Source organism: Anarhichas minor, unplaced genomic scaffold (genome assembly GCF_050575085.1).
Source record: "Anarhichas minor isolate MPS153535 unplaced genomic scaffold, ASM5057508v1 ptg000027l, whole genome shotgun sequence".
In the NCBI taxonomy this organism is placed as follows: domain Eukaryota; kingdom Metazoa; phylum Chordata; class Actinopteri; order Perciformes; family Anarhichadidae; genus Anarhichas; species Anarhichas minor.
Window position 1 is genome coordinate 20,742,603 of NW_027466473.1, and position 267,398 is coordinate 21,010,000.

The following is a 267,398-nucleotide window of genomic DNA, read 5'->3' on the forward strand; positions in this document are numbered from 1 at the left end:
TGAACATGTGGTGGAGAGGTGTCGCCAAGTTCTTACACTTCTTGTGATATGATGTGAACATGGCACAAGTTCTGCCACACAAACCAGTAAACCACTGGTCCAGTTTTTTGGTTTTTATTTGATGTAATCATTTGATTTGAATCTGAATAGAAAGCTGTTTTGATTTCACATAATGACTGTCAGAGTTCTGTTATGCGCAAAACACACGTCATAAATGTTCAATGTAAGCTGCTTTAACCTCGTCGGTGGTCGCCCTACTTGTTTCTTGCACTGGGACGTTTTTACAAAAGGACAAACAAACTAATGTGAGCCACTCTGTTGAAAGAGGGGAACTGTGCCTGTGCCTTATGTCGATGCACTTGTGGCAAGAAGAAGCACATCACACAGACTTTCTTTGGCATCAACGAGTAACATAATCTCTGATTTCAGTTCCGTTTCATCCCAATCACCAATCTTTCCCTTTGTGTGAATGCAAAGACCTTCAGCCACATCTGACTGCAGCGACCCCTGCTAATGGCACCTGACTCTGCAAAAGGATGAGTTGTTTTCCTATTTACCCCTTTAGCTTCCCCAGTTTGGAATGACGCTCTTCTTACTTTGCTTTTTATCATCATATATTCTGTGTGAAGACACGTATGTATTTCTGTTAATGATTTGAGTGGCACACTTATGATCCTGTGGAGTTTAACAGACAGGTAACAGCACTGATGGGTCTGATGTCCACTGCTTAATGCACACTACATCTGTTTTCTCCAACATGTTAAGATCTTTATGTCTTTGCACACTTGCTTTTCATCTGAACAGGTTCAGATGATGAAAGCATGTTAATGTATGAACTCTTTTCCTGTGTTTTAGGTGGAGACCACTTTGGCAAGACCACTTCGATCTTGTTTCGTTAAAAATGAACAAGACAAATAGAATAGGAGTAGAACACTTAATTGTTTGCTTTGGTCATTTGACGAGTACATAAGAAAATCTTGCGGCAGGTCGGGAGGAAGTCAGATGCGGCTCTGGGCGGATGGCCGGCTAGTTAGCTAGTTGGTCTGACTCTCTATGCTTCGTAACATTACTCCTCCACTGCTCATTCTAGGTATAATTGAAAATGTGATTGCCGTAAATCAGTTAGTTTATATGGAGATTAGCAAGCTACAATGTGCGTAAAAGCAACTGTACACATAAAATGGCTGCTGCTCTGACCATCGTGCTACGTTGATTTGAATGGGAAGGTCTGTTTAACTCACACAAACACAGGACTTTCACCCAGGAGAACCCTGTTCATGTCCCATTTGAAACCAAAAGTCAACATTTCTGCAAGCATGATACAAGACTGATATGGTTGTAACTATTTTTTGTTCAGAAACGATGACATTCAACATATCAGTGGTTTGCAGAAACGTACAATGCCAAATTGTTTTCTGGCGACTGGGTTGTTTTATAATACAATTATTTGGTGTGTAAAGACGTAAAGATCTTTGGTGACAACACCCACGAGAAACTAGACCTTTTGACCCAGTGCCTTGTGATAACTCCTGAACACAATCATAGTAGCGCACTGCATTTATTCATATCTTATGTTGTTTAAAGTATCGCATCCTTTTGAAGAGTCAGGTGAACCCACCTTCTCACTGTCTCTCAGCTTCTCTGTCGCTGCGTATTAAAGTACTTTCAGAAATATTTCACAACAAAATGGAACCTATCTGTTGTATTTGTTTTTTGAATACATGTACACAAGAGAAATACAAATTTTTGTACGGTTGTATTTGTAAATAATGTATACACAACCACGTTGGTGCGCATCAAACAATGAGCAACGAAGGGCAAATTCTGCTCTTTTTCAAAAAGGAAAGCCTTTTTTATAATGTACATCACTATGTGTTTTATAGTAAAATGGCGGAAAAATAATGTTAACGGATTCATTGAGTTAGCATGTACAGCAATGTATACAATGTTCGCCTGTGGAGAGCAAGCTGGTTTTGTTTGTATGCCTTCTCCTTCCTGTCCTTGTCTCTCCTGCTGAGCTCAGATGTTTCACACAAACACAAACGTGCTCTCTTTTTGTTTTGTTGTTGTTCTGTTGGGCCCAAGGTCTTTGCATTCTCTCCAGGTGTGATGTGCGTGTGTGTGTGTGAGTGTGCGTGTGTGTGTGTGTGTGTGTGTGTCAATTTGTGCTACTACGAGTGAGCTTTCGTTTTCTTCTTATGCTCCACAGAACGTGTTAAATGATTCTCAGAGACGCAAACACAGAAACCAAAAGTAAAGAGAAGCAGAAAAGGAAATGATGCACAGAGTTAACCATGAGTTACAACGATGGGATTAATACAGAAACAGGCAACACAAATCTATTTACTAAAAAACACAATCATCAGATTAATCATCGGATCATAAACAATATCAATCAGACTGAAAATATTTCTAAAGAGTGCACAATGCACACATTCTGGAGTGTAAGTAACCTAAAGGTGATACGATGATGACTCTGATCAGACATGACCCAGTGGATTATATTGCTGATCAATGAATAATGTCACCCAGACTACATTCTGTGCTTCAGCCCTGTGTGTTCACGCTGAGTGCTCTGTACTTGCTTCCTAACATCCATCTTGCAAATTTCAATTTTTCTTCATTCTTCAGTCTGAAACTGCCGTTTATGGAGTAGTTTTAAAAGATGCCAAAATAAAAGGCGTTGTTCAAATTGACTGCAGTCGTCATTGGATCCTCCCCGACAAGAAAAAAAAAAAAACAAGACGAAATTCTACCTGCTGAACAAGAAACCTTTATCGCTGCAGACTTCTTTGTGACCTCTCTCTTTTTCTTCAACTATATCTAAATTAAATTAAACATGACAATACAATGATCATGTTGTAACCATCCAACAACTGCAACTTTCTTGAAGCTTTGACATTTGTTGACACGTTAAAACATATACTGTCACAAATGTCAGACTAGAGAGCTTCTTTTAAATTAACTTCCGGGTTAGCTTGACTGGATGCGCTGGTATTAAGGATGTGTTATGTTTACATTGATCTACAGATGGTGGTTCACCAAGTTGACATTTCTGTAGCAGTCAATATTCCTCTCACTCTCTCTATAAAAGACAGTGAAACCTCAAAAACAGGACAAGCTGATGGTTCAACATGCTAATTCTCATCACTATTACGCTTCCCTTATGTAATCTTTGTCTTTTCTTTACCTGCTGCTCTGATAATGTAATGCCGACACACAGAACAAGATGTCACACAGCATTGAAGGCAATAGTAAGAAAGTCAAAACACAAGTTTTCAGACTTTTTTTAGATGCTGGTTTCAGGCCACCTGAGAAAAATGTGACTTGACGGCGTCTAATCCTTAACAAAACAGGAAGTCATCTGCTTCCTCAGGCTGAGCAAGACTGGACCGAATTCCTTTTCATCTGCAGTGCAAACATTTCTGCTCCAACTTAACAGTGTACTGGGTGGATAGGGGACAGCGGAGATAACACAGAGTTATGAGGTAACCCGTGTTCAACTTCATCGTATCTAATCGCACATGTGTTTTATTTGTAATCGATATATACGACACAAGGCCGTAGCTACATTGTACTAATGATGGTCATGTGATGTCAAGACAACAAAGCTTCACAACGCCACACAAGTTGGATTTTGAAATCGAGCTTTTCAATTCCAAAAATTATTTTCAGCACTTCGTAAGTGCAACAATTTTCAAATGTTTCATTATGGAGATAAAAGTTAGTGAAGCCCAGAAAAATATGTTAAAAATGATGCACCGTGATAGTTTATACTACTACTTTACATATACATACATCTCATGATGTCCCCTGGTCATATCATTGATGATCCAAACAGGGAAAATAGTCTGAACTGTCTCTTTGTGTTTTTTAAGGAGAAAAGCAGACGGTTGTTTAAGTCCACGCCTTAATTCAAAGACACTATTGTCCTCTAGATGCCAACAATTGTTGCAGAAACCGTGCCGTTACTTAAAGTCAAATATTCAATCCCTTAGAACAGACGAAGGGGTCCGTTTAAAGCTGCTGTCGAGCAACTGTCCACATTCGCTCAGCATGAACTTAAGCTTCGTTCGGCATATTTTAATTTGATAGTTTTCACCCGACCCTCGCGCTTAGCCCTCGCAGAGTTCAGTCTGGGTCGTGCCTCCTGTCTTGTGGACCGTGTTATCGGCCGAGTGAACCTGTGCCACCGCAGATTAAGCCGCGCTCCCCGCTTTCTTCACCCTATGATGGCGAGGGCGGACTCCAGAGAGAGCGAGAGAGTGTTTGATCTGTGTTTCAGAGCAGCTGGAGGCCCGGAGTGTGGGCTTTCAGCGGGTTGGCTCGTTAGCTAACCTCAAGCTTCAGATTCACTGCAAAAAGTATTCATCTTCATGTGGCATCAAAGTTCTTGTCTAATTTGTAGATATTTTAGAACCACTGATCTGCATCAGAGCAAGACTGGCAACAAGTCACTTTGAAATGCTCTCTGGCTGCTATTTCTTTATCTAACAATAACTATCAAAGGATGAAAGTTAGCAGGATTAGCGGCTTCCCTATCAATCACACATTCGATATGCCAACTTAACTCTGTTATCAGGGTTTTGACCTGTTTATTTTTTTTTCACTCAACAGCTCTTTCTTTGTCGTTTCAGCGACACTGATGGCGAACCGAGGACGTTTCAAAGTCGAGCGTCTTTTCTTTCAAAGAATGGCAAAGATTTCACATGATTTTGTAAAAAAAAGAAGCTTCTTCTGATTCTTCATACAAAGAGCCACTCTCTTAGAGATGACTCTACTCTTGGATTATTGGAATAAGAAGCCTATAAAGATGAGAGTGATGATTGACCGGGCGTCTCTGTGTCTCATGCCTCAGCATTTATTTTTGTTTTTTAAAGAATGTTACCTAAAAGCCTGCATGAAGAGGAATGACGTCTGTGGAATGCATTGCAGCTTTACTTGAACTATGAATATGGAAAATGAACACACATTTAGAAGAATGTGGCCCGTTGTTGGATCAGTGAGGCTGGTTTATTTGTTGAGTAAGTTCCCACAGAGAAGTGATTTCATCTGGTTAAATATTCAAATCACCTGTGTGTCTTTGTGTCTGGTTTTAATATTGTACTAGAGTCAAACAGCATTACAAGCCAGCTGTTTAACATTGCCATGCCGAAAAGGAACATCTTTTCCTTGATTTCTTTTATGGTTTTTGTATGTTACAAACAATTTGGCTTGCACATTTTGGGTTCAGGTGTTACAGGAAAGCTGCTGCTGTCCTGGGATCTGATTCCACTCTAAACGTCTCTAAAGTGTTGTGGTTTTCAGCTTTTCATCTGGTGGATGGAAACGTTCTTCTCTTGTTGTCATTTGCTTGTTTTGTTCATCAATTTGCTTTTGCCTGTGCTCGTTACCGAGATTTAGCACAAGATGTTGAGTGCCATGTGTTTGAATTCTGTTTCATCTGCAGTGAGTGTAAAACCTTTAAAGTATATTTTGTATTTGAGCTGTTTCATGAACTGTCCGTGTGCCTAGTAGGTACTGGATCAATGGTGTTTATGAATACTTTTGAATGAAGTGTTTTCACCTGCCAGAGGTACCAGGTGGCCGGGCTTTTTTGAATTAAAAGGTAACACGTGGACAGTCTGTACTCCACGGCGGCTAGAAGAAATGCTAACCAATATATTTGCAGTGTTGTTTGATGAGGTGTGGTAATTTCTCCTTTTTTGTGTTTGTTATTTGGAACATGCCATGTGACCTTTTGAAAATGAATGGTTTAATTTCAGCGGAGATCGAGGACTCTGAAACAAAACACTCCGAGGCTTCTGATGTCATTCTGTCCGATTTTCAAATAGTTTAAATACAGCGAGCTGTTTCAAAGCAGTGGATGTTTTTGTACTCAAGAAGTGTTCCGAAAAAGTTCCAATTCTGTGAATCTGAGATTTGTGAGATTGAGAATTTGATTTGTCATTTCGTAACTTTCAGGATTGTTTCTTCTTTCTTTTGTGTGTGTGTACCGTGATGAACGCAAAGGGCATCCTCACACATTCTATGCAAACAAAGGGATATAGAACACATTGTGATAATGCAATGAATTATGTCAGTAAATGCTCTTAGATTTATTATACTTTCTGTATACAGTTTGTATTTATGAGTTGCAATCTAAACTGTATCAATAAACTTATTTTAAAACGAGTACTTCCACCTGACACAGTGACAAAGTGTTTCACTGAAACCCCTCAAACACACACGCAGCAAACCTTGATCATCTTACATTTACTGGATCCAGAGATAACTATAGTAACGCATAGTCACATAACCCATCGTAAAAGTATAGGGATTAAAACAGGTAATGCCGAATTTTCACCACTGTGAAAAAGCTTGCGGAGCTCGCAAAGAGCGATGGTTCACTGAGAGATTAAGAAAAGTTTTGCGTCGGCAAGGAAGGATGTAAATAGTTCAATAGGAAATAAACAGTGGGGTAAACTAATTTACATTGTTTTTATAATTGTGTATTTAGTTTCAGCTATTTTAATTGATTGGTTATTGTAGGTATCAGTCGGTGCCACCTGTGGTCATTGATCAGAGGTAGGGAAGAGGGCGCGAGAAAGGAATAAAACATGGGAGAGAGAAAGACACAGCAGGAGGACACTCCGAGTGAAGGATGAAAAGAGCTAGGTAAATGGAGGAATAGTATTAGCAGTAGGTCAAGACACCAACCCACATTTATTTCTAATTATTCTCGGCTAATTAGCCCGAGCTAGTGGGAGTATAAATGCTAACTGCTCCGCTATAGTCTAACTGTTACTAATTAACGTTTACTGTATTGCAAGCCTCTGCTTACGTTATTTTGTGTGACTAACTGTGAGTGGATAAAGTGAAAGAGCTGGATTCAAGCATAAAGTATATCAAAATAAAAGAATAAAAGATGCACACATATTTCCGCATATATATTTACAGTAGGTAGACAACCATCATCCGGAAGCCACACCTAAAATCCTTCATATGGTTTTGTAAATGATTGTAATTTTATTTTTACATTTGTATGTCAACATACTAACAAATGGTTACTAAGACATAGGATTCATCCTATTATTAATTATCAATGTTTTTATTACATTTCCCAGCAATCTGTCAGGTTTCTTTTTATAATGAACTCTGGACTGATGTCCTGTGCCTTGACATTTAACACACTTTAATAGCTGTGGCCTAGGGCTAAGCGACATGTAGGAAATTACAATATTTTTTGACCAAATACTTCTACAGATATTGCAATGATATATGGTTGACACAAAACCTTCACTCAAAGAGACATTTGATGAATAATCATCAGTATTGTGGATATAATGAATAATTGGGTAAAGGAAAATAATATAACGGCTTGAACAGTCTGGTGAGTTTAGAAAACGACCTCACTTTACTGTAATGCCGCCTTTAAAACCAGGAAAAGACAACACTTGTGCCAAACTACGTTATTAAAAATCAAAGACAATATCTAGACTCATATCACGACATCGGTATGCTGTCGATATATTGCCCAGCCCTGCTGTGGCCCACCCACCTATCTGCTTTGGCTGTTGTTTCTCACTGTGGGAGCCTGAGGGATGTGAGTGGTTGTGCGCATGAAAGACCTGCTTCCCCAAGTTTCTCTCTCTGCTACCGGCAGCCTTTGAAATATGGCGTTCTCCTCTAACTACAAAACAGTTTTTAACAGTGTATTTGAGAGTGTAAGATGGCACATAAGGATTGCACATGAGCTAAAGGCTCCACACACCGATGATAAACCCACACAGGTGATGTGTTTGCCTAAGTAGACGTCTTCTCAAGGCTGTGTGGGAGTAAACAGACGGTGCTCCTTCTCCAGTATCGCCGCTCTCTTTGTGTTTTACTGTGATTTACTCGCATGCTGTGTCTAAAAGTAAGCAAGACAACAAATAGCGTGGTTGCAGTGACCAGCAGGAGTTAGCAGGCTAACATAAGGCCCGTACCCATTCTACTGGTTCTAAAAGTTGTGAATTAAATACTTCCTAAAACCTTTTTATTGTCATTAAACTCTGTTCCCACCTCAGCCAAGCATGCGTTCCCACTCTGCTGCTCCGTGCAGCGACATAAACAAGAACACTGCACATCTCACACTTCTTCCATGCTGAAACTGGCAGCAGGCCTCACAGAATAGACCATAACTAGCCAATCTTCTCCCCTTTTTGGTCTTTTTTTTTGTTTTTAAACCATTGCGGTCAGTGATTTTAGTTTCTGCTGACACACGGCTTTGTGTGATGTCAGTATTTTCTCCCTCTGCGTGCCCTGAGGTGCCGACATTTTCTTTCTTCTGCTTCAGGCTAGGTGTACCCGCTGGATCTGATCAAAACCTGTACTCGTTTTTTTTTTTTCTCACCCAGAATACAATGGGAGGAATCACATGAATCATCTACAGTGGATACACAGTAGTGGTATTCTCACAAAGGAACAGTAGTCCCATTCATGCATGACTAAATAGCGAGACAATGTGAAGAGGGTGAATGTCTATTAAAAGGGCATTGTTGAATCTAATGTTTCATTCATAGCCCCTTTATGAACTGTGACGGGCGTCTTTGTCCTGAATCTCCATGCATTTCTGATTATAGTGCTTGCATACATTCTTTCAGAAAGGTCAACGTCTACTGATCCTGGAACAGTTTAGTAAACCCACATACTTAATTACTTAGAATTCTCACCATTTTCGACTCTTTTAACTACTAGTGTTTGTATTTAAAATGTACCATATTCAATCACCTGTATCGAATATAATTTAAAATGTTCCACCTTCCGTTAAAGGCACAGACCGAGCACGTTCAGGCCCTGACTCTCTGAACTTTGTTTGTTGACGTGATGAAGAGCTTTTGATAAAAAGGCGCTCTAAACAGCAGGAGGTGTGCAGTTCAAGCTGTGGGCCAATTAGCTGTTCAGTGATTGAAAGCGTGTACAGGAGCAAGTCTTCCTGTACGCCAGAGAGAAAGCTGCACTTTTGGAATTGCACTGCAGTTGTTAAGCAACAAGACAGTGGATTAGGCTGCACAAGCTGTTAAAACTATTTTAATGGTCATCTTATGCCCTTTAAACAGCTGATATGTTGGGAGAAAGGATCCATAGAACTGTGCAGGGCTAATTAGTGACAGAAATGTGTTTGTTTTTAATTGTTTTCTCAATCATTTTATCCAAAAAACTAACTTTTCCTCAGTCTCCTAACATTATAATTTGATTCACTAAAAAGGTTTTCTTTAATTCATGCATTACAAAATGATAAAACAAGGACTAAAGGACGGTTTCATTCTATATTTTTTCTCAGTGTAAACAAATCCCATGAAAATAACAAAAGCAACAATGTGTTTGTCCATCTCGCAGTACTTTGACTTCCCTTCTGTGGCACTCGGTCCCAAGACTTAATCTTTAAAGCGGCTCACAAACATTACATAACATAATTTAACATTTCTGAAAATGGCTTTATAGTTTTCTACAACAGTTTCTACAACAGTTTGTCGTTTTTTGCAAACTTTACTCAAGAAGGCGAAAATAGCGCATTTGTTGGGGACTATTTTCAGCGGCGGATTAATCCACATTTGGTGCCCTATAGTGAGTATTTGAGGCAGCAGGATGGTGTGTGTGGGATTGACTCAATATATAAAGGGAGCTCTATGGCACTGAAGAAGGAGGTATCAGGCTTTGATAGACACACTATATGCTATTTGTTAACTATAGTATTGTTGATTTTGGTATTTTCCAATGTGTTGATAATGTGAGAATCATTTAACATCACCTTATCCTTTAGTACTCCTTGAATTTGAAAGCAAAGTATTTTGGAAGCAAATGACTTGAGAAGACACCATGACAGATGTAGAGTTAGTTGCTGGCTGTCATTTTCTTCTATTTCAGTATTTTCAGATATTTATCGTTGCATTGTTTTATACAAAAGCAGAGTGTAAAATGTAATGTAAAAAAAGTTTTATGATTTATTTAATGTTCCTTTTCCCCTGAAATACACGTTAACCTGCTTTCACTTTCCCTTGAAGGCTCTGTCACCATAAAACTAGGCTTTAGAAATGTAACCATGACCATTCTTCAGGGGGAAGAAGCCAAACTGAATGAGGACTGTAAACTTTTTAATTATGGGCTGATATTCAGGAAGCTGTGCTGCTCTGTTGGGCTGTAAAGAGAAACAAAAGATATAAAGGGAGAGAAAACGAGTGGGTGAGAGCGTGAGGGTGAGAATGTGAGACCTCCGGGAGTCGTAAGACTGATGATATCCACTGAGGCTTCCTGCCTTGTTGGGATGTAAACACAGAGAGAGAGAGAGAGACAACGGAGCCTTTTAATATCAACTGACATTAACATGCGACTCATATCAACACTGTGTGCTGGCATTAAAATATGTCTCCAGGAAACAATATGAAATCAGATTATTCATTCCCTCATAAAATGTCTCTTTGCTTCATAACAAATGTATCAATGAAAAGTGACAGCATTGAACTTCTGCTACAGGAACAGATATCATAAGAATTCATTGCGTGTGCTTGCTGGTTGAAACCAGACTTCATGTCGGATTGTGGGTGGTTATACAGTATGTCTTGATTAAATAAATAAACCAAATAAATGAGTCACTGGTCAACTAGGGATCAGAACAGAATTAAAAGCCATCGCTCAATACAATGCATGCTAACACCTCAGTGTCTCCAGTCCATTATATCTACGTGTGTCTTTCTCCTCAGCTTTTTATTGGACTATAATTTTGAGTATTATTTTTCTAAAAGTAATATCTTCAGTAGAGGGGTTTCAATATCGCCCAACCCTAGATCACCATGCATATTTTTTTTTGTCAGTTTATAGTGTAATATATCAGTTTCCCACCAGGATTTGTGTGTTGTGTGTATTGGAGCGCCCTCTGCAGGCCCATTCAGACATGATGGCGTGCCCCGAACTCCGTTATAGTAATTCAACATATATTCTTGTACAACTTCATTTTTTAATTTTTCGTGCGTTTTCCTACGAAAGCCAGCAACACTTGTCCATTTCCGCTAGTTCCATTCACGCGGTCTTTTCAAAATAAACTTGCGTCTTCACAGGAAACAGTTCAGTTAGATTTCATACACAAAATGACTTGTTTAGGTTTGGGAAAACATCGTTGTTTGGGTTAGAATAACTACAGAAGGGCTGTTACTGAAGTACGTAATTACGTGGCAGATAAATCAACATTGACTTCTTGTTTCTTACGCGGAACGAACAGCGGTCTCCTGGCTGAAAGATCGCTGTTTGTTGGACCCATCCTCCTGCCCCTGTGTGGCTTTTTGCAGTCTTTACACTTCCTCGTTCAAGATTATGTGTATATTGTGGGATATTTACAAATTATAGCGCATTAATTAGGTATAGCTACGAATGCTGGATAAGACCAGCCTCAGTAATTTGTTCAGAGAGTAATTTTCGAGCACAGCTTGATACATTTCGTCAGCTTGATTGTTTCCATGACTCAAGTAGCTTCATAACAAATCAATGTGGTGCAGTTTGCTAACCATCAGAAGAAAGCAAAATGATAACCTCTATAGTATTGTATGGAGCTTGTAGCAACCAATGCTGGCTGTAGGAGAACAAATTGAATTCTGTGTTTAGAATAAACTGCTGGTTGGGGCCAAAAGTTCCAGTTTAGGCCTCATTTACCACGACACAATAGAGACAGGACAGTCTTGTTCACTGTGTGCAGGAGCATAACAGTTTCCGATCAATGAGGTTTCCTGTACCTGTGATGGACAAAGACAAAGTAAAGCTTGTAGATCATATTCAACACCAGTGTGCTTAAGCTTTGCCAACACTAGCTGTATCAGTTCTGAGAGTTGTGGGTGGAAAAAACATTTAACGTGCTTTTAAAAACACCCATTCACTGCGCTGTTAGACTGTCAGCCAGTAAAGCGTCAGGAAAGTGGAACATTCATCATCAGTTTTCTACAAGGTCGACGCAAAGCTTTCAAACTACGTGAACAGTCGGCTCAGAAACAATTCAAATGGATGGCTTTACTTGTATTCACTTGATGCAGACTTCATTATGCTGACGGCTGTGATTGAAGAGAAAATTTAGGAAAACACTGTGATTTCTTTCAGATGTTTTGTTGCTCCGCTAAATATGGGAATAAACTAAACGATGAAGACAAACAACTGAGTGTTGCTCAAAATGTCAGGATCCCTTTTTTTTCACAAAACCATTCACAGAAGATTCATTCTTACTTACGGTGATTGCTTGCTGTAACTGTCATCTGATTGTTTCAAAACAAGGCAAAGTTAGAAACACAAAAACTCAGCAAACAGGAGACATGAAGCTAGTTTAATGTTGTTTGTCAGACATCCCTGTAATGAACCCCTGTCTCATCTGAATGGCACTTCATTTCTTTCCTCCAGAAGGGCTGACTAAGCTATTGATATGATGTCTCCATCTTGTTTTATTGATATGAAATGTACTGTTTGTTGGTTCAAAGTGCCAGTTCTTCTATATAGAGCTGGATGGGGGTCAGTGTCCTGCTCAAGGACACTTCAGCAGTGCAGACTGAGTTCCCTGCTGCCTTTTGCCAAAGCAGGAGAAAACTAAATCCAAATTATCATATTACTGGTTGTATGAGCACAAAATGTCACCATCTAAAATGTGATATTATTAAACCAGCATTGTTCACAGAAAGAAGTTTAATCATGGAATAAAATGGTGTGTAATTAACATGATGATCAGGATCTGAAACTGAACTGCTTGCAGTCATTTTGGACAATATTTGAACAGGTGGATATTTTGTGTGACATAATGTCAAAAGGGTTTTTGATTGTGTTTTTAAGCACCTAATCTCTGTAAACATCTGCATATGCAAAATCTGTAAGCAACGGGACATTGTATCTCAAGCGTTCTGGTTTCTGTTTGTAGTCTGAGTTGTATTGACCAATCACGTTTGAGCAGGCTTTGGTTGCATGCGGGTAAACAGTCTGTGTGGAGAGCAGAAGAGGCCAATTAATTGACTGTCTTGAGACTTTGCCTCGTGTTAACCAGTCTGCTTTCAGGCTGGCTACCTATAGGCCTGGTGCTGAATGCACAATGAAATCATGAAGGGAAAGAAAATGAAAAGTAATTTTCTCTCAATTAATGCGCACAGATAAAAGCACCCGTGATCAATTTGACCCAGACAGACGTGATCACTATAAGCCGTTTCCACTGTAGCTAAATAAACTGAGAGTGGCTACATGTAAACGAATCCGGTCGTAGAGGTTGTCTCTCAACTCCAGCTCCATTTCTCACGTCTCATGCTGATAATCGGACTCTTAACAATGACCGATGCACGGAAGAGGACGTCTTGACCCGGATGTCTGCTGGCCACACCAGAACCCCCAGAAATATTGGCTGTTGCCCCCAGAGGCTAAATCGTTGTCAGACTGATAAGCAATGGGTTGTGAGACTGTGAAGCACCTGTACGGTACGTGTATATCACATGTATTAAACCTGTTCGTTACAGGACGCACTGTTTGGTACTTTGATAGTTTTACCAAGCAAGTTTTGGCAACATGCTCAGCATATAGTTTGACACAAATTGCAGAGTCTCAGACCAGTTTTCCTGTATAATGTGTGTATCTGAAAGTGTGTTTGTGTGTGAACACCAGAGTGTGTTGTCAGCGCCTCAAACTGACAGCTGAACTATCCACCCAGCATTAATTGAGTTCACACACACAAACACATTAGTTTGCTCCAGGGGTGGAAAAAAAAGAACAGAAAAAAAAAGAAAAGAAAACACACTTCACGCCATAATTTGTTTCACTGTGTCGCCTCCTGACACCACGGAGATTGAGGCAGAATATTAGAGGGAGATTACGTCGAATTTAGAAAAGTTGTTTTGCCCGTGTCGAGCGCTCGGACTGACAGACGAGGACGAGCTGCTTGAGTGTTTATCAGCCGCCGTCGTGAAGCTCCGGAGGGGCTCTGATACAGACGGCCACGTTTGTCTCCGAGGGAAGAATCCTTGGACGGAGACTGAGGGGGGAGGAAAGGAGACAATCTGCTCCTGAAATCAGATGGATGAAGGATGGATGGATGAATAATTGAATTAATTGATGGATGATGGACCAGAGAGGAGAAGTGAGATAGGGGAAAGAGGAAGGGAGGGAATGAGTGGAGGAGTATGGGGTGAGGGAGGGAGGGAGGTGGTGCAGGGTATGAAGGCAGTACATGAGTCAGAAAGTGAACAATGAGCGAGGCGGGGCAGGAGAGTGGGTGAGGGTAAATTGTTAGAGAGAGTAGTGGGTGAGTGAGGGATGAGGGATTGAGTGAGTGTAGTGAGGGAGTGAGTGAATGGATGAATTAAGAAGGGAGAGTGAGTGCATGCGTGAGCAACTGAGGGAAGGAGTGAATTGTTAATAGAACGGAACCTGTAGAGCTTTGTGTGGTCTGTTATGTCCGAAATGGCGTGAAATTGAAACTACATTAATCAGAATCTGTTGGTGTGTCATGGTGTTTTATCAACGGGAAACTCTGATGACCTCTGATGTTCCTGTTGATTCCCTCTGGAGAAATATCGTTTCAGATTCTTGTGTTTATCCCTTTCAGCCCTCGTGCAGATACAACAGATCATCTGGATCACAGACTCACAGACGGGAGTCAGAGAGCGCTGTCTCCGTGCAGTGTTGGAGGACGATGGATTTGCTTTGGGAGGTGGATTGTTTGTTTGTCCCAATAGAATACATAGTGAAAAAGAATCACAATGACACTGTGAGTTGCATGCTATTTCTTTTAAAAGACACCAAACATAATTGTATTCCACCTCTCTGGGTGATCCCACTCCAGCCTCCGTGGACTTTCGACCGGCTGCATTTATTTTCGTCTCACACCCTCCGTGCTGTTGACAATAATTACAAACAGACACACAATATAATTTCCTCCCAGCAGGCAATGCACGTTACGGCGGCAGATTAAACCCTAAAACAGGACACGTATGATTATAGTATTATTTTTCATTTAATATTTGCATTTTGGTCTGCAGCAGCTCCTTTTATCAGCGGCATTTGGTGAAAGCAGTGAATTGGTGTCCTTCAATTTTCTCTATGCTTTCTACCGTGAAGTTAAAAAGAAAACTGAAGAGGAACTTCAAATTTTCTCAAGTTTTTATTTACTGTTGAAGTGGCATCTTAAATCCACGGTAATAACAAGCACCCCCTTTGTTGTGCACAAGTTTGAAAATGACAGCCAAATAAAATGGTTATAGTTCCGGTATTTATATTTGTTGATAGAGATATATATACCTGTAGTTGTGCCGAGTCAGCTCAGAAACACAATGCAGCCATGGACACAAGGCCGTAAGCATCCTGTTATCCATCATCACTAACATTGACCATTCTTCAATGTTTGCTTTTTTCCAAGGTTTTATTTTGGCGAACACCCAAAAAGTTTATATGGAGACTCCAAAAGGACCTTCTGTAACATAATATCAGTATAAATATTCATAATCATATATAAAATGAATGAGACGCATTTCTTGGGCTAAGGTGCTTACTTAGTTCTACCTTGCCACACCTACACAGAACAGTTTTGGCACAAGCTGTTATACCGTGATAGTCGATTTGTGTCTAAATGTATCCAGACGCATCCAGCATGTCTGTAGATGCACTTCAAGCATTTCATTTACAACGGTGTCATCGGAATGTGTCAAATAGCTCACAGAGACAGAGACAGACTGGACGGCGGGTCCTTCACCCCACAGCGTTCAGGCAGCGTCCCACTGCAGATTCAGAACTTATGTTAAGAGTGTTTATTATCGCTGAGTATACGCGAACACACTCCATCACAAACAAGACAGAATCAAAGCATTGGGTCAAAGTGATTGAGTCCCGCTACAACGTGCCCTCACGTGTGCATTTTAGGAATTATCAATGGTCAGAGCCTTAAGATGGAGCAGCTTCCCAGGTTGTGCACTGACTTGTGCAACCAGGACGATGCATTATGGCCTCAGAACGAGTCAGAGTTGATAAATATGTCCTCTGAATCAGGAACACATTCTGCAATTACTTTTCTGTAATTATAGATTTTAACCATCACTCCTCTGTGAACTGCCTGGCGGAGGTCTTCTAGTTAAGTATCGAGTTATCATTTCACACTGATATTGGCAAAAAAAAAATGTATCGAGAATAATTAGTTTGATTAACCACTGACTCCACCATGGGTTGGCTGCAGTATAATAAAATATAACAACTTTTTTTATATAAAAGCCGACCGGACCGATCACAATCTAAAGAGTTTTTTAAACACATGCTGATACACACACACACATGCAGCGTGAGAGCTGCTGCAGCCGAAAGCAGAGCTGCAGGGCCCAGAGTGCAGTTAAACAATGTGTAATCAAGACAGAGGTTGGCTTAACAGCTCAATTAGCAGCCGTAATTAAAACACTCGCTCAAAGACCGATAGCATGGATCTCCGTCTTTTCTCCCTCTCGCACACACTGGAAAAAAATTGAACCGCAGCACACAGGGGTTCGTGAAGAACAGCAGAAATAATGTTTCTGCACACACACACACACTGAGAACAGGATGCTCTTTCATGTATTCAGTAATGATAGAATCCAGGGAAAAGCAACTCATGCATGTAATTATTAATCAGCACCACCAGCTTATATACCGCTGCTGCCGTCAGAACTCTTCCTGGGACCCGAAACACATGTTTTATATCCTGTCTCGGTATCGGTGTGAAGGAGAGTGTGTTTGATTCTCAGTGGCCTTGCTGCTTGTTTAGTGAGCGGAGAGTAACGATGACTTTAACAACTGAGGGGGTCACTCAAGTGTAATAAAAGTTTTCCCTCCGCTCGTTGGTGTGAGCGGTGTGTTCAAGTGCTGGTGTGAGGCTCCGGACATCTGAAACTGAAGATTTAGGAATCAATAAATACATTTCTCTTCTCGGGTCGCCCACTTTTCAACTATTTTTTCACAGTGAATTTATGATACTAGTCAGGCTTGGAAAGAGAGTTTGTCATCTGGTGGTCTTTTGCTGTTAAGATCGAATGCAGTATATCTGGGGTTGATCCTCTAAATACATGAAACGTTTCAGTTTTTCTTTGTTTTTGAGTATTAGGTCAACAAGAGTACAGGGCTGACGATGTGCAATGTGGAAGTAAAGCTGGTGATTGAAAATGTGTGTCGATTTTTATTGCGTATGGAAAATGTACTATTTCATATGTATGTTGTATCATAACAGCAGCATATCTAATACATGGGGTGTTGTACTTAGAGTTTGAGGTATGGCTTTTTTCCTGGAAGCAGTAAATACAGTATTGTGCATCCTCTGGCTGTCGGCTGAAATCGTTGGTCTTGTTTAATGAAAGCTTCAAATATTCATGACTGTTTTAACTAGAGATTCCAGGCTAGTTTTAAAGGAACGGTCTCGGCTAAAATAAAACAGGCAGGTAAAGGATGTTAAATGCTGCTCCAAAGCATGAACCACCTCTCAAAAGGATCCTCCACATTGAACCTCTGTGCTTTTCTGCAATCAGAGGTGGGTGGATAAGTCACCGAAACCTGCGATGTGATTTCATTACAGCGAAATAATCCTTTTACAGCTCGTCCCGTCCCACACGTAACAACAATAAATCTAATAAACAAGAGTGTTCAGCGCTGAGGGAAAACGAGCACAAACAACCACTGAGAAAAAAACATTTTTATCTCTCGTGTCACTTTTTACTGTATCTTCTTGCTGCTTTATGGCTTTTCCCAAAATATTTATGTTCCATTGTCCAACGCAGTGCAGTTTTTATCATCGTGATTTGTTGCTGTCGCCGTTTCTTTTTTCTTTTTATTTATTTAGTTTCTGAAGGATCTTGTTTGTAGTTTGGTTGTTGTTGTTTTTTCCTCCAACAAGATGCAAAAAAGTAATAATGAGCATGTCTTACTTATTTTTGTTTTATCTATTCACTCATGAATATTTTAAAGCAATCAACTAAACAGACTGTCGTAAAGGCGATTCTGGAGTTAATATTTGACCTCAACGCTCTCGTTTTTTAACATAAAGGTTAAAAAAAACATTCGCTGATTTAAATAATGTGTCAACATCATCCATTACGCCGGCTAATCGCGGCAGCCCTCCCATGCGGACGGCTTTGGTTCTATTAAACAGGGGCTGCATAAATTCAAGCAGGAGTGGACAGGATTAACAAGCAAGAGATAACAAGTAGAAGGACGATGGGAGGAAGGAACAAAGTTGAAGTGAAGTAGGAGAGAAGAGGTGAAACTGGTTCTAATAAGCTGCTGCTGACTCACATCATGCAGCAAGATTAATAATCAGCTCTGGATGGCCTAATTGAGAAATCTCATTGTCTTAAATAAGCGAGGAACGGCCGGCGGCCAAGGACACAAGAGGAAGAGCAATTTCCTATTTCCTGCAGCAGTGTTTCCATCAGTTATTAAGCTGCATTGATCTTTTCCTCCAGTGTACCAGATGGGATTTTGAAACAGTTCGAACAAATAAAGTGTGAGGAAGAGGCACTTTGAAGCTCAGAGCAGTGACTTTGTGAGTTTAAAGGTTGATGCTTTAACGCACATAACTAACTGTCGATGATGTGACCTCATATCCAGATATTGTTTTTTTAGCCTGATTGCACGAATGTATCAGTGAACTTCAATCACCGACAGTAAATTTCAGATTTTGCTTTCAGTCCCTAAAAATCACAAAGCATGATGTCTCCGAGGCCTCCGTCCGGCGATGTGCGATAATGTGTTTGAGTTTCACCATGCGAAGGAAAGAAGTTTGATACATTGCATGTTTCTCAACAAATGCTTCTGGTGATTTCCGGCTCACAGCTACAATACAAATATGAGCAGAGTTTATTTAGTTCAGAACTGAGATGGAAAAGTCTATTTTGCAGGATTTGCTTTGTTTGGATTCACACAGCACAAACAAACAGAGAGCCGGGGCACGTAAACAAAAAGTTCTTTCACAAGCAGTTTGTTTATTAGACGTTTGTGGTAACCTGGTCTTTAGTGGACTTGTCTCTTTCCAAGTGCTGGTGATCAAATGTAAACATGCATCTCATGAACCCTTGTGTTTTGTGTCCATTTCCTGTTGTTGGTTTGAAGCGTATCCTGGCCTGTGAGAAACAGCTCTTTGTTTAGTTTGGAAGAGGACTGACACCCAGACGTTCAAAAGCCTCAGTGATCTGGGCCAGCTGAGCTGGAACAACATGGTGCCCACTTTCCACAACAAACTCAAGTATGGAACACTCAAGAACTTGAAAACCCTCCAAACATGTGAAAACACCCTCAGAAAGACCCTGCTGATCTGTGCTCATTCATTCGTTGCAAACCTGAAAACGTTCAAATGTTGCAGTCCCCTGACCTCTTGCCTCTGCTACCAGCATTAGCTGGTCTGTTTTAATAAAGTATTGTAGCGATAGGGATGGCCCACATTTCCCATCATGCCTGCCTAATGCCTAGTGCTGGACCTAGAAGACGGTTTAATTTGCTGTTTTATGTTCTCAAATGCAAATGTTACTTTTGTAAGTCTGAGTGTTTGTCATGTGTCTGTTGAGAACACGGTGGCTTGTGTTGGTTAGTGTCTTTTTTTGTGCTGGTTTATAGTTTGAATCATTTAAACATTCACTTGATGTTGTTCAACAGGGACTTTTAGTTTTGTATTGCTTCTCAAAAGGGTTATACCATAACAGGGACCTCATTTAGAAACGCAAATAACAAGGTGAGTTTCATATTTAATCTAATAGCATGAGAAGGCTTCAGGGTTCCGGTTTGTCAAGTGCACCTCTGCACATCTGCTTCTCTAAGCTGTCACAAACAGGCCTGTTTCTGATCTGTTCTCTTCCTCGTACCATATGAATTATCTGTTGCTGCTTTTTGCTCCTTCATCTGTTTTGCATTAAAATGTTTTTATTGTGAAAACTCTTCAGGGAGTTTTGGCTTCAGCCAAGAACACGTGTAGATGTTCAGAATTTATTTTTCAGTGAGTAAAAATAGTAATTTATAGAAAAACAAGCATTTCATATGGTATGATTATGTTGTAGTTGTGATGGCATTAATATAGTTTTGATGATCTTTTTTCCTCCCTGTCTTCCCATTTTTATTTGAATTCCAGCTTTTATTTCAGACTTGACGATACTTCTGTGGACTGCAATGAGCTGCTCAGCTTTCACCCAGAGGAGCACTCCTTGAAACTCAGGTGAACTCAGGTCTGGTTATGGTTTTAAGTTGTTGCTCTTATATTTTTATATATTTTTCACGCCAGTGTTGCTGGAGGGAAATGAGCGCCGGCTGTTTACAGTTCAGCGTTAATGCACTGCAGTTCTGTGTCTGACTGAACTAAAGGCTTTAGTTCAATCCAGCAGCTATTTGTTCAACCTGCTAATGTTTAACCTGCAGCCTTTAGGGCACACAGTGAACCGCGTGGTGTACTTAGTGGTGTACATTGATTCAGTTCTGTTTTGGTCATCCACCACTGCTGTAAAAACACAACCTATCTGTTCGGGATGCTCCTTTCACGACCACCCAGCGTTTGTTTCGAGCAGCTGATGAAATATGCGGCGCTCCGTAGGCTGTTTGAACCTTTCGTGCGTGTCTGTCTCTGGTTTGTTTTTGTATTTGTCAGGTTGCAATTAGCGCGCGATGTTTGTCAAACAAGTGACAGCCCCGCCGGATCAGCCCTGCGGGTGTCCAAGTAGAATGCTAAACAAAGCATGTCAGCAATTAAATGTCTCTGCCCAGATTGTGTCCACTTAAAAAATCCAAACCCTGTCATTATCGACTCCAACCTGCACATAAACACGGTGATGCAACTACGTACACACACACATCATGCAACCGTGCCGGCACTAATATCAACATGTTGTACAAAAAAAACATAATGACTGTATTCATACAGCTCCATTCTGAACATATTTACAAAGTAGGTTAGTGTTCAAATTATAGATAGCAGAAAACCTTCAGTGTTACAGGAAGCGAAAGCTGAGCTGATATCTGTCCTGCTGCCTTCAGATGTAATAAGGAGGAGGTTTTTGATACAGTACTCAACAGCTGTGGATAGCAGATACTATAAGAATCACTCACTGACTTTTAGATCAATACAAATTGATTTACAGCTCCTGCAATCACGTTAAACTCTCATTTCTGACATTGATTTAAAGGCATATCCTGGTAGGAGCTTCATTAAAACAATTTTATAAACCTTTATTCCCTCTCTGCACTTTTAGTTGAAGCATTAAGTTTGCTCATTTTGCCAAAATCACCGAATAGACTACAGAGTGACTTTGTACCAGAAGCAGATATGCTACCAAGAAGCCTTTTCTTAGCTCAAAATCTCATCTCATTTCTGCCCAAAAGACTCACTGCTTCATATCAATGACTGTATATTTAGATTGTATGGACCCAGTAGTAGAGGTGAAATTACCCCCACATTGTTTGGAGCATGTGGTCAGGTTTTACACATAGAAGTACATTTTAAGCCCTTCTGTGAAATTGATGTGGACAAATGTCCTGCGTCAACTTGTGCCTCTAATTGTGTTCGTTACCTGTATTACATCTCAAGGTGAATTCAACTAATAGGCTGTGGGAAACAACTCTTGAAGCTCTTTCTGGGCAGCTGCAGTGAAGTAGAAAACAACTCAGTTACACAGCATCGCAGTTTGGAAAAGGCTTTTTAAACCAAATGTCGGATTTAAAATTTGCTTCACTATTAGTATACAAATGATTGATTTTTGTAGCTTTAAGTTTGCCAACAGAGTTTCCCTGTTAACCTTGGACACTTTTGGGGTTTTATATAACCTTGACATGAACTGCAGGAAAGGCCCTGTTAAAAAACAAACTGAGTGATTAAAGTCAGAATTGTGCTATGTGGCTGCGCGACAGCAGCAGAACAAAATTGTACCCAACACGCACATCGATAGGGGTGCAGTCATTTTTCAGCTGTGGGTTGAAAAGAAAGAATCTCCTGGTTGTTTGCTGTCACTTCTGAAAGTAAAAATTCTAACAAAGTAGGGATGACATGAAGTGATCTCTTACAGTGAGATATAATACGGTAAAAACGGCAACACATCTTTTCGTGCTTGTTATCGGGAGCTTTTTACTGCTGGCAGCAACCGTGCTTTTTGTCACATTAACGGGATTGCCAGTGACTTTCCTTTTAATCAGTTTGATGGCCTGTCCCAGAGAAGTGTTGGCATGACTTTGCTTCGGTACCTTTCTTCAGTTTTACAGCTAAAAATAATTGGTCTGATCTAGTTGATCAGTTTTCAGATGATCAGCCGTCGTGTTTGACTCATGTATGGTCTGTGGCATGTTTCCTGTTGTGTTTGAAAGTCACTAGATGCATCTCAAGCACCCTAAACAGCCAATTAAAGCTGGGGTCTACTACTACATTCTATATTTGACCTGCTGCAATGACGTAACCAGAATTTTACTTGGTGGAAAATACAGACTAACAAAACTGTTAAATTGCTGTTTTAAGACCCTGATTAAATTGCAAATCGTGCAGTTTTATTGAGTCTACATTAGGTGTCTGCACAGACAGATGTGTCCACACCTGCAGATGCCAATCCATGCATTTTGGACTGTTTTATCATCAGCAAACACTTCTTTGTAGACTAAAAAATGTGCGTCAAAGTGTCATTTGAGCTTTACCAGCACCTTAAATATGTTGTGCAGAATACGCAAACAATGATGGCTAATTTTTTACAGACAAAAATGTGCCCTTTAAACTTTACATTTTCTTCAACAGGTGCAGGGTACACAAACAGAGCAGGGTGTTGGGGGCCAAACAACTGTATGAGATGTAGCCTCTAGGCTATATAGTGTGTGACATGGGGGATACTTTCTGGCCGGCACACAGTGTAGCAAGTACGTACAAGGACTGTCTGCACTGACGTCACAAATTGACCTGCATGGACGACCTGGAATGGATTTGCCGTTTGTAAGTCTTCCTGAACTTCCCAATGGCCGGTACGCTCCTGCAGTCGGGTGTGTAGGTCTCCCGCTGTGTGGAGCCGTTTCTGTGCAGTGTGCAGTGTGAAGCTATGCTATGTATCTTGGTATGTAACTTTTTTCAAATTCCTACATTTTTTTGTATAAGTTCTGCAAGGTAGAAGTTCCTGCTCCAGGTGTAGTTGGTTGTCATCGTCCTTTCGAACATCGCTTTGAATATCACACGGAACAGAAAACTGCAAACTAACCGTAAATTTCAATCAACAAAACAAGGACTTCTCACAATCTTTTCTCAAACCAAGTTGCCTAATATCCACCGTTCAGATGTGGTGGAAGCTCAACAGGGATGCAGAGAGGACCGCTTTTAGTTCCCGAACCTCGTAGGTTGAGATGAAGCAAAAGTGTAAATCATAAGCTCCAGCTCCCAGGGGGATAGTAGAGTTGTTTTAATGTCTGCTCTCTCAGCGTGCAGATATGTAGGCCATATGCTGTTATTGACAAGCATATGAACAAGGTCACATTGAGATTCCCTCTGTGTACACTCTGCAAACTGCCCTTATCTCCTTATGTATAATGTATATCCGCCATCGCATTCATGTTGTAACGGGGGTGACGGAAGTCAGCAGTGGATGTCAAACACAAGACGGCCTATTAAGCATGCATTAAAACTGCTGATGGCCTGTGTGTACCAACGCAACTCATTTCTGCAAGACAGAATAATATCTCTGCCAGGAGAGACCGAGAAGGTCATCAGCAAACAGAGCAACAACAACAATGCTCATTACTATTCATTGAAAGTGGCATGTAAATAGAAAAGAAGTGGTGCATGTGAGGCTCAGACTGCCAACAGCTAATGAAGAACCTATAAGTGGAGGTGCTGAGAACACAGACAATGCTGGAGCGATGTTTATTGGTTGCTGTGCTCCTACTGCGCCGGCGGTGCCGGCGTCGACCTCTGGCATCAATCTGTTTCAATCAGATGCTCTGGTGAAAGCTGTGTGTAGCACGAAGGGCAACGATTACGCCTCCACGTTCTGCCGCTATGCTCAAAACATACTACCGAGGTTTATGACTTCTAAATTTCGCATGACTTTGTTTCTGAGGACAACTTTACTTGTAATGCTCTGTAGGTTTGTCAAGTGCCAAGTACACCGTTAGGGCTCACTCACATCAATATTTAAGACGGCATTCAAGGGATTCACTGCAATCAGAGGATTCACTCACGGAGTGATTGTAATGACATTCAAGAGAAGAGACGCAGTGTCCAAAATAGAGGATGTTTAAAAAGTAACTGCACAGTTAAACAGGTTTTTTTAAGCTAAATAAACCAATTGATATGACTGTGCGGTGATGAAACGCATCAATGCTGGTGTGGATGTTGACATTTCTTCTCATAGTTCAGATCTACAGGGGTGTGGTGTTTATAGGAGATTTTAAGATAGCAATTTACTGAAACAGACATACAAATGTGTCCGTTACCAATTTTGGTGGAAAGGTGGTCTCTAAAAAGGAGGGAGATCAATGGAACTGTAGTTCAAACTTGATCACCGAAATCAATTGTTCGAGGTCTAGGCCATTGTCACACTGGGAATCTTTTGGAGCCTTCCTTTACGTGAGAAACTCTTGCTTTCTCAATGTTCTCAATGCTTCTCTCCACCCACAACCACAAGTGAGAAAATATAGGAATGCAAGTAGAGGGCAGAAGCTGAGGAAAAGTGGCAAAACTATACAGCAGTACAAACAGAAGCACGCTTGAAGTGGTCATCAAGTAGAGAGTATTCAAAGCTGGATTATATACATTTACCGGCAGAACCTTTGCTACTCTTCTCTTCTGTGCAATAAGCTCCGGAAGAAAATCTTTCCCAACAACGAGCAGCACCAAGCTTATTGTTAAAGCTTTGCAAAGCAATAAGCACAGTGCAGTTTCAATTTAAAGAGCCGATGTACAGCATCAGCATTTTAATGCACATGCCAGAGTACACTGAAGTACTTGACGGAAACCGAGGCTCGGGGAGCCGCTCATAATGGAGCATGATTGTGTGCAGCAGAGTGTCCTGCCAGAACTAGTTCACAATTCAGTGTCTGACCCAGAAATGCATTCTTTTACGCAGACACACCACTGGAACAGCATATACGTATAGCATCGAGGGACACACACTCTATTTTGGGCTTTTTAAGGCAAAATGACTCAATGTAACCTGCTCTTCAGTGGCAGAGGATGTCTAAGGTAATGTATGTCAGACTTCTAAGATTTCATTTACTTAAAACTACAGACTGACTATGCACGAGTACATTTGTGAGTGGCAGTATATTTTCCTCTCAAATAAAGAAAAATAAACATTTTCTTTTGCACCAAAAATAAACTGGCATTCAAGCTTTCATAGATGTGGTTAATGAATACAAGTGAAATTCAGATGCATCAGTCTTCATGTCTGTCGCCATATAATATTACCGATTTTTTCAAGAGCGGGACCAAAATCTTTTTTTCAGATATCCGATTCTGTCTAAATTTGAACCGTGGAAATGTTGAATCAATTCGTTTAGATGCTAAACTCTTACCTGTCGTAGTAAAACCCGTCTTCCCCACGGCGCGTCTGTCTTTGCCTTTTCAGCGGGCGTTTTTGTGTGTGTGTGTGTGTGTGTGTGTGTGTGTGTGTTGTCTGTCTTCTCCCACAGGTAACTCAGCCTGAATGGCTGGAATGTGAAGAGGTTCGCGTCATTGGACCCGGGGGACTCTGCTGACAGAGCAACGTTCTCTCTTGCACTTTGACTGGGTTTTGTCTACTCTTGAATTATTTAACACTCTCTCATCCCTGTTGTGTGTGTGTGAGCTGTCTTAGAGCCGCTACTGCCTGTCTGACCTTGTGGCTCAGAAAACATTCAGATGCTCAGCATGCCTTAAGGCAAGAGGAGCACAGTTGCACTCAGCAATGATGAGCTCTCTGAAAATAGCGCTGTGGACTGTGAGTCAATGAAGAATTGTCTATTCTGTTTTTCCTTTGAAGTTCGGTGGTTTGTATCCCTGTCACTGTTTGGGTTGATGACAATCAGAGGGAGCAATCATTTGCCATTTGTGATTTTTTTAGTTTTGATTCAAATTCATTTAATGTCTCTGTGTAATGCTTTTGCTTTTTAGCATATGAAAAGTCCACACAAGGTGACCTTTTGATACTCAAATGAGAGATTTTTGTTGGAGTGTCACCTTAAGTCTCATGTTTTCTGTCTTCGCTTATTGTTCTTCACTCTTTCTACCCCTCCAGACCGCTTCTCTCTTCCAGGTCCCTCCATGTGTAATGGCTTCCACACGGAGAAGCCATTTTTATTTTTTTTTTACGAGCAGAACGTGGGATTAATGTTTACCAGCGGAGGCAAATGGCTGTCCAGAGAGGTACCTGTCAGGACCCAGCAGTGCACTGGGCATCTCCACGAGGCGATGGATGTTACACAACAGCAGGAGACGTCACCTCGGAGGAATGTGGGAAGTGAGAGGGATTGGAGCGGAGTGCTTCAGTGACTGTTTTGGTACCAAGACATGAGTCACGCAGAGATAAAACGGGTCAGTGGATACCAACCTGAAGAAATCATGATCCAGTTACATAATGTGCAGACTGAAAACAGCCGTGAGCATACAATTTAATACTGTCTGAGGTGCCTATATTTGTACAATTTTATACACTACATTATACACTGTAAATGTGCAATTTTAGCTCACTAGCTAGTCGGTTAAATGCGTAGAAGACACTTAAACTGGTGGAGAGCATCTGTCTTGGTTAATTTCAGAAATACATCTTATGTCAGCACTAGGGACCATAACACTTTCTTCCACTCTTTGTTTTATTAACAGATGAAATTAAACCACTATACCATTAGCTAAGCACCTGTGGAAACCCCACACAGACCACTGGACATCCCTGAACTTCTTTCTGTGAGCCGGTAATTAGCTCCTGAAACTTTTGCATTTGGAATGTGGTCGCACAGGGAGAGCAGCGATTTTCAGCCCATGGTGGGTCCATGGAATCAGAGCTCATTACATTTTCATAAGAAGACCCACTGGTGTCCGTGCTGAGAGCCATTCGGGGTCCTGACCCTCGGCTTAGAAAATCACCGGCAAAGACTCTGAGGCCGGAGTCGGTCTCTGGCTCTCCTCATGCTAATGCACACACTCTGTCTCCTGTCCTGAGGTCGTCCTGTAAACACTCAAGTGATGCTGTAAGCAGATTATTAGAAGCTCTGCTTTCTAAGCAGGCATTTTACTTACAAGTTCAAGACATTAACTCTATTATTCCAACCTACACTTGCATGGTTGCGGGAGCAGAGAAAGTGCCCAGAGGGGAAATTTCTGTTGCAAGTTCATTTCAATAATGGGTGAAACTTTTCATGTTTATTTTCCTTCTTCTCTTGTTGTGTGCTGCCGGGTCAGAACCTTGAAGTAAAGTGTTCATTAACTGATAATATTCATTTTACTGGGCTGTCTTTCAACCAACAGATTAGCAATGATGAGGGAGCACAGACTTTCCTGCTATGCAACAATGGTTTGAGGACTACTTTGAGCTGTTAAACATGGAGTGAACAGCCAGGTTTTTTGTTATATAGACATGCAAATATCACACCATAATATTTGCTTAAATGTGAGATATTAGAAAAGCTTGTGTCTGTTTTTGCAAATGTTGGTTCCATTTAGTGTAAAACGATTCTTATTTTCTGGACTGTGCATCATCACTATCGTACCTTAAATCAACAACTGCACCAACGTAAGCTTTTCATCAAGAAATGACATGCAGAAAAAATGAAAATAGTAGAGTACCAAGTTTGTCACCGCAACAATTTCAATTTCTGATTAGTGCTGTGCTATGCTTCATGGGAGAATCATCGCCTCAGTTGGGGAGTTATTTTGCCTGAAACAATATCAACATCAAGCTAGTGCACAGTGACACCCAGCTTGTCAGCCTAAACTACAAACAAGGGCAGCAAATCGCTGTAGATTTGCCACATTTGTCACAATCGATGGATTGAAATTCCACTTTCTTGAGAGAGAGCTGGATTCACCTTTAGAGCTTTTTCCCATCTGTCTCCTTTTTGCTTTCTATAAACATCAGATGTGACAAGAAAGATTTCTGAGTACTCAAGCTGAAAGCTTTGAAACACTTTGTACCCATTGGCTACATTCAGCTTCTCATTTTTTTGCCCACTTAAACGTCAAATCATACAAAGGGTCCATTTATGGCATTCAGCAGCAACCCCTGCTGTGGATTTCAGCTGCTTCCCTCCGTGTAGCTCACCGTACCTTCAGGCCCAGCAAAGGGGCAGCCTGCTGGTGCGCCACAGGGGACTTGTGTCCACAAAGTGTTTTTTCAGCCCACACACTTGGCCTTCATAACCTCACTGCGTGAAAAACCATCGCCGCATTCTTCTCACTAGGCCTGTGACAGGTAGGAACTGTTGAAGAAGAAGAGAGAGCCAGAGGGAATGAGACACAAACACATGGGAGGTAAGGTTCACTCTGACGGGGTTCACTGGACATGCTGTTAGAATCTCAAGAAGGAGGGAACAACATTCTGAATCAATCATTATGAAAGTAGTCGGGAATACAGACTGATTTCAACAGACCGCTTGTCACAAGGGCCGGCCCTCTTGATCCACAGCCGTCTTGATGTCTTTTCTGCTGCATCTGTGATGTTACTGATGACCCATTAAGCTTCTGCAGTCCACATCAATGGTCACTCATTGTTTCCTTGCCTACAAGGTCTATGTCTTGAGCTGCCTTCCTCTCAAATGCCACCTGTTTGAGCAACAGGGTCTCACTCCCAACCCGCCAAATACAAACACTTTGTCAGTGCTTCTCAGCGACTAATGCCGACGCACCGCGCTTTCAATTAGCTCCAATGTAAACCCTCCTGTGTCAGTGTTAGACGCTCAGACCACCTGACGAAGAGGTGGATGGGTAAAATAAACAGGGTTTTGGTCCAGGAGACGGCTGTTAGTGTCCTATGCGAAAAAAGAAAAGTAAACATTCACATTTTGTCAGTCGTTATTCAAGTGACTCACATGAGTTGCAAGTCACGTGACTCGTTTGTCAAGTGAGTTGCTAGTTAGGTAAGTACATACTGCAGCTGCCCTTACAATGTACGTACTGTTGTATGCAGTATGCATTTAATTGGGACCTACCACTTCGTCATGACATGGCATCTTGAACTTTGATCCTCTTGCTCATATATCAGCAGCTCAGAGGATCCGTCGTGATCCCATCCTGGATCCCAAAGCTGCACGGCTCAGCTTTTCCTGAACTGAGGAAAGAGGTGGAGGTGTGTGTGTGTGTGTGTGTGTGTGTGTGTGTGTGTGTGTGTGTGTGTGTGTGTGTGTGTGTGTGTGTGTGTGTGTGTGTGTGTGTGTGTGTGTGTGTGTGTGTGTGTGTGTGTGTGTTGAGTTGTATAGGAGCATGCCATTCTACCCCCCTCCATTGTCAGACATAATCTCAGCAGTTAGAGGGAAGAGTTGGAGGGCTTAGTTGAGTTGAAGTCTGTCTGACGTGGATCCCAGTTTCCAGAGGTATTAAGGTAGACATGATGACGTTATTCCCGGACCAAGGCACCAAGAAGCCCCCCCCCCTCCACCAGCCCACCCCCACAGCCTTCAACCCACAATGCCCATCCCACTGCTGAGCCCACAGGAAGAGACATGATGGATTTCGAAGTAAAGTTGTGTTGAGTCTCCTGATGAAACCAGGCACTGTCGGAATCGCTGCCGCTGCAAACACGTCTTTTCTTGTGGATTATCCTTGAAAGGTGTGTGGGGGGTGTAGAGAAGATACATACGAAATAATGGAAGAGAGGACAAGCAGTCCAAGCTGAGAGAATTGGAGGAAAAACAAAAGAGAAGTTGAGCGATACTAAAAGAGACAAAAGGAAAATAAGATGGAAGAAGACAATCCGATGAAAATATTTTTGGCTCAAGCTAATGTTTGGAATGCCAGAAAAAAGGAAATTGACGCATATAGATGTGACAAACCACCCACAAACACATTTTAAAGAATCTCTGAGATTTTAAAATGAGAGATATTCTTTAAAACACAAGTGAAATTCCAGGATTTGGTTTGATTTTTGAAGATGAAAATCATGTTGAAATGATTTGAAATATTTTGTTTAATATTTATTTATTTTCCCTCAACTGTACCAAGGAAAGAGGACTGTTTTGTTATGTACCCATTGTGGGGCAAATTTATTTAGTTCTATACAAATAAAATTGACTCGATCATAGGGATACGTTAAAAGCTTTACGTCCTAAGTGGTCTGGAGATTCCAGCTTCATCAAAAGTGTTATCAAACGGTGATTTTTGGTTTTACAAGAGAGAAGGCTGCAGGATGAGGCAGCGCACGGAATGTCTCCCACAGTTGATGAGACCGTCCCAAACGGGGCGAGGCACCATAATGAGGCCAAGAAATGTATTTCTTTGGAGTTTGAGTTTGAAGTTCAGTTGCCTCAGTTGGAGAGTTTGGACCCAAGATGATAGCAAGATAATCTTGATAACGCTGAGCCGACAGGAGGAAACAAAATCAATACAGTCACGCTCGCAAGGTTTCCTGATTCATGGATGGCTACTGATGCAGCAGCAGACATACCACCTTTTGCCCTCTCCAGTTGCTTTTTTAAGTAATATAATGTGGACACGGCTGGACTTTCTTTACAGTCCTAATGATTTTATGTTTTGCCTTGAACTGGCAATTAACAAAGTATGCATTTTCTTTAGTTATTTAAACATACACTTTACAAGGCAATTTACATAAACTAAAAATAAAGTTAATTTTAAGTAATTACAGTAAAACGTCAATCATTGAATGGACGCTGACACGTTTGCTCTTCTGTGTTTTCTTCAGTTTACATGTCAATGAATGACAGTTGAGTAGCATGAAGCTGAAACCATGGAGATGAATCAATTACTTTTCATCATTTCACTTTTATCACATTTAATACCTCGTTTTACATAAAAACATTTCCCACTTTTCGAAGTTCATCCCTTTTTTGTTTTCATACACAGCTAATAACGTTGATTAATAGTTCTCTAATCTCTAGCCTTATCAGAACTAGAACATCACCTGATCTCTTTAGAGGCAGGCCAGTGTTTCTGCCTTAATATAGTCAGTTAAAACCTTTTCATTCCTGATTCAAAATTGGCCGCGTAAAAGAACTGGACTGTTGACAAAGGCAAAAAACAAAAGTTGCACGTCCTTGCTGTTCAGCACTTGACGTCTTCCTGATGTGATTTCAGAAGACAAAATGTGTTTAGTATTGATCCTGAGAGCATTAGTCCCCCCCCCCCCCCTACACACTGCCTGACGTGGAGAACCTGAGAGCAGTGAGACCCAAAGACAGTCAGTGTCCCTCACTCAATAATTTATACTGTGTGTATGTCATATGGGAGTTACAGCAAATACAAGTTTAAGACTTCTAATTGCTGTTCATGTCAACATCCAAGAATAAACGCTCAATAATACAGATTTCCCTGAGCTATATTGTTAATACAGTTGTTGTTTTTATCCTCACACAACCAACTCTACAGCCGTGTTGAGTTGTAGACAAACATGGGAATCACTCCTGCCATCCATTTCACATGAAGTGAATGCAGCTTTAGTGCCGATTAAGAACATCAGAGGGATCTCAAACACCTCAGTTACTCTGATATTCATACATTTTTTACAAGGAAAGAGGAGGCAATAGTTCAATAAAGGACACATCACCAGACAACAAGGAGGAGTACAAAAGACTGATTGAGAGCTTCGTCAACAATTCAGTTTTTGAATAATTCTTTTAAATATTTTAATTTGTAGCATCTGGTAAGACTGTAAGTTGAGATTTATATTCATTTGTAATAAAACATTATCATCCGCTACTAGTTCTGTTTATTTTCCCGGTTAAGTGCTGCTTCTGTCCTGTTCCTTATCTGCAGTGTGATGAGAGGATGTATTTTCGTATTGATCTAGAAAGCACTTCCCGTCCGTCCCCAGTGTGCCGATGTGTCAAGACTGTCAGTCAGCCCGTCAGCCAATCTCTACAGAGGAGAAGTGAGGTGAGGAAGTGGCTTGTTGGGAGCTTTGTCTGACAGCTTACCTTGGCTCTGTACGAGACGTTGGTCTGTGCTGCTGAGAGAATCTACTTACAGCTTTGTTCTCATCAGTGCGCTGCTCTCAAAGATTGTTTTCTTTGAACTATGTTTGTGCTTTTTGTTTTGAAGTACGATTAATTTCACATGGCAGTCGTCCAGGGAAGTGTCTCTCACCTTGAGTGTGACGTTATAGTGATCACTGGAGGAATATAACCAATATAGCAAATTTGGCGGGAAAAACACCATTTGTTTAACAGCTGAATTGGACTGGGTTTCTCTGTATCTACGTGTTATCTACATTGGTTGGGTCTTAAAATAAAGGAAAAAGGAGTTTTTGCATTCAAATGTATAGAATGCAGGTAATACTTCTGCACACATCCAATGGAGATACACTTTTTTTTACCTTTATTTGACATAAACAGAACAAGAAAAAAAGAACATAAAATGTTATTTATACATTGAAACACACAATTTCTAACGATTGGGTCAGAATTTCACTTCCCTCTAAAAGAACATTTGGCCGTTGCGTTGATAAATTTGGCGCTTTGGCTGCTGTCCGTGGTGCTGATCCGGGGCGACTCTTTGTAGTGGCTGTGTGTGTCCGTGCATGTGTGGGTGTGTGCACGAGTGTGCGCAAGTGTTTGGGGCGAGGGCCCGAGAAAAGAAAAAAAATTGCACCGGGGGCCAATCCCAATTAGGTTACACTGCAGGTCTGTGCAGCTTAGAAAGGTAAAAGGGTCACATGCTTTCCCATTGGACAGATGCACACACCATATGCTAATGTAACTAGTTAATTCCAGCATCTGTTAATTCTGAACTCATTTGGGAAACGTGTTTTACTGAGAAGCCCATGGATTAGTTAATTAATGGTGCACCGGGCAAACACACACTGGCACATACACTTACATTTTTGCACAAAACTGCCACATTTAGATGTCTGCATCAGATGGTTAACGGCCGTGGCATACTTAGAGAATAGCTGTCTGTAGTCTTTTTGATTTTTTTTGCACAGTTGGCTGTCGTCGGCTCTTTATCAGTGGTCGTTTGGCTGATTCGGTTTGCTAAATTGGAGGTGGGGGTGGTGGACATTCGGTCGGATGAATTTCACTAATTTACTGCATTTATCTTTATTGTTATTCCTCTTTATTGCATCCGCTTTTTCTTACAGTTTATTTTTCTTGTTTCTCTGTCTCCACAGGCCGCAGGCTGATGACATCCAGTAGATGTTGAGACATTTCTGTTTCTGGCTCTAGATTAGCGTTTTCATGTTTTCACATCAGCCACTGTAGTTCTCCGCCAGACACTCTTGGCACACAGGAGAAGTTTCAGTTGGTTGCAAACTGCAACCGCACCGCTAGATGCCGCCAAATCACCCGAGGCTGTTTGAGGTTGTCATAGCTTTGTCAACATTTTCCATGTGTAAATGCATACGAAAGATTCTACAGGTACTGAATAGTTTAGCCGGACTGTACCCGCTCAGATATCTGATCAACGGACGTGATGATTGGCTGTCACGCTCAGCAGCAGGTACCTTTGATCTTTGGCTTTTCAGGTCATGTGATGAAAAGGGATTTATATTTGAAGACAGCTCTGCTAGGATCAAACGCTGAGTCGAGACGAACCGAGGTACGGCCTCCCGTGTGTCATCTTCATCTCCAGCCGTTATCTGAAAGGCTAGAGGGCACAATTTAGAGATGGTGTTCAGACATTTTTTTCCTAACGGGATGGCAAGTCAGGCCATGTGACCATCACTTCCATCCTCCCTAAAGAGCTGCTTGCTACAGTTTGAGCCAGTATGTTCTGATCCCTCTGGTGAACCTCACACATAAAAGATCATCCAGGCAATTTATTTCAGGATCTGAAAAAGGAAAAAATCCGGTTTCTTGTAACATTTTTACGTCACTTAAAATGTCTTATTCAGTGCACGTCTGTTCTTATCTCTCTTGTGTCACTCCGGGCTGAAAAAAAGGTCAATGTTGAGTGAAAAAAACAAGACAAAACTTAGCTTAAGTCTGAACATTTTTTGGTTCTTCGAACAAAGGTGTCACATTGTATGAGGCATTGCATTTAACACCTGTAGCACACACTGGACACGTCCTGCAGACAAGTAGTAGAGTAGTAGAGTGTGCATGCTGATTCATAGACACAGAACAAAACATAGAAACATTCATAGAAATTTCTCAAACCACTCCTGCTACAAAAAAAGAAAAATATATGTATATGCTTAGTGCGACTGAAACCAACATGATTTAGCCAAAATGTGTCTGAGAACACATGAACAAATACCATAAATGTGAACGTGCATTCAAATAGGTTGTTATTTTGCTTTGAATAAAGGAGCTAAATGCTAATTAAATTCAGAGCTGGTGTACATACAAAGTGTGAAAAATGTTTTATTAAAAAAAATCTCCTGCACCACAATCCACTCCTCTGCCATCTATCTGAAATATGGATAGTTACTCAGCTTCTGTCCCAAGCTTCATAAACAATGCATTGGTTTGCATCCATATAGCTGAAGAGCAACACAGTTCTTTTTCTAGAATGTAAATCCCATCACACTACAACCTTAACTCGTTGATACTTAAAACAGATGAGTTCACAGTCAAGTGGTCGTAGAGAGATGGAAGGAGTTTTCTAAATAAAGTCAAATCCTTCTGTGTTCCAGACGTGAGGGGATTCAGGCCCTTATTTGCAGGGCCAAACTAGGCCCAGCCGGGAACAACTTCCTCTCCTCATGACTGGGCTCCTTAACACCACTCAGTGCTGGAGTGTTTATTCGTAGCTGCAGTCACGCTTAATCAGTGCAGCTTGTATGTAGCCACACAAGTACGTGTGGAGCTCGCCGAGTGTCAACGGAGCATCCTGTGAGGAGATGTTAAAGAAACTGATCAGACAGGAAAGAGTTTAAGAGACCTCGTTTGCAATTTGATCAGAGACACATGGACTTTTAGAGCAAAGTCTTGCATAGTTGGTCTAAATACAAAAGTAAACTTGCAGAGTGTGCTGTGCTAAAATCTGGTAGAACATCAGTTGGCTCCAGTTGTTGTAAAGCCTTCATGTGTCTCCTGGCCAACAGAGGGCAGCACTGAGCGAGGGTTCAAGCTGCCAAGGTGAGGTCACAGGTCAACAACAATGGCAGCCAGGACAAAGAGGAGGAAAATCAGCCCAGCTGAGCATGTTACTGACAAGAAAAGTTCAAAAGCTGAAGCTGAAGATCTGTGCGGAAGAGTTTTGCCCACTCTTTCAGCGCCCGAGGAGAGTTTACTGATGCTGTTTGCTGCAACAAGGGGGCCTGAATGCTGCTGTAAGGTAGACAGCTCATCAAGTTGAGTGACAAGCTTCTGGGCAGGAACAACAGCAGCAGCAGAGGAGAAGAGGACCAGACTAACAATACAGTCTGTGCCCGCAGGCAGAAAAACTGGAGGAGAGGTGAGGAGAGGAGACGGGTTAAAGAAAGCTTTCAGTCCTCTTGACAATCAAAGATATTTGTGGGTTTGTGAGCAGAGGGCAGCAGCTCAACAGGAGGAGGGGGTTCATCATACTTTGAACACTTGAGTGTGTATTTCTGGCAGTGTTTTTTTTTTTACCTCATGTACAGGTGCTATTGCTGAGACGTGCAGTAGAAAGAAAAACCACACAGCACAGTCATATATCTCACCAAACTGCATAGTTCTTATCCTTGCTAGTGGAGTCTTTGAGTTTCTGGTCCATCATTTTTCTCAGAGTCTCTAGACATTGGAGGTCACTGAGCTGTGCTAATCTCAAGATACTTCATGCACTGTAAAACTGTGGTGATCAGCGTCATCCCGCAGGGAACACAACAAGTACTTGGTTTGTGGGAATGAAAAACAACGAGTAGGGGTTTTCATCCAAGAAATTGGTTAGCAGAGGTGTTGCACTCTACATGGCCTTTGTTGTGTTACAGTCTGTTTGTGTCTGTGCTCTGCTTCTCTCAGTGCTAATATTACATTTCATAAATGTGTTATCGTCACCTCTGATTTTATCGGAGGCAAGGTGAAGATCTGTGCTGGTGGAAATTGGTTTTAAGGATAGGGTCATGCTCAGAATAGTGGATTTTTCTAGAAGCAGTTTTTAGAGGACCGCATTTTGCTTATTTTGTTTTGAAAAATGGGGGATCACTTGCTTCGTGCCAATTTGTAGCCAGTGTGTTACTTTAAATGAAAATGTCTGCTCCTTCAGAAGACACAAACATCAGCTTTAACGCCTCAAACCCGTGTTATTTACGTGATTTTGTTGTATCCCTTTGGTTTGACAGGTCATCTTGGAAACCAAAGGGCGCACGGTTGAATCCTGCAGCCGTCAGCCCCTGAAGGTGTCGCCGAGCAAGGAGCTGAACTCCCACCTGCTAACTCAGAGCGGTGAGTCAGCCCGGATATGTGCATTAGTTAGACGCATGCAAATCCAAAGTAAGACCTGTGCCTCTTTTTACTTGGCTGCTTGGCATTTCCCTCCGACGCTCGGTGAGGAGAGTTCATGCCGTCGTGGCGCAGCGTGCAGCCGAGTGCTATTTAATTACCTGCTTTTGGAAAAACCGCTGGGAATGCAACTAATTTAGGTCTTGTTTGACGGGTAAACAAATGTGCCAGAAGATGTCTCCCATCACCCTCCCAGCAGAGGAGGGGGCGGGGGAGGACGAGCTTTCTACCACACATATTATAATAATAGCCGCCTGAGAGGCTCTTGGAGGGGATTGAAGGCATGCGGTAATAGTGACATTGAATGGTTTTAACTTTGCATGACACCACAGTGAATTGATCAAGCTTTGGCTTGTGCTGATATTCAAATAGCGAGCTTTTGTTCTGAAGAGCTTGAGTGTGAATGCTTTGGAAAACAAAAGCAGGAGAATAAAAGGGAAAATAAGTTTGCTTTGACTCAAGTGTTTCAGACCTGCAGGTGTCGGAGCGAGCTGAAATTTCTGACGTTCATGCAGTCAGATGTGTCGAGTAGGTTGGGGACTTTGATGTCTGACTTCGGAGCTCGAGGAAATCCTCATTGTTCGAATGTGAAAATTCTCCAATATTGAACAATGTTTTTCCTTTGCTCCCCTTTGCAACGGGGGCATTGATAAAGATATAGCTATAGTATACTATAGTAGTTTGTCTGGGTGTTGTGGAGAGGCCCTTCATCAATGTGTAAGGCGGCAAGCGCAAGGTTCTTTTAAAAATAAATGTAAATTTGAGGTTGTCATGCTATATATTCCCTTGAAAAAGCAAACTGTCATGGTTGTGTGTGTGTGTGTGTGCTTCATAACTAGCGTGCACCCGTCATAGTGTGAGCTGCGACCCATTGTAACTACCTTACACCACTGCATTTAACTACATATTTGTTGGATGTTGCGAGGAGAGTGTGCTTATTGTTATTACTGATTATGATATTGATGATTATTTGTCTAGCTTCATCTTTAAATCAATTTTGGGACAGTTCCTTTGTAAAACCTTTTATATGGCAGTATTGGTCACTAGACCACCTCTGCTATGACGTTTAGTCACACTATGAATGATTGTTACTTATCCAATGATCTGACCCTTCTTATCCTGCTTAATCAACACGATACCGAGAACCCTTCACATTTATCTGACATTAAATGTACTTGTTGAAGTGAATAAAATGTACTAATGAAAATGACTTCACTGACCATTTACTAAATGACTTCAGTGACCACACGTGTGCAGTTCCTTTTCCTTTGCCGTTGTTAGATTGTAAGCCGACAACGTGAAGTGAATCCCCATGATGTCAGAGGTAGTCAAGTCAACAGGATGTTTGTTGTTGATGAGAATGAAATTGGCCAAAATGAGCTCTCAGGTGACCAGGGGAGGGCCAAATTTAAAACTTCTACTGCGTAGTTGCCGTGTGTGCATGAACTCCACTGATAAGAGCTGCTTCATTATCATTAAGCTGAGTGAAGGAGCTAAATGATGTGGAGAGGCCAGTGGGTGGAGGAGGGGCAGGGGACTAGAGAAAAAACACACATTTTAGTTTCAGAAAAAAGTGCTTTCAATCCTGAAATCGTAAACCGTCTCAAATATACTCGATATCTGGAGTTTTTTCTTGATTTTATAATGCCAGTTAGCAAAGTAACATTGTTTATATTGCTGCCAAGAATCCTGTTTTCTGTCGACATAATGACACTAATTGCTCAAAGAACCAAATGAACCACTAAACAAAGATATTCTCGCTGCATCATTCCATACATTTCATTTTAATCAAAACAAAACAGGAAAATTGATTAGAAAAAATAAATTACTAATTAAAATGATCCGTTTGTGCTGACTCTGCTGTTGATCTGACAGCTGTTGGTTTTGACTTGTGGCGCGTGTGTGGAGAGAGCTGTGCTGTGTATGTTAATGTATTTAATTGGACTGACTCGCTGCTGGGTTCGTCTTTACGAACACATTTTTGCATGAAAAAGTGTTGTCTTCAGCCGTGATAGCGGATGTGATCATTTCGGCAACTTAACACAGAACATTTCCAACTCACACTTCCCACTTGCATAAAGTATATCTGTTTTTTTGGCTGTGTATTTTGGTCACCCTGGGAGGGGGCTCTATACGCTTCAAACTATGATTCTCCAGTTTACCCCTCTCGCGCCAGTTTTGGGCGAGTCAGTTTCTGCTTGTTACGTGCATGATGCCTTTTCAAAGAAACTCCCAGCCTAGGCTTATTTACTTTTTAATACTTGGTTAGGTTTAGGCCACACAAGTACTTGGTAAGAGCTAGGAAAGTCGTTTGGGTTTAAAAAAAGAAAAATGTTTGTTACAGAACTGGTTTTGGTTAAGTACAGAAGTTGCATTACGAAACTACTGTAGTTCAAGTCACAGTCAAATTGTTTCCTCATGTAACACGAACAGCAGGGAAAGTCATGTGTTTGTTTGACCAGTCCAACGTCAGCTGACCAAGCTGCTGTCTTTGACGAGTTGGGAGTGAGAAAGGGTTGGGAAGGGTCCCCTCATTCCCTCATTACCCTTTAGACTGACTACACTCACTGCGTCCCTATCCCCCTCTTTCCCTCTCCGCCTTCTTCCCAGCAGTCCTGACCTGTACTGTTTATTTTTCCTCTTTCCCATGAGAGGAAATGTGTTCAGATTTTAGTGTGTGTGTGTGTGTGTGTGTGTGTGTGTGTGTGTGTGTGTGTGTGTGTGTGTGTGTGTGTGTGTGTGTGTGTGTGTGTGTGTGTGTGTGTGTGTGTGTGTGTGTGTGTGTGTGTGTGTGTGTGTGTGTGTGTGTGTGTGTGTGTGTGTGTGTGTGTGGATGCCTGTTTGGTTCCTTAAGGCTAACTGGCTTCATCTCACAGACAGAAAGGGCTAAGACTTTATAAGACATAAGGCCTTTACAAACAAATAAATGACACTAAAATGCGAAATACTTACCTGCAAATATTTATTTTATTTTGAAAAGTAAGAAGAGTAAGAGTGGATATGGTCTGCACTGTCTTTAAGGTTGAAAGGAGTAATAAAGTTTGTCGTTTTGGTGCCAACTACGGAGCCGCCATGTTGTTACACTTTAGTGAACGTTTTGAATATGTCCGTTCCGCGCGACGTGATTGGTTGATACTCATGACAAAAACAACAGTTTGAACTTATATATTGATTGCAAATTAATCACACAAAAAAACTGTTTCCGGTGCGTAAAGGCCTTTGAGTCTGTGATCACCATATTGTAACGATCAAAGCTGTTTGCAAGTCTTTTGGGACACGTCTTGAGTCAGGTCTTAAGTCTTTTGAGACTAGTCCAAGTCTTCAATCTGTGACCGCACATCTCAAGTTTCTCTTGAGTTTGAGTCCAGTCTCAAGTGTATAAAACGAGTCCAAGTCATTCTAGACAGTCAGAGCAAGTCAACATCAACATGTATGTCTGTGTAATGTCACTGAATGCTGGCTTTTAACATTACACAGTAACTGAGACCAAGTTCCTCGAATGTAAGTTGTCCACCCCCCCCCCCCCCCACACACACGCACACACACACTCTCCTGGAAAACGTTTTGCTAGAAAGTTTTTGCTTTCATGTCTCATGCCTCAAGCCTTGGTGGTTTGTGTGTGTGTGTGTGTGTGTGTGTGAGAGTGAGACAAGGAGGAAGAATTCAAGTTGCTGTTCATGATGTGAGTGTGTCTCTCTTTCCGTAGTGTGCTGCTGATATCTTTAACCAAGGTTAGATGTCATTTCCTCTCTTCTGGCCGGCCAAATCCTTTAACTTCCCACACTTCTCGCACTCCGCTGTGGTTCGCATTCATCCCCTTGAGAACACACAGATTTACACTCACACACCGTCATAGTCTATTTGTCCACATAAACAGTTCTTCACACATGTTTTCTCTCACTCGCCCTTCCTCAAACACACACAACTTTCTGCGGAGGGAGGTTCTGGGGAGGTAGAGGACGGGTGTTTCACAAATTACATGCAGACTTTTTGCATCAAGTGTCACCTCCTCCTCCTCCTTCCTCACTTTGCTGAACTGAAACACTGCCTCGGCATGAGCCATGACGAAGTAAGCTGCCCACATGGGTTAGAAACTCTCCAGAAACGCAGGGTTTTTCAGCTGGACTATGTGACTGTCGAACGTGTGGAATATGGCTCAGACCCCGGCGGTAAAAAAAACTCCACTGAGGAGATCCTTTAGCGAGCACGTGAAAGATTCCACCAACAAGGCTTGGGATGTCTTCTGGAGGAGCGTGAGGGAGAGGCGGCTGTCGGGTGAGTTGGGATATGATGTGGATGTAGATTACTCAGCTGGTCGGCAGATTGGAAAGTGGAGTTCATGCAGTTTACTGCAGCAAAGAAGGTAATTGATATCAGGGATGGGAGATGAGGGTTAAAATCTTCCATTACGGCTTATGAAATTTTAATGATATCAACATGTATGTCTAATGTGATACTTTATTGGAATGTCAGTCTGTCAGCATCTGTGAAGTTTTACTGTCTGTGATGTTACGGTGGTGTTTTGAACAAGCTTGAAAGCTGAGATGTAGTTCAGAATATTATGGAACTGCTGCCTGCATCAGTTTGTCAAATGTGGGCCTTAAAGGTCCTCATTTCCAGCCTGGTCTCATGGCGGTTTGCATTTCGTGACCATTTGGTAATCTATTAGTTTTGTGTACAAGGACACAAATTGTCCTTTTTGAGTACCAATGGAAAGTCAACTAGGATCTTTTTCTTGGAATTACCCATCCATGTGACGATGCAATGGTCAAAGCTAGTGACATTACATTAGATATTGAGAACGACAGAAAATGATGGAGGTAGATGGGTCGGTGTTTTCCCAAACCAAACTGTACCTCGTTACTTTAAGCCAACCATGATGTTTTTCCGAAGTGGTTTTGTGGCCTTCCGTTTGTTGTGTAATGTCGGGCCGACTGAAAAAGAAGTCTTGCTGAGTGACGTGAAAACAAATAGACCATTCGGGACGCTCAGCAGGAAACCACTAGATTGAATTTTGACTTCTTATTTTTCGTCTTGAGAATCTTTTACCATTTTTCATATACATTCGTCAAATTTCATATATGTACTTGATGTCAATGACGATTGTAATAAAGTTTATTTTATTTTATTTTTTTAGTTTAGTTTTGTTCCATCATCTGGGAAAACTTTCACATTCAAACCAATTCAAATGCACCTCTCAAGCGGTGATGTCACCCCTGCTGAGAAACACAAGTGTCCACTTCAACATCTAATGTATTTATTGATGTTGGGAGCCAAGTTTAATACGTCACAAAAAACTAAAATGCTGAAAAACAAGAACACTGAAAAAGAACCAATTTGTGGACCAGTTGGTCCTGAACAGTATCTGGCACTGTGACAGACGTTGTCTTGGGGAAACATGATTTAGTTTTTGTTGCCATATCTTTCCTGCAGCTTAAGTAAATGAACTAATACAGAATTTAACTTGTGCAAAAGGTCAAAACTTTCAAACATGTTTTAAGAAAGAGTTGGTGGAACCAGTGATGCCTGCTTGACATTAAGCTCTACTGCCAGAGAATGAAAGTACAGTTTGACTTTTGATGATTGTAATGCAGGAATATGTCACCCAGTGTAAGTGCATCTCTCTGTAATGTATTTTTGGAAACATTGAACTTGTATGGCATGGAGACATGAACCATATCACTCTTTGCTTGTTAGGAAGATAACATCATTGTTGGTTTTAAGTCTCTTATTGATTTTCATAAAATGATTAAATAACACCAGCCCTGTTCTTTTTTTAATGTCTCTCGTTCCACTTTCAAAAGCTGCAATAACATCCTGGCCGGCTCCTGCTTGTTTCTGTCCATCATGTTGGTCCAAGGCAAAACCACTAGCATGTGAGCTGTAGCTGTGACTGATTGTGGTTTCACGTCTCACTGACGCCGAAACAGTTTTCCAGTGTTTGTTGCAAACCGTGAGGGTGGCTCACTTGTTGATACTGCGGGTGCTAAATGAAGTCCTCGGCTCCAAGCACCCAGCAATCTCCTCACTGAGTGCTATTGAGTCTCTCTCCATCTGACAGATCACGAGCGGTCGGGAATTCTCTGTTCTGACACTCAACCTCCTCAGCAGGCGTCTGGCAGTGTTTCATCACCATTAACACAAAGCAGGTTTTCAGTAGATCGGTGATCCAGGGACTCAGAGCTGTGGTGTGTGGTGAGAAAATGGTGTGTGGTTTAACTAAAGCTGCAGGGAATGGTTAGGTTTTATTTCCCTGGAGGTAGTGTGTGTGGTGTGTGTGTGACTGGAAGGTTAATTCACTGAACTGGCCGTGAAAATGTCAAGGGGAACCAAAGGGCGACCTGCAGCCGTGTGCTGAGGAAGCCTTAGGTGTAAACGTGAGGGAGAGGCTACAAATAGCAAATTGTAATGCTCTTCACTGTGTTCTGCTTTACTTTACATTGGCATGCTAGCTTGCTAGCTAGTTATGTAGCCAATTTTGCTAGCTTGTTAGCCTGGTACTGTGATACCATCTTGCCGCTTTTGTGTGTGTGTGTGTGTGTGTGTGTGTGTGTGTGTGTGTGTGTGTGTGTGTGTGTGTGTGTGTGTGTGTGTGTGTGTGTGTGTGTGTGTGTGTGTGTGTGTGTGTGTGTGTGTGTGTGTGTGTGTGTGTGTGTGTGTGTGTGTGTGTGTGTGTGTGTGTGTGTGCAACCTAAGGCTGTCTTTTTACAGATTGCTTATGCTCATTACTTTACTTGAAAGTAGCTGAACTCCAATGACCCTGACAATGTAAATTCATGTTTGTCACTAAAATCACACTTTCCCATAAACACACACCCACACAGAGTTGGAATACAGCACATTGGTGATCAGCAGGCTGCAGGACTGCTGAGGCAGTTTTCTGAGCTGAGAAGTTGTTGTTTTTTTTGTCACGATGCTCACTGAGCGCTTCTTAAACCTCAAGGAATACCTCAGATTCCTTGACTCCCTGTGTGTGTTCATGTGTGCTGCTCAGTAAGTGCGTTTGTGTGGGAACTGTATTTTTGTTCTGCGTGTTTAATTCAGACAGCTGGTTCTGCTTTTCCTGTGAGAGCTGATACCTGGCTCCAGCTGTGTGTACACTTACATCTGTCAGTGTGTGTGTGTGTGTGTGTGTGTGTGTGTGTGTGTTTGGATTAAATCAACACATGACGTTATAGCAGTCATGCTCACTGATTGGCTGAGATGGATTATGTAATCCTGTGCTCTATAATCCTGTAGCACACTCGCACATTTATACACACGGGAGAGGGAGAAACGGGGAGATGGAGTTTTTTTTTTAGAGAATCACAGCAATGGTTTTGCATTAAACTGTGTGTACTTTACATACATTTATTTCGAATACCTTCCAAGCAGCCACTGATTTCGAGTCATTTCCATATGCTGTGAAAATTGTGCTATTTATTAAAAAATGCATAATGGATGGAGACGCACCATCAAATCCAACCCAAATAACGTCAGTAACGCCCTATTAGCATAGAGTTGGACAACAGATTGTATTTATCAAATTACCAAAAGAATTTAGAGCTGCTACAATCCATGATATCTAACCAAAAAGTGCAACCAGCAAATCAGGGAGAGTCTGGGTGTTTTGATGTGAGGTTGTATGAGCTACTTATCCAAAGTCAGTGTAATACCAGTAGATGTCGGTCGGCTCGCCCCCAGTTTGGAGAAACCGACAGGAGCATCAGCACGGGAGCAAAGCAATGTACTGCTGTAGACGACTCAAAGGATTTAATTTTTTTTTACCCAAGAGACTTGTTTTTAAAGATTTGTATCCCTGTTTCCTAAAAATTACATTCCCATTCAACACAACTGCATTGTGAATTACGTTTCATCATGATTTACGTATCACCAAACAGTTTCAAATGAGTCCGCAGAAGTCTGCATAGGGACTGGCTAAACCTAACAAAGTTGTTTTTTAGGGATTTGTGTTTTGTTTTGTTTCAATTTACATCTTTAACCACATGTTTCAAACTGTTTCAAACTGCAACCGCAATCGCGGAGAAACTATTTGAATGGGAACGTCATCTTGTAGGTGACAGAGGTGTAGCCGGTTTACTGCAAATGAACCTAAGAAGAAAAACTTCTTCAGATGAAGAAAACCGAAAAGAGCACACCTGAAATATCAGATTATATAAAGTATTTTGAGGTGGCTGAAGAAGCTGCTTGTTTAGGATGTGATAAACTGACATCATCTGATTCTCCACCTGACTAGCAAAGTATTTCTTTCAACCATGAGACTGCAGAACAGACCACAGAACCTCAGATATTCTCCAGAACAGATGCAGTTCTGTAGATAAAGTAATACATTGGTTGTCTCTGACTTTCCAGCACATACAGCATTTAGTCTGCGCATACATTTGTTTCCAGCTGTGCAGACACTTGTCGAACAGCTAACAAAAAGTTATTCCCACATATTGTATGGCAGATCATTTAAAATGCCATTTAAAAAAAAAAATGAGTGGTGGAATCAACCCAGTCTGCATCCACATATTTTCTTCTTTTCATAACCGAACTGTGTGTGAACTGAACCAGCTTTGCCTCTCTCCCGAGGAGCGACGGCCGTATTTAGCTGCAGTGTGAACACGGCCCGGGAGAATCGCTGCTGTAATCCTCATCTCTGTCCCTCGCTTTGTCCTCCGCTTGTCTTTCATCCCTGTCTGTCTCTGAGTCTCTCCACAGGAGTATCTCTCCCATCCGTTCTCCTTCATTAGCCCGTCCTAATATTTACCGCTCTGCTAAAAAGTTGTCATAATTCACAGCCCAAATATGGTCTTATATTCAAACCTCAACGGCGACGCTGTGACAAACAGCCCTTGCCAGACAGAGTCTGTAAACTTTGACGTAACTTTTTCCTTACGCCTGGACGGACTCATCACAGGGTGACAGGGTGGGGGTCTCCAGAAACTCCAGGTGCAAAGTGGATTTTAATCCGGCAGTGAAGACATGTGAAAAATATCTACAGAGAACTTAATGGTAAAAAGTTGTTTGTTTCGTCAGTGGGAGACAATGTGAAATGTTAAAAGGACATTTTGATCAAATCCAGATTCATAGGAGGTTTTATAGACTTGAAGCCATGTTTATGAAGTCATCATGTTTCTGCTCTTCAGCAGGAAAAAGACTTCACCAGATGCTTTAATGTGACAGGAGGTATTCAGGTTTGTAAGGCCACCATGCTGCAAGTCCTCACCGTGTCTGAGCTGTGTTCCTGTTGAGTTTCAAATGAAATCTGTAAAGAACTGCAATTGACCTTTGCTACTGCGTGTGGAACCGCCATCATGGCACATCAGCAGAGAGGCGAGCCAGGAAGTTTGATCGAAAGTTCAGTGATTACAATTTCTCCGCTGATCTTGTTCACATGTCTGCAGGTCGCCAACAGTCGTTCACAGATTCTATGTTTCTGTTTAATGAGGTGGAGCAAACTAAGCCCTTTGTAGATATGTAGAAATACAACAAATCTATACTTTTACTTTGATGGTCTAACAAAATGTCATTCGTCATATTTTTGTAATTTTGTTTAAAGTTTTGGGCTTTTATTTGTAAACATGTTTGTATACATTTTGCACTTTGTGATACTGGAGAATTAAACAAATTATTTTATTTAAATATATATATATATACATATACAGCCAAGAAGGAAGCTGGGAGAGGGCACAGAAAAACGAACGCATCATTTCCTGTTGGGTCCTTTTTCGTTTTGGAAGGAGACCCAGCAGCTACCACTGTTTATTTATATAAACAGACAACTAATTATGCAATAAGTTTACAGCTAAACTGCCTTACATAATAAAGTGGTTCTTGAGGATAAAGATAATTAAAACTGAAAATGAGAATGCAGAGAGTCACTGAGGCTCTGAGCCAAATGTGATGGAAGGAATCAATGTGAAGGCTGGTGTTTGTTCTGCAGTGATCAGAGATGGGCCAAACTAAACAGCCACTGGCGGATGGGACCCTTGGAAACACACACACACACACACACACATACTTCCCCCTCATGTCTCTGCAGCTTTGACAGAAAGAGTATAACACACGCTAAGACACAGACTCTTTATCATCAGCTTTCAAACGAACACACACACACACAGTTTTGGTTGTGGTCTTTCAACTTGTGCGGTAAATGAGTTTCTTCTCGAAGTTTAAGCGCTGGGTCATATCAGCAGAGGAGTACTAACAGCCAAAAACAAAGTCAATTCATGGAGTTATGGAACCAAACTATATTATTATAAGTTAACATTGACTTGTTTCAACAATTTCAATACAAATATGTGGAAAAAAATATCTCCCTCTTTACATGCTAATGTTTACCCCCTAATGCTGAATAGGACCACAGTGTTACAATGAACTTCCATGAACTGAAAACACACTTTGAAAGAGTTATGGTTATAAAACGTTATAAGATCAAAACACAAACAACTCCCAAACCGGACAACTTCTTGGTAGCAACCTGTCAATCACAGTAGTCCCGCCCTAAAGCATACCCTGCTTTATGGTCTGTTTGACTCTAAATGGACCATAATTTACTAAATGAACATCATGCTGTGTTGAAGAAGACTTGAAACTAGAGATTGAGACCATAAACTCATGTTTACAATGTTTACTGAGGTAATAAATCAAGAGAGAAGTAGAGTCATTTTCTCATAGACTTCTATACAACCAGAGGAGTCGCCCCCTGATGGCCATTAGAAGGAATGCAAGTTTAAGGCACTACCATTGGCTTCACTTCTAAGAAAGGGAGGTTGCAGCCTGGTCTCTCATCATAGCTGTCTGGATTTCATCAGCAGTATTACCTCATCCTGAGCATTGGGACCACATGCCTTTCCTCTATTCCTTTCTTCCTTTACATACCCACCTCCTCCTTTCTTCTCCACACTTCATTCTTTAACTTTCCCTCTCTCTGCTTTGCTCTTTTTCTCCCTGCTCGCCCACTCGGCCCTTCTCTTCTTTCCTCTCTGTTTCCTGTCACTCTGACTGTATTTGTACCACAGGCTCTGTCTGTGTGTGTGTGTGTGTGTGTGTGTGTGTGTGTGTGTGTGTGTGTGTGTGTGTGTGTGTGTGTGTGTGTGTGTGTGTGTGTGTGTGTGTGTGTGTGTGTGTGTGTGTGTGTGTGTGTGTGTGTGTGTGTGTGTGTGTGTGTGTGTGTGTGTGTGCGCGTGCGTGCCTGCCTGCCTGCCTGCCTGCCTGCCTGCCTGCGTGCGTGCGTGCGTGCGTGCGTGCGTGCGTGCGTGCGTGCGCGTGCGTTACTATTCTTGATCGAGGCTATATGTTACAGTTAAAAACCCTTTCCAGATGTGAAGTAAAAAACAAAAATCCAGCTGGCATTAGAATGAAAGGATTCAGGTTTCTGGACTCCAACATCAGTTAAGAGAATATCTGAAAATGTTCCCTTTTACTGATGGGTTCCCTTCTGCATGCATTCTTTCTGAATTCATGAATATTTTACAATATGGGGCTCTCCAAATAATTTTTATAAAAAATTGTTTGATTGCCGAAGATTAAATCTGTGAGTGGGAGAAGATGAGAACAAGGAAGAAGCAGGTTTTTCTATCCAGATTGAGAATGAAAATGCTTCTCTAATGTTGCAGCAGATGAGACAGAAAGGGGCTTTGTTTGTTGAGCCATTCAAGAGCCTGTTAACACCGGCATCGACCACGTCTTTCTCCGTGAGTGAATCTTAATAGTTTTGGGGCAAATTGCAGCAGAGCAATTTTTTTTTTTACCTTTTTGAAGAATGTCTGTCTGTCAGATTTCCTTCGATTTCTGGTCTAAACAAAAATAGCAAAGGTGGTAATTTTCCACCACTTATCCATGACCACATCATGGTGGAGGCAGGCTAAGCAGGGAAGCCCAGAGTTCCTTGTCCAAAGCCAAGTCTTTCGGGAGGATCCAGAATGTGCTTCCAACACCTTCCAAACAAGGTGGTGTTGACCGTCATCCCATGGGTTCACTTGGTTAAACAGTCAGAAAATGTCCAACAGAACAAAATATTCTGCAAAAACTGCGGAGATACAATCTGGAGGTCGTCAAACCATGCACTCTTCACTCCTTCGCTGCACCCTACAAGATATGTCCATGACAATCTGTTCCTTTTTTTTTAAATCAACATTTCGAATGATCACACATGGTGACCAAACAGCATTTGATGCAATGAGACAAACGTATATCAAAGCTAAATATGGCTGACTTCTTAACAAGTGTTCATCCACTGAACACAACGCACATCCTGTATTTGCAGATCATGTGACCCCGAGGCTGAACAGCAGTTGTTAAACTCAGCGAGCCCAGTGTTCGGTTTGGTGGTTAGGTGGCTGTGACTGCTTTCATGAAAACGCAGCGCCGACCCCCAAGGCTCTTAATGGACAAGAACGAGTGTAAATCCAGCGGCCTAATGATCTGTTTGCTTTGTTTACAGCTCTGATCCGGCTGCGCAGCGTTGAAGGAAAAATGTATAGACTCTTCTGCCTGATAGAACATAACAGCAAGGCAGTCACTGTGACGAGCCAAAACGTTTTTATGTCGGGCCAACATAGATCGCTTTCTTTTACTTTCACTGTATTTTATCCACCACCAAGATATTTGAACCTGTGTGGTTTTGTAAAGTGGTACCAATATTCAGGATTCAAGCTGTCGGTATAAATGATATTGTGGAAAGGGTTTTGTGTAGACATTTGAGATGGAGTTAAATGTTCTGCTCCCACTGCCTTCAACCTTTAAGTGGTTTGTTGGCATTTTCTGTCTCTTAAAAAATGCTCAGTCCAATGCTCTGATCACAATAACACACAACTCCTCAGAGGAAGTCTGCTTAGAGGAGCAATCCACCTGTGTTGCAGACAAAAAGACAATTTAACCAATTATGTAAACATCAACATGAAAAATAGACGAAGCAAATTTACAACAACTTAAAACAAAAAGAATCATACAGTTACATTTTAACAGAAGCAAAGAGGCATATCATTAGGGTTGGGTTCCAATAGCCAGTTTAATTTTAATTTCTGCATTCGCTAAGCTCTGAAGCTATTAAATCAATTATCAAACCGTTATATCTCTACATCATTTTTTGTACTAGCGTCATTGATGGTTGATTATAACAGATGTAGATATCTGTGTCTGTATTCAGCCAAAGATCGTTCATAAGGGAATAGAACCCTCACTGTGACCAGGAGTGCACTGTGTTTTTGTAGATCAATAAGACCAACATAGTGGTGATTATCCTCGAGAAAAATCATTTAGCTGATCGTGTCAAATCTCTTATGTATGTCACATCAATGTTTAAAACTTTTGAACCAGGACATTCACTATTTGAATCAGGTAGTTAATAAAATAATACTAACCATTGACACAAAAGTTTACAAGATCAATGGGAACTGAATGACATGACAATGGTTAATTTGCAGGAATAATAATCAAACCCTTTTGAATTGTGTTTTCTCCCATAGTTTACTTGGGCTCAATCAAAAAATTTTCATCTACCTTTTGTTTTTCTCTAATGAGCCTATTTAAAATTTTTAGTAAAGCTTGTCGACACATCGTTAGTTTATAAGATCCAGCCGGTCAGTGGGGTTGACAGGGTTAGAAAACGACTGCCTGTTTCTCCACAGTGCAATACAATGAAAACCACCTGAGGTTGTATCAAAGCAGTGGAGGGACAGGGCTTTGAAAAGATGTCGGAGACAATGTGCATTTGCACATAAGTTTCCGCATGCATGCACATATCAAGTTGTAGCTTGCATAGTTATGATTAATACATTTGATTTACTCTGCGTGAAAGTGTGTGAAGCGATCAATGCGTGAGAGTGAAGGCTGAGAGAAAGGACATGATGAATTGTTTTTCCTTCGTCCAAAAGTCTGCCATGTCGACCAGCTGACAGATAGTAACTGACTTACACACACGGGAAGATTATTTTCATGCAATTCATTTGCACGTCGTTCTACTTATTTTGAACTGTTGTTTTTGTCATGAGTACTCTGCTCAGAACGTGATCACGTCCCGAAAAAGCAAATTTCTTTCAGAAACACAGCTTGCACGCTGCGAATAATGACATCAACCAATCACGTTGTGCGGAACAGACTCATTCAAAATGTCCACTATAGTATACAACACCTCAGAGGCTCCATCGTTTGAACCGAAAAGGTAAACTGTTTTATTCAATTTAACCTTGATAAAGGCAACGCAGACCAGATATATTCCTTCAGTTCGTACCTTTCACAATAAAAGCCCTAGACATATACACTGCGTAATTGTTTACTAGATGGAACTAAAATTCACTTTTTAGCATTTTGCATGAAGGAAACTCGATAGAACAGCTTAGATCCCAGTAGTTCCTCTATTCAAACCTTTTATTAAAAAGATGCTGCTTTACATTCTAAAACCAGCCACTGGCAACTTGATCAGCTGAGTCGCAGGCGACACCATCACATTCGGCTTGAGTCGACCTGAGGCTTGCTACTTAACACCGCTGCAATTTGTTCCTGCAACGTTGTAGACCGGTTTTGATTCGAAATGACGCAAATCTTCAGTCTGAACTGCTTTAAAGGGTTTGCTGAGAGAATGCGGAAGATGTAATGTAATGGTTTGTTTGTGCATTTCAAAAATTGAAATATCAGCATTTTGCTAATTTGGTGCCTTATGTCTGTTTGGAAAGTTAGAGAGTTGTTGAGAACGGTTTCGGGAGAGGGGGTTTCAGATGTTGTTTCTACCCATCCAGCAAGCACTCCGTTTGAAGAATAACGGGGCCTTCATAACCTCAGCTTTCTGTTGAGATTGTGTCAAAGAGTTTGATGATTTAACTCATTTTTGACACTGTGATTTGTGGTGTTGTACTGAATTGCATTGCAATGTCAGCTTTACTACCATAGTACTTTATCTACAACCTCAGACAACATCAGTTGAATGAGCCCCGCTCAAACTTTACACGACAAGTATCATAAATAATTATTCCAAGGCCTCAGAGTCTTTGAGTTGAGAATGAGACAATATCTGCATTGTCAGATCCAGGCGCTCTTCAATTCTTGTCTGTTTCAGCCGCTGGGAAATTAAAATTCACAAACTTTTTTTTGTTTTACCTGTCAAACCAAATCACCCTGTGCCTTTTGGTGCTCATAAGCTGATTAGCTCGTCTTGTTGTTTTAATTAATCCCTCATGCGCCTCCTGTGTCACTGTTCCCCTTCTTGCTACAGGCCTCGTTTGAAGTAAAGCCCCGCCATGATTTGTTTCGTGGTTTCCATGTCCACAGAATGTTCATAAAGGTGAGCTTTTGTTCAAATTTGGTGTAGAAGAGTCAAAAACTAGAAACCAGCCATGTACCTTGCTCTTCAGTTCATGCAGCATTTGACTGCTGCTGCTTCACAGCGAGAGCTTCCTCCAGCACGTGTGCCTACCTGGATGGAGGTTATGTTCATTTTCATATCTATGAAAGCCCCCCTGGATTCAGTCATTTGTGTATCTGTGGCTGAATAACTTTCCGTGCCGCTTCCCAGGAGAAAAAAAAAAAGAAATGGCTGTTTATTTCTTTCTCGCTACTTTTCCAATCTCGTGGGAGGGACACATGATAACGGCGCAGACCACAAATTGGTTGGGACAATGCAGGACGGCAGCATTGTGTCGGTGAGGCGGACGGCGGCAAGTCATCTCGCACGTTGCCCCCAAACAGACCTCATTTCCCCCTTCTCTCCGAGTTAGCATGTACACCGTCTGGTGCTGGGTGAGAGCATTCACTCTGTGGGGGAAAAAATGCATTTTTTCTTATTAAACCTCTTTATAGAATTAGAAGGTATAGACCGCTGGATGTATTATGTAAATATTGTGTCTAGAGTATTGAAGTGATATCCCGTCATTATACTGCTATGGCAAATTGAGCAGACCATATTGGTTTTTGAGAAATAATGCGTCTCCCATCGCTTTCTGACTTTCATCATAAAACATTCAATTCAAATTGTTCAAGTACAAACGTTCCACATATTTTGTTTCTTGATCAAATATTCTATATCTTTAACAAAAGCTTGTGTTTACTGACACTAAAGGGCGGCACACATTGGTGGCATTTGACGCACGTCGGCAACACTTGCCTATTGCTTTCAGTTTACGCTTGCAAATCAACAGCATCTTGTCCTGATGTCCTTTTGTCTCTCTAGAAAAGCAAAATCGGTATCTGCATATACATCTAAATATAGAATTAAATGAAAGATCATTCCTTTCTGGACCCATCACATGTTGGATCACATCCTGGGCTCATGGACAGTCTTCTTAGTGCTACATGTCCACATGAGATTATTGACATAATGAGCATTTTTTTGTTTGCCTTAAGGTCTTGATATTACGAACACAACGGTATGTAAATGAGTAGTAAATGTAAATAAAATGAAATGGTACATAAGCGGCACATGGTGACAGCTTCATTCAGAAACTGCGTGAGATAAGATAAACTCAGTGGTCCATTCATGTGTGTGTTGTGGAAGAATTACATTAGAATAAGTGGAAAACCTCATATGTGATTTTTGACCTTCAACTCTTTCCATCATTCTGACCAAAATCTCATCAAGTGCTTCACAGTATAGATACTCACATCGTTCTTATCCGAGTGCACAGCTCTCCAAAACGTCATCGCATCCCAACAGTGGACACAAAATGTGTGGGCTTCAACACACTATCTGCTCAGCCCTTTAATGGAACGGACTGGGCTTTCCTCAGATAGCCAAAAAAGTTTGACAGTTCGGAGAGAAGCACTTGAAACTTTACAGTGAATTAATCACCACTGCAAACGCTGTCACAACAGCTATATTATACCTTTTGTCAATTTCAGTTTGTGATTTCTATAGCGTACCGTTTTTATAGTTTTTCTTTGTGTCCCTCCCCACTGAACACTGTGCAATAGGCTAATCCATCAAGAACTGTTCATTAACTATTTTATCTATTTATTTATTTATTTATATGACTTTGCTTTTAGGTAATCTAATGTATATTTATATTAATACACCTGAAGTTCCCCCAAGGGGCTGAATAATGTGTCTTCTATCTAGTATATTTATTGCCTTCAAATAAACCCATGTGACAGATAAAACATGCTCGACAACTGACAGCAGCCGCTCCACCAAAACTCGCATGTGCGCAAGTTGTGGCTAACTTCGGGGCTAACATCCTTCACTTTAATCAGCAGGGGGTGAGCAATGCAGTGTAACTTGGCTTGGGTCTTGAGGAGTTGTAGCATTTATGCACTGACAAATCGACTGTACGTACACTGCACTGCTTCGTTCACAGCTATATGTGTGTCATGCAATAAGTTGCCAAAACAATGAGCTGAAAGTCGCTAAACTGCTTCATAATGTGAGGTTATTATTCTCGGTGGGTTTGTCAACGAGTTTTAATGCAAAAATATTGATCAATGCAGATTTTTGCAGATCAATGCAGCTATTTTTTTATATTTTTGAAATGATGTCATACTATTGCAGTGTGTTTTACTGTTACGAACCAAATCACCGATCCAAATTCCTTGTATGTGTAACGTACTTGGCAATAAACACTTTCTGATTCTTTAAGAGTTTCCTCTAATAACCGCTGCAGTGATTCTTCTTCTTGGTCTTAATTTGGCCTTCCTCTCTGGAACTCTGTCACTTGACTGGTGATGTTTGAAAACTGCCAGACATCTTCTTTTTTTTTAGCGAGTGCTGCTCACTGGTGTTTAACATGTGCAGCAGTATTCTGACGAAGTTACCTCTGAGACATTTTTCATAACTTATATAGGTCCTGTGTCTCGTCAAGACCGTCTCTTGCTTTTTTCATGTCAGCTTGACCACCGCTTTATTACATCATTCTGACTTGCAGATGGTCTGATTGGTTGGTAAGTAAACGTGAATGGTATAATCATGTAGATGAACTGCAACTGGAAGCATATTGTTACAGCCTGAGCTTCAATATGCTAACAACAAACATAGTAAACTGTGGGTGTTTTGAAGGTTGTTCACCGGTTCAGCAGTAATGTATTTTAGAGCAGAACCTAACCTTGTTAGAGTGTTCCTGAGTGTCTTTGGATGGCAGCACGAGTGTCATGCTTAAAACATGTAAATATAATCTTTTCTCAGTACGTTTCTGTTCAGGCTTAAGTGGGTTTTGGTCATTCTGGGATTACTTCCCCTCATTATGTGCATACGGAAATGCTTCTCTGCATGAGAAGACAGTCAGTCATTTGATTTTTCAAATCTCTTCTCTATTCCTAAATGATCGGGTGGGCCTGCAGTTCAACCATCTATTCCTGTAAATGCGTAGTATAGTGAGAGTGTTTCGCTCTGGGGTTGTGATACTGATACACTGAAGGCTTAAAAACAAACAAAGCCTGCAAAAGATAAATTCATTATTAACTTTTCTTTGCATGCCCTGGACACACACACACACACACACACACACACACACACACACACACACACACACACACACACACACACACACGTCATGCACCTTTTCTTGAGGTTGCTGAGGAGATGGTGCCTTTTTACTCAAACAAGCTCCTCACTCTTATCAGCCCATGAAGCCATGTTGATAATGTACCTGTGTCCGATGAGAACTCTCCTGGGCGTGTTTTTTGGTGGTTCAGTACCGTGACTACCCAAGTTTAAGTGAAAAACGGTTTTCATCATCGTTCTAAACCATGAATTCAAATCTATTGATAAAATCGCTTCATCTCCCAGCTCTTCCTTAAAGGTCAGTCCACCTTAAGTGGGCCTGAGCCTGGCCGGAAGTTGTCGCTAACTTTGCAGCTAAACCCACTTCACTTTAATCAGCAAGTGGTGAGCTATATAGATATGCGAGTTTGGCTCTGAGTCTTGAGGAATTGTTGCATTTATTCACCGGAAAATAGCCTAAACTGAACACACGCTGCACTGTTACTGTCACAGCTCTAACATTACACACGCATGCTTTCTCTCTCTCCCTCGACTACCCACACGCTAACCTTAAGCACACAACATACACACTGATTTATCCCTCAATGGAGTTTACGACTTAAAAGTCAGTTTAAAAAACGTCTAAACCATTTCCTGGAATGTTACTTACATATGTGCACATACGGTCAGAGTATCAAAAATGTATAGTCTTTAACATCAATAATGTATCATATTCAGTGAAATGAAGCTGGTTAACAAGTCAGACTTGTGCTCCAGTCACTGTTCGTTCGCCTTCTTTGTTTGTTTATTTCTAACTGGCACCACCATTATTTATTGCACTGCTAGAGTGACCATCCAGACATGTTGATTTTATTAAGAGCTGCCATATGTGCTCATATCGATCTCCACAAATTCAGTATTTATGAATAAATGTCTGTCAGCCTGCTGTATTCAGACATTGCATATACGATATCATCAGTCTGATATTATTTGTTTTCTGTTTTTTTTCCTTTGTAACAAGAGAAGCAGATGAGGCAGGAAAAGTTTGTTAATTAAAGGAAAGTTGGGATGGGATTAGTTTCGCAGGTAGCAACGTATCTTTGATGATTGTTCTAAATGTTAAGTTTGCTGATCCTCGGGATCAGTTTATTGAATTCCAAACTGAATTCAATGGCAATAGTGGTTCTCACAATCCAACAAATGGCAATATCTTACTAGTTTCTAGTCAATGATCCTCCTCGTTTGGTATTTCTTTTCACTCTTGCATGTAGACTCATTTGTGCAAACTGTTCACATGCACATTTATATGTTTTATTAATGGTACCCAGAGGAAGATCTTTGATGGGTGCTTTGGTGGTTTTGTGTCTTCTACCTGCTAGTGAGGCTGCCATTCACATCATCACGGGCGAAATTCTTTCTCTGCTTTTATGGCATCATTCTGAAACTGCTAACACATGAGCAGATGCTAAATGGTTCTCAGAAAGAGTAAGTGAAGCGTCTATATTCACAATGCGTCTGAAGGAGTGTGTGTGTGGGTGTGTGTGTTTGAATGGCTGTGACAGGATTGGCTGTCTGAAAAGCAGCTCTGTTGTTAAGGAACTTCTTTGCTCGAGTACAGACTGTCATGTCATAGTGCCAGACGCCTTATGGCCCTAAAAGGAGTCGCCGTTTCTGGCGAAGACACACGTCCGTGGTCAGGTTTGTGTCTGGACGAAAGCTCCTCCTGAGCCTGGCATCTTCAAAACAAAAGCTTTATCCGCCATCGTTCCTCAGCTGGAGAGTGACTTGCTCCGTGTGCAGTCGTTTTTTTGTGTCGGATCTTGCAGCTCATGTGACATTTGAAATGAGTCCCTTTATAAAAAGGGGCTTATTATTTTCTCCTTCTGAGAAATTTGATTTACTGCCCATTCCTGCCCATCATATCCTAAATCTTGTCCAAAGTTTGTGAACCAAAGCGCTAAATTTATCAAACTGTCAATTTTACAATTGGTCTTGATATTTTGGGTAACAGGATTGTCTAAGTGGGACTGAATTGAAATAAACTCCAGTCTGTGTGTGTGTTTTGTTAGTTGGGTCAATTCATTGTTAGTCTCGGTTGTTCCATTGGATTTCTTGACGGTGAGAAAAACACAGAATGTATAGCCAAAGCGGCTCGTGAAATTGAACAGAATGGAAATTCACCCCAATTATCAGGCTAGTAAACATGAGATTTGGTTGCAAAACATTCATAGCAAGCTTTATGCAACTATTATTTTCATTATGACCATGTTTGCTTGTTGTGCCTCTTCTTTCGTAAACTTTCTGTTTTTATTTGCGACACATCACTATCAACTCTGGTATGTCAATGTGGCCTTGAATGCACCACCTTTCTTTTTTAAATTGCTCCCTTCTTGCATCTGCAGTGTTGTAAAATTGACAACAACAGTAGCAACAAAAAAATGTGCTGTGAATGATGACTAAAGCAGTGACCGGTGCCTCCTTACAATGCCACTACAGCCCCCAGATGGGGCCAAACCCACAGTTTGAGAAACACCAACCTGGAGTATCCCAACCAGGTTTCACTTCTTTCCATTGTGTAATCAATGGAAATAAAGTTAGGAACTCTATCTAAAATATATGGCCTTAAAATAGTCTGCAAAAGTGTACAAAGTTTGTTTGGTAAAACATGCAAAACCAGCCGCAGCGTCCTTATTTACATACAAAAGTATCATGTAGATTTCATTATAAATCGGTTCTCTAGCTGCCCCATGTTGTCCTGATTAGACTTTGTTTCATTTTACATGTTCATTTTTGAATGTTACACTTCACATTCTAAATCCCAGACCTGCTGTTTTATATCTCTGCTCCGCCCAAATCATTTATCTTCAACAATGAGTTTGCATTGATGCCGACAGTCGATTTGTCAGAGTTGCTGTGTGGGGTTGTAAGGTCCTCATTTACCTGGAGGACACTGTCTGCCTGTCTGAGCCCAGCTGTGCCAGACTGATTCCTCCAGACGGCAAACAGCGGCTCACAGTTTCCCTTGAAGACCTCGGCTGTGGCCCTGAGCATTTTGCATGAATTGCTACAGCTGTGCTACATGCATGGCATTGTTACTCTTTCAGAAAACCCCAGCGACAGAGACCCCTTTGTACGCTGGGAACAATTCCTCTCTGATTGTTGTGCTAAATGACTGTAATTCAGAATTGTGTTGTCTCTCAAACAGCCAGCTACCACATCATTTCTTCTACGTTTTAACAAATGAACAGAAAGCGAGGTGTTGCTTGTCTTCGTCTCGTCTGTCCTGAGAATGGAACAGGATTGCAGCAGTTGCACAGAAAGCAGCCAGGGGAGGAAAGGAGTGGAGATTTCCTTCATGGCTGTGCTGTATCTGTAAACGGGCAGCGTGACTCCCACATTAATCCTGATCCAGTTGCTCTTTTTGGAGTCCTGTGATACTAGAAACTGAGGATTACTCGGCTCCCGCTGCCTCGTTGGGGGCCCCCCCTCCTCATCGGGGTGGCTGCGAACCCCTCCACCGATTCATCTTCATGCAGCGCGAATGTGGTCGCTGCTGATAAAGCGGAGATGCAGCGCCGCCATTGTTCCCGTCAGGTTCAGACAAAAAAAAAAGAAGAGAGGGAAGGGGGTGTCGGATCGAGGTCCAGTGATGCCGCAGAGTCCCCGGCGCCATCTTGCTTTCATCACCCACCTCGGTTTTGTCACCTGCTCATCTCAGTCCCCTTTTTCACGCTCTTCCTGTTTCCTCTCCCTTGCTGCTCCACTCGTTTGGCCTCCTCTTGTTTTCCTCCTTTTTATTGCCTCTTACATTTCCCCCTTCGTCATCTTCTTTACAACATTGGTATCGCCTCCCTTTCTTCTCCTCACCTGTCTCCTCTGTAGCTGATAGAGGACAAACCGATAACTCAGCCCCAGATAAACACACGGGAAACATATTGTTGTAGAATTATTTTCTTGCTTACTTAGCATCATAACACGCTCTAAACTGCAGATAACAGCAGCTATTGCAGTATAGCAAGACTCGACTCCTTTCTGCAATAGAAAGACTTTGAGGATGTCTTAAAAACAGTGATAATTTGAATAAAAAGATTATGATTTAAAAATTATAAGATTTATCTGCATTTATTACATTTTTTATTCAGAGGACAGATGTGCTCTGAAACTGGAACAAAAGGTGACAACACACTGACATTTCCCACTTAAATTGTTCCTCATTTTGAAGCAGGCACCCTGGGAGGCCCCTCGAGGACCCATGACGTCTAATTTGCTACCTTTCCTTAGTGGAGTGGAGTGTGTGAGAACTCACAGAGCTAACTTCATGGCAGCTTTATTAAAAACGAAACAAGATGTTCAGCTGAGTCGTTTGTGATTGTGTGTTCGGTAATAATATCTGATATGGTTTTTATGGGTTTGTTTTGGAGTGTGTGTTTGTGGTTAGCAACAACAGACCTGTAGGGATTGAGATGTGTGGCGAGAGAGAGAGAGAGAGAGAGAGAGAGAGAGAGAGAGAGAGAGAGAGAGAGAGAGAGAGAGAGAGAGAGAGAGAGAGAGAGAGAGAGAGAGAGAGAGAGAGAGAGAGAGAGAGAGAGAGAGAGAGAGAGAGAGAGAGAGAGAGAGAGAGAGAGAGAGAGAGAGAGAGAGAGAGAGAGAGAGAGAGAGAGAGAGAGAGAGAGAGAGCCCAGCCAAGAGGCTCCATATCTACCAGCCAAGGATGAAAACGCACAGCAGCCAAACAAACACACACAGAGACAGAGACAGACACAGTGTTGCTGTTGTTTGTTGAAGACTCACCTCTGCTGAACCCCCTGAGCTATGAGGAGGAAAAAAAGAAAAATCTGGATCTGTGACTCTTGTCTTATTGAAAGGACACACACACACACACACACACCTCCTTCTCTGAAGATGATCCTCAAATTTCAAACTCTCAAAGAAAGATGCTGCCCCGGCACTTTCCTTTTGAGGAAGTCAACCTGCTCTTACCGTCTCTCACACCAGACCCCTCTGTTAGGCGACATTCAATTTGCAGTTAGCCAGTTTTCCATTTGCAGTTAGTTGGCTAAATGTGAGACTCCAGGGATCTGAGGAGCAGAGTGAAGTTGAGCTATTGTCGAGGTGCTTCATTACTTAAATTTTCTCTCGTGGAGACAAAATTCGGTGGAGGTGTGGAGTTTGGTGATTTGAGGGAGTTGCAAGTGATAGTTTTGAGGTTCTTGTAATTTGTCTCTTGAGGTTCTTGTAATTTGTCTCCTGAAATTATGAACAGTGACCTTATTCTTTTCACTGCAGGTGTGGAGGTAGGCAGTGTTGTGACATGTCGTCTGCAGGTGTTATTGAGCCTGTTAATATCAATGTTTAATATCGACAAACCAAGAATATGTCTGCCTTCAGATAACATCTTCTGAGAAACAAAAGTATTAAAAGGTGCTTTTTAACTAGTGAATAGGGGAAACAATTTAACTAATAAATATCAACATGATATCATCCATTTGCTTTTGATACCTGGAGTTTGGCATTTTGATCGTCGCCATCTTGGTTTTTGGCCGTCATCATCTTGGGTTTTTTTGGAACCAAAAGAGACTCGAGAGGGTGGGGTGAAGTACAACCGAACTCTGAATAACACTTTTTAGGCTACCAAAATGTTACCAATAACTTTCATTCTCAGAATTTGGATGTCTGTTTTTATTGTTGGCTGGTGTTTTAACATCTGATTCAGAGCTGGCATCTTTAAAAAGCATCGCGCAAACTCCACCCAGCTGCTCCATCACCACCTGGCCAGGAGCCCTTCAGCAAGCGCTCCCATACATTGTGTTTGCATCTGTGCAGAGTACCTCTCTATGTCTCTGTGTCTTAAAAAGTCTTATTCTTGTGTGTGTGTTCATGTTAATAAATCAAACAATATGCAGATGTGAGCATCAAAACATAACTTTTTTTCTCTCGTGTGAGGTCAAAGCTAAAAAGTTCATCTTGGATAGTTTTCATAGACTCATCGTCCGCTTAGGGGAAATTGCTTTATAATTTTATTTCATATTGAGACTTCCACAATTATAAAAAAGTGACTGCTCTTTTGACAAATTGATTGCTGGCATGAAAACCCACTCTTCATTATTGAGCAGCTATAAAAGTGTCCAGCATTAGACAATCGTCTGAATATGTGCGTTGCTTTTTAAAGCATGCGATTATCATCATCATAATTTAAATCTGTATCATCAGTCTTATCATCATTGTCTTAAATGTGTGCAGCTTCTCCTGCAGTGGATGGAGAAATTCAATAGACTGTTATCCTCGATGTAGCCCAACATCTGTTATGGCCCAAATTCTGATTGTCACCATCATCATCATCATCAGTGAGTAATGGAAAAACTACCAAACAGAGTTGGCCTCCGCCCATTTTTAAAATATGTCCACGCACGCTAACTCGGCTAATAGCAAACTGTGATGTTCAAGCTCACTTATTTTATATAATTTTTAGAATTCATATAGTGACTTTGCTGTTGTAAACATGACTCTTGCTGCTTTATAAACATGTTCATTGTATTTAAAATATAAATGAATTATAATCCTGTTCTGAATTTATTATTTTTTTAAATGATATATTAAAAAGCAATTGTTTAGTAATGAAAATGAACCTATTGGAGTATTGATAAAGAACCAAACCAATAAGGAGTAGGATACGCATCTCTACTTTCCAGTGTTAAACTCTGTCACATCTTCCACACCCACCCCCTACCTAGTGGTTATACTTCTTAAGAGACAAAGTACCTGGTGTCAGAGCCAGTATTAGTCTGTCTGTAAATAGCCTATCCATCTCCTCTGAGAACACTGCAGTTCTAAATTCCCTTAATTCAATCACTTTTCCTAAACTTCATCATATTACCTCTTCTCTAAAGACCTCCACCTGTTCTCTCAACATTATTTCAACTTAACTCTTAAAAATAAATGATTGGCCCTAGCATTTTTATAGCTTCCTGGAAACCAGCCATGTTTCAATCTTTCAAACATGCAGTGGTTCAGCCACTAAAACAACAGAATCTAGATCCTTCAGTCCTCAATCATTTACAGACCAAACTCCCTTTTGTTTTTAAAATCCTAAATAACCAACTGTTGTCCAACCTGCAGCTCAAAACAGCATTTCTGCAGAATAACTAATGGCCTCCTTGTAGCTGCTGACTCAAGTACCTTCTTCCTCTTGCTCCGATGTCTAAATGCAGCCTTTAGCACAGTTGATCATTCTATTCTCATTCACAGGTTAGGCAAATGTCTCTCTGGCTCTGCCTTAAACTAGTTTTCTTCATATTTATCCAACCGATCTTTCAGTTTGTCTATTTATCTTCTTCCTCTGCCCCCGTTTCTGTTGGTTTCCCCCATGGTTCGATACTTTTCCCAATCCTCTTCTCCATGTATTTGGTTCTGCGAGGCCATTTTATTCAAAAACATTTCTGTTCACTGTTGTGGGCATGATACTCAGATCGACCTTCCCCTTGAGCCTAACAACTACAACAAACTAACTGACCTCAAAAACTGCTTCAGGACATAAATCCGAGATGACTGCAAACTTTTTGAATGGATGGATGGAGTGAAAGTCCATAAGGCCATATCCCCCAGCCCTGGATCCAACCGTGCATTGTGAAGCGATGTGGTTCCTTAACAAAAAAACATGTTGTTCCAATCTTTTTCTTATAAATTTTAAACTTTAAGATCTTGCAAACATGTTAAATCTTGTAAATTTGTTTCTTTTCTTATAAATGTATGTCTTTCTTCACAGAAATCATCCCCCCCTCCCCTGGCGCCGTAATTATTAGTATTTTTTTTAACCTACAATACGCCATCTTACCCTCCTCTTTGAGTTGTTTTCTATTTATATCCTTACATTTGATCATTGCAGCTAACATTTTGGTATCACCCAGTTCTGTTTATTCCGTCAATAAAGTTGTTGAGTTGAAATTTCTATCATATTTTTAAGTTTAAAAACAGAGGTACATATATCGCTGTACATATTTTACTCAAACACGCCCACTTACACCCTTGTTTTTTTCAATGGAGGGCTATTTTCTGTCTGAAGGCGGCTTTAACGGTGACTATAGGCTGCCTTTGTATTTGTGATGTCATATTAACCTGTTACTGTATCAAACTTGACTATCGGTGTCTTTGTCTTTGCATCAGTTTAAACCAACCAGCAGAGCCGCCTTTTACCGACTGTATCTTGTCTGTCATTCTTCTGTCACCGTGGCAAACTCTCCATTGACAGTAAACACACCATGTGTTTTTTGTGCTTGGAGCTAAACACCGAACATATGGCATGATGGGTAGCGTGTTTGTTATTTTTAAAGCAGAGCTACAGCCCGGGGGTAGAGTGAGTGAGGGGAAGTAAAGCGTCTCGAGAGCCTATTTGGGATAAAATGCTTTACTGTCTTTGCTTTGTTTTGTCGCCCCTCCTGCTGCAATCTCTTTCTCTTGCCATTTCACTTCATCTAATATATGTTCAGGGGCCTCATTTGTGCATAGGATCCATACTTAGTGTGTGTGCGCAAAGAAAAGGAAAATGTGAATTCAGTTTCCTTAACCGTGCGTACGCACACCTGCAGGCAATGTTCCTTTTTTGAATCACAGTCCAACTGGAAATGTGTGCACGTGGATCAGCCTCATATTGCTCTCTACGCCCACATCCAAATGTAAATGGTCGATGCAAAGCACCTCACGGATGTTGAAACAAAGAAATGACCTCACCACCTCACCATCTACGTTGCCAGATTTCCACTGTCTCCCAAATGTTCGTACGTACGCACGGGTTAGCAATCCCGTAAAGGTGCGTGCATTGTCCCTGCAAGTTTGTTTTTATAGTTCCCAACTTTCATGCGTTGTTTTGTGCATATGCAACAGTTATGAATAGGGCCCCGGGTCATTAAGAGTCCTTCAGGATGTCGATCTTTCTCTCTGGTTCTCTTCCCTTCCTCCAACAGCAACCACAAAGATGCTTTTTTTTTTTAGATAGTACATATTAATTTAATACAACTTTTGCCTTCTTGGTTGAAATCCTTGTATCAAACTTCTTCTCTCATCCATAGCCAGCCCAAACCCTGCAGACCAAAAAAAAAAAAAAAAGCAATGAGTTTATTGCCCAGTGAGATGCCTCTTTCCTCGCCCTTATTGATTAGAATGAGATGTTCCTGATTGAAGCAGCAGTGCTGTTCTTGTTCTGGAAAGCTCTCTCTGAGCTGTCGAGGCTCCAGTCGATGGCTCTGCCAGCCGAAGCAGCTTCCCCCCCAACTCCGGTGCCAGACGTATTGTTGGTAAATGATTTGGTCTGTTTGGTTCCGTTCAGTCGTTTAGCCTGATAAATAGATTCAGGCTGTTGGATTAGTCCCAATGAATCACCAGAACTTCTTTTTCATTGCTTAACGGAGCTCAAACTGCTTTATGAATCTAAAGGGATGTGATTGTGCATGTTTTACCTGTGAATGTGGTTTACTTTATATTCCTGAGCAATATCTTATAAATGTAAGATTTGAAGACTTATTTCTACCTTCCTGGACACTGATTTACATTCATTTTATTAATGATGAATTATTGCAGAAACGTGCTTTCTTGGTAATCAATCACATATGAACATTCAGTTGCTTTTATTTAATTTGCCAATCCATTCATTTTTGTCAAAACAAACTAGGTAGTGTGGTGTTGAGCAGACACTTTGAACTTCTCATTTCTTTGCTGTTGCATTAAAACAAACTCCGAAATCTGACATTATTGCCTGCTGAAATCTGCTTTTACGTCCCTGGAATATAGTAATATATAATAATCCTGTGGCTTTGAGTGCGATATGATCTTTTGTATTAAAACCATTGTTATGGAGGCACTCCAAACGTTCTGTCCTCCAGTATGAAGCCTTGAATGTGACTCATATTATTCTGGTGTTGGTAATACCCTCAGCTGGTATTGACTGCAGCAGTGGCACTGACTCAGCCAGGGTCAACTCAGTTCCAACACAACACTGAATGCACTCGCGGTACAGAAAAAGAGCTTTAAAGCCATTCAGCAAATGGCTCGTCGGACCACGTTAAAAGCAGGACGGAAAGAGTTTCTCCTCCTCTGCCGCTACTTAAACATTCAGCTCTGTGGAAGTTGCTTTCAGCTGGTTATATCATCTGTATGGCTTTGTGTGGATAAAAGCGTCGACCAAATGTGAAAAGCGATGCGCTGTGACCCCGGAACCGATTTCCACTAGCGATCTGAGCACGAAGCTCCCTGCTGTCTGGCACGCCAACTGGATTCCTGTGGACCTCATAAATAACACACGTGAATTCTTACACAGAGTGGTGTTTTCCTTTGAGTGAAGCAGATGGGTATCATTGAGGTGAGCGCAGGTTCATGAAAGCCAGTCGGGATCCTGGTTCTCATTACATCGTGATGCGGCCCCTTAAAACCTCATTTGTCGCTGCAGGGATGGACAAGATGAGCGGGGTACAGCCGAGGCGAGGCAGGAGACTGAAAAACAATCTGTTTGTGTCGGAGTTGGTGCTCGGAGGGAGATTACCGTCTGAGGATCAGATTTAGAGTCGTGCTGGTTTGTAAAGTAAAACATAAGTATGAGGATTTTATTACTTTGGTGATCATGTTTGTTGTTGGAAACTTGTTAGAAGGTGTTGGAGGTTTTTGTAACTTTGAATTATCCAGCTTTGAATACCGTGGCCCCTGTAGGCCAGTTCCAAAATGGTTCAACAGTAGTGAAACAGTTGACTGTATGATATGATGATAGCAGCTAATGTGAGTGCAAATTAATCTGAAACCTCTTTGTTCAACTTCGATTCCCAAGGCGCAATCGCGTTTACGACCAAAATGCCTCTGAACACAATTGGATAGACCTTCAAGCAGTCAGAGCAACAGAACATGTGATGTAGGAGAAATGTAAACAGACTTCAGCGTGTAGAGATGAGCTGTGATGGTTTAGCGTCAACATGTCTGCGAAAGAGTTTAGCATCAGAGTTTAAAGATTAAAGGTGCTTTTACTTAACTATGGAAACGCTAGACCAAATCACAAATGGGATAGCGGCCGCAACAGAAAGTTCAACGAAAGCTGCAGCCATCTTGGTTGTTTTAAAAAATGTCTTAACGGCGCTCCTCTTTACAGTCATTGTCTGAAACATGCCCCATATGCAAACAGTTGTGATTGGCTCGTCAGAGCTCAGATTGCTGGAAATCTGTCCAAAGCGGACGGGGATCAGACACATCTGCCAGAGCAAATAAAACATGAGCTTGCAGATTAGTTTGGTTCCCAGGAGCCTATATGTTCAAGATGAAAAGAGGTGTTGCATTGCTCCTTAACAGATGTATCAAACCTGCTAATTGCTAACTACTGTAGTTAGAACTTTGTTTTTTAGTGAATGTTTCTCAAAATGTTGAGATCGTGGATTCTTCAGTAATGCAGAATAAAAGAGGCACCCATTATAACTGCTAATACATGTTAACGTCCACCATGTTAGATGCAATATGCCATAAAACCAAAACAATGAGCTCTGTAGAGCTGCAGAGTCAGAGATTATTCTCTGTGGGTTCATCGCTGCAAGCAACCCTTCATATTACCATTTGATTCATCGTTAATATTAAAGTTATTAATGATTGGAGCTATAAAATGTAATTGATCTAACCCTCTTTTTACACAAAGTAACCAGGAGTTCTCTAAAAAGTTGTATTGAAAAAGTGGCACGCTTGAAGCAAGTTGTGAATGACAGACGGTTGCTACATCGAACCCAAAGCAGCTTGAGTGGCATCTTAAGGAAACCCAGAGGCTGAACGTTTAAAAATGCTTTAAATGTACCTAGTCCTGAAGTACCACAACAACTCTCTCACATTTCTGGTGATCCAGGCTGACGAACTCGAAGGGTCTGGCTTCCAGGATAAGCCAATCATTTACTTATTTTTCTTGGGGTCCCAAGCCGAACGAGTGAGCAGAATCAGCTGTAACCTAAGTCTAAGTACGCCGCGGGAGTTTGTGTGCCAGTTAGACAAAATGAAGAGCTCTGCAGCTCTGACAGCGCATGCCTCCCAGCCGTGAATGAATCAGGGTTCTGTTTTTTTTTTGCAGAGGAGGGTGCTGCTGTTCAGCCGCTCTCTAAACATAGAGATTTATGATGAAGGGCTAAGAAAACAGCCCTTATCTTGAGCTATTGCTGAAATAACAACATTGAAAAAAAAACAAGGGCTGCTATCCAAAAAGAAAGCCCAACTGTGATTCATATAAATGAGCTGTTACTTTTCATAATAGTCCCCATTTTTATTTTCTTCAGAAATAGGCACCGTTTTACTTTTTCTCTTCAAAACAGCAATTCAATATTTATTTTTACACATATAATAGTATCTTGCTGGCCATGGGCTCCACTCCAAACAGGGCCTTTGCTAATAAATAAGTGTTGATGCTCTCAAGATAGCTCTGTTAATTACTAACCTTGTTGTCTCCAAAGAAATATGCCTTGCACTTGTAATAGGGTGAGGTCATTTATTATTATTTCAAAGGAATGGAGAGCACAGCACTTTCAAGCTAAACATTAGCTTAGCCACCATGAGCTACCGGTCACAACAGACAAAGTAAGGCGAAAGCTGTTTTTATTGAGTTAGGATACGTTTTATAGCTTTTGAATTCAGCTTTTTATTTGTAAGAGGAAGAATGTTATTACTTCTTTCAAAACATACGCAGTCTAACAGTCAGAAGACCAAACTGCCAGGTTTAGAATAGTCTGAAGTTATAAGCTATTCAATCATTTAGTTGGAATTCAACATTTGGCGACGTTAATGCGTCAATAAATGTAGCAATGCACAAGGAAAGGAACATGCTATTGTTGTGAGGGTCCTAATTACATTATAAGATAGGTTTTTCTTCTTCATTGGTTGATGCTGCTGTCAAATTGAAGGTTATAGAAGAAGGTGAATCATTTGTTCTCTCCCAATAAAGTCCACTTTATGCCACCTGTGCATGCACCAGTGCACTTTGGCAGCGGTTCAAAGTATCTGGAATTCGTTAATAGTGAAACACATCATTTGAGATGTGAGTGGACAGATCACTGCCTGCAGTTGTTTTTGTCTGTGCGATTCTGATAACAAACAGAAACAGAGAGCAGAGACGAAAGAGGAGAGGAGAGGAGAGGAGGTATCAGTGGGTGGATTTTGTGATCTACAGCCAGCAGGGCGATGTGTGTGTATGTGTGTGTGTGGGGGGGGGGGGGGGGGGGATCTTCCATTTGACGCCAGCTGGCATTTCCTAAAACAAATATATCCCCAGGGTTAGGGTTAGGGTTAAGGGTTATGGATTTAGTTAACACCCTCACAGAAGCACTGTCCTTTTCATTTGGGTTTTCAATCTTAAAAGAAAATCTGGGAAATATATCTCTATCTTTAATGAAAAAAAAAGTGAAAATAGGATTATAAAATCTAAGTTGGCTATTGATGCTATTGTATAACACAACAATATCAATATGAACATTGTTTGACCCCCCTGTTGTAGTCATTGGTCGCGTGGTTCATATGGAACCATCTCTTCTTTATTTCAGTGACAGTAGGACCCTCAGGTGACACGGCATTAACAGCGCTCGTTATTTTGTCCTTTAGCGGGTCCCTCAATTCTGCTGCTGACGCTGTTAAAAATGATAGACTTTCCTTTATGGTCTCTGAAAGCAGGACCTCAATATAGGACACACGGGGCAAGACGTATAGCCTTATATGGTGTTATCGGGGAGTTATTTGTGCTAATTTACAATTCTCCTGAACACGCGCTCATTCACGCGGCAGTCATAAAGTTAGCTGAATCTGATGTGGCACACTCGTACAAGTGTAGTAAGTAAAGGTTTGCTGTTCATATAATGTCACCTTATCAAGGACACAATGTTTATCATCACAACCCTGTTTGGTCAATACTGGATTTTCAAGGCGGATACCTGCAGCACGTCTGTACAGTTTTTAAGAGAACCAGTTTGTCTGATTGTCGTGTGAGTGAAAAAGTGACACAAACGTATATTTAAAGAATTAAAGATCAAGAAACCCTGCTTACTTTCTTACCTCCACACACTTGGCCAATCACGACCTGATGTGGGTGTGATCGTCAAAAAGTTATTGTCAAAATTGTATAGGATGCAGTTCCCCCACACATTGGCTTGTTGTTTCTTGCTTTGTTTTGGTGTCGTCAAACCAGAGCACACGGATGTCGCACACATCTTACGGGAATAAGTGCAATTTACTGTTTCCATTATTAGCAGTTTCTCCATTGTCCATTTGAGCAAAATGCACATAAATCCACGCAAAATCATGTAAAAACAATCGCACAATCATCCAATTCTAACCTTTTTGTGAGTATCAAAATAAATCCAGTTTTGCCGTCAGCACATCCATGGTAGCACTGCAAATGGGAACAGCTAGTAGACGACACAGGATGAGTTTTCATGGTTTATTTTTATCTTATTTTGAAGATACCGTGTGGCAGCTCAGACATGTAGGGACTTAACTATGAGTTATCCCCTAAGCAATGGGAGTGATGGCCATCCCCTAAGCAATGGGAGTGATGGCCAAACAACAGCAAACCGGTGAGATGAAAGGTCTTTCCACTTCATCCTCTAATTTCTGTATCTTTCCCGCAGTTTACCTGACATTTTATCGATTTCATGCACCTCTCAGCACTCCCCAACCCTGCTGTAAACCTGTAAGCCCGTCTGTCGCTCTTTATGGATCCGATTTTTCTCCTTCATAAGCATGTGCAGGGAAACTCTGAGAGGTACCAACCTCTCTGCACCATTGCCTCCGAGGCATATTCCTGCACATTTATCATACTTGCCGAATAAAGTGACTCTGATTCAGATCTCCCCCACTTTCCTCTTTCTTCCTCGGAGCTTTTCACACAGAAATGGCTTATTGTCATCCGCCCCAAAAGTGATGCATTTATCTCTGGGTGGCCAAGCTTTTTGCCCAGTGCATTGCTTCTTGTCAGCTGTTTTCTCTTTGCACAAGCCAACTCCGTCTGACCTGCTTATCCAGCACAATACGGAGACGCTGCAGCCCGGGAGCAAACTGTTCCTGGCCCGGCTGAAATCCATCACGCCACCTGGGCTCCTTATCACGTGGAGAGGAGGATAGAAAAGATACGCGGGTGGTCCTAACACAGCTATGGCGGGGGGTTAAGATAAAGAGGGAATAGAGGAGAGAAAGATCATAGCAGTAGCAGAATGCGGAGAGGAAGAGATGAGAGGGAAGAAGCGATGTGAGAGAGACAACAGCAAAAAGTAGGGAGGGGTTTAGGAGAGATGTGGTCTGAGAAGCAGCTTAGGAACTGTGACTGGTCGGATAAGGCAGAGACGGGGAAGAAGAGACGCTGATATGATGGACGATAAGCTGCGGCCATCACAGGGTGAATACACAGCGGCAGACCAGGTTGAATGAGAGTAACGACAAAAACAGGTGTGAGGTCAGACGGAGAAAAAATAGCAGAGAAAGCATCCGGCAAACCTTTAAAACTGCTGCAGTTAGCCGGAACGTGGGAGGGGACTGTTTTGTTATTTTGGATTTCTATCAACTCTCTGTTCATATTCTCTTGAGGTTTCCTGCCATTTTCTTTCCTTATGCATTTATTTTGTCCATGCCTTTTTATAGCCTGTTCAGACACAGCACTCAGGAGAAATGCTTTTGAACCTCAAACGTTTTATTGAAAAAGAAATGATTTGCATTGCAAGCTGAAAAAAGGTAAACTATTTAAACTTTTAGGGACACACACTGCAGATCAGCCAGTAGAGTAGAGGAGAGATCTAGGATTTGTATTCCCACATTTTTCCTGAGGGCCAGTCACAAGTCAAGTTCATCCTATATATATATATATATCTCAAATGACTGATTTGCTCTAAGGGACTTCACATGTACAGCATACCACTCGCTCTATCCTCAGACCCTCAATTCGGATCAGGAAAGCACACACGCATATTGTGAAGACATGTCCACACAGGCGTCTAATCAAAGAAGGTGTGTGTGGTTATACATCTGCAGTGTAAACAAACAAACACTCAGACACACAAGTGATTCACTTTATGTCCCTTCATTAGTTTCTGTCTCGTATTGTCTCAAACACACATGCTGTAAGGTTGAAATGATGTGTGTGTGTGTGTGTGGGGGGCAGTATTATTCTGTGGTGTTCATCTCTTTGCATGACTCGTCTCATAAATCACCCACAGCAGGACATGATATTTTGCCAGCTACACACAGACACACACCTCTATACGTGTGAGGACTCTCAATGGCATAATGAATTACCTAACGTTCACCCTAAAACAAACTTTAAAGGCCCTATTACACGCACAATAACAAGTGCGATGCAGTGTAGGTGTTGGGCGTCTCCAGAAGCATCCACTATTTAGATTCATGTATGTGCACCAGGGCAAAATGCAAAATAGCTGGTTGCAAGTGAATATAGATGAGAGGGTGTTGGTGATTAATAAATACATTCCCAGCCAGTCACGTCGATGGTCTCATCGCTCTGAGACAGCTGAGCCAATCACAGTTAAGCATGACAACAACAGCACAACAAACTAAAGACCATCTTGCGATGGGATCACACTAACCGCAACAGTGTGTGGCTGATAGTGTTTTCACCTTGTAAGTCTGTGTGTGTTTGTCATCACAGTCCTGGAGACACCTACTGTAGCAGGGACCTACCACAGAAGCGGTTTTGATTGCGTAGCCAGGTGTTTATATGGCTGAAGATGGGCGATGCCTATGCATTTACTACCTGGCCGAATTTGGTGTCGCGGCCAACACATTCTAACTCCCATCTCGTCAAAAAATGCAGCTTCGTCGGTCAACGTGTCTTGACGGCGTGTCAAAATCCGCTCGTTACATGAATAGTGTCCTTTCAAAATAATCTTCAGTCTTCACAGGAAGTCAAGTTTAGGCAACCAAACCACTTAGTTAGGTTAAAGAAAAGAGCCTCCTAGTTGACGTAACTGACTAGCAACTCATGTCTATACAGAGTGACTAACGACTCTCGTGACTCACATCACTATCGACTCACATACTCTAACTGTTCACAAATGGCGTGGGAGGGTTAACGTCGGTGTTGGTAAAGGGGGCTTCCATACATTGATCTCTGATGCCGAGGGGCACTGAAGCGGCGGTACCGGGCAAGTTGGCAGTGAGAAAAGGTTGTCGCGGCTGGTGTGATCCCATCGTAAGATGGTCTCTAGTTAAAATTGTCCTCATTTTCATGATTAAAATGATAAAATAAACTTCTAGCTAACTCAAAGGCTTTAAAATTCAAAGTTGGTCTTCACAAAGATAGGACAACACACACACACACACACACAGCATGGAGAATCAGTCTGTTGATGGACATGCACTAATAACGAATGCTTGTACACACAATTAAAAGCTTGGCTGCGCTCCTTTCTCTCCTCTGTCTCACATATTTTTCTGAAAAAACACACACACACACACACACACACACACCCCTACACATGGATTCCTGCCTATTCTCTCTCACAGTCATTTAGGGTCCCAGCAGCCGTGATCAGATTTCAGAGTCAGCCGAGTGTGAGTGCTACACCACAGCAAAACACTGAGCTCACGCTGCTTTCTCTGTGTGCGTGTGCGTGTGCGTGCGTGTGTGTGTGTGTGTGGTTTAGAAAGAAGCCAACATGGCAGCAAAAACGTTCTCACCTGGGATGGGAAGCATTGGCTGTTCAACAGACCATCAGGGTCAAAGCTCTGTGCTGCTCTCGGACTTTCACCAACTGCTCAGTTTGAGTCCAAGAAGGTTTTTTTTTACAAAAACCTGTTTGATTAGACGATAGCAGAGAGCAGATGTGACAACATATCCTCAATATCACAATGAACGCTTTTAATGCTTTTCATGGAAGAGAAAGAATGTTCTTGATTAATCACGATGGGATGTTTCCTCATGGCTTTAAAATGATTATGACTGACTTCAGAGAGGAGGTTGGGATGGATGGTTGGGTCAAACAAACAGAGAGAGACACAAGAAGGTGGAGCTAAGTACAACCAAATGTAGACTAAGACATGTCTAGGAGTCCAAAAATGTTACAATTAACTTTCATGAATTGAAAACACACTGTGAAAGGGTTAAAGTTATAAGACGAAAAGACGGACAACTACCAGACAGGACAACACCGTGGCAGGGACCTGTCAATCACAAGGTAGCCCCGCCCTAAAGCATACCCTGCTTTATGGTCTATTTCACTATAAATGGACCATAATTTACTAAATGAACATCATGCTGTATTGCAGAAGACTTAAAACTAGAGATTGAGACCATAAACTCATGTTTACAATGTTTACTGAGGTAATAAATCAAGTGAAAGGTGAGGTCATTTGCTCAGAGAGTTCTATACAACCAGAGGAGTCGCTCCCTCATTGACTTCACTTTTCAGAACCGGAGGTTGTCACCTGTCTACACCTAAACAAGTAGACTTAAATATTCAAGCTGGAACTAACCCAAGCTAGAGAGTTACCTAGCCTACCTAGAGCGCCATAGTTTGAAGCTATAGGGCCGCTGACCAAATGTCATGTTTTTGACAAGTTGGGTGTGAGAATGCCAACAGCGGACCTCCTCTATCCATTACTGCCCTCTAAAAATGTCCCACGGGGAGAACAGGACACATGTCACTCATCTTTTTGTCTCTGGCTTTTAAAGACAAAGCCCAGCAGTCATTTCAAAGTGTGAGCATTTTTTTGGGTGGGGGGGGGGGGGGGGATGCCGGCTGTCAAATGTCACTATTATTCTCCTGAGCATTCAACCTTAGTGGACCCGTTTGATTCAGATGGGTGCTCACCGGGACACAACTGAAGGTCTCGCAGACAAACAGCAGCAGAATCCGTGAAACTAGTGTTCCAGCTCACAGTTTCAGCTGAATTGACAGATGACTCCATTTACTTTCACTCTCTAGGTTTAACTGAGCTTGTTCACATTTTGTTGCAGTTCATCTGAGTGGATGCTCCAAAAACATGTGGGTTTTTTTGTGGTGTAGCCACCTCTTTGACTGAAAACATGTGTGGAGGTGGATATAAGTCATAAATACAATCTTATTGCAATATGTGTAGAAAATCTGAACAACACTGAATAATAATGCTATCAATCAAATGTATCTTAAACTTTGTTTATTGTGCATTTTGTCTATTTTTTGGCAGATGAGTTATACACAAAATGCAAGTCTAAGCGGGTGAAAAGAGTCTGTAACCATAACTTTCCAAAAGCCTGATTTAAGAGGTGCTGGATTACTTACATGATGTTATCATATATGTATTATTGACATTTTCTATCAATAAATTTGAGCACATCTCAAAGATAATTATGGTAAGACATTGAAGACAAATGTGAGGAAAGCAATGCAAAATGAATCTAGAGAAAGTTTGTGGAGCATCTTGTGTTCTTTCAAATATGACCTACAATAGTAAGTCCAGCCCTCTCTCCTCTCCCTGCACAGGCTGGTAATAACTAGCAGCAGCAGACTATGATCTCAGAGGTCAACTCCCACCACAAACCTAATGTGCGCTAAAGCAATTAGTGCAGAATGCACACTACTGATTACATAACACTCAAACCCACATGCTTAGAATGAATGTCATGTTGTAGTGACGGTCGCCTGCCACCAAGTGTCATGTTAGAGTCAAACAGTGAGATAGTGAGAGTCACAGAGAGAGGAAGAGAAAGAGAACTGGACTTACTGAGGCAGGCACACAAATACAGACAGTGTAAGATGTTTTACACGTCCATTCACAATAATCTATTTAGTCCTTAAACGATCATATTATCAGTTTACATTCCTCCTGATGCACCATAGGAATGCACTACTGTTTTTGTTTTGTTGTGTTCTGTCATGGTTCTCTTGTGTAGCCAATGAGCTACGACTGCATTTCGTGTTGCAAAATGACAATAACTTATCCCTGAAAGTGAAAGAGTCAAAACCCAACATAAGGAAAATGTTCATGGGGATGTTTGAGTGGTTTAGCAGATTTCATCTCATTGTTTTGGCTACTTTATTAAAGTCACTCATGCTGCTCTTGTCGTCATCAATTCCAGCCAAAGCAAGAAGCAGTTTTAGGCTGAAAAGCTCCATATTGTCCAAAGAATATAGCTTTTAGCTCTGATTTTGGTCTCTGCCTGCTCCTGCTAAATGCTCCACTATTTTCACCAGCTGGGGAGCTGCAAAGTCTGGTGATAATTCTCCATCAAGTTCATCACTACGAGCGACCCCTTTCACACTGTCACATTGTTATTATAGATTGTCGTTTCTTACGTTGTTATTATAAAAAATATTGATTTAAAGCTGCTTCGATCACATTCAGCAGCAGTTTCACGCGTGTCAGGTGTAGCTTTGTTAAATGATGAAACGCTATTAACTCTACACCAACATGATGAGGTTTATTTTAAATTCTACCACAGCAGCAGCCCCCCCCCCCCCCCTCTCTCCATCCTCCGGCCCCTCACACACTGGAGTTTTGTTTCTCACAATATTGATTCTTTAATGTTTAGTTGATGGAGTGCTTTGTGTTGGTCAGCATTTTCACCAACTGCTGACTGTGTGCTGCCAGTTATTTCCACCTGCTTCAGGCTGCACACTTCGGTGTTTTCTGCAACATATCTCTCTCCAAAGATTTTACCAAGTCAGAAGTCAGAAAGCTTAACAAAACAGGGGCAGTGGCTGCATTCAAGTTTGTTCATGCTTTTCTGAGAGGTCAGACATGATATGAACCTCCTTAGGAGAATTTCATTAATTTCTTTCCCTTAAAGGCCTAATTGCCAAGACTACTTAACCCAATGTATATTTTGTAACACACATCAAACCACTTTTTTTTCTGAAAGACACATACAGTATGAAAACTTCGCCAGCCTTTTCCCTTTTAGACACAAAATGATCAAGAATCTATACATCTGTGTTTGCAAAAATGTATGAACTCCTAACAAGCTTCCTGAAACAGCGATCTTTACCAGTGGATGTTAACTGTAATCAGGCCCAGGAATGTTTACAGTAATTTAAACATTTAAATGCACCTTTAAAAGCACATTTTACTCCTCAGTTGCCTGCTTCATATATGGCTAAACATAGAGGTCCTTTGCACATATCTTCAATGGAATAATTCAATAAACCATAAGTGCGTACAGCATATCATCTGTAAAGTTTTAAATAGATATCCAAAATCATTTTGGGCTGTATTGATGAGACCAGACAAAGACTCCGTGAGGCTAACTGCTTTGAGCTTAATGCTAACATCACCATGCTAACATGTTGATGCTAAACAAGTATAACGTTTACCATCTTAGTTTAGCGTGATAGCATGCTAACATTTGCATGGGTTAGGGTTTATTTCTCCGTCTGTGAAAGAACAGAAGTGCATAATCTAATAGGACAATATTTAGGATAGATGCTTGGTTGCAGTTAGTTTAATGTGTTGATTATGACTTGTCTGTCGGGCCACATACAGTATATGTGTGCTTGCTGTGATCTGACGCCCTTGTCAGCAGGATTACATAAACTGATACAGAATGCTTAAATAGGATCTGACAATTCTATTGATAAATCAATAAATCATCTGATGACTGGGCAGAGAGATTCCCTGCTGTCTAGAACAGAACTGTGTCTTACCGTTACACTCTGAACAGGCCACAATGTGATATTCAGTGACCCAGTTCTGCCGTTTCTGCTGAAAAATTGGTGGATTTAATTCTTCTATTCTGTTTGTACATCTATAGGACCATATATGCAACACTGACACACAGATACTGTAAGAGAACGACACAGAGCTAGGTCTAAGACCACACCTGAGAGCCTTTATCGGGTTTGTGCTAAAATCAACCCACTTTTTTACACATACACACTCGTGTTCTCACACACACACACACACACACACACACACACACACACACACTGTGGAACAGAATCTAGGAGCATGGCTTCTTCACTTTTTGCTTTGCAGGGTTTGTCTGCTGCTCTAATCATTTGGTTTCACCGAGTTTCTTTTAACGCAGCGCTAGCCTACATACAGTATGTCTAATTCTTCAGCCTTTAGCACATTGGCCTCATTTCACTGTGGGTTGAAAATTGATTTGTATGGCAAAAAATGTAGCTCAACAGTTCATGCCTTCAAACACATTAAGTAGGACAGTAAACACTGCTGGCTGCTCCAATAAAACATGCTGTCCTTGTTGTAGAGACTCAACTTTTTACTCTATGATTACAAAGCTGAAGGAAAAGTCCACACCAACAACACTGCTGTTCCACTAGCTTCTTTTCCTTCCTCTCTCTCTAAAACGTTGTCTGCACTGGACAGTAACGGTGTATGTGAACACCTTTTTAGTTGAATTCAAACTGATATTAAATTGTTTTTGTCGGCTACTGCATCCGCTCTATAAATCCCATGACCAGTGTTATCCCTCGCAAATGGCTGGGTCATAAACTGGATAACACCCTTCAAGTGTGTACGTTCTATGAGTGTAACGAGTGACATTCACGTTGGGTGGTTAAACTATTATGCCTTATGTAGTAGTAGTCAGTGTTGTAGTTCCCGAGATCGGTCTTGGTCCAGGGACTGGTCTCAAATGCCAGACGCTGGAACAACCGGAGCAATTGGTGCTGTGATATTACTTTTTGTTAATAAAGTTTAGGAGGGAAACTTTGTAAACTCTACCCGAACAAAAGAAAAAGAAGCAAAAAGGGAGTAGAGGGAGAGTAATGAAAGCCGAAGGCTATTGCCACTTTAAGTAAAATATGTGAGTACTTCTTCCACTTTACTGATTGTAGGTTTCTGTCTGTTCTTAATGTCAACCACCTGTGCTTCTGTCTGTCTCCTTGTCCTCTTTTGTCCCTCTTATCCTCTGGTAATCTCTCTCATACTCTACTTCTTTCTTTTCTCATCCCTCCATCCGTCCATCTTTGCCACCACGGCCTGTTCTTCCTCACTGCCCCTCTCTTATGGCCTCTCGGCTCATACCTTTTAATGTCATGATCTTTAGCAGCCAATGATTTTCCATAGCGAAAGGTGGCCTGACCTTTTCGTCAAAGCCTTCTTTCCGAACCCTAATACAAGGAGGCAGGTTGTTGTGAGAATCAGGCTCCGGGCTGCGGTCTCCAGTGACGGCAGGATGTGAACTGTATACAAAATGTTTGGGAAAATGGCTAATATATAAAGTAGAATTTATGAAGGGAAAAAGCCAAGGGCCAGTTCAGACCCCTGGATAGATTTTTAATCTTGTGAGTCTGCTCAGTCAGAAGGGGTGATTGAAGTTTAAAAAAGCTCTTACAGGCCCACTGAACACCAAACAGCAGACGGTCAGTTAGAGAAGGTGGAGACAGTGGAACATCAAGCAGCCAAACATCAGCTGTTTATCCTCAGGAGTTGGTAGAGAAGGAGTTTTTTGAATATTGGACTGGACTAACATGCAGCAGGCGGACTCAACAGCACATTCTCACACCAATGCTTCAAATAACGCAGCTTGGTCTGTGGCAGTAAGCTCATAACTATGACACTGTACGTATATAAATATTCAAAATAAATGTAGGCGGCTTTAAAACCAATATTTGCCCAGAATGTTCAAAATCTTACAATAATGTCATAACAATGGAGACTGACAGGTATCAGGAGTGACGGTTTTGATAATAATTGTACATTTGTTAGTAATACATACTTTAAATGTAATGATTATTATATTGGCCTGGATATAAGATGACTCTGATAAAGAGATTACTCTCCCTTTTCCAGCATTTGAAAATATTCTCTCTCGCAATTTTTTTTTGACTGTCATTTGAACTTTTTGAATATCTGTAATAACTGTAATTCTTGTCAGTTTGACAGATGATTCAGTCAGCGGTGTGTTTCTGCAGTAAAAGCATCTGAAGATTGCAATTTGTTTTGACGCGTCAGGAATGTATTTTTCTTCCCAAGCAGAAGCATCAACATAATGGCCACAGACAGCCCATAATGCAACACTCTCATTTGGAGCTGGCGTTGCATCGGTACTCACTTTATCTAAAAGAACCTGCTGATTTAAATATGTAAATGTGCAGTCCCTGACAACAGCTTGTGTGTAGCTAGCAGCTAAAGCTGCATGGCCACAACACTGTGTGACAATTCATTTGAGGGACAACATGTAGCTCTGTGGTTCTCTATATGAAAACAACTGAGCAGAGCCACAACAACGTGGAATTTCAGTTGCAATAACATGAGTGGATGACTCCAATAATATAAAGCTATAATTTAGTAAGGTAAGTGCATTCATTATTAACTCTAGGTAATGAATAAGTCATTCGTGCTCACTAATTATCCAGACCTACCCTTGATACCTGCAGATCTCTGAATGGTTGTGATATATTTAAATAGTGTTTCTGACCTCCACAGTGTAGTTAATGAAATAATGACTCAACTGCAATTTCTATGCTGTAGACAGAATTGAGAAAGATGGAAAAAGCACACAGCAGAGAGAAAGGAGCTGGCAACAGGAATGAAGAGAGAGTTTACTGATTAGTCACCAGTGCTCATGTCTGCTGCCTTCTGGCTCAACTGATTACCACTAATGGACCTGTGGTTATAATGTCGGTCTACCACAGATTTACAGTGTCAGAATGACTTCTATCTGCATCAAATAAGGTTATTAAATAAACTCAATTAAGATAATAGTGGCAGAGCTGACCTGAACACATTTACACTGACTGTAAAAACAGACATGTTTGGTGGTTCAAAGTCGGTAGTCGCCTCCTCCGACAGATGACGGTAGTCTGTAAATGTTATATGATCTCCAATGATTAGTCTGAAATAAATTATGACAGCCTTTAGGGGAAAATAACATGAATGTGTGCTTTCAATCGGCCCTGTGCATGCACATATTGTCAATCAAAACTAAAGGATTTAATGGAGATTTATAAAAGTAAAATCTATTTTATGGAGCAGAGGCTTTTAACTTTTGCTCTCTGTTCGTTTTTACGTTTTTTTCTTGTATTTGTAGCACAGCTGATATCAGAACAGAAACTTTGTCCAGCCGTCTGTTTAAACTGGACTCGATGTCGGTGGATAATAACTAATATTTCAGTGGCATTTAATGTCGATATATTTTTCACATGTGAAAGGTTAAACTTTCTTTGCGAAAGCGCTGAAGGAAAACAAGTGTTACACAAGGGTTTAAAAGGTGCCACTGCAGAAATGGTTCATAGTTGCTTGGTCAGGTAAAAGAAACTCACTTCATGGTGCTTCTCTATTGACAACAAATGGCAGACTTTGGCTTTAAAATACCACAAAGCCAAATTACAAGAGTCAAACGGGTCAATTTACAATGTGTTAATCTCAATAAAGTTGGAATTTACATGTGAAACTCAAAGTAATTTAATTAAACTACATAGAAATAAAACGTGCCTGATGCAAAAGTGATATTCTTTTCGAAATGTTATCATCATCATGGCTTGCCAATTTACTGTTTTTTTCATTTTATAATTTTATTGCCAGATTTCAGCACCTCAGGGTCTTTTATGCAGCTCTCTATTCCGTATTTACCTCGGACTTGAAGCTCAGCGGTGTGGATTTTTTTATTTATTTTTTCCTCTTATTTTTTGAATGTTGAAAGTCCAAAGACAAGTGTCCTCTGAAGCTGTTAGCGGTCCCATTGCATGTGTAGATCTGTGGGGAAAAAACATGGAAATGTAAATCAAACTATATTCCACTAAGTGATGTTTATTTTTCAAGGTATTATCACGTCCCTTTAAAGGTTTTGAACTTTTTAAAGGTCTACTATTTGCAAACTTCATTGATCATTAGCAGTGTGCGAGGGTGCGTATTATTAAGTCTGGCATTCAAGGCAAATGTCAGAGGGATTAAGGCCCCCAAAGCTCAGGTACTGACTCGTGGCAATTAAGATAAAAATGAATGTATTTTTACTGTTCCACCGTGCTGCTGCCCGGTTCGCCTGGTCTCATCAGTCTCACTGCGCCTCATTATGTTCACTGTGATTCATAGAGATCGACGACCACACAAAATGACCCTGCACAGTACAGTATGTGCTGTCTAAGAAAGCTATACTTGGATTATACAAGAATTGACTTCATGTCGTGTAGTCCTCTGAACCAGACTGAACGTTGTGCTAAAGGTATATACCACCAAACACGTGTTTTAAAGCTCACACGTTCACTACTGGAAGGCTTGAAAAGTGGCTCGTTTGGAACATACCAAGCTTATGCAAGTTTCTGTTGATTTCTTTGAGACTAGAAGCGACAAACTTTATTTAATCTTCAGGAGATGAGTGCTTGAAAGTCACAGGTAGGATTTTAGTTTATTATTCCTGTATCAGTGCAGCGAGCAAGAGAAAGGGAGGAAGAGGGGAAAAACAGAGATGCACAGAGACAGAAAGCAAAAAAAGAGAGAGAGACGGACGCAGACAGATAGTGATTCTGGATAAAGGAGGCGGATTGAAAAAAATAAAAACCCAAAGTGCTAAGAAAACCCAAAAGCTAAGTCTCGTCCTGTGCAGACGGCCAAGTGTGACCTGCCCCTCCACTCCTTCCATTAACACCCCTCCCTCAACCAAAAAAAACCCCTGCAGATTTAATGCAACCGCAGAAAGTGTATATTAAACATTGGCAGCTTAAATACGTGTCCCCATTAACACTTCAGAAGTGGATTATGAATCACCAATAACGAAGCGGCCTAATTTTTTCTTGTTCTCGAGTTATCAGTCATTGTTTCCATCAAAGGTTTATAGGCCCCGGGAGGGGACAGCGTGGGAGAAGTCAGCCCCACCAGAGTAATTGGAAATTGGGAGTTGAATGAGAAGTGGAATTAAGTTTTCGAAACAGAGTAAGATAGTGAGAGGAAACAAAGAAAGAAAGTAAGAAACAAAGGAGCCACTGTTCCAGAAATACAAGTCTGCGTGTGTGACTTTTATGTTGTTGCTTCAACCAGAAGAGCAGGATCTGGTTTCTACAGCTTGGGGGGAAATTCATTTCATTTGTTGGATCATCCATAGTTAATGTGTGGAGCATTCATTAATCTATTGTTATAAGATATTTTTACAATCAGCTTCTGCCTGAAAGACGAGCAAAATAATCTGGTTGATTTAAATTGTATTGGATGGCAAAAAAACAAATCTCCCAAGTCTTATTCCAGCACACAAAGTTCAATGAACCAACAGTAAGACTGATAAAACAAACATGGCACTGACTCCAGAAAGTAACTAATGACCTTCATTATTCAAATCGTCCGTACAACAAAAGCTCTCGCTAAAGCTGCTACTAAAGTTTGCTTTTTGGTTCTTGAAGTGTTTATCAGATGGCCATACAGCTTCCCCCTCACACCTTTCTAAAATCGGGATTGGGCGGCCTGTGTCTTACAAATGTTGTTCAATTTGTACAACAAAACTATACACTGTTAAGGCAACAATACACAAAGCTATACGTTTTTAGGTTACATTATTTAATGTCTTGGCAACAAAAGTACGTCATTTGGTTGAACTTTTTAACGTCAGGTGTAGGCAACAAAATTTGATTATCAGTTTAACTTTATCGTTAGGTTACAATTATTAACAGTTATACGTTTTAATTTTAGATTCAAGCAACAAAACTACGTTGTTAGATTGAACTAATAAGCGTTTGCACATTTCTGTTAGACCAGGCTGCTTAAAGGACTTGCACCCGGTTTGTTTTGATTAAGCCCGAATATCAGAAAAGCATCAATTGTATCACATTTGCTTCGATTAGTACATCCCAACTGCTCTACTGTACTACTGTCAATAGTTCTGTCTGTAGGCGTGTGTTTACATGCACTCTGGTATCCTGGTTAGTTTTAGCTTTTTGAAGTATGGCTCTTATGTGTCACACGCGTTAACACCATATTCTGGTTCCCTAGCTATACAAATGATCAGATATAGAAGCTAATGTATATCCAGTACAGTAGTAAATGAAGCAGAGTTCAGACATCCAACATCTGTCTGTCCGGCTGACACGGAGCTGACTTGAGAATTAAGACTGTTAGAAATATTAAAGTTGTATTTCCAAGGTCTCCATTACATGCCGAGAATGTCCAAAATCTTAAATTATTTTTTATTGTCTATATTTTTATTTAACTTAAATCTGTGAAGTTAAATATGTCAAATTTACATCCAAACTTAAATCACTTACTCTGCTAAAAATAGTCAAAATATGTCAAAAATTGTAATACTGGAATTAACACTATAAACTACCCATACACATAACGAGAGTGTTTTGCATTGTCTTGATGTCCACACTGTGACACAAAGGTCAACAGAGCACCTCTCCTCACCCGAGTTCATCACATTTTTCTTGGTACAGTTTTGATGAAAGGGAGCTTGTTAAAAAAAAAAAAATGGTCTTTTTAATTCCTAAAAAATATACCAAACACACCCGTGATCAAATGGAAGGGGCGAGTCACAACATAGCAAAACAAATACAGGACTTGAAACTGCAATTTAAAGCTGCACATATCATTTTTATATGAACAGTGATGAATGCATAGAGAATTATGACTCAACTCTGCGGTTCTTGAGCAACTTTAGAGACCCAAACGATACCCAGCTGCCCTTCTGGTTGGCCCACATGCCCCTCTGGTCGGTGCCACTCTGATTTGGTATTTGGGTAAAAAATGAAGCTTCATAGAAGAGGTTCCCGTTCTTCACTGAAGACCCTCATAAAGTCTGTGCAATTACGTTTCGAGAGAAGCATATTTTCTCCCAGATCACGGTCCGTTTGAAACATGTGGTAGCGTTGTAAATTAAAACAACACACAACAAAAATACAAACAATTGTTTATGTTTAGGCTGTTGTGCCTAAAAACTGTGCTTCTGTGTTTACTGAATTTGTTTTTCAAGATTAATTTATGTTCATTTAACCTTTATTTTACCTGGGTTATTACTATTGAGATTAAAAATCTTTTTTTCAAGTGAGACCTGGCCAAGACTGCAGCAGAAAAAGTTCCACATGAGTCTTCTTCACATTTGATATTCCCTCATCACATCTTAAAGAAACATTCCGCTGCCATAAATGGAAATGAGACACCCAGACAGGCTTTTACCGTTAATTTGATGGTCATTTTCTTCTCGGGTAATGACTTCCCGAGAAATGAGTGTTTGTATGACACACGTTCGCAAACACCATAAATACACAATACACAATATATTGGACACACTCAGTGGAGAGCGAGGAAATCCCAGAGGTCAGCCATCTTGGCTCTGCTGATGAAATGATGGTGGGGTTTTCCGTTCTGTGGAAACACTGAACAACCAGCTCAATGCCAGTAAGTGTTAACTTCACGTATTATGGAAACTTCTAAATGTAGCATGATGCATTTTACATTAAATATGAATGCCGTTTTAGCAACAAATCAATACAGTCAGTAATGTCTAGATACTCATTATTTATTCACACTTATTTTAAGCTTTAAATTTGGGATTAAATCACCAAAGATTTTAAGTAAAAGGTGTTTAATAATTTAATAGTTAATAGTACTATTTCCAGTTCATTACGATGAAACTATACAATCATTTGTCAAAGGAATAGTTCTGATTTTTGGGAAATATCCTTAATCCTTAAATAAACAGGATACAACATGTTAATTAGTAGTCTTTAACGGTGGAAAGCCATGGTAACAGGATGGCAATATTGTTCAGTTCGTCCAGTTTGAACAGCTGTTGAATAGAATATTGTGACATTTTTTGCAGACATGTCCTCTAGATTAATTAAAATAACTTTGGTTATCCTTTAACTTTTCCTATTGCGCCATCATCAGGTCTTTTGGTTTATGATCAAATACCTTTTTTAGGGGTGATTTGGACCTTTTCAGGAGCACTTGGATCCACACTTCTTCAGTTATCCAGTCAGTGGCTAGAGTTGTAGCCTGTGTCGGGTTTTAAACTGCATCATCATAGTGGATGGAAGTGTTTGAGGTGAACCCCACTGGACGACATGGTCAGGCAGTGGCATTGAAGGTCAGATCTGTTGTTCGACATAGTTTAAGGTGGTGAAGCTGGTGTTGGTGTAGGATTTCCTGACAGGAACACACAGACCTTTGACAGTGACCTGAATAACAAACTTCATAGTGTGCCAATGCGCTTTCAAAAACACTGAAAAGTTAGCAGACTATTAATACTCGTACAGTATATGTTACCTGAGCGAATCTACATCCTTCAGTATGGATACTTTTATTGGTAAAGCTTCCTAGGAAGCAGCCATTTCTGTAATCACACAGCTGTCAACATTTCTAATGACAGCATAGATATAACATTGACAATATGTGTCACTTATAATGTAAATGAATCCAAATTGATCTCAAAACATTCGGTTTTTGAGAACAGAAATGAGCCGCCGTGGCTCCAGGTGTAGCTTTGTTGCCTTATCGGTTTCCACACTTGGCCTCAGAGGAGGATGTCACTACACCACCACAGGCCAACTGTCACACTTGGTATTTAGAGAAATTGTGGAACAATGATCGGGCTGAAAGCCTGGTAATAACATCTCTGAACACGGTGCCAGGGGCTCTGCTGACCCTTGGCAATGTCCCCGGGTTTCCATCCACTGCCCAGAACAAAACAACAGAGAACGCTTTATTTATAGTTTGTGTCAACAAGTACAGTTGGAAGGGTCGGCTGTGGGGCGTCCCTGTGATTCTGCAGGATAAGGCGACTGTCGATATGTGCGCGAGTTGCCGAAAGGCTGCTAATATTCTAATCATACTTTAATAAATTGCTTTGTATATAGCTCATTCCCTATTTCTTAAATGTAATCTTGATATCTATTTCAATGACTGCAAAAGTATGTGGCCACCAGAATATTACATCCTTATGTGCAGCTCTAGAGTTAAAAGCAGCATATAGCAATTTTAAAAAATCGCCATTGTTGATTTTATCTTTACCACATTAAATTATGTTCCTTTCCCTTAATTTCCTTTTAATCTTAAATTATCTGAGGAAATTTCCTGAGCGCCGTGCTTTCGGTCACAGCTTCGCTTACAAACAGTTGCAGACATTTGCATCTGCCCAGTCGTTGAACACTCTCCTGCAGCTGGCTATTCATCAAGAAGAAAACATAGCTGACAGTTTGGTGATATGCAGGTTTTGGCATGGAAATAAGGATGAACTTTGGAAGGAAGATAACAAGATGGCAAGTAGAAAGCAATCCATCAAGTAAATCCCCAAACAGACATTTCTGCTTGTTATATCAACAACATTGGAGATGGAGCTGAATGGGCATTTTGAAACAAACGGCCCTCATCTATCACTTGAGTGAACCAGTTAGTGCTTTAAACTTCACACCAACTTTCTCCCATTTTTTTCTCCAAATTTTGAATGCCTAATCTGATATGTACTGCAGTCAGTGTGCGAAATACAGCAGGTAGGGGGGTCCGAGACCCCTTGATCAACAGCAAAACGTTGGTGCGTCTCTGGAAAAATCTTTACAAAAAATGTGTCCCTTAAAAGCTTACTAGTGTAGTAAGCGCAAAGTGCAAACCTTTTGCCTTTATATATTGCATTGAATACCCGGTTGTTTCTGAGTGGCATTGTTGCAAATGAGCCACAATGCAAATGTTGCCTGAATTAGAAAACCCAACGTTACCTCGTACAACTTGAAAAGCAGTGGATTTATTTTTTTCCCTACTTTGACATCATGTTTAGACTCGGTTGAAAATAGCGACTCAACATGCTGTGACTGACGGGTTAGAGAGAGAGAGGCAAGTGTGCTGTGTGGATTCTGTTGCGTGGCAACATGGTTGTTTAGTTGGTGGTTGCATGAGTGGCCTTAATGTTGACGAGATAAGCCTCAGTGATGTGTGTGCAAAGCGTGTATAGCCCGGTTGATCTCCTCGGCTTGCATTTATAAAATCCTATGTATTGCTTCAGCATAATATCACTGGAGCAATGGGTTTGGTGGACCCCCGATTTCCTCCGCGTATTGCGCACACTGACTACAGTATTTTCGTATTTTCGCCTGCTAACTGTTATCCTGGAGAGTGCAGACAGATACTATCTCCTGTGACTAACCAGTAGCAGCTGGTACTCTAGCCCCTGAGCCAAAGCTGCCCGGCTGTACCCAAAAATGGATACAAGACATTTGAAAAATGCTGCACAGAAATTTACTGAACGTCTTTCAGAAGTTTGATAACATTTATTTGTTGTTCGTTTGGCCTCTGTCGAAGTTTATTTGCTCTGATATGCTCACGCCCAGTATATCCTGGTGTTTGACACACACCTGGGTTTGACACACCTACCTCCGAGTTGACTAACTTTCCTCACACGCTGGGTTATTTGACTCACTGCCTTTCGCACTGTTGAGTTGTGTGGACCAAAACATTGTTGTGATTGTGGATGAAAGCTGAATTGAGCTCCACACAACGCTGCTCAGCTGAAAACCTTTTCACAATACAGGGAGTCATGTCATTGAGAGTGGATATCAAAAGCATCACTCAGTGGAGCTTTGAGATGTGCTTGTGATTGATATCGGGGATACATGAAGTGACCTATAGGTCTTCCTCAAAATGTTTTATGTTTACAAAAAAAGGAAAATAGATGATATCATGTTGGCAGTGAAAGTGGAACCTTCACTCACAGGTGTTATCAAGAAACAAAGAGACCAGATGCTGTAACAGCAGCCTTGGCCTCTTCTTTTGAAGCAGTTTGAAAGATATCTCCTGAATTCACTTGCAATGGCCTGCCCATTATAAACACCAGCCAAAATAACATGTTGCTCTTCTTTTCTTACTCCTTCTTACAGATGTTGCTTCTACCTTGAAAACAGCTTTGTACTTTTTACATTTCTGTGTTTAAGGCTCACCCTTATGTCAAATTCAAGGCTCGTAATCAGATCACTTTCCCCAAATATAGAAGCTGCGTATCTGAACTACAGACCTCCTTGCTATTGTGTTTTACAGTTGTTGAGAGATGAAGGGAGTTTGTCCGTCACCTTTTTGGGCAATTATGCACTTGAATAAACAGCATGTTGGGTTTTGTATTGCAGGAAGGCATCCCAGTGTTTTGTAATAGTACCTTATAATCGTTGGTTTTAGGGGGTGTACTCGGGACACTTTCCAAATGAACTATGTGCAGACGACCCGTTACTTCACACTCTCAGATCATTATAAGTGCTAATAAAGAGCTCTAATCAGACCCCCAGTTAATTGATTGTGAAGACCATGAGGCCGCTTGAGTCATCTGCAGCAGTGAATGTTTACTTCCACAGAGAAAGAAAACAGGATTTAGGCATTTAATCAAGACATTTATTCCTGTGAGGAAGCTGTGGTTGTGATGTATTTTGGGAGTGATGACTGTAACATTCATGCTGTTTGTTGAATTACACAGAGAGACAGAAGGGGATTTGCTATGATGTGTAAATTAGTCACATATTCTTGTTTACGGTGACAAAATACCGTGATTTGATTCAAAACAGTAGTACAGTTGTGTGTCACGCTGGCAGCCACATAATTCATGGAGATGTACATGTTAACACCAGTCTGCTTGACTGAAAGAGCCAGCGTGAAACCAAAACACGGATATCCCTCCTGTTTTAAATTCACACCAACCGTCAACAGTATAACAATTACATATAATTGGTTTCAAGGTTTGCTTTATTTTACGTAGGTAAATAAATGAAAAAATACAAAAAGTTGCATCTGTCTTATTTAATCACCGGGCGAGCACACTATGTGAGCCAAATTAAACACGCTCAGAAGACTGGTGCCCTCTGGGTCTATTTACTTTCTGTAGCCTAATTGCACCCACTGCGGTGTCCTCAGCCTTTTATGTAGAGTTTTGTCTCTCTTCTGGTTAATTCTTGCGAGGCTAAACAGAGGAAGGCGGTTGTTTTGATGATCAATTGAATGCACTGTCAAAGTGGTATCCATAATAATATTGTTGGTTAGGACATCAGGGTGCTGTGGTGTGATGTGTGGACGTTGACATGTGAATTATTTTTCAGCAAATTAAATCACATTTGAGAAGCTGGAAGCAAATAATGTGTTTTACTTTTTACGTAATAAATGACTTAAAATGATTAATTGACTAATTGTTTTACTTGTTTTTATGATTAAATATTTCCCAGACTGTACTCTACGTACGTACAGTAAATGTACTCTCACACACACACACACACACACACACACACACACACACACACACACACACACACTGATGAAGTAATAGGTCTTGTAGAGTGTGTGCTGCAGTTTTCAAAAGGAGGGACACAGTTCAAGAGAGCAGGCCGCTTCCTGTCCTGCTACATCGGAAATACCAGCCTCGAAGCCTCAGAGGCTGGATTCAGATTGGACTGCATACACACACACACACACTTAAAAGCACAAAGTTAACTCAAACACGTACACGCCCCAGAGCACACACACAAGGCTAAGCTTGTGAGAGTAAACGCAACACATCACATCCTTGCATACTGTAACTGCCTCCCTCAAACACACGCACACATGTACACATGCACGTACCACATGTAAACACTGCACACATACACACAAAAACTCCCATCCGCTGGGAGTATTGTTGGATTCTTCCTCCTCTGACGCCCGTGAGGCTCTTGCTTGAGAGAAGGAAATGCAGTCTTGTGTAACCTTTATACACTGCAGACAGACACTCGCATGCAGTGAGAGAGAGGCTTTTTGTTAGCAGAGCCAGAGGTCAGGCCCTGAGCTCTGCTTTAATCCTGATTTCTAGTCAACATCTTGTCAGCCTCCAGAGACTGCAGGCCTCTCTTTCCCCTCTGTGACTTTGATATGAGCTCGCAAATGAATAAATACATGAATAACTCAAAATGTGGTAAAATAGGTTGGAATACAAATGCGATTGGTGGTGAGTTAATATAATGGCTTCAACAAATTGTAAGGCAGGACATGGCAGCTGTCCTCTCTGAAGCTGTGTTGTCCTCACACACATCATATAATTAACCAGTTAGGGTAATTTGATGGTGACCCTGGCCCGGCCAAAATGTTATCCTAACACTTGCAGTATAAAGTGAGAAATACCTGAAAATGTTTCGCCTGTATACTGGAATGTGCCACTTGTGATAGATAGAAACTTTTCGCAAGTAAACAATCTATTAACGTCTGTAAATAAAAGGCCCAGCCAAAATTCTTTTGGCCTATCCAATTTTCAAAACCTAGCAATGTGCCTGTCTAACCTCTGTATATTCTATATTACTCATAACCAGATGTTTTCAGATCTTTTTCAACCTACAAATCTTCTCACAAATGTTGCCAAAGAGTAGAAAACAAGTGTCCTGTTTTTTTCTCTCTTTCTGCTTTTCCTCCTCTTGCTGCATGACTCTCGACAGAGTGTGAAAAAGTCCATTAGTTGTTTGCCTACTCCCACTTTCTCCCCCTCCACTTGTGAATTAATGTAGCGAATCATGCAGACCGCTCTCCTCTCTTCTCCTCTGAGGGAGTTTTTCACATTTAGAATCTCATAATCAAACACCTACGTGTTAAATGGAAGGCCATTAACACTAATGGTATACCTTGGACTGAGCCAAGATGAAACCTTGAAGAACTACAGGCTATGAGGGCATGGCAAGGACTTCTCTCCCCATCGTGTTGAGGCATTCGTCTGTATTTAATTTCGTCTGAAGTGGCTTTTTCTCAAAGCTCCCCTTGCCAACGCTAACTGCCATGAGCAGGTCAGAGATCAGAACCGGAGGAAAATCTTCAATCTTGAAAACGAGAAAATCTTGTTAATTTCCACGCTACTGTATTTTTGTAATTTCATCATCTGAGGGTTGTGATGCAGGGCCCGAGGAATATTGATTTCTATCATGAGTTTCACTACAGACCTCATTTGAGGCAAAGTGGAACTTCTCACTCCTCTGAATTGCCTATTTTGAATTATAGTATAAATTGCCAGCCTCAAAGCCAACTCCTGTCCTGTGGAAATCTGCGGTCAGTGATGGCCTTTCTACCAAGTGGGCAGAAAGCTCACTCTGGGATCCTTCATTTCCTTCCAGGGAGGGTCAGCAACATTCCCCATGTACAGATTGTATCTCCCTAATTTGACTCTCCGATCCTTCCTCCACTTCTATACAGTCACAGAAGCTCAAAGTAATATCGGTTTGTGTGTCTGAACCTCATGTGTCTGAAGTGTTTACCTCTGGTTATTTTTAGGACTCCCCCCTCCCCTCCCTCGGTGTTCAGATGGTCCGGTCCGGGTCAGAGGAAGGGGAGTGGTAGGGGAAATCTTCAACAATGACTTCATTAACATGATGCCCAACATGACCAGTACTACTGGAATTTACTGCTTTATTACAACATTGGATATATTATTTTTCCCTCTGGACTTAATTCTTTAAACATCTTTATGCGTCTGACTCTACATCCATTCTCACATGGAAGTTTGTTAAACTTCCCTCCATCCAAGAAGAAGCATGTTGATCACAAGTGAGTATGTGTTCAGTTGCAGCTCATTTGTTGCGTTATATGACAGACGGGGAGATAATGAGAATCTTAGCCACTGACTTCTGCCTGTTTTCTTTTAGATGAGAATTGATGCTTGATGACATTCATTAAGGAGATGATTGGTTAATTAGCTTAAAGAGTGGTATTTAATGAGGATCTGATTAAGACAGACTTTGGCTCCTGGGCTACTTATAAAGTCTCTTCTGGTAGTTTGTTGAATTAATCGAAGGCTGACTTCACATTATGAGGTGCATGAGAGGCTGGAGTAATGCTTGGCCACTATAGTTTTCGACAGATTTTTGTGTAAATATGTATCGGCAGCTTTAGTCAAAGTGTAACAGGCTTGTTCTTGATTCTCGGGGCAGGAAAGGAATTTGAAGCGCTCCATTATCCTCTGAGAGCTCTTTATTGTTTGAAGGCCGTGGGCAGGAAAACATCACAAGATCAGTTTTGAACTCCAGTAGCATAAAAAGCCTTTTCTCTGTCAAAAACGGCGTAGGACTCACTCTGAATGTGTGTGGGTTACTTTTAAAATGTGCTCTGTTGTAGAGAATTGATCAACTGCCAAATAATAGTGTGCAAATATTCAAACTTTGGAAATGAATTTGAGTCTAAAAACTTCAATATATGTATGTCTGTGTAGTAATGCACTCCTGTATGATAATCACATGTAAATTATTTGGAAATGGTTGCTTTTATTCCGAATTCTGTGACCTGATCTGCAGTTTTGGTTTTATTTTTGTCTTTCTGCTTTCAACAGTGACATCAGTGGACCTCATATTTGCACTCCCATTACATAACATGTGACTTCCTCACCATGTTGTTGTGTGTCAGTGAATGTGTGAAGCAGGTTGTGACGAGGAAAGCTGCAATCATTCTCCATCGGTGCTACAATAAGAATATTATGGCTCTAATTTTCAGATTTATAAGTAACCCAGTTAACAGTGAACTGAAGTGATGGAGTTGGTCACTGCAGCACAATACATCAATATTTTTGAGCTGCTGAAAAGCTGTGCTAAGATCTGAGTATATTAAAAAATCAAACGCTAATCCTTAGCCTCACATTAGCCTAAAACTTGTAAAATCCCTTTGCAGCTAAACCACCTGCTGAATTATTGATGTGTCTAGTACATGTACGAAGAAAATCTTTAAGGGAATACTTCACCCGCAAAATACACATCTGTACATCAATGTACTCACCCCGCGTTACCCTGAACTCATGAAGGAAACTTTGGTTTCCCCGCATGCCTCCAAGTGGACAGGAGGATCAAAAAATGGAGAAAAGTCTGAATGAATTGAATGAAGTAAATGGCGGCGATTAACCATTAACAGCAAAACTATATCAAAGCAACAGTTTACAAACTCTCACACAACTCGTGCAGTATAATCCAAGTCTCATTTATCCAGTCGTATACTCACTACTTCCCAAACACATGCATCTTCGCTAAAACCTTACTATCTAAAACACTTCCGCATGAACAGTCTCCCGCTTGTGCAGGCGCGCTATACGTCCGTGTGAGTCTGGACCCTTTCCTCCCTCATTAAAAGTTTACTAAAAGATGCCAAAAACCACAGAAACAATCATGATGTGAAAACACTGATGCATATAGTTGGCAGCTGAGCTACTAACCTTATAAAGGATGCTTAGTTTTGCACTAAACTGAATGAAACAGTAAGAGACATAACCAAGCCTTGGCTATGAACGGTGATCTATGATGCCCACATGTCTCAGAGGTAGAGCGAGTCATCTTCCAATCGGAAGATCAATGTCTTCATCCCTGACTCCAGGTCGATCTGTCCTTGGGTGATACACTTAACCCCAAGTTGCTCCCGAAGGCTGTGCCTGCTGTGTGTGAATGTGAGAGGCTTGATGGGGCAGGATGTAGCCATGCAGTGTGACATCATTATATGAATGTGTTTGTGTGAATGGGTGAATGACACGTAGTGTAAATAGCTTTGAGTGGTCAGAAGACTAGAAAGGCGTTAGATAAACACAAGTCCGATTTGAACTGTGACAAAAAAAGTGAACAAACCAGAAGGTGATGTAGTGGATGTAGAGTGAAACCTGATGGCCTATTTTATTCCTCAGATTAATTCAGTAAATCAGCTCAGTTGGATGATCTAGTAGAAGGTCGACATTCTTCCAGCATAGCTGCCATAGTTGGATGCAAAGGCCAGTGAGAGTCAAGCTAGATGTCCGCTCAGTATACCTCCCAGACATCTGCTCTACAGCCTGCATGAAATCATGGTAAAAGGCTGCCCAACTTTGGAAGGAGAACACAGCAGGTGAAGTGCTCTAATAATAAAACAAATCCCTCCATGTGGTTTAGTTTGGCTTGTCGACAACTGGTTTTCTGCCCGGTGACACAGTGCCGGGCTTTGTCATATCTGTTTTTCTGAAATACCCCTGTAGTTCCTCCAATTTGCTTCACGCCAACCTGAGAGTGTTTATACGAACTTAGTAAAGCCATCTCTCCACTGGCACAGAGTCTCAGGACAGACAGTGTTGTTAGCAACGACTGGCAACAGCATGCAGGAATGATTATACTGCAGGATTATGTCTGTCTATGTATGAGCTCATGCAGATATACCTGCCAGCTCAGGATGAGCCAAGTCATGTTCTGTGTGTGTGTGTGTGTGTGTGTGTGTGTGTGTGTGTGTGTGTGTGTGTGTGTGTGTGTGTGTGTGTGTGTGTGTGTGTGTGTGTGTGTGTGTGTGTGTGTGTGTGTGTGTGTGTGTGTGTGTGTGTGTGTGTGTGTGTGTGTGTGTGTGTGTGTGTGTGTGGGTGCGTGCGTGCGTGCGTGCGTGCGTGCGTGCGTGCGTGCGTGCGTGCGTGCGTGCGTGCGTGCGTGCGTGCGTGCGTGCGTGCGTGCGTGCGTGCGTGCGTGCGTGCGTGCGTGCGTGCGTGCGTGCGTGCGTGCGTGCGTGCGTGCGTGTGTGTGTGTGTGCGCAGCCTAAAAAATAAGGGAATTTTCAAAAGCCTTTTTTTTCAAGTATGAGAAATAAGGTAATACACAAGCAAGCAGTACCTATGTATCCTGGCATGGACTGTGTGCCTTGTGATTTATAACCAGTGAAATCCATGAACCGGCTGATTCATGAACTGTTGCTAATTGATAATTGTTGATTGATGATAACATCGACTCTTGAAGTTATCAAGAAAACACACACCGTAATCAGCCTCAAAAGGAAAAGAATATGTCAAAACGGGACCTCAAATCCATGTTGATTGTATTACATTTGTCTTTTTCTCTGAAGTAATTTGTAGTGATTGACAGAAAAGCTGTAAACCCTAACACCAAACACAAACGGTCCGCTGAGCACGTCTCAGCATTCAGACACACGCTGTCCAGCTTCCTGGCGCTAGCAGGGCGGAGCCGCACTAATCGCATATCCAAATCTCTTAGCGGAGCCCAGAGGGACCAAATCACAACTTCCTCAGAGGCAGAGTCATTTGGAAAGGGAAGAGGTCATTGCCTGCTGTGGTCATACAGGAGCGCAGGAGATAGCGTCACTCACGTAGACGCTGAGCTAAGTAGAGAGGCGCCCCTGAATGTAGCAGTCAAAGTCGGTGACCAAACATACCAGCAGAGTATGAAGTATATTGTTGCTTCTGACAGGTGTGGATTAACAGTCAATGTTAAAGATGCAATTGTGGACAGTACAATATTTAGGTATACCTGTATGCGTTTAACTTAAAATGTGCAACCGCGTCCACTGTATTCCTGTATCAACCCCTCAAAAGGTCGTTGTCACTGTTATATCAAACTAATTAACCAAACAGGGAGGCTGTTTAATCAAGAGAGGACACATTCTCTAGGAAACGCAGATGTCGCTACCATGTTGCTATTTAGCCAAGCAGCATCGCCTGTGCCAGCTAATTATTTTCCAATATATCTTGTTTTTTGGCTCCACTCCTTCCTTGTTCAAACTTGGCACCAAAATGCAGATACCTCTGGAGATAGTCCCAACAAGTTGTGTTGTTTTACACCTGTTTAAATAACTTTAGTTCCCGGCTGTTTTAGGAAATGATTTGGCATGGGCTGGGCGCTGAGAGGAGGAGAAGTAGCAAGGTATCCTTTAACGTCAGAGAGAAAAGGTCTACATGGCAAAGCAAACCTTTGGACACTTGTCTCCCCACATGGAAGAGGTGAATCACATCTGAAAGTCTGAAATCTATCTCCTGCCCAGAAGTGAGCTATAGCACTCCATGCGGAGAACAGTGGACTCACACTGTTGGATCTTTTTCCTCTCCTCTCTCCTCTTTGGTACCTCTTGGGTGTTCTTTGGGCAGGCAGAGGGGTTGGTAAACACAAGCACACTGAGTGTAGTCTTGTCTACCTGTCTGGGCTTCCTGTACTTCTGTGTTTTTGATGTTGCAATTTTTCATTTTACGTCTTGCTGCCTTTTGGCGCCTCCAAAGCTGTGAAGATGCCTCGTGTTGCTTTAACATCCAAACACCTTGTAGCATGTAAGGAATGAAAGAAGACAAACATTTGCTTTGGGGCTTTCTCCTCTCATCCAGGTTCGACTGACTCCTTCTGATTCATTCTTTTGACTTCAACACATATCTCAGTTCCAACTACAATGCAGCGCCAAACCATTTCCATCCGCAAACTGCCCTCTAGTTATTTGGGTATGAACGCTTCACACAAGGACTTCTGAAATAATTCTAAAAATGATAATCACTCACTTCCCCCTCTAAGATTCCCCCTGCAGGCATGAGGAATGTAACCTCAAACATTTCCAACAGAAGCTCCTTCTCTAAGCTCTGAGCCACGATTGCCTTAAAGCAGAGTATTAGACCTATTTAAAGTAGAAAACCGGTTTAAACGTCACGAGCTTTTAACTTGTGACCCTCAAGGTTGCAGAATGACGGGCTGTGATTTGTCAGTGTTAGCGATGGATAGGGACAGTGCTCGGAGTGATGTCTGCACTGAGAAAGTGGTGCGGGTGTCTCGCCAAGTTCAGAGCTCTAACGCTGGTAGAGTCACATATCCCTGGATTTACAGATCCTCTCGCGGACATGCGAGGCCGCCGCTCTGCAAGCACACTTGATCCCTTTTCTATCTCAAATGTCACATCTCCATCGTAATGCCGGAAAATGGGCTCTGCTCTCAGATGTTTAACAAGCAGGACTTTTGGGTCAGGATGAACATACTTCTGGCAATCCCTCTGTATTTTACCGTGCAAGCCGTTAATTTCTTTGGCTGCTACTCACGTAAAGTCAGTTTACTTCTGTCTGTCTGTCCTCCCTCTTCTGTCATTTTGATGATTGCCATATTCGCTGAATTTCCCCCCCAAGTGTTTACGTATCTGGGCCATCTGCTTTGTGTCGCGCTGTTCTCCAGATCCTCGGGTGTCTTGGGGGAAATAGCGAGACCACTTCTTACTCCAAGTTTCCATCCTGCTGTCTAGTGAATTTTAGAAAAACAACTTTTCAAAAGTCACCAAGAAATGAAATGTGAATTAGGTGCCTTCCCTTCAAGTCTCACTGAAGTGAATAAGTAGGCAGTAAAAAACACAAGCACCAGACAAGAAGTGTTTGAAGACCCGATCAGTCATGGGCAAACTGCTGCTGTTGTTCTTTAGTGGAGCCTAATGTCGGCCATATTTCATGCTGTTTGAATATGAAAACAAGAAATGCCCTTGGCAGGTATTCTCCCCGTGACGGGCCTCTTGTGCACGGAGAGAGAGAGAGAGAGCACGTTTAACATTTCAGGGAGGGCTGTGGTGGACAAGTATTTTGAGACCCCTCAGAAAATCCAAATCCTCTTCTGGGCCGTGCAACCAGACTGAGAAAATGATTTCTGTCGCTCCTTATTGTAAACATCCTGGATCAACAAATCATTTTTATGCTTCACGCCAGAATGTTTTCTTTTCCACTCAGTCTTTTCTAATAATACTTTGCTTCAGAGTCTCTCATGTGGAAGAAATACTTGACTGCAGAAGAGGTTTATTGCCTGTTTATATTTGTGTTTCTTCTCACTATCAACATCTTTTCTTTTATACCGATAGAAATACTTTTGAAAGAATAAGGATTTCATGAACTTTTAAGAGGAAGAAGATGGTAAATGGACTTTTACTTCTTCCGGCCACTCGAAGCGCTTTAACATTAGATGCTCATATTCTATTCATAGCAGGGGCTAACATGCAAGGTCCCACCTGCTCAGGACTATAACATCCATACAAGGACACATGGACATGGACTAGGAGCAAGCTGGGGAACAACGGACCGGGACATTTATATATCACGATATTAAAGATAATGACATGTTTGGGGTTTACCACACTTTTTGTGTGAATAACTAAATTGAATGTGCAGTTATTGTGCATCATTTTCCATTTTACCAGGGATGATGAATTCGTGTGAAGTGCACAAGTCAGAACAAAAACTATATATTTCTGTTCTACTTTAAAAGATAAGAACAAGAGGAGAATAAACTAAATCAGAGTATTGCAACAGTTCTTCAAAAAAACACTCAGCAGCCTACCTGGATACTCTCTGCCATTGTGAATAGCATCCTTCAGTGAAATTTGTGTTGACGTCTTACTATCTCTTGGGTCTCTTGTCTGTTTGTTCTTTCTCTTCATCAATTTTGGCAGATTAGCAGATCCTTCAAAAATCACAGTCAGAGCAAGAAAAAAGGACCAGAATTTGCCTTTTTTTTATGGAACCCGATTTGAAAACCAGAGTGAGGGTGCCTGTGATGTTTGGGCTTTTCAGTCTCTTACATCATGATAACAGCTCAACATTGGCACCAAGATTCTCAAGTCAGAGTGTAGATGTCCATGATGTCCATAATTGGATCTATGTTTGACAAAACACACACCTTTTGAAATGAATCCTTTTTCATGGGTATCACTAGCAAATGAGTGGCATGTGAGAACGTCATGTGCACATCGATGGCAACAACCTCAGAGGGCGAAGCAAGGCCGAGGTACAGAAGATAGAGAGGAGGGAAACATGAAGAAATCTCTCTTCTCTCTCAGAAGCCCTCATCTCCACACACAGCCAATTAGCAGTAATTAAAATGGCCTCTTCCAAGAGTCACAGATAATTAATAGCCTGCATGTGCTTCCAGTTTTTACCCAAATGCAAATGTAATTTAACTTCATAAACACACGACTGATTAAGGGCAAATATTTGCCCTCTTAAAGCGGGCGGAGCCTGAAATGATTTTAATTGAATCAAATGCTGTTTTTCTTCTCTCTGTTTGCAGAGATTGAAGCCAAGGAGGCCTGCGATTGGCTGCAAGCGGCCGGCTTCCCTCAGTATGTGCAATTATTCAAAGGTAAATATAAGGGTGTTAGTGTAATCCGCACAGCCCCCAGAGTCATCACCAAGATGACACAAACAATGTCTGAGTGTTTCATTTGTCTTGTGTGCGTGTGCGTGTGCGTGTGTGTGTGTGTGTGTGTGTGTGTGTGTGTGTGTGTGTGTGTGTGTGTGTGTGTGTGTGTGTGTGTCAGACTGCAGGGTTCCCATTGACATTGAGTGGGCGAAGCGTGATCACCGCTTCCTGGATAAGGATGCCCTCGATTCACTCTGCAGGTAACACAGGTGCACTTCTAAATCTAAAACTTTTATTTTTTGTGTGTCAGAGACGTGTTCATTAAACTCAATGGTTGGTTGCTTTAATGTCTGAGGCCGTATTTGTACTGCTGTTTTATTCAGCTATATTATAAAACCTTTTTTCTGGGGACCCACTTTTTAAGAATGACATCATTGAATAGGTAAATCAGCCATTTTGAAGCTTTGTTTTATGCATGAGTTATTGAAAACGGATAAACATGTTAATTACTTGTATTTGTTTAACATCATTGTGTAGTTACAGCTGTAATAGTGACATGCTTTTCTCTTGTGTATTACTTTAACTGTACTTTACCGTGGTAGTTCCACTGGGAAATGTTTAGTTTAGTCTCTTTAGACCCTTTTGCAGGAACGTTCTGCTTCACATTCACTTACTACAACTGCATTATGATCTGTAGTCAATAAGACGCTCCAGTGGAGCAGTTAGAGGTTTAGTGCCTTGCTCAAGGGCATCACAGTGGTGGTAATGAGGGACGGGCTAATGCTGCCGTTTCCTCCGATTTATCCCGTTGGTCCGGGGATTAAAGTAGCTGCCTTCTGGTCACAAGTTTGCTCTGAAACACAAGCACTTGCTTACATTTTGGCATCCATATCAGAATGTGTACAGCAGGTCACTGTTATGTGACACTGCCTGTCTAACCACCATCCACTTTCATCTCTCCTCCCTCTTTCAGGAGATTAAGCACTCTAAACAAAAGTGTGGAAATGAGGCTGGAGCCACGGAGATCAAAACGCAGGGTGAGTGTTGAGAGCAAACACTGAGAAACTGGAACACAGCAGGACTCTCGTATGAAGGCAGGCCGAGCCCGTGGGGGGTGTCACACCATGAAATCTCCCCATTAAGCATCACTTGATTTTGACAGATACAAAGTGATCAGTCCTCCTCCTCCAGTTCCTCTTTCTAGGAGAAAGTGAAGTCCAAGAAAACCAAAGCTGAAGTTATAAAGAATGATTTTTTTATTTTTTATTTTATGGTGGTTTTTTTTGTAAATTCCAACTGGATTAACAAAAACAACTTTGACATTCTATCTACCATCCAGTACATTCTTCATCATTCTGTGTTCTAACTTTGGTAGAACACAGTAAGATGATCTTCATTTTTTAAACGTGTCCCTTTAAGTCACACGGCGTTGCTAAATCCACAAATATATTCTCAAACTACATTCTAAATGAAATATGTGTGATGTTTGCATGAATGTAAAATGATGTTCATGCTTGTATAAATTATTGAAAACATCTTTGTGTTTGTGTAAATGTCGGGCCTCTGTGTTTGTCTGAGTGTTCTGTTTGCACATCGTCGTGCCTACATGCATATATTAGTGTCGGTGCATATTGTGTTAAACTGTAATGTTGTTTGTGGGTAATATTTCTGTGGTATATCCAGATTTTTGTGCGCTCTTGTCTGTGGCTCTTGTCTGTGCAATTGAACCCTCCTTCTTCTTCCAGGGATACGACTTTGACGAAGAAGACTTCTGTGCCATCAGCTCCAACTGGACCTACGACAGGCGGATCCGACGATGGCGTCGCCTCGACTCCGCGATGGACATCCTTTGCTTGTCTGAAAACGCCACCGGACACCAGAATGCTTCTCTGTGTGACGTCGGCGACCGACATGACATCTGCTCCATCCACAGCTCCAGCAGCACTGAGAGCGAGGGCCACAACGGACACCACAAGGGTCACAGAGACGCCATCACAACCCCCTCAGACGACCAGGAGACCAGCAGGAGCTCCTCCCGCTGCTCCTCCACCAACAAGATGCATTTTGTAGACCCCTCGTTTAGTGGACCCCCCTCCCCTGATGGATGTGGTGGAGGATCATCCACCATGACTCCGGATTCCGAAGGCTGCCTCCCAGACAAACCGCCCAGGAAGAAGGGCACCAGTCTGCTGAGGAAGATGGAGAAACTGAGGCTGAGGGGAACGACTGGCCTCCTCCCTTCTGCTCACAGTGGTGGTTGTAACAGCGAGAGTCGGGCCCGGCACGTTATCAGTAGTCCTGTTCAGGTCCAGCAGGAGGAGAGGATGGAGAGGCTGCACTGCCCGTCAAGGTCAGGATTGTGGATTGCAATCTTTTAAAAACCCAGAAGATTTTTTCACAACATTATCTACTGTTTTAAAGCTATTTCCAGAATGATCAAAGAATCCTTTTAACCAGATCCGCAAGTTGTAGCTAAATCCCCAAAACTGATGATAGTAGTGAATAGTGAATATGAAAAATAAGTTAGAAAAATAAATAAAGCAATGCATTATTGGAAAATTACATTGTACTGAAAAGAAAAGACTAAGAAAGATATTTTTCTTGTGGATGGAATATTTGTTTGTGCCAGAATTGTAACTGCAGGTCTTTCCCAGAGCAGCTTTAACTGTAGAGTTCTACCTACCTGAATGTTTCCAGCTTGCAAGGTCGACCCGACAGCCGTGTGTCCTCCTCGCCCTCGTCTCCTCACACCATCAGCAGCAGCAGTAGCAGCAACAGCCACTCTGAAAGCAGCAGCAACGTCAGTACGCCCAGCCCGGTCACCCGGGTCAGGAGTAACTGCAAACGCTCCAACAGCGGTGTCGGGGTCGTTGGTGGAGCGACCTGGAACAACCAGAACCACACAGGAACAGAGGTCAGTCCAAGAAATGTAGCTTGTTAAAATGCTAACATTGGCTAATCAATGGACATTTTGAATAATATTAAATAAATGCTATATTATATTCCCTGAATACTTTATTCTGTCCTTCCCTCATCCATCTGGTCACCCTCTCAGGACTTCAGGAACCAGATCAACAACAACAACAACAGCAGCCCCGAGAGTCTGATCTTCCAGGTCCCCAACGGGCACAAACCGGGGACCTTCCCCACCTCTCTCGCACACAAACGCACCCCCCTCTCCCCCATCATCGACGACACCTCCGTCAACTGGAGGACCGGGAGTTTCCACGGCTACGGGGGGCGACACAGTTGCCGGCATGGCACATCATCACTGGTCACTGGTGACCAGGTACCAGGAGTCCCCAGTCCGCTCGCTGTGCTGGATCATCGGCTGAGTATCTACGACAACGTGCCCGACGACCAGCAGCTGTTTGAAAGTGAAGTTGGCAGTGGCGGAAGTGGCAGCGATGCAGAAAGGATGGGTGAGGAATCAGAGGTGGGTCCAAAGACTGTTACTCCAATGTTACATGTATTTATTGTCATATATATATATATATATATATATATATATATATAGATTTAGATTTAGTTCAGGGTATTACATTACTTAGTATGCTTCAAACAAAGCATTTTTCAGATGGTCTATCAGTGTTTGAAACCTCCTTTCCAACAGCAGAATTTGGGGGAATGCATTCGATAATTTTATCAGCTTCAAACAATCCGACATTCCCGTCCACTTCATGCAGATGTGTAGAAGTACGAAGGGTTTAAACTTCTCTCTTTTTCATTTTTCAACACAACCACTTCCAGCACTTTTCATGCGAGTACAACATCATAAATATCTAGAGGAGAGACTGTACGAAAGTGTGTGCGCCACTATCCCCATTTCAACGATTTATTGCGTCATCAATACAAAGTCACGCAAAAGACAGAATCATTCTCCATGTTGTAAAGCAAAACATCTAAGTGGATGGGAATAATGAGGAGAGTCATCCTAGCATGTGTGTGTGATATTCATATAAGGGAACAAACTATTGAGTGGCACAGCAGAGTGGAGCTGTCCAGGTGCTGAACAGGTGACCTCGCACCGTTGAAAGGCTTCTGTCCATGGTGCTGAACCCCCTGACTGCCACTACAGTGGACGAGTGGGTTCAAGGGCCACATATACTGTAGCTATATCTTTTGTTGCACCTGGCTATGACTTTGTGGATCCAAAATTACAGAACAGATCAGCGAGAAGATTTTTACCTGCTGAGGTAATTATTGAGTCACTGTTAGGGATCAACATGTATGATACATTGTGGTTATTTTGTGTAACATGTCTGTAAAGTTCCACTATGTGTTCCCTTAAGTAAAGGTTTTCCAGAGAGAATAAAATAACTCATTGGCTTTCCTGCCTTTGGCCTAAAGGATGGATAAAGCCCCATGCAAAGACAATCTAAAATGAAAGTCTATAAAGACGCAGGTCTTCAATCAATGACATTGATATTGCTAAGCTAAGTTTTCCCATAAGGCCAGAAATCATTTTGTGAGTGCTCGTATAAAAATTCCATTTTAGATTAAAACAATACAATAATCGGTCTGAATTAATCATCCTTCTTCACACATAACTACACCCAAAGTAGAAGAGGTGCAATTTGGAATAAAGTTGGAACCCTCTTTGACAAAAACATGGCAGCCATGGAGGGAAAAGAGAAATCATTAAGCATTTCTTACTTCTGAAGAAATTGAGTGATACATTTCCAAAACTGCTTTATGGCAATGAAATCCTTCATTTACAAAATCCTAAAATCTGCTGAATCAATCAACTGAAGAAAAAGTTTTTTATCACTTTCCTTTTGGGCGTTCTATATAACTACTATCTGTGGTGATTGAACAATGTAATATTTCTAGTTTATTATAGTGAAGTTACTCATTTAAACTAGTAGGTATAGTGGCTTGTCAATTAGTTTTGGTGAGAAATGTTTCTTTGGGGAATTTTCCTTTGATCTTTTCCGAATGGTTTTCCTCTCTCAGGTGGGTCGACTGTTGGCAGGTGAAGATGTTTTCTCTGCTCTGGACAGCATTTTGGAGAGGATCAGCAACCTCCAACAACTGGTGTCCACGTGGTCTGAAAATCTATCCGAGGACGACTGTCAAAGAGGTTCCTCCTCCTTTTCTTCCTCCTTGTCCTCGTCTTCCTCCCAGGACTCAACTGGTCACGGCTCATCGGCAGCCTCCCCGTGCCCGTCTTCCCCCAGCCACGTCCACCTGGAGGCGCAGCATCCAGAGGAGACGGAGGAGGTAAAGAGCCATGAGGAGGTGCCTGTGAATGGAGAGGAGCCAAAGACCAGATCACCACAACCCAGATGCAGGTGAGAAAGCTCCGAGTGTAATGCTGCAATTAAATCAAGGTTTCTTTATAGAGCGTATCATATTTCACAAACAAAATAACTCAAATTGTATCACAAGTCAGGGTCATTAAAAAGACAGTCAACACAAAGAACAAAGAAGTGACATTGACGTTCCCTAAGTTAAAAGCTCATTTGTTTGCCAAATATTGATCAGCATCAAAATACAGGTCAAAGAAACACAAGCAACACTTTAAGTTGCCGTGGATATTTGTAAATGGAAGCCACTGTGTCCGGCAGGGCGCTGATGATGACAGTTATGGGGATTTATTCCCTCAGGCATCAACCAAAGTATAAATGGAGTTAGTATGAAGTCCTAAAGATAAAAGCAGTAACCACACGGTGAATAGTTTTGATCGCCTCTTTATAGGGCAGCTTTTATATCTCTTTTTGTCACATATTTGTTCTCCGATATAGAGCAGTAAAAAGCTATGAGGCCTCTCCTGTACTGTGAAGTCAGCCACATCATCGGTGTTTGCTGATGGACGCTGCCACTAGTAGACTGGTCGAAAGAAAAAAGGCAGCAAAAGTGCCATCTCGGGCGCCCTCCCAGTAGAGGAAATGTGACGCTGTGCCCTCTATGGTGGCCTTATAATTGAAAGACGCAATGATGCAGTGCCGTAAAGGCTACATGCTAGAAAACCTCCTGCGTGCTGGTGCCCCACCGCATGCTGCTGGTGCCCTTTTTTGTTTTTTCTGCCCTTTCCCCTCAATCAGTCCTCTGCTGGACACTGCTTTTTCTCTCTCTTTCTTCTCTGTGTGTGTTTTACTTGATAGTTTTAATATAGGTTCAAGTTATGTGAGTCAGATTGTGCACACAGATGTGCTTTGTCTCTAAACCTGTTTTTTAAGCACACTAGCATCAGGGTTTGCAGGTACAGGAATGCCTCTTGGTGCAGCACTTTGGTTAAACTGAACTATTGGATTCATTACGATGAATGAAGTTCAGATATTCATGGTCCTCAGGGGATGGATCTTGATTACTTTGTTTATACCCTAACTGTTCATGCAGCCCCAGCACTCGGTAAACATTTCTACTTAAGTGTACACATGTGTGTTTACATGCTAACTGCTTATCACCTGCCTAAAGTTGAACCAGATCTGAGAAAAGAGCAAGACGAGCATATACAAACATAAGCCCTGTTGACTATCTGTGATCATGTTAATGATAAATGTTAGCACGCCGACATGTAATGTAACGTGCTAAATGTCAGAATACGTGTTAACATGCTATCTGTAAGCACGTTAAGATGCCAAGGTTAAGGCAGCACGCTAAATTTAGTTATAAAAACTAACATGAGCATTCTTGTATGCTAATGCTAACTTGTTATAAGCACACTACAACTGACAGTCTGATAGTGTAGAGCTGAAATGATCAGAAATGGCCACCATACAGATGATTAACCCTGATGATTGAGGTAATGTTGCGATTTTCCTTTGCCGCCACCCTCCAGACAAACTTAACAATTTAGTTTTCTGGGGTGTAAACAGTGTTGGCTGCTAGCACCTTAATCTCCTTTGTGCATGGGGATCTGTTTTGTTAGGGTATCTAAATAAATCATTGCATGTTGTTACATCCAGTGTTTTCTTTCTGATTGGTCTTTTTCACCAAATACAAAGTCCCTGCCGTTAGAACTGATGAGACAATTAAGAAAGAGACATTTTAATTAAACAAGTTGATATTTTCTGTGATAAGATCTAAGTGCAAAACATTCATTTTATATATATTCTTCAAGAATGTGTGCGCCAACTCTGGGAGATTTGTCTTGATTGTGATATGTTAAAAACTGGCATTTACGTGTGTGTGTTTGCGCTTGTTTGTGTCTATTTGTGTATTTATCTGTTCTCGCTGCTGTGTGTCCAGCAGAGTGAGCCAGCAGCTGCACTGGTCCAGCGAGCAGAACCTGCCCTCCCTGCCCACCAGTCCGGGAGTGGAGAGCCAGTCCGTGTCCCAGTTCCTCCTGCTGCAGAAACTCTCCCTGCTCAAACTCACCGCTCTGATGGACAAATACTCCCCGTCCAGTAAGCAGGGCTGGAACTGGTAAGAAGTGTCAGGACAGAGAGTTTTTTGGGTGATGTCGTAGCTTGAAAAAAAAAACCTGTGAGGTTTGAACAGAGAAACAAAGCTCTGTATTCCTGGATATTGTTTGTCATTCACACCTGCATGGAGAAACTTCTTCAAGGAAACAACAGTGGAAACGAGGGCAGATGGGCGGGCGGGCGGGCGGGTAAATATTTCACGCAGCCTATTTAGAAAATTCATATATTATTTGTGGCTCGGGTGCAACGTGCCTCGGCGTAAACTGCTTCAAGAGCAATAAACCCCAGGAAGAACCGTGGGTGCTTCACCTTGTCTCTGTGTTCCTGGGGAGCATTTTGGTTTGGTTAACTGCTCAGGCATTGTGGGTTATTTTGGGTTAGTTTCTCAGTTCTCTTGTTTTCCTGACTTAATCTCTGTTTTTATATTTCTTTCTCATAAATCATGATGTGCAGAAGGGGATCGAGGTCAACGCCAAAAGAACTGTTATGTCCCGCCACAGAATGAAGTTAGAACATTGTTTAGGTGTAGGTTGTCTCGAGCGAGTCCCTGCAACAGAGGTGGCGAGCACAAAGTTAGCACGAGACATAGAGCCACAATAGAAGAGACAGTTCAGAAAGGAGACGCCCACTGAGAGTCGGTTTACCTGTAGAAGTCTCGCAGCAGGTCCTGAGTCTACAGGTGAACGTGAACACAGATTATGGCCGCTTCTTTCAAAGTAAACGTTGGACCAATTTTTCACAAGCCACACACGTCCCCAACATTCTGAAACTAAAATGGAAATGGCAATTTTCAGACGGACAAATCAGGAGAAAATGAACTTTGTTCAATATATTTCTCTCTCTCAGCAACACACTCTCTTTAGTAAATATCTAATGTTAGCAAAGTAAAATAAATACATCATGCAAACACTTCCAAACGAGATGGAGGGATGTGGGGAGAGGCGAACACGCAATGACCACTTCAGGAGACAGGAAGTGTACCATTTCAAACCATTGGCGGAGCTTTTAATGCGTCCGTCTTTGTTATAGAGCTTTTTTGACAGCAGCTACATTTACGGGACATACGGCAGGTTCTGGTAGTGTAGGATCCTTTCGTTCTGTGTTTATTATGTTCTTAAAGAGGTAGTGAGGGTACGGCAAGCCCTGAGGGACAGTAGTAGCAGTAGGATAAAGGAGGTAGCAACAAGATTTGGGTCACAAATCAAGGCCTTTTGTCTTTTAATAAGTCATTTGCAGACTGTTGAGCTCAAATCCTTTTCTTGTTTAAAATGTAGGATGTTTTCACTGCACTTTTTATTAACATACATGGATTTAATGAAGGTTTTGCCTCCTACACTATGTTTTCGGAATAGGCCCTCATGCAAAATCGAGACAAATTCATTTCTAAAAAGAGAAAAGGGGCCTTTATGTTCGGTGAGATAATGTTGAATGACCTTTGGATAAAAAAAAACATCCTGAAATTACTCCTCACAGATGTTCGTCTTTCATTTTCGGGATCAAACACGTGTTCGGTGGGGGCCGCTCATTGGTAGCGGGTTGAAAATAATCAGCGAGGCTTCCTGTAGTTCTGGTGTGTTGTGTTTTAGCATTTCAAAGCGCTTCCTTTTTTACAGAGATTAAACTTTAATAAATCACATGAAAAGGGAGCAAAATGGAGGAGAAATCATGTCAAAACTGACCTCTACGGTCAAAAAAGGGAGAAAAAAAACATCAAGTTAACGTTTTGTTCAACAAAGCAGGAGTTTTAAATGAGCACACACTCTGAAGTGCAAATGACTTGTTCTTACACAAAGTGAACTTCATGTTCCTTCACCTGGAACTGGTTTTGGAATGTGTGACAATAATACATCTTAGACACACCGTCCTTTTCTATTCATCCCCACAAAATATGGTAAGTTCGGGCGAGTCGTATTACTTTGTTTGGAGTTCTGGTAGTTTTTAGGATGGTTTGGGGATGGCATTAGTTGTGGTGAAATACAAATAATTTCAGCCAGTCTTCTCATTGGTTACACATTGAAAGGTCACTGACGAACGAGTTGTATCAATCTCCTCAATAACTCTTTGCCTGAAGGCAAATAAACTTATTTCCCAAACTATTGCCTTAAGAGAAACCTGGTTACCACAAATGTGGGCAAGGACACCGCATAGGAATAAACTCAACGCAGCTCAACAGTAACTTGTGTTTTAAAGTCGGACACATAGTGAGTAAAAAGCTTAACGCTCTGTCACTACAGCACCGCCAACTTCTCCGAAAAAAAAAAAGAGAAATCTCTCCAGGCTTCAACAATTACGTTAAGTCTTGTCATTTCAATGATTTAATTACTGATGCCAAAGCGAGCGCTAGAATACAGCAATTAACTGCTGATTGGGACGGTTGATACTCTGAGGCGCTTTCCTCAAAATTGTCAGTTTGTTCAGAGAGCCGCTGTTAGATGTGGAAGACAAAACAGTGGGATGAAAAGAGCTGGAAAGCATTTAGAGTTTTCTCTTTGTGACTCTGGGCCGTAATGTGGTTTCATACCGAGTAGAGAAGAGATTTCATTAATGATTGTTGGAGGTCTTCAGATCTCTCCTTTTTTAAATATGGCTTTTACAGGACTGCAGTGTTTCGAGTTAGAAACTAACATTCATTGCAGCTATCTATGGGTTTTTTGTCCGACAGTTAAGTTTTTTGTTTTCCTGCATCTGGAGAACATTAGTGTCCAATAGAAAAGAATAAATCAGTCGTTGGTATTAATGGTTAAAAGGTGGCGGTATCAGTTCAAAAACCCTGACACAGTCCTTGTACAAGTCCAATCTTTTTTGATCAGCGCCCATGGTTTCTTTCTGCTCATGTTGTTCCTGCAGAGCTGATTTGAATGGCACACACATTGGAGAGATCAATGGGGATTTATGTAATCAAAGAATGTTCTTTGGCTCTTCCTTCAAAAGGAAGCGCATCCAAGCGCAGCCAAGTTGAGAATTATTTTTTTACACTTGACTGCTTGAGTTTACAAATTCCCAGGATATTTGCAAAACTATTTTTGATACATTTTCAACATAACATAACTCTTCCCCCGGCACTAGTCCGTGCTGTTTGATTGCTTCCTTGTAATGAAAGGCTTCCAGAGTCTGATGGTAATCTTTTCCACCCGCAGGACTGTTCCTAAACCGCCCAGGAAGACTAAGGTGATGGAGGTGAAAGGCCGGCGGGTTTTTGGGGTTCCTTTGCTCCTCAGCGTCCAGCAGACAGGAGAGCCACTTCCACCCAGCATCCTCAGAGCTCTGGTCTACCTGAGGACCGAGTGTTTGGACCAGGTAAGGAGCCAAAAACCACAAGTGGCCTGCGTTGGTTTTAGAAACACTAGGAGACGCTGTTGGACTTGAGAGTAAGATTTAATGAAACCATTATGAGGCGGTGGCATCGACCCAAAGACCATTTTAATATTCAAAACATACATTACGAGAGGTAAAAAATCAGGCCTAGCAAAATTCAACACTGAGGAAAAGAAACAGAAGATAATCTTTTTATGTAAATCTTTTTTTGCTTTTGATGAAAAGTTCTCGTTTGCATCGTGTTCTTTCTCAGGTGGGTCTTTTCCGCAAGTCAGGCGTGAAGTCTCGTATCCAGTACCTCCGTGAGCTGGTGGAGTCTGACCCAGACGGCGTTTCGTACGACGGCCAGTCTGCCTTCGACGTGGCCGACATGGTGAAGCAATACTTCAGAGACCTGCCTGAACCCATCTTCACCAGCAAACTCTGCGAGTCCTTCCTCCACATCTACCAATGTGAGCAGTCATTACTCTTATCATTAGCGAGTTCAAATGCTAATTGTGTGTATGATAATCATGCTGACATTTGTAGTAGCAAAACCATGTAAACTGCATGATTAAAATATGAACAGGTTAGCTTTCTACTTGCAGATTTTCCCAAGGATCAACAGCTGGTTGCAGCTCAGGCGGCCATCTTGCTGCTTCCCGACGAGAACAGGATGGCGCTGCGAACGCTGCTGTTCTTCCTGCGGGACGTGGTGGCCTGCGTGGACGAGAACCAAATGACTCCAACCAACATTGCAGTTTGCCTGGCGCCGTCGCTTTTCCACCTCAACACCCTGAAGAGAGACGCCAACGCACCCAGGTGAGCTGAGACCACGGACACCGAATTACCTGCATCAGTTACCTTTTCACTTACACTTAACGTTGGCTATTTAATTCTCTAAAAATTGAGGTCAGGTCTTTTTCAAAGGAAGAACATTTGTAACCCAACATCAGAAAAAGATGGAAATGAATGGAGGGGGTGTGGAGTCTGCAGCACATTGTCACAGTTACAGAAGTCTCTGCAGCAGTCACACCTCTGCTGTTATGTCTCTCTGAGAGTTAGCTCATTTACTGCAAATTGTTAATATGATATTTCATCTGGAGTTTATTTTCTGTCAATGTAGCTCATCAGCAAATACCTTGAACACATCACTGAGACTGTTTTAACCCAAAAAAAAAATACCCAATGCTTATTGGTTCAGATCAAATACCATAAGCAAGTTCAAAATATCTACTGACTGTATTTTATTAAGGATGGGATACCAATCTAAAAACATAAAGTAGACTTTCATGTAAAGATGACAGACTTTGTACTGTAGTTATCAAGCTAAAAACATGCAAAACCACCAAAAACCAAGGGTTTAATTCATATTTTAGTTGTTAAAGTTCTGGTATCCATCATTCCTATCCGTTATAATATTTTACTTACCAAGTAAATTGCTGAGAGTCCAAAACATGATTGCACAGGATATGATTGAATCATTTTGTTACAACTTTAGTACACTTAGTTTTTGCTTCAGGCTGTGACTTTATCTTGGTTCCCTGTTAAATCTCAGCCTCTCATTTAGCTTCAGCTTCTGGTTAATGCGTGCGTCTGTGTCTGAATGTGTGTGTTCGCTGTTACGCGCGGCAGGTTGCCATCTAGATGCCATAGAAACGTGTTTTTCTTCCTCCCTTTGTGGCTTCAGTAGACGTCATGTTTCCGAGGTTCTCGGCTCTCACAGATGACATCGCCTCTGGATCAGATCCAGCTGTCACACACTCGCTTTGTCTCTGTAAAGAAAAGCTGTCGGCACAGTTTACACAGAGCCCATTACATCACCTCCGACAATTTCCGTCGTGCCTCAACTTCACTCCCAGATATGAGAGATATTTTTCTATCTGCTTTTTAGCAGAGAATCCGGCTGGGCAGGGAGTTAGAAATGGGAGAGTGAAAGAGAGAGAGAGAGAGATAATGAGACTGTTGAGAATGATAACGGCTATGCAGTTGATGATTCATCAGTGTCCGCGGATCAGTCATCCGAGCTCAGAGTTTGTACTGCAGAAGTGTGCTCATTGTATGTATGCATGAATGAATTATTGTTATCAGAAGTAAACATTTGAACACAAGGATTAGGCTTATGTTATTCTACATGTATTTTTTTAGTCCCCTTGTTTAAACTCCATCTTTATAAACTCCCTCCGTCAGTTCAACCGGAGGCACTCGGATAACTGCAGGTTTTTAAATGATTACATGATTGCTTTGTCAACAAGTTGCAAGAACACCACCAAACCCAACAATGTGTTGGTCTGTTTCCCAATACTCCCTGACTTCCTGTCTGTGGCTGTCAGCTCCAAGCCCATTGGTTTCTACTGAAGATGTAAAACTTTAAAAACAGCTTACCGATATATAGTTTAATTTCAGGCTCAGTCGTTTCTTTAAACAGCTGATCCCTGTAGTTTCTATAAAAACAAACCGGAGGAAGTTGCATTTGTTGGGGACTTTTTTTTTTAGCTGCAGATTAATCCACATTTGGTGCTCCAGGTAATATTTGGGACGTTGTATGTCGGAGTGAGTCTAAATAAACTACTCTGTGTGTGTGTGTGTGTGTGTGTGTGTGTGTGTGTGTGTGTGTGTGTGTGTGTGTGTGTGTGTGTGTGTGTGTGTGTGTGTGTGTGTGTGTGTGTGTGTGTGTGTTCACGGCAATGAAGAAACATGTCACCCAGTGCAACAGTGTTACGCATTGATGTGTTTTTAATAGTTTTTGGACAACAGTGGAGCTCGATGGCACAGAGGAAGAAGATGAATTGATACACACACAATAGTTGTTAGTTGATACATTAATGTTTGGTTCAACCTGTCCTCCTTATTCGTACTTACTCTTCTTTGATGCCGCGCTACACATTTTGTCCATTCCATCTTGTTTCCTTACTCCCTCATCTCCTCCTTTTTCCTGTCATCCTTCTTTTCTCCATCCACCCTGATATTGTCTCTTTCGTCCACAGTTTGTCTTTCATTCTGCTCATCTTCCTTCCCCGATATTACCCTCGTATCTCCTCCTCCACATTGTTTCCTCTTCTCATTCCTGTAATCACTCTGCTTTCCGTGACTCCTCTTCCTCCTGTACTTTCCTCCCTTCCATTCATCTCCACCTCTTCCTTTTTCCACTTTGGCTTTGTCTCCCTTTCAGGATGAGGGGACACTAGATGGAAAAGGCAAAACAACACAATCGGCACTTTGTGCCTCCCGTCTCCTGGAAGCCAAAGTCCCAACCTGTCAGAAAGCATGTCACACTTTGTGGTGGGAACAGTAACTGCTGCTCCCAGCTGTTCTCCCACAGATCTATTGAATCTCATCTCTGAGTCTTTTCCTTCATCTTTCTGCTTGACAGAACTCATCACTCCAACAGAGACATGTACTTTTTAATGGTCGAACTTGTCGTCCGACCAACTCGGTTTGGTGCAAGTGTTGGTGTCTAATCTGTGCCGTTTGGTGTGAGAAATTGTCATCAGGCATCAGAAACTAAAAAACATAAATGATAAAACTTCCTATCAAATAAAAATCAAGGGAAACAACTTATTTTGTAAGCTTTCCAAAATAACCTGAATCTGTCAGTTGCAGTAATCCTGACGCAGTGCTGCTGATTCCTGTCTGCTGCCTGTAAAGAACTGCTTCAGCTGACTGGCAGACTGTTGCGATGGCAGCATGTCATATGTGTCACACCCTCTTCCCATTTCCTGTCAGTGTTTCCAAAACTGTAAAGAAATAAAAGAAGCACACTGGCACCCGTCTATCACCCTGTTGTGCCCAAATCCAAATCAGGCTCATTGTAATCTCACCAAAACCTCTTTTGTCTCTACTTTAGTAGAGATTGATTTCAGTATGCTCGCTGCCTTTATCTAAACGTGAAAGTGACCGAGACCTTGTTCCTGTTGTTGCTGAAGGTCGAGTCACAGGAAGTACAGCCTGGGACGCCCAGATCAGCGGGACCTGAGTGAGAATCTGGCTGCCACCCAGGGACTGGCCAACATGATCACCGAGGCTCACAGACTCTTCCAGGTACAAAAGCTGCTCCACTGGTTGTCCATGGCATATTATACTATGAAATATTGTATGACATATACAATTAAATACTATATTTTTATATATTTTATTGCATACTAGAGTATGTCGTAAAAAGTCATAATCTAATATGTCAAAATGATTCATTAAAAAGTCATAGTATGTCAAAAAAGTAATTGTGTACTATGTCGAACAAAGTCATACTATGCTCCTGTGTATTATCGATTTGTAATAAAATGTTCATTGGTTTAGTTACTCAATGTTGTTATTTGTTCCCACCCAGTCTATCGAAATCAAGATGCTTTGGTCCAAAGAGTTATCACAAACTACGACTGTTTAGTTTTGCTATCGTTAAATCGATGTGTAGTAAAGTATATTAAAGTGTGTTGCTGATGTTAAAGCATAGAACTTGAAGTGACAATGTGTTCTTAAAAGGTATTCAAATGAAATTCAGGATTCCTGCAAAGAAAACACTTTAGAAGCGTACGAGACAGAATTAACAAAGTAATGATAACAGATTTTTTTTAAATGCTCTTTGCAGCTTCCAGAGTTTTGGCCTGGTCAGCGTTCTGGTGCTGCAGGCTCCAGTGAGGACTCCCTCTCTGAGGGAGGAGGAGGCCCGGTGTCCCCCGGTCAGAGTGGAGGTGAGGAGGAGCTGGAGAAGAGAAGGAGCAAGCTGCAGCTGAGCACCAAGCACCTCCTGAAGGAGGCCAGGGAGAAGAGCAGAGGCTGGGAGAGCCATCAGGCTCCAGAACATGTGGATCTGGCCTTCAAGAAGGTAAATGTCTTAGTTCCATTATGTATACTAAGGACATCAGGGGATGGGGAACTTACACGGAAGGAAGATAATATAGCATTTATTCATATCATATCATACAGATATGTGAAAAAAGGTCATGACAAAATCATAGTATGGTATGTATATCATACACAGATTTTGGCATAGCATGGTATCATTTTCTGTCTGCAGATGGACGACGGCTGCCTGCTGTGGATGTGGCGCGGCTCCGTGGAGGTGGAAGTCCCCGAGAAGGAGCTGCTCCATCGGCTGCTGAGGGAGCAGGAGCTGTGGGAGGGAAGCCTGCGCCAGGCGGCCGTCATCCAGACCGTGTCCAAGGATTCCGAAGTCTACCGCTACCTCCTCGAGGGCCAAGGCCACGCCCTGAGCTCCCGGCTCCCACAGGAGCATCTGCTGCTCAGGTAATGAGGCTAGTCATTTAACGGCCAACAAATCACAGTTTTGAAGTGATATTCGTAGAAAGGAACTCATGATTGACAAAATAGAGCAGATGGCAGTTATTTCATGTGTCAGTGCTGGTTTTGACATCAATCAACTGCTTGCAGGGCTTTTTATTTTATCGCCATTTAACACAATTTGCATACAGTGGAAAGCTAAAATACTGTGTAGTTGGAATCAGAATATTGGCAGCCATCACATTTGGATTCTCCACCCTGATTATCTCTTCTCACCTACACTCTCTCAGGACCTGGCAGGCGGACCCTTCCTCCGGCCCTCTATACCTGTCCTCCGTGTCCACAGAGCACCCCGAGGTGCTGTCGGAGGGGGTTAGGGCCCACGTCCACTCCTGCCTCTACCTGCTGGAGCCCACCGGAGCCAGGAAGACCCGACTGACGCACCTCTGTCGTACAGACACCAGGTGAGGATGCAGTCGCTGCCTGTGTGAAGGATACCTGCTGGATAGAGACAGTTATGAGATAGTTTTGCTTTCATAGACAGTGGACAGATAATACCGAAATACAAAAGAGGGGCTGTGTTCTCACTAACCCTTGCTGTCTTTCTGAGTTGGTTGAAATTACCCTTTAAACCATTCACCGTGTTTTTAATTTATAATAAATAACATTTGCATGAAAACGTGAGGCCCAATCTGAAAATGCTTCACAATAATTAGTGCACTTTATGTAATAAAGTCGAGTCAGAAGTACAACCAAGGGCAACGTCAAAACTTAGTTGATCTCATCCGTCTTAATTGAGCCCGTTCTGTGTTTTTGACCTCGGCCAACATCTATCTGCAGCACAATCACCACCTCCCTGTAGGTGAGCACATGATGAGGAGGACGAACAGCCCTCCTTCTCATGATTCATGCCCTTTGATACTAAGTTGCTGCAGGTTTTCCGCTGCTTACATGATCAATTTGGCTCCATTTGTCTCAGTTGATTAAATGAAATGGAGCTCTGTGCAACTCGAAACAGGTGGTGGCGTCTCTCTCGCAGAGGGCCGGGCTCGTAGCATCTCCGTCATTAAACTGCGCTATAGTTGCTGCTGTTGTTTCTTTTTTTCTAACATGCTGCAAGAGAAGGCAATCGCAGATTTGATCAATTCAGTTATGAACACAGACAGTTTCAATATAGCTGAGAGCACAGGGAGCCAGAGGGGGGTGGAGGTTCACACCTCCTAAAAATCTGCATCATCATTTTTTTTTTTTTTACTCAGTAAGTCAGAATCGCAGCCATAACTTTGATTTACTGATCATAAATCCTCAAGGTCAGTCATAAATCTGATTGAATAACTTTCCGTCCATCGTTTTACTGAGAAACAGACTAAAGTAAAGACAGATCTGATCTATAGCTGTGTGATTATCTCTGCAGGCTTTCAGTCGAACTGAAAGGATCGCGTCAGCACGCATCCAGACTTGTGTCTCTTTCTAATTTTCCCGACGAGTATGTGCTGAATAAAGAACAGAGGTGGTGGGTTGACGGGGAAATCTCCACGAGCTGAAAGTGTTCTGCAGCGCAGCGCAGAGGTGAAATGAGCTTTGATTCCAAGATCATTTACAAAACAACCAGCGTACCGTTGGCCCGCCGACGCTCCCGTTATGCAAGAGTGATCGTGTAAGAAAGAAGTGGAAACACCCAGAGGGATGAATGCCTTCGCTCTTTCTTTTGTCTGTCACTTCCTCTCGCCTTCAACTTTCCTCTCATGACAGAGCTCGAGCTGAAAGTCTCAAACAGCCGGGCTGTTCTGGGCAACCTCGCTGTGACATTAATGTGAAGTGTTTGTTAACTTCTAAGGTGAGACAACAGTACATTTCCTGTTGCGTTATTTAGATAAATAAATACTTTATTCGTGTCTTTACAAGATACATGATTCTACAATTACCGTATGGAAAACATTGTCCTCAACAAACCTTCATTAAATATTCAATATCGACTACCTTTTTGTAAGTTTAATCTTCCATGAGCATCTACACAAATAAAATAGAGAAGAAGCTTCTCGTGTCATTGACACCAGTCGAGCTGAGCGTTTGTTTTTCACTGACCTTTTCTTTGCTGAAAGATCTCGTTGGTTTTTATCTTCCAGGGGCCGGTCCCAAGAGTGGCACAGCAAAGTCAGCGGCCATCTTCTGGCCTCCGGTCTCCTGGCGATCAGGGACTCCTTCAGAGCAGAACACAAAGAGACCAACATATGAGTCGATGCAGATGTGGAAGCTGAGGAGGATCGAGTACTCACCCCTAACTTGTAGTCTGGTTGAACCGCGTCCCTTTCCTCATGGCGGAATGCTGGAAACAAGAAGACAACGGCATCCTTTTCACAAGACTTTCTCTAAGTTTTTCAAAGTGGAACTCGTGGCCCAGAGCACAGCGAGCAGGGAAGGTGACCTGTGAGGGCTTCCCTGAAACATTTGAACGGCAGTCTCTTTGGCTTTCTTTTCAACTTGCTGTGTATGTTCCCTTCTTTGTCAGTGACCTTGCAGTTTGCCGGCAGCATTCCCTGCTGCGTCTGTTACGCTTCACACTCAAGTTCACAAAAAATAATGCAAACCCTGGCGAGCTCCGAGGACGTTTTGATGGGAATATGAAAAGCTGAGGCCTGATTTGACTTCTGAGGAAAATGGGCGAGATGGAGCAAGTGGACAGAGTTGTGACATTTTAACTTTGCCCAGTTTTTTTTCTGTTCCTAAAACATGTTATCCAGAAAAAGAGAATCGCAAATTGAGTTATCGTTCTCTCCTGAAGATGGAGAAAGTGGCAGGGGAAACGCATGGCAGCTGCCTGGATGAACACAGGAAATAAGGACAGAGAACATCAGGAAACAGAATTTTAGCCACCAGACATTTGGCTTCAGTTGAAAGGGAAGAGGAGAGAGAAGGCAGGAGGACGACGGCATCTGTACTAAAGCAACGTCACGGAGAGAAACGAGACACGGCAGCCCTGAAACACGGTGAGGTCACTCGATGAAGGGGTGTCAGAAACCACCAATCCTGGTGTTCCAACGCCACATGAACTGAACTGTGGAGGTGAAATCAAACCCCCAAAGACTATTAATTTTTCAGACGCGGCACAAAGCAGCTGGATCCAGCTGTGACAAGGTTTCAGCACCCTGCCACCCACGTCCCTTTATCCCATTTGAGTGACTGTTCTTACTTTTTTAAATTCACACTTGTGAATTTTGACCCATTCGATAAAAGGACAAACACACGTGTGTGTGTCAGTTCAAAGACGGGCGATACCTACCTCTCCACGGGACGACGCCACAGTTACGTGACTTTAAAGTTTGACGGACGCCACACAGCGGGGGGGGGGGGGGACAACTTTCCCCTCCATAACACTTGTATTTATTCTTGGTCAAGAGCGTGATGTCCAGTCTTATTTCATGTGGCACTTGAGCCTTACTTCACTGTCCAAGTTGGCTTGTTCTATATATTTCAAAGTGTCAGAGTTATGAATTAGGCCGTCTGTGTGTACATGTAACGGTAAAATGCATTCAAACACCGCATTTCAGATTATTTAACTTAATGTATATCTTAAAACAAATCTTACATCGACATACAAATCTCTTATTTAATTGCGAGAAATGTTCTCTTGTTTGTGTGCGTGTGAAATCTAGATTTATCAGTGCCAAACGCCTAATTAAAATGTTTATTTCTCTCTGAACCCGTCTCCTGTTGTGTTTCTTCCTCCTCTGTGACTCGTCTAAGTGCCAAACAGATTACCGACTGTAATTTCAGGGGAAGGTGGGGGGGGGGGGGGACAGCAGGCAGTGTGGAGACGAGGTACCACACTGCGCCACCGAAGCGCAAGAGATTAATAAGCCTGGCACTGCGGTCGCGCTGCCGACTTCCAACAAACTCAAGACTGTCGCCTCTTTCTCATGCTCACGACGCCCACTTGTATCTCATTTGCATACGGCTTATTGACGTCTCTTATTGATTCATCTCTGATAAACACTTGGTGCAGAGGCACTCGGAGCGAGAGACAGATGCCGAGCAACAAAACGTGATGTAAAAATACTTCTTGTGGCGAGGACACCATGCCCCGGTCTAAACAGGATTTTAAGGAAGAGGGATAATTTATGCAAATTACGAATAACAGAAGCACAGAAGTGCCTGCAGGCGGCTTTCATTTCTGTACGAGTCTGTTCCTCCCATATGGTGCTAAAATACCATGAGGCGTATTTGGGATGAACTCGAGGTCAAAGGTTAAAGGCAAAGAAAGTGGTTAGCTATTAAGTCAGCTCCCCAGAGATCAGATGCTTTGATTACATTCAATACATTTTTATAATATGAACCTTAAATCAAATGACTGATGTGCAAGGAGCAGCCTGTAGTGCTGAAATGACAGAATCGTCACAAACTCTGGAGCTCTTTTTAGCCTCTTTACTCCCAAACCAGAGTTAGAGAAGAGGAAATGTCGGACTTACGTTCATCCGGTGGACACAAGCACACAGCTCCAATTGGACGATAAAGTTCCTTCACATCTGCTGGATGTGGAAATCTAGCTGTAACAAAGAAAGTGTGGTAGACGTGAGACATTCTGCTTCCATGTGGCCAACTACATGCATCATTGAATTATAGAGTAGAAGAAAGAAAATCTTCCAAAATGGAAAAACTAAACTTGACCTCAGTTAAAGTTGCATTAACACGTTTTGGCCTCAGCTTGAAAGGTTTACTGACATTCAGCAGACACAGCAATGTCAGCAGAAATGTAAGTCCAACATTCACTCTTATTTTAACTCCGGTTTGGTCTCCACCACCTGGGGGATATATCGGTCTGCTGTTAGGTGTTGGACAGGTGGTGTAAAGTGGGTTTATCGTAGCGTTTTCACTGGAAACAGCTGCCTGCTGGATTAAAAGCAGTGACACACAACCATACAGTGAATGTAAAATAAAACTAGGAGATAAAAGAGGCTACTACGCTCTGTGGAGGTGGGTTTATCACTATGAGCGACGTCTTTCATATTACACAAAGTCCTTTGTTAATCTGAAAAGGTGTGGATTAGTGCAGCTTTAAGTACTAGAACACAAAGATTGTACACAGTACTCAAACATCCATGTTTACCTTCCACCTCTGGTCTGCACGTCCCAGCTGCACCAGCGGGACACCCCCAAAACCTCTCTCCTGAATGTTAAATCCTCAGCCAGGAGGATGCCGATCCTTTCGGATCACCAAGGGCAGTTTCTCCAAACCACAGGGCCTTCAAACGGGGCGACCCCCCGTCACCATCCCGCCTCTCTAATCCACCCCGAGACACGAGAGAAAGGGAATAAATATCAGATGAGGCCACCGGGTGACGAGATCCGTCCTTCCCATTGAGGCGGTGGAACGTTGTTGCTTCCGAAGGCGTTATTGAAGCAGCGTGGCAGGCTCTCTCCTCCTGGAGCGACTGTCAAAACACCTTTAACACCGTCCTTCAGCAGCGGCTCAGAAAAGAGAGGCACGACTCTTTGAAAGCTTAATGAATCTTTCATGAAGCTGCTCTGGGAATTATTGCCTGAGAAGGTACCGAGATGAGCCATCAAGTCCTGGGACCTACGGAACGATGAGAGACGACTAGAAAGGAGAGTGAAGATATTTCATACGTTTCAAAGATGGGTCACAGGCACGCATCTTCCCCCACAGCACTCTTCCAACATGTATTGTATGACTTGTGGCAATTTCCAGAGTTGCACAGCTTTTATAGCGATGGAAGTGCAGGCTTAACAATTACAGGCTGCCTCAGTGCATGTGATGTATAATTAACTTCATCAAATGGGTTTGTTTGCCTTGGACTTTAAATTCCTGCAAACAAAACCCACTTACTCACACACGTCATGGAAGGCAGAGACTGTAATTGTCGTTGTCTAGAAAGCAGCTCAAGTCTAATGTGACTTTCTATACGTCAACGGCTGCTCAGCAGAGAGGACGACGCCGCAGAAAGCAATTAAGAGTTGAAATGCGAGCAAAGCTATTCTCTCTCTCTCACTGGTGCTTTATGTGTGATTAGAGCGTCTTACACACTCACTCTGATGGCTGAAGTTGGATGTAGAAAATAAGACAATCCCGGTGAACACCGGTGCAGTGTGTGTTGCTTTCATTCATTCTAAGGCCCACAATGGTCGGACCCCATTTAATAAAGGATACCTACCAGAATCCAACAAGCATGAATCAGTGTTTAAAGTGAATAACAATGTATTCACATCCAACATTATAGAGTTGAGAGGAACTTCATACCTGCAAAGTTAGGAGAAGCTCCTACAAATAAGGGATGCGTCAGTCCTGACTTTAGGACTCAAACGTTTTTGGTCTAACAATAATTCACGAATAATGTTCATGAATTCACTTCATGTTAATGGTTAATCAGCTATGTTAATAATTGATTAATTGTATTTTTCAAACAAAATGCCAACATTTTTAGTCCCAGCTTCTAATTTCTGAGCATTTGCTGTATTTTATTCATGAGCACAGTGAAGACGTCCCCTTTAGAATACCCCGACACTACCGCACGACGTCCTCTGATCTCACCACAACACGAGCCGGTGGCACCGATGACAAGCCTCAAGAATAACTACATAGAATTAGCCAATCTCGCTAATGACCACATTATCTATGCAGATCATACTGAGGCATCAGTACTAAATTGAGACCGTTTCATAACCAGTTAAAAGCTCCTCACAGTAACTTTAAAACCTTTTAACTACTAGGCCTGTTTTTAGCCCCCTGCTCGAAAATTGCATACTCCTACTCCTTTGAGTACACTACCCAAACTACAAGGTCTATTTTAATAATTTTGATGCTAGAATACTGGTAACACTTGTGAGATGTGTTGATATACATATAGATTTTGTATATGTTACTGGTTAATATAGAAAATAAGAGATTACACAGCTGAAATTGAAAACATTCAGCTCCGCCTGGAAAAAATGCACTTTCAGTGATAAAAGGTTATTGAAATAATGCAGTATGATCCCTAAAAACTTTCCCAAGTCATAGCATAACTGATCAGTAGTTATTACAAAATGGTTAGAGTGGAATAAAGTGAATAATAAGAGGTTTTAATTACAAAGGGGTCAGGCGAGGTCATCATTTTCGAACCAGCTGTTGCAGCTTACATTGTACTTTTATACACTATATAACTATATATTTCACTTTCTTTATCACTCATATGATTCACTACATCCAAATACAGATAATAGGAATCATATTCACATTCATAACATCATCAGAGCCAGTTTTGGCTGTCATCTGTAGGATTTTCTCATTTCATGTGTGTGTCTGTGGCTGGATCTCAGCCTATCCTCGGTCGATTTCCAAAAACAACCCCTCCTTAGACGCGTCACAGGCTTAGGAAGACTCATGACAAATTTGGTGGTGATCGTCAAAAGATTTCATAGAATAAAGTTGCCAGAAGTGAGGCGTGTACCCCGGCGGAAATTTCCGGTCGCAGGCAGTCTGACCACTCGCCCAAGCCCCCTTGACCGCTCTTATTCTGGAAACAAGTCGGAAGTCAACAGTATGCAGTTGGCAGCAATGACTACAGCTTTGGAACGGAAATTCCGCGACGTTATTATCCATATTTTGAGAAAACTTGGGCGCATAACCACGATTTTTTTCGGCGAAGTTCAGCATGAAGGTACGTTTGATCATCCACAACGGTTTAGTGCTTCTACGGATCGTAAAACAGAAGGTAGTTACGTGTTCCGCCACGTGTGCTAATGCTATTAAATGCTTTGTATGACTGGGTAGCTGTTAGCATGAGGGTACAAACATTGATCCTACTGTACTCATAGCGCCGATTTCTGGCCCGGATTTGGTGCTTTTATGCCACGATATTGTTATACTTATATGAGTAGCCTATAGTTGTCTTTATAGTTTATAATAAGTGACTTATATGATGTTGTTGTCCACACGTTGCTATTTCATCCAAAAAAAAAAGTGGCCGTGTCCACACTACTGGCTAATAATCATGCTATTTTCCGCATTTGATTTTGGGGTACCCTAAACCCGAGCGCCCCCCATTTGGGGGGCGCTCGTAGCCAGAAGGTTAACAGAGAACATGAATAACAGCACTTTACACTTGATCTAAATGGGTTTGTTTTGTTTTTTCTCTTCTTTTTAGCTTCAATTCAAATTTCATGCATCACGATAGTAAATCGCTTTAAACAGAGAGATCCACAATTAGACAATAATTGACAACAGACTGGGTGATTGTTTTGGTTTCACATCGGTTCTTTAATAAAAAAAAGAAAGTTCACATGAGATGTTAATGAATGGACTTAACATACGTGATGTTTCCTCCCAGGATGGATGTAATAACTTTGTTGGAATTGATTCTTAAAACCTAGCGAGTTTTTGGCTGCGATGTGTGTGATGGAGAACGTTTACTGTTTATCGTCACGTCGTCACTTCTCCCGCTCTGGATTCTGGGACAAAGATGGCGGCACTGTGACATCACATCCTCCCGACGGGGTTGATGCCCAGGATGTCGAAGCATTTGGCCATGATGGCCGCCGTGGCCTCACAGAGCAGCATCCTCCACATGTTGACCTTCACCACCTCACCTGGAGAGAGAGAAACACACATTTCACAGGTAAATACTACAGATATATGACCGATATAGTACTATCTACTAACAGATTCAATAGGTGATTTAAAAAGAACTAAAGAAACAAGAGATGAGAAGAGCGGGAGAGAGAAAATAAACACACTGGGAAGTCAGGCAGATTGGAGAGATGGAAAACAGAGCGAGAGAGAGAGCGAGAGAGAGTCAGAGGTGAAGCACAAAACGATAACAACAAAAGGTCAGAGGAGACGTTTAATGACGGCAGCAGACTCCACAGCATCAAATGAGAAGCAACGACCCGGACGTCTGCATCCACATGCAACCTCCATGACCGTCCACCCCATCAGGCCTGATCGCTACACGGAGCAGAAAATCCCATAGAAATTAAGTCGGTAATGAGCAAGAGGGTGAATTAAACCGGTTGAACGGCAAAAACTGGTTTGTAATTTTCACAAACAAGTGTAAAGGACGAGGACAGAGTGCTGCTCATGCTGAAGTGAAGGCGACGAGGAGATAAACGAGGCCAAGCAGACATTTTCCAAGGCACCATTTCCTGTATCCTGGGACTAAACACACATCAGTCTGAACTGTTTTCTGTCTGAAATAATGAAAGAAAACAATAACCTCCAGCTGGGGTTACTGCCACAGCTGAGAAAGTGAGACTTAGCATAATTAAGCAGCTCTAAACTTGAAGTTGGAGCACTTTAGTGCACCACAGGGAGGCGTTTCTAACAGGAACAAGTGGAAGACTAACAGCGCTCAGGCAGCTTTTAGTTAAATCCCTCTCAGAGTGAAACCTCCCGTTAATGTGCCGAGTCCTATCGTGAGCAGAGCGTTGATGAGCGTGTGCTTTTGATCTCGATATCTTTCTGAACACATACCCGTCTGTCTGTCCTTCTCTATGCAGTAGCAGCTGTCGTAGAACTCCGTGAAGGTGGTGGCGAGCTCGTACAGGTAATCGCAGAGCGTGTGGAGCAGGAGGTCGTCCAGGATCTTCTGCAGGATCTCTGGGAAACGGAGGATGCACTTCCCCAGCTTCCACTCCTTCTCGTGGTCCAGCAGGACCTCCGTGGTCTCTGCTGCTTTCCTCAGCATGGCCTCATCGATGTTAGCCAGACGAGCAATGGACCTATAGGAAGCCAATAACGCCATTAATAAAAATATATATAACATATGAACGAAAACGTTGTGCGTGTTTGCAGGTAAGCGATCACAGCATTTGAAGTTAAATCATAGTATCGCCTAAAAGAGGAGGATTATATCTCGAACTACTGAGGATGTTTCCCTGTGATGTTCGTGTGAGTGTGGTGTCAACGGGTGGTGTAGCAGCAGACAGATCCAGGAACAGTGTTCCCCAAACATCTTTCCAGTAATGACCAACAGGAGTCTGTTCCTTTACAAACTGACACCGCTGCCTTTGGTGTCCGCACCTTTGGAACAGCAAAGTTTCCACATCAAGAGAAACTTTGTTGTATTCAGAACAAAAAAAAACAACAAAAAGCATTTTAGGTCTTAAAAGCAGCTCCGTACGCGACACGCTCGCACAGTGAATCTCCTCGACACGAGCAGATTGTAAAATGTCTTCGCTGCTTCTCAGATGTGAGTAAAAGCTGCTTCTATCCGTTTTATAATCGTAGTATTAATTAATTAAATATCTTTGGGGTTTGAACTGTTTGCCAATCAAAACAAGTCATTTTGGGAGCATTTAAATATGGATTGACCAATTTGTCTAAAAGGAAGGAATAGAGTTCAAATACATGTTCTTGTGATGGAGAAGGATTATTAAATATTCACTTAGATGAAAGGTATTTTAAGGAAACTGCTTTTAAACCCAACACACCTAAATAAACTTTTGGCGGGCGGCAGCCCCGAGTGAGTGCTCTATTGACTAAATGCAGGAACATCGAATCCTCTCATGCGAGACTGCTTGCCCCCCCGCGCTGAAAAAAAAGATCAATCTTTGCCGGGCACGGTGCCACCCCAAAGTCTAACACCTCCAGCGAAGCTGGAGAGGAAGGGGGATCAACGCAGCCCTCTGCGGCCACTCGATACAGGGGATAAAGGGGGGGGGGGGGTGAGGAGAAATTGGGTCTTGCTGACTGGAAAGGACCCCAAAGACTAATCCCTTAGCACGAGCTCCCATCTCCCATGAGGGGCCAGCAAGGCTGATCTGATATGGGTAATGAAAGTACACCGGGACTAGCAGGAGGTTCTCCAACAGGGCAAAGTGGAGCAGAGGACACAGACGTGTCAAGAGGAACTCAATTTAAACTTTCAAGATACTTTCAGCGTCCCAAAGTGAGCGGTCATTATGAATCTGTAGCGGCTCGATGAAGAACGTCTCGGGCAGATTTAACGATGTGTTTTGGTTTACGCTGCTTCCAGGAGTAATGCTTTTTACTTTTAAAAAGGTGAAATCAGAATGGAACAATGTATCTGGTGGCAAAGCTGAATCATTTAGAGTGATTTAACTTCTGCATTATTGAAGCCGAATTAAAATCTAATATGGTGAACATTAGAGCGATCTCTTCACCTGATGCGAGTGAAGGCGTAGAGCAGGTAGGCCGCCGTGTTGCCCCGGTCGTCCAGCATCTTGTCGAAGGCGAATATGTAGTCGTTGATGCGGTTGTGGGAGAGGTCGGCGTATTTGATGCAGCCAAAAGCGACGGACCTCTGGGCTTTGGTCAGCTCCTCTGGGGTCAGGACCTGCAGTCGGACAATTTCAGCAAAGAGAAGTTTCATTTAATAAAAACGACTTAAGAGACTCCCCCCCCCTCCTCCAATAATCCTAAAGGCTTTAAATATTCAGATGACTCTGTCACTTTTATCAGCTTGTAATTACTGCAGGCAGTACGTCACCTTATGTTTCCAACAGTAAAACCAGCGAGTTGAATTTAATCCAAATGATTAATCTAATTTAGTAGCCTGAGGATAAAAGATTAAATTGACTTATTAAGTCATCGCCTTCCCTCGAATGTGTGCGTGACGTGTCCGATACCACAGGGAGCGAACAGCGCGAGGAGCGAGTTCGTGCAGAAAGTTTCATGGTGGAGATTCGATTGGAAAACAAGAAAACTTTCAGTGGAGCAGAGCGCAAAAGAGGCGGAGGAGGTGACGAGATACGAAGCAACAGGTCGTAACGCGACAAATTATTATTATGTTAAAGAATTGGAACAAACAGGAAACAGGAAGAGACAGAACAGTTAAGGAGAGGACAAGACCCAACGGCAGAAGACATGAGAATGTGACAAGACAGAAAATATATTATGACGTGAAATAACAGAAAAGAAAGAGACACAAACTGATGGTGTCATTTTTAACAAGATGGAGGAAATAGTGATTTATTGGGGACTTTTTTTCAGCTGTTTATTTGACTTGTACAAGTTGAAAATGACCAACATAAACTAAACTAAGGTTAGTAGATGTACGTTTGTTGGTTTGGGTCTTTGGAGAAAGAACTAGTATCTCAACCGGCCATATTCTTTAAATCATTTATCAAGCAAATAAACAAAATACCACTCACTCTCTTTGTTTCAACCGTTTGTCTCAGTTTGAGGTCGTTGTAAATGAACATCTCTGTGTTTTGGAAACGGTAATGGGCCTCTTCTACCCGACATCTTTGACTAACTCAAGATGAATCCAATGGTTTTCCAACCGGGGGGTGCAGAGCAATTACAGTGGTGACCACGCCATGAGAAACAGTTGAATTAAACGGTTTCATTTGGAAACGAACAAACTGCTCTAATGCTGGCAGGATAACCAAGATTCATTAACAACAATCTGCATCTATTTTGATAATCCGCTAATTGTGCAGCAGCGACTTATTAATAAATCAACCAATCGTTGCAGCTCCAGTTAAAGCCCCGATGACGAGTCGTAGCGGGACAGACACACAAGGACAGGACCAGAGAGGTCAGGGAGCCGTACGACACAATAGGACGAGACAGGAAAGCACTGGACATAACAGGATACACAAGAAAATAGGACAAGAGTAAATAATAAAACAGAAGAACAGAACAGAGTATGGAGAAACGAAATGTGAGCAGCAGTGTTAGCGGTAGATGGAGGCCAGGGCTGGGCTTGTTTTAATGAGGCAGGGTTAGCAGATGGGAGACGTAGGCACCGACCCAGACAGACAGCGGAGCACCGGGCCAGAAGAGCCTGCAGGGAAACTGTGTTGGCACCGGTTTCCCACAGCCTACCAGCATTCAAATCAGTGCTGTTCAACTGTGTACACTGCACCGAGTACTTCAGATATTACTTAACCAGGTCAGCTGGGTCTGATGTGTTCTATCCCTCTGCAGGTTTAAGTTCAGATACAAACACATCAACATCAGTAGACGCAAACATACAGTGAGATGAACAGAAGCGAGGGTTCTCCGTGTGAAGTAAAGGGAAAACAGCAGCTAACAACAGCCCCGGGATGAAGGAGAAGGCTGGTGAAGCGATCATTTCTGGGTTAAATACAGAGACTAGCTGGAACAATCTGAGGTCAGACGGCGAACACAACAACACTTCCTATTCCTAAACTACCAACAGACACTTCCTTTAACAAGGCTGAGCTGCACCAGGGCCAGTGACAGAGACCCTGTGTTGCAGCGTGAGTCAGGGCGCTGCTGGCTTTAAAACAATACAATAATAAATAATAGCTGTAGCACTTTCAGGTATTAAAAATTAACTGGATTGGAGCCTATACATTAAAAAAAACATTCTAAAAAACGAATGACTACTAGAGTAGTACTTTCCGCCGCGACAGATGCAACCACAAGGAATACTTGGATTGTGGTTCTCGTAACATCATGACAAATCTTAAATGTGTGTTTTCCTGCTCGTAAAAAGGCGACAGTCACAGTACTTTCTAAGTTCAATGAAGTGTTATCTAAAATGTTGTAATTCAGTATTACTGGCTAATCAGATCACTCTGATGAGAATGATGCATTTCAAGTTTTTCTCTTGAACTAAAAAAAACACAAATGTGACAGAGACTGTTTTCAGAAGAAGCATCAGTGAGGCTGCAGACATTAGGAGGTTCAAGCTCACAAGAAGAAGAGAGGAGCCTGATGAGGAGAATGAAAGAGAGCGCGTGTTCAGTAGACCACATGCTGTCGAGCCGTCCTCAGAGCTCAGCAGACGACAAGAAAAGAAATCTGGTGGCATTGTGTGTGTTTTTTTTATAGATTTCAGACGTGGTCGTCTGAAAGCGATCAGAAAGATCCATAATTTCTTGTTTTGTGCAGGATGAGGGCGAGAAGAAGTAGATCGTCTACTGTAGAGTCAGACGGTCATTACAGGGGGAACCAAAAACTGGGCGATAAGCGGAAATAACGAGCTGCCAGGAAGGCCTCCCGGTTACTGAGCGGCTGCTTGTCAAAAGGTTTAACGTTTGACAGAAAACACGGATACAAACCGATTCCAACACGAGCTGAAATAGTGTGTTATAGTCTGACAGCAACCATTTATTATGAAGAGAAGACAAACAAAGCAGACTACAGGTGATTGAATATGAAACAAAAACACCTCGCAGTTAGATATTCATAATTACACTAAGGCGCTGCAGACGGATTTGTCTTTGTTTATTTGTTGTTTTGTCCTCAAACTTTCTTTCTTTCTTCTCCAAAAAATGTAAATCCTTTCAGTTTTAATGGGCAGTTCAGGGGGTCTCAGGCCAAAATAAAACATAGCTCACTCAGGACCATTACACTGACTGTGTGTGTCTTATTTTCTCTTTTTCATCCTTTTGGTGGTGCATGAAGAAAAGTCAGAGGAACACCAGTGGGTAGAATTCATCCTCCCGGGAACACGAATGTCCGTTCCAACGTTACTAGCAATTCATCCAACATTTGTGAAGATATGTTACTCTGGACCAATGTGTGTACAGAAAAGACAGGAAACAAGGGAGGGAAGTGTATGAAATGCAACAACATGGTCCCATTGCGGTACTCACTACTGCTACCCTCAGCTTATTACCAACGTTACTGAAACCACGGAGGTATACAATTCTGATGGATCGGACAATTTGGAACCGGTTCAAATGCTCAAAAGTGGTCCACGGTGGGTGGAGTTAAGATGTAGTTATAAAAGGTCAACAGTGAACTCTCACACTCCATTGCTCCCGTTCCTCATTAGAAACTAGTAGAAAGAACTTGTGTTGATTTCATGCCGTTGAAACTCTGTGGGCATCCCAAATGAAATTCACCCCGTTTCGGGGTGGAGGCAGAAATGTCAGACACTAATATCTTAAAAACCCGAACAAATAAAACCAAAGCTGTCTGGCTGGCTAGACACCAATAGAGGGGAGAAAATTAAGTGTAATGTCTTTGCCCTTTATTAATGTCACCTTTCTCTATCGGTTTATGAGACAGCAGAGAGAAACTTTAATTTTTTTTATAATGTTTCAAAGTAAAAGCTCACGTGTAAAGTTTGGGTTTCATATCCTCGCAAAATTCGGCCAAACAATCCACTGACTCCTTGTAAAATCAGCGGTGAGACACGAGACACAGACATCAAAACGCTGAAGAAAGAAGAGTGAGACGGCCTCTCTCTCCTCCTCGGCAGCCCAAGTTCTCACCTTGTCTCTCTCCTTCTCCTTCAGTTTGTCCATGCACCTCTTAAGCCCCTCCTCCAGCAGGTCCATCAGCCTCACCGTGTCTCCAGACCGGGTCTTAAACTTCTTTCTGAGCGAGAAAAGACAAGAAGAAAAACGTTCAGCGAGTTGCTGTTCGAGTCTTGAAGTGACGAAACCACACAAACCTCAAAACAAGATATCTGGGAGACAAAATAAAAGATTATGAGTTTGTGCATTGACGACTCAACATCCCCACACAGAACTCTCCAGCTATCGTGACAACGAACAATTAGAATACTCCTGCTTGCCGACACCTTGGGGCGTCACATTACGTACAATCACCCAAATCAGATGAGCTTCACAAGCAGAACATGAGCCAAAAACTTAATAACCACACTTATTTTTCTCGGTTTACTTGTAGCTATAACAGCTCCCCCCGTGGCTTAAGCCCTTATTGTCTGGATGAGCAATTATGAAAACAGCATGATAAATTTCTAATGGATTTTGGAGTGGCGCAGACATTGTAGGGCCAATTTACGCCCCCTCAGGTTACTGTGGGGCGTTTAGCAGCACTTAGTTATGGCCTCCGCGAAGCGTAACATCAACCTCCTGCCTGGGCTCGGCACTTCTTCTCCGGACGATTGATTAGGAAAAAAACAACTTTGTGACAGTGTTCAAATTAACTCACCCCATCAGCCACGCAGTAATCACTGCTTACTATGAAATGGAATAAGTAATACACGGGGGGAGGGGTACAGTAAGTACAAATACTCGGGATAACCACACTGGGATTGAGAAGTGGAGCGAATAATGAGAAGGAGAAGACGATGAGGAAGGAGAAGATAAAAAGAGGAAGAGGTGAGCGGGAAGATGAAGATGACGACGCAGACCAAACCGAGGCCACGGGGAGAGTCCGCAGCATGAAAAGTTAAATTTCCACCATGCTCAGCGGTTTTTAGAGGATACTTCCGGTTTATGATAACTCGTGTCTCATTCCGAGCTGCTGTAGCTTTCATATTTGACTTTCCTCACACCGACGTGGTCGTGGTTTCATCTAAAAGTACGTTGGGAAAAACAACACACGCAAAAGAGATATAGTTACACAACTGTCCAACTCTCTGGAGCTCGATCTCATGTTGTGGCCGTTAACTTTTAATCACTGTTCTTCACTGAACTTTTCGGCTCCCTCATGCTGAGTAATAACAGCTTTGCATCCTTGTGTTTGAACTATCAGTTAAAAACACTGACTGTACCGTTTTTATTTTCCGATGCAGTCGTGTAGTAAAAATCTCTTTTATGTACGACAATAAATGCAATAAAAACACGAAGCAGTGGTGATAAAGACACAGTGAAGGACATCAGATGATTATAGTGCGGCGGTGACGGTGGAGGAGTCTCAGTCTTCAGAGGAGATGCTCGTCTTTGTTGATGCTCTGATGACAGCGATTTGGATTCCTGTTAAACTCTTATTAGTCCGCATGCAGCTACAACACGCGGCCCTTTAACGCTCTCAGTGTCGGACGTTTTACTGCGAAAGAGCCTCCACATTTAACCCTTTAACATCCACCAACCGCTGCCTTCCATCGGTTACTTCCTTTGTGTTATTGTGAGACTTTGGTGAATTTAAACTAACCCTTTAAAAAACGCTTCAGGAAGAGTCGGCTCTGTGCGTTTTAAACTCACTTGTCTTCCCCCAGCACCACTCCAAAGCCTGCGTGCTCCACCCGGGTCACCTGGGGATTGTACCAGCCAATCATCTGAGCTGCAGCAAACACCAACTGGAAGTGTGTGGACTAAAAGAGAAAATGCACGCACACACACACAAATTCAGTGACATTTAACATAAATGTCAAGTTATACTTTCCAGATAAAGAGAAAACTTCTATCTGGATGGTAGTCTGGATGTTGTTAATGTTTAAAACTAACAAGAACAGAAAGATCCACAGAGGGGTGTCTGTCCGTGAAGTTTTTCTCGTCTGTACTTAAACAGATTTTAGGATGCATTTTATTTCAAAAACACTGTACTTGGGTGTTAAACAACAATGTGTCCTTCATGCCATGCCACCACTGTGAAGACAAAAACAGAGATCTGAGTTTATAGTGTAGTGTGTCCTCCTTCAGCCCTGAAGAAGAAGTAGTGCAGTAAAACTTATAGTTCAGGAATAACAGGAGCGACATTGCCGTGAAACAAAAGGTCCCTCTGCTCCCTATTAGACGTTTTAGATTGTAACTTTTGGTATTTTCGTTCCCCTTTGTTTACCTTCTTCCTTCCAGGTTTATTTGTACGCTGTGTCAACTTTCTTCTACCTAAACTCCCCATCCTCTCTCTCTCTCCTTCCCTCCCTCTCGTCACCCACCTGTCCGCTGTCCGTGACGTAGATGATCATGTCGGCCTTCTCGTCGAAGAGTCTCTGGCGCAGGGCTGCGAGGTCTGAAGTGTCGTAGGTGTACCCGCCGTCCGACTTGACGATGGTGAGGGGGATGGACTGACCGGGGACGAAGACGATCTTACGACCCTCGTCCAGCTCCGCCAAGCCTGAGGAGAGACATTGAAAGAAACAAAAAATAAAGTAATGATGGGTGGATAGGTGAGGAGGGGAGAGAGAGGGATAGAAATGAGTGAATGGAAGAATTAGAGATAGGAAGGTACTATTAAAATCTTTAAGAAGACGTGTGAGTCAATATTGCCCCCTGGTGGTCACACCACAAACTGCAGGCTATAACTTCAGTGAACAACTTCACATTGAAGATTGAGGATTTTAGTATTATTGGCGCAAAGCCTTTGATAACTCAGGTACAGAAAAGGCACAACTTGAACCGTGTACAGAGCCAACAGGGGCTCTAATTGAGAGCCACAAAAAGACAGATTTTAAATGTGACTGTTGAGCTGCTGCACACTGACCTCTGTCCTCGAACTCCTTCACCACCTTTGTCATCATGTCCTGGTAGTACGACTCTCCTCTCTCGATGATCTGGATGTCCAGGCAGTCGTAAACCTTCTGAAACTCTAAAACACATGCACACGTCGTCATTTAAGAACTGGTGTGAAGCTCATCAGATGCGTTGTGTGTTTTAATATAATATAATAGTTATAATAATACAATTGCAGATGCAGTCTACCTTCCCTGGAAACGTCACAGATGAGATTCCAGGCTTTGATGAAGTTGGGCTCTTTGCTCTGCAGTCTGACGACACACTGATAGGCTCGCTTCTTAAAGTCCTCCTCCTCGTCAAAACGCTTCTTCGACTCCTTGTTGAGGGAAGAGGAGGAGGAGGAGAGAGCAAAAAGAGCAGGGTGGATGATGTAAAAAGTAAATGAGGTGTGAAGAGCAGAAAGAACACATGCAAAGTACTGCACTGCAGAAACAAAATGCTCCACAGAATATTCTGGCATTAACTTTCACTTTTCATAATTGACATTGACATTAAAATTTGAAATTATTCATTAAACCATTTCCCTCGTGTGAACTTTGGCTTCATACCGTAAAATTCACAAATAGAAGACTTGAAACTAGAGATTGAGACCATAAACTCATGTTTACAATGTTTACTGAGGTAATAAATCAAGAGAGAAGTAGAGTCATTTCCTCATAGACTTCTATACAACCAGAGGAGTCGCCCCCTGGTGGACACTAGAGAGAATGCATGTTTAAGGAACTTCAGCATTGGGTTCACTTTTCAGAACCGGAGGTTGTTCTCTTCCTCTTCTTCCTTTCAGTGGGACTTTATCAAACACTAACTAGCATTAAACCTAATATTAGTGACTACACGATGTTTTGAAGTCAATGTTTAAGTCGTGTGTCCTTTCAGATACTTGAGGATACCTGAGGATTCAGACAGAGAGACAGAAACACATGGAGCTATAACTGACTTTGTAGAAGGCCTGAAGATCACTAATGGGCGGGGAGGATGTGAGGTAGTCTGGGAATTTATCCTGCAGGTGGGCGATCAGCATCCCGAACTGGGTCCCCCAGTCTCCCACGTGGTTCAACCTGAGAACGGCCATGAAGAAGGTGAGCAACTCGAGAACGATAGTGAAGAACCCGTCCATTGTTTGTTTACCTTCATCTTTCTTACTTCATTGAGACGTAATACATAAAACATGCAGAAAACAAACAATATCACACCCCTCGGGACAAACTTTAGGTTTTTTTGCAGAAAAGATGTCTCTATTTCGCATCCTTGCAAAAAATGTGTTTTCTGTTCTGGTGTGTAGTGAACAGTACAGCCTCACAGGAATATTAATGTGGATGAAGACGCTTAGTACGGGACAGCGAGCTCAGCCTCGCTTAGCAGCAGCGTGTCATCGTGTTTAAAATGCAGCAGGTTTGGTGAACTGACCTGAGAACGTCATAGCCCAGAAACTCAAACAGCCGACTCATGCTTTCCCCGATGATGGTGGAGCGCAGGTGACCCACATGCATCTCTTTGGCAATGTTGGGAGAAGAGAAATCCACCACTACCTACACACACACACACACACACACACACACACACACACACACACACACACACACACACACACACACACACACACACACACACACACACACACACACACACACACACACACACACACACACACACACACAGATTAAACAATAAATAAGACATCTCTGAGACATAAAACCTAATAGTTTGGAATTTAAATGTCTACTGTGAGCATCTCTGTTTTAAACCCTGCTTCAAATCCTCCATCGCTCACAATGTGATCAAACAGACTCAAACTAAAGAGTACATGACTATTCTACACGACGGTGTGACTTCTGCTGTGCTGCAGTCTGACAGCTTTTCTTCCTGAAGACAACCTATTAACGAGGAAAAAACGATATACTTTGCTTTTAGCCGCTTTGCGTCAAATGTAAATTAAATGAATACCAGCGAAAAAATAGAAATGCCCAAAAACTGGCCTTTAAAAACTGTTTTTTTTTGTTATTAATCCCGATCTGTTCAACTATTCTTTCGTATTTTTAACTTTGTACATGATCGTCTCAAGTTTTACTTGCCATGAAGTGCAATGGAAACATAATTAGTGAATTATGATTTCACTTCTCATGACGTACAGCTGTTTAAAAACATCAACATCTGGCTTCACGCTACATGTTGGCGTGTGACGTACCCGCTTCTTGGATTCCAGTGGGGGGGGCTGCACGCCGTTGATCAGCAGGTTGCTCAACAGTTTGGACACAAACGGCTTCTTCAGGTGGATGTTGATGAACCCTGAAGACACGAAAGACATCAGCGGGGACGACGAGGATACAGAGTAAGCACTCTAGTCTGACATTAACAACTGCTGACTATCTGAAGAGGTAGAATGAACTGTTGTATTTCCACCAATACTTGTAATCTATTCAGGACCAGCTTGTGTACTTCGTATACCCGGAAGTTTAAGCTGAAAAACTGTCACGTTGTGCATTTTGTTGTATTTTTGTATAGTAATGTTATTGTTGTTGTTTGGCATTTAATAAATGCAAATATTTCTGAAACTCAGTGAGGAAATATCTCTCCAGTGCTGCGTCCAAGAAAAGTCCTGAAAGAGAATCACAGTCGGCTGTTTGGTACCTGGTCCTGCGATTTCAGTTTTCTGGACGAGTTCGTTTTCCGGAAGATTCTGAATGATCTTCTCTGCGATTTCCCTCGGGTTGACTTTCATTCCCTTTGCCTTCAGCATCTGCGATAAAGTCAGAGGCGGTTTGGCTTAAAATGTGTAAAATGAACCGATATAAAAGCACTAAAATCACACTTTTCATCCCGTAAAGAAACTTTTCCTGACCTGCCAGACAGATAACGTCAGTAAATCCCTGCAGATCTAAGAGCTAAACAGTGTGTGTGTGTGTGTGTGTGTGTAGTAACTATTTTAATAAGTTTCATTTCTAAATTTGATGTGTTGGATGAAAACTGCTGGCTGTGCTGGTTGAGCAGTTGTACTAACTGCTGCAATGCTACACCTCAAAATACAATCCTATCACTAAGAAATATGGCCGCCGCCTAATTTATGAGCATATCTCTGATAAACACAAGATGTAAAGTGGTGCTTTAAGAAGGAAAAACTCTCTTTTACAGATAAATCAACAACTTGGACAGCCCTAATAAAATACCCTTCAATGTTGGTAAAAATAGGTCCTTTATGATTACCGGTTAAAATAACAGTGTTTTTAAAACCTGACTCATTCTTAAAGGTTGTATTTATTCAACAGTAGAAAAATGACATTTAAACAATTTGAGGATCCATTTAGCCGCAGTTAAAGAGTAATTTCCTACGATTCCCAGACAGACTTGGCGGTCTAACCTGGGACATGGCCATGGCGCTGTTGCACTGGTAGTCTCCAAACTTGGCCTGCTGGTTGGGCGCGACGGACAGCGGCGGGTCGTCCAGCTCGGGGCAGGAAGCCCGGATGGCCTCGCCGAAAACCTCCTGCAGCCGCTGGTTTATGTTGGTCATGGATTTACCGCAGCTGGTGGGCCTCTCCTCCTGCAGGCTCTGAGGACACACAGCACATCGGCGTCACGAACATTAACATAATGACGAGGGGAAGGATTTGGATGATGTGCAAACATAATCTTTTAAGTCATATTTTTGCAACACGGCGCCTGTTGGAACAAACACGCTGTGCAGATGGACAGTCGAGAAGTTGATTTATGCTGCAGGAGCAGTTAGGAAAGCTTTTATTTTTTTACAACTGCTCTGACTCGTGTTGACAACAGCTTTAGTTTCTAATCTACTGAATAGTACAAAACTGACATTTGTACAAGAAACAAGTTAAATAAACCATGACAGGCTGTGTTTTCAGGCAGGTTGTTTCAGAGTTTAACATAAATTATCATAAATATTCAACTGAACTAACGAACAGATGAAGCTTTGGATCAGTGAACGGCTCGGACCTCTTTACAGAAGCTTCATCTTTCAGCTCAAAGCCGCCAGCAGCAGCAGCTGCAGCAGCACCAGCAGCAGCAGCTGCAGCAGCACAGGAGGAGGTCGTACTCATGTGCACGGCAGAGAGCGCCCCCTGCTGTCCCGCTGCTGTAACACTCACCCTCTTCAGGATGTTGAGGCGGTACTTCAGCTTGGCATTTTCATCCCGCAGCTCATCCAGATGTTGGGATGCACTCGGGTTCTGTGGCTTTTTCAGGCTCTCGATCTCTGCAGAGAGACTCCGGATCTCCCGCTCCTGTGAAATAAGAACAAGGAAAAACATTTACGTTAGTTATGAAGAAGAACAAACCAATCTGTGAAATGTATACTTGTGATGCAGAAGCTTGATCCTGAAGAGAGAACAGGGTCTACACTACATTTAGCCCACCAAGCTGGGTTTAAATGTATTAAACCACCACTAATGCTTCCCCACCAGGAAGAACTCTGAGAATAACAGAGGCCATAAAGAGCTTTATAGCACCTCAAGTATCACAATGAAACCAAAAACTGATGACATGCAACAAACACTCAGATTACAACAAAGACTTCCTGACATTCATGTGAACTTTAAACCTTACCACACGATAAGGAAACAAATAGATTTAGCCGGACAAATTGGTGTTTTTATCATCACATTTTGCACTTTAACAGAGAACTCAGAAGCTGTGATTAAAGACTCACTCATGATTCAACTTCAACTGAATAAAGGATGAAACGATGAGAGAAATAATACATATTAGTTGCAGCCTTAAAGTAATATCTAAATGATGAAACCAGCTTCCACAGTAACCACTCAGGACCAGAGTTCAGAACTCACACAACATTTAATCTAAATATCTGCTCATTCTATACTTTCTTTAAAACTGTATAGTAACTTCTGCACCAAAATGACACATCGAGTAACTTAACGACACACCGCTTTGCGACGATAGAAACACGTTTGAAAGCAACAAACCACTTACTCTCTGATGTGGCGTCTCAAATGTAAAAAGTTTATTATTTTAATAAAAATAAGTGGCGTTTGGTGAAATTAATGTTAGCCGAATTTAAGAGTGGTGAACACCAACTCGGTAGACAGTCTTTATTTTCATCTACCATGTAGTTAATTTTACTAACAAACAGAACAACGTTAAACTTCTTTAAAGTTTGGCTTCTGTAGGTGTGAAGCTATCCGACAGTCACACACACGTTTAACTTAGCCTGCTAGCTAACTTTAGCTACATTCCCCCACAGGCCGGCCGGTTACCTGTTGTTGCAGTCGGGCTGTGTACTCGGTTACACGGTCTCCCATCTTTGTGAAACACCAGAGAGAAACTCTTCTGTCGGCTTAATGTGGAATCTCGTGGCTGATGAAACAGAGGAGGAAGAATTTGACAACTTTTAAATATACTTCCGGCACAGGAAACGTCATCACCTTCTTCTTCGTGTGTCCTGGCGGATCGCTATACGTCGTCAAAGGAGGACAGCGCCGCCACCTGTATGCTGTAAGTACAGCAACATAACGATAACTACAGTCCACTAGACCAGGGGTTCTTAACCTTTTTGACCTCGGGGCCCAACTTTTCAAGTACAAAGTGTCCCGGGGCCCATTCAAATATTAACACTATTAGTTTAACTAATTGATCTCACTCTTGGTTTGATTTGTATTCAATAACTATATTGTTACCTGTTCAACTCCACCCCTATTTTGGAGCAAAACCACCTAAAATGACATACCCAAATTAAAATGGCTGTAGCTTCTGAACCACTGTGACTATATGCATCAAAAGTATCAGAAAACCTGTAGGTCATATAGAAACAGAGCAGTGGGCCTTTGGAGTCAGTAAAAATTGAAGATTATTGTCCGCATAAAATAAAAAAGTATCTTTCAGTATAAATAACTGCCTGTGGCTGTATCTGTACAGGTAAATGACAGTATAGGGCTGTAACTACACTATCAGTGAACAACTGCCTCAAATTTGAAGAAGATTGGACAAAGTATGACCATTCTACAGTGTTTCTTCCATGAAGAGATCCAGGTGGAGCTCTAAAAGGATATTTGGAGACCCAAATGGACACATGGTAACCAAATGATATTCTGACACACTAAAGGTGTTTCTCCCTTTATATTTTGATATTATATTATTTTCCTTTTATTTTTAGCCTTTGCAAATTGCAAAAACGATATATATATGGTCGAAGACGTGGTATGTAAGTAGCGGACTTACTGTGCGTAATGGCTGCGACTGAGCGCACGATCGAGTATGTGGGTAGCTCAGTTACGCAAGGTTATACGTTGGTTGACGGCTTATAGAAGAGGAAGATAAGGTTTGTACTTTAAGTACTAGCGTTTTCTGAAGCTACTAGCTCCATGGTAACAATCCATTTGGAAAAATCCATAAGAAATGAAAGAAAATCGATGATTTCTTTGCAAAGATGAGGGTTTTGGGCATGCTGGGATACCAAACACGGCCATGTTTTGTGACGTTTTGCGCAAGCAAGCCGTAGGAACGGAACGGAAGGGGAGGGGATCGAGGACGCCGGCGTCCTCGCGGAGTTGAACAGGCAAAACCCTTGTCAAATAAATGAGATGATAGAATGTGATGATCACAAAGACATTTATTTATCATGTGTATGTAAACCTGCATACGCAACAAGAAGCCCAACAGGCTTTCCCACGAGCGTTGGATGTTTCGTCGCTAGGTGTCGCTTTATTTTTGAAGGCTTCAGTGCTTCGTTTGACAGCATTAGCCCACATTCCACACACTGAAAGTGTTAAGAAAGTCAGGATTGTACTTGCGCACACATTTAGACTTTTGGGGGGGGGGGGGGGGGGGGTATGGCACCACTGTCGTCTTCATTTCGTCTTCATTTCTACCACTACAGTGTAGTGGTTAAATCGTGTAATGTTTATGATTCATTAAATGATGTAACACTGCTGCCCTCTAGTGGTTAAATCATGTAATGTTTATGATTCATTAAATTATTTAACACTGCTGCCCTCTAGTGGTTAAATCATGTAATGTTTATGATTCATTAAATTATTTAACACTGCTGCCCTCTAGTGGTTAAATCGTGTAATGTTTATGATTCATTAAATGATTTAACACTGCTGCCCTCTAGTGGTTAAATCGTGTAATGTTTATGATTCATTAAATGATTTAACACTGCTGCCCTCTAGTGGTTAAATCGTGTAATGTTTATGATTCATTAAATGATTTAACACTGCTGCCCTCTAGTGGTTAAATCATGTAATGTTTATGATTTATTAAATGATTTAACACTGCTGCCCTCTAGTGGTTAAATCATGTAATGTTTATGATTGATTAAATGATTTAACACTGCTGCCCTCTAGTGGTTAAATCATGTAATGTTTATGATTCATTAAATGATTTAACACTGCTGCCCTCTAGTGGTTAAATCGTGTAATGTTTATTACTCATTAAATGATTTAACACTGCTGCCCTCTAGTGGTTAAATCGTGTAATGTTTATGATTCATTAAATTATGTAACACTGCTGCCCTCTAGTGGTTAAATCGTGTAATGTTTATGATTCATTAAATGATTTAACACTGCTGCCCTCTAGTGGTTAAATCATGTAATGTTTATGATTCATTAAATGATTTAACACTGCTGCCCTCTAGTGGTTAAATCGTGTAATGTTATGATTCATTAAATTATTTAACACTGCTGCCCTCTAGTGGTTAAATCGTGTAATGTTTATGATTCATTAAATGATTTAACACTGCTGCCCTCTAGTGGTTAAATCATGTAATGTTTATGATTCATTAAATGATTTAACACTGCTGCCCTCTAGTGGTTAACTCGTGTAATGTTTATGATTCATTAAATGATTTAACACTGCTGCCCTCTAGTGGTTAAATCATGTAATGTTTATTACTCATTAAATGATTTAACACTGCTGCCCTCTAGTGGTTAAATCGTGTAATGTTTATGATTCATTAAATGATTTAACACTGCTGCCCTCTAGTGGTTAAATCGTGTAATGTTTATGATTCATTAAATGATTTAACACTGCTGCCCTCTAGTGGTTAAATCATGTAATGTTTATGATTTATTAAATGATTTAACACTGCTGCCCTCTAGTGGTTAAATCATGTAATGTTTATGATTCATTAAATGATTTAACACTGCTGCCCTCTAGTGGTTAAATCGTGTAATGTTTATTACTCATTAAATGATTTAACACTGCTGCCCTCTAGTAGTTAAATCGTGTAATGTTATGATTCATTAAATGATTTAACACTGCTGCCCTCTAGTGGTTAAATCGTGTAATGTTTATGATTCATTAAATGATGTAACACTGCTGCCCTCTAGTGGTTAAATCATGTAATGTTTATGATTCATTAAATTATTTAACACTGCTGCCCTCTAGTGGTTAAATCGTGTAATGTTTATTACTCATTAAATGATTTAACACTGCTGCCCTCTAGTGGTTAAATCGTGTAATGTTATGATTCATTAAATGATTTAACACTGCTGCCCTCTAGTGGTTAAATTGTGTAATGTTTATGATTCATTAAATGATGTAACACTGCTGCCCTCTAGTGGTTAAATCATGTAATGTTATGATTCATTAAATGATTTAACACTGCTGCCCTCTAGTGGTTAAATCGTGTAATGTTTATGATTCATTAAATTATTTAACACTGCTGCCCTCTAGTGGTTAAATCATGTAATGTTTATGATTCATTAAATGATTTAACACCGCTGCCCTCTAGTGGTTAAATCATGTAATGTTGATGATTCATTAAATGATGTAACACTGCTGCCCTCTAGTGGTTAAATCATGTAATGTTTATTACTCATTAAATGATTTAACACTGCTGCCCTCTAGTGGTTAAATCGTGTAATGTTTATGATTCATTAAATGATTTAACACTGCTGCCCTCTAGTGGTTAAATCATGTAATGTTTATGATTCATTCAATGATGTAACAATGCTGCCCTCTAGTGGTTAAATCATATGTTTATGATTCATTAAATGATGTAACACTGATGTAACACTACTCCGGTCTGTCTTTGTTCATCCTGTGTGAAGAATTCATATCATACGGGAAATTAAAACCGGTATACTGCCCAGCTCTAGTCTTTATTATTTGGACAATTTTGTACCAATATTTGACGGGCCGGATTAAAAAGCCCAACGGCCGTAGTTTGCCCATGCCTGGGATAGCGGCTAGCTGAGTGTCTTCTTCTGCTTATTGTAGCTTGTTAAACAACTGACTGACGCATTACCGCCACCAGGTGGTGGGAAGCTATATTGTAACTGAGCGTCTCATGGAGAACAGTAATATCTCTGGTGTCTTCAATTGATAATTGATCGGTGGGGCGACTGTTGTTAAGTGGATAGCAAGGCCATCCTTCAATCAGAGGGTCGGCGGTTCGATCCCCGGCTCCGGCTCTGCTAGTCGCATGTCGATGTGTCCTTGAGCAAGACACTTAACCCCAAAATTGCTCCCGTAGCGTATACGGTGTAGAAATGTGATAGAATCTGAATTGTAAGTCGCTTTGGATAAAAGCGTCTGCTAAATGACTGTAATGTAATGATAACCTATGCGGTCCCGCGGCACCTTACAAAAAAAAGCAGGACCCCTTATATTTATCTTGTGATAAATAAACTGTATATAAAAAAGAATATTGTAAGAAAGTATAGTTTGTAAATAGTAATACGAAGTAGGATTTTGAATGCAAGACTTTACTTGTAATATGGTACTTTTACATTGAAATGTTGGTACTTTTACTTAAGTAAATGATCTAGTGGCTAGAGACAACATTTAATTAGCACTCACTAATAAGATCTAGATGTATGACATTAGCTTCTTGTTTGATTACGATACAGAATGTTGCATGTATGCCAACACTCACCTTGATGTACTGTTTTCAGAGAGTAAATCTTAAAAGGAAAATATTAAATAAAATGTAAAGAATAAAAAAAGTACAAAAAGTAATTTTGAACACAAAAATAGAAGAGAAGAACTTTTTTTTATTTGTTGTGAAACTACAAAACATATTGTTTGGTTGGTTTTTTTTTGTGCTGGTGAAATATTTACAAATCTGGTCGATAGTACAGTGTCTGAGAATAAAATTCACAGCTTTTCGGGACTCTCGCGATACAAAGAAAAACAGGAAAAGCACACCCAAATCACAAAGTGCAATAAATACATGCTGTATGTTTCTCATAGCCGCCTCCATACACATCACCAGTCGTAACACAAACAGATTAATGAGGGGAAAATAATAATCAAATGAGGGAGGGGAAAAAAAATGCACTTGAACTTCAAAAAAACAAGAATTATATCACAACCTACATGATGAAAAAATAATTATTTGTGACTAACAGCATTTGTTTTTCTCTGAATGATCGTGATTTCTTGTAACAAAAACCTACATTCCTTCATCCAGATGTTGATATATATATAAATGAGTCTTTTTATTGTTTTTTGATTTCGCGGTTAAACAACATTCGGTCGATCATGACAAAGATCAATGGACTTAAAAACAGACGGTTCCTACACAGAGAGTCCTATTCTTTAAAACTACTCGCTCTACAGCAGAGGAAAAACAACAAACAAACTGTTTACATTCGTAAAAATCAATGCAAACGTTTCTCTACATTTCCAGCTTCTTTTAAGATCACATAATGGCGGCCATGTTTGGACAATAAAGAAAGAAAAGAAGGAAAAGAAAGAATAGTTTCCGTGTTGCTTTCCAAAAGGCACACTCTCTCACACAGCTGCAAAGGCTTTCATTAATGTCACAGTGTTCAACCTTTCAGAGCTGCATTCACACTGCGGGAGGAAACCAGATGTGCTCTGCTCAGTCTGAACAGTCGGATCGCAATTCACACGACTTTGATGTTGCTCAAAGTTTGTCGTGACGATGGAGCGATTCAGTGGAGACACAGTGAGGAGTTCAGGTGTGTTCGGACACTGTATATTAAGGGGAAACGACACGCCTGTGCAAGTTGTTGACAAAGCTATAAATAAACTTTGCATTAAATCAGATCAACCCTTCAGGATGCAGAATTATCTACACTGACCTCAAACTCACCCGATTGTGTTTAAAAGCAGATTAAGAGAGACGGCTCAGACGAAGAAGTCTTAACACATTTAATTAAAATCTATCGGACGATTCTCATTAATTAACTGAAACAATAAAACAGGAAATGAGCCAGAGTTAGTCTACAGGGCTCGTTGTCATCTGCCGTCTGTGGCCAGATGTTAGAATATAATTATGTCCACTTCATTATAGGACACTTGTACAATCTACCAAAACTCAACACAGCAGGTCAGCCATGAATTCTAACTTTAAAACGTTTATGATGTTCAGGTTTTGATGAATGAATTGTTGGAAATGTGTAAGTTCAATTATACGGTTTGTTTACTACTGAGGTCATAGTTAAAGGTGAAGACACCTGCAGCCTACATTCCCGTTTGCGTAGTTTTACGTGAGTATTGGGTGCTAAATCTTTGGTATTGATCTATTGTACATCGATTAGTTCAGAAATGTGACTGCTCAGACCGATATGAGAATAAAACGGTTCGTTCCAGCAGTGTGAACGCAGCCTCAGAGTGAACGTCCTCACAGCATTGGATTCAGTTCACATCGAGTTTCCTCCCTTTTTCTTTGTCTAGTGTAGAACAGCTGTTGTGTTGTTGGATTCTTTCTGTATCTGTGTGATATTTATCATTCTTATAAACACTTGTGCAATATATTCCTACTTCTACTTCAATGTGTTGTGAGTATTTTTGTGGATTTAAAACATTTACAGTATTTATATTTTGGGACTTTTTGGAGACCACTGAAGGATTGAAGGGTGACGTAAGAGGAAACAAGGAACAGAGTGGAGACAGGTCTTAAACATACACACACTGAAGGCAACGCATGAACTACACAGGCCAACAAAAAGCCACAGGTTGACTCTCCACTGGATCTGATCTACAGTTCAAAACTCTTCTGCACAGAGGTTGTTCTTTTTGTCAGCTACATTCTTGTTGGGAATGGAAACATGATTCTGTGAAGGGTTTTATCCAAAGCGCCCAACGTACCGGAAACACAAGATTAGCATGGTGACCCAGCAAGAAGGGAAACTCCTGATGATGACCTCGGCATGTCTGAAACAATCTGTGATTTATTTTGTCTAATAAGACATCTGTGACTATGACTCGAAACAGGAGAAACGTCACAGGTGAGGGACCTGGAGTCCATGTTAAGACCCTAAACTTCACAATTATACATCAGCTTTGAGAAAATGTTGGGAGGACATCAGGTTTTGTCCCTTTTATACAAGTAAAAATCCATGTTTTATCCAATTATTTAGTGTCCCATGGATGCAATTTTCTTCTTCCTCCTTTTCCTCGACTTCAGTTAGTCGTTTACTACATTTCCTAGAATGCCTTTTAGCAGTCCTTTTTTGTATAGTTTAGTTTGATCCGTTTTTCATATTTTTGTGTTTTCTCTTGATCAGAGGTGATAATGATTTCAGCCAGAAAATAGTGCCGCCTTAAGTTGTTAATCTCCCATGTAGTGATGTGTGAGATATATATATATATATATATATATATTCATTTAGTCCGTTAAGAAACTGGTCATAAAAATGAGGTAGTAAGCAAAGTAATGAGAACGCTTTTCCAGTTCTTATTGAAAACTAAAACCGTCATGTTGCTGCAATGCATTCTGGTCTATTTCCTACTCCTGTGGTGGTTTAATTTGGCCTCTGCGTATCTTCTCTGATGGGAAAGTCGGTCATCATCAATATTAAAGGAGGATTGTAAAAAATTAAGTTTAGAAGCATGAGGTAAATCACCAAAGAAATGTTTTACTTTAAAATAAAAACAAAGGACAACTTGCACAACAGCTGCTCAACATCCAGGTACAAACACAAAGAGTCAGCGAGATGTTTCAGAGTCGAGGTCTGCTGCTGATTTATAACTCAGGTTGCTGTGGAAACAAAGTCAGACATCCGGAAGTCTTCACTGAGCTGAATGGAAATCACGTAGCGGGAGAACGAACAGTTACTCTGAAGATACAGATACAGTGAAATACACGTTCTCCTCCGATATCCAAACCAGTGCTCAGTTATGTAAAGGTAGTTGTGAAAATATGTGTTTGACTGCACAAGTATTAGTTTATTCATGTTGCTTACGATGACTTTTAGAGGTTAAACATTGATGCATTCCTCAAACTTCAATTGCAGTCTGAGAATTTAAGAAATCTTTTAAAAACGTTATGTCCACATTCACTAGAAGGGTCTAACGACCAGAAACAGAACATTGGTGCTTTGATTTCAGGTATTTGATCTCAGGGACATACTTTTTGTGTGATTGGTTGCAGCCTGCAGGACTGTTTTTGTTTTTAATTGTGGCATCGGGGGACAAAAAATGAAGGATTGTAAAATGCGGTAATTCATTTAGTTGGCCACTAGGGGGCAGCACAACAACACGTAGTCATTTGAACTGGTTAATATAAAGGTATCGATGAGTGCAGCCTTAAAGACTTGATCAGAAGACAGATGCATTCAGTTTTGCTGGGGCACCATGCTAATACAACAGAGATCCAGCTGCAGAGCATCCAGTTCTAAGAGACATGAGATATGTATCCAAAACATCCAGTTCAGAGCGGAAACAGAGGGAAGGGAAGTCTGACATTAAAACTACGTTTTAGTTCAGTCATCAAAAATGTGTGTGTGTGTGTGTGTGTGTGTGTGTGTGTGTGTGTGTTTCGACAATCTTCGTGTGCTTCGACAATCAACAATCATTCCAGCGCGTTCGAGGCAAAGGTTTTTGGATTTCCTTTTAATTATCCAAAAACCCACATCAAGTCTCTTTTTTCTTGTTACTTTTATCTCAAGTTACTTAAAGTGCAGACTACCCGATCATCTACCTGAGAGTTAGTGAGAGTTAGTGTCGTTTCTACACTGTGTGTCTGTGTGTGTGACTGGTGAGAGACAATCATCATGACTTTATTTTACGTTTGACCTGAAGCGAGAAGAATCTCACCTCTTGATTCATCCGATCCAGTTCATTCAACAATGTTTGTAATGCAAAGAAATAATCCAGTTCTCCTCTCTTGCTGTCATATCGTTTAGCTAACGAGGCTCAAACAGAAGGCATGATGATGATGATGATGATGAACCATCTGTGCCGTCAATATTGTGCACATCAGACAAGCTTCAGGTGTGCTTATGTTTGTCTGCGTATAAAGTTTTTTAAACGCTCTAAAAAACACACACACATTACTTGAACGGCAATATTAAACATCTCTTAACTTTGATAATTATTCTTGTTTTATCATCAGCTTAAGTTGCTCATTTTGCTTCAGTACCATTGTTTTGTGCTATATATATATATATATATATATATATATATATATATATATATATATATATATATATCCAAATGTGTCATTTTAGTACAAAACTCTTTGTATGCACACGTGTAGCTGTGTGACTTTGTGCTGGAATGATTTTACACACCTAAGAGCCTAGAAACAGCCTGTTAGTAACAGAAACACAAAGTGGAAGAGAAAGTGAAATAATAATAATAAAAAAAGAAAGCTCTAGCAGTGCTATCACTAATTTACAAACAAAGACTATCCACATTAGAAACGCTGAGCACTTTAAAAACGTGTTTCTTCACGGTTTTGAGTGTTTTTCTCGACTAAACATATTGTTCATTTCTAAAATTCTTCATAACACCGCCAATCGTTTGCTTCATTTCATATGGGAACAGCAGGTCAAGACTCGAGGAGGGAAATACTTTGAAATGCTTCTCTACACGTCGTCAGCCGGCAGGTCGGGGATGCTGCTCTTTGCCCGTGTGAAGAACGCCATCTTCTCTCTGAAATCACACAGGAAGCAGTTGAACAATGTTACTAACTTTATGGTTAAAGTAGTAGAATGAGATGTTTATTCCGACATTTAATGCGAAAGTAAAAATGCTGTATATTTCTTCTTTATGCACTATCACGAGGGACGTTTTCGGCTGTGTTAATGCTTTGAATTTTGGCAAGGATGCAGCATAAAAACACAAACTATGTTCCCATTGAAACACATTAAAACCACAATTTTTGGGCCATTACAGCATAAAATCATGCTGTTTCAGAATTTGAATCTAAAGTCCTGGCTTCAAAGTTGTAGTTTTTACTATTTCCCATCAGATTGAGACAGATTCTCATGACAAATATGTGCTATTTACCTGGTTTCCAACTGGGGGCATTGCTGCCGTGTTGTGGAGCACTGCAGTGTCTGATGCATACAAAGCTGTTGCTAATCATGTACACATCCCAGAGTGGAAAACCATCCCTCCTTGTATTTGAGAATGTATCTGCATGTTGGCGCCAGATTACAGATAAATATGTCATATGAAGTTATGACACAATACATTTCTGTGTTTGTCGTTTGTCTCACTCGACTGTACATTTCTGTGAGGAAGATATTCTCACAGCATTCATCAAATTCCTTCCTCTGCCTCTTCCCGTCTGAAATGCAACCTCTAAAAAGATGTTATTCACGAAGCAGGCGAGGGAGTGGGTGAGTGCGTGACTGTGTCTCTTTTTTCACACATACTGTGCTGAACACATTTCATGCATTCTCATCCTGGGTAGTCTGGTGGTGCTCTTATCTAGAGACATGCAACCGAGTGTCATATTTCAGAACCCTGCTCTGCCGGTTCTCCCACCTGAAGGTCTGGACCTCGGGGACCTCTTTGCGGCTCCGGCCCCGGATCTTGTGGACCTCCTTGGCTGCTGTCCTCATCATCTTCTCCACCCGCTTCTCCTGCAGCTGCTCCTCACGAGTCTGAACGGGACATGGGGCACAAGGAGGTGTCAGCGATACTGAACTCTGCTCTCCTTCATTTACTAACGCAAAGAAAAGTGCCCTCCAGAGAACTAAAGCTTGTGATAGGAACACCTGTGCACACCTGGATGCATTGGTAATCGGACCTGAACTTGTTCTAGGACGGTCACTCACCTGTTTCTCCGCCTGCTTGAGGAGGATGCGGAAGCGTTCGTCTTCTTGGACCCAGGCCGGCAGCTCTCTCTGGCCCTGCAGCCTCGCCTTCTCCAGCTGCGTCTTCAGCTCCCGCAGCACCCGCAGCTCCTGCGCCAGCCGGGTCTGCCGCGTCCGGGACACCTGGAGGTCCATCTCCAGGTCCATGGACGTCCGCAGCAGACCGTCCAGACCTTTAACCTGCATAGGAGGCTGAAGGGAGGACAGAGGGGAATACAGTTAGGTGCTGCAGACACAACCGGAACCAAAAGATATTTCATATTTAAGCTTGTTGGTCACTAATAAAGGCTTAAATATTGAAAAACAACTTTTAAAATCCATCTCTGAGGCAGCCTGTGAGAGAAAAGACAACACCCCTCTTCTCTAATTTCATTACTCTCTAAACTCACCACTGTTAACTAGCAGTGACATAAGCTAAATATAACAGAAATGTTATATTTGAATACATATACATAACAAATAGCTAAACATGAAAGCCCAAAGGCTGTTACCTTAACAGATGAAGACATCGACGTATTTAGAGTGTACAGGAACTGTGCAATTATTTGCAAACACTGTCACCGACACGGGATGCACGCTTGTGGATTTCTGTCTGCTGCTGAGCGCCAGCAGGGACACAGAGATTTTGCTGCCTGCCTCTAAACTAATAGAAGCTGGCAAATGTCAAAGCTGCATTAAACATTCAGACGGTTATTAAATATTAAGAGTCACTTCACCGGGAGTCGTCTGGCGGCTTTGAGACACGAAAAATGCAAATAGGCTCTCCGTCTCCCTCTCTCTGGAGAAAGGAGGCGGCAGTTAATGTGGACGCCGGTAAACCTGCAGGTTTGACTTCACTATTAAACTGTCAAGAGCTCGAGAAGCAGGGAGGTGACGGCAAATATACAGCAGAACACAGAGGGGCAGAAGTCCAATCACTGAGACATCTTTGACTCAACAAACAGCCACAAATGTGGTCATTTAAGCTCAGGTTTGAAGCTCCAGTTCATGTTATGTGTACAGTATATGTATATATATATATTGATGACATGAAATAATGTTACTGTAATGTCACGGTTTCTTTTCTACTTTGTCTAAGCGCTGTGCAACTATGTTAAGAAAAATAGTACACAAAGGTACGATTATGAGTGAGACGAAGAACATTTTTCTGTTGAAAGGTTAAAAAAATCTAATTTAAAAGCTGCAGACACATTTAAGAGACTTCGGAGATCATAAAAATGTTCATAGAGCGAGAAAACGCTGATTCCAGCGGCTATCATATTTGAACGTTGTGTGAGAATATTTTTTTTTTTTAACGAGTCTCTCCTAATTGATCCGGGACTTCACGTACAAAAATGAGCTCAGATTTACATAAATGTGCTGCATGATGGTTTTACGTTGCGCACACAGCAGCACAGACAGTAACGTCACAGACACACATCATGTCACCTGAGTGAGTGAAGAAGACCTAAAGCGAGCAATTTCTAACACCTAGCCCAAAACACGCAGTGGAGGAACAACCTTAAAAAACATTTATGACACCTTTGAGGCTTATTTGAGAGAGAGACGGTCTGGTAACTTGGTGCAGTTTGGTGTGATCTAAAAGTCAATGTTTAATTGTGAACATACAATTGAATGTAAAGTTTCCATAAAAGGAAAGCTACAAAAAAAAAATCTCTAGCGTAGTGTCGTCATGTCACGGTCGTCCCCTAACCTGACACAGCGACCATCTGAAAACACACGAGTATTTTTATTTCCAGAGAGAGAAAGTTTTTAGGTTTTACCTTCTTCATGCGCATGCTGCGTCTCTCCGAAGCGTTGCGGACAAACGGAGACTTCTTGGAGAGGGTGGAGCTGTCGCTGTCACTGCGGTTAATCTAGAAAGACATTTTAGTTCATGAACGCAACTGTACTCTTATTTTATTCATCAGAGTTATCAGGACAGAGTTTTAAGGTCTGATGTGTGCTGATATTTCATTGTATTGTGGTATTTCTTTGCTGCTGACACCAGCTTCACTCACCCTGCAGATGTACTGGCTCTGAGGTCCAGGGGAGAAGGTCTTGGAGCGGATGATGGTGTTCCCCCTCATGAAGGGGTTCTGCTGGTGGACGTCCGGGCGGCGTTCCTTGGGTCGAACTACCGAGGAGTGGTGGGACGGCAACAAATTGTCCATGCTCGTCTCCTTGTTCACCTAGACAAGAGCACACGGCGATAATAAGGAGAAGACGCCGACAGATCAAGAGAACGGAGCCTCAAAATGTTTTACGGATAGTTGGTGGAGCTTTTTTAATGTCTGGTAGAATGAAAAATGACTTCAACTCTTGAAGAAATATGAAAGAGAAACTTCAACAACCTATAAGAAGACAGAACAAAACATCAAAAACCAATAGAGGTTTGAATTTAGACATAAAACGTTTACATTGATTTCGTCAAAGACAACTGAATGTCTGAGTTGAGATGAGAAAAGACAAAAAAAGAAGACAAAGAAGAAGAATACGTGACAATGGAAAGAGCTACTCGTCCATTTCCTGCTCAAGTGGGTGTTGAAATTCCCCTCTGTGCTTGAAATCCCAAAAGTTACCTTTTCTGTGATGGCTGCTGCTGCTGTTGGAGGTTTGGTCACCTTTTCCTTTTCCTCTTCTTCTTCTTCTTCTTCCTCCTCCTCCTCCTCCTCCTCCTCCTCCTCCTCGGCTTCCCATCGGCTGCTGTCAGGATAAAACCCGTCCTCTTCCTCCAGAGGTCCCACTCCCTCCACGCCGTTTCCTTCCTCGTCATCAAACATGTCCAGAGGGTCGCCGTGCCTGACGATCAACAACAGAGATGCTGTTAGAAAATGTCTGATTCAAATTATAATTATGCCAATTTGAGCCTATATTTTATGGAAGTGAAGTTCGTGAGTGGCAGCATTTATCATTTAACAACTGTGTTTGTTGAATGACAAAGGGTTTTATTTATTTACTAAAAATAGTCTGAGTGTAATTTCCATTTCTACGCTTATTTACGTGAACATTAATAAATCATGGAGTATTTATGATTGCAGTAATTATATGAGGTACTGTCTTTTCTATTTCCTACCGCTCCTTCAATCTGTATAATATGTTCAAGCTGCTATATGTGGAGGGATGGATGTGTGTGTGTGTATTTTAACGGAAAGAAATTAAAAAGAAAAGAAACAAAAAAAGTGGGGGTTTCGTAGAAGTACGTTTTTATATTTCTCAGAGTAAAGAGTGAACGAGCAAAACTCAAATAGTATATAGTATGTGTATATAAATACACTATAGTAAACAGATACAGTGAGTGAGAGAAGTTGCAAGTGAAAAGTGATTGAAACAAAATACTAGGTGGTCTATTTCCTTCCTTCCTGTGGAAGGAGACAGGTGTTGTGTTGAGAGGACACCGTGGTGGTGGTCGTAGGTCATGGAGTGTCTCCGAAATTCAAGCAGCTTTATTTACTGTCTAAACCTGTGTGTGTTTCGTCACTCCACAAACACGCACCTGGTAACCGACTGCTTCTGCTCAGTGAAGCGTTACACATCGTCTTTCAGTATAAAAATATGAGTTTAACAAACCAAATCTGGGAGAAACAGACAGGAGAGCCATCCTCCATCTCCTGTAGAGAATACGCTGACTATGGATTTTTTTTTAAAACACACTACAAAACAGCGAAACTATCCCTTTAACATGCAGTTAGATGATGCCCTCACATGGACATCTAGAAATGTACGGTTAAATAAATGGAGAACTGTTAAAAAAAGTGAGATGGAATAAAAATAAAGACAGAGGAGAATGCATGGTCACAAATATGAGTGAAGAAGGGAATAAATAATAGAATAAAATAGATGTTGGAGAGGGAACACTCACCACTCATCGTCCTCCGGAGCTCCGACTCGGTCGCTGCTGGAAACACGAGTCTGAAAACAGAAGCACGTCAGGACCAAACATCCGATGTGTCGTTATCTGAAAGTGTCGTTATCCGACTGTATTATAAGCTGTTAACGTCTTTCAGTAACAGCAAAACAAGTAATCGTTTGCTTTTATTGTCACGACGTTTTCTGCATTTTCTCACACTCATCATATCCTTCACCCCAAAAATGTGTTCATACTGACCATTGCAGACATGTAGCAGTATTCTATGCTTTTCACACATTTCCTGTTTAACGCAAACTACCGGACTAAAAATAGAAAAGCTTTCATTCAATTAGCTTTTAACAACACAGGTCAGTGTCAAATCTCATTGTTAAATGTCACTCTGGTTTAATGTACCCTATCAGAGCCGCCGACTGGTCTGCTCTCTTTGTCCTTGTTGATCTCGCGCATGAAGGACCGACTCAGCAGATTGTACCACTTGGTGCATCTCTCCTCTGAGCAGCTGACGTCGGCCAGGCTGATCTGGGCCCCGGCCTGCAGGGGGGGAGGAGGAGAAAAGGTAAGGTAGATCACGTTAAAGTTAAGAAGACAGAAATATCTGGAGCATCGCAGCTCATCGTGTCTGTTCAGAAAATTCTGCCATTTTGGCTTTTTAGATAGTGTTTGATTTCTCCACTGTCCCAAAATATACAGTTTCAACTGTCCTAAAGTAAACGCTGGCCAACCTAATTATAAAATGTGAATTGTTAATCATAATTAAAAGTGATGCGTGGAATAAATAAAACCCCATGGAACGCTTTAAAAAATGTACTTTATGGTTCCTGACCATTTATTTTCCAGGACACCCTTCACTTGGAGTCCTGATATTTCATAATTTGTTTTAAGTGAAGTACTTTCCTTTGTTCCTTTGAAAGACAACTTATTTTTTAAAGTTGAATTGAATCTAAAGCACTCTGAAAACTGCCTCAGTGTTTGAATCGTGCTTCTTTCCTTTGTCTTTTGTTTCTGCATTTTAAATCAGTATCACTAACCAGACACTGTTCATGGCCCGACTTGCTGGTGTTGCAGACGTCGACCCTCAGCGTCTTCTGCCGCAATGCACTGTGGGATATCTGCATGCTGAACACCTCGTTGACCTCCACGACGTCCTGAGGCAGAGAGCCGCGTGTTCGGAAGAGGCAGCGCGTAGTTTCCACGCAGGGCAGCACCGCAGAGCGCACATACCTGCAGGACAAACAGGAGCGAGATCGTATCATCTGCATAGAAACGGATGCTATTAATTAAGTCTGTCGGAGTAAAACTCGCACCAGTCTTCGCTTATATTCACAAAGCTGTTTACATGGCGAACGAAAATAAATACTCCACGAATATTTTCGTAATAATATTTTTGATCATTCGTATCAGTTTCCTGATACGAATGATGTTCTTCCCATGTAAACATACAGAGAACCCCCCCCAGCCACACACATGCATGAGCAAACAGAGTCTACGGAGGCATTACACATGCGAGGCTGCAACCAACAAAAGTAAACGCTCTTTCCTCTACCTGTCTCTGTGTTCTCAGCACAAGCAGTATTTACTGTAACTGTGTCTCGTCTTTTGTTTGATCTGAATATGTAAACTGTGTCTACTTCCAATTTATTGTTTTTGTACATATACACCTAAACTACTCCCTAAGCAAGCATCGTCTAATAAACAAGAGGTAAAAACAAGGGCCGTACATTTTTAGGTCAGCCGGCAGACAGAGGGCGCTGCAGTTGGACAGCTGCATGACGTAGATGGTGAAGCGTTGGTCTCTGGACTCGTAGCGGAAGCCGAGCTGCACTTGAGAGCAGCTGAGCACCAACCTCTCCTCGTAGGAGCTGAGGAGGAGGTCAGCAGGGAGGCCCGGCCTGGAGGAGACAACCACCCAGACATGCATACTTCTGCGTCAAATATCATGTAAACTGAAACTGACGGGGGGGGACTTCAAATTATTATTTTTTAATGCTGTGTAAAAGCAATGTAATGACACCATAAAGGTATCGTAGATGTAAGTCTTTAAGTGTGAGGTCTTACAACTTCACAGAAAGTGGAACTACATCCAGGATTTCAAAGGTGTATTTGTCACATACACAAGTAGCATTTAAGGTGAAATGCTTCGTAGTAAACTTCTGATATTGTGCTAAAGGCTTGTGTTAAAAAAATAAGGATTAGATAACTGAGATGCAGAGGATACAAATTCAAGAAATATTTTTAAAAAAAAAGGAAAATAAATGTGTCGAGTGCAAATAAGCGATGTACAGGGCTGGTGAAGTCCCCATCCTATATGATCATCTTACAGAATGTATTGTCGATTAAAAGGGGCTTCGTACCTGCGTTCCGAAGGCTCGTACACACCGCTGTCACCCGCCACCGACTCATCAGACACCGCTGAGGTCACGCCCATCTTCTTTGGCCCCGCCCCGGTCCCTCGCAGTTGGGGAGTCGAGTCTAAAGACAACAGAAGCAGGAAAACACAGTGAGGATGTCGCTAAATTTACATTTCTGTTTAACTGTTTTAATAAGTCTCGAGACATTCTATACTGTATTTATCTTATTGTCAACAAATGAAAAAGAAAACAATGAACTGATCATAGACAAAGTATCGTGTGTGTATCCAGACCACACTGATTCCTATTCCTCTGGGCCATAGAGCTCAAATAGTGTCCGAAAAATATTGAATGCATCATGACATGACCCCTCCTTTACTTTTGCAATACCGAACAGGGCAACCGGCCACAGGCTGAGGGGCCCCCCAGGCCTTCACCTAAAAAAAAAGTGTCACTCAAAAAAAGACCTAAAATGACCACAGAGAAAGAAAAAAAGACCAAAACATCTGAGACGCAAAGAGACTCACAACAACTTTGACAAAAAACAAAACAACCACAAAGAGACACAACATGACTACAAAGAGACACAACGCAACTACAAAAGCACAACGAAGAGCGCCAAAACAACCACAAAATAACTTCAAAAACAACTACAAAGACACACAAAACAACTACAAAGACACACAAACGGACCACAAAGAGACAAAGAAACAACTCTAAAGCATGTGTGTCTTGCTCCTATGTAGGAGAGGTGACGGGGTCTTTTGCATGTCCGTGCTCAAAGGCCCATTGTCTCATAATCGGCCCATTCTTTGAGCACGTCAGTCACAAAAACCTTGGCCTGAAATGGTAATTGTACTTCCTTGGGTACTTCCCATTGCAGCGGTTAGAAGCATTTCTATGTTTCATCAAAAATTCAAACATAACTTAATCTCATATCATATGAATCTGCTCATAATGCATGCTAGTGAGCCTCTGGACTGGAAAAACATAAAACAAGGAGCACATATTTAACCACAGAGGAAGCTCAGTGGACAGCAGAGGACTGTAGACAGTTATGTTTATTTTCTTTGTTTCTAATGTAATTAGATGTATTTATTTTTTAATTGGGCCAATGTAGTGCGTTCCTAGAAATAGCTGTGTTCTCACTGAATAAAATGAAGGGTCTGCTGTTGTTGCTGTTGACCTGATCACAGCCTTATAAATAAAGCCTGGTAGCAGCAGAGATGGAGAGTGAAAAGGAAACCAGACACCACGTCCACCTTTCACCTGAGGCTGCAACCACAAGTGGAGTCACGTTGAGCTGCGTCGGGGCTCAAAGCTGCAGATCAAACTTCAGTTGAGCCTCACAGCGATTCAGCTTTCATTCATTTCAGTTGCAACAGCGGCTCGTTGAGGCAGTTGTTAAGCCGATGTTACTTCTTCTCTGAACACATCTTAGACAATAGAGTGCTGCAGGGACGACTGGCTTTCGTAGGCAACATTAGGCTATAAACAAACTACTACTCACGCTTGTGTTCAGCACAGACCTCATTTCATGCATCTAACCAAAAACCAATTCACTATTACTAACCGGTGCTGCAAATTCATAGAAAAAGACTTCTTCTAACTGCAGAACTTGCCTGAGAATCATCAAGTTTCCTTCAGTTTCAAAATGCACTTCACTGACAGCTGTCTGATTTCCCATGGGTACATTGCAAACAGGAGCTGTATATCTCACGTGTGTGTATATATATATATTTAAATATATATAAATGTAGCAGAAGTAAACACCCAACGGCTGTAATCCAACACCTCCCCTCAGCTCTCCTCTCACCAGCAATCAGGTTAACACAGTGTAACATTTCTCATCACACACACACACACACACACACACACACACACACACACACACACACACACACACACACACACACACACACACACACACACACACACACACACACACACACACACACACACACACACACACACACACACACACACACACACACACACACACACACACACACACGAGGAGGATTCCTGGTGTCCCTCTTTCCAATAAAGTTGGAGTGTTGTCTCTTCGTACTCTAGTGTTACAGAGATAAAGGTGTTACATCACCAGCATATCTATCTGTCTGTCTGTCTCTCTCTCTCATTGGTGCTCCTCTAATTGCAGACGATTCATCACGATTATCATTCTCATGCTTTATCATTTGAGTCGTTATCCTGCAGCCCCGCTGAGTCATTATGCAAAACATATTTCTTTTATTGCTGTCGAGTTGTGACGTGATTGCTTTTGAGGATCAGAGACCCAGAGTCACTCACAGGTTTTATGACCATTCACATTGAGTTGTACTGTAGTTCGTTTGGAAGACTTTCCACCGCCATGAAGACTCCATCAAACACCTTCAGGAGTCAGACCTCATCATTTAAAATCAGTTTTGGAGCAAATCCCTACAACCAGGTACCACAATCTGGTAAAACCAGAAGAGTGGAGGATGTCCAGGATGCTTTATGTAGTATCAGCAGAAACTTTGTTCCCCCTCTATGTCTCCCCTTCTTTTTCTGTTTTTCTGCACATATAATGAGTTGCGGGAACATTTTGAATGAAGAAGAATCAAAGAAAGGCTTCCTGTTTACCTTTGACCTCCTCGCCAAGTGCGGTGTTGTGGTTCTGCTTCTCCTCCAGCCTCCCGGGACCCCCGTGCTCCTTCTGCCGCTGCTGCTCCTGAGAGTCCAGGCTGAGCTCCAGTTCTGCCAGCCTGCTGTGGAGCTCCAGATCCAGGCTCAGCCCGCCGGGCCCCATCTGCCCCGTGAATGTCTCTCCGGACAGGAAAGTAGTTTCCGTGACAAGCGGCGAGCACGGCGGAGACAGCGAGGAGAGCGACGACCGGGGGGATAAAGAGCTCATGGAGCGGGGGGTTTCTGACAGTTTGAGCGCCTGGATCCTGGACGACCCCGACTCCGCTCCGACACCTCCTGCACCTCCTCCAGTGGAACACACCGCGTCTCCCCCCGCCCCGCCCACTTGTCCTTCGGGCCTCTCGGCGAGCCTCTCTGCTGAGCCCGTCACCACCTCGTGTTCGTGTATGGTGGTGATGGAGCTGGAGGGCCGGTAGCCTCCCTGACCCTCCTGCAGGAGGCTGTCCAGCTTGTTCTGGAAGTCCGGGTCGGCCAGCTCCGGCTGCTCCAGGTAGATGTCGGTGAAGCTGAGGGAGGAGGTGGAGCCCAGGCTGGAGGTGGTGGCCAGCGACCCGCGGCTGGACGTTAGAGAGCCTCGACTGCTGCCGGACGAGCAGGACAGCGTGCTGGCCGACAGGCTGCAGGAGAGAGAAACAGTTACGGTCTCAGGTTCCTTGAAGCAGTCATTTTTTGGGTTATCTTTTTCCACATCTCCCGGCCCAGCAGGCGAGATGTTCACTGCCAATTTGAAAGCTTCAAACCAAATCTAGGACCTAAAACACACCTTAAATATCGGACTTGAGGGACTACTTTCAGGAGGAAAGTGGAGTAATTTTCTTTCCCCCTACTCTCTGTCCTCTACACTCCTCTCAGTTCCTTTCCTCCCCTACTCTCTGTCCTCTACACTCCTCTCAGTTCCTTTCCTCCCCTCTCTCTGTCCTCTACACTCCTCTCAGTTTCTTTCCTCCCCTCTCTCTGTCCTCTACACTCCTCTCAGTTCCTTTCCTCCCCTCTCTCCGTCCTCTACACTCCTCTCAGTTCCTTTCCTCCCCTCTCTCCGTCCTCTACACTCCTCTCAGTTCCTTTCCTCCCCTCTCTCTGTCCTCTACACTCCTCTCAGTTTCTTTCCTCCCCTCTCTCTGTCCTCTACACTCCTCTCAGTTCCTTTCCTCCCCTCTCTCCGTCCTCTACACTCCTCTCAGTTCCTTTCCTCCCCTCTCTCCGTCCTCTACACTCCTCTCAGTTCCTTTCCTCCCCTGTCTGCATGAACAGCTCTCTAATTAAAGCAGGGAGGCTCGTTAGCGCAGACAGAAAAAGACTTCCTGTCCTCCGGGGACAATTTGATGTCAATCAGACGATGAGGACAGTCGGGATGAACGAACCGTGAGACGAGAACAGAAATCAGAGGGGGGGGTGGGGGACTAGCCTGAGGAGGAGACGGCGAAATCCGCGTCACTGTCAACCCTTCAGATAATACTCGTTTGAACCTAAAATCCAGGAAACATGTACATTTCTTACAACGGCCTTGCGTCATCTCGGGAAAAAACTGTAATACTGGGGCCGTATGTGGGTTGGGCTGCAAAATGAAGATTTGTGCCGCGATCACAACTGAAATCAAAAAGACGAACGGAGCAAAATGTCTTTCATCTTCAGGAAAACGTTTGGTCATTAAAGGCTAAATACCTCCCACTTCACTTCAAAGTCATCGGACGCTCAATGAACTTGTAAGAAATATGCTGAACTAAAGAAAAGATGGATGAAATAAATGGCCGTGTAAAATAAGTGCAAATGTAAATTAAGCCAAATGACGTAAAGAAATGCTTTGAATCAGTGAAATAACTTGGTGAGTACAGTGTTCTTATAACTGATAGTCAATTCTACAAAAACAACATCCATGTTGCAATAAACAGAAATGATCTTTTGAGACATTAACAGCAGAAATGAGATAAACCTTTTGAGTTGAGTATGTAGCGATGAGGCCAGTCGAACCGTCTCCTCCAGCTCTCTGACCAGCTTGTTCCTCTTGCAGTGAAGTCGCAGTCTGAAATGACAAAAATATATATATTTGTAAACTAATTGTTTTTTTTCAGACCTGTAAGTGGAAAGTAACGCCTTCAAATCATCTTAAAAAATGAAATGAAAACAAATCGGATCGTTTGTCAGCTGCTTCCAGGTTGGACATGAGTCACCTTCACATTTAGGAAAGAAACACTGAACATAATCCTCCGTCTCTGCTAACGCTGGAGGTGTGAGCGCTTCAAAAGAAAGTTAAGAAAGGTGAGGCGACGGCGGCGACGTGTTTCGGGTATTGTGAGCCGCTGCTTTATGTTCAGGTGACGGCGGTGTCGTTTGTTTGCAGGAGCTTTGTTTGGAGGAAACCCCGTCCATTAACAGCTGCTACTATGATCCATGTTTTGAGTGGAAACAGGCCAAAGAGGGGAAGCCTTTGATCAGGTTACAGGCTGCTGCTGCTGCGTGTGTGTGTGTGTGTGTGTGTGTGTGTGTGTGTGTGTGTGTGTGTGCTCATGCTAACGGGACTTTGTGACTGTGTTTCCTGTCTTGTTTTTAGTTCTTCTATATTGTACATATGTCTGTTTTTTTCGCATGCCAGCTTGGTGTTGACCAAAGACGACTGTCAAGCACCAAAAGCCGGCATCAAACGGAACCGACCCAGGATCCAAGTACGGAAGGCACGAAATGATACTCAGTCAAACTGGGCCAGGTAGGGTCCCAGGTCTCAGTCCGTGTGTCAATACATCTAAAACTCAAGTGGATCCACTTTCTGTGAGTGTTTTCATGCTGAGCTTTGCTGACGTCTGCCTCCCTCTTCTGCTGGTTTTGTTTTGTTTTTTTGAAGAAAAGAAATTCTCATTTTAACCCAACACACAATGCACAGCAAAGCTTTGCCAAACCTGAGTGGAGGTCTTATTGACCACGTCTCTGATAAGACATCCACGGCCTCGTGAGGACAACTTTAAAACTTCTAAAAGAAATTAAAGACCGTGCTGCACTCAAAGACACTGATTCAGTGCATTTGACATCTTCACAACCTGCAGACACTGAATACATGAGTGTCTGCATATTTCTTGTGTGTGTGTGTGTGTGTGTGTGTATGTGTGTGTGTGTGTGTGTGTGTAGGCAGACTACAAGAGGTTCTTTTTGTGACCAGGCTCTGCAGCCTCTCAGGTTACAGGAACAGGAGACGGGACACAAAGAGAGACTGAGCTCAGGTAGAGTCCGACCTGAACGCTGAATAACAGGCGTCCTGTTAGAGGGGAGGGGGAGAGAAAGAGGGGGTGAGAGAGAGAGGAGAGACGTGCAGGATCTTGGCGAGTCTGGTTCGCTGCCTACTGCTATTTCAGAAAAGAGAAAGTGGTACAAAACTGAGTGAAGAGGATAAGTGAAAGAAAAGAACATGGAAGTGTAGAAGTCTGGAAAAGAGGAGAGGAGACATGGATAGAAAACAAGGAGAGGTGACAATAGGAGAGAAAATGAAACAAGGAGAGGAGAGGACAAGAGAGGAGACAAGGAGAAGAGTGGGGGGAGATGAGGGTAGAGGAGAGGGGAAGAGACAAGGAGAAGAAAGGAAAGGAGAAGAAATGAGAGGAAGTAAGGAGAGGATACAAGGAGAAGAGAGGAGACAAGCAGAGGGGAGGAGATGAGAGGAGAGGGGGAAACAGAAGAGAAGAAATATGGAGAGGATACGAGAAGAGGAGACAAGCGGAGGTGAGGAGATGAGAGAAGAAAAGAAGAGAATGGAGGAGAGGAGAAGGGGAGAAGAAACAAGCAATGAAGAGGACAGGGCAGGACGGGAGAGGAGAGGAGAGGCTGCTCATTGTGCTCACTGTCATGCTCGTCTCTAACTCTTAATAATCATGAGGGAGGTTTGACGTCTCTAAAGGTCTAAAGGCCAAAGGAGTCAAAGAGAAGTAGAAGGTCAGTGGTTTCATCAGCAGATGAGACAATAACGACCACAGTTACACCGCTGTCATCACCTGAGCCGACCTTCTCCATGACGCCGTTATTCATCCCTTCAGACATCTTGTAAGAGTATAAAAACAGAGGAACTGGTCCAGCTGTTACTGGTTTTTACTGACAGCTAATGTCAGCTATGCTCTCATCCGAAGACAGAATGTTTCTTTTCTGCACTCCTCTTTTGAGTTATTATTATTTGTGGTGTGTATGTTTACATGGATGTATTTGTAACTGATATTTGGTGTCCCGGCCCTCCAGAGAGACCCCCTCTCCTCTCACCTCTCAGTCAGAGCCTTGCTCTGGTTGTCTCTGGCGGCCTGCAGGTCTCTCTCCAGACGCTTCTTCTCCGACTCCAGCTTCTCGGCGTCGTTGGGCTGCAGCCGCTGGCGAGGGCTGACGTACTGCAGCTCCTTCAGCAGCTCCTCCTTCTCGTTGATGAGGATGAGGCGGTCTCGCTCCGGGTCGAGCAGCCCCGGCCACGCCTCGCTGTCCAGTTTGGCGATCTGCACCTCGATGGTGGCGATCCTGAAGAGAGCGAGGGGAAGGAAAGGGAAGGAAGGAAGGGAAGGAGGAGGTGAAGGGCATAATGGACCATTTAAGAATCATAAATTATTATATGATATTAATCATTGATGCATTAATGTGTTTATCACTTTAATGATGTAGCTGGTCGAGGCGGAGCTCATTTTTATTATTTTATATACTTGTGAATTCCCCCCTTATCTTAACAAACGTCTCTCCATCCAGACAAAGAAACGTACCTTTTCTTGGCCTCCTCGTACTTCAGACTCACACGAACCTTCTCTGCCAGTTTGTTGGTGCTCGTCATGAACTGAACACAAACAGAACATGAACACAATGACACGGTGGACGATAACATGCATCAAGTCATCAACCAATGCTCAGATCCTTTACTTTAGCACCAAAACAACATAGTAAAACCACGTTCATGTGTACGGTTCATGAGTACGGTACAAATGTCACAAAGATGATGATGCAGGTGTACTCGAGTGGAGAACAATGATTTTTTTAACTAGTCTGACAATATTGAATGTTGGGCTAACTATTGCAGTCCAGACCTAAAGCCCAGACTCTCTTGCTCTCTGTGGCTTTTCCTAAAGCTGCTACTTTTCTCCGTGGTGATAAAAAAAAAAGTGAAGCTGATTTTCCGCCTGGGACTCACCTCAGCGGGGATGTCAGTCTGCGAGCCGGCGTCGGAGTAAAGCCGAGGGATGGACAGCTCGGAGTTGGCGAGCGAGGGACTGCTGCCCCACAGCTCCTGCTGGGAGCCCGAGTCCAGCTGGAAACTGTCCTTCAACACGGCCAGTTTCTGGACAAACAGGAGGAAAAACAGGGGTTACTGGGACACTGCAGCAGGAAACTACACAAGGAATAAAAATACGATGTACAGTGGTACTGTACAATATTAATATTAATATATTAATAGCACTGTAAATGGCTTATTGTTTCTGAATCAAACGTTTTGTCCTTTGCACAGCGATCTTTTGTTTGATCGTCCGGGAATTGAAGCTACAAAGAATCAACTATGAAGTTTGTCCCGACTCGCTGTACATAGGCATCGGTGAGAGCGACTTGGGGCAAAGAGCGTCTGCAACATGACAGAACTGTGCGGTGTAAAAGATACATCCGATGTGTTGGCTCCATGTTCGCCATTTGTTACAGTGACGCAGCAGCGAAGGCTGTCGCAGTCGTCCTTTCATCTTTACAGCCGTGACGAATATATCTTATGTGACTGAGCGGTTCGTTTTTAGAGCCTGCTGTGGAATGCACCTTATCTTTGCTTTTCAGATGGGGCAGAAAACAAACAAACCAGCTCTTTGATAGCGGTAGTGTTAAAGTATTTTGATGATGTCTCCACCGACTCTCTCTTGATTGAGCAACGTTTCTACACACGGCTGTGAAACAGAATGGCAGCCCCGAGTGGCAACCAGAGATAATAAATAGGTTTATAGTTTAAAGATTTTATTCCCACAAATGATATACTGTGTGCTCATCATGTCTACAATTCCGCTCAAGGCTTTGGTAAAAAGAAAAACAGCGGCAGGTTCAGCAGATGCCTTTTTCTCTCAAAGCAGCTGTTGCTAGACTTCATTTATCACTTCCTGTGTGAATCATCCACAACATTTACATTTAAGACATGGTCCTCTTGTTTGCTGCAGCACGTCGTAAAACACGTCTAACCAACACTCCAAAAAACCCAAAGATATTCAGATTAGCATCACATGGGATGAAGAAAAGATGCACATCCTCACAACTGAGAAGCTGGAGCGAGAGAAAGTGAGGTTAAAAGTGACAACGCCGGCCCTGACAGTTCAGAGTGAGGCGGACCTTTTCAATTCTGAAGAGGAGCCGAGCGGCACCGCTGCTAGCAGAATGTAAAGAAGTTACCAGGCTAGCTACATCAATCTGGGGTTTACGGTCACGGTCCCAAAGACGAGGTGGCTCCTTGGTTTCATTGTCGGTATCTGGAAAGTGCTACTTGGGGAGCTGGGTCTGGTGTATAGAGGTAAATGGTCTGATAAGTCTGGGAACCCGGGCTGATCAATTATTTGTTTCAGCTCAAAACTGTAGCTGTCAGAGAGGTCTGTTAGTAAGAACACACACCTCTCTCCATTTCTCTAGCTGTCATCGCTCTGACTTCATGCATCCAAGCATTAAGAAGTGCAAAACAACACAGCCATACAAACACACACATATAGACAGCACGCAGGGACACACACACACACACACACACACACGTGAACAGACAACCTCACAGTCTGAGCTGTCAGCTGCAGATGGTAAGGTGGAGGGAGGGGGAGAGACGGGAGAGAGAGAGAGGCGGAGTAGAGTCCACAGAGCAGATTATGTATTATTGAACACATCCTCCTCCCGCTACCTCCAAAACCAATCTGCAGCCAGAACGGCCTGATGAGACCTGATATTTTAAATCTATATGTACATATGTACGGGGGCGTATGTTGGAATATTGTCAACACTGGAGTCTAAAATGCTTAAATGGTAAAAGAAGATTTATAAACAGCTGTTCCACATTTTCTATTGCTTTGCAGACTTGTTGGTGCCTGGAGCATCAAAGAACATCTGCACCGTTAAGAAACAGAAACACATAATTTTATAAGACTGAAATCTAAAATAGAACCTAGAGGCATTATAATAATGAGGTATTTGCAAACTAGAGACAAACTAATTGTCGTTGCATGGGAGCCCAGCGTACATCAAACCGATTTTAATGCTTGTCTACACTCCCCTCGTTACCTGCAGCCTGTGAAGTCCCATCATGCAACTTTAATACATACGCACGCACGCACGCACGCACACGCACACGCACACGCACACACACACACACGAAGGTTGGGAGTCATGAAACTGGAGGGAAACTAATGTTGTATGTGGAAGACAGGAGCAGAGTGGAGGAGAGACGTTCATGCAAACGGAGCATATTTGGAAATTTAACTGGAACCTTGAGCAGTTTTGAAAAGAAGGATTTGCTGCTTTTCTCTGTTTTATATTAGTGGATATTGTCGGGGAAATATTTCAGGGTGTTGGACTGCTGGTCGGACAAAACAAGACTATTTGAATACGTCATCTTGGCCTCTAGGATGGGAGGTTTTCGCTATTTTATAGATAAAATAATTAACCAAAAACTACAATACAGAAATTTCATAATCAAAATGCTGCCTAGGTGCAGCCTTAAATCCTTCAGTCCAGCCTTAAACTACTGGTGGTTTCTGAGACACAGTGTCACCTGAAATATCAGCACTGACAGAGATGAAGACCGTCAGCCTGTGATTGCAGCTCCTAACTCACCGTCTTCCACTCAGAGGTACTCAGACGTTATACTACGACGAGAATGAAACCTCACAGTTGATAAAATGTCGCTGCCATCATCGAGATAGTTTTCATTTTCCAGAAAACTCATCTCAAACACGGCCCCTCGCCCTCTCCTGAGTGAACTCGACAGGCTGTCATCACAACGACACTAAAACACCACCTGCCTCCCTGCAGCCTCAGCGACTGTATGCTGGTCACGAAATCGTTTTAGTTCATCTGGCCCTTTCCTCGCAGCAATATAACGTAAAGGCGTAAAGACTCTCCTGGGAGTCGTCTGAAGCCCTCATCTCCTCGCCTCCAGGTTCATTTCCTAGTCTTACTCTACGTCACAGATCACTGCCTGCCACAATGAGAGTTATATTGTACCTCAGAGTCTATCTTGGGGTAAGTAAGCTAGAACCTTTTTTTATTATGGTCCTTGCCACATTTTAATCTATCTATTGAGAGGATTTATGGACTATTTCATACCTGGGATGAGAAGTAAATGCAGTGAAATAAATGTACCCCTACAACCGTCGTTCAAGAAGCCGACTACAGCGATATTTATTCATTTAATTTGTGGAGAAAAAGATGCACATGATGACGGGGCCTTGCTGTGATTTCTGACATGAATTCATTTTTTTTAGTGACTTGACTTTTTGGGTTTGTTCCCTCCATTAGAAATGTGATTTTTTACCTGCATGAGTTCCTGCTTCTCCTTCTCCCCGGAGCTGATGGCGTCTCGGATGGAGCGGACCTCGCTGAGGATGGTCTGCGCCTCCTGCAGCTTGTAGCCATACGGGCTGTTGGACACCTTCTGGTCAATCCTGGGGGTCAGGAGGAGGGGAGGGAGAGAGGGAGAGAGGAAGAGCGAGAGAGGCAGGATAGATGAAGGTCAGTTTGGATGACGAGTCAGAACGATGTAAGTAGCCGAGGGGTTTCATCCTGTCAACAATGTCCCCAGATCACTTCATCCACTGTCAGCTGCTCGGGACAGAATATCAGGTAATTAACGCTTAATTAGCTGCTTTTTACTGATGTTCACGCAAGGAACTGGGTCAGCTGAGCGAACACACATCACAGCAGCACTTTGACTCCTTTTCATACAGTTACACTAAAGCTGTCCAGGGTAAACGCATCCTTCTGCTCTGCTCTGGAAACGTAGGAAGGAATTCGCTCACGGGCACTTCGACGGCCGTTCACTTTTCCTCACACGTATTTTCCAAGCTGCTCTTTTGAGCTCTTGTTTACATATTCTTTGTGGAAATAATGTCTGGGTTTATCCAAAGAATGTTGTAAACGCTATACTGTGATTAAAACACTCGGGCCAGCGAACATGCACGTCTTTGTTTTCCCCAAATGCATCGCTGCACTAGCTGATTTCTAATACACCTCCAACAGGGGAAATAAAAACAAATCTGTAGACTCGCAATACCTTGATGGGCCAAAGCTTGGAAACCTGCAGCCTCAGCACCAAAACCAGAATTTTAATGAGCTGAGGACGGCAGCACATTCAGCTGGCTTTTAGCCTGCTTCCACACTAAGATGGCTGATTTAAATATGCATTTTTTTCTAACTGTTTTTTTTGCCTTCCATCTACAATTATTTTTTTGAGATTTTCTTTCAGACCTGCACATAAACTGTTGTTAGACGGGTTCACATCCTTAAAGCTGCGATTGGATCAATGTCTCAGTGACAACAGGTACAAAATGACACTGAAATGACTATTTCTTAATTGTATCCGACAACAGAAAATGTGTTAATAGTGGTGTTAAACTGTCAGATGGAATTTTGAGTGATATTTTAAAATGTTGCAAAATAGAAATGTGAATAAGACGCGTTTCCATCAACTGGTTTGAATGAATAAACTCGACTGCAGCGTAGTTTGGTCAGACTATCTGCCAGGAAACAGAGAAGAAGTTGCAAACCAGAAATAAAACGTGTTGCCTTGGCCCTCCGACCCTCAAACCCTTCAGTAATGCGTTACAATTGGGCAACTTTTAAATGTTCCATCATGTCCGCTGGTATCGGCCATGTTTCATGTATGGAAGCAACGGTTAGTGAGAACAACTAAACTGTGAGTTCAGCTGTTTGAACAGCACAGGTGTTCATGCAGCCTGAAGCAGGAGGTGACTCAGCAACAGCTGATACTGAACATGCTAAGAGTTCATTTCACGGTTAAAATGCGTTGACGCAACGGCCAGGCTGTGGACACGCTCTCGACCAGGTTGAGTACAGGATTAAATGCTTGCTGCACTTGTAACTTGTGGTGAACCCCCGTTAGATCCAGAACAGACAGAAGAGTCGCTGCAGGAAACAGCCATCGGAGGCAGCAGCAGCTATGTAAACCCTGTCATCAGCAAGTCATGCATGCATCTGAATAACAGGTCCTTTCACATTCTTCAGAGAGGGAAGAGGGGGAGGGAGGATTGGACAGAGAGAGAGAGAGAGAGAGAGAGAGAGAGAGAGAGAGAGAGAGAAAACAAGGTACACAGAGAATGAGGAAGTGAGGGAGGGAGAGAGAGAGAGGCACTTGTCTGTAACAGGCTGAAAGAACAAGTAATCCTCACCAAATCCTTCTCAAACAGCGACTTATGCTGAGAGAAAACAGTGTTATGAACCTTTTTTATAATTACAATCACAATGACCTCTTTCCAATAACAAGAGAGAAAGAGAAACATTTAAGAGATACTGTCTAAGCTGAAACGTTACAACAATTTAAAAGTTCCACACTGTAACCATACTGTTGTTCTTGAGTCATGGTTTCATGGACAAGCAAGCGCCTTTACCCGTTTTAGCAAACATCTGCTTTTCTTAAGGGCCCTTATCTAAAACCCAGAATCCCTCCCTGTGTGGGTGCTGGCTGAGATATGCTGACTTTTAATCTCTAGTGTGGGTCAAGATCAAAAAGAAGCATCCGTCTTCTGTTAGACCCTCCCTGCCTGGTTTCAAACTCCTGGGACTCTGGCTTTCCACCCTTAAAAACCATCATCGGGTTTATTTCCTGAGATGTCCTACAACCCAGAAATGAGTGAGCATATTAGAACTTCAAAAAAGTCAATGTGTTATTATGAGTTTGTGGTTAGACCCCTGAAATCAGGCTTAAAGTCCCAGTGAGACTGAAGTTAGAGCATCTTTAGCTTCTGTGCTGTGACGTATTTCACAGTGAGACTAAATAGTTGAGGGGTTTACAACTACAAGAGGGATGTAAATCATCAAATTCTCGACATTTGATTGGACCGCTAGAAAGTGGGCGGGCTTTGAGTGAAGCGTGATGCGGCACTAAGGAGGACTGTTGGGTCCACAAACACATACCTACCTCCCTTAAAAGTAGGAATGTAAGTAGATGCAGAGGCTTTTTGTCGGGTGAACCAGTGCGATGCTAACTTCTGGGTTGTTCTACAAAGATGCATCATTCCTGCAGCAAAATATTGTGATGTTGAAAAAGGAAAGGGATGAACACAAACCGTTGCCACAAAGTTTGAAGCACACCATTGTCATAGTGAGGGGTTCCCAACCTTTTTGGCTTGTGATCCCCAAAAAAAGTGATGTCTACTTGTGAACCCTTTGAACCAATTGTTTCTGAAGCGCTTTAGAATTAAAATAAAATGATCCGCTAAATTACAAACACAAAGGCAAAGAGTCTTCCTGGAACCACCGGTCTCAAACTTTTCTCTCCTTCATTTGAACTAAGGGACATAACCCAAACCTAGGAACACAGACCCAGACAAAAGCTCATTAAAGTCTTTGTCCATGCAGTTTGTTATATTGTCACCTTTCTGTGCTACAAAACAGAAAACAGCACGGCTCTCATGCTCCAGTATTTTGTGAAATCTTAACAGGAGCAGAAATGTCCGGCTGCATTCCAGCCTAAGCCTATTCGCATTTCTGCAAACAGCGATTGGTTGTTGAATGCCGTCCGATGACTGTAACAGGAGAGCAAAGTCATGGAGGAATGCCGTCCGACCGCTCTGCCTCAGCTACTCTTCACTGACACTCTCACTGTGCTGCACGACGAAGACAAGCAGACCGGACATTCCTTTTCAATTCACCATCAACCGACGGCTGTCTAGCATGTCAACTTCCCAATGTGGCGAATAAAAGAAAACAAAGTCAAATCAGCCTCAGTCTGACGCAAAGAACAAAGGGAAGAAGGAATCCCTTTCAAATCCACATTCCCAACTAATGGCTTCACGGGTACACCTTGCACATTTCTGACAAACCCACTTGTTACTCTGAGGAGTGGAAGCAGGTCAGATAGACGGGGAGTTTCCCTCTAGAATCCACATTCTTCAGCTGTTGTTGCACTGGTGCTTTTATAGAGGTGTTAGTGTTTAATGATCGGATGGAATGTGTGATAGTGCTGAGGCAATAACTGAGGTGATAAGCAAGTCTGCTGCACGGAAGTTTCAAACCAACTTTCATCCGCTCAACTCAACACATTTACTGTTTAACAAGATCCTTCATTTCCACGGTGCAAAAAGTCTCGGCTGATGAAACCTCTACCTCGTCCTGATCATGTGTGCTTTGTTTTAACAGTCACGTGTACCTGTTCTCACTGACGTGTTTGTGTCTGTTGCTACTAAACGGGCACAAGACATTGATTTGATAACAGCTCATATACGGTGAACATAACTTCCACCAGATGTTACTTTGTTGTCCGACAATGAGCATCAGCTGTGGCTTATAGACATTTAAATTTGGTGATCACAGACAGAGTTAGGGAAGACGGAAAAGGGTCTAGTAAGCATATTATCAGGTTCTTACTATGAACAGTGGAGTCTTTTTGACAGATATCTGTATCTATTCTCACTGGTTTTAAGTGGGACAACCATGACTTAGCAAAAATCTGAAGACAGTTGGTGTGTTTGCTGTCACTCAAAACCCATTTTTATATTCATAGCAGTTAAGAGTTTTTGAGTGTTGAACGCCCAATAATTAATAATTACGGATGTAATCACAAGCAGCGCTGTCTGGGAAGAGAGATCCAAAAACACACCTGCAATTACAGACATAGGTGATGCCAAAGAGAATGAATGGAGGTCTTTACAAAAGTAACCGTCGGAAACTTTCGGTTCTGAAAAGTGAAGCCAATGAGAACGTTTCTTAAACTTGCATTCTCTCTAATGGCCACCAGGGGGCGACTCCTCTGGTTGTATGTATAGAAGTCTATGATAAAATGACTACTTCTCACTTGAATTATTACCTCAGTAAACATTGTAAACATGAGTTTATGGTCTCAATCTCTATTTTAAAGTCTTCTTCAATACAGCATGATGTTCATTGAGTAAATTAAGGTCAAATTTAGAGTCAAATAGACCATAAAGCAGAGTGTGACTACCTAATGATTGACAGGTCGCTACCACGGTGGTGTTGTTGTTGTCTGGGAGTTGTCAGTGTTTTTGTATTGTGACACTTTCACAGTGTGTTTTCAGTTTGTGAAAGTTCACTGTCACCTTTTGGTCGCCTAAAAGTGTCTAATTCAGCGTTCGGTTGCAATTAGCTCCATCCACTCATGTCATTTCTAGTTTCAAAAAACCAAGATGGCGACGGCCAAAATGCCGAAGTCAAGGCTTCAAAACGGCGATCCACAAACCAATGGGTGGCGTCGTGGTGACTAATTCCACCTCATATACTGTATACAGTCTGTGCTTAAAGCGGGCTTTCACTTTACTGCCACACATGTCCAGACCCGACCTGCATCATGGTTTAACCTATTTTTCCGCATCCACACTGGAATACAATGCCGAAGATTTCACAAGGATCCGCTCTAGAGTAGAGACCTTTAGCAAACTATCAAAAAAACACTGGCTTAGTCTTGACTGATGGCCAAAACAGAAAGATGTGACGTATATTCTCAGGGGGAAAGGAGCTGTAAAGTACTCGCTATAGAGATACATTTTTATGTATTATATATATATATATATATATACACACATTATACTACATGAACCCAGGAGATGACTTTAGATTGCCCAGACACTCCACCACACAGTAAACGTGTCTTGTAGGCAGAAGATAAATCTGTAAAGACAAAGGGAAGGTCACACATACACTTGCTATTCAAGTCAGATTCTCACTGTCTTGCTTTGCTCGTCAAATTAAATTAGGAAGGCCGGTGGTCGCATAAAGCGTGAGGATCAAATCCCAGAGTCGGCTGTCAAAGCGATATACCTGTCAAAATGTCCTTCAGCCAGAGTTCAAGGAGGAGGAGGCTAGAGCGGAAAGCTCACTCTAGGAACTAATACCTCCTTAACAGAGAGAGGCTGAACGAGTATCCGTGTGAGGACGTCGGGATGCCACACTTACCCTTTGAGGGTCTCGAAGCCTTGTTCTTTGTACTGCAGCTCCTGCTTCATACAGGCCAGGTCGCGCTTCAGCTTGTTCACCTGAGACACACAGATGAGAAGAAATATTAGTGTTGGCCCGCTGATATTTCATTTTTAGGTATTAGTCAGACGAGGTAGAAACAGGAAGGAGAGGCTCTCACCCGACTTTTGGCTGTGGATATTTCTGCTTTTAGGATGTCTGGGTCGTACTTGCTGGAGGACGACGATCTGGAATTCACTGCAGGAGAGGAAAGATGAGAAGAGAAAAGAGAGGCGTTAGAGAATCCATTATATGCTTCTCTCATTTGTTTATTTCACAGCTGTTTCTGTATTTCACCAGCAAGAGATGACAGAAGAAACACGTGAGCGAGAGACTTCTTTTGAAGTCTTCTGCCAAGACTTTAAAAGAAAACGTAAATCATCACAAATAAGGAATTCTCTACCTCTCTGATGTCTGTCTTTACACTCTTCTGACAGACAGATAAAATAAAGCAGCACTGATATCAAAAGAATCCTACGAAGCATTTCCTCCCTCCTCATCTTCCCTTTTCTCCGTTCCCTCTTAGGTCAGCACCGTCGAGGCCGTTCCCACTCGGTAAACGGCACAACATTCTAAGTCAAGATTCACCAAAACACACCGACTCTGACATAACACTGCTGATAATCCGCCATCCTCCGCATGGTGACCTTTAGAATAACATCATGTGGTAATAAAATCAGAAATCACATTCCCCACACCTGTTTTATTACTAGTTTTGTTGGTGCTAATCACACATATCTGAAAACAGAGTCATCTGTCAGCATTGACGTGTTGGTCGACTGCTGCTTTTTAAAAGTAAAGCTGGAATCAGAGACATTGTTGAGTCTGTTTGTGATTATTGGATGCTAATGTACACAAGAGGGGGAATATATTCAACAACAAAAATTGACGGTGAACTGCTTGTTAAAGTATGCAAGTTAATAAAACCTTTTTTAATATTTGTATTTTCTTTTTTCCCCTTCTTTTCTGCTTTAATATAGAAACTAATTTGTTGTTATTTAAAGTTTTTTTATTATTCTCTTAATTTAATCTTATTTCAATTTTCCTTTTTGATTTTATGTATTTATTTTCCCTTTATTTTATTATTTTTTGCCACTTATGCTTTTATTTTTAGTATAATTTTATCGTCCTAATTATTCCCTTTGATTTTTTTTGTTCTCTCTATTCTTTCACTTATTGTATCCATTTTCTTTATTATCTTATTTTTATTAGAATTTATATGTAATATGTATAAATATTTTTATTTCCATTGGTGTGGACAGCTCAGGCGTCAGTAGCACCTCCGGATCCAAGTAGCACTTCCTTTTGGTACTCACAGCTGGTCTGTGACGTGGACTTGGTTTAGTACTCACAGCTGGTCTGTGACGTGGACTTGGTTTGGTACTCACAGCTGGTCTGTGACGTGGACTTGGTTTGGTACTCACAGCTGGTCTGTGACGTGGACTTGGTTTAGTACTCACAGCTGGTCTGTGACGTGGACTTGGTTTGGTACTCACAGCTGGTCTGTGACGTGGACTTGGTTTAGTACTCACTGCTGGTCTGTGACGTGGACTTGGTTTGGTACTCACAGCTGGTCTGTGACGTGGACTTGGTTTAGTACTCACAGCTGGTCTGTGACGTGGACTTGGTTTGGTACTCACAGCTGGTCTGTGACGTGGACTTGGTTTAGTACTCACTGCTGGTCTGTGACGTGGACTTGGTTTGGTACTCACAGCTGGTCTGTGACGTGGACTTGGTTTAGTACTCACTGCTGGTCTGTGACGTGGACTTGGTTTGGTACTCACAGCTGGTCTGTGACGTGGACTTGGTACTCACAGCTGGTCTGTGACGTGGACTTGGTACTCACAGCTGGTCTGTGACGTGGACTTGGTACTCACAGCTGGTCTGTGACGTGGACTTGGTACTCACAGCTGGTCTGTGACGTGGACTTGTCCCTCCATGCGTCGTTGAGCTGCCGGTACTCCTGCTGCGCCAGGCGGAGCCTCTGCTCCTTCACCTGGTAGATCTCCTTCTGGGCGCTGAGCGCGTCACTTGCCACGGCCAGGTAGTCTCGCAGCATGAACTCCTGCTCCCGCTGCCACTGGGCCCGCGGGTCCTCCAGCTGGGTGCTCTCTGGAGGAAGACAAAGGTGGAGAGGAGGACAGTGAGTGGAGGAGGAAGGGGATGTAGGAGTTGAAACTGTGAGCTACAGATGTCTGTGGTCAACTTCCAGTTGTTGAGTATTTTTAAAACTGGGTCAAACATGACAGTAAATCAGAGATGAGTTATCAGACTTATCACATGACTTGTATTTATTCTGGTTGACTTTTAACAGTGAAAACATCTTAAGAGTTGTCATAACAGACTGATAAGACACTTCCTGATTATTAGAACTCATGTATCCAAATGAACAATTCAAACAAACTAGATAACCAGTGGACTATTGATTTTTAAGGTTTCAGATTCATGTATATTGCATGCTTTACGCATTTACACACAAGAATAAGTAAGTTCTAAGTCCTCTTTCTAAGTTCTTATGTCAGTTCTGGCACACAACAGAAAACAGAAAAACATCAGACATACATGTAGGTGTAGATAGTTTACAAGGGACAGGTAACAGGAATGATGGGGGGAGGAAATGTAGAACAGAGATGAAGAGATGAGCAGAGAGATGAGTAAAACACAACAGTACACTCACTAGTGTTGTGGTCGACATAGTACGCTCCGACGGCGGGGTCGTGCACCTCCTCCCAGCCCACCGGCAGCTCATCCCCGATGCAGTCGGCGAACGTCAGAGGCTTCGTCTGCCTGAAGAAAACACAATCGTAAAAAAATAAAGATTCAGAAACAGAATCCTCTCCGCTGTGATCGACAAACATCTCAGACCTCATCAGTGTGAGAGACGGAAATCAATCATTCAATCAATCTCAATCATTAACACGATATTTAGCAACATGTACGTCCACGTCTCTGGCATGTATAGAATATTTATCAAGAACAAAGGTGTGCATGAAACATAACACACACACACACACACACAGCTTTCAATGCTCTGTCTTTAATAGAGCCAGACAGAACATGACGAGACAGAATTAATCACCAACAAGCGGTGGAGATTTTTCAAGGGATTGTGAGTAACCTCAGGTTCTGTCAAGATGCAGAGATGTTCACAAGTCTCAAGTCTTTGAGCTAGAGTCCAAGTCTCAAGTCTCTTATGGTTTTAATGGACGTTCAGTCATCTGCTGTCTGCAGTCTTAGACTGTATAAAAAAGCCTTTGTATAACTTAAAAGGGCGAGTTATACAAATTCACCTCGTACAGTTGTCATGAGCGGGAACACGACCAAAATAGTTTTTGTACCAGACTGTAAACATGTTTATTTCTGCTGTAAACATGTTTATTTCTGCTGTAAACATGGGGGTTTATGGACATAGACCAGCGCAAGTGGCCATTTGAGGAACTGCAGTTTTTGGCACTTCCGTGGGATTCAAAGGGTGTACTGTATCATCACTGCTTTAACCTTTTAGCTTCCACTATCAGCATTGAGAAGTTGTTTGGTACATGATCACCTTAAAGACTATTACAAAGCACTATGAATAAAGACACACCATCTTAACACACATCCTTCTAGCTTCTCAAACCCAGAGATGCTCACGAGTCATTTTTTTGCAAGTCAAATCTCAAGTCACTGTGAGACTTGAGTGCGACTTGAGTCCAAGTCCCCGTGTCTGCCAAGATGCCACAGATTTAAGAATCCATCTGTTCCCGCTGCTATCGGTCTGTTGAATAAGTGATTATGTAATCCACATGAATAGTTAGCGTGCCGATTAGTGCGAGGACTGTTTAACTGATGACTGGGCAACAAAAATGGCCCTTCGAGGATCATAAAATATCACCTTACCTACCTAACCTTACCTTAAAATGTGTCCAAACTGGTACAAGTATCTGTGTCTGCTCCTCTGCACAACACAAACTCACTTGAACCCTCTAAACACTCCCATAGGCTTTAGAACGTGTGTGTGTGTGTGTGTGTGTGTGTGTGTGTGTGTGTGTGTGTCAACAGAAACAGTATGATAACTAACTGTACAATAAACTAACTGTCCCAAACGACTAAAGATATTTTAAAAAGGCAGAACAGGTGAAGTAAACTAGAGTGTAATGTAAAGAGTCACATGATCATAATGAAGATGTTGAGTCAGCTTTAATGCGCACCAGACTGACAGTTGCTGTTCTCAAACAACTGACATTTAGTGACTTTTAGACGATGGTGTCGTGATGAAGAAAATAATATGAGCTGGATGTGTCGACTTCTAGTTTTCTGAATTTCACTTCATTGAACATGTAAACTGAGAACCTTTCTCGACAGTTTCAGCTCTGGAAGGATTGATGCGTTTCACTATTTTCACACATTTTACTAAACTTTAATTTGATTAAGCAGAAAACTGATTGATCCATTAACAGGATGATAACACAGGAATGTATCAGACCCTGTAATAATCTATAGGACTTTCAGTTCATTCATATTAACAAGCTCATAAATCACATCAAGTGATTTACGATCGTTCAGCTGTAGTTCAGCTATAGTTCATCAACAACAACAAATATCAATCGTCAACAATTTTGACAATTAAACAATCATTTGAGACAACTATTCAGGAAAAATGTCAAACATGAATTGGTTCCAGACTCTTAAATGTGAGGATTTGCTGGTTTTGGGACTGTTGGTCGGACAAACAGCAACTATTTGGAATATGTCACTCGAGCTTCAGGGAATTTGGGATGGCATTTTATTTGTAAAATAATTCTTAGCTGCAGCCCTAAAAGTCACCTAGAATTTAAAATATATTACGTAGTAACCCGAACATGATGCTCCAGATATTATAGAGTCTGAAAAAAGTGACCAAACTAAAACATCCGGGCTCAATGAAAGCAGCTCCAGGAGGCTGGAAGGGAGAGGCAGGGAGAGAGTGTGAGTGGAGGGGGTGGGTAGTTTCACTGAGTCCTCTATTCACCTCCAAGGGGGGAGAAAGGAGAAAGTGTGTGTGGGGGGGGGGGGTCTCACTAGCCGGTCACAATAGGAGGAAACCGGCCCGTGGCATTCCACAAGCAGCACTGACGCATCGCCTGGAGGTTTCTGGGGCAACCCTCGGCCTCACAGCGGCCCGACTCAGACGGGACGCTCAACTCTACCTCACAAATTTGTATTCCCACCTGTTGTTGTTGTTTAGTTTCTACTGCAACAGCAGGAAAAATGAGCCTGCAATGAAGGGAACGTGTGGTACAACTTAAGGAAGTTATTATTGTATCGTGTGTTCTAGTCCCATGTGAAGATAAGACTTCAGAAGCTCCATTCATAAAGATATTATTCAAAGAAAAAATCGAATATAGATGGAAAAGAGGTGAGAACACCTGCAACGGTTTCTGTAGACGCCGTTGCCATCCAACTTTCTGACAGATGTTACGTAGCTCCCTCACACAAGGAGAACGTTTTTAAGAATATTAAGAGCTAGCTACATGCATAACTAGAATAATAACATAATAGTAGACACAAAATAATTTAAATTGAATGCATTTTCATATCGTCATCTGCGTCTATGGTTTCCTGATTCCATGTGAATGCAGCATAACGTACTATTGTTTTAATATGACGAGCTACAGCTCAGCCAGCAATGTCCCGCCGTCCCAATGAAGGCCATTCAAATGTTGTAGTTGTTCACTTCAACAGTCAGACAGTGCAGAGTGGCATTTCATTCTCTAACAAACCATCTTTGGCCCAGTGTAGAGACACTGGTTTGAAAAGCATGTTAGCTACGTGAGAGCCGATAGTTTAGTATTGTATTTTAGCTAACTCTAGCCACAAAACCTGAATCCAAACGATCTAAAAACTTAAATATAGTATCGGCACTGGTCTTAATAAATGTGAAACTATGCTTATCCTCAGAGACAACCAGTAACAAAATGTACAAACGTGATGAGAAGCACCTCTCATTGATGGAGACGACAACCAGCAGAGTATAAAGCTCTCCTCTTTGGCTTTGCTGCCTCTTGAGTTTTTTTTCGTGACTGCAGATACAAACAAACACAGAGCGACGGCTCACTGCTGAAGAGAGAGAGAGAGAGAAACTGAACTGGGTCCTTTTTCAGCTTGATGAATAATGAAAGGGGCCCCGGAGAAGACCCCCTCAGCTCCGCTCTAAATTTAGCTCAGGAAGACGGGGGAGGCTTCGGCCAAAGCGCTGATCCCAGAGAAAGAAAAAAAACAGCCGGCTGGTTAGTCTGGCCGGGTCTCCACATCCCATTATTTCACTCCGCTCAGCCACTAAACCCCGTCCCGTCCTCACTGCTCTCCCCTCCATTTCACCGTCGGTCATTCAAAAAGCCACGTGTAGCTCTTCTCCCATGATGCACTGCAGCCCCGCATACTGGGAACAGGTAGTGGACAAGAACCGCCACGTGTGTGTGTGTGACAATGACGGTGACTCACTCGGTGCTACAAACAACCCCAGAACAGACAGGAGAATATAATAAGGGTCATTAATATCTCGGGGTTACATTACATTACATTACATTATAGTCATTTAGCAGACGCTTTTATCCAAAGCGACTTACAATTCAGAGTCTATCACATTTCTACACCGTAGGCACAGCTACGGGAGCAATTTTGGGGTTAAGGGTCTTGCACATCGACATGCGACGAGCGGAGTCGGGGTTCAAACCGCCGACCCTCTGATTGAAAGACGGTCCTGCTATCCACTTCGCCACAATTGCCCCCAATAGGGAATAGTTGGGAATAGTTAAGATTTTTAAACCTCAACAACGCGTTTTTTTGTTGTTGTCTGATGAATTGTGACAGCTACAGACCGCCAAAGACAACGAGAAGAAGTCCAATCCAGCAAATACACACAAAGAATACATAGAATGATCTAAACTCTGGTTCGGGTCCATTCGATTGCTTCCACAGCCATCACTTCCAACTTGCTCATTGGAGGTTTTAATGGCAGGTTAGTCAAGTGTTGCTGAAGAAACATATGCACTTAAAAGCCTATCGTCAACCCCGGCTACAGCAAGGACAAATAAAAACAGGTGTTATTTACTCTGCACGTCTACAAATTAGGAATTACTGATTTTGATGTTGGATGTTTGACCTACTTATACCCCGAGTGGGTAACTCTGCGTTATGTAACTGCTAAACCTACCAATTATTGCAAAGTATGGGTTGAGAGTGTCACATGATGGTCTGCGTGTTTTTTAAGAAGCTTATCTGAGAGAATAACTGTGGAAAACACTGAGTTCTTGGGATGTTTTTGGCATCAAAGTGGTCTAAAAGTTAATCTGCAGAATATTCACACAGGTGCCATTTCACCCTTTAAAACACACGCACACCTCTCTCCAGGTTTCACATACCAAGGTAAACAGCCAGGCCGGGCCCCGGCGCTCTAATGCAAACTGACAAAGCGTGCGGCAGAGTGCAAACACACAGAGAGGCGGGCTGCATGTCTGAGCGGTGAGTCAGACAAACCTTCATTCAGAGCAGCGTATAAATTCCTCAAGTGGAGTTATAAGGCTTCCAACTATGTTTCATGGGTTTCAAGGTCCAACAGTACACACACACACACACACACACACACACACACACACACACACACACACACACACACACACACACACACACACACACACACACACACACACACACACACACACACACACACACACACACACACACACACACAATATCCCTTTCACCCTCACAGTGTAATCCATTATGCTTAACAGATGAGGCATCCAAATAAAATGTATATTTATCATAAAAAAGGACAAATTACTTGGAGATCTGCTCAGTCATTCTGCACGTTATAACCTCCTCGTTAAAGTGACGGCGCTGTTATCCGGATAACATTCCTTTCACCTGACGACATGCATTCAATGCGTCACTGCGAGGGCGGAGGGATGTTATTGCACTCTGAAGAGGAGGCAACCTTGGCTTTTTCTTTATTAAACATCCTGAGATTTTCTTTTCTCTGACTTCTTTCATTTTTTAGTCCTGTTGAAGTTCAGCAGAAACTTCTTTAATCGGGACTCAGAAACAGAATGTCTTTTTAATTAGAAAAATGGGTTGTCGTTTTTGGTTTTTTATCGTGTTTGTTTCGAAAAATAAATTAAATTTCAACCCAAAAAAAGGGATATTTATAAAAAAAAAATAAAAAAAAAAATAAAAAAAATAAAAAGAAGATGGCCGTCATAGAATATTTCACATGAAATCGGCACTAGAAGTCATGTATGGCTGCAGGTACATTATATATTAAAATCCAGATCATCAGATATCTGTGAGAGACACACACACGCACTCACTCACACACAGAGCTGTCAGTGTCAGAATAAGGATTGCTGTCTGTCTTCATTCCTATACCCCGCACTATAGTGAGAAGGGTTTCACAGTCAATTCAAAGACCTTGACTTTCTTCCATGATGTCTCCTCAGCTTCTGTGTACTCCTCTGACAGCTTCTCCTTCTCTCGTCGAGGATCATTTCAAACCGGTTCTTGGCGTCCTCGCAACCCTTGTGATGCAGGAATTCAAGCTCATTTCACTGAATGCGCTCGTGCCACATTTCTGCAGTTAAGAGCAGAATGTAAATACCACAAATATGAATATACTGAACGGGCAGAAAGGTTTTTGATCGTAATGCAAAGCAAACACCAATAATCAGCTGACAAGCCGACAGTAAGGTGATACAAGAATGAAAGGGGAACGCTATGACAGATAAAGTACACGTGACTAACATCTTTAGGCCTATTTTGTTTTTTTGGTGTATTTTTCTTACTCCTGCAGATGATAACTGGTAAAACATGTCGGCAGACTTTTCCTGCAAGTACGACTTAGTTTGGCAGCAGGAAATATTTGAGTAATCTTAAACATCTCTGCTTCTTCCTCCCTGAAGAAGCAGAGATGTGTGACTGTGGTAAATATCACAGAAGTGTTCTGTGTTCGCGAGTGAGTGACAGCTCATAAAAACATGAATTACGTTTAAAATCGGAGGTTGTGAACAGAAACATGGGAAAATGGCAAAAAACAAATCACAAGATTTAATAAAAGAGTGGGCGTTTAAAATAGAGAAGGGGGGTAATGGCATTAAAAAGATGTATTGACTTATCTATAAATAAACTAATCGTGTCAGCACTTATGCAAGGGTATGAATGGGCTGAATAGATGAAGAAGTCTATTTTTTCTCCCACAAGAACAAAAGAACACGCTGTAAAAAATGTGCTTTTGTGACGAGAAGCAGCATCGATGTCTGCAGTCAGATCAGCTACGATGTGGTCGGTTATGTATTAAAGAAAACTCCACTGCAGCGCTGTGCAGGTCCCAGTTAACAGTTTGCAGCGCTGCACTTTGACTCTGTGCACCTTGGCATGCAGTGAAAAGGCTTTCAGATGAATCGGGTTTGTGCGCCGCTCGGTCCTTCGCGTTGTGTTTCAGGAATGTGTGTTTTTTCTGAAGGACTTTGTTTGGGGCTTTCTACTCTTTCCCCGCTGAGTGTCTGAGTGTAAAGCAACCAGAAGAGTTTCACTAAAAAAGGAGAAAGTCTTCATTCCACCTGCCGCAGACTGCAACAACATGACGAATGTGTCTAGAAGTCAAAATGACTCGTACAACACAATGTTAGGACTCAAAACTACCTTTATCCACTTCTTATGAGTGTTTGTATTCATTCCACTTGTTGTTGTCCTGTCACGTATTCACACTTAAGATTCCACGACAGTCCACTGTGTGCACTGCTGATGAATTGTGGGACAGTAACCTGAAAAGTACATGGATTTAAATAAAAACTACACACAGAATTGCTGCCATTTAAATAAATGGGGTTATTTTTGGAAACATGCCTTTAGAAAGAAAACAATGTGCATTTTAAAGTTAAATGCATCAACGTGGTGCACTTTGACAGCAGAGTTGAGAGTTACAAAACAAGATGATGGAGATAAAAAGGATTATTGTGCACCGTCAGGCCGAATGAAGACGACGATCGAGGACAAATAAACATCAAAGAAATATAAATTCTGGCTTCATGACACATCCTTATCTCACAAAACACTTGCAGACCATGTGACCATAACCACCTGAAGAGGAATAACTCTCTTTAACCTTTACCAACATAATTTATCCAAAACCTACTAAATCAGTGTGGTGGCGAATCGTTTAAAATGTATATTTAAGTCAAGAGAAGAACACGGCAGCTCATTTTTAAGGGGATATATACGGATATGAAATGTTTTATATTTGACATATTTGTAGTTCTCAGCCATGTGAAGACGTAACGTGACGACACCACCAAGATCAGAGGAACACTGTCCGAGAAGAAGAGCTGGGATTGGTGCATTCCCATCTTCAGGTTGTTTGCTTGTAGTGTTGATGATGGAGGAACCGAAGCGTATTGTACAGTTGATTAATTAGCATTAACTACGCACACTAAACATGCAGAGACAAAGTGAACACACAGCAATAAGTAAAGAACTTGTGTGTTCTCTCAACACCAAAACCGAGACACGGAACAGAAAAAAACCACAACCGCTAAGCTTCCAGAATTCCAGACATAAGCCATTGAAGGGATTTGGTGTCAAAGTCCGAGGGGTCTCAAGGAACTAGTGAAGATGAAAAACGACTATGGCATGAAACAGATGTATAATGGGAGTTTTCTAAATCATCCACTCAATGTAAACAATATTATAACCACCTTCTTACTAACTGATTACTGTATTTTACACAACGAAGTGTTCAACTAATTATCTCAGGCCTTTTTATAAAGTATTCAAATGATTTTAGCGGGCTAATCTCCTCCAGCCGGTTGTTTTTAGATCAAAAACACCCGGACAAAAGGCTGTAAAGTGAAGATCATGTCACATAGTTGAAAGCCCCAGAAAAAGCTACTCAATGGGCCTCGTGGTGAGATTGTTATCTCCACCTCCAAGTGGTGTGAAAGCAGAGAGAAAGGAACCCTCAGAAGGAACATTTAGAAGCATTGACTCCTATTTACATATACTTTACAGCCATTGGCTTCCATTAATTTCCTTATGGTGATAAACATGCTAGGCAGCCATCAGCTTCTATTCATTTTACGATGTTGTTCAACTTTCTAAGCAACCAATGGCTTCCATTCAATTCACTACGGCAAGAAAAACAACTTGCAATAATCCACTCTTTCTGATCATCACAGAAGTAATCATCACAGTGAACATTTAGAAATGAAAAAAGGATGGTCTGCTATGGTGATGTAAATGTGACGTGTAGTTAATTGGTAGGTGTTATTGGCTTTAATGTGCCTCTATTGAGGTGTAAAGACTAACACAGAACAAAAATAAATATTAAGCAGGCAGAGAAGCATAGATACATCAAGGGGTAAAGTATAAATCAAGTGTAGCATAACTATATTGAAAATAACTCAGCTCCATTACCATCCATTCTCTAGTGAGTGTACGATCTGTGCTATTTCTTAAGGCTACCGTCTCACGAGAGTTCTTCCCTCTGAATTCCAACATCTTCTTTCTCTAATGATTTGAACAGTTTATTCCCCGTCTCCGCTTTCAAGGCTGCGACATCACTTGTGAACGGAGAAGAAACACCTTGTTTATCTCAAAGATCTATTTAATGCATTCAGTTCACGCACACGAAGGATGTGGAGCAGCTACAAGGTTGAATTTCTAATTCCAATGGTAAAAAGGCTGTAGTCCTGAGAAACAGACGTCGTTTCTGCAGGAAAGTTTACCGCTCGAGGGATCTCGTTAAAGATTCCCTCTCACTGGCATTGTGCTGTTCATCACTCTCACTTAAAGCTGTTTCCAGTCTCACACGTCCAAATTATAGCCAAAACAACACTGTTTCTTATGCAAATGTCCCATCTGGATGTGTCATTGAAGATGGCTGCAGGGAGCCTCAGCTGTGTCTCAGTTTTGGACAGTTAGTTGGTAAGAAATAAGACATTTGAAGTCTTTTTCTGGCGATTAATCGAGAAAATGATCTGCAGATAATTGGATGATGACATACGTTAGTTGAAGCCCTGGTTGTGAGTATTAGGTCTCCAGCACAGTGTCAGATCAGAGTGGATCCTGCATGTTTTCTGGGTCAGTACTTACTGCTCGTCACCGTCTGTGAACCTCAGTATTTATGTTGTGCTACTATTTCGGTGTCTCAGTTTTTAAATAATCCAGAAATCCAAAAATAAGCTCCTGTGCATTGTCGACACTTTACTACACAACTCTATTTTGCCTAACGAAGATCACAGTGTCGCACTCTTGAGCCCTGCTAACAAATTGACCATCAGTCTTGACATTTGGGCTAAAAACAAATTATTAATTACGTATTCAAATGTCCCATTTTGTTCCAAACCACAAGGTATTCAATTTACTACAACATTAGGCAGAAAATTATCTCATTTAACAGTTTGGAACCATCACATAATCGGCATTTTCTGCTAGAAAATTGACCGAAACAATTAGAGAAAAGTTGCTTATTAATCTTCTGTAAAATGGCGAATCTTTGCAGCTCATGCAGAGGATTTTATGTTTGATTCTTTTCTCCACCATCACTTCCTCCCATGCACAGCTGTCTGCATAAAGGTGATGCAAAGATAACGTTTGATTGAGAGACTAAACCTCAATATTCCTCTTTAGAATATCACTAATAGCACGAGAGGAATCGCCTTGAGACGAAGGTGTGACGTGGATAAAGACCTTCATTTAAGATCGGACTTCCCTGACAAAGACATGCTTATGAAATAAATTAAAGTATATTAGAGAGCTGACATTACAAAACATATATAATATAGACATCACACTATCAGCTTGACACAGGGACGTGACAGCTCATTAGATGTTAGGTCGTATATCTTATGGGATAAACGAGCTAAACATGCGTGTCTGGTTTAAAAAAGGTCTGACTCAGCATCCTCATCCCCCTCATGTTGGGCAGAGACAAACTCGTATGATTGACTGGTTTGCGGCCATATTAGTCAACTGAATATTTTGGGGTTTTGGACTCCTGGTACCTGCAACTTTTTGTATTATTTTAAGATATTAAGCAGAGTAACGTCCAATAACAGCCTGTAGGGAAATATTCTCTGCTTCTTTTGAGTCTTTTGAACATTAAGCTGTGTTTAACTCCCCCTTGTTCTTGTCTCTGCTAAATTCAATATTTAATTAATTAATATTAATATATGGACCTGCTGCGAACTGCAATGAAGGACTGACCTCAGGTGAACAGTAAAACCAGTCCATCTATTTTTTTGTAGGTTAAAATAATCAACTTGCAATGTACAAAGTATCCTATCTTTCATGAACCCTTTTCAAAAGTATTTGCATTTTTCAATTTGTTGAGATTATGATTGATATTAATAATTAAAAAAACAATCAATGGATGGGCTATGATGATGAACTGTTGCAAAATGTTGCATATTTATGCATCTTTTATTCATCTTTGCTTTTGCTGATTTGTGATAAGCATTCATGTTAAGGGTCACCTGCTATGTACAGTCTGCATTTTGCAGGGGCGACACGTGCAGCCTACTACAACACATCTCTCTCTCACACACACACGCACGAGCTCCTACCTGTCTCTGGGGTCGATCCAGCTCGTGCACTGGTTAACGTGGTCCACGTAGTAGACTTTGCCATCAAAGTCTCTGGCTTCCTCCCAACCCTCAGGTAGTGGCAACTCCTTCCTTGGCATGTCAGGCGAGTCTCCATGTAATGAGCTCCTCTCTACTCAAAAGCATAACGAAGGGAAACCATCGCTGTTCTCTGTCGTCATCATCACCTCCACCATCAAACAGTATCAGCAGCTACTCCCAAAAATCCCGGTCTGACGCGGTTTGGATTAGGCCATAATGATAATAATAATCCATAATAATCCACAGATTAACAAGGGAATCAAACCTCAAAGAGGGAACTGTTAAAAATAAAAATAAACTCAGAGGATGAGATAGTTCCAGCAGGCTGCACTCGTGCACCAAGTCATCCGAAATATAAACACAATGTTGCTATTTGACTTGTGTTTTTTACAGTTGTGAGCGCGTGTTGTTGCAACTTTTTTGTTTTGCAAAACTTTTGAGGCTGCCTGATAACTGTATTATTATTATTTGTATTTGTTTTAAAGTAGACTAACAATAGTTATCCACGGTGCACAGAACACGGTCGGTGCTGCTCGAGTCTCGACGTAAACAGAACAGCAGCCTCAGGTCGATGGTCCATAAACATCCGGGGGAAAAATAAAGATTTAAAAAAATAAATTAAAAAGGGAGAGCAGTAATGTGGGTTTCACAGTGAGAGCCGTCCAAAAAAAAAGTGGCATTAAAAAAATCCTCTAAAATCCCCAAACTGGACTCGTTCCTTCTTCTCGCCGACAGGCCACCATGTTGTGCAGCAGTAACCGATGATAGCCGCACAGCCGCGGGGTAACGAGCAGTGTGAAGGACCGCCGGGGAAAGAAGAAAGTATACAACCGGATCCTACAGCCGTTTAAACTCCAGTAAAAAAAATCCGCGAAAAACTTCTATGTAAACGTTGCTGAAATGTATCCGTTTTGCAAAACCGGACGGGAGGGAAGCGGCGGCGTTCAGCGGCGGTAAAAGTCTCTCCCCAGTCCCGGTGACTTCAGCCGGTCGACCGCTATCAAGTCAACACACACATTCACCATAGCTTCCGGTTACCATTTCAAAATAAAACCTAAATTGACACATTCAGGTAGCAACACAACACTTCCGGTCACAATTGGTTTAATGCAGAATATTTAAAAGGTTTTAAACCCACAACGTAACTTAAATGGGCTCTTTGATTATATTGTGGCTGGTATTAACAAGATACTAATAGATACTTTATTAAATTATTTCGCTACAGCAGCATTTATGGTACAGGTAAATAATATAACAGTAAAAAATATTAAATATAAAAAGGGAAAAAGGAAAATCCACAGTATATACAATAAAAATAACATAATAAAAATATTAAATATAAAAATGCACAATATATACAATGAAATAGAATAATATTTAAATTAACTAACTAAACAATAGTGCAAAGATGTAACCAAACAAAACAAAACAATATTAGGGTTAAAATAGGGTGATTGATTTGGCCAGAGGTGATTTACATTTATATTATTTCTCATGTATTACTGCATCATTGACTTTGTTTACTGTCTATGTGTAAACTGACATCAGTATTTATATGTATCCTTCTCTTATTGTCTGTACTGTACCAAGTTTAAGCTTATCACAGTTTTGTCCACCTTTATTTAGTTTTAAATTATTTTATTGATTATTCTATTTGTTTATTGCATTTATTTGTGGTTTTTCTTATGGTTGTGAAGGTTGTTTTCTGTTAGATCTATATCTATATATATATATATATATGTACTTATTTATTTTCCTATAAATACTGTGTTTTCTAGTTATCTTGGTTTCTGTATTAACAAACTTTCAAGTCCGCAGCGCCCTCTAGAGGAGAACGTGTTGAACTGCCGGATGGATCCTCTTGCTGCTGAGCGATGAAGGCTGACTTCAGTTGCTGCACCTCAGGTCCCTTTGCTCTCTGACTATGATGAAACCTGGAGGAATGACTCCTGGCTACCTTCGTGTCCTGACGCATAATAAAACACACCGTTTGATTTGAAGGTCTGAAGGATTTGAAAAGTAAAAAGACACCCCTCAAATGTGTCTTTATTTTGTCCCTGACTAATCTGAGGGTTGACAGCAGAACACCATATAGATACTTCTGGAGAACTGCATTCAATTACCAGTTGATTTATTTTGTTTACCGATTTATGACTTTTTAAAAACATTTTTTTTCATTGATAAACCTGCTTGTACTGTATGCTATAGTTCTATAGAACAATGTTGAGAGCGAAAATATACTTTTACTTATCTCCACTAATTTTACACAATTATTTTACATGCAAAAATGTATGTTGCATTGATATGTTGATTAAACTACTGTGCCAGTAAAGACAATATAAAGGTTTACTCCACCTCGACCAATCACAATGCTACTCACACATAAACTGCTGTTACTTTTCATAATTAATGTACAGTTTACTGATAATACTTAAATACTTTTACTTGAATTCTAAATGCAATACTTTTGCCGGAGGTTTGGACTGTTGGTTGGACAAAACAAACATTGTGAAGGTGTCACTTTATGTGTGACATCATTTCTCACTATTTTCAGAATTTAAAAAAACCAAACAATCAATCGATTGATGGAGAAAGTAATCAGCAGATGAATCCATAATGAAAATAATCAGTTCATAGTTCAAAATGAGAGCCACATCAACCAACTATCCTGCTTTTACATTGATGCATATTATCAATATTAATCTAATCTAGCCTAAATAATGATTTACCAGTCACAGGGGACAGTTTTATTGAGTACATATTTCTGATTTTCAATGCAGGATTTTTACTCGTAATGAAATATTTTTAAGATGCAATACTTCCTCAACCGCTGTTTATTTCAGATGTGTGTTCCAGGTAGAAGAATATCATTTTGTTAAGAAGTAGGCTGTATGAGAACACAACTTTTTTTAAAGTTTCCTGTAGGATTCTTTGTGTGGAGTGCTGAGTCAGAGGCCAGATGATGTTTGTAAAGCAAGAATAAAAATATATAAATATATATATATAAAACTAAACTTGACTTGACTCTATGGAGCACTTCACCTCTCTCTCCTCTCATGGATGGAGAGACGAGGCGTTTTGTGATGGCCTTCTGACACACTAGTTAAAAGTTATTTTCCTTGATGGTGGCCTTGCTCATCTTTGAATAGCAAAAAATACATATTTTACTGGTTGGAGGAAATTAAAACCGGCCCCTTCACAAGATTTTACATTTAGTTTTATAATTAAAATGTTTGGATTTAATTACCCTATACATGTGTTTACATGAGAATATTTATTGTGTACATATTCAAAGTATATATGTGGTTCTGCTTCTTAGATGGTTGACTGTTATTATCAATTGGCTCACAGGTGAGCCTACAAAGTGGTGAACTAAAATTCTGAGTATATGCTATTGTTGTGAAATATTACTACCCATATATGAAAGCATATTTTTGTATACTTATTGAAGATCCCCTTCAGACCTGTTTTAAGACATAAACTCTGCTTTGATATCAAATCAATACAATAAAGTTCAGTGTTTGTGGATATACCAAATATTGTTCACTCCAAGTTCAGCTGCTGGACACAAGGTGTCTCCTACTTCAAAGACAAGTTCATTAAAATAGTGTATGTGTTTCAAGTGTCCACGTCACACTTGTGTAAGTTGCATACTGGACCATGATTGGCTCAAGATAGTGATGTCATACATTTTTTAACTGAGCTATAAGGTGAACATAGAAGCTGGTGAAATCAAACTCTGCATCATTATAATTGCACACTATATACATTCTGTAATAACACAGATTTCACAACGTGTGCCTTTTCCAAAGCTGACAATGATATTATTTTAAAGGAAATATAAAATGTTTAAAGAGGGCTTTGAACCAATATTTTGACAATAAATTGGCTACAGAAAATATAATTGAACAATGAAATAAAAACAATAAAAAAAATGTAGGGATTTAAAAAATACTGAGAACATTTAGCAGGGTTATGATGGCTGCTAGTCCATGAACTCATAACTTGTGAGGCTTCTGCTGGAGGGATCTGACTCAAAGACCATGTATTTCTAAAATTCTGATTACAGGTGCAACGTGGTGGAAAATAACATTGTTCTGTTAACCTTTAAAGCAAGTACCTCCAAACCCTTTGAATTGCCTTATCTTTATTTGTATCACTGTCTCTTGCAAGTTGCAACTGAACGTTACAAAACAGTGGAGTCAAGAGGACAAGCGAAGTTCACAAGCTACCCTTGAACGCGGCATTTCCCTCCTCTCCTCTCCTCTTGCGCGTCTCGAAACAAAAACAAGCAGAGAGAGCTCGGTCACATGTAGTGAGTCCAAGGAGAAGGAGGAAGCGGCAGTCGGTCTCAACACGGTCTTGGTCTTCAGGACGCAGAGACTCCCCCCCCACCCCCTCTCCTCCAGGTTCTCCGGCTCCAGCCCTCCGATCGGTGCGCTCCACATATGGTTCTCCTCCGGCACATCTCCATCGCCCTGACCGCCGCCGTGGCCGCCCTGGGCTCCGCTCTCTTCATCGCCTTGAACTTCTTCTACAAGAGGCGAATATGGTCACCGCAAGCGGAGTACTGCACGATCAAAGAGGTGACGCGGACCGTTTCCTATGATTTTATTTATTGTATGTTATTCTATTGTTTATTCAACTATTTAACTTGGACGTGAAGGTGGTGAAGAGACTGAAATTACATCTGACTGACTGGCTGACTGACTGAATGAATGAATGAATGAAATACAACGCTGCAGAATTCTGATGAATACATAATTGAGATGGTGGTGATGATGAAGATGAAGATGATGATGATGATGGAATGATGCTTGGTGAATAAGTGGCAGTGGCAAGGATGATGATGATGATGATGAAGATGGTATTTAAAAACAATCACAATGGTGAGGATGCTGAAGAAGAATGAGAGTCTGCTGCTCATGAATATCTGACGTGCCAATGGTATGCTGATGATGATGATGATGATGATGATGAAGATGATGGCTTTGATTATGTGGCAATAATGATGGTACAGGTCAGAAATATGTACAGTAAATATTGGGAATAATGACGATGAAGAAGGTCAACAGATGTTTGTTGAAAGTGGTGGTGACGATGATGATGATGATGAAGGAGCTTTTGATGCCAGTTGTGGTGGTGACGATGATGATGATGATGACGCTTCCTATATATAAAATAACAGAGATGATTCTGACGATGCAGATGATAGATTTCGTGATGGAGCTGAAACTATAAAAGAAGACGACGATGAGAAGAAGATGATGATGATGATGAAGAGGTTGATGTAATGAGTGAGTAGAAGCTGATGAAGATCAAGTCAAGGAGAACATGAAGACATGGAAAAGTGACGTGACAGCGGCGATGATGATGATGATGATGATGGTATCCATAATGTGAAGATGGTGACAAAAAGATGATGACGAGGGCAGGTGGATGATGTGGGACAAGCAGGTGATGAAGATGGGAAAACATACAATGGCTTCCGAAATCTTTAAAATGCCCAGACGTGTCTTTCAGCTCCTCATGGTGTGTCTGAGGCCGATATGAGTGCCGTCAGAGACAGACACAGTCTTAATGAAGGACTCTTCAATGGAGCAGTTCAGCCGCAGCCTGAATATCTGAACACAATCTGTTTGCTCGTCTCTAATCTTGTTTCCCATTCAATCAGCTGCGGCCTGTAATAAGCTTAAGCCTGCTTTATCTGGCTCAGTCTGTATTTAGAGGATAATGTTGTCAGTTTCTGCCAGCATCTCGCTGCAGAGGGGAGGAGGAGGAGGAGGGGAGGAGGGGGTAAATGTTTTCATCCCAGGAGCCACATTGTACCGAGATGCATTGTAATCACGTCTTCGGCTTCGGAGAGCAAGGGAGTTGACAAACAGCGCGGGGTTTCTTTTTTTTCTTTTTTTTGACCTTGGGGAGTTTCAGCAAGTGGGAGGGCGACAGAACAATCTCCGAAAGAGTAGAAACAGATCCGAGCTGCTGGATGAACTGTAGGAGCAGTTTTGTTATTGATGCAGATTCTTGCCAAAAATGCAGATGATTTGGCATCAATGACAACGGATCAAAATGGATTAAAATCAAAGCAGCAACGGCAGAGATCTCCTGACTTTTAGTGCCTGGTTTTGGTCAAGCTCCAGAAACACAGCTACACTTCCCATAATGCAACAGGACAGCGCCTTTTTTTGCCAGACCCTTGCTGGCTGGTAGACGCCCCATGTCTTTTAAACTTTCTGTTATGAATTTACAATCCAAGACGTGATAACCCTGATGACATCACTATGTCCACCTACCACCATATACAACCACCAACACCACTAAAGCGCACTAATCAACATATCGTTGTATCTCGTTTCTTTTAAAGGGCCAGTGTTTCTTTAGTGTATGATCACCTGAAAATAAGAACCGTTGCCTCAGAATAGAGCCGGCCCCCATGTTTCTACGGTAGCCCAGAACGGACAAACCAAACGCTGCTCTAGAGAGGGCCAACCTTAGTTCTCGTACACGCTTGGCCCACGGGAGAAGTTTCAGTTGGTTGCAATCTACAATTTCATCAACAGATGTCGCCAAATACACAGGACCTTTTAATACGAATACGAACAGAAATGTAAAATGGTTTTAGGCGGAGTTTTGTGTTGGAACTATTTCTTGTTGATCAGCCGGGTGCACTGACTGAAGTCTTCACAGCGAGGTTTCTTGGTTTGGTACTATCGTGTTTGTCCAGTTTGTTACTAGTAACTCTCCCTAAAACTACAGATTATCATTTTTTTTTTTTTTTTTTTTTTTTTGCACAAATTAAACGAACAAGATTCAACGGGGTAATTTGTGAGTTTTAGAGGCGTTAGTAGGTATGTTGAACTTTGGACAGACCCAGGCTAGCTGTGTTCACCTGCATTAAGTCTTTATGCTACGCTAAACTAAGCTAAGCTAAGACACAAGATTACATTACATTACAGTCATTTAGCAGATGCTTTTATCCAAAGCGACTTACAATTCAGAGTCTATCACATTTCTACACCGTAGGCACAGCTACGGGAGCAATTTTGGGGTTAAGTGTCTTGCTCAAGGACACATCGACATGCGACTAGCGGAGCTGGAACCGGGGTTCAAACCGCCGATTGAAAGACGGCCCTGCTATCCACTTAGCCACAATCGCCCCAGATTCATGTCAATCATCTCATCTCACTCGCTGGAAGTAAGAAAATAAGCGGATTTATTGTATGTTTGATCACTCAGTCAACAATATGTGGTTGTAACTGAAAAAGGCTCTTATATGCCGCCACTATCGCTCTTGCTGCTTAACAGCCAACTGCTGAACGCAACAAGTTCAAGCTTTTTTTTTTCTGGGGTTGGTTGAGAGGCGTTCAGGGTGTAATGTAGTAATTCACTAACGAAGAACAAACAAGACAAAATGGAGAAAATGGTTCCATTGATGATGATATGCCAGGATCAAAGTTTCCATCACTCCTCTCTCTTCCCTGTAAAATACAGCTCTACGTTTTCCATTCAGTGCTGCAGGCAAGCTGGCTTTAGTGCTTCCTTGTGATGAAGCCAACGTGTCACAAAGCGTCTGCTTCGCTGGAGTGTCCTTGAGCAAGACATTCAATCCCTGTCAGATCCAGCAGTGCAGACCTGCAGCTGAGCTGCTCCCCCCCGTGGAGCAGAAAAACAATAGAAATCAATACAGTATCACTGCTTTTTTATGAGAAATGTTTGAAGCAACAGAACTGAGGTTCAAATCTAAAAGAAAGAGTCGCTGAAGTATTTGAACTGACAAAGGAAGCAGGAGATAAATGGTTAGTGCGCTGGCTTGACTTGAATTGTCTGATCCTTTTATTAACCAAAGAAATGTAAAAATAAATAAAAACATGCAATGTTTTGTCCGGACAAAAGCTTTTAGATAAACGTCTCCTGTGTAATCTTGGTGATACAATCAAAAGAACAGAAGGATGCAAAGCAAATATGCACGAAAATTGACCACTTTGCACAAAGTCCGTGCTGATAGTGGTGCAAGAAAGAGGAGAAGCTTTAGCAGCTGTCAGGGTTTCAGGTTTGTCTCCCAGCGGAGTGCATGAGCGAGAAAAACACGGAGGCAAGCTACAGATCTGTCAAAGCAGCCGTGGTTATCTAATGCTGTGTTTACCCAGCAGCACCGCTCACAAACATGTCAGATGAAAGGAAATTCAGTTCCGAAAACATCTTAGAATTCTTCATCTGATATAATTACAGGGTTGATTTATGTGTCGATTAAAACGATCTCACCTCTTTTTTTAAGGCTCGATCCTCAATCAACAATGTAAAGTCAAGTGTAATATTTTGAACAAGAAAGCTAAAACTGAGGCATCCCAGCTCCAAAAGGGCCGATGTGAATTGCTAATTATCCTCCACAGATCCGTCTGAATGACGACTAACCTTGCGTGACTTTTAAAAAGGGGGATGACTGACGTGTGCGGGATCTCAGAGGGATTGTGGTCGTCTCAGGTGCAAAGCCGGCGTGGAGCTTTTATTCAGCCACTTGTCTTTCTACAGATACAGTCATCTCAAAGAACACGGCCTCTCACGTCGGTCCTAAAGATGCAGAAATAAAGAGAGGTGTTATCACGACACCGCTCTTTTACTGAAGTATGATATCACGACTTTGACCTCTAGAGGTTCCGCAGACACGGATTCATATTCCTGAACATTATGAAGTGTCGTTTGCACACCGGTGGTCAAATTCCCAACTGTTCAATGCATTCACTTTGATACATAATGATCAAACCAGTCTGCAGACGTGTCACTCATGAATGTTAGTTGGATGCTGGGGAAAGCATTTGGTTCTACACAATCGTCAACAATTATTTAATAATTTCATCATCAAACAATCTGTAAATTATTCTTTTTCAGAATCTATAAAATGTTGGAGGACAGTGGAGCTTGCCCATAAATCAGTGGGTGTATTACATTTAACAAAGCCACCTGTTGGTTTCTGTGTGTGCCGATAGCGCTGTGTTAAGATGCAGCTGTGGTTTGATGTGCACCAAAGCATTTACACTATTAATCATATTTGTAACCCTGAGGCCAGCCAGCCATTCTTCCATACCCCTCACTCCTCTTAACTGAGCAAATAACCCCGTTCCGTGTTGAATTAAATATGTGTGTTTAATCTTTCTTTGCGTCTGCTCCGCTATCACTGAACATTCCCGGAGTGTGATGGTCTCTTTGCTCTGCCCGCAGGAGGAGGAGGAGCGCGGGAAGCGCCAGGTCCTGGTCCTCGGTCTGGACGGGGCCGGGAAGAGCAGCATGTTGCAGGGTTTGACTCCCGGGGAGTCGGCGGCTAAGAGAGGCCGCTGCCGGCCCACCCGAGGCTTCAACTTCATGAGCCTCAACGCCCGCGCCTGTCAGCTGGACTTCCTGGAGAGTAAGTCTCCTTTTTTATAAAACACTGTGGGGCTCTGTGTGGAGTCTGGAAGGCATTTATGTTTTATCAAATAGCATGAAATGGAGAATTGGAAAGAGCTCTTACTCTGTTCGGTACAGTCGGCCATTTGACTCCCCAGTGAGGGACATTGAAGTGCAGCTTGTGGGGGGGGGTGAGAGTCAGTGACTGAAAATGGCTTTCAAACAGCTGTGATATGAACATGCTGATGATTAGAATTTAGAGCATTTTTTTAGCCTTTTGAATTTTCTAACAAATGTGTCCCGTGGCTGTTTGGGGCTGTTTGGGCTGTTTGGGGTGTAAATGGTGCTCAGGCTGATGGGAATGTGGCCATTACGTTTAAAAGGTAGTGTTGCAGGGATGACGTATTTTTGTTGGCCAACCCCGGAATTAAAAAAGTAAAAAGCTAACGTTGGGATGTAAACAAACTACACCACTGTCGCATGAGCGTGATGTTTTTGTGGTCTCACTTAGCCACTTGTTAGCAACCGCCTTTTTTAAGACACGTAAAAGCTTAAAAATTCACTAGAGGGTTATTTACTGACGAAAATATTAAAATCTCTTAAGCTTGAGTTAACCACAGACCTTATTTCAGGCATCTAACAATAAAACCATTCAAAAAAAACTATCAAATCTGATACATGGAACTGGAAGTGCAGAAATTGCTGACTCATTTCAGGGTTTTAGGACTTATTCCTGAAGCACTCCATTCTGTCATGAACTTAAACCTGCAATTACTGATTTTTTTTTTGGGCATCTTGGTGACAAATGTTAGTCCAGTATTCTCTCTCTTTTAGCTCCGTTTTTGGTCTCCACCAACCCCTTAGGGTAATATCTGACTCTTTAGCTGCTAGATGCTCCACCATGTTCACCAGCTATAGTCTCTGACTGTGGCTGACTGCTGTTTGCTGCTGAGCAGGTAGTGCACAGTGACTTTTTACTGCTTTTCCTCTGAAAGCGATGCTATGAAAGCGGTAAGAGGGAACCGGAACAGTAAAGTTGTGGCGCAGACAGATAAACAATGAGCTGAAAATCCCTTTAAAGCTCCGTAAATCCGATGGGAGCTGTAGATTCGGGTGATAATTCTCTCTAAATTCATCAATACGAGCTGCCCCTTTCACAGTCTTTTCACATTCTAATTAACAAGAGGAGGATTATAGCAGCTTTAAGTGTCGATGAGTAACTAAGTGGTAGTAAGTATAATCTGAAATCTGGAATGAACAATGAACAGATTCAGCTCATAGCTCGGCTGATCCAGAGTAAAGTTGTTTGCCACCAATCCTCTCCCTGAAGCTCGCTGCATCCATCACTGCCAACACAGAGGCTATCTCTGACACTCGCTGTACTGTATTGCAGTGGGTGCAAATATGCTGAATTATGAATGGATGTTATTAGTGGATATGTACAGTATATGTATGCATGTAATGAACATGGGGAGATCAAATCACACGGGTGCAAAAATGCGAGGCGGATGAGTCCAGTTGGATTGTATTTATGTACAAACTCATGAATCCTGCTAATTAGCATTCCTTTTGAAAGCCACTGCGCCGCACTAAAAATAACATAAATCACTTCGCTCTTCATTCAAGACCGTCTTCAGTGTGAGATGCTCGGCTACAGTCGGCCTCAGAGGGAGTTTCTGCGGATGTAGTCGGAGGAATGTGTCACGCTTCGCGGCTGATTTATTCATTGATCTGAACACAGGGGTCGGTGGGCGCCAAAAGAATTCCTTTCTCATCTCTGAAAGTCAGAGGAACACATGTCACCGCCCACTCACTCCGAGCACTTCAGCGGCCCGGTGCGGTAAATGTTGGGAGTCTTTGTCTAGGCGACATTGATGCAGAGGCATGTTGACAGCTTATTGCACGCTTACACGCATCAGGAGCAGTACAGTGCACAGGGACCCGCTGGAGGAATCCAGCTAACAGCCTTTATACTCTAAATGAAAAGACGCAGATCATCAGATCAGTTAGGGAAGTATAGTCTCAGGCTTTCAGCAGCTGACATTTGGGTTCGTGCTAAAGGGAACTAACAAAATTAGTTCTCAGCTTCCCTCTTTAGTAGACACTCGAGTGTTAGTACACTTTGTGCTTAGTTTGCTTTGAGGAACTCCCTCAACTCAAGCTCACAAACTGACAGCATGGGTGCCTTTAAACAGACCCTTATTATTCAATGCTACAATATACACAAATGCTGTCCAGATTATTAAATATTCAGTGTTTACAGCTTTTTTTTCTTTTTGGTATGAGGGGAAGATCAGTTGCAACGGGCCTCGCTCTTCTCTGAGAGACTTTGTCTATAGATACACTGGATTTAAGGATTTGACGAATCAAACCGCTGCCAGACAAAAAGTAAAAGAAAACACTGTTTTGTATTTTCATCAAGGTTACAAAAGAGACTCGGGGGGGACACAAATCAATGGGGAAACAGACTTTGACACGACACGTCCAACGCTGTTGGATGCATGTCTTCTTAGGATGCAGCATAGTTGGCTGCAAATCTTGGGAGGAAAAACTAACTTTTTTGGAGACTACGACTTGTGTGGCTGCTCAGAAAGTGCCGCCACAATTTCCATTGAAAGCATGCAGGAGTTCGTTTTTACCCTCAGGACTACAACTACAACTCAGTTCGATGTACACACACATCCGCATCGTTCACACCCGTCTGACTCAGTGCCTGCTGTGTGTGTTCATGTGGGTGTGTGTCTAATAAGGTGGCCTGTAGAGCAGCATCCCAGCCAAGCTCCCTCTGAATGTAACACACTGCACACGCCGCTGAGACTCAGGTCCACCCTCTGTACCGTATCAGGTAAATGGGTATTTATTGCTGCCACATCACATCAGCAAAAGGTACAGCGCTACCCAGTTTCCTAGCAACATTCTCCATTAAGTCCACCACTAATGAATTCTTGCTGAGCTCTGCTGCGTCGAACTCGGAGGCGGCGACAACCCGCCGGTGTGCGAGCAGCGATTCGTTTGGCACCGACGCTCATCATAGCCGCGGGTCAGTTCTCCTGCACAGCAGGATGGTGGGAGGTGAAAGCCTTCACTTACTATGAAACTTTCCCCGGCACTGAGGCTGTTAACGCAATGTTCTAAGAAATGTGTGAAGATGTGACTGTGTGTGGTGTAAACAGTACTGAATGGGTTAGACCTCAGTGTGCCATTTTATCAAATCACAATCAATCAGTCAGTGAAGTGAACCATTAGTCCACAGAGCAGGATAAATAGTTACATGGTGTAAAATCATACAAACTATTGTAATTACAATAGCAGAGACCTCGGGCCTCTCTCCAAGAAAGCTTTATAGCATTCCAAAGACCCCAATTTGATTGGCCACCTGCCTGAAAATAACAATTTCTATCCAATTATGAAAAAGCCTTGTGAAGAACATTATCTGTTTACGCGCTGATGTAACCGGAGCTCACATGTTTCTTGCATTCATTGACCAATCTCTTATCACTCAACCATAGATTAGCCTCTTTCCAATAATCTCAGAGCCAGGCCTCTTCCCAGTATTCTTTGTATAATCCAGCAGAACAGTACAAAATGATAAATGGGATTAGCTTTTGATTCCCACCCTTTTTTTCTTTTTTTACAATCACTTTTCAACAATAACTGAAAATACTCATTAGCCGTCATAAATATCCTCCAAAACCGAGATCATGACACCCTCCATGTGTGAACCACGATGACAAAGATGCTGCTCAGCTCTTTGTGACAAGTCAAATCAAGGAATCACACCTCAATACTGATACAAAAAATAAGTAGAGAATAATTATTATAAGAAGAATACTTTCATGCACAAGAAGGAAACTACAAAAAGTAGAGAGAGAAAAAAGGGGTTAGAGACCACAGACGCAATTCAAATGAATGCAGATTTTGGAGATGTTATGTTATACGAACTATTCTTTGAGAAGAATATTTGAATTTGAGGATGAAAGCTGGACATTTTCACCGGCGCCTGAACTCATAATGCATTTGAGAGTTGGAACACTTTAAAAAAAAAAAAGAGCCCGAAACTTAAAAGTCAAAAAGGGGAAAATCGTTGTAATTCAAAGCAGAAAGTCAATTATTTCTTAAATGTATGACATATACGTTTTCTTTGCTGCAGTCGGTGGCGGGGAGGACCTGCGGCGGTACTGGTCGGAGTACCTGAGAAAGACTCACGTTCTGGTGTACGTGGTGGACTCCTCTGACAGGAGCCGCCTCCCATTGGCTAAGGCTGAACTGCACCGCCTGCTGAGGGGGCAGCCCCAGCTGCCCGTGGTTGTCTTGGGAAACAAGCAGGTAAAATAAATGACATCACTAACTAATATGCTCATATGGCGGTTACTGCTGATAGCCGGCCGGTGACACTGTCGTGGAGGCAAACCTTCTGGTTCCCTCTTAGGCTAACACTGTTAGCTCTGCCAGCACTGTTGCCGTTGTTTGCACTGTTTGCACCATTAGCTGCTAGCCGTCGGCTCAGCCGTTGCCAAGTTGAGAGCCGAGGGGAGGCAATCCCCCTGAAAAAAACGAGCCCACAATGATACAGGATTACAAAGGAATAATGTCACATGAGGTCAAAATGTTAAATTAAAAGTGATCAAAGGAAGAGATTGTTCCCTCCTCATTTACAGTGATGATCCATCAGACTCGTGAAATAAACATTACTACATTTCCTCCTCAGCTCACATTTCTTCACCCTGCTTGTGGAATTATGCATGACCCTCCGAGGGAAGCAGGAATATTTGTCACATCTACTGTCAGAGCGCTGCAGCTTTCATCCCCTCAGTGCCGCGAGCGCTACTCGCAGTATTAGCCAAAAAGATCTATCAGAGACATGTAGGCTGTAAACACTGGAGACAGGTAGGCATCCAGGTTAAAACTGGGCATAATTTGGTCAAATAATGAATGGTTATTAGAGGTCTACATAACATATAACAGCAATTGAATTACTATTTCAACATAGGTAGCGTCTGCTTCACTGAAACAATGTTGAAAAAGGTTTTATGTAACCCAAACAAACAACAAAATTATTTTCATCAAATTGTTCCAAAATATTGCTACATACACCGCTTCTGTTTGTTATAGTTTTGCCTGTTAGCTCATTGTAGCTACAAATGGAGACTAGACTTTTATATATATATATATATACATACATATACACATATATACATACACACATATGTACGTATTTACATTTACACATATACACATACATATATATATGTACGTATCTACATATATACATATACAGTACATACATACATCTTTGTATGCTGTGCACATGACGCAGGTGAAATAAAAAAGATAATGTCCTCAGGAGGAGGACAGTGATACTGGCTCTCTCCCACCACACTGCTTTGTTCTCTGCCTCGGCACTCGCTCTGTTTAAAACAGCACAAAGGATGTTTCCAGAAGAATCTGTGTGTTGGAAAAAGACACGGCGGTACAAAGAAACGGGGGGACACATCTGGAGACTCTAGCCGGGGATGAATGGTTCGTGTAGGAGGGTGGCGTTAAATTCACCTCCTTCACATACAGACTATATATAGAAGTATGTAAGTCAATGGTGATTTTATTCTATTTCAGGAAGTCAAATCAGCTTTTTAAGGTGGATTACTTTTGTAGGTTATGTCCAGTTTGTACTGCAGCTGCAACAGATTTCTTTTGTTGGGGGATAAAATGAAAAGTTAAATCAAGTAACAATCAAGTAACATAGGAGTATCTAACACTCACCCCTTGTAGGCTTGAAAGGCTCTTAAAGTCGCAGCTTGCCTCTTCCAGGACAACTGGTATCTGCTTGACTTCAGTTGCAACTGATTCCAATTATAACCCAGTTGTTGTGCTATTTTTACCGAATTATGGCTAAATGTACAGTTTCTGTTTGTTTATGGAGCAGTTAACTGTTTGCATTTGTCACCAGAAAGTAGCTAACTAAGCTAACGTAGTTGTGCCCGGCTAACCCCCACAAGCTCAAAATGAAAGCGGTGTATTGGGAACACACTGATCTGACAAGGGCAATAGTTTCAATAGATTATTTTATGGTCATTTTTATACCTTTTTATGAACGTCTGTAGGGTCTATACATTATTACACATAAAGCCATGGTGAACAGAGACTTTCCATTTACTAAACTCATATCTGTCGTACCGGAGATGTTTCTCGGCTGATAAATAATTCTTTATAATTAATTTATAAAGGACATTAAATTTGCCGTACATTTAAATGTATACAGCGACAACTGATGAAATTATAATAATTACAATACAAGATCAAACCACAACAAATTATTTAAATTATTATTATGTGTATGTACAGTACTGTAAATTGTAAGAGACAGCCATTTTTTTGTTTTCACGCTCTTCACAGGATAAGCCCAACGCTGTGAGCGTGTCGGAGCTGCACGAAGCCTTGTCTCTGGGCTCCGTCACCGAGGACAGGAAGCTGTTCATCTTGGCCGCCCAGCTGGGCTCTGATGAGAACCTGAAGAACTCCTGCCGGGGCCTGGACACCGTCCAGGACCTCCTGCTCCAGCTCGTCTGATCTCATTCCCCCCATACCCCCCCCCCCCCTCTCCGAGAGCAGAGAAATAGGATATGGAGGGATGGCAACAAAGCGGTGGCTGAACGCAATCTTCCTCCTCATTGTTAAAGCTCTGACTTATTTGAGGCAGAGATGGAGGAGGAGGAGGAGGAGGAGGAGGAGGAGGAGGAGGAGGAGGATGCTGAAGGCTGCGGGAACCGTGGCAAAGAAATCACTGAAGAAAATGCCAAGATGGAGCGCAAAGCCTCCTCGTCTTTATCCTTGACCTTCTTCAAACCACGTCAGTTTGTTTTCGAAAAAACCTTCAGCTCATCTCATGGTACAGCTTTTCTTCCGACTCATCTTACTCACCGGAGGAGGAGGAGGAGGAGTCGCAGAGCGAGGAGGACAGAAGGACAAAGGTTTGACACAAAGTTCCCCTCCTGCCAATGATTCAGGCTTTGGACTAGTCTGAACTGTGACCGGTGTATTTAAGCATGCGTATTGTTCTGTATATAAACGGAAATATGTCAAGTTTGTAGATCCATTTACAAGATTTCGTCTGGTTTTGCTGTTTACTGAAAACCTTTTTGTGTGTGACCAGAGAAGTCGGCAGAGCAGAACAGGTAATATTCAGGGTTGCCAGGTTGGAGCCCCGGGGACTAATACTGGTGAGTTAATCAACCGGGTGTTTGGAAGGAACTCGCTGACTCCTACAAGTGGGCTTTGCTGATATCCAGGGGGATTTCATGAGGGGATTTGAAAGGGACACACTGACATTTTTGAAAAACCTGTGTTACTTTTCTTGTCAAAATTCTTGTCGGGAGGGAAAGTGTCCTCTCTTTTCTATGACTCTCTTCACGAGAGAGGATTTTGAGCTTCTCGATTTGAAAGCAATCCCTCTTTGGTTGTGTGTTCAGTCCCAACAAAAAATACACAAATTACACCCAAATAAGCATTGAATTAATTAATCAGATGACACTTCCAGCAGAACTATATGTACAGACAATCAGGAGTCGTAGAAGGTCAATGTTCAAAAGGAAGAATCGCACGAGGAAAGCTGTATTGCCTGAGGTGGCTTTTGCAGTTTCTGAAGAAAAGTTGATGCGCTAAACGGATTAGAGAAACGCCTTCGTTAAATAAATTCTGAGGTAGCGAACATTTAACTCACACTACCGATCAGCTGTTTACATTTTCTGTTTTCTGTTTTCTGTTTACGTTTTCCACGGCCAGAACGAGCTGACGTGAGAGAGCCGTTAAAACTTGCCCGATTGAAACTAATTCCTGAAGACGTCTCTCCCTTTTTCTCTTGAAGATGAGTTAGATGACCAAGCCGAACTTGTTCTTGTTTCCGGTTCGCGTTCCAAAAGAAATGAATGGAAACAAGCTTTCATTTGCGTTTTTCTTTGACCAATTTTCTCAACATTTGTTTCAAATTTGTGACACATTTGAATGGAAACTTGTCTTTAGACAAGAACTCGTATGCAGTGAAACACACGTCCTTGATTGTATTAATGCAGATGTGAAGTGCTGTATTTGACTTAAATTTACCTGTACACATAAACTGGAATTAGCTAGAGTCTGATTTTTAATGCTGCGTGTGCGTGTGTGCAGCAATGTTTGCTTATGACGCACACGTTTTTAATGAATGTGAAGTTGTATTCCTTTTGATGTACTGTAGTTCTGCAGTAATGTTGTTTTCACAGTGATCAAGAGTTCAGTGGATTGTTGTATGTACATCATTTTTATAAACAATGCAAATGGAACTGTCAGGTATGGATTTATGCATGTCTTTATGTTTTCTTATTCTCTTTTAAATGCTATTAACGTCTCGGCTGCAGTTTCTTAAACAGCAAGTGATTTTGCACATCAAAGTGTGTTTCCAGAGTGCTGGGGAACACTACTGAGTATATGGGTAAAATAAACAGTATGAAGTCTTTAGTGTCTCCAGAGGGAGCTGTGTGAAGTCAGATGAATGTCCTCAAGTGATGTCACTTGAGTCAGCGTCAGTTGGGACTGCATGTTTGAAAATGACAAATGTCTTTTGCCGATGAGTTAGACAGAAGTGACCTCCGTAGTTACCAGACCTCCGTAGCCCGATGCTCATCTCTGCCTGCAGGCCAGAGGCTCGATGCTACATTAGCCGCTACTAGCATTTACACCAGAATCTCTAACCGAGCTGTCGGCGGTCGAGTTGCATTGTGGGTAATGTAAGCGGTGGGGTTTTGATGAGGAAAAAGAATGCATGGAATAAAAAAAAAATCTCTGGTTCTCCTGCGTTTATATTTGTTTTACTGTCCAACAATGTGTTATGAGTGAGATTCCACGTTGGTCTGTAATGAAGTAGTGTAGTTTAAAAAAAGAATCTTTATTTAATAATCTTGTTATCTCCTTGAGATTAAAATCTATTTTTCATGGAAGCACAGATGGAGGTACGACTGGAAATATGTGGAGAGAAGACATGCCAGTGAACATAGTTATGTACTCAACCTATGTGCACACAATATGCTCTCAAACAACATGGATGGATCCAGAAGACAAACCGATAACAAGCACCCAATTGGGAAAACAAGTCTCTCCCTCTGCTGACTGCATGTGGATGCAAACAAACACAGATAAGATGTAAGGCCTCTATAAGCAGCCTGACCTGACTTTTGTGGGGCAGAGTTCCACAACATGTTAACAGGAAGCTGTTTTTCACTGAGGCGTCACTCATATTCAAGGTGGAAACTTTCCATGGGAATTAACGGGAATTAAAAGGGAAAAAAGGAAATCCAGGGGTTATTTGCCAAGTCTGTATTTGTCATATGCAGATATATATATATATATATATATATATATATATATATATATATATATATATATATATATATATATATATATACATATATATATATATATAATATATATATATATATTATATATATATATGTATATATTCACTCTTTATTGTAAAATGTATATATATATATATATACATTTTACAATAAAGGAAATTTTAAAAATCTCGTATTATTATGCGCAATCAAGCTACATCCCACATGGTAGCAGCTAGAAAGCAAAAACTATCAGAAAGTGTTATAAAGTTACAAAGTGAGTACTTGTAAGTGGCTACTGTCAGCTGGTTAAATGACATATAAGAAATGTTACAAATGTTTACTCCAGTAATATATTAAAAGCTTGTATGAAAGAATGTAGTCCTTTGGCTCAGACAGTGCAGAGGGTTCCTATAAATAAATAAATCTGTACATGAGAACTGCTGAATGCACCGCATGGTCACAATTTAATGAGACCTACAGTGCTATTTAATGTATACCCCCATCCAACCCTAGTCATATATTTACTGTATGTTAAGACTGCAGTACTTATTAGCATACGCTGCCTGCTGTCAACATTCTTCAAAGTTTACTGCATATTACTATACTGAGAAAGTCAATATGTAAAGTTTGTCCTCATGGTGGCACCAGAGGAAACAGCAAATGTGCAATTTTACTTGAGTCAAATTTCAATGGCAGATCTTCGTCAGTGTCGCTGTTTCTTGAATTGTTTTCTTTGTCTTTCTATTGAGAAATACAATGACCAGCCTACAGTCACACAACATCTTTCACTACATGTCAGATGTTGAGGAACATCTATTGTTTTGAATTGAGTTTTGGTTTAAAAAAATCCATATTCAAGAAACAACCACAGCTGGCGTGAATCGTTGCGCAATCATACCTCACACAGCTCCTCCACGGTCAAACATGCGTCACAGAGGAACTTGGAGTTCTTGGAACGAAGCTGTAAATGATCGACGACAGCAGACGAGGTCAAACTATTGTTCTGCCGTTAACTTTGTGCAGCCGACAGTGAAGATATCGAGCACAAGGTCCACATGACACAAGCAGGGGGAGAAATTCCTCTCTTGGTTTCACAGTGAAAGTCATTAGTCAACGAGTACACTTTGTGAATACATTCATGGTCCCCAGAGGATCAACCGTGATGACTTCTCCTCTAGTGCCACTGTGAGGTGGATTTTTTTTTTTAGGTTGTGACTAAAATGTCTCAACTATCGGATGGATTAGCTCTGAAATTTGACACATATATTCAGTAACGGGGTTACAGTCGTCTTTCTCGGGTAGATTCATTTCTTACATGTCACTTAGACGAGACACGTGGTTTTCCACTATTGAGGAAGGGGGATTAGAAAATGCAGGTTTCCACAGGTGGATTTCTCCTGAAGAAAGTCAATTTCTTGGCTCTGAATAAGTTCCAAAGACCGACTAAAACATACCGTACACACACACACACACACACACACACACACACACACACAAAGAAAGTCAGGTAGTAACTGTTTCTGTCTTACAGTTAAAATGAGATAGCCAAGCTCCCAAAATACGTTTCAGGGGTTCGGGGAGAAATGTAATTACTGACCCGCTGCATGTGTAAACTGATTTAAAGTAACAAGGTTACTACAGGGCATGTTCAATATTGTGTTCCCCAATTACCCGGGGACGTGTTTCTTCAGCTGAAACACTCCACTCAGTTTTTTACCCCACATGTACTCGCTTTCATCTGTGATGCGGTGACCTCGTACTTTTTGATTTCATAAAAGTCTCCGTTTTAGAAGTCATTTCATCTGGATTCGTCGCTATAAAATAGTGTTATTTTAGAATCGAGCATCCTTGAGGAAAACGTATTTTTTCCAATATATTTTACATCGACGCCGAGGGTGTCGAACACAAGCTGAAAGAAGTTCAGAAACAGCTTGAAGGTTTCGGTCTGTTAAATGTTTTAGAAGTCACTTCAGTTAAATCCTGCTTTGTTATTCTGTCGACACTCTGCAGCCAGGGGAATAAACTCCAACAGGGCGTTGAAAGTACAGCATACGTGAGTCACATGAAGCAGGATGTTGCATGACTAAGTGTTCACACAAACTACAGAAACGCAGTGCTCTTCTATCACTGGAGCTGCTTCCACCAGGCTTTATGGCCGACATTTAAATCGGATGCTCCTCTAGAAGTGACGCATGTTTCCATCTACCTGTCAAACTAAACCTCTGAGGATTACTTCACTGGTTTCTCCCCTCGAGCCATCAATGCAACCACAGTTCTCCAGATGACGATGCAGCCGTTTTGCTGAAAATGTCAAATTAATTTTAAGGAGTGGGAGTCTCTTAACAGACGCCACAGTTGTTAAATCAACAAAGAAAAACACCCTTTAACGACTGCATCCTCCATGAAGCGTTGACAGCGCGTCATTGCCTGAGGATTGTGGGATAAGTCAAAGTGTGATGGATCCATTCATATGTAATAAAATAAAAAGGCTTGTGGATGTTTCATTCTATCCGTGTAGTTTTTGGTGCAAAGATGTTTAGGTGTCTTTTAAAACTGGACAGAATATTGACAGGTTCGAGTGTTTTAGAAATGCAGCATGCTTTCTACAAATATATTACATATTAATATAGAAGTGGCAGGACTACAGAATCTGACATTTTTTAATGACAAAAGCAGTTAATATGTGTGCAATGGAGAGGTCACCACAGTAACAGTTTCTTTACTTCCACCAAAATGCTCACAGTACACACACGCGCAGTTGAACTTACTCACTGATTTATGGAACCAGTGCAGAGGGTTCAAAATATGCATTGCTTAATTTTAATGGGTCATTGCACTCAAGCACCAAAATGCAATAACTCAACCAAAATGAGGATTAATCCACTGCTGAAAATATATTATATATATTTTTCCTCCTGTTTGATAAAACTACAGGGGACCGGCTGTTTTGGGACGTTAATGAGCTTTTTAGAACTATATATTCTTGAGATGTTTTTAAGAGATCTTCATGTGGAACCAATGAGCTCGGAGCTGAGAGACGGAATAACACATTGTTGGGTTTGGTTGTTGACAATGAAACAAATATTAAATAAAACCAGCACGGTCCTGTAAACCGCCACGCCCTTCTTCTCTCTTTTCTTCTCTTCAGAGACTCTCACGCAAACATTTGTTTATTTCAGAAGCCATCCTGGTGATGACTCCAGGCTCTCTTTAGTGTTTGTCGTGAGTCTGAGCGGTTCAATGTTCTCTACCAGCGTCGTCGTTGAAACTGTTTCACACGATTAAAATTCCTCCACAAAGAAATATGCAATAAAGTCCAGACGAACCAGACCGTTACCAATCGGTTAACCGCGTTACTAATTCATAACGAGGTTAACTCTGAAGCTCAGAACTGCACGCATCTCCACGTCAAAACATGATGCTGCAGAGAGACTCCTTTCAGACATCAACGCGCTCGTGCTTTAACTGGAGATCAAGGAAACACGGAGAAGATGACAAACATCTGAGAGTCCTCCAGTGTGAATGCACTGATACATAAAAAAAACATCTGCAAAATGAGCTTCAAGGTATTTAAATGACTGTCACACAAACACACACCTGGAAACAATATGGGGAATAATTAAAACAGGAAATCTTTACAGCGAGGACAGTAACAGAAAGGTCCTGAAGTCTTGCGGTCCTCACACTGGACTTCTGTCCTGTTTGTGTCTCCAGAGTGAGATCCGGATACACACGACGACGTATATAAAGTCTCTTTACTGGACTGGCGGCGGTGGAGTGGCCAGCGCCTGGACGAAGGCGTCGTAGTGCTCCTTGTGGCACCGCTGGTACTCGATGACCTTCCTCTTAATCTGTTTGGGTGTGTCCTGGTAGTAGTTCTTCTCGTCCCGGGCCATCGCCTGCAGGGAGAATAAAGAGCTTCAGTTCAAACCGCAGAAAACAGTCCCGTGTTTTAGGTTACTTCCTTGTTGCAAAATGGTAAAATGTTGAGGTGGCATACACTACAGTTATTACTAAAATTATATTATTATAACAAGATTGAAAATCTATAACAACTCTGGCGCCCCAGTGAGGACTGACATTTTCATGATTTTAAGTCATGGGTGGAATATTTTCTATTAAAGGGTATTTTATCACACACACACACACACACACACACACACACACACACACACACACACACACACACACACACACACACACACACACACACACACACACACACACACAGTTATTGACTGATTGAGACTTGGCAGTGAGGACTCCGTCCAATTTAAAGCAGCTGTTGAAAATCCGTCTGAGCGAGGCACTTTTCTGATAAAAAAAAAAATCAATTTTAACTTCTGCTGCTCTGAGTCATAAAAAAACTAAAAACACTGAGCGTGTCCACCTTCAATCTGAAGTATGAGGAAAACTAAAGTCAGCAGCTGTGGAAGGACATCACGCAGCTGAAACCTTGAAACCAGACAGAGGACTTTCATCGTCTCCTCTGCAGCGACTGAGCACCTCCAGGAAAGTACAGAGAAAATGTCCTAGACCTCGGCAGCCAGTCCTCATTTCTCAGAGTGTCCTTAAACGCACCATCGTGCAGCCCAAGTTCAGCCAGTAAATATTGAATCTCAACGCCTTTGGTAAAATATGACCAACATTTTAATCATTAGTTTAATGATTCAAATCTTCTTCAATAACCCTTTAACCTGTGTTTTCAGTTCATGGAAGTTAATTGTAACATTTATTTGCCGAGACGGTGACGGCCAAAATGCCAAACTCAAAGCCCACTTTCTTTTAAATACAGTCTATGGTTCAAGCTAACTTTGTCTTGGTAATGACATGTGAGGTTCATTTATTTCTTCAGCTGAGTCAATCCCTCACTCATATATTGTGCCGTTTCTTTTCGGAATAATTCAACAATTTGGTAAACATCTTTTCTTGCGGGGAGTAAAATTAGAAGATCTTTCGTCAGCTAGCCGTGCTCTGACTAAAGATAAAACAGAACTCCAGGAAGAGCCCGGCACAGAAACCTCCAGGTTTTAACACAAATGAATTACACCGTGTTGATTGACAAGCTTTAGACGAGCTGGTAGGGAAAGTTTGTTACACACAGAGTCAGGCTAGCCGTTTCCAGCCTCTGTGCTACGCTACGCTAACTGCTGCTGGCTTTATCATGGTCATGACTCGGTCTGTCATGACCATACATTTTAGTTTACGATTAAATTGTCCCTAGTTGCTATTTGGTTGTCGTTTTCCGTTCATTTTTCACAACTGGAGCATAACTTCCCCCCAAGCTGTCAAACAGGAGAGACGCTATAAATCAAAGAGACCCGTTATCGGCGGCTCTTCTTCATCGGCTTTCTGTGTAAAATAAAGTGGAACGAGCTGCGAGAGAAGAATCTGTCCAACGGCGTCTAAGACCTGGACAGCCAGCTCTCTGACTTGTGCTCCGGTACACTTAGTTTAGTTGTCTAATTCACTTTCTATTCTATTTTAGTTTTTGGAGAGAAGCCTGAGGCGGATGACCAGGGACTAATAATAAATGTCTCTTAAAACGTGTATGCAAGCAGTAACAAAGGAGTGTGGGAGTCCCACTGTTTATAATAGTTTGACATAACAGAAACACTGCGCTAAATTGTGCAGAACCATCATGAGGGACGCGTTCAGGCCTCGGTTGGCGCTCTCACCTTGAAGTCGTCCCCGTGCTCTCGCATCATGTACTGAGCGTACTCCATCAGGTCGGAGGACAGCGTCTTGGAGTCTTTCTCTGGACGGTCGGCCTCCTCCTGCAGCTCTGAGCCGCACAAACATAAAAGACATCTCAGAAACATTCATATTTCTTCTATCTTGTTTGTTTGCATTTAAGGATTCATCTTTTTCATTTCGGTGCGACGACAAGGAGCATAAAAATATATTCTAAAACTCAATGAAAATATGCAAATCATCTCTGTCAGTCTTCATAAAAAGAAATGGAAATAAAAGCACCGGCGGCGTTACGGGAGGAATGAAAGTCATTCTGAGCTGAAATCCAGAGCAGCTGCTGCTGAAGGCCGACTCCTCAGAGCCTCAATACCACCGAGCAGAACGACAAAAACAAAGATGGTGGAAGTGAAGCTCTGCTTGCTTTCAAATTGGTCTAATTAGGGTGAAATCATAGCGAGCGTCTTTTTGGAATCTGTATAAAAAGGCCACTAACAAGAGTTCTATCAAAAGATGAATCTCTAAAGCACAACAAAATGAAGGTTCACGTTACTTCACATGGTGAGGTTATTAAAAAGGAAACGACTTACGGTTGACTACGTAGGGCTTCGTCACGATGCCGACCGGAGCTTTAGTCACTTTATCTTCACCGAGGAGCTAAACGTGTGAACAAAAGACATGCGTTTGGATTCTGGGTGAACTGAAGAAGACAAACATTCTTCTCCACAGAAAAACAACACAGTTACTGTCCTCGCTCCAGAGCCCACGGGAGGCCAACATGTAGACGTTATGGGCCGCTCGCAGTCTTCAGTAAACTAAATGAAGCGCTGCTTCGAAGGACAACATTTAATTCAATTAACCGTACGGTGAAACTGTCCCACAAAACAAATGATAAGAGCACCATATTCTCCAAGCGCCAGAAACACGTTATCCATTTCAAATAATAGATTTAATGACTTTTAACTGGAGTGATCTATTTCAATTTAATCCTCGTCACCAACACTCGGTCGCTCCCTTCTGGCACAAATGAAAACTACACAACATGAACAGATGTTTTAAAATCTTGACCAGTAAAAAAGAGTCTTCCTGCATTCACTAATTAAATGCTTAAGTCATTTTATTAATATGATTGTACATAAACACCAGTTCAAACCAGTGTAGCTGCTCCAACAGCCGTGTCTGTCCAAAATGTCCTCACTTCATCATTTTATAGACATTTGTGTGGAATTATCATAATTAGCAGCCGTGACACTCTTCACATTTATTCGACATCGCATTAAAAACGACGTCTATGAGGAGAGGATGTCTCAATTTGTCTCGACTCCTCTGTCCTCGTCTCCTCCACTCTCGTGGGCGGGACTTAGATAATGTAAAATACAATGAATTATTGAGCGAGGGCGATCGTTTTAAGCATCAGTCATCAATAGAGAAACTGCTTTCGGGTGATGTTGCACAGCCCCATTCTGAAGTCTTTGTCCCATTTAGAGGAATCACGTTACTTACGCTCTTTTTCGCTATTGGCAGCGTGCGGTTTGGATCAAAAGCCAGACCCATCTCCTGCAGGTTCCTGGTCGTGGACTTATTGTCGTCCCACGCGTTTCTGATCTGTGTACTGAGTGAGAGGAAAGTTTAGACGCACGATGAAACTAAAAACAACACAACAGTGCTTCTGCAGGAACCGGCCGAAACAAATGTATTATATATATTTATCTCATAATCGGAGCAAACTAAAGGTTCAGCCCAATGAGAAGCATCGACTATCTTTCCAGTGAAAACTGTGTTTGTTTGCATACAATTTACAATTCTTGGTATATTCAGACTATTGTTAAGTACAGAACTGTGATAATATAGGCATTTTAAATTGGGTGAAGAATATAATATTCTATATATTCGTAATCAAATACCCAGTCCCCCTAAAATCTCTTAATCTGAAACTTTAAATCAATTATTGGTAGCAATGAAAAGACAAAGACCTGCCAAAATAAGACATAAATAATATTAATAAACCCCTTCATTAATCATTAATGTGAGGGCAGACTGAGTAGTTGAGCCACATTCTGGGCTTCAATGTGATTTGCTTAAATTAATTATATAATCAATTACAGAAAATATTCATGTTTAAATAAAATATAATTATAAAGAATAAAACTATATCTCAAATGTTTCCAAATTTCAAGATTCGGTCTCGTCTGCACATCTTTGGGTTTAGGTGTGATGGGCCATATTTCACTGTTTTATAAGCTGAGGGGATTAATCGATTAACTGAGAAAATATCTATATTTAATTATTAAAAGTACATACAAGTGTCTAAAAAAACCGTATAATTTATAACAAGCACAGTGAAAGGAGCCATTCTGCATAATGAATACTTTCATTACTTATGTACTCAAGACTTTAAGGAGTATATTTTAGACCATAGTATTCTACTTTAACTTAAGTAGCTAAAGGATATGAATACTACTTACACTACTGTGTAATATAAATACTACAAATATCGGGTCAGGTAAACACTTCTCACGTGGCGTCAACATGCCCCCCTGTTAGCCAACATGAGCTAACGTGCAGTTCCACGCTTACTTTTCTATCCGCGGGTTGTATTTCTTGAAGGTCTGTTTCTTCAACTTCTTCCGGTCTTGGGTGTAGTCGAACTTCTTTCTCTTTCCTGACTTCTTGGCTTTCGGCATGTTGGAGGTTTTGTTCTGTTTTTACTGCACAGCGAGAGATTTGTTGTTGGTGGTTGAGGAAGAAGGCAAAGCGTGGCCGAAACCCCGGATGTACGTATTTGTTTAGTTCCGGTCATGTGACCGGAAGCCTTGTTTGCACTTTGAACCCTTCAGTTCCGAGTTATTTAAAAAACAAAATCCATTTGATAACGGTTTTTTTTGAGAACACAAATGAATATAAATGTACTTTTTTGTATCTCCTCAAGCACTAAGCACTTAGTATTTCAGGTTTTCTGCATTTCTTTTACACACTCTTGTTTATAATTATACAAAGACAAATAAACATAGAAGTTACTAATTGACAGCTAACACGCTGTTCCATCTCTGGTATGATGTGCATGGATTTATAATATAGTTAATATTTTACAAAAATAATTGAAAAGACAGTTTCTCATCAAGATCCTGTACTTGAAATTATTACAAATCCACCAGCTTTTCATTCGCAAATGTTGTGAAAGATTTCGTGTCACTGTCAGAGCCCACGGATGGAAAATTTTAACAACTTTGTCAGATGGCGTGATTGTTGTCTTTAAAGGGAAATTACAGCATGAAAACAATAAAATAATGATGTTGACTGACAAAACATCCTGCAGGTCTCGTTCCTCTACTAAGCTGTCCGGTCTATACGGCCACTAAGCACGGAGTGGTCGCTTCACCCGGGCCATGGCTGTAAGGAAGGCTTTTCTTACGATAAAGTTTATTAATAAACAAAGTAACAGCTTGACCTTAAGGTTTGCGTCTCATCCAGGAGAACATAAATATAATACAGTATGCTTTTTTTCCCCGTTACCCGATTTGTTACACACTGTGGGAAGAAACGTTTCAACAAGCCACATCATTATGAATGAAGGTATTTATTACAAACTAGAATTGCATGATATTACGCGCAGAATGACATGTGATTTTGACATAAAATGAGCAGGAATTGCCCAAAGAACAAATACAGATGTTTTGGGGGACCCTTTTATGATGGACAATTTTTTCAGTTAAATAGTGACGTTATGTAAAAATACAATCTGGATTTTAAATCTGGTCACAGACATTTTTTAAATATTCCACCTCAGATAAGTGTTGAACTAGTGGTGGTCTGCTAAATATTGACATGTTGAAGGACACATTATTGCAGTTGTCATCATAATTCAACATTAATTACACTAACAAAATGAAAACAAAAACCTGTAGACGATGCTAGAAGCCTAAGCTTGGACCTTTCGTGTACATTGTATTGACTACTCACTAAGATATTTCTGCTGTATGAAAAGCACTTGAGGCATTAAGATTTAATTTTGCACATTAAAGCACTGAGAAACATTGCTGCTTTGATCACATGATCCAGTAAAGTTACTTGATGAATGAAGGAAAATTCACGTATTTCTTTTCTTTAGGGGAAACAAAGCAGGCCTCTCCATTCTTTGTCTCATCGGTCACCATCTCCAGAACGGACTCCGCCACATCAGATATGCTGAAATTAAAAAAGGGTAGAGCGAATAGTGTTCACAGTATCAGACATGGTACTGTAAATGTACTTAAACATGGACACAGGGCTGGGCGATATTTCAATATGATAATGTATCGTCTTTCAACGGAACCATATCGGGATATTTCATATTTTATGATACAGAGTTGCAAAGATTAATCAGTTGTCACCTGTAAAATGAATTGCCAACTATTTTGGTGTTCAATTGAATCGGTTTGAGTAACTATTCAAGACAAAAAAAAGGTCAAAATTCTCTGCTTCCAGCTTCTTAAATGTGAATATGTTCTGGTTTCTTTACTCCTCTATGGCAGTAGACTGAATATCTGTGAGTTGTTTAGACACAAGACATTTGAAGACGTCATCTCTGGCTTTGGGAAACACAGTGATTGACTTTTTCTTAATAGTATAATAATAATAATAATAATAATTCGTAATAACTAAATAATCGACAGATTAATAGATAATGCATAATGTATAACACAAGAGAGGTCTAAATAGTATGACATTTTTTTGTTTTTGTACTGAAAGTCTATGTTGCTGCAGAACAAATAGTTAGAAAGATTTAATGGAGCGAATAATGTAGATTTCTTTGTATCACCTTTAACAAAACGACACAAGCAAAGACTTACTTTACAACCCCAAATCGCTCAACCAATTGGTGGGTTTCATCAGCCAAGTGGGAGAATTGCCCCAGGTTGGTTTTAATAGAGCTGTAGAGGTCCGTTTGGACGAAACCTGGGCAAAGGACGTTGACCCGTATACCGTAACCTGATGCGGTGGAGGCGGCCTAGTAAAAAGACACACACACTATTATGCTTGAAATGTTCAGAGACACAATGCATAAAACAAGCACTAAAAGGAGAACACTTCACTCTTTAATCATAGCAATTTGATTATATGCCTATTAAACAGCCAAACCCCAAGTCTGACTATGTCAAACCAGCTGGTGGATATTGACATAAGTTAGCTAGCTTGTGATCCCAAAGCTAGGACCTAAAAGCTATATAGCGTATAAAGTAGAATTTGTCTGTACATGCACTTGAAAAAACAATGCATTAAACTTCTTTTAAGCAGATGTTTTCTTAATCTTCCTGGACTATCTTCTGGAAAACCGTCCTTACCGCCATGGCCCGAGTGAAGCCGACCACTCCGTGCTTAGTGGCCGTATACACAGGACAGCTTGGTAGAGGGCCGAGACCTGCAGGATGCGGGTTATATCAGCCAGCATTAGGGTTAAATCCTGACTCATAAAGGATGCACACAATTCTACCTTGTCTTGTCGTGGTAACAGTGCAAACAATGGCAAAAAGTGCTGACAGCTAACAGTGAATACCTAAAGGGGGAACCGGAAGGTGGGCGCTACACTTTCGCAAACGACGCCGTCAGAAGAGGGGGCGTCGTCAGCTGTAGCCGCCGGAACTTTGATCAACTTATTTTCTGTGACCAGTGTAGCATTAAAGCATGGTGGAATTAACAAGCTAGCTGGCTAAACAGCTGGAAGGTGGCTAGTTAGCAAGCTTGCTAATTCCACCATGCTTTAATGCTACACTGGTTAAAGAAAAGGGGCCGTGCAGCGGGCTGGAGGTTAACAGTCCCTCCGAACTGACAACAATCGCCATTTTATTTTGTGCTCGTCAAATGAGGAATTCTTTGCAAACCATATGATATTATTTTGGCCCCATGAACAAGTAAAGAAGAATATTTTTCTGTTGGGTGCAGATTTATTTTTTAATCTGACTTTTCTTTGCAGGTACCTGCTAAATCCAGTTAATGATAGAGACGGACACATGGCACAGACTGGATGTAAATTGTTGTGAATGTAATGCGTGTCATAACTAGAACTGCCTGTACAACATTGTAATCAAAGCAATCATAGATGCCTTGTTAAGAAATGGCGCTACTATTTTATCTACTTCAGGAACGCAAAGAATGCTGTTTTCTTTTCTTGTAAAAAAAACAACACACATGCAGTGCATTGTGGGTCATACCTGCCAGGGATGCCGTGTTGACGATGACCCCTCCGCGTCCTCCACTCAACTTGCTCATGTGCTCCAGCGCCAGGTAAGTCCCCCTGATGACCCCCATCTACGACACAGAACACTTACTGTTGATTATGGCCTTATAAGGCCTGAATCCAGTTTTTTCTGCTCATGGGTACTTTGGTATTTCCTTTGTGTTTCAAATGCCAAATGTAAAAAGCTGCTACATTTAACTGTTAACTGCTAAAAAAGAGGAAATGTAAATCGGTTTGGCGGATGTGCAAACAGTAATTCATGAAAGACTATAATTAATTATTTTGTGGTGAGGTGTCACCGCCCTTGGGGAAGTGGTGCCACTGGGCAGAATCGCAAACCAGTTGCAGTTTGTTACTCTCTCGACTTCTCACCAGGTTTATGGAGACAGTTTTCTCCCACAACTTCTCATTCACGATGCCGGCGTTGTTGCACAGGATGTCTAGTCCTCCGAAGGTGTCGACGGTTTTCTGAAAGGCCGCTTGAGAGCAGAAAGAGAAACAGTTATTCATTCTCTTTTCAATCTCATTGTCAGGTTGAGCTTTTTACCCCTCCGTTTTTTTCATGGCCTACTTTAGTGTAGCATCCTTCACAGCAGAGCTGCAATGATTAGTCAGCTAATTGATTGACCAGCTCTGTTCAATTCAGGTTATTTGAGACTAATAGTCTCATATCTTTTGCATTTTAATCACTCACGGTCAAGTGTTTTTGTCGTGTACACTAAAAGTGTATGTAACAAAAAAAAACGTATAACATGAAATATAGAATCCAGCACATACATGTACAATAAATTAACTCATAATCTCTGTATAGTTTGAAACAGGTTGCAACCTTGTGTGAGTTCCGCAAAACGTTCATGAGTAAATAGTCATATCAAAAGAGACTTTGAGCTGTTTAAACAAACCCTGGATTTAAACACATCAAGGCCTCTGGGTGTTTGTTTTTTGGTCTCCCTATTGTTGACAATTTAAAGTCTCAGGAAATAAATTTGCCTCACACCTTTAACTATAATTAATGTAAGCGTATACGTCAAGCTCATCTGGTTCTCGACATTAAATGCCCTCTGACATCTCGAAACATCACACAACTGCAACTCAGCTTCATGCATTCCTAGGCTTGTTTATTTAGATAAGAGACGTTCCAGCTGTTTTCCTCTCTTCAGCATGTGTGTGTCTGTGTGTCTGTGTGTCTGTGTGTGTGTGTGTGTGTGTGCGTGTGTGTCTGTGTGTCTGTGTGTCTGTGTGTGTGTGTGTGTGTGTGTGTGTGTCTGTGTGTCTGTGTGTCTGTGTGTGTGTGTGTGTGTGTGTGTGTGTGTGTGCGTGTGTGTCTGTCTGTGTGTGTGTGTGTGTGTGTGTGTGTGTGTGTGTGTGTGTGTCTGTGTGTCTGTGTGTGTGTGTGTGTGTGTGTGTGTGTGTGCGTGTGTGTCTGTGTGTCTGTGTGTCTGTGTGTCTGTGTGTGTGTGTGTGTGTGTGTGTGTGTCTGTGTGTCTGTGTGTCTGTGTGTGTGTGTGTGTGTGTGTGTGTGTGTGTGTGTGCGTGTGTGTCTGTCTGTGTGTGTGTGTGTGTGTGTGTGTGTGTGTGTGTGTGCGTGTGTGTTTGCGTTACCTTTTATCTGCTCCTCTGATTCCACATCACAGTTTAGGAACAAAGTTCTCTCTTGTCCATATTGTTTGCCGAGGACTTCTACTAAACTCTTTCCTGCAGCTTCGTTCACATCCAGGAGGGCTACCTGTACAATTTCAATAAAGAATAAAGCATATTGCGGAACTAGTTGATGAAAAACTTTATATTTGAAGATGCACTTACATTGAAAGCAAGTTGAAATATTACTGACTCATAGGCAGTTTTTTGTTTGTTTGTTTTTTTACTATTGAAGATAAATTTAAATGAAAAGATGAGAAACCACTTGTGATAGGCTACCCTGCCACTTCCTCTTCTGCATGCATGTTATATGCTGGTAGTACCCACACAAACAAGCTTTACCTTGGCGCCGTTTTTCAGGAGTATCTCCGTTATTGCTCTTCCGATCCCCAACGCTGCTCCAGTCACCACCGCGCATTTACCTTCCAGTGCCATTTCCATCTGTTCGGGAGCAGAAGACTGGAGAGCTGAAAGAGATCCCTGCAAAGATATCCACACGCAAAGAGTGGGTGCGCTTAAAGTGACACCGCCCATCTACTGGAGAAGCATACTCCTCCGTGTCTGAACACGTGAACAATGCCCACATTGGCACGTGACTTGTGTGAGTTCAGCTCACAGAAACGACACGACGCCAACTTTCCGTTTAATAACGTGGCGATTTAATACGTTTTTACTGTGACATTACATGTCGGTGTACGCTATGAAGTGACTGAATGCATGTTGTGCTTCGGTGAGACACGTTGTTCAATTCGGCACATGTTGATACTTCCATTAAAAATCTAACTTTTATCGACAAAACTCAACGAAACTCCTCTGGAGCAGCGCTAAACAAGTACTAAAGTTTGAATGTGCAATCCTAAGAGCTTGTTAGTGTATTACATGCATAACGAATTGTATCCTTGTATCTCTGGAAAACCACTTACTTACAATTCCAATGTGTTGTATCTCTGTTTATATAAAAGGCAGCATAAAACTGCCACATCTATAAATGGAGCTTGGGGTGACGAGAGACTCAAACACGTTGTACACGTGGCCACTAGATGGAGGCACAGTGCTGTGTGACTTGATGGCTTCATCGAGATATCTTTAAATCAATATTAATGGGACAATTAATAAGATATTGAGAATTCTAGTTCTTCCTGATTTTGCTGTTGTTGTTTGTTTTTTTCCACCCCACAACTAATTTGTGTGTGTTTACATCCATGAAGCAGGGCTAGGGTTTGCACTCGTCCTGGCTATTTCTAAGGGATGCTTTCTTTCTTGGGAGTGAGTTTAACCAGCAGCACTATCAGCTAGTTTCAGGGTTGGCACACCCCGTCCTGATAGCCCCCAATATACTGGTGTTTCATACCGGTTTTACTCAGATAATGTTGGGAGTTGGTTTTTCGTGACTTGAAGTGAGTTGAAGGAGCAGAATAAAGATGAGTTATGGTTAGTTTGGGTCAGACACTTTATGGATGATGATCTTTTTTAAACTATAACATAAATAGCATCTTTTTTTCAAGTTAACGCTTGAAATGATGAAGGCACTTGCTAATGACAAAGTCCATTTCATTACAAAATGAACCAAAAAAATACAACAAGGAAGATATTGGGTGGATAATAATGAAAATAAATATCAAACAAAACTTAAGTCAGACCCTCTAAACTAATCCTTCCTGCGGACGTCTCTGTCAATACACAGTAAATTATATGCAGAGCACATAATGGATGAGTCACTACATTTATAAAAGGTTAACAGCTGTATTAGTCCCGCCCCTCCTTTCCTTATACAGTAGCAGCCTGTGTATTTGGCTTTTTTACCCATCATGATGTGTGTGTGTGTGTTTAGGACACTTGTTGCTTAAAGGGTTTTGTTAAGCATACTTGGCAAGACTATGCACGCTGCTGCAACAGTAGGGCTCACTGTAAGCATATGTGTGAGAGTCTGTCACAACCACGAGAAACGTGTCAAAGAGATAGATAGATAGATATGTACTTTATTCATCCCCAGGGGGAAATTTGTAAAAACTGTTGCAGCAAAAGCGAAAGAAGAGCAGACATCATTTTAGTTCAGAGCTCCGCAGGCCGTGAGGAAGTTCTGTAAATGAATATGACTTTAACAAGAACAACAACTGGCCTGTGTTGCTTATAACAGGAACGCCGGAAATAAATAGATTCATACACTGTGGAAAGTGGAAAGTAGCTTCGAGTACCTCCAAAAGTATGTATTGTATATTGATATGTATTTTATAGTTGTTTGCACTTTGTCTGTTTTATTGTGCACTGACCTCTGTGTACTGTGCCACTAGGTGGAGTGCAGAGTTGCCTCATGACATATTGCCTGAGTCCATTACATCATAGTGTCTCAGATACAGAAAGTTTAAACACATGGACACAAAGAGAGAAGTTCTTTATCTTCTATCTTTTCAACAAAAGTATTTATGTGTTCAATTTGGTACTTTTTGAAATATGATTACATTTTTGATACGATTAGTTCTGGTTGTGTTTTCCCTTTTGGAAGGACATGCTTCTTAAACGTTTTTAAAGCTGTTGCCTCCATGTTGTACCCAGTGATTATATCATCATGCAGTTTTTTTAAACCAATTTTCATTAATTATTACGTAATATGTTGAATATTCATTGTTTTAACTAAATCCTATTTAAATATTTGTTATACTTTTGTCACTGATATTTCTTCCAGTCTTTGGAAAATTCCTGAAAGTCTGATTTATTATTATTATTATTTTTAAACAGACAGAAAGACAGATTATTATATAACAATTGTAATGTTGTGTTAATATTAATATTATTGTTAACTCATTGTTGTTGTTTTTACTTTCGTGCCAATAAAGCCACATTAAATGTTAATTTAATTTAATTTAATTGATAGATGCATGTTCCATTCATTGTTTTAACAAAATCTTACATTGTTTTCAAAATATTTATTCTAGATATTCTATCAGAGGTTTTAGATACACCCTGAAACGGTGTGGGGTCGTGTCTGTGTCTCAGATCAATTACAAATTTGAAACTTTTTGTCAAGTGAAATCCAGCTCCACTACTCTGGTGATGACATTTAGGCACACTATGTAAAAGTACGACATACTGAATGTATTTCAGAGGCACGGATCTAACCGGTAGGAACGGTTATGAAAAAGCGTCTCTGTGAACTCACAGACCGGGGCCCACAAAGGCCCCCCGAGCCCGTCCTGCTTACGGGGCAAATCCACCATTTAACCGCTTTCAACTGTGATTTGCTGACCAGCTGCTGACTTGTGTTTTCATCCTGGTGGCCCTTTGCCATTTCACTGGTGACTACACTGCTAAAGAGCTCCAGAGAGCCGGACAATGCCCAAGAGCTTTACATGTCACCAGTGTCATCGGACGCGAAGAATGGGCCACCGCCATTGAACGAAATATCAGCCCGTTTACAGTGAGGGGCCTCGATGGGGGAGGATGAGCCAGGGTGTGTGTCGACATGTCAATACCTACAGGAGACTGTTGCCGAGACAGAGAAGTGTGGGGTTTTTTTGGAGGTGAGAGGGGCTCATTTCAGTTGCACAAAAACAAACTCTGGTGTGTTTTTCGTGATGAACACACCACACACGAGTGAAGTAACCGGCGCACAGCAGACGGCGTGAGGTCTGTCATCATGCCAAAGACTGTTCTGCTATTGAAGTGCTTCTGCAGATAATAACAGAGGTCAAATGTGTGCTAAAGAGCTAAAAAGTAAACACTCACAAAAGTGTTTTTAATTCAGTAATAAAACATCCACATGTAGCTTATGAATGCAATGCTTGTTGAGCAATCAAACCTCGGATGTCAGAGGCTCTCGCAAGCTCTTAAAAGCACCACAGAGCGCTTTCAAAATGGTTTTGAATGAATTTTGGTTGTTTGAATGAATTTTTTTGTCTTAGAACTTTAACCTTTTCACAGTGTTGTATCAGTTCACCAAAGTTAATGGTAACATTTTGGCACCCAAAAATGTCTCATTCAGCTTTTGGTTGTACTTTGGTTGTCACTTCTGGTCGCTAAAAAAAGATGGTGACGGCCAAAGTACTAAACTCAAGGCTTCAAAATGGCCGTTTACCAACCAATGGGTCACGTCACGGTGACCAAGTCCACTTCTTATATATATATTCTATGATAAAGACAGGAAAAGGGAAAAGGTATAGCGCCCCGAAAGCTCACTAATTATCAAGGTTTGTTGTTTTTATTATTTGTTGAAAAATAGAAGCTTAAAATCGTCACTCTTGAGTTAGATTCTGGACTCTCTTCCTGGAGTCTCTGCTGGTTGACTCCAGGAAGTAACTGCATCACATTGCACAGGACACACACACAGTCTTACATCTTAAACAATTACAATACATTTTACAGATATATGCAGAAACTTAAAGAATATATCGAATCAGTCAGATTGATGCATCAATGAGGAGAACTGATCCAGTATCGCCTCAAGTTAACACGGACATTTAAAGTGTGTGTGTGTGTGTGTGTGTGTGTGTGTGTGTGTGTGTGTGTGTGTGTGTGTGTCCTGGTCTCGTATAGCTGTATGTTGTGTCGATGTTGTTATGAACGGGGACAAACGGTAGCCTGGCGGGGACAAAATAATAGAGAGAGAGAGAGACATAAAGAGAATGATGCAGAACAGAGGGATTAGAAGGGATTGTCACCACTGGTGTGACACTGATGTGTCATGGCTTGTTTTTCCATGTGAGGATCAAAAAACACATAATTGAATGACATTTTTACCATTTCACCGTCAAAACATGACTTCTAAAACTTCAAATTCATGACATAATAATAATAATAATAAGATGACTGCCTGGACTCAAACTTAAAATATCACACACTCCCCAGTAGGCTTTCCTCTTTTGTTTATTTATTTTAAAGAGTAAAGAATCTTTGTTTTTGCTGATCATCTCTGTTGGGTGTGGTTTTCAGGTGCCACAAAGCACTTTTCTGACCACACCCAACCACACCTTGCTGTGTCTGGTCAGAGCTGAAACACAAAAAAGACACCGAAACCTTTTCTGGATTCTGAATGTAAAAATATCTGCTGTTTTAATCTGAGTTTTTGTTTGAAATGGGATGATTCATTTGTAGGTGCGCCTTTAAAAAGTGTTTTTTAATTTAGTGACGTATATGATTTTATTCTAAATGAACTGCTGCCAAACATACACTCATGGATTTGTTTTTGTTTTTGTTTTCCACTTAAATGAAGAACTACAAAACTCAATGAACATTTTAAAACACAAAGAGTGAAATCTACCAGCTTTTATCTGGCACTGATTTCCACACCCGAACATTGTGTTCAGACAGGAACCTGACATTTACACTACTTTGTTTGTTTTTCTCACCTGGAGGACTGGATGTCTGACGGTGATTTGATTAAAAATTGTGAGCCGCAGCCAGAGGCTCTACGGCCGGTCCGGTCTTGTTCTCAGCACACCGTTCAGTTTGGGGGGTTTTATGAGCCGTGAGAGCCTCATGTCATGTGGGACTTTGTGGGTGTCGGTGCTGCTGCGTTTTGCAGAATCTCATATTCAAAGGGGGTTTTGTATTGTGCTGCATTTAAGTTTACCTCTTGGCCTGGACTCAGGACAATGCTGCGATCAGATTGACTCAGAATGTACATTAGGGAACATTTAGGTGATTTTTAGGTGCAAAAACGTCAAGATTTCTGTTTCAAATTGAGCTAAAACGAAAAACTAAAGGCTGTCTTCTACATAAAAAAAAAAATCACGTTTTGAAGGTCTTGTGTTTATCGTGACTCCAAGGAATGAACATTTAGTGAGGCCTTTCTCTGATGATTAAGAGGTCAGCTAAATAATAGCGTGTCATATTTATAGACATTAATATCAGTTGTATGACGGGGGCCCGCCTTATTTCTTCCTGGTCTCATGATTCAGTAGCACAGGTATGAGGAAGAGTTGTGGAAGGCGTGTGTGAGTATGATGGATGTGAATTCATGGGGTCATGAACCGCACAAGACTATCTTACATGTTAAACGTTAAACCCCTTCTTTCTTTATCTACAGTTTCTCTTTTTTATCCTGTACCCATCAACACGCCGATGCTGCACCCTTCATAGTAATGCAGCCACTTACAGTCGGCAGTGAGAAACCACACTCATGTCATGATCCCTGTACTGACTGACAGCATATTTCAGGCTTTAGTCATAAACACTCGAGGAATCCTGCAGGCCGTGTGCAGCAGCTGAAGTCTGTACAGAGAGAGGCTCCCGCGCTGTTTGTCAGCACTTTTTCAACACGACACACTTCATACATTTTTCATATATCACACAGGATGTGGACAGGTTCAATAACGGCGGACTTTGCTGTGCATTGATCCCGAGGTTCTCAAATCTTTTATTTGTGTGCCTTGATGTTTTGCGATATGGTTATGGAAAATCTGGCAAGCTGATTTAAATATATAAAAATGTTGTTATACCTGCACATATATACATTATTGTTGGATAAACTTGGGTCAGTTTTGGACGGTTGGATGTTACTTTCACAAGTAATTTGAAGTGACTTTACGTGCTAAGTTGATTTTACCTGAAAATTTCAGTTGACTTTACTTGGAAAATGTAGTTCTTACGTAAAAAAAATGAAGTCGATTATAGTTGCTTGATCTACATAATCTGATGCAAAACGTTGCCTTCATTTTTTTTAAAGTAACGTTAGATCAAGCAGGATCTTTTTTATCAGTGGAGTGGAGTGAAAGTATAAAGTTGCATAAAATGGAAATACTCAAAGTACAAGTGGGCTGCCTCTAATTGAAGTATAGCCTGAAGTACTGTGTACTTTCTTACATTCTAGCGGTAGAGGCACAGCTAAACACACACACACACACACACACACACACACACACATCCGACTCAAATCCGACTCTGAGTCTTATTATGTAATCCACCACACAGACTAAAAAAAGGGGCCCTTTAATGTTGAGCCACACGTTTGGTGTCACTGAACACAACACATTCTCACACACACACGCAACAGAAATGGCATCAGCACAGACGAACACGTAAACAGTCTGTTGTGATAAAAGTATAAATCTTATTATAAAAGTATTAGGTAAACCAGCGAGAGTGTGAACGCACACGTGCAGCTCCGGTGTGGACACGTGTGCATACCGTGGAGGAACAAACAGTAAAGAGGGGGTTTAGGTGCCTTTTTCCACCACTTTTATTTGCATATTTTAGAGAACAGAGTGACGTGAAATGCGCGAGAGAGCGACGACCAAACGTCAAGTCACCCTGACAGCGTTTCATAAACATGAAAACACAGTAAAAGCCTTGTGTTTTGGGCAGATGTTTAATGAGCTAACGGTGATTTGTGGACGCGTTCAGAGGGCGAGAGCGACGTCATCTTGGGTGCTTCGCGCTGCGTTCAAGTCTATCGGAAAAATCTTATTTGTTGCACAAATACACTATCGATAAGTGAGTTAAGTAAGTAAATGAGGTGAAAGAAAAAATAAATGATATAGGAAATACATGTGCCTGTGTGGTATTGTTAACTATTACTTGTTTTAGTGTTTTCTGTAGTCTACATAGTTATACATGGTTCCTCCCAACATTTACATGCATTAAAAATGGTATAAACAATGAATTCATTTAACTCCAAAGGGTGCTTTTGGAGCACATTTATCTGACAACTTTAGTAATTAAATATCTTACAGATTAAAACATTTAAATAAACAAAAAAAAAACATGATGCATTGTTACTGTTAAGTAAATAAAACAAGCTCCAGCATTAAAAGGCTGCTGCTCAATAATGATAACTTTATATCATTTATAATTTAAACTATTCTTAAAGTGACCATTCTGAGTAACTTAACTTTTGACACTTAAAGTACATTTTGCTGTAAGATTTTGATTTCAGGACTTTAACTGAGTATTTTTACACTGTGAACTCTTCAACAGGAAAGTAACATGAAATGTAACAAACGTGTTACAGTGAAAACTGACACATATGATGAATGTGTGTCACAAGCTTTTAAGGTTTGATATTTATGACTGATTGTGAAGAGTCCTCTGGTCATGTGCTGCACTGATAGGCGTATGTAGACCTTTGTGTATCTACAGAAAAAGATACACGCTTTCAGGACAAAGGAAGTTTTAATGCAATCAAATCACCCATTGAAGACATGACATATATATATATATATATATATATATATATATATATATATAGTTCTAAGCTGGTGAATGTTTAGTTTTGTGGAACCAAAGTTGCTGTGATGTGACATGAAGATGCATGGACAATTTTAAATCTATTTTCTTTGTTCATATATTATATGTTTATATGAATGATATGTGGTAGTAAACATGATAGAAGCTATAAGATATTTTGCTGCAGAACATATGACAAAATTGTGCATTAAAAAGTGAGCATTTTCTCATTTACATCTTCAAATCTAAGTCTGTTGATTCTCTTTCAAACACTAAAATAAACTAGATAAAACATCTAACTTGAGACAAAAATAACTACTCTCCATCCGTCATACATTTAGTGCTAAAAGCACTTTTAAGTTAAAGTGACACTTTGTGACTTCCGAAATCGTGGATTTCGTCGAGGAAGCACTTGAAAGCAGCATCTCGACCTGAAACCAAAGCGCGCTCCCGGCTTTACGTGGCTACTCCCCCATCCGCCCAGTACACCGTACGTGCGCGTACCCCTGTATCGCGTGGTGGGGATCATCCATATTGCTGCTAGTGGTGGAGATACGGTTGTAATCCTGCGAGGCCCTGGGACACGTTTCTTTATTTTGTATACATGTTTTTATTGCCGACTACTCTGCGTCTTAGGCTGGAGATCTTTTTGGTCTAAGGAGCGACAGAGGAGCGGCAGACTCCGCCGGAACAACTTCACATTTCCTTTTGAAATTGAAGGCGAATTCGGGCCCGGAGGAGGGGGGTGGGGGGGGGGGAGAAGAGGGCTGGTAATCCTGAAGGGGGAAGAAAGACGGCGGTGTGTGGAAATGGCCACTCAGGTGGAGGCTCTCATGCCGGGCAACCCGCTGTTGGCGAAGGAGCACGGAGAAGTGATGCCGGAGGAGGACGCACGGAGCGGCGAGGGCGCACGGCGGAGAGGCGAGGACGCACGGGGCGACGACGGTGCCAAGAGCCGGCAGACGGGTGTCGCAAAGCCGGGGAGCGGCGGCAGCAGCCCCAGGCAGCAGGGAGGGACCACCACCGAGGACGCGGAGGAGCGGACCTCCAACGAGGCGACAGAGGAAGAGGATAAGCAAAACGAGGACGGTGTTAAAGGCCGAAAGGAGTTTACTGAAGCTCCCCCGCCCAAGGTGAACCCGTGGACTAGGAAAATGAATGCGGTGGTGACCGTGGTCAGCGTGAATGGACAAGCACACCACGGTTCGTACCCTCCCTTTCATGTTTTTTAAGTGGCTGTCAGTGTTGCGTTTCCAGTGTCTGTCCGTCCAGGTGTGGTCACACGAGATGACCGAGCAGCTGTCACGAGGAGGAGGAGGAAGGGGGTCAGATAGCATTTAATTAATACTAAAAAAGTGCATAAACAAGCCCAGTCTGTGGTCGCCCTCTTGTTGCTCCCTGCGAGCTGGATATATTTGGAGTGAAAGCCCCCTCCTCCTCCTCCTAGTGAAGGCTATTCCTGGAGTTGTGGGGCCATGGGTGTGCACAAGGGATTATTACACCCTTTTTAAATACAAGTGAAAATGCACCAAAATGATCTTTCTAAAAATGCCAAACATACTTGTCACATGACACGGGACAAGTGTCTGCACCCCAACAATATAAACTTTGCTTATGTGTGTCTGTGCTTCTCCAGTTCAACGTGTACTTAAGATGATTGTGCTTGTTCTCTGCACGCTGTGTTGTCGTGCAATGGCTGTAAAGTTGCTGTGATCATGTCATCACACCAGGCAAACATGTGTGCATCCACGTTTTGGTGTATTTTTTTGGGGGGGGGGGGGAGGGTGATGATTTGACCAGTGTCACCGTGCATGCTTGGCTGCAGTGACTTAACTTTTAGGACATGCATGTCCTCATGTTCAGCCTGCTTGATCACCATGTCCTTCCTCTGTGTGTGTGTGTGTGTGTGTGTCGTCTACTTCCACCCAGTCAACGCTTAGCTGACACACTCTCCTCTGTGTTTGCCGAATACTAAAAAGAACCGGTCCTCACTACTGTTTACATGTTTGTTTTTTGGGTTAGGTTTTTCGCCACACATTAGTGAGACATCCGCCCACGTCTCGCATTTCATCAATCACAAGAAGAAGGGGAAAAAAGCCACGAGCTTGGCTGGCTGTGTTAAGTAAGCTAGCTTTAGCCGGCTAACAATAGCACACAGAGTCCTCTTTGGCCTAGTGCGTCGTGTAGCCCTTCCCACTCGCATGTTAGCGTAGCTTCCATGTTGCTACTGTGCATTTACATAAAACAAAGCCAGGCTTTTAAAAGCGACTTTAAAGATCGCTTCTCCACACTGAAAACACGACCCCAAAGGTGAAACATCTGCTCGTTTAATCTCTTTTAAAAAATGAGCAGCCTTGTTGTGGGGTGTCACGTGTTCACTCCACGTGTTCCCCGAGAGAAAGGCATGGGCGCTGCAAGCTAAGCTAACTAGCTAACACTCGACCTAACTGCGCTCGATCCGTGCAAACTCCGCGTGTGGCCGCGCATCGTGTGAGGTTGTCTCGTGTGGGGCAGCCTGTTTTGTGGTTAATAACCGGGCTGTCACGTCGTGTATCTGTTGTCAGCGCGAAAAAAAAACCGGCTAATGTCTGCTTGCCCACCCAGCTAGCGATGGTTAGCATGAGAGCTAACAGGCTGAGGTAGACTAGAGTCATCATGGCTTCTGCATGATGTCACTGGTTTAGGCGAAAATATATATATATATATATATATATATATATATATATATATATATATATATATATATATACATACATACATACATACATGGGTGTTCTACAATAAAAGTCATGTTATCAAATAAGCTAATCGATTGTGTGGAGTGGTTATTGGTGATGCTCGTGGACACAGCTCCATTATCTGCTATGAAGTAGGGCAACGTGGTTTCTTGTCTCTCAGCCGTGTGTGTGTGTGTGCGCTTTGGATTCCTGGGCCAGTGTGCTTTGCAGTTGCACGGTCAGGTCATACTGAATCTGTCAGCGATTTGTATTGTCATTTCGTTTGACCAGCCGGCTTGTTTGTGCCGCCTGTTACTGATGTAGACTTTAGAATTCAGGGTACAGCCTGCACCCTGAATTCTAGCCGTGCGTGGGTTGGGGTGGATGTGCTCCAAAAGCTGTCACATCAGCAAGTAAGCCGGGCTGGGAGCCAGAGGTTGAGATAACCGGACTGTAGTGTCCCCTTTTATGTTGGATTCAAAGACTAACATCGGCTAGTTGCTGATTGTAAGTTGGATTGATGACATAGTTGGCTCCTTCTCAGGTTAAATTTGTATAATTTGTGGAGACGCAAAGTAAAACTTTACATTTCACAGGACAAAAAAAAGCAAATATGTGTGTCTGTATTGTGAAATTGAGCTCTTAGTGTCAAATGTGGCAAATGTTTATTTTACGAAGACGGTGGCAGTTTCCTGGCAAAGTTATCGTCCTAGAAGTCGTGTCTCTTGAACAGGTAGACTGCTCTCTAATCTGCAGTGTGTACTCAGTGTGTCCTTCAACAAGACCCTGAACTCGTGTCCAGGATAAGAACACCAGCTGAATGGCTGGAAACGTATTTCCACGGCCCGGGCAGCTCGCTTTAGGATCACAGTGGGAGTGATCCTAAATGGATTTTGGATTTCGAATAAGCAGTGCCTCAGATATCCTACTACAGACTGGTGTTACTGTTGGTTTGGGGGGGAAATAACGCTTTCATGTGTTGTTATAGTCTCTTCAGAGGTGACTTAATATTTTGCTATTGGATTGCTGAACTTTCACCTTTGTGAAGTTCTTTTTTCCCCGAAGATAAATTGGAATAAATTGACAGCAATATCATAAAACCTGTAGTACATCAACTCATCACCTTCTCACCAAGTAATCAAATGATTTTGGTGACATGATATTCTCTTCACCCTGACCTTTTGATACTCTTAACTTTCCAAAGAGGACATTATTCTGAGAAATGATTTGAGGCTTTTTCAAATAACTGTGACGAAGTCTGAACTTGTTACCGCTCAAAATAGCTTCGAGAAGTAGCCTCACCTAGTTTGGTTGCTGGTGATATTGGTAGTAAACATGCCCGCGACCGTCTCCTCTCCAGGGTGTGTGGCTGCATTGATACTGTCATTAAAAAAAACACAACAATGTTCCTCAGGCCGGGCCTGTCCGAAGCACTGGCCACAGACTCAATGCTGCTTGGCTACACTACTTCTTATCCCACCTGTCTGTCAAGAGAACACGCATCTTAAATCTCCGCAGGTGAAAATCCGGTTTAACTGCAGCGCTACAGGGGAAGCTCTGACTGCAGCGTCAACACTGGTCTGACATTTAAACTTCTGGCATTCAGCTGAAAGGCTCCTCAGTCTGTGATTTGTCATGTGAACCTGTTTGTGCAGCGGTGAACATCATGTACATTATGTTGCTTTGTATGTTGCTCTCAATATCGGGACTCGTTGCAGACATGTAGAGACGGACAGCGAGGCCGTCGGGTAAACGTGAATTAATGCATCATGTGACCCGATGGGTCCTTTTAGTCTGACTTTATTGTTCACGCGTTCAAGTAAATCTATAGTTCAGCACAACTTCAGTATATGTTAAATATTTATGGTCCAGAATTTGAGTCAATCTCCGAGACAAGTGGGCTCAGTTCCTCTGAACGGCCTAAAGTCACCGGTGTGTTTTGGCGCCCAGGGGGAGTTTTAATGGTGAATTAGTGCTAAATGTTAGCAGTGCTGTTGCCCGCCTTGTTTCAATCGGTCACCACAGAACAAGAGAACCAGTATGTTTTCATAAGCAGGCCCTCTTAAATGTTTCAGTCATTCAGCCAGTCGACACGGTGAAACGTCCAGGCTGCAAAGAAAACCAATGCAAACGTTAGTTTCAGATGATTCTAACAGCAGGTTTGGTATAAAACAAATGCAGTTCACAAACAAGAACATACTGAGTAACACATTGTACGATTGATCAGACGGCCCAGTACACAAAATTGACTCTTAATTCCCAGCAAAATGCAGCCACTTTGTTTAAGCAAGTTAGCGTCCCGCTAACTGACCCGTTAAAGGGACACATCATCCACAAAATGAGCATTTTGTAGAACCATTGTTGCATTTAGCAACAGCTAAATTATTAATATTATGCGACTCAGTCAGTATAATTAAAGTCTCATTTATCCAGCTAAACGCTCAGTACTTCCCAAACACATGCCTCTTCACTGAAACATACACTTAAACACTTCAGACTCATCATTTTGCAGGATTGCATGACTAATAGATCATCATAAAGTTATAGGGCAATGATTGCAAAACGTGCTGTTATTGTAGGGACTGATTTAGAAAATAAATATACACTCAATGGAACAGATATTTGTTAATTATTAGAGCACATGTGGGTGTTTTCATCCATTTTCTGAATGAAGTTCTGCATGAACCCAAACTAAACTTTGTGTTTGCTTTATTTCCTTTATTACTGAGCGTCGTCTTTCCTTCATTTACTCGCAACACATGACGGGCACGGATTCAGAGTTCAGTGCGTGTGGACGTTCATTGAGCACACAGTCTTCCAGCTTGTTATTGTACTTTTACTGTAACAATGGCTGAATGAGTGCACGAGCACTCGAGGGGTTCTACAGCCTCAGAAGGCGTGTAAAGTGGCTCCTGTAAGAAGTGCCGACGTCATGTGAACACATCGATCGTCATCGCCTTGACTGAGAATCTAACCGTCCTTCCAACATTCTTGCATTTTGATAAAAACATTAGAAATTATTGCCCAACCAGTTATGCATGTTTGTGGCTGATATTAGTACAATTTATTGTCTAAAAAACTTATGACAAACCTTTTGAAATTAGGATTCACTGCTCTGAAATAGACTGGTCTGGTCTGGCAATTGAATAAATGTAAATGTGGGTGTATTTGGTGTATTAGCATACCGTTAGCACGATACAGAAACCTTAATTAACACATGCAAATGTGAAGCCAACAGAGACTGTTGAATGAAGCCATCACACTTTGGGTGACGTGACATTTGGGGGTTAAAGTAAAGTGTGACAAGGTTTTCTTTCTTTTGACGAGCCTCCCCTCCGTGCGTTTGGCTTTTCCTGCTGGCTGTAAATAAAGTTGTGTGAATTTGAAGGACTGAAGTGTGCGAGATGTTTCGGAGCTGCTTCACATTCCTGCAGCGCTCGCTTCTGCTTCGGAGTTGCTGTTTCAAAATGAGCACGGACGCCTCGACGCGTTTGTCCTCTTTGTCGAGCCCTCTTTGTTGTTGTAAATTCAAGAACTTGTTTTTTTTTTCTTAATTAATTCAAATCAACACCTTTATTGATAATGAAAACAATTGTCAATTGCAGCTTTAGATATTACAGATGAGCTCACAAGGTCTTGGAAATAAGTCATTCAGCATTAAAAAAGGAAATAGAAATGACTAATGGACTGAATGAATCTTTAGTTTTTGACTAATGATGCTTAAATGATGATAAATATGAATGAGCAACATTAGTGAAAAAGGAGGCTGAGACTGTCAACTCAAGAGTGGAGATGCTAAGCTAGATTGTGTGTGTTGTACTCGCTCTACACCTCTCACACACACACACTCTGTCATTTGTTTCAGGGCAGCACTTCTCTTAATTCGTCCAACCCCAGCGTCTTTATCTGTGTCTGGACTCGGTGATAGCGGCCACATCCCCTCTGTGGAGGCTGGGCAGAGCAGGCGTCCTCTCAGGGTGTAGTCCGTTAGCATCGTCCAGTTAGCGGTGTGACTTAAGCCCCATGTAGCCAAAGGCTTCCCTGGAAATGTGTATTAATGAGCAGGTGGGGCCATGAAGAGAAACATGTGTCCACTAATGTCTTCTCCAAGCTGCACTATGTGGAGTGTTTCCCTGCTGTGACTCGGGGTTGGTTGGTTGAATACAGTAGCAGATCAGTCATTAGCTGTATTAGAAAAATATGCGGCAACATTTGATAAAACCTTCCCCGATTGTGGGGGAAAAAGGGTTTTATGGTGGTTTTTGCCTTTTGTCTAAAAAAGAGCTGATGCGCCAAATGGATTACGGAAGCTCCTCCTTTGCCGAATAAATGCTGATGTAGCGAACATTTAACTCCCATTATCTGTTTCTGTCGGCGTCTTCCCGGATATTCTCATGTCTCTCAAATGTTTGTTGTCTTCTCCAGAAGACCAGAACACATGAACCGTGACCAAAACTAGCCGACACCAGAGAACAATTGAAACTTGTCCAATTGGAGCAAATTGCTAGAGTACCTCTCTCCATTTTATCTCGTAGATGGTTCGACAAGCCGATCGGTTTTGTTTCCGTTTCCTCTAGGTAGAGGGTAGACAGGAGCCGGGTATAGCTGGCCGTCACTGCACTGACCTGTGATGGTCTGCCACATTTGGAGCAGTCTTGTGCTGCGACTACAGAGAAAGCTGTTTTCTTTAAATGTCCCAAAAGTTCATTTCGCAGCACTTTTTGTAGTTTGTAACTGAATCTCTCCGGTTTGGGACCAAGTTTCGCTCTCTCCGATATCAGATTTATTGAACGTTTCACAGTGAAGAAGACAAGAAGCTACAAGAAACATTGTGTATTTGTCACACACAGTTAGCAGAACTCTGGTAGCGGTGCGCTTCTTCTACGAGACGTGTTCTCTTGTTTCATGGCTTGGGTTTAACCTTTGTGTGCGCGTGTGCTCTCTGCTGTTTGAGCTGTTTTACTCTGCAAGAGCTGATGTCACCACACTGTGTGTGTGTGTGTGTGTGTGTGTGTGTGTGTGTGTGTGTGTGTGTGTGTGTGTGTGTGTGTGTGTGTGTGTGTGTGTGTGTGTGTGTGTGTGTGTGTGTGTGTGTGTGTGTGTGTGTGTGTGTGTGTGTGTGTGTGTGTGTGTGTGTGTGTGTGTGTGTGTGTGTGTGTGCGCCTGCGTACGCCCTCCACTGTCGTTTCCTCCATATTTGGTTCTTGCAGAGAGGCTTCCCTCTGCTGTCATCGCTCTGCTCTGCTGCAAGCGGCCAGCAGACGATGCTGATTTAAGTGTCACACTGATTCAACTTTTCAGTGTGACAAATAAGTGACCTTTTATACGATGATTTTCACAGTTTCCTGTAATCTTAGCTCGTCTCAAGTGCCTTTTTTGGGGGAGCTGTGTGCAGGGTTTTCCCTGTTCAGACACTGTGAATGTTTTATTGAGTATCTGTGAGGAAGCGATCAGAGTGCCCCCCCCCCCCCCCCCCTTTAACTTGCCCCAGTAACTGGGAAACCCCACCACACTCACTTCCAATAAATTAATCTTAAAAATACGATATGACCTCAGAATGATGATGCAACACATGTGGGAGTAGAACAAACTCGCTCGCCAGGGCCAATAAAAAAAACATCTGGCTGAGGACCGGCTCGGTTTCACCACCGCTGTGTTTGTCTAAGACTGCAGAGCCGACGTGGCACACGGTTTATTTATAGGCTCCGCCAGCGATACCCCGTGGGGCTCTGGAGCAGGTTATCGTCACCGGCGCGTGCTGCGGGAATCTGTCTCTGGACTCCACCTGAGGAGTGTGTGTGTGTGTGTGTGTTGTGTGGAGGACTTGGAGATAACGGTAAATGGACATGTGATGGAGAGCGTTTGAACCGCTGTGAAAACCTGCAGCTGCTTTTAAAAAATCTAAATTATAAGGAAGCTGTAAAGCATTTTGATGTGCAAAATGATCTCATATAGAGCTTTAAAAACCAGGGATTGGAGCGGTAACGTTTAGTTAATACTGGTGGGGGTCTAATGTTAATGTTGGCCTCAGGCGTGCTATGAAGAAAGAGGTAGAGAATAAACAGAGGAGAGAGAGAAGAGAGCGAGTTCTAAAGAAGAAGGGATGAACAGACAGAGGAGAGAGAGAGAGATGAGTCACTACACACTACTGTGTGTTGGATAAACTGGTGATTAGGGAAAAGCAGGTAAAGGATGAATGCTTCGTTTCCTGTGTCAGCGTTTCAAGTCGCTCAGTATTTTACCAAAATCCAACAGAACATACAGTTACATATAAATGACTTCAAAACAAATAGTGTAGATAATAAATCAAATCAACACGCATTTCATTCTCCTCAAGTTAAGTACACAAACACATTTATTATTTGGATTTAGTTTATTTGCGTGTGTGTGTGTGTGTGTGTGTGTGTACACGTACTGGCTCGCCGGGTCATGTTTCAGGTACAGCTGATCCGGCTCCGTCCTGCCGTTTGTTTAGTTAATTCAGAATTTCAACGCAGCGATACAGTTACAGGTCAAACCAGGTAGTCACATTTGTTTGTGTGTGGGGAGATTAATTTAGCGCTGTATGATTCTTCTTTGTCTCAGAATGATATTGTGATTTGTCTCTTCCAGGTTTTTAGAGAAATGTTATATAATAAAGATATATTAGCAGGGACTTCAACACCTTCACCATAATGTATTTTAGTTTTGACATTTCAGGTGATTGTATGGGAGGGTTAGGAGGAAATATGGAAAAAATAATACAAGCAAAGTGTTTTGTCTGAAGGATTCGTGTATTTCCTCGATTCTGACTCATCTCGCTGATAAATTAGATGCAGATTCAGTAAAAGTCCTCAGCACTCCTGTTGTTCCCATCTCCTCCTCCTCCATATGTCTTCACTAGTTGTTGTTTTTTGTTCCATGATATTTAGACATACGTCTCCGTAACACACCCACACACACACGCGCACACACACACACACACACACCCACACACGACCTGTCCTTGAGTTGTAGAGAATCTAACTTATCAGCAGCGCTCTTGTACAGTTGAGCACACAACGCTGTGATAACGCTCCGTCACTCCTACCGGTCCAGTCTGTTCTCAAGGTGGACTCACACCTGTTTTGGGCAAATAGTCTCTTAAAAATCATAAAGATCAGCAGTAAAAGGTGTGTGTGTGAGAGAAAGTAATTGACTTGATTCATTTTTACTAATGGAGGCATATTTCTAATTTGTTAAGTCTCCAATGCAGAATAGCGAGGATTTGTTGTTGTACACAATCTCAAAATAAGTTGAATGTTGCGTTGCAATTTACTGGCTATTGTTTACTGGCTATTGAAAATTGTACAGTGAGTGAATACAGGTTTTAATCCGTCACAATCTGAGTATAAATTGAGCCCCAGAGAGCCGGGACGTTTTTGGGAACCAGTAACCAAATCTAGAAGCAGATACTTTTGGTCAAAACGTCGGCAAAGGTCCTAAATACTTCTTGATTGCCAGCTGGTGTCGTTTTGTCCTTGCGAGTTGCCGATTCTTGTTTTTATTGGCATGAACGTAACGAGGACGATATCGTCAAAGCATCGAGTAACATCTAGATTATAAAGATGTGTATTTTTATGTCTGTGGGCGATTAGCCGTGGAAGAGGCAGTCGGTAAACTTCAGACTTGTAGTCGAGATCAAAATGAATGTCGGGTTTGAAGATGGGTGTTGAGATCCCACGTGTGATCTCCAGTTATTCTATTTTATTGATTAGCTGCTGCAGTAGAAAGTCATTTTTTCAATAAAGTGTGAAGCGTTGGAAGTACTAAATATCATAAAAAGGTTGAGGGATCACGGCAGCATCAAAAGGGGCAAACTGCAATAAATCATCGCATGAATTACATGAAAAAGTCAAAATCTTAAAAGGCGTTTAAATGCTTCCGTGTTCTCTGAACGCACTGCTGACTGTGTGACTGCCTGCAGCAGCTTCACAGTGTTGGCCTTTTGAGAGGCTCTCCTCTGACCTTCAACTATCATCTGATATGCAGCGAACACTGAGCGGCCCTGTGAGTGACGCGTCGCCGGGGTTAGGAGTGCTTGGATCAGCTGATTCAAATAAAAACAACCTGCCGTTCATCGTGGAACAAACGCCGTCTGTCCACTCGGTTGCGGACGTCGACGGACGTCAAAATTCAATTAATGGTCACTTTCGAACACGATGATGGCGTTTCTGTGTTCAGTTGTTTCAAAGGATCTGAAGCAAACTGGATTATACGAACCGACCAAAGACTAACCGCTTCACTGCGAATGACGATTATTTGGTCTGTAAAATGTCGGAATGTCACGGTCCCTTATTTTTGGGATCAATTTCACATATTTTATCTCTAAATCAGAGGAAGTACTTCATGTTTATATAACCTGCTTTCTTAATAAGTAATAACTCATAAAAACTTGCTTTGTGCAACTACTAATGTGACAACGCAATAATAATATTTGAATGGTGGTATCGTAATCTCCATATTGTTATTCCGTCTTTTCATTTATCTTTTTGTCTAATTAAACAAGTCTACAGTCATGACAGCGGCTCTGTGAGGTCGTGCTCAAGCTAAATGCTAACAGGCTAATGGTTAGCATGTTTCATGTTAACCACGTCCACCATCTTAGCTTGGTGTGTTAGCATGCTAACATAACAAGACCAGCTCAGACCGATGGGGATGTTGTTAGTTCTGCAGGTATTTGTGGCGACTGTGGTCGTCCTTTAAGCTCGAGGTTGGCGGTTTGATTCCCCGTCAGCATGTCAAAGTGTCCTTTTTAACCAGACACTGAACCCCCAAGTCAAATGTCATGTATTTAATGTATGTGACAAATTAAAATTATATTTGGTCACAAACAAAATCAGATAATCTCCAAATTTACTGTAATTCATCGCAAGGGTGCCGTGAATGGCTGAAACTAATTTCATCACAATTCACCCATTAAAAAGTGTTTTAAAGCTGATTAAATGAGTGAGATGAACATTTTCAGGTCTGCAACACTATAAATTAAAATTATTATATGGAAATGATGTAGAAACGATAATCTCCTTCCTGACAGTTGCTCTGAAAGCCTGTCAAAGTGCTCTTTAATGATGACTAAGCAGAAAGACTTGATCAATTGCCCCACTTATAGGCATTAAAAAAGGCCGCAGTGATAAGCTCTGTTGGACAAGTCTGATGGTAACACATCAGTGTGTGTGTGTGTGTTGTGAAACATGCTCCGTCATGCTTTTATAAGCAGCAGCAGTGTGACATTTGCAAACTTTCAGACTAAAGTTGTTCACTCTTTCAGTGCGTAGTAAGCAGATAAATACTTGAGGAATTCCTCGGCTTAATTTAGCAACCGAGTTGTCACGCCGGCTAAAGTTTCTACGTCAGGCGGCTTAGAGGCGACCGGGAGTTTGTGCCATTCTGTGAAGAGTTTAGGTGACCCACATATGGGTCACGTAGTTCCACCGATGGTGTACAACTCCCTCTAAAGAGGGTCATAGGTCGCTCAACAAACGTTTGTGTCGCAAGTCAGTGGAAGGTGAAGAATGCTTGAAGCATTATCAGATATTTGGGATGTTTTCTGTCATTTGTTTTATTCTGTTGCAACAGGGTGTTTATAAAATAAAGAGTGTTTTGGTGGAAGGTTGGAACATGGGCTAAACCTTCCTATACAGGTGATTATTAATAAACATTAATGCGGTTACTGTACTGATTCACTGCGTTTAAAGCTGACGTGTCTATCCCATAATTCTCCTGCATTATTCAAATTAAAATGACACATTTAGCTGATGAGTTTGAATAGTAACGGATACATTTGTTGTGGTTGTCGTCTCCCTGGCTGGTTTTAAGGTTTATCTTAATTCGACAGGTGATGTTTGTAGAAAACCGTCTGAACCCCGGCTGTGATCCTGAATCTGGGTCTGGAGTTTTGTTGAACCGGTCGTTGGTGATTTAGGATAATCAGCTGACTGCTGGGCTAACGTTTTGTGAGCCGTTGAGTTAACCGCTGGAAACGTCACCGTTTCATAAGAAGCTTTTATTATTCCACAGTAAACTGTAGGCAGGTTGAGAACTTCAGCCATTTCAGTGTTTGATTTAGTTCACTATGTAATAAAACTATTTTTATAGACCAGATTTAAAGGAGCGATTAGCAGCAGTCATGGCAAGACGACTGCTTCTGCAAAATAATGTGCGAAACTGCATCATGGACGAGCAGTTTTTATTTTGCTCCGGTCCCATTTTACTCAACGTGGCCTCGTTCCTTCACCTCTGTGGAAGCAGCACAGTCATGGCTGGTAGAGAGAACTCAAACATGTCTTCTGTGCAGAATAACGGTTATAAAGCTATGAATCATTTTAAAAAAGTGAGCTGACTTTATTTTACAAAATGGGGGAAAATGTAATCTATACAAATTTTCATCACGTGTCCACAACTGTTGCAATATTGAAAACAATGTGAGCTCCACATGCTTTACATATTGAACTAAATGCATTTTTCATTCATGGTTGCGCAGAATTTAACGTTTTCTACGGGTTTTAAACGAGACGTGAATGAAGTGATTTGGATTAAAATATGTCGGTTAATTTGAAGCTTAGATTTGGTTCTTGTCTCCTGACGTAAACATTTGTAACAACCGATTTGTTCCAGTACAACGACCATTTCTGTTTCTGGCTTTGATGAGTGGTGTAATTAATGATCACGCACTTATTTACTTATTTAAAGTCGGATGAGTTGTAAATATTTCACCATCACTGTCCGTCTTTGAACCTCAGCTGTGATTTAGTTTTACACAATATTCTCATTTCCTTTTCTAGTCTTCAGAGTAGGACCGTCTAAAGGGCGAGCGAAGCAGCACTGTGCACAGACCTGTGGAGAGAACTTTCCGTCATGTTGAAGACTAATCCTTTCATATGATCTAGATATACGGTATGTCTTAGTGTTGTAACAGTAACACCTCACCCTGTTGTGGGCTCAGTTTATATGATTGTCATCAGATTGTTATCTCCTCTCTGTGATTCTTTCCTCGAACTTTGTACTGTTTGGAAAAAATCTTCCTGCCAGCAAAAAAGCGTCTGTTAAAAAATCTCCGGAGGACACAAGACACAGTTTAACGAAAACGAAGCAAAGTCCAAAACAATCGCGTCAGGAAGCTTCAAGGGAAAACTAAACAAACAGTTGTAAGTTTAAAGTTCAGAAGTCGTGTAAGGGGAAACGACATGCGTCGCATATCTGACGAGTCAAAGGACGACGACAGGTTCAGACCGTTGGTAACGAGAAGTTACGAGTCTCTGAAGTGGAGCTGCTTTACATTTAATGGAGGTACAACTGTGGAGAAAAAAGCTTTTTGTAGCTCCAGAGTCTGTGCTGAAGAGTGGCTTCTCTTAAACGTTTCTCTGTTGAAAATGTTCCTGTTTTGCCGCACAAACTTGAAACCTGTGCTGGTTATGTTTGTAGAGACTCCCTGGTACGTGTTGGTTGGTGATAGTTGGTAATCCACCAGAGGATTCTATTCCCTCCTCTCGTTGTCTTTCTGGCGTCGTCCCTCGACATCATTCTCCTCAAGGAGCTTACTGAGTTTTTCTCTCTGGCCAAACCGGCTCAGCGAAGTCTCCCGGTGAGCTGTCCAAAGATCTCTGACTGCAGGAGGTTTGTTTTGTTTTTAATGAAGATTCATGAGCGACAATTGAATACGGAGGAACGACCAGGACTGCTCAATTATTCATTGTTTTCATGAGGAAAACTGTGTTTAGGAATCTTTTTCTAGCTTCATTTTATCCCGCTGTGGTCTAACTCAAGATGACTGATTGGTGTTTGCTCGCATACCAAGATGAACCTTTTTAAAACAATCTTCTGTGGAACTGAGCAAGTGTGTTTGGCTTGAGAAGATTAGCAGATGCTACATTGGTGGCTAACAGGAATGAGTTAAATAAACACTACGGTGTATGTTTAACGGGTGCAAACGTTAGCTGCCAGGCCAAATTATACACAAACATGCAAACGGGGAAAATGTTAGTGCTGACAGGATTCATTTAACCACAAATGGTTTAATGTTTAAAGGATAATATTTTCTGTTTTTTTGTCACTTTTGGTTTTTGGATCGTTGGTCAAACAAAACGATTCATTTGATGATCTCTGGGAGCTGTGACCAGCGTTGTACTCAATTTATCGACTAAATAATGAATCGATAAATCACTTTTTATGGAATTACATTGTGAATTGCTTCCATGAATGCATATTTGTCATCCATCCAACTGGTTTACTTGCTCAGTTTCTGCCGTTTGGCTGCACTGATGTGTCTGTGATCCCTGGACGTCTGCTTCATGAGTTTCCCAGTGTTCCCAGTGTTGAGTCACTGTGCTCCAAATCTGATTGTGTTTTTTTGGTGGTTCTGCAGGTTCTGAGCTTTGTTGTTTTCAAATGATACCTGGTTCTAATAATGACGGGGCAGAAAACAATGATGCACTGGCTTCTGCGGTTTCAGTTCAGTTTATCTGAAGCCACAGCTGAATGTTACGTAACGGAGATCTGAGGAAAGAGCCAAAGAAAGGCAGATGATTTTTTAAGAGCATACCTGCAACAGGTAGATAAGACTGAGACAAATTTAACTGCGACAAACTCTGTTGTGTTTAGTCGTCATTTTCTGTGTTGATGTTTGCAGAGCCGGTTGTAATGTCGACCGTCTTCATGTGTGTTTCCACAGAGTCTACCGGCCCGGCCAAGGTGGTGCGAGCGGGGAACCCCCCGAAACCCAGACGTGGAGGAAAGGTAACGGTGTGTGTGTGTGTGTGTGTGTGTGTGTGTGTGTGTGAGAGAAAATACTGCTTAATAGCAACAATAATGAGATTATCCATTGAAGAATGTAAAGAATTCATTGGAACTAGCAGTGCTAACAAAGCACCTTAAAGTACGGAGCTTCTGGGGTTGAATACTGAAGGCAGAATAAATTAGAAAGAGAAGAGTTCCCCAATTTCAACGTCAGCCCAATTTGATGAGTCATAATCGAAGCTTCTTCTTGTCAACATGCAAAGTATTGAAATTGCTTTTGTAATATAGAATTACAATCACTTTTTTTATTTTTTTTTACATTATATTGATGATTTTAAGGGATCATTATTTTTATTGAAGAACTATTTGGTCGTTTTTAAAGAGAGAAATTCTGATCAAACATGTAGGAATGAAGTCAACGGTCCTTTAATAACAAATAAAAGGAAATGCTATTTCAGTCTAACAAATCATATTACGGAACATCTTGGTTAGTTGAGAGCTTCTTCAGAGCTCAGTGGAGATGTGTGCAGTCGGAGCGCCTCAGGCTGTGTACAAACCTCTCTTCACACTTCCTGGAATGCAAATGTGAGTTCCTGGTGAGCCACTAGCCCTGCAGATGCACCAGACAGACTCTCCCCAAAGCGTTTCATTCACAACTTCCTACCTCGGAATGCAGGCTGCTACACTCCAGGGTTGTTTACAACACCTTGACCAGAAACTATTTATGACGCCCTGCCGTTAAGTGCTGCGTTGCAGAAACAAACGACAGAAATTGACACATCACAGGCAACAAATGGCTTATGGTGATTGTGGCCATGTCCACACCACTACGTATTCATTCAAAACCGGGGATTTTAAAACTAAAAACGATCTCCGTCCACACAGGCGTTACAGCATCGTTTGTGTAAGGAATACCGTCCACACTAGCAAGCCTGAAAAAGAATATCACGTGACTATTCACGTATACCGGGCATGCGGGTGCCGGTGTAAACAGGAAGTAGATTGGAGTGTCCTTTAATGATAAACGGTAGTGCTTGATACTTAAGCGCTTCCTCTATAAACTCAAACGGATACATTTTGTGGAAAGATTTAGAAGCTTTTACTTTACTTAATTTACTTTAAAATGAAAACTTACAAATCAAAGTTTACTAGATTATGGGTCAATAAATATAGTCGGCACACGTCTCTCACTCGTTTCTTCTCGGTGTCGTTCTCACACTCGTAGCTCTGCCGATGGCTGAAGTCTCTGTCGTACTGGAGAACATTTATGCTTTTGTTCGTTTACAGTTTCTGTGTGGACTTCACAATAGTTGTGCAGAACAAAATAAGCATTAATAAGGAAAGTGTCCGTCACCTTCCTCAAAGCCACGAGCAGTGACTTCAGACGGACCGTAGGGCTGATAACACCGTTATAAACACGCGTTTTAAAATGGAAACGTAGTAGTTTGGATGTAGCATAAGTTGTGTTTTCTAGCTGTGAAATAAAATGTTTTACCTAACACATAGTGTGTTTTGCTTTCATGCCATGCAGAACAGGTTTTCACCAAGAGGTCATACAGACATTTGAATATACATTCATTTGTTAATCTAATCTGTTTGTTTTGGGTTAACACCAATGAGAATTTGAGTGTTACTGCTGATAATCTTTTGTTTGCACTCACTCACAAGCTTTTTCTCTGTAGAAGTAGTAGTGTGCAGCTCTGACTCTAGTCTCCTCTTCATCACTAACCTGCTCTAACATCTCAGTGTACCAGTTCTCTTTGGCTCTCCTGCTAATTCTGCTTTGTTGTATTTCACTTTTTTTTTGCTCAGGTTGGAGATTTTGGCGACGCCAACAGCTGGCCAACACCCGGAGAGATCGCAACTAAAGACATGCAGGTGGGTGTTGTTTGTTTTTGAAAAGCGATGAGTCGCAGGTCGGTTAGAAAAGGGCGTCGTCTGTGAGCTTCTTTGAACACTGAAGGGTTTCACAACTGCTGATCTTTGTTAGATGGCGCAGAAGAGGGCTGCCATGTCTCGAGCTCCTTTTTTTTGATTCTCATGTTTACTTGCGCATCTTTCTTTTATACAAGTTTGTTTCAGTGGTGTTAAAGGAGCCTGAGATCTGAGAATGTTACTGCGAACTACTGCTTCTTCTCTGTTGTGCCAGCCGGACGGGGACGCGAAAATGTATTTTTTGTTTCACTGTGTCTTTAAGTGATTGGACAATAGGAACCAATACCAACCGGACGCCATAGACTTTATATAGGAAGTGTTAACAGTCACCGCGATGACACCCGTCGGTTTGTGGACTGCAGTTTTAGTTTTGAAGCCTCGAGTTTGGCAGTTTTTCAGCATCACCATCGTGTGGCCGTCGCCATCTTGGTTTTTTTGCAACCAGAAGTGACACGAGAGGGTGGAGCTAAGTACTATCAAATGCTGACTAAGACATTTGTATGCGACCGAAAAGCTTTCAATTAACTTTCATGAACTGATAACACACCGTGAAAGGGTTAAAGTTGTAAGACAAAAACATGGACAACTCACAGACTGGAAAAAAGCTGCGGTAGCGACCTGTCAATCACAGTAAGCCCCGCCCTAAAGCATACCCTGCTTTATGCTCTATTTGATTCTAATTGGACCATAATTTACTAAATTAACATCATGCTGTATTGAAGAAGACTTGAAACTAGAGATTGAGACCATAAACTCATGTTTACAATGTTTACTGAGGTAATAAATCAAGAGAGAAGTAGTCATTTTCTCACAGACTTCTATACAACCAGAGGAGTCGCCCCCTGGTGGACACTAGAGAGAATGCAAATTTAAGACATGCAGCATTTGCTTTACTTTTCATACCTGGAATTTTTGTTTCGTAACAGAATAAATTCTGATAATTTTGACCTAATACGTCGGCAGTAATAACGTGACTGTATTGGATGCATGACTTGGTGCTTTCATACAGATTTAAGTTCAAACGAGACGTGTGTTGATATGATGTCAGGAAGTGATTACTGCGAGCAGGTAGAGGTAGAAAGCTACCTGGTTTTTAGTGGTTACCGGAGGAAAGGAGCTTTAAAAGACTAAATCAACACGGGTGTCAACACAGAGTGAGGTGTTCTATACAAAGAGAATCTCACTAGTCCAAAATTATAATCTTCAGCAACCAATCGGAGGAAGCCGCTCGGCTTGTGTAGCTTTATATAATGGGTATTTCAGTGGTTGTGGCTGTAATTACACAGCAGCTAAGAAGCACTTTCAGACAAAGCAGTCTGCTTCTGTTGGCCTGACTTTGTGTCCTCAAGACTGGATGTTTATCTTGTTTTTTTTAAGGGGGTTGAGTTGTCTATGCTCACCACCATGGACATTTAGGGAGGCAAAACAAAGATGGCTGTCTTCGAAGTATGAGCGAATAGTTTTCGCTTTAAAAGCTCATCCCTACAAAGCTGCACACGTAATTACTCAACCTGTGTTTGTTTGTTTTTCATCAGGTAAGGAAATAAGTTTCACAAAAATTACAAAATGATTGTTTTGTCTGGACTATATTGACTATAATATTCAATATCAACTGATTTAAAACACAGGACTAAGACTAAATAATAGAAATAGCTGACAAAATTAAATGAGAAAACGTTTTGACGAGAATGTTTTGAGTCGTCGTCGTCGTCGACAAAAACAAGACTGAGAAGAATAAGAAAGACTTAAATGTGACTCAAGCATTTTCCTCCAAAGACGAGATCTAAAGTAGCCGGACCAACGTTCAGAGCCTCAGGTTGAGATGAGGAAACACGTGAAATCAAAAGAGGTCTTCGGCCTTCAACATGTTTTGCTACAAGCTCTACATATACAGTCTAGACCTCCAGCACACAACGTACTGACCCCCTTACCCTCTTAACTTATGCTGTTGGTCCGACATGGGATGCGTCCAATTTGTGTCGCCTTACAGTAGCAGCAGTAATCCATCGTTTTCTATTTCTGATCTCGGGGCGATAGTGTGTCAGCGGAGGAGAACGATCCCGGTAACCTCCCCAGGTCTGAGGGAGAGAGGGAGGGGGAGAGAGGGAGGCAGGGGAGGCACTACAATGTGAGTCACATCACCAAGAGCCAGGAATAACCGGTGGCTCCGGTGGCAAGGAATCATGGGTGGGAGGAGTTAGGAGACGGTGACCAAGGCCTGGGAAGGGATGTCCTTTTAGGGATCCCCCCCTTCAGTAAACCCCCCCCCTTGGATCAGTGCTGCTAGTGCTATTCTTAGGGGGCTGGAGTTCACTGTGCACCACGTAACATTTAAAGCTGTAAATCAGAGGCTGAATTCTTTGATTATGCAGGCTGGGAAACAGACATTAACATTTGATAAAGGGTTAGGCTTTTTGATTGCAGATTTCATGCAATAAAACATTGATTTCTGTAACTTTTAAATTAATTTTGCGCATGTGCCTTTTAAAGCACCACAAACAGTTTTGTGTTGGGAGCAGAAATTTAAGCGATACGCAGCTTATAGACTAGTTTATCAACAGAAAATCACTTTTGACCACCGTGTTGGTCATTGTCAGCGACTCGGATATGATGATGTGTTGATTTTCTCTGTTTTTATCTTTGTAAATTGAATATTTTTGAGTTTGGTCTGCTGAACGAACACCACGGGCTGTTGCTGTTATAATTAAAGCTGCAACAACTATTTGATTGATTTTTGTGTCTTATTATTATTTTGGTGGTTTTACAGTTTGCAACCTCTTAAATGTCGTCTTTGATGGTAAATTTAATAACTTTGGGTTTTAGACTGATCGGACAAATCAAGACATTTACGAAACCTTGGACACTATTTTCTCACATTTTATAGATGAAGTGATGAATCGAGAAAATAATTAGAAAATGAAAACAATTATGCTAACGGTGAAGTGATGCTTTTAAAGAAGATGTTTTAATTTATTAAGTCTATTTTAATACAATGTCATTTCCTAAACTCATGGAAGTAAAATTAGCTTTTTTCCAATTTTATTTTTTTAAACAACAAAACAGAACTTTCGTACACTGCTGGTGAACTGAGATGCAAATTAAGCACGATCTACACCAATAAATTAGAAGTTGTAGAAATTGTCTTTACAATAAAACCATTGCCTTCTGCACCGATGATCAGACGGGTATTTCAGTGGTTTGTACGCTTAGAATGTGCAACCTTAATAAGTAAGAGCCCCTCTTTGCCTACAATCCTCCTGGAAGAACGTCACACAAGCACCGTGTGTGTTGCTTCTGCTTGTGTGTGTTGAGTTGTCTTCACCCCATCTCGTCTGTTTTGTGTCCTGAGTGAGAAGTTTGTCAGCATAGCGGTGGTTTTCTTGCGTTGTTTGGTGGTTTACACACCACAGCCGTCGTGTCCGAGAGTCTTTCACTTTCGGTGATGAAATTTACCGTCGCAGAAGCACCGTCAGTGGCTTCCTGAATGAATCAGCATCCCTCTGATCTCAGCATTACTGTTGCCATTTCCTCTGCGCCACACGTCTTCATTGATTCAGAGAACACACCTGAGCTTTAAACACAGGCGTCTGCTCTGAACGGCTCATTTCACACCTCTCTGTCCTCACTGAAAGTAATCGTCCCGTATTCCCATTTGTGCAGAATCCAAAGCGATAAAGCGCAACAACAATGCGTGCCCGTCTTCATTTAGTGACACAGCATTAGCCATTTAGCCGCTGAGATGATGTGGGATCTACTTTGTAGAAACCCAGAGGGAGCTCAGTGGACTGTAGACGCAGCAGATGCTTCTTATTATCCACAGTGTGTGCACCATCCATTTGGCATTTTCATTGTGTTTGATGGCAGCAGGATGAAGCGTATGGCCCTGGTGTTGTTGTTGGAGCACACAACAACACAGAAGAGCTTTTAAAGAGGCAAGCATTTGAAAATAACCAGATTATAATGTCAGGGGCTTAGAAGGACTTGTAAATTAACTTTAGGGCCTGAAAAAGTCCCCAAACATTGAAGGTTTAAGACTCCACACTCATGTCCATTTTTAACCACTTCCATGCCAGTTGTTTGTACATTGTTCTTCATAGTGTGTGTGTGTGTGTGTGTGCATCACGGTCCACCTCATTGTCTTCTCTAAACTGCTCTTCCCTCCCTCTGTTCAGATCGAGGCAGTGACACGGACCGAGTCCTGCCCGCCGACTGTCAGGCAGGTCAGAGACTCGTGGAGATTCACTGTAAGTTCAACCTGCAGCCTGTGAAACCCCGAACAAGTTCAAACAACAAAGAACAGCTAAAAAGTCAACACCACACAAAGAAAGGGACGTCAAACGATGTCAGAGTCGGTTGCTAAATGGATAATAAATCAATATTTACACGTGGAGATTTTTGATAAATAATCAGTGATGTGGATTTGATGACTAAAACAAGAAATGGACTATTATACGATATTACAATATTTAGAATGTAAGACGATATCTAGTGTCCTATCGCAATATCAGCATATCAATATATTGCAAAGCAAACACAAAACTTGAGTTTCAGACACAAGAAAAACAGTTTCAAAATACAACTCCTCCTCCACCCTGTTTAATGTAAATGTTTGTGCCACAACAGCATCCTCCTGCTACTCTAAAGAAAGCACTTAGTTATGCAAATGTGATGGCAAATTATAGAAAGATTTTCATTTCTAATCAGTCTGATGAAATGATTCATTCCCCTCGTCGTGGGCTGAAAGAGGGGAAAACAAACGGCACTTAAACCATTTAGTTTAGTTTTGACGGTCCAGAAAACCACGTAACATTCAGCATGTGATCACTTATGAATTAGATTAAGTCAGACATTATAAATAGGCAGCGAGAGTCACTATTTAACAAACAATGAAGCTGGTGTATCTAAGTATCAGGCATGCACTGTGGATCTGTCTCTATCTGTCCCATAATTCCCAAATTCAACAAACATTCACAAAACCGTCACCGACGACAGAAAGCCATCACTTTAACAGAAGCCAGCAACGCCGCTCATTCCTCGTCCGAAAGGGACAATCCAAACAGTGTTGTGAATAATATACATAAACAACACAACATGTAATTGTTGGTTCCATTGATATGTAGCCTCGGGTGGATCCTCCTTTTCCCTCTCGGGTGGAAAGTATTTAAGAGCTTTAAATTAAAAGCCCCAGCACGTCGTTTCACACACTATTAGCCCCGCAGGCGACCAACAGTAAAGAGGGCAAAGATCAGAAGTACAACGCTTGCTTTTAGTTTGATTTGGAAATGTGCTCCTTCGGCTTCTAAATCCATTTCTCCACAATCACAATCCTTTTTAAAATTGGTACATTTCATAAAGGTCATTATTTTCGTGACAGTTGCTCGTGCCTCCTTTGCTGCTTTTATGTATGGTGAGACAAACTGTTGTTAAGAACTACGGTGCCTGTTTGTAGTGGATCTTTGGAGTTCAGTGTGATTAGATTGTTTAGCGATATGATACCTTGAAGTGTGTGTGTGTGTGTGTGTGTGTGTGTGTGTGTGTGTGTGTGTGTGTGTGTGTGTGTGTGTGTGTGTGTGTGTGTGTGTGTGTGTGTGTGTGTGTGTGTGTGTGTGTGTGTGTGTGTGTGTGTGTGTGTGTGTGTGTGTGTGTGTGTGTGTGTGTGTGTGTGTGTGTGTGTGTGTGTGTGTGTGTGTGTGTGTGTGTGTGTGTGTGTGTGTGTGCGCGCGCGCGATGGTTTTGGGGCTTGAAATGTGTCGAAACCTCCCGAGTCAAACGCTTTGCATGCCTCCTTTTTTGCAACCTTTGCAGATATCTGCGTGTGAGTCGCTGATAGCTGAGCTGTCGTAGCCGAGCTCTGTTTTTATTTGAATAAACTCCGGTATCGGCTCTGTGAGAAGAAGATAAGGCGGTGCGTGTATGGTGGACTGTGTTCGTTACTGCGTGGTTAGCTCAGGCTTGGTTGGAGGACAGCGGTTGAACTCGGACATTGTGATGAGAGCGGACTAAAGAAACGTCTAAACCACATGCAAAGACCTCATTGTTCCCTGAATGGATGCATCTCAAACTGTTTGATTTGAATATAAAAGCTCTCATTCTGAATGCAAAACATTTCTATGTACTAATATCAGTTTATCCCTCTAGTTAGCTTGTGTATTGTTGAATATGTGAATGAATGCTGGTATTTTTCGGTCGTGTCTAGACGGCAACCCTCGAATTGCTAAATTCTCATGAGACGGTGAAGTTTAGGGATCGTCCTCGAATCGTAAAGGTTTGGATAGATCTCCGCTGCACATTCCTCAATTCAATATATTTTAATATTTAATATCCAGTCTAAGTGTTATATTTAAATTAATATAACCAAACCTGCTTGTGTGTGTGTGACTGAAGCTGCAGACGTGCTGTAGACGTGATGAGATCTTCATGTCTCTTCTCTGAATAATCAATGAGGAGAACTTTCACAACTCTGATCTCAGCACTGAAGCAAACCAACAACACCCTCATGCTAGTCACATTAAGCCCCATTTAAACCCTAAATGAACAGCCCCTCCCCTGACTGACCCTAGGATTTAGGACGTAGGGCTGTTGTGTGACTTTGAGTAATCGCTCTATCAATCAACAGTAAGGTTGTTGCTCCAACGGTTCTTACAAATCTACGCTAACCATCTAGAAAACATCCAGTCGTCCTTTCCCTCGGTACTGTTGCTATGCAGATTTAATCGAAACTTTTTAATTGTAATTTTTTTTTAAACAACCAGTTGATTTCCCAGACGTAGATGAAACAGCCCCTCCTCTAGCTGGCTGAAACGACAACCGCGAGTTGCTTTTATCGCCTGTAGCAAGCTAGCTAATTAATCTGACGTTAACTCTGTTCAGCTGACTCGTTTTAAGTTTCTTAAATGTGCATTTTGTAGGCTACATACCGGATGTCATTGTGACTGATGCTAAAGCTACATATCTCAGGCGTCCTTCAGACTCTTTGGATACCAAAGGTCTCTCTCAGCAGAGCTCCAGAGTTTGACATAACTAGCATAGCTTTAGATGTTGCCTGCTAGGATTGAGCGGTCACTGTTCAGTGGAGAGGTTAAGCAAACAGTCTATTATTTGACTGTTATCTTGTGCGTGTTTAACCAACTTAATATTTTCAGATTCCACTTTGCTGAATCAGGAAATAACCAAGTTACCGTAACTCTTTATTTTGTTTGAATAGGTCTTCAGTCTCCTTTTGATGGGAGCGAACGGTTTCTGCTGCTCTTTCTCTAAACGTCTGAACTCGTTTCTTTTGTTGTTTTTTCTCTCTTCAGGCTCCGAAGAAGATGGCGACGACGACGACGGCGGCGGCGGCAGTCAAGAAGGAGTCGAAGGAGAAGAGGGAGAGCAACGAGGAGAGCAAGGAGAACCTGAAGGCCAAGTCGGACGACTCCGGAGAGGAGAAGAACGGAGACGACGACTCCCAGAAGAACGGACCCAAGAAAAAAGGTGAACGTGGAAAAATGGCAAAAATCGATAGCTGCTGAACATGTTAGGGCATGTGCTAATGTTAGCATCCAAACAGGCAAAGGCCTTGTTCAGTCTTAATGGACCACACTTAAACCACACTGGTTTCAATTTAACCAAACCTGCTTGCGTGTGTGTGAACCTGCAGACGTGCTGTAGACGTGATGAGATCTTCATGTCTCTTCTCTGAATAATCAATGAGGAGAACTTTCACAACTCTGATCTCAGCACTGAAGCAAACCAACAACACACTCATGCTAGTCACATTAAGCCCCATTTAAACCCTAAATGAACAGCCCCTCCCCTGACTGACTCTAGGATTTAGGACGTCGGGCTGTTATGTGACGTTAAGTAGTAAGCACTTTGAGTAACTGCTCTATCGATCAACAATGTCGCTCCAACATTTTGCTCCGTCATCGTCCTGTTCCACGAGCTGATCTCCTACGTTGCTGCTGTCAAAAGATCCTCAGAATGTGAAGTGTAGTGAGCTGCTTTTGATATTTATTCAATGAGTATTTTACACCTTCTAATCTCTCCCCCCTCCTCTTACCTACTCAGTCAGCAGATACAGGGCCACGTCTCCTAAAACTGGCATTTCCTCTCCCCCATTGCATCTGTTATCTGTCACACACTCGGCCACACACACACACACACACACACACACACACACACACACACACACACACACACACTCAGCCATACACACACTCGGCCACACACACTCACACACACACACACTCAGCCATACACACACACACAGCCAGATGTTGCTCTAAACAGCAGATCGCTGATGCTGCCTGCAGGCTGCCTGAGGTACTGCAGCAGACTGGTTCACCAATAAAATAATCAGCAGTAACGATCACAGTTCATTCCAGTGAAGGTTTACTTTGTTTGTTTATTTCTTCAGTAGTGAGTAGAAAGGTTTTAGCAGACGTCTTTCAGTCCTCAACCAAAGAAATTCTTAAGTTGACCAACACACGATTCTTTAGTTGACTATTCATTTATTTGATTTAATTAATGACCGATCTGTAAAACTTTCTCCACAAAGAATCACACAAAAAGATATGCGTTTATACATTTCTTCAAAATGAGTAATTCAGCATAAAAAAACGACAAATCGTCGTAATCGTGAAGAAATCTTAGTTACTAAAACCACAATGACAGACTTTAAAGCTGATTTCAGGCCTAAATGACAAAATGTTTTCTAACTGCGCCGCCTCTCCGTCTCGTACCGAACAGGAAACAAGCAGAAGTGGGTTCCCCTGATGATCGAGGTGAAGTCGGAGGGTCCCCGGGAGCGCTCGGCCTCCAGGAACAACAGCAGGCAGAACGAAAACCCCCGCCTGCCTCCCAACGCCAGGAACGACCTCAGAGGTCAGGCAAAGAAATCCCACCAAGCTGCTTTAACGTTGAACTTTACATACCACGAGTTATCAGCAGCAGTTACGCTGTTCAACTTGTGACGGCGGCTTTACCGGATGTGCGTCTGTGTTGCTACATCTGTAGCTGTCGAGCTATCATTACTGCATTTAGCCGGAGGAGACGGCGTGCATGACTCGGCAGCAGGATGTGGACAGACGAGCTCCTACTAATCTACTTCTGCTTTGATAGCTCCGCTGTTTGAATGTACAGTATGAAGAACGTGTTTCTTATATTCACTGAGGAAGTTAAATGTGTGGCCGTCCAAGAGGACGTTGGATCTGTTGGTTTGTGTGAGATTTCAAGTTAAAAGTAACGGTAATAATCCTGCAAATTCCCTTTATATATTAGTTTTGTCCCCACTTGTTCAGTGTGATGGTGTGTTTGTGTGCTAACGGGAAGGTGTGTTGGTTCTCCCCCCCCCCCCAGCAGACTGGCACAGTCAAAAGTACGAGCGGGAGTGGCGCGACGACCACGACGAGGTGTCCAGCGTGAAGAGCGAGGGAGCGCCGTTCCGCGGAGGGTTCAGGGGTCGCGGGCGTGGAAGAGGAAGAGGCCGGGGGCGAGGCCGAGGTGGCAGAGGTACGTGTGTGTTTCCTCCAATAGAAAGACGAGCATAGAAATTAATGTGAAGTTTTCTGAAAAGTTTTAAAAATAGAACTATTTTTTTATTATCATCGGCCTCTTTTTTTGTTTCCTTTAACAATACTGGCACTGGTGAGGATTTAGAGAGAGAGAGAGAGAGAGAGAGAGAGAGAGAGAGAGAGAGAGAGAGAGAGAGAGAGAGAGAGAGAGAGAGAGAGAGAGAGAGAGAGAGAGAGAGAGAGAGAGAGAGAGAGAGAGAGAGAGAGAGAGAGAGAGAGAGAGAGAGAGAGAGAGAGAGAGAGAGAGAGAGAGAGAGAGAAAAAAAAAGCACTGTGTCACCACCGGAAACCCTTTTTAGTATCAGTTCCTCACCAGTAGTCATTGAGACAGTATATGCAAACTGATGCACAAGATAAAAAGGCAACACGGTCTTATAAGCACAAAAAAGGCCTTTTACACAACTGGGGTGTACTGAATAAACGACACAGAAATGCAAAATGTTAATGTAGGGATATTGATACATGCAAATTTGCAATAGTTGAAACACTTTTTCAATAAAAGGTTCGGAGTTTGTGCTACACGAACGTCAAATGACACAATGTTGCCTTTACATACCGAATATAAAGACACAATAATGCGTAATACTGAATTTCTCCTCATCAAAACCATTTATACTGGCAGCATTGCGGGATTGCAAAAGTTGCTCGACTTTATCAAGAAAAGGTTTGAATAGATTCTTGCAGGCAGAGGACGACATGGATCCTATTGACTCAGAGCGGCTTCATGCAGTCGCTCTGAGGTAAACTGTTGTGTAGCCTCAAGCTACTGTAAGATATTCTAATAAGTTTCCCTTTAGTCAAAATCTCTGAGTGAATCTCTGATACACAGTTACACATTGTGTATATGTCTTGGGCTTTTATTGTGAAAGGTAAGAATGGAAGGACTGGATCTGGTCTGCGCTTCCTTCGTCAAGGTTCTGGTTCAGTCTATCGAGCCTCGGTGTTATTGAACACTGTAGTGTGTTTTTTGACTGCTTTTAGTTGCAGCACAAAAGCTTAGAAATATCGGGAAACACTGTATTTTTGGCGGTGTAATATTGTAAAGCATTCATGATTAAAACAGCAGTTCGAACAAAATATATTCATGTGCGACTTAATCACAAAATAAAAGCTCCTGTTGTGTAAAAGTAGAAACACGGATCCGACTGAAGCTGAAGCTGCAGACGTGCTGTAGACGTGATGAGATCTTCATGTCTCTTCTCTGAATAATCAATGAGGAGAACTTTCACAACTCTGATCTCAGCACTGAAGTAAACCAACAACACCAAAGTCACCTTCTTCAAGAAGAAAACTTTTAGAAACCGAATGCTTATTTTAAAGGTGTCGATAGATTCATTATGTTACGTAACACACGTGATGTAAAGTAATGACGGAAGCAAAAAGAACCAACGCTCTAGCTGTTATGATTTTTTTTATTTTAGAGCAAAATTTAAACGGGATTATGCAAACGACCGTCTTTTTTAAAGGGTTAAACAAACAAGATATAGCTCATCAACTCCAGACTGTTGCTCCATAATTAGCGAACAGACAAGAGAGTGCTATAAAGGCTCAACTTGATAGTGTCCGGACGATCTTTACAGAACGTTTTACAGGTTTTTCTTTCTGCTCTCAAACCGGGTGGAGGTTACCCTAAACTGGCCCCACTGAGGCTTCAGTGAAAACCCCCCAAAAGAGTGCAATAACAACCAGTGAGTTTAGGAATGAGGAAAAGACCCGTTGGACTAGCAGGTTTGCCCCCCAAGGCCTGTTGGTTTTGGCAGCTCTCTCGCTCTCTCTCTCTGCTATTCACTCTTTTCATACACATCCCTTCCTTACCCTCCTTCGACAGACTGAAGTAGAGAGAGCACTGCTACCTTTTTTTAAGATTTTATAAGAGGAAAGTGAGAGAAAACAAAGATTGAAACCCCGGAGGATGAAACGAGTGTGACCGTCTTGTTAGGTCCAGTTTTCCGTCCTCCTGCCTCCTCGAGGACCCGTTGTTGACTCTCAGCAGCGCTGAAGAAACGGTCAGAGTTGATGCTGAGCAGATGAACTTTGTCTTTGTGTGTTTAGTCGGCTCTCGCATGTTTGTGTGTTCCCGCAAACTAGAATATACACACACATCTTTCAGTGGCTACAGTTGCTCTTTTAATGTCATTTCTTCATGACATTTTTTATGTTTTTCTTAATATAATTTAACCTCGAGCATCATCCAGGAGGCGTATTTCATGTAATAGATCTTCTATACTTTTTAGAATACCATTCGTTGTCCATTGTAGATGATTGTTGTATATCTTAGTGTAGATTTTATATTCTGCTCCGTACTGAAAGGGGTAATTTGATTGCAGATTGCAGTTTAATTCTGTCTCTCCCGCAACTTTGAATCACATTTGAACTGATTTTGGCCATAATTGTGCTGTTGTTTTTGTGAAACAGGAGTGAAAAGTTTCAACAAATGAAAGTTTGGACTCAAAGCTTAATAAATTGATATAATTTATCTACTTGCAACTCAATTCAGAGTGTAAATGCCCCCGGCTATATTCATCATAATGTGGTATAATATAATACATGAGGTTAACTCCCAACATCAAATACTAACCAGTTCCAATTCTCTGTTTCTGTCCCGTCAAGGCCACTATGACTACCACTACGGCTACAAGTCCTACGACTCGAAGGACGGACCCTCCGCCCAGAAGTTTGGCAACACGGTGACTTACTACTACGACAACATGAGCAGCAGCGACCTTTACTCCGCCGACCACGACCTGCTGAAGGACTACATCAAGAGGCAGATGTGAGTTCAGCTTCTTCTTCTTCATGGCATCGAATATAAGGCCTGGTGTCTCCGTCTGTGGTGCAGGGTGAGATCTCTAAGCTGTAGACGTGATGAGATCTTCATGTCTCTTCTCTGAATAATCAATGAGGAGAACGTTCACAACTCTGATCTCAGCACTGAAGCAACAAAGGGAGACGATAATAAATGACTCTTAAATCCTGCCCCATACCCAACCACAACAGGTCTGCAGTCACAGTTTGGCGGAGCAACACACTTCACTGTGTTGAGACAGTAGTTTTTTTTGGCACCCAACAGAAGGAGCGTAACTGTTTCCTCGTGTGCGCTCGGTGCCCCCTTCAGTTCGCCTGTCTCAAGTTACTCGGAGACTTTGAGACCCCGTCAGATATTCTGGTTCGGGTTAGTGGTTCCTCGGAAGGTATTCGGTTCAATGTGGCACACGATTAAAAAACAATGCAACAATGTTTCCAGTGTTTTTACATTCGTTCATCTCACTTGCGTCTCAGTCCGTGAAGGAACGGCAACAAACAGCTGATACGTTTCCTTGTTTCTCTGCCCCCCCCACCCCCACCCCCCTGTAGTGAGTACTACTTCAGTCTGGACAACCTGGAGCGAGACTTCTTCCTGCGGAGGAAGATGGACCAGGGGGGCTTCCTGCCCATCGGACTCGTCGCCAGTTTCCACAGAGTTCAGGCTCTCACCACCGACGTCCACCTCATCATGGAGGTAAGCATGATGGGAGACGACAATGTGGCGACAATGGAGTCAAAACTGGTTTGATTGGAGTCAAGATTTGGGGGGGAAGTGAAGTGATGAGAAGCCAAAATGACGTCAACACGAGGCCTGAAGGCTGTTTTGTTAAACCCAATAAAAGTAGAAACACGGATCCGACTGAAGCTGCAGACGTGCTGTAGACGTGATGAGATCTTCATGTCTCTTCTCTGAATAATCAATGAGGAGAACTTTCACAACTCTGATCTCAGCACTGAAGCAAACCAACAACACCAAAGTCACCTTCTTCAAGAAGAAAACTTTTAGAAACAACTTGTGGTTTTCGGGGAACTACTTTCATCCTCCACCGTGTGGATCATTTAATATCTCGTTGACGATTTATATCACACTTTTAAATACATATTTCCAGCTTAGACACTGGCTTTAACGTGCGTGCACACAAATACTAATAATCAGACAATAGTTTGATCAGATTTAAGAAATTTGTTATTATCAACTTAGACAACATAATTATGTTTCCCAAGATCTAAATGTATGATTTAATAACGATATGATTCCATTGAAGGATGATAAATTACCATATTGAATCACCTCCCAGCCGTTAGACTAACACAACATAAACACACCACTTCATGTCCTTTGACGTCAGTGAGATCCTTTACGCAGAGACGGTCCAAGAACCGTGTTATCGCACAGACTAACCGGCCCGTCCTCTCTCCCCTCAGGCTTTGAAGAACAGCGAGGAAGTGGAAGTGATCGACATGAAGATCCGCCGGAAGGTGGACCCGGAGAAGTGGCCTCTGCCGGGCCTGGCCATGCTCAACCAAACCCACACGGATTTCTCCCAGCTCATCAACTGCCCCGAGTTTGTCCCGAGGCAGCCGACCGAGGAGCCCAGAGGTGAACCGTCTGATCTGCTGTTAATGGGTCAAAACTATGAGGAGAAAAGTGGACTTTTTCTGGATTTTCTGCCTTATTTTGTGTACTGCTTTTGAAAACAAGTCAATATAAAATGTTCTCTCTGTGTGTGTGCTGCAGGCTCTCCCAGGTCGTCCACGCCGGCCAAGCAGCGCGGCAAGACCGAACTAGACATCTCCAACCTCAAGACGATGCCCAAGGGCCTCTCCGCCAGCCTCCCTGACCTGGACTCTGAGTGCTGGATCGAGGTCAAGAAGAGGCCCAGACCCTCCCCGGCCAGACCCAAGATCAGCGCAGAGAAGGTGACTCATCCCCATGTGATCATTGGATCATTACGTTTTACATTGACCGTGATGCATTGTGGGCCACTTACTAGGAAGTCAGAGAAAAGTGCCTTTAAATAGAATATTATTGACTTCATCATTACATTTTAAAATGTGTCACTGCAGAAACAAAATAGATTCAAATAAAATCCTGTTTCTGATAAATATATTTTCATGATAGAACATGTAAAGAAGTCTTTTTGCCTATTTTATGTTTTATTTTTGCACAAGAAAACGACAGTCCCCATCTTATACTTAACTTGTCATGTTGGTATTCCTCCTCGCTCTTCCTCTTCCTTCCTCCTCTTCCTTCCTCCCCTTCCTCCTCCTCCTCCTCCTCCGTGGTTGGTGCTGGTTGGCTGATGAAGGCCCCCTCGTTGCAGCAGCAGAAGGAAAAGGACGACTCGATTCGCTCCCCGGTGCCTCAGCCCGGCTCCTCGCCCTCCCCGGCTACCACAGGGAATAAGGTGAGGAAGAGAAATGATTAATTGACCTACAACACAACTATTGTTGATAATTTCCCCTAATTGAATTGGGTAATTGTCGAGTAGTCAAACACGGCGATCTTCTAATAATTTCTTTCTTTTGTTTCTTTCAGGACGGAGCGGAGCCGGACGAACCCGAGGAGCTCGACTTCATGTTCGACGAGGAGATGCTGCAGATGGACGGGCGGCGCAACACCTTCACAGACTGGTCGGACGAGGAGACGGACGGCGAGATCGACGACCACGACGTCAACAAGATCCTGATCGTGACGCAGACGCCGCCCTACCTGAGGAAGCACCCGGGGGGAGACCGCACGGGACACCACACGTCGCGCTCCAAGCTGACCAACGAGCTGGTGAAGGTGATCAGCGACGGGCTGTTCTACTACGAGCGGGACCTGTGGGACGACACGTACGAGCCCGAGTACGCCACCATCAAGGTGAGCTCTTGTCTTCATGGTTCGAACGTTGCTCGGTTTGCTGAAATTAGCATACGTTTCCTAAATATATTCCTAAGTGAGTTTCCTGTGAAAAGACCGTATGCGTGTAACGAGTGTAAATTGACACATTTCTGGTGAAAAACGAGTATTTTTTCCTAAGATATGATATGAACCGTTATATGACAGTAAGTTGCTTTAATACAGTCTGAGAATGGATGATTATAATATTGATTAAATGTTACACATAGCTTCAGCCATAGCTCCAACAATGAGATAAAATAACCAGACTGCTGGACCACCGTTGAGAAAACACACTTCTGTTTTTAATCATTTTAACTTCTACCAAAATAAATTTGTCTTTCGTGTTTACAAAGGAAACAAAAAGGAGGATACAAAACTAATTGCATATCATTTTCTCCTTCAGTTAACTCGCATAAGTCAAACAGCCGCTCCTCTTCTTAAATGCCAACATAACGTCGTAACGGTGAGACACCTCATCCCAGCTGATGAAAACATGATCTTTAATCACGCCAATATTAACCCTTTCTATCAAAATACACCCTACTTTTAGACTATAACCTATTTATACTCGTAGATGAACGGTTTAAACGGTTTGCTTCATGTAAACTGATAACATTTCCAATAGATGAAGTCCTTTTTAGATGTTAGTGGATCAGAAAACAATTTGTCTTAACAAACATCATGAACCATCACCATGTATTACATAATGAAGACTCGCCTACAGTATCCGAGTGTTAGTGGAGAGTTTTGGGATCACATGATCCCCCTTAAAACAAAACAACCTTTAGTGAAACGTGACTGGAGTCGGGCTCTTCTGACAGCTACGTGGAAGCTGTCAGAAGAGCCCAACTCCAGTCACGTTCTTCTTTGTCAGATTGGAGGTGTTTCTGCCCAAAACCAGATGAGTAGATTCAGAGCTGGAAACCCGACACAGAAGAGAGTTTTGTTTGTTTTGGTTTTTGTTGCCATTGTAGCATTGTTGAACTCATTGTGGGGACCTTCACGTGCTCTCCGGCACACATCCAGCTGCGTGTGGAACAGGGGGACGCGTGTTTATAAATGCACCCCACGCACGAGGCCTCGGCCTGAGGGATCGTAGCCGACGGGCCGCAGGGGGGGAGGCAAAGATGGACGCTGAAAGATCTGAGGATGCTCGATGGAATGACAGTGTGAGTGCGAGGGCAGTGATACAGACTCGTCGTCGGTCTACGGGGAGGTTTTAAATTGAGCTGCTGCTGTTGGAGGACGAGCAGCGACGGTTTGGTTATCTGTCATCTCCGCTGGTGGAAGCTTCAGGGTTCTGTGTGTAGCTGTAACTCGGCTGGTTGTTTCACTCGAGTCAGAACAGTCAGAGACATGAAGGTGAAAAGGTTGTTTCTGGCAGCCATGTTCTGCTGCTGCATCTCAATGTCCAGATTACTGCAGATCAGGTCCGTAGAGAATCCACGCGTTGAACGTTTGTCCCAGATTGTTGTTTTATTTTTTATTTACTCTCAATGTATATATTTTGTCGTCATATTAACGCCTGTTTTTCTCCGTTTTACAGCAAGAGGTGGAGAACTTCAAGAAGGTCCACCTGATCAGCCGCGAAGAGTTTGACTGCCTGACCCCTGAACCCCCGGTCGACCCCAAGCAGGAAGTCCCTCCAGGGCCCCCCAAACCCCAGCAGAGTAAGGACACGGATATGAAACACACTCACACGATGTATTTACATCGACGTTCTGTCTTTACAGAGGACATGAGGTGAAGTTAAAACTGACCCTACACAGGATACAGAGATTAATCACAAAACAACAGGACACAAATAACTGCATTTTTTTCTGACCTTTCTCTGGTATTTGTGGGTTTCTTGTGAAATCTGGATATTTAATCATTAACTTGCTGTCCTTTTGAGACTTAAAAACTACCCATAATGCAACACTTAGCCTGTGTTATTCTCCACTCAAAAATAATATCTCTTGTGTGACTTTTTTTAAACATAGATTCCAGAGACAATACAGTACAATACTGTGTTTAGAGTCTGTAGAAGAAGAAGAAGGATTTCGCTCATTCAGTTTATTCAGTAATAACAAATGTTTTTTTTATCCTAACGTGCATTAAAAGGATCTTAAAAAGACATAAATCCATGTTTAAACTTTTACAGATCTGTTGATTTAAATCAACTAATCGAAGAGTCAAAGAATTCCTCTGGTGTAGGACAGCCCTCGTCTTAAAGTAGTTAGTTACCCATATCTTCCCCTCTCGTCTTCAGTCCCCACAGACGCTTTGGCGAACAAACTCTTCGGGGCCCCCGAGCCCTCCTCGATAGCTCGCTCGCTCCCGACTACCGTGCCTGACTCGCCCAACTACCGCAGTGCCCGGACGCCCCGCACGCCCCGCACGCCTCACCGGAAGGACCAGACCATGACGCCGCGCTTCTACCCGGTGGTGAAGGAGAGTCGACCCGTAGACGCAAAGGTAAGATGGCCGCCGAAGGGGTCCATGGGTTGAAGGTTTTCGGTGATAAAGAAACCACACTGACTAAACGTGTAGACTAAACATGTGACGTATCTCTGCATCCTCTCAGACGCCCAGGAAGAGGAAGACCCGACACAGCTCCAACCCGCCCATGGAGTGTCACGTCGGCTGGGTGATGGACTCCAGAGAGCATCGCTCCCGTACGGCCTCCGTCAGGTGAGACCTCTCTCGCTCTCGCTCTCGCTCTCTGAATGGACGTTACACGATTACAGAAAAGAACATGGCTGATACTGTTGTCAATACGGTAATTAGTAATACTGTTTATCTTTTGACAACTCCTCCGATATTTCATTTTAATCGGTGATGAAAGTGTATTTTTTTTATTCTAACTGGAATTAAATGGATTTTAAAAAGTGGAAAATCGATCGTCACTTTGAGATATTTCAATAAACCCTTTTGATCAGTGATGTGTAGCAGCAAAAACTACATTTAGGACTTAACTTTGGTCTTTAAGGGATTAAATGCGACCCATTAAAGAGACCTTTATCTTGCCCATTAGGGATGGGTATCAATACTATCGGCTCAGTTCTTTATCGATACTTATTTTTTTAATTATAGCTAAATGTTTCCAGAGCAGCAACAGTAATGTTTGCATTCACTGGAAACAAATACAAAATTTCAATAAAATAAATCCTGAGTAAAGTCCATAAAGATCGCAGTCATCACTCCTCTGTCTGGTCTTTAATAGTTTAGCACCGTTTGATACCGGGTTTTGGGACTAATGTCACCGAAGTACTTCTAGTATTTGATTGTGTCTCTCCACCGTTCCTCCCTCCCCAGCTCTACTGCCAGCCCATCGGAGGGCACCCCCGCCCTGGGTAACGTTGGCTGCACGCCTCAGTCCCTCCCCAAGTTCCAGCACCCGTCACACGAGCTGCTCAAGGAGAACGGCTTCACGCAACACGTCTACCACAAGTACCGCCGGCGCTGCCTCAATGGTACACACACACACACACACACGGTTACTTCTACTTTACCATTTCTTCTGTTCCTTCACATCAGTGGAAATCTATTCTGCAGTATTGTGAACCCATACTGGATGTCTTGTTGTTTTTTTGTCCGTCTTGTATTTTTGAGTAAACCTTATCGCTCTCGCTCTCGCTCTCCTCTCCACCAATCACAGAGCGAAAACGTCTGGGAATCGGCCAATCACAGGAGATGAACACACTCTTCCGCTTCTGGTCGTTTTTCCTGCGCGATCACTTCAACAGGAAGATGTACGAGGAGTTCAGACAGCTGGTGGTCGAGGACGGGAAAGAAGGATACAGGTACGAGAGCCTCGACCGCTGATCTCTCAGGATTTTATATTTAGTTGTGTTATCAAAACAACATATGTCCTGTCTTTAGACTAAAAGTCAGTATTACCAGTGAGCTCTAGATTCATAATAATAAGTTTAACTTGTTGCGTGTGTGTGTTGCAGGTACGGATTGGAGTGCCTGTTCAGGTACTACAGCTACGGTCTAGAGAGGAAGTTCAGGCCGGACATCTTTAAGGATTTCCAGGAGGAGACGATGAAAGACTACGAGGCTGGTGAGAAATCCTGCGCTATGTACGGCACACAGTGTGCACAGATCAGAGGAGAAATAAATAACAATGCAATTCTATGGTGTTTTAAATGGTGTTTTAAATGTCAGAGTTTTCTGGTAAAGCATCTTTCCGTCTCTCCTCAGGCCAGCTTTATGGACTGGAGAAGTTCTGGGCCTTCCTTAAATACGCCAAAACCAAGACCCTGCAGATAGACCCCAAGCTGCAGGAGTGCCTGAGCAAGTTTAAACGTCTGGAAGACTTCAGGATTGACGTGAGTGGAATAACCTATTGGGGTTTGTAAAAGCAACCCTGAAAAGATGCCTCAGCTTATTGAGTAATAGTAGTAATAATAATAATACATTTTATTGATAGAGCACTTATCATGGTACTCAAAGACACTGTAGCAGTACCTGTGTTTAAGCATCAAAGCTTCAAACAGCGTTTACCAGCATGACCTGACGGAGGTTTCTGCATGATCGTCGTTGCTACATGAATATTTACATGTATCCATATCCATAGTCGGTGTGTGTGTGTTACCTACAGTGACTTAGATGGCGGTTAGCATGGAAGCTAAGCCATCTACTGCTGTGTGGACGCCACATTAGTTTAGTAGATGGAGCCGACTGTGTTTTTGTTTCTGAAAGCTGTGCTTTGAAAACGTCTCTCGCTCTAACCTCCGCCCTGGTTGTTTCTGCCTCCAGCCGCCGATGGAGGAAGGAGGCCGCAGGAGACACTCGTCCAGCGGGGATGGTCGCCGCCGGCACCCCTCTCAGCCCACCAGCCGGCCCCACAGCCAGGCCAGCTCGGGCCCCGGGCCCGGCCCCGCTCCCGTCGCCCCGGGCCCCGCAGCCAAGGATGATGCCAAACCCGTCAGCCAGAAAGCCCCCACCGCCGCCGCCGCTGCCGCTGACCCCGCACCAGATGCCAAGACACTGAAGTAATGCCCAAGAAACACGCCGGCCCACATGGATCAACTCAACCACGTCTGCTAGTCGCCGGTTCTCTCTGCGCCACATGGGGGGGGGGGGGGGGGGGGGGGGGGGCGTCCAGTTCTTCACTCAAGCATGAGAATAGTTTTTTTACACCCCTACAACGACTTCTGAATGAGAAATAAGGAAGACAAATAATTAATACGGCTACGGTTTATTAATTAGTTCTGATTTTGAGAGAAAAATACCTTGTCTTGATGAGACAATGAATGGAGAAGGGTGTCAAACACTTTATTTTATTTTTCTTTATAAATCATTGCCAGTCCACTCGGTGGACGGTTCAGTGGTGATTTACTACCCTGGAAATTCTTCTTTTATTTTTTTAGTTTCTTACATTTCCACGCGGACCCGCTCTCTCCGATCGCCGCTGTCCTGCTGGCTGAAAGACGTTTGACTCCTCCCCCTGATCTCAGATTTACGATTATTATTTTGCTCGGCATGTGGAGAGAGATCGCAGACTTTGGAAATAGTTTGAACAAGATTGAGCGTCTGAAAAAAGCCGAGCCGGAGAGGCCGAGCTGCTCCTTGCATCCAACCGGACCAAAGTGGTTTGAAACCGAGCGACTGATATTTCCACCCGCAAAGCCCCCAGCGCTCTGTCGAGGGGCTAAAAATTAACTAAAATATATTAGATTTACTTTACGGCTGAACATTGAGGGGGAAATTATTAAAAGAACCAAATGATAAAAAACGAGGAAAAAGAAAAGACTTCAGTACGGACACGATCATTGAAAGTTGCCTTATTTTAATGGTTTTACTGCTTCTGTCTTGTGCCGCCACCTTGTTGGCCGTTGTACAGCATTGGAATCATCCATTTATCTGGTCACCGTTTGTTCCCGGCAGAGGCCACTAGGTGGGGCTGTCTCTGCCAAACTGTCCCCCCCCCCCCCGGCTTGCTCACTCCACTCCGTCACTTTTTCTGTCTTCCAAGTGTCATCCGGTCTGTTACAAGTCATGTAATTCTTCTTCCCTGTGTTTTTGCAAGTCGTGGCTTTTGTGTGCTCCCCCCCCCCCCCTCTTTCTCCCGCCCCAAAACAACAACAACAACAAACACTGGGGTGGAGAGTTGTGAAGGGAGAATCACCGGCGATCTCCCTTTTTTTTTTCGGGTGCTTCCTGACTTCCTCGCCGCCTTCTCTTCCCCCGTCAGACGAGCCGCATCCATCCGTTCATCCATCCGTTATTGACATCCATCCATCCGCGACGACACGGGACTGGAATCATCTAAATCTGGATTACTTGAAGAAGCGATGGTGATTTAAAGGGGGGCCGTCAAAAGCTCTGTCGCAGGTGCTCTGGGTGGAGAGGCTTACGGGGGGAGGGGAGGGGGGGGAGACTCGGACTCGGCTTCAGTGATTAACCGAAGCTCGCCTCGGACGCTCGCCACCTCTTCCTGTTCCACCCACGGACACACACACACACACACACACACACACACACCAGTTACAGGCATGAACACTGACTGGTGTGGTCGCACGCAGGTACAGATGTAGCAGTGTGAGCAAGTCGAACACAAAACACACACACACACGCGCACAGCTTGATGTCTTGCCTCGCTGTGAAAAAAACAAACAAAATCCGAACTGGACTCTTGTTCTGTCGTCACGCTTCCTACAGTTGACTGTGCGGACGATTTCAATCTTTGTCCAGCTCGATGATATCAAACAGAAGAGTGACTCTTTGTTCCTCCACTAATGTAAATGTGAATGTGACGGCTGGAGAGAGACGATCTCAGCTCCCTGCTACTTGTTTTATTGTTTATAGAACAGATTATATATATTTGCCTTACAAGTGAACGTACTCTTTAACGTTTTCTTTTCTTTTCTTTCTCTTTAATGGTCTCATGATTATCTTTTAATGCTTTTTAATTTCAATTTGCAGTGTTTCTAGCGTTGTTATGATGGGGGCTGGGTTTGTGTCGGGCTGTTTTAAGAACATCTGGATCTTTCAGAAACACAAAAGGGAAAATTGGCATCAGGACGTCGATGGCTATTCAGTATAAACACTAAATCTGTGAGCTTAAGAGTGTTTCAGATTGCAATCAAATCATTTTCTTTTAGTTACGATGTTTTTCGCCAAAATGAAATTTCCAGCAACAAACTAATTATTAAATCTTCAGCCTCAGAACTTTGTTTGCAAAGTCTAAAAACTCATAGAAGTTGTTTGGTTTTGGAGTTAGAATGTAAGAAGGAAGTTCAGAAAACTCTATTAAAAAAAGAAATTCTTGAGTCTTAATACACATCTGGATCTCCAGATGTTTAGTGAAATGACCCACTTCAATGTTTCCTTTGGCTCCCGATTGATGAATCACTATAATCGATCTCTTTCCCACGAGTTAAAAAGTTTAAATGCATTTGAGGAACGAAGAGTTTAGAAAGACGCCTGACATTGTGTTTTAGATCAAACTGTATCGGACGTCTTGGTCCTTTTTGTAATCGTCCTTCAGCCTCGTTGGCTGATGTTCCAGCAGAGTCCGGGTTCAGTGTTTCACCTTCTTCCTCTAAATCCACAATTGTTGGACACATGAAAATGCAAAGCTGTACCTGTTTTTTCTTTTACGTTTTCTATTTTTCTTTTAATGTTTCGTTGCGTTATCTTCAGGGAGATTTGGATCCGTTTCAGAGGCTCACAGTTGATGCATCGACGTGTTTACTGGAGGTTTAAAGACATAAAAAAAAAGAGGAAACCTTGTTTCCCAAAACCAGCGGAGCCTTTGAATGGGGTGGGTGGGGGGTTGTGTGTGTGTGTATGCAGACATGACAGTCTGCCACTAGGAGGGGTCATATGACAGTCACATGATCCCTCCCTCTGACGTGGTCGTCGCCTGTCACCGGACAATTGGAGGGGATTCAGGTGCTTTGGGAATTTTCGGCCTTCTCTTGTCAGCACAGAACTGCTGCTAGCTGTCCAGACAAACTCTAGGGGGCGCCGCACCTCCGCTCGTCACTTTCACACGGACAAGGCCAGCGGGCCGGACATTGAGGAGATGAATGAAGGACGTAGGAGGGGAGGGGGAAGGATACGAGAGAGAGACCAACTAGGCTTTGTGATGTTGCTCAGAGGAATATGGCTGGTTTTGGATGTCTGGAGACTGAAAAAAAAAAAGACAAAATTCCATAAAGCCATATGAATAAGAAATAACTGTATATGAACCATTAAGATAGTTCATTGCATTACTATATCCTAGGCTTGTCATGAGGCAAAAAAAGATGAAAAAAAGGAACAAAAAAAATATATAAAATGTAAAATACTTGAATAAGATCTTGTATTATAACATTTAATATTCATAATATCTGCTTTGTAGGCTGATGTGATTCGCTATTAGTGTTATTTGTAATTTGTAGTAATTATGCTTTTCCTTAATAAAGAAAAAAAAAACACAAAACGGACAAAAAAACCTCAAATACTGTCTTCTGAGTGGTTATTTCTGTGTGTGTGTGTGTGTGTGAGTGAATGAACTTTGGTAGTTTCACACCAGATCTCGTTTCTTTAGCGTCAACATGTTTGGAGCAGTTTCAGTCCAGTTGAAATATTGACGATGTATCGATCACAGATCTCTTTCAACCTTCACGTCTCCGACAACTCTTAGAGACCTGAGTTATAGACAGACTGAGGTTAAAGGTCAGGGGTCACGGGCCGGTGAGCCAGGATATTTAGTTGTAATTACTATACTTTTTTTTTTTAAACATTTTTACACCTACAATACCAATACTATGACTTATCACTTTTTTGACAGAAAATAAATATTAGAAATGTTACCGAGACATTTCATTATCTTTGTCAACATTTCATTTATTCCTAACGGTAAACAAATCTTTCTCAGTCCATGAGATGCTTTTTAATCCCTTAAGACAATGAATTCCGTGTTTTACAGTCGTCCTGCCGCTGCTTTAACAAAACCACTCTACATTTCCATACTGCATGTGTTCTCCGCTAGTTTGCAGCTGTCCAAACCAAAAGGACCTGAGAGCAGTGTATCATTTCATAATAGTGTATGTGATATGACCTTTCTGTCCAAAGCATAAACATAACATTGATTGCACATATGTGCAGTAT

At 41.9% G+C, this 267,398-nt stretch overlaps 7 protein-coding genes and 1 long non-coding RNA gene across 14 annotated transcripts; 4 read left to right on the forward strand and 4 right to left on the reverse strand.

Annotated features, from left to right (window-relative positions):
- The first annotated feature begins 40,613 nt into the window (after positions 1-40,613).
- Positions 40,614-116,687, forward strand: LOC142960313 (rho GTPase-activating protein 7). Its single transcript, XM_076102116.1, has 17 exons — positions 40,614-40,737; positions 98,479-98,550; positions 98,729-98,810; positions 99,524-99,587; positions 100,296-100,900; positions 101,248-101,464; positions 101,606-101,986; positions 103,507-103,844; positions 105,745-105,921; positions 109,058-109,217; positions 109,489-109,687; positions 109,823-110,036; positions 113,141-113,255; positions 113,800-114,036; positions 114,229-114,458; positions 114,743-114,916; positions 116,579-116,687. Exons 1-17 carry the CDS (start codon positions 40,614-40,616, stop codon positions 116,685-116,687), a joined length of 3,498 nt encoding a protein of 1,165 aa, XP_075958231.1.
- A 5,995-nt stretch (positions 116,688-122,682) lies between these two features.
- On the reverse strand, positions 122,683-137,920 carry rars1 (arginyl-tRNA synthetase 1). The gene is made up of 15 exons (XM_076101921.1): positions 137,762-137,920; positions 136,637-136,771; positions 135,892-136,083; positions 135,165-135,273; positions 134,722-134,822; positions 133,944-134,065; positions 133,474-133,594; positions 132,723-132,852; positions 132,505-132,609; positions 131,960-132,138; positions 131,286-131,395; positions 129,606-129,711; positions 125,571-125,743; positions 123,919-124,166; positions 122,683-123,035 (listed from the first exon to the last, which is right to left on the reverse strand). Exons 1-15 carry the CDS (start codon positions 137,804-137,806, stop codon positions 122,926-122,928), a joined length of 1,986 nt encoding a protein of 661 aa, XP_075958036.1. The 5' UTR covers positions 137,807-137,920; the 3' UTR covers positions 122,683-122,925.
- Positions 137,921-142,481: 4,561 nt separating this feature from the next.
- Positions 142,482-186,427, reverse strand: wwc1 (WW and C2 domain containing 1). Its single transcript, XM_076101388.1, has 22 exons — positions 185,146-186,427; positions 174,246-174,355; positions 173,477-173,680; positions 171,690-171,766; positions 171,509-171,588; positions 165,897-166,026; positions 162,552-162,698; positions 162,130-162,200; positions 161,648-161,893; positions 159,345-159,434; positions 157,352-158,031; positions 154,730-154,847; positions 154,097-154,267; positions 153,407-153,599; positions 152,772-152,909; positions 152,370-152,419; positions 151,090-151,309; positions 150,529-150,699; positions 150,292-150,384; positions 148,490-148,720; positions 148,197-148,315; positions 142,482-147,356 (listed from the first exon to the last, which is right to left on the reverse strand). The coding sequence occupies exons 1-22, from the start codon at positions 185,262-185,264 to the stop codon at positions 147,290-147,292; spliced, it is 3,525 nt and encodes a 1,174-aa protein (XP_075957503.1). The 5' UTR covers positions 185,265-186,427; the 3' UTR covers positions 142,482-147,289.
- On the forward strand, positions 154,201-163,314 carry LOC142959885 (uncharacterized). Of its 3 annotated transcripts, none has more exons than XR_012956258.1 (4): positions 154,201-154,316; positions 154,719-154,875; positions 157,401-161,942; positions 162,116-163,314. It is a non-coding gene; the product is annotated as an uncharacterized LOC142959885 (long non-coding RNA). The 3 variants fall into 3 exon arrangements; XR_012956259.1 differs by lacking the exon at positions 162,116-163,314 and having other exon boundaries at positions 157,401-159,670; positions 160,005-162,108; XR_012956257.1 differs by lacking the exon at positions 162,116-163,314 and having other exon boundaries at positions 157,401-162,108.
- A 3,111-nt stretch (positions 186,428-189,538) lies between the features above and the next one.
- On the forward strand, positions 189,539-201,276 carry arl10 (ADP-ribosylation factor-like 10). Its single transcript, XM_076102758.1, has 4 exons — positions 189,539-189,791; positions 194,425-194,608; positions 198,740-198,915; positions 200,983-201,276. Exons 1-4 carry the CDS (start codon positions 189,654-189,656, stop codon positions 201,154-201,156), a joined length of 672 nt encoding a protein of 223 aa, XP_075958873.1. The 5' UTR covers positions 189,539-189,653; the 3' UTR covers positions 201,157-201,276.
- A 6,233-nt stretch (positions 201,277-207,509) lies between these two features.
- Positions 207,510-212,427, reverse strand: nop16 (NOP16 nucleolar protein homolog (yeast)). Its single transcript, XM_076102188.1, has 5 exons — positions 212,223-212,427; positions 211,149-211,257; positions 210,236-210,302; positions 209,633-209,739; positions 207,510-207,853 (listed from the first exon to the last, which is right to left on the reverse strand). The coding sequence occupies exons 1-5, from the start codon at positions 212,327-212,329 to the stop codon at positions 207,710-207,712; spliced, it is 534 nt and encodes a 177-aa protein (XP_075958303.1). The 5' UTR covers positions 212,330-212,427; the 3' UTR covers positions 207,510-207,709.
- A 779-nt stretch (positions 212,428-213,206) lies between these two features.
- Positions 213,207-218,019, reverse strand: LOC142960453 (15-hydroxyprostaglandin dehydrogenase [NAD(+)]). Its single transcript, XM_076102293.1, has 7 exons — positions 217,840-218,019; positions 217,462-217,585; positions 216,232-216,338; positions 215,834-215,930; positions 214,967-215,043; positions 214,475-214,632; positions 213,207-213,830 (listed from the first exon to the last, which is right to left on the reverse strand). Exons 1-7 carry the CDS (start codon positions 217,936-217,938, stop codon positions 213,710-213,712), a joined length of 783 nt encoding a protein of 260 aa, XP_075958408.1. The 5' UTR covers positions 217,939-218,019; the 3' UTR covers positions 213,207-213,709.
- An 8,137-nt stretch (positions 218,020-226,156) lies between these two features.
- On the forward strand, positions 226,157-266,746 carry larp1 (La ribonucleoprotein 1, translational regulator). 5 transcript variants are annotated; one of them, XM_076102063.1, is made up of 21 exons: positions 226,157-226,860; positions 241,063-241,127; positions 242,940-243,005; positions 247,235-247,306; positions 250,361-250,535; positions 251,793-251,927; positions 252,402-252,554; positions 255,227-255,389; positions 255,971-256,115; positions 256,847-257,021; positions 257,160-257,341; positions 257,731-257,829; positions 257,961-258,287; positions 259,855-259,978; positions 260,560-260,765; positions 260,875-260,981; positions 261,606-261,763; positions 261,949-262,093; positions 262,247-262,356; positions 262,497-262,624; positions 263,055-266,746. In XM_076102063.1, the coding sequence occupies exons 1-21, from the start codon at positions 226,467-226,469 to the stop codon at positions 263,292-263,294; spliced, it is 3,369 nt and encodes a 1,122-aa protein (XP_075958178.1). In that variant the 5' UTR covers positions 226,157-226,466; the 3' UTR covers positions 263,295-266,746. The 5 variants fall into 5 exon arrangements, with proteins under 5 accessions (XP_075958178.1, XP_075958179.1, XP_075958180.1 ...); XM_076102064.1 differs by having other exon boundaries at positions 226,158-226,860; positions 252,405-252,554; XM_076102065.1 differs by lacking the exons at positions 226,157-226,860; positions 241,063-241,127; positions 242,940-243,005; ... (1 more) ...; positions 250,361-250,535; positions 251,793-251,927 and adding an exon at positions 251,943-252,265.
- The last annotated feature ends 652 nt before the right edge of the window (positions 266,747-267,398 follow it).

Excerpts from the sequence above, each read along its gene's own strand:
- LOC142960313 (XM_076102116.1), top strand. The coding sequence starts at position 40,614 with ATGGCTCAGACCCCGGCGGTAAAAAAAACTCCACTGAGGAGATCCTTT. Across the intron at positions 101,465-101,605 it reads AGAACCACACAGGAACAGAG|GACTTCAGGAACCAGATCAA; the intron begins GTCAGTCCAAGA and ends TCACCCTCTCAG. Across the intron at positions 103,845-105,744 it reads TCACCACAACCCAGATGCAG|CAGAGTGAGCCAGCAGCTGC; the intron begins GTGAGAAAGCTC and ends CTGTGTGTCCAG.
- rars1 (XM_076101921.1), bottom strand. The coding sequence starts at position 137,806 with ATGGGAGACCGTGTAACCGAGTACACAGCCCGACTGCAACAACAG. Across the intron at positions 132,610-132,722 it reads CTGTGACGTTTCCAGGGAAG|AGTTTCAGAAGGTTTACGAC; the intron begins GTAGACTGCATC and ends CATGTGTTTTAG. Across the intron at positions 131,396-131,959 it reads ACGTCACGGACAGCGGACAG|TCCACACACTTCCAGTTGGT; the intron begins GTGGGTGACGAG and ends TTTCTCTTTTAG.
- wwc1 (XM_076101388.1), bottom strand. The coding sequence starts at position 185,264 with ATGCCAAGGAAGGAGTTGCCACTACCTGAGGGTTGGGAGGAAGCCAGA. Across the intron at positions 154,848-157,351 it reads ACTTGGCGAGGAGGTCAAAG|ACTCGACTCCCCAACTGCGA; the intron begins GTAAACAGGAAG and ends TGTTGTCTTTAG. Across the intron at positions 154,268-154,729 it reads TACGAGCCTTCGGAACGCAG|GCCGGGCCTCCCTGCTGACC; the intron begins GTACGAAGCCCC and ends TGTCTCCTCCAG.
- arl10 (XM_076102758.1), top strand. The coding sequence starts at position 189,654 with ATGGTTCTCCTCCGGCACATCTCCATCGCCCTGACCGCCGCCGTGGCC. Across the intron at positions 194,609-198,739 it reads TCAGCTGGACTTCCTGGAGA|TCGGTGGCGGGGAGGACCTG; the intron begins GTAAGTCTCCTT and ends TCTTTGCTGCAG. Across the intron at positions 198,916-200,982 it reads TTGTCTTGGGAAACAAGCAG|GATAAGCCCAACGCTGTGAG; the intron begins GTAAAATAAATG and ends CGCTCTTCACAG.
- nop16 (XM_076102188.1), bottom strand. The coding sequence starts at position 212,329 with ATGCCGAAAGCCAAGAAGTCAGGAAAGAGAAAGAAGTTCGACTACACC. Across the intron at positions 211,258-212,222 it reads TACAACCCGCGGATAGAAAA|TACACAGATCAGAAACGCGT; the intron begins GTAAGCGTGGAA and ends CCTCTCACTCAG. Across the intron at positions 210,303-211,148 it reads TGCCAATAGCGAAAAAGAGC|CTCCTCGGTGAAGATAAAGT; the intron begins GTAAGTAACGTG and ends TCACACGTTTAG.
- LOC142960453 (XM_076102293.1), bottom strand. The coding sequence starts at position 217,938 with ATGGAAATGGCACTGGAAGGTAAATGCGCGGTGGTGACTGGAGCAGCG. Across the intron at positions 216,339-217,461 it reads ATCAGAGGAGCAGATAAAAG|CGGCCTTTCAGAAAACCGTC; the intron begins GTAACGCAAACA and ends TCTGCTCTCAAG. Across the intron at positions 215,044-215,833 it reads CAACACGGCATCCCTGGCAG|GTCTCGGCCCTCTACCAAGC; the intron begins GTATGACCCACA and ends CGCATCCTGCAG.
- larp1 (XM_076102063.1), top strand. The coding sequence starts at position 226,467 with ATGGCCACTCAGGTGGAGGCTCTCATGCCGGGCAACCCGCTGTTGGCG. Across the intron at positions 241,128-242,939 it reads AACCCAGACGTGGAGGAAAG|GTTGGAGATTTTGGCGACGC; the intron begins GTAACGGTGTGT and ends TTTTTTGCTCAG. Across the intron at positions 252,555-255,226 it reads GCGAGGCCGAGGTGGCAGAG|GCCACTATGACTACCACTAC; the intron begins GTACGTGTGTGT and ends TGTCCCGTCAAG.